General features: G+C 39.1%; 5 protein-coding genes across 7 annotated transcripts in view; 3 read left to right on the plus strand and 2 right to left on the minus strand.

Moving 5' to 3' along the window:
• Window positions 1-3942: 3942 nt before the first annotated feature.
• On the minus strand, window positions 3943-39340 carry LOC121387691. The gene is made up of 2 exons (XM_041518881.1): window positions 39237-39340; window positions 3943-5431 (listed from the first exon to the last, which is right to left on the minus strand). The coding sequence occupies exons 1-2, from the start codon at window positions 39275-39277 to the stop codon at window positions 4189-4191; spliced, it is 1284 nt and encodes a 427-aa protein (XP_041374815.1). The 5' UTR covers window positions 39278-39340; the 3' UTR covers window positions 3943-4188.
• Window positions 39341-67167: 27827 nt separating this feature from the next.
• LOC121387668 (von Willebrand factor D and EGF domain-containing protein-like) lies at window positions 67168-204354 on the plus strand. 3 transcript variants are annotated; one of them, XM_041518856.1, is made up of 36 exons: window positions 67168-67665; window positions 130383-130555; window positions 136197-136422; window positions 139836-139895; window positions 146857-146916; window positions 147235-147294; window positions 148873-148941; window positions 149375-149607; window positions 150172-150261; window positions 151698-151839; window positions 152380-152591; window positions 153595-153668; window positions 154423-154486; window positions 155746-155946; window positions 156957-157171; window positions 158337-159180; window positions 168506-168737; window positions 170554-170813; window positions 172826-172978; window positions 173824-173928; window positions 175343-175457; window positions 179682-179944; window positions 180518-180626; window positions 182058-182168; window positions 182615-182752; window positions 183624-183758; window positions 184661-184786; window positions 185825-185920; window positions 186721-186816; window positions 187826-187921; window positions 189283-189474; window positions 190585-190680; window positions 191580-191675; window positions 192456-192551; window positions 196522-196628; window positions 202087-202187. In XM_041518856.1, exons 1-36 carry the CDS (start codon window positions 67569-67571, stop codon window positions 202090-202092), a joined length of 5448 nt encoding a protein of 1815 aa, XP_041374790.1. In that variant the 5' UTR covers window positions 67168-67568; the 3' UTR covers window positions 202093-202187. The 3 variants fall into 3 exon arrangements, with proteins under 3 accessions (XP_041374790.1, XP_041374789.1, XP_041374791.1); XM_041518855.1 differs by lacking the exon at window positions 196522-196628 and having other exon boundaries at window positions 202087-204354; XM_041518857.1 differs by lacking the exons at window positions 186721-186816; window positions 187826-187921; window positions 189283-189474; ... (3 more) ...; window positions 196522-196628; window positions 202087-202187 and adding an exon at window positions 184929-185099 and having other exon boundaries at window positions 185825-185911.
• Window positions 204355-213712: 9358 nt separating this feature from the next.
• LOC121387551 (protein N-lysine methyltransferase METTL21A-like) lies at window positions 213713-217691 on the minus strand. Its single transcript, XM_041518708.1, has 3 exons — window positions 217290-217691; window positions 216107-216218; window positions 213713-214100 (listed from the first exon to the last, which is right to left on the minus strand). Exons 1-3 carry the CDS (start codon window positions 217611-217613, stop codon window positions 213727-213729), a joined length of 810 nt encoding a protein of 269 aa, XP_041374642.1. The 5' UTR covers window positions 217614-217691; the 3' UTR covers window positions 213713-213726.
• A 281-nt stretch (window positions 217692-217972) lies between these two features.
• LOC121387462 (uncharacterized protein C7orf57 homolog) lies at window positions 217973-232556 on the plus strand. The gene is made up of 7 exons (XM_041518583.1): window positions 217973-218128; window positions 219561-219746; window positions 221520-221646; window positions 222483-222764; window positions 224202-224327; window positions 225130-225252; window positions 229570-232556. Exons 1-7 carry the CDS (start codon window positions 218095-218097, stop codon window positions 229637-229639), a joined length of 948 nt encoding a protein of 315 aa, XP_041374517.1. The 5' UTR covers window positions 217973-218094; the 3' UTR covers window positions 229640-232556.
• A 15475-nt stretch (window positions 232557-248031) lies between these two features.
• The window catches only part of LOC121387647 (low-density lipoprotein receptor-related protein 2-like), a 181602-nt gene continuing 141275 nt past the window's right edge, over window positions 248032-288358 (plus strand). The window contains exon 1 of the mRNA XM_041518825.1: window positions 248032-248543. Coding sequence (XP_041374759.1) covers window positions 248483-248543 — 61 coding nt within the window. The 5' untranslated portion in view covers window positions 248032-248482. The remainder of the gene's footprint in view (window positions 248544-288358) is intronic.

Below are 288358 nucleotides of genomic sequence, written 5' to 3' on the forward strand. Positions count from 1 at the left end.
GGTACCGCCTTGTACCCCCAGGCAAAATCCTGATTTATAATAAATAGCTAGAATTTAGAGATATCTAGGAGAAACGGAAAAGGAAGCTTCCTGGGAACGTTAGTCCGTTTGGACTTTGGTAAATATCATTTCTGCTCTGTGTATAACCTTGATGTGATTGATGTGACTTTAAAAATTTTGATACTGTATTATACCAATATTCTTTAGACAGTGTCTTCGGTCGTCTGACGAAGTAAATCGTAGACTTTTTGTTCTAACATTATACGAGTATTTGGTAATATAAAGCTTAGCCAGTCATCCTAGACGACCTAGGTACACTGTAGGTTATTGTCTTTATTGTGATCGGTACCAGTTTAATTCTGTGTTACAAGGTTACTGAATGAGTAGTTAGGGGTAATTAAAAATTAACCCGTTAGGAATAGAGCTGTAATTCCTTTATTAATTAAGTTCCCCTGGAAGCGTTCCTAAATTATCACACGTTACTGAACGAGTAGTAAGGGTTAATTAAAAATTAACCAGTTAAGAATGGTGTTGTAATTCCTTTATTAATTAACTTCTCCTGGAAGCGTTTCTCAATTATCACACGTGTGGGTGTGGTGTAACGGTGAAGTGATTCGCATATTGTGTAACTAGACACCTAGAGATTAACTAATTAAGTGATCAGTTCTGGGTTGTTATTATTGCTGTTATTAATTAACTACTACGGCTGTACATTTGTCAGCGTAGGATAATACAGATTCCAAAGTGTATTGTGTTTTGTTGTGTTTCTAGTGAGCTAAACGTGCTATAAATATATATACTTTATATAAGATCGTATCTCTGATCATACCTAGAGACGAGCCATACTAGGGTTTAACCGCCTGTTACAGAGAGATCTAATAGATATACAGTTAGGAGAGATATTTTGTTAATCGTGTTTTATTCAGTTACGGGAATTATAGAATCCCCGTGACATAATGTATTATGTATCTCATATAAAATATGTAAATAAAGTTCAGTTCAGTTGTTAATCACAAAAATAATGCATACATCAAAGACACCGCATCATTAGATTTATGCGCGTGTTCAAAACGATTTATTGCAGTAGTTATGCGAGTGTGTCCTTCACCACATATTTTATGTACTATGAGGTGATTTATGTATATTTTTAACTATATGTTTTATTTGTCCTGCCATTGTTTTAACTGTATCGTATTGGGTTGTTTACTTTGTCTTTTAGATACTTTTAGCGAATACTCTCTCGTCGGTGACCCCATTGGGCTATTTCTCATTCCAACCAGTGCTCCACAACTGGTGTAACAAAGGACGTGGTATGTACTATCCTGTCTGTGGGATGGTGCATATAAAAGATCCCTTGCTGCTAATGAAAAAAATGTAGCGGATTTCCTCTATGACTGTGTCAATATGACCATATGTTTGACATCCAATAGCCGATGATTAATAAATCAATGTGCTCTAGTGGTGTCGTTAAACAAAACAAACCTATTTGTGCCGCCATTGTTTTAACTGTACTGCATTTGTTTGTTTTCTTCGTTTGTATTTTAGATACTTTCAGCGAATAGTCTCTCATAACTCAGTCTAGTGCTGAATTTTATTCAGTTGTAATGAGGTCACCGGTGAGACTTTAATAAACTATATGTCTGTCTGTCTGTCTGTCTTGTCGGCCATTTCGAAGCCTTAGATCGAAGTGTTTACCCATATCATGGTAATACTACTTTTCATTTGATTCGCCCATGATTTTCTTCATTAATTCATGAAAAGTAGCTTAGTCTTCATTGAAGCGAAAATATAGTCCGCACATTAGACCATCCGCTAATCGTCATAAGCGGCTCCACGTTCAGGTTCCAATGCACCAAATAAATTCTTATTGCCGATAATGTTAACGTTTACAAATAAAACTAATATAAACAGCGTATCACACTCAGGGCAGTACACCAATCAAAAGTGATACGATTTAAGATATTTAATTAATGTTTTTATTGGCATCTCTAGCCTCATTAAGATATTTAATTAATGTTTTTATTGGCATCTCTAGCCTCATTGGCATCTCTAGCCTCATTTAAGATATTTAATTAATGTTTTTATTGGTATCTCTAGCCTCATTAAGATATTTAATTAATGTTTTTATTGGCATCTCTAGCCTCATTAAGATATTTAATTAATGTTTTTATTGGCATCTCTAGCCTCATTTAAGATATTTAATTAATGTTTTTATTGGCATCTCTAGCCTCATTGGCATCTCTAGCCTCATTAAGATATTTAATTAATGTTTTTATTGGCATCTCTAGCCTCATTTAAGATATTTAATTAATGTTTTTATTGGCACCTCTAGCCTCTTTAAGATATTTAATTAATGTTTTTATTGGCACCTCTAGCCTCTTTAATATATTTAATTAATGTTTTTATTGGCACCTCTAGCCTCATTTAAGATATTTAATTAATGTTTTTATTGGCACCTCTAGCCTCATTAAGATATTTAATTAATGTTTTTATTGGCATCTCTAGCCTCATTAAGATATTTAATTAATGTTTTTATTGGCATCTCTAGCCTCATTAAGATATTTAATTAATGTTTTTATTGGCATCTCTAGCCTCATTTAAGATATTTAATTAATGTTTTTATTGGCATCTCTAGCCTCTTTAAGATATTTAATTAATTTTTTTATTGGCATCTCTAGCCTCATTTAAGATATTTAATTAATGTTTTTATTGGCATCTCTAGCCTCTTTAAGATATTTAATTAATGTTTTTATTGGCATCTCTAGCCTCATTAAGATATTTAATTAATGTTTTTATTGGCATCTCTAGCCTCATTTTTGCTGAAAATCGCAGTTCCATTTTTTTTAGAGTACCCTGCACTAGTTTCAACCTGTGGTGTATACTGCATAACAACTGTATAACAAATAAAAGTGTGTTTATTTATTAGTAATGGATAATAGTATTTGCTCAAATAATCAATGTCAATACCAATCACAGCCGCAGCTGTTTTTACTACGTGCACTTTGACACGGAACTTTGTCCTTTGGTACAATACAAACTTCAGCCAGCCATTTTTCGCTAAACATTTGCAAACAATTTTAACTGGTTCCGGGAGTAGTCACTCGGTTTACTGTGTAACACAAAAACCAGTCTAGCGAACGTTAGCGACAAACGGCTGGCTGAACTAACCTCAGATGTCTTTACTGATCTTGGGCCCAATTTGGTTAAAATAAACAAACACCATTTAGTTTTACGATTTATAGCAACGAAGTCATAATTCAGTTTACATACCAACATATTTTTAACCAATGCAATACAACACTGAACAGACTGGCGTGGTTGGTTGATTAAATTACTTCTTCGTGACAAATTAAATGTGCATGTACCTAATTTTCAAACAATATTTTCTTGGTCTACTTAGTAGATCAAGAGTTCGTGCTACTGTATCTTTAACGCGACTTAAAAGGGACTGTCCTGGGTTTGCTGCCAGCACAATAGCCCCCCCCCCCCCGCCCCCCGACTAACAGAGAACCATTTTGACGACTAAAAGTACATATTAAATATATCTGCTTGTTGAGAATATCAGTATATCCATAGCTGTTCTGTTCGTCCTAATATTTGTAGTAGCTCCAAGTTCATGTTATTTCCGAATATATATTGTTTCGTACATACGAAATTATTGGTAGGTAAAACTGGTTTGGACTACTACAAACATTACAACAACAACAAAATAAAGAAAGATTTTTTTTTTTTTTTTTAAATAAATTTAAATAAAAAAATAAAAAAATAAAATAAAATAATAAAAAATAAATAAACAAATAAATAAACAAAATAATAATAATAATAATAATAATAATAATAATAGGCCCTAATAACAAATAAAAAATAAGTAAACTTTAAAAAAAGAAAAGAAATACGAAATGACATGAACTGAACTAAAATTAAATGAAATTAAACTAATAATAATTTAAAAAAAAAAAAAAAAAAAAAAAAAAAAAAAAAAAAAAACTTACAATGGCAGAAACCTCGGGTGAGCAGACGCGTGTGCAGGGGCGGGGATTTTCTTGTTAATAATGTATTTCCCAGTGAAACTTGACCCGAAACCACACCCCCCCCCCCAAAAAAAAAAAAAAACAACAACAACAGAAAAACTAAACAAAACAAAAACAACACACGCACCTTGAGTCTCTTCAAAGTTACATTTTCATTTCACCCATTGTGCAAAGAAAGTTCTAACTGGGTCAGACTGTTAGTTCGCATATTGAGCTCTTTGACGTCTTCGAACAGATTCTTAAGTTCTCGCTGTCGAATTTCGCTCTGCTTGTACATCTTGCTGAGACTCCCTATGCCACTTTTGTCGTCTTCCCTTTCTCGGGGATCCGGGGTCGGGCAGTTAAAAATAATTGTCGGCATTTCTACCCGGATGTGTCGCCTGGACAACTGTCCATTCGCTTCGTCGCGTTCCATGACGTCTAGACTGGCACGCCTGTCGACGTTAACAAGGTCGTCAATAACGCTAAAAGCGCAGCCATTCTGAAAAGTCATTTTATTATCAGTCGATGATGTCACGACCGGTAGTTTAAAACGTTCCGCTTGGTGGTTATAGTTCCTGACTGTCGTCACTTCTGATGACGTCAGAGAGCGATCGGACTCTTGTCTTAACGATCGTTTGGTCTTGGAGAATGTCGTCTGCTTTCTAAATATCCTAGGCGACGCTTTCTCCTCGCTTCTCTGTAAACTGGTTGCAGTTGGGACGTAATAAAAGTAATACAGTTTCCTCAGATTCTCGTCCAGACGACCACCTGACGTCACGGAGTCCAATTTGAACGCGTGTGGTTTGAGATCTATGGCATCATTGGTCTTAGAGGGGCAGTAACTCTGTGACAAGGGGTTTAAGTATGTCTGGGGATTGTTTTTCGGTTTACGTCTGTTCATACCCTTTGTATTCAGGACTAGATCTTCCCGCTTCCAAGCTTTTCTCCCTATATTTGGTATACTGGAGATGGGCTGTGTGAACCGCTGCAAATTCGATTGCGCGGTTTCGTCAATTTGAGACATTCGCGAAATCGCATCTTTCTTGTCCGACGACGCGCTCCGGTTTGATTTTGGCTCAATGAGCTGTTTTCCTTGCAAGGGATATAACTTCGGCGCCGGCTTAACTGGGCGCATCTGCCGGAACCTTTCCAACGTCGTGATCATCTGGCGTCTTGGCGTCGGAAACGACCTACCGTCGCGCAGCCGCAGACGACAAATGCTGTCCGAGTTAGTGATCGAGGACAAACGCAGCCGCTCCAGCGCGCGCGCCAGGTTTGACTTCTCCTGGCCAATGAGATCGTCGCGTAGCTCGGCCAATCGTTTGAGGTATTCGGCGTGACGCTGTTTCTGGTCGTCTGCTACCCATGAAGATTGACGTTTGTGTTTCCTCGAGTCCAGGCTCGATCTATCCATCAGCCTGCAAAAAAAAAAAAAAAAAATATATATATATAAGAGAAACAAATCTATAAGTGTTGTGTTAAAAATAAAATAGAAATCAAGCTTTTGAGAACTGAAAATCTGCGTAACCCATTTATCGGTTGCGCAAAAACAAAATTAATTCAGCAAATGATTTCCTTTTTGCGTAACTCATTATGTCCATGTAATTGATGTCTTAAATTTAATGCGTGAACGAAAAATATGTTACGCAAATTTACAGTTGGGTGTGAGCATCACGCGAACGAATTTATCGTTCTCGTAATTTTCAGAGGCCTGTGTTTAGTGGGAGCTACTAGTATAACCTTGCTCTCCAGCATTCGCACGAGAATCATTTTACATACCCTCAGCATGTGTAGTTAAAAAAACAAAACAAAACAACAACAACAACAACAACAACAACAACCTACAAAAGGATTAACCACCAATGTTCAATGTGGCTATATCTTAAATGGCTCCCCATACTATGAGTTAGGTGAGCAATTTATCACTGAGCTCAATTACATACATACATACGTATATATATGTGTGTATTTTATTAGGCCACGTCTGAATAAAATAAAATAAACTATAAACGAAAAGTACATACATAAAATACATCTATAGTCCGTCCCATCCTCCTACAAAAACAGTTGGGGTTTTTTTTGGTAAATAATTTCAGTTTTGTTTGACGTAAGAAGAAAAGTAAAAGTGTTTAGGAGATAACAAAACCCCCCAGAAAAACAACAACATAAAAAACAACAACAAAACAACAACAGAAAACCCCACTATTTCTGTGTCCAATTTGGAAAACAATCGAAATAAGTAGCTTGTAGTAAATTACATCGCATGAAAAAAAGGCGTTGTCCGTGGGACACTCTATAGGTTATAAATACGCAAGGCACTTTTTAACAGTTTCTTATCCATCTGATTGCTTCTCCGCTTTTGATCTGCACTGCCGACTGCCTTCTTTGTACTTAAACACAAATAACAATATTAAAAGTTCAATGCATAAAGCAAACAATGCCCTAGACTAAACGTCACAATAACTTTATGTTAGACACAAATTAGTCATGCAGCGATATAACTAAATCAATATTCACATGTTTCCTTTCCACGTAATTTTAATGTCCCTTGACACGACAATGTGACTGGAACTTAATTTGACATATAGACCAAAACTATTTAAAAAAATAAACGAGCATCTGTCGCGGTTGGAGAGACAAGGCCTGGGATGTGGAGGTGGACAGTGAAAGAAGTTGAAAAATAGAAGTAGCTGCCAGATCGGGGGAAAATTAGATGGAATTCAAAGGAGAGAAAGGAAAGGGGTGAGGGGGAGGGTGGGGGGGGGGGAGGGGCAGTGGGATAACAAAAAAATTGAACGAGCACGCCAAGTTTTGTATACAAGTATTTTTATGGTTCACCCCACTCTATTCGTCCTTCTATCCGTCCTTCTATCTGTCCCTCTATCCGCCCTTCTATTCGTCCTTCCACCCACTGGCGATCTCGTGTGGTTATTTAGTATTTAAGACTAATTTACGTTCCTGGCATCTCTTACATTTACAAAATATCATTAAAGATAAATCAGCTAGGTTTTATGTCATATATGGTCGTTCGGTATTTGAGCCGATAGAGATAATTACGTTGCTAAGCAACCTAGTGGTAATGTTTCTTGTTACGTCTACTAATGTTGGTCTCAAAAGAAAAAAATCATTATTTATGTGCAGATAATAATAATAATAAAACAACTTGCGTCTAAAAATCCATTTAATTCATTAATATAGTAACATTACGCCACGCGAAATGAGAACGGTAATTGTTTAGCCCAGCGGGTAGTGTGTTGGTTTGAGATGCAATTAGCTACAGCAACAACAACCAACCACCCACCCACCCCCCCGCCCACACAAACACACACGAATTTTTTGTTTAAATAAAAAAATTATTCCGAGAGTACTGCGAAAGCAAATCATATGTCTCCTACCGAGTGGAACAAATGTTCATATGAAGTTAAAAGACCGTAACTTGATCTGTATCAGTACATAAAGCTATACCAAATATATATATATATCAGTTCGCAAGGCATTACAAACATAGGTGTAGAAAACTATATGTGGGACAGACAGACAGACAAAGAGACAAAGAAGCAGGCAGACAGACAGACAGACAGACAAAGAGACAAAGAAGCAGGCAGGCAGACAGACAGACAGACAGACAGACAGACAAAAAGACAAAGAAGCAGGCAGACAGACAGACAGACAGACAGACAGACAGACAGACATACAGACAGACAGACAGACAGACAGGCAGACAGACAGAGGCAGGCAGACAGACAGACAGACAGACAGAGGCAGGCAGACAGACAGACAGACAGGCAGACAGACAGAAGGACGAAATCTACATACCCTTCTGGTTGTACCAGTAAGATACTTAAAATAATTTTACAAAAAAAACCCGACGCTCTAAACACATTTAACTAATGTTATATGGCATCGGACATAGAGGATTCGTCACGAGTATTTTTTAATATGGGAAATATCAACCGAGGCTTCGTTAATCTGTATTTGTCGAGGCTCTGCCGAGACAAATACAGATTAACAGGCCGAGGTTGATATTTCCCATATTAAAAAATACGAGTGACGAATTCTGTTTAGCATATCACTGTCAATTTTGTTTATTTTCCACTTAAATGATTAATAAACAAAACCCCAACGCTCGGACGTAACAATATGTTATGACGTATGAATACATGTACATGTCAATCACTCAGCTGATAATCGGTTTGTCAATACACCTTGAAGGTTATCTATGCTTTCTGAAACTAGGTTAAAAGCGGAAACAAAGATTGTAGCTATTTAAACAATTTAATACTAATTTAACAGTTGTATATATAAACAATGAAATTATAATAAAATAATTGACAATAGCCAAATTTTTCAAAATAACTTTTCGCGGCATTTTGCCGAGTACTACCTCATTATCAGACATAGGCCTATCTACGTCACTGACCTATTTAAGGGCTTCATCAAGTTCAGTCTGAGTCTGTCGAAAATAAGTCTTCGTTGTTTTAGGGGGACAACAGGACTTTTAGGCTGAGCCACATTTATTACGATGTTGCTTTGGAAAGAGGTAAGACTGTTCGGTTCGTAATGTCCCCCGGTTTCTTTTCGTACACTGATGTAAAACTTGCGCAGAATTACATCGAGTTCTTTGGGGGGCATTTCATGTATTGGTCTGGACTCATTGATTGATTGTAGATAGTTTTCAAAAATGCGCATGTAGTATAGAGTTTTTTTGGCAGTATTCTTATTTTCATTTTCTGTAATGACATTACCAATCATCGTATCATCTACTTCTACAAATCTACGAGTTTTGTTTTTGGGCCTTCCGGATTGTGGCGTCTGCTTCGATGTCCGTGGATCTACCCTATCCCCTGTTTGCACTAACTAAACGTTCTGGTGACAATTCAGCTTGAATCATAACTATATAATTACCGGAAGGTAGAGTTGCTTTGATTGTAGCACTTCCTTTTTTATCGATAGTAACGCTATCTCCGACTTCAAAAGACGCCATGTTTGTTTGTCAACAATTTTGACAGGTGAAAATAGTTCTACGTTTTCGGTATATAATTTGCATAATAATGTAATTTGCATACTTATGTTCTAAATATTTGCATACTTATGTCTCAAAATATGTGATTTATGTAATGGGCGTGCCCAATGCTATTCCTTAGTAGTGATATGATAAATATGGTTATGGACCACACAGATAATTAGAGAGGAAACCCGCTGCCGCAACGCAATGAGTTCGTCATTTAGATTATCAGCAAGGAATATTTTATTATGCACCATCTCACAGACAGGAAAATACATACCACGGTCTTTGGTACACTAGTCGTGGAGCACTGGTTGGAACGAGAAATAGCCCAATGAAGATGGACCAACCGACGGGTATCGATTCTAAACCGACCGCGTATCAGGCAAGTGCTTTACCACTGGGCTACGACCCGCCATGACACATTGTTGAGAACCACACAGTCAGAAAGGAAACCCACTGTCGCCACTCTAGTGCCATTGACTACTCTTTTTGGATTTGGGGGCGAGACGTAGCCCAGTGGTACAGCGCTCGCTCGATGCGCGGTCGGTGTGGGATCGATCCCCGTCGGTGGACCCATTGGGCTATTTCTCGTTCCAGCCACTGCACCACGACTGGTATATCAAAGGCCGTGATATGTACTACCCTGTCTGTAGAATGGTGCATATAACAGATCCCTTGCTGCTTATCGAAAAGAGTAGCCTATGAAGTGGCGAAAGCGGGTTTCCTCTCTCAATATATGTGTGGTCCTTTACCATATGTCTGACGTCATATAACCGTAAATACAATGTGTTGAGTGCGTCGTTAAATAAAACATTTCTTTCTTTCTTTCTTTCTTTTTGGATTATCAACAAGGGATCTTCTACATACATAACCCACGGACAGGATAGTACAGTTCGTACCACGGCATTTGATCAATACACCAGTCGTGGTGCACTGGCTGGAATGAGAAACAGCCCAATGGGCTCACCGACGGGGATCGATTCTAGACCGACCGCGCATCAGGCAAACGCTAATACCATTGGTCTACGTTCCGCCCCTCGTATCTTCAATAACGTTAGCTTCTTTTATGTTTTAATTGCAATTTGGCATTTCGCTGGCGTATAATTATTTCATTAATTTTGTTTACCTAACATTTCGTCGAAATGTCGTACCTAGCTTAAAACAACTAAGGGTGGTTAAAGGCATATTGTCACGGTTTTAAGGACCTTATTTCTCTAAAAATGGATAATAAATTAAAATTAACAAGGCATAAATTAAAATTAATTAATTGTTGGGAACCAAATCTAGCTATCGCATCACCTTAACTGAACCATGATGGAGTGAAATCCATGTCAAACCTCTCGGCAATTTTAGTTTTTTGAATTATGGACCATTGCCATAATTGAATTATTTTTACAAAATATCATTAATAAATGGAGTATGGTGGTTATGAAGATGGTTAAATAAAGTACATTTAGGAACAAATCAAATTATTTTAAATTCGGGTAATACTTTGTTAGACCATTAAATTGGTCAGTGGCCTGTGACAATATGCCTTTAAAAAATAATCAGGGTTAAGGTTGAGAGAGAACTGGCGGACTGGAATTAAAGTTGCGTGTACAGTTTACAAAAACACGTTGTATTAAGCTTGAGCTTATATGATAAAGAGATTATTACCCTCGTGTATTTTGGTATCGTCAATATCATATATTAGGAATAAATATAATGTATTATGCTCACCAGAGGCTCGCATAATACAATTTTTATTCCTAATATAATTATGATATTGACGATACCGAAAAACACTGGTAATAACCTCTCTCTCTCTCTCTCTCTCTCTCTCTCTCTCTCTCTCTCTCTCTCTCTCTCTCTCTCTCTCTCTCTCTCTCTCTCTCTCTCTCTCTCTCTCTCTCTATATATATATATATATATATATATATATATATATACAGTCGACCTTCGATAACTCAAACTTCGATCTTTCGTAAACGTCGATCTCTCGAAGTGAAACGGCGGTCCCGGCCGAACTGCTATACAAACTAGTAATAACAGACTTCGAACACTCAAACTTCGAACATATGAAAATCTCTATCTCTCAAAGTAATTTTGTGGTCCCACCATAAAAAATAAGGGATATTGCACTTCCAAAACTCGAAGTTTGTGGAGTGACTGAGCCTTTTAACTGTACCGGTAATACTTGGCGAAAGCGGGTTTCCTCTCTCAATATATGTGTGGTCCTTTACCATATGTCTGACGTCATATAACCGTAAATACAATGTGTTGAGTGCGTCGTTAAATAAAACATTTCTTTCTTTCTTTCTTTCTTTTTGGATTATCAACAAGGGATCTTCTACATACATAACCCACGGACAGGATAGTACAGTTCGTACCACGGCATTTGATCAATACACCAGTCGTGGTGCACTGGCTGGAATGAGAAACAGCCCAATGGGCTCACCGACGGGGATCGATTCTAGACCGACCGCGCATCAGGCAAACGCTAATACCATTGGTCTACGTTCCGCCCCTCGTATCTTCAATAACGTTAGCTTCTTTTATGTTTTAATTGCAATTTGGCATTTCGCTGGCGTATAATTATTTCATTAATTTTGTTTACCTAACATTTCGTCGAAATGTCGTACCTAGCTTAAAACAACTAAGGGTGGTTAAAGGCATATTGTCACGGTTTTAAGGACCTTATTTCTCTAAAAATGGATAATAAATTAAAATTAAATTAATTGTTGGGAACCAAATCTAGCTATCGCATCACCTTAACTGAACCATGATGGAGTGAAATCCATGTCAAACCTCTCGGCAATTTTAGTTTTTTGAATTATGGACCATTGCCATAATTGAATTATTTTTACAAAATATCATTAATAAATGGAGTATGGTGGTTATGAAGATGGTTAAATAAAGTACATTTAGGAACAAATCAAATTATTTTAAATTCGGGTAATACTTTGTTAGACCATTAAATTGGTCAGTGGCCTGTGACAATATGCCATTAAAAAATAATCAGGGTTAAGGTTGAGAGAGAACTGGCGGACTGGAATTAAAGTTGCGTGTACAGTTTACAAAAACACGTTGTATTAAGCTTGAGCTTATATGATAAAGAGATTATTACCCTCGTGTATTTTGGTATCGTCAATATCATATATTAGGAATAAATATAATGTATTATGCTCACCAGAGGCTCGCATAATACAATTTTTATTCCTAATATAATTATGATATTGACGATACCGAAAACCACTGGTAATAACCTCTCTCCTCTCTCTCTCTCTCTCTCTCTCTCTCTCTCTCTCTCTCTCTCTCTCTCTCTCTCTCTCTCTCTCTCTCTCTCTCTCTCTCTCTATATATATATATATATATATATATATATATATATATATATATATATATATACAGTCGACCTTCGATAACTCAAACTTCGATCTTTCGTAAACGTCGATCTCTCGAAGTGAAACGGCGGTCCCGGCCGAACTGCTATACAAACTAGTAATAACAGACTTCGAACACTCAAACTTCGAACATTCGAAAAACTCTATCTCTCAAAGTAATTTTGTGGTCCCACCATAAAAAATAAGGGATATTGCACTTCCAAAACTCGAAGTTTGTGGAGTGACTGAGCCTTTTAACTGTACCGGTAATACTTTAAAGAAAAATGAATTGTCACCCAAGCTTTACTGTCAATTAATACAATAAAAGTACATAGAGATGTACGTCAAATTGATCGGATTTATCTCGTTTCTGTTAATATTTACTTAGTTTTATCATATACACAGAAGAAATGTGCTAACATCCAATATCAACGAAATGATAATACTGCAATGCAGTTTCACTTTGAGGTCTGCTGTACGAATTTCGAACACTCGAACTCCCTGAAACTCGAACTATTTCGTCGTCCCCTTCAACTTCGAGTTAACGAAGTTTGACTGTATATATATATATAAAGCTATCTGGGCTGTCTGTCCAGGACAGCGGGTTAGTTGTTAGTGGTTAGTGAGAGAGAAGAGGGTGTAGTGATCTTACACCTACCCATTGAGTCTTTAAAACTCGCTCTGGGTGGGAGCGGGCACTGGGCTGCGAACCTGCACCGACCAGCCTTATGTCCGATGGCTTCACCACGACACCACCGAGGCCGGTTTACCATCCTGGTCCCGGGCTTGTAAAACGTTTAGAGTCTAGACTCAAGACTCTGAGAGTCTGAGACTTTAACGTCATCACAACGCCAATAAAAACAAATTACATGCATGTGACGTCATTGGAGATTTCAGTCGGGACTACAATTTTACAAGCATGGGACCTGGTGTTTGTAGTTGTTCAAAATAGGGGAGAGACGTAGCCCAGTGGTAAAGCGCTCGCTTGATGCGCGGTCGGTCTAGGATCGATCCCCGTCTGTGGGCCCATTGAACTATTTCTCGTTCCAGCCAGTGCACCACGACTGGTATATCAAAGGCTGTAGTATGTGCTATCCTGTATGGGGGATGGTGCCTATAAAAGATCCCTTGCTACTAATGGAAAACATGTAGCGGGTTTCCTCTGTAAGACTATACAGATGGCAAGATAGCGTGGGTTTAGTGTGTTTGGGAGCTGTCGGGGGTCCTTTGATGTACGGGAAAACGGAAGTCGTTAATGACCGCCTACCTATCGAATGTCAAGATAGCGTGGGGTTAATGGCTTTGACAACTGTGCACATCCGGGGTGGGAAAGGTCTGAAACGTGCCCAAATACGGCGATGGCCATGAGTCATCCCAGAACGTGTTCAGATACGTCTTGATCTCACTTAGCGTGGGTACGCTATAGATGGCGTGGGGTGTGACGTCACAAGAAATGTCCGAGTACACATGAGGCTCAAGTGACGCACATGCTACTCTCACCATTCACCACCTCATCCGTACAGAGCAGAAATACATTTTGTTTCCGACTTTCGTGTAGGGCACTGCGAACTGGAAGTATATCTGAAAAGTATTGGTATTGCAAAATCCTCATCGATCGTATGTGGAGTTGCAAACCCCTGGCCCCGTTCTACGAAGCGATCTTAGCGCTAAGAGCACCTTAAAAGTGTAGTTATGCAGCTATGGTGACCTTAGCACTAAGCTAGCTTCGTAGGCCCCGTTCCATGAAAAAGAAGTGTAGCTAAGGTTAATTGTAGTGACTTAAGGTGAGTTTCACAACTGGCACTGTAAACTTTACAGACGTTACACAAAGCAACCTTACGGTAGTCGTAAGTGGCCCTTTAATGTTTAAATTCTTCTTGCGAATTAGTTAAATAATAAATTGGTTACTAATTTTTCGGAACATCTTGGATATATATCGGATTTTCGTGTGAAGGTCGTATGACCAAGAATGTTTTTTATCGAACGCCGAGTTTCATAAAAGGTATTTGGTATATATTTAATTAGATCCATTTATACACAAAAACATATCCTTCTTAGAAAATGATGACATCATCATTTAACGGCAATCTGACAGCTACGTTAGTGGCTTACAACTGCCTCCTACCTATTATACCGTAATTTACGACGATAGTAACCTACGCCGTGTCGTGGAACAAAATTACGGTCGTGGTGGTAGTTGTGCTAAGATCGCTTCATGGGACGGGGTCCTGGGGCCCAATTCACAGACCTCTCTTATCATCTTTCAAGCAACATTCCATCGTCTTTGCAAGTCTTTTTAGCATATGCACAACAAGATCGCAAAATTGCAAGAGTTTGGCGAATTAGACCCTCGACAGCCGCACACGTGCTGGAATCACTACTAATCCAGTCGTAAAAGCAGACCTGGACCCCTGTTTTTCGAAGCGATTTTATCAATAAGATCACCTTAACTAGATAGCTATCTTATGCATCTAAGGTCATTTTAACGCTAAGATCGCTTTGTGAAACGGGGTCGTGTGTCGGAAGGAGCAACTATAGATCTGAAGACCAAACTCAGGGGAACGGTCTCAGGACTGAGTAGGGTCACAACGAGTACTCGGGCATGGGCCAAGTCTAGCAGGACGTCCGTTCAGAGGACTCAGAGTACCCATGCAAGGAAGACCGAATAAATTAATTAATGTTTAACACAGCACAAACATACACATCGTCTATTGAATGTCATAAAAGGTAAGTATATGAAAAAAGCACTCTCATTTAATTATAAATTTGTCATTTTGCCATATGTTTGCCGCCCGTTACATTACAGGGCTATAAGACACGGAGGGAAAACAGAAGTCGAATGTGTGGAATGCAATACAATGGAATGATTTGGCATCCATCTTCAGAATTGAAATTAAAGTTTGTTTTGTTTAACGACACCACTAGAGCACAGTGATTTATTAATCATCGGCTATTGGATGTCAAACATTTGGTAATTTTGACATAGTCTTAGAGAGGAAACCCGCTACATTTTATTTTTTTACATTACTATCTTAGTATCAAGCATGGGCGTACATGGGGGGTGGTTCCGATGGGTTCGACCGACCCCCCCCCCCCTCTGAAATCGCTTTTTTTTATAATTTAATATATCTGACATTGATATCTGACATTATTATATTTACTCAACATAGAAATATATGCCCAATAACTCTGCAATCTATTTTGGAACCGCCCCTTTTCAAAACTCAACATAGAAATATATGCCCAATATCTCTGCAATCTATTTTGGAACCCCCCTTTTCAAAATCCTATGTACGCCCATGTCAAGTGATGTTTTATATGCACCATCCCATTGTCAGGATAGCACATACCACGGCCTTTAATATGCCAGTCGTGGTGCATATTTTGTTCGAGCCACTGGGGTCCCTGTCTGAGCGTACGACGACGACGAAGAAGAAAATACATAATACTATTTTACTTTACTCCTTAGTCTCAATATAATCGAGCGTAAGTGTCGGGTACTTCGGTCCGGGGCGAGTTTGACCCCCGAGTAGTACTCGAGTTCAATATTTTGGACTCGTGGAGGCCCTAGAATTGAGGATGACATCCCAACCCATGACATCAGCAGGACTACGTCTTTGACACAGCCATCAAATGTAGAAGAAGAAGAAGAAGAAGAGGGACCAGAAGAAGGAGGAGGAGGAGGAGAAGGAAAAGGAGAAGAAGGAAAAGGGAAAGGAGAAGAGGAAGCTTTTGCTAGTTTTACACTATATATTTATAATGTTCTGCGCCTTTCACAGGTTCTAAACATGACGATGGACGGATGACGATAGAAATATGTTTATGCTATTTAATCATTGTTTGTTTGTCACTGGTAGTAATGATGATGCGACATCATCTTTTATTGTTCATTTAAAAAAAAATAAAAAGCCGAAACATGCAATGAATTAAAACTGTTCAACTCCCAGTTCTGGCTTGACAGAATGAAGCTTTTTCGCAGCTTCATCATTCCAAGCATTTTACCAAGTTGCAAAGATATATTGCCGTTCGTGGTTAATATCGTGTTTAAGATCAGTGTAAAAACACACAAACCATAACATGAGGCAAATCTAAAACAGACTCGTCAGCTGTATATGTATTTTCATTACCCCTGATGCCAATATGACTGGGCACCCAACAAAATACAGTGTCTTTATTGGCAATGCATTAAAAGACATACTTTCGTATCACCATAACAATTAAGGGATACTCCAGCTTAAATGTTATAACGAAAGTGAGTCTGTAAAAATACTATTTAGTTGTTCTCATAGAATCCATAATTTCTTCAACGGCTTTCAAGGGCGGGACGTAGCCCAGTGGGAAAACGCTCGCTTGATGCGCGGTCGGTCTAAGATCGATCCCCGTCGGTGGGCCCATTGGGTTATTTCTCGTTCCAACCAGTGCACCACGACTGGTATATCAAAGGCCGTAGTATGTGCTATCCTGTCTGTGGGTTGGTGCATATAAAAGATCCCTTGCTACTAATGGCAAAAATGTAGCGGGTTTCATCTCTGTGACTGTATCAAAATGACCATATGTTTGACATCCAATAGCTGATGACTGATTAATCAATGTGCTCTAGTGCAACGGCTTTTAATGATTGCCTAGGTTAATGAAGAAAACAAAAGTACCGAATCAGGCAATCTCAAGAACATTATTGTATCCCGAGACCCATCCGTATAATGAGGAATGTAATTTGAACGGTATCTGTCTTCGATCACCGTGAAGTCTTGTTTTAAAATAATTGAATCCCAGCGAGCGTTCTTTAGATGAAGAACAAGAAGGAAATGGTTTATTTAAGAACGCACTCAACATATTTTATTTTCGGTTATATGGCGTCGGATATATGGTTAAGGACCACACATATATTGAGAGAGGAAACCCGCTGTCACCACTTCGTAGGCTACTCTTTTCGATTGCACTTTGACTGGTACCATCATCCTCTATCATATTACATTCACATAATGCTGCGAGCAAATTAAAAACCAGTCGCCTTCCCAAAAATACCTCAAGGTGACAAGAGCCACATTTCATTTTCCTAAATTAATAATTTAAGCAACATTTGTGTGTAATATGAAATTAAATTGTAAACACATATATAATAACCAAGAATACTTTACCCTGCTTAAAAAAAACTAGCGTCAGTTACTTTAAATCCTACCTTGTAGACGAAGAATCCTCACTAGCGCTCGAACGTATGGTCTAATTTAAAAACATTCTCTCAGTAAAAGCTTTCAGTGTTTTGCTAACAATACAGATGCTCAAACAACACTTTCCCTTGCCGCCAGTGTCCCGCCAATAGTACGTCTAATCTCAAACAGATAACACGAGCTTAGAACTGTCGTCTGCTGATCTCCTGCATATAAATACTCTCTGGGATAAAAAAACACAACAATGTGATTGGAAGATGCGCACGGATCCAAATCCGCGTTTTAACAGAGCACATTTCCCCAGATCACGTGGCCTTTCAAAAGACGCTAATTGTCCGCCCATCGTGCGTCATGAGCGCTCCGATGATAATAGTTTCCTGACGGCGAGGTTTTGTTTTTGATCATAAAAGTCAATACGGAGTAAGGGTTATTGGAAGCCAATAGGTATGAAAATAATGATAGTCAGTCATTTCCTCTGAGATCGTTCCGAGAATTGTGTAGGATTGGTTTACGTCATGCTATTAAATAACCCCGAAAAAAGCTGATGGTTAACATAACTGTTATGTGAGACCCTCAGAATTATAATTTATCATTTAGGAATTGATCGCAATTATTTTCTGGTTTGTCATAAAACATATTTTTAAAAACTTTACTGTTCTAAGTGATCTAATATAGCAGAAATATGATCTGCATCAAACATTCTTTGCACACTAATTGGACAGAACACTAAGTTAATTTTGATATCCCACAGCGACGCCACATATATGGAAGATAAATTTAAAGTCATCTGACTAGTCCACGATGATGAGCTAGATGCAAAAGCGACACGGTGAAATGAAATTAAGATCACTGAAACTGGTTGCTCCATGATGTATAAATTCATATCCCAGTACTTGCTGTAAGACATTTTGCATAGCTCAGTGGGTGGGGGGTGGGGGGTGGGGGATGGGTGGAATGAAATATGTAAAGTTAAAGTTTATTTTGTTTAACGACACTACTAGAGCACATTAATTTATTAATCATCGGCTAGGCTACTGTATGTCATTCTTTGGATAATTCTGACATATAGTTTTCGAAGAAACTCGCTATATTTTTCCATTAGCAGCAAGGGATGTTTTATGCGCACTTTCCCACAGACAGTGGCTAAGCCATCGTCCTATAGGCTGGTAGGTACTGGATCCGCACCCCGGTACCGGCTCCCACCTATAGCGAGTTTTAACGGCTCATTGGGTAGGTGTAAGGCCAGTACACTGATTTCTTTCCCACTAACAGCTAACAACTAACCACTAACAACTAATCCACTATCTTGGACAGATAGCTCAGGTAAGCACGAAAAATAAATTTTAAAATGAAAATATAATGGTTTAATCAAACCGTGTCTGAATCGTACATATTTCGTTTGAAGATTCTGAAGTAAAATGTCGAATATTTTTAAGTATGAAAAGAACGTATTCTGGTAAAATGTTTTTTTTTTCTCATATATATAGCCCCCACCCCCACCCCAAAAAAGAAGAAGAAAAATAAATAAATAAAAACAGAATAAAAATAAATTAAATTAAATTAAATTTAAAATAATAATAATTAATTAATTAATTAATTAATATATACTTTTAGTTGCAACGACATAACGTTGTTCAATTTATTGAACTGTCATTACATTTTGTGAGTATTTTGCACACGAATGTCATGTGTGTATCATATATTACTGATACTGTAAAAATAAGTCGACATACTCTTGCAAATATGATTTATGAAAAAAAAAAAAAAAAGCACACCATTATATTGCATAATTTTTTAGTGGACTTCTCAAAAGCTAATGAACATGTGTGGAATTATTTGACCCGATTTGACTGGTTCCCGCCTCGTCACGTTTAATTAATTTAAAACGTTCAGCACCAATTCCGTGACGACACAGTGCATTCACATCTACTGATATTTAAAACGTTCAGCACCAATTCCGTGACGACACAGTGCATTCACATCTACTGATATTTAAAACGTTCAGCACCAATTCCGTGAGGTCACAGTGCATTCACATCTACTGATATTTAAAACGTTCAGCACCAATTCTGTGACGTCACAGTGCATTCACATCTACTGATATTTAAAACGTTCAGCACCAATTCCGTGACGTCACAGTGCATTCATATCTACTGATATTTAAAAAAAAAACTATCTATAATTTGGCTATGGGCTGACGTAGCCAAGTGGTAAAGCGCTCGTCTGATGTTGGTTTAGGTGGCCTATTGGGCTATTTCTCGTTCCAGCCAGTGCACAACGATTGGTATATAACAGGCCGTGGTATGCAGGACAACTGGAAAACAGAAAGCAGAAGATTGACCAAGTAAGACCAATATAGTATAAGGGCGCAAGCCCAACAAACCCCTTAGTATACAGTTACCAACATATAGATATAATTATTTCATTAATCTTTTGCGGGGCGGGAAACAAAATTAATAGTACGCTGGAGTGGCTGACAGTTATGTTATGTGACTATTCATTACTAATAAGCTAACTATCTTTCTCTCCTTTCTCTCTCTCTTTCATTGACTGGTAAAATAAATATGTTAAGCACTAGGCTTTTTTAACCAATACATACACTACAAGGGCTCGCCCTTCAAATTAGATATTTAGAATAGACTAATCCCCCCCCCACCATTGTGTTAACAAAACTACGCAAGGGCGGGGGGGGGGGGGGGAGGAGAGGTGGTCATGATGACCGTTGGAAACACTAGAATAGGGACGTAAGACAATAGGTACAACCTAAACACCAAAACTAGGATTACACACAGACAACATGCTCACCGCAACAGCACACAGGATGCATTGACTAATGATAACAATGCATCCGCCCTACATTTTAATGGCCCAGCACGTGCTCTAATAAGGAACCGAACAAAAGAATATCGGCCGCCCCTACCCAATCCCCAAATACTTGCTGCTGGGAAATGTACTTGGTGTCACTGAGGAGGAAACTGAAGACCAAACCAACATCAGCGCTTCGACCACCCCGGAACAAATCGCCTTGCCTGCCAGTGTCTACACAATTGCACGAGTCTCCGCTGGGTTGTCATGCCACGACCAGAAGAGGTCAGGTCCTTATCAGGACCCTACGGACAACCTAGGGAGACAACCAGCATCATAAAGGTCGATAAGTAACGAGCTACTCTCGACTCACTAACGAGCTACACTCGATTCAAAACCTATACTAGCTCAATCATTTACCTTTCGACCGACCGTTCAAAATTGCGCCAAAATTACTCAACAAAAACTGCGCACCATTTTCTCTTTGGCTTTAAAATGGCTCCACTCAAAATTTCATAGCACCACCACCACCCCCACCCGCCTGCAACCGATTCAATCGGGCTGCTGGTGCTCCCTTGCACCTGCCAGTGCAGGCGGTCCCTCCTCCCCCCACCACCTTTCCTGTCTTGGCTCTTGTGCCCACGACAGGCGTGCGTTACAACAGCTTGTTCTGAAGGTACACGTAAAACCCTATGACCTGACCTGACCAGGCGCGTTCGACCTCCCCCCCCCCCCCCCCCCCCCGCTCAAGGCGAAATTTTTTTTGTCAGAAAGCAGCTCGGCTAGCCAGCAAAAAACACCTCAGAATAGCCCTAGAAGGGGGAGGCTCCCCAGACCCCCCGCCACGGACTTCGCGTCTGCGGCGCTCGCGGTGTCGGGCTTCACCAGACACCTCGACCCCCCCCCCCCCCCCCCCGCAAAATTTCCTGCGCACGCCCCTAGTATGTGCGATTCTATCTGTGGGATGGTGCATATAAAATATTGCTTGCTGCTAATGAAAAACAAAAAAGGTAGCGGGTTTCCTCTCTATAGCTATATGTCAGAATTACCAAATGTTTGACATTAAATAGCGAATGATTGATACATCAATGTGATCCAGTGGTGTCGTTAAACAAAACAAACTTGAATAACAGATGCCTTGCTACTGATGCAAAAAAAAAAAAAAAAAAAAAAAAATGAAGCGGGTTTTCTAACGAAGATTATATGTCAGAATTGCCAAATGTTTGACATCCAATAGCCGAAAGGGCGATACGTAGCCCAGTGGTAAAGTGTTCGCTTGATGTGCGGTCGGTCTGGGATCGATGCCCGTCAGTGGGCACATTGGGCTATTCCTCGTTCCAGTCAGTGCACCACGACTGATATATCAAAGGTCCTGGTGTGTGTTACCATGTCTGTGGTATGGTGCATATAAAAGATCCCTTGCTGCTAACCGAAAATAGGAGCCCATGAAGTGGCGACAGCGGGTTTCCTCTCTCAATATCTGTGTGGTCCTTTACCATATGTCCGACGCCATATAACCGTAAATAAAATGTGTTGAGTGTGTGTCGTTAAATAAAACATTTCCTTCCCTCCAATAACCGATGATTAATAAATCAATGCGTTCTAATGGCATCGATAAAAAAATACACAACAAAACACCAAACTTTAACTTGATGTAAAAGGAAGGAAGGAAATGCACCATCCGACAGACAGGATCGTACATACCACGGCCTTTGTTACACCAGTTGTGGAGCACTGGCTGGAACGAGAAATAGCCCAATGGGTCCACCGACGGGGATCGATCCTAGACCGACCGCGAATCAAGCGAACGCTTTTACCACTGGGCTACGTCCCGCCCCCAACTTCAACTTGATGCAACGTACACAGTTCCTGCTGTATCAAGCGTGATCATACAGACGGGTTGATTCATCCAGAAAGATGCAACGTACACAGTTCCTACTGTATCAAGCGTGATCATACAGACGGGTTGATTCATCCAGAAAGATGCAACGTACACAGTTCCTACTGTATCAAGCGTGATCATACAGACGGGTTGATTCATCCAGAAAGATGCAACGTACACAGTTCCTACTGTATCACGCGTGATCATACAGACGGGTTGATTCATCCAGAAAGATGCAACGTACACAGTTCCTACTGTATCACGCGTGATCATACAGACGGGTTGATTCATCCAGAAAGATGCAACGTACACAGTTCCTACTGTACCACGCGTGATCATACAGACGGGTTGATTCATCCAGAAAGATGTAACGTACACAGTTCCTACTGTATCACGCGTGATCATACAGACGGGTTGATTCATCCAGAAAGATGCAACGTACACAGTTCCTACAGTGTATCACGCGTGATCATACAGACGGGTTGATTCATCCAGAAAGATGTAACGTACACAGTTCCTACACAGTTCCTACTGTGTATCAAGCGTGATCATACAGACGGGTTGATTCATCAAGAAAGATGTAACGTACACAGTTCCTACTGTATCAAGCGTGATCATACAGACGGGTTGATTCATCCAGAAAGATGTAACGTACACAGTTCCTACTGTACCACGCGTGATCATACAGACGGGTTGATTCATCCAGAAAGATGTAACGTACACAGTTCCTACTGTACCACGCGTGATCATACAGACGGGTTGATTCATCCAGAAAGATGCAACGTACACAGTTCCTACTGTACCACGCGTGATCATACAGACGGGTTGATTCATCCAGAAAGATGCAACGTACACAGTTCCTACTGTATGATCATACAGCGGGTGATCATACAGTACGGTACCACGTTGATTCATCCAGAAAGATGCAACGTACACAGTTCCTACTGTACCACGCGTGATCATACAGACGGGTTGATTCATCCAGAAAGATGTAACGTACACAGTTCCTACTGTATCAAGCGTGATCATACAGACGGGTTGATTCATCCAGAAAGATGTAACGTACACAGTTCCTACTGTACCACGCGTGATCATACAGACGGGTTGATTCATCCAGAAAGATGCAACGTACACAGTTCCTACTGTATCAAGCGTGATCATACAGACGGGTTGATTCATCCAGAAAGATGTAACGTACACAGTTCCTACTGTACCACGCGTGATCATACAGACGGGTTGATTCATCCAGAAAGATGCAACGTACACAGTTCCTACTGTACCACGCGTGATCATACAGACGGGTTGATTCATCCAGAAAGATGTAACGTACACAGTTCCTACTGTACCACGCGTGATCATACAGACGGGTTGATTCATCCAGAAAGATGTAACGTACACAGTTCCTACTGTACCACGCCTGATCATACAGACGGGTTGATTCATCCAGAAAGATGTAACGTACACAGTTCCTACTGTATCAAGCGTGATCATACAGACGGGTTGATTCATCCAGAAAGATGTAACGTACACAGTTCCTACTGTACCACGCGTGATCATACAGACGGGTTGATTCATCCAGAAAGATGCAACGTACACAGTTCCTACTGTATCAAGCGTGATCATACAGACGGGTTGATTCATCCAGAAAGATGCAACGTACACAGTTCCTACTGTACCACGCGTGATCATACAGACGGGTTGATTCATCCAGAAAGATGTAACGTACACAGTTCCTACTGTACCACGCGTGATCATACAGACGGGTTGATTCATCCAAGAAGATGTAACGAGATATCTCATTACCTGGAACAACAACATCTTAGACCTTACCTGGCCTTTTGCTCGTGTCGTCTGCGGGTTATTAGTAACCATGGTGACAGGTATAACAAAAATTATACATACATACACACACACACACACACACACACACACACACACACACATATATATATATATATATATATATATATATATATATATATATATATATATATATATATCGAATTTGTCGTATACAGGTGGGTGTTGGACGCATAAACTGACGTTATTTGAGGGGTTGTTGTTTTCACTTCTGAACATCAACTACGCGGAATTATATCTTTAAACCTCGGATTACGTCATCAATGGAATACCATGTTTAGATCTAGTTACATACTGGTGCCCTTGAAGGTGTTTCCCCTGTTAAGCTAGGGGCGTGACATAGCCCAGTGGTAAAGTGCTCGCTTCATGTGCGGTCGGTTTGGGATCGATTTCTGTCGATCGGCCCATTGGGCTATTTCTCGCTACAGCCAGTGCACCACGACTGGTATATCAAAGGTCGTGGTATATGCTATTCTGTCATATAAAGGATACCTTGCTGATAATCGAAAAGAGTAGCCCATGAAGTGGCGACAGCGGGTTTCCTCCCTCAATATCTGTGTGGTCCTTAACCATATATCCGACGCCATATAACCGTAAATAAAATGTGTTGAGTGCGTCGTTAAATAAAACATTTGCTTCCTTCCTTACTGTTAAGCTATTTGCTATCTGCGTGCAAAGTTGAAGTTTGTTTTATTTAACGACACTACCAGAGCACATTGATTTATTAATCATCGGCTATTGGATGTCAAACATTTGGTAATTTTTACATGCAGTCTTATAGGAAACCCGCTACATTTGTTTTGCATCAGTAATAAGAAATATTTTAATAAAGTTTGTTTTGTTTAACAACACAACTAGAACACATTGATTTATTAATCATCAGCTGTTGGATGTCAAATATTTGGTAATTTTGACGTAATTTTAGACAGGAAACCCGCTACATTTTTCCATTAGTAGCAAGATAAATTTTATATGCACCAGCCCACAGACATGATAGCACTTACCACGGCTTTTGACATACCAGTCGTGGTGCACTGGCTGGAACGAAAAATATCCCAAAGGGCCCACCGACGGGGTTCGATCCAAGACCGATCGCGCTTTATCACTGGGCTAGGGTCCCGTTCTTTCACTTCTAATCAAAGGCGGTGGTATGTGCTATCATGTCTGTAGGATGGTGCACATAAAATATCCCTTGCTACTAACAGAAAAATGTAGCGGGTTTATTTTGTAAGACTATAATTAGCCGATGATTAATAAATAAATGTATTCTAGTGGTGTCGTTAAACAAAAAAGGAAATGTTTTATTTAACGACGCACTCAACACATTTTATTTACGGTTATATGGAGTCAAACATGTGGTTAAGAACCACACAGATATTGAGAGAGGAAACCCGCTGTCGCCACTTCATGGGCTACTCTTTTCGATTAACAGCAAGGGATCTTTTATATGCACCATCCCATAGACAGTATAGCACATACCACGGCCTTTGATGTACCAGTCGTGGTGCACTGACTGGCTTGAGCGAGAAATAGCCCAATGGGCCCACTGACGGGGATCTATCCCAAATCGACCGCGCATCAAAAAAAAGAAGAAAAAAAGTCATATAGTCGTAATTATATTTTTAAACCTCGGATTTACGCCACCAATGGAATACCAGATTTAGACCTAATTGCATACCGAAGCGTTTGAAAGTGTTTCACTCGCACAACTAGCTGCTATCTGCATGCAAATCACATTGTAAACCTCGGATTGACGCCACCAATGGAATGCCAGATTTAGACCTAATTGCATACCGAAGCGTTTGAAGGTGTTTCACCCGCACAACTAGCTGCTATCTGCATGCAAATCACATTGTAAACCTCGGATTTACGCCACCAATGGAATACCAGATTTAGACCTAATTGCATACCGAAGCGTTTGAAAGTGTTTCACTCGCACAACTAGCTGCTATCTGCATGCAAATCACATTGTAAAAGGAAAACCTACCAGTTCTTAATTTCTTTTCTTGTAATTAATTTGCGTGCTTATTTCCAATTATAGATGAGAACAGTCTGGAGATAGTACGTCTGTCTGTCCAGGAACGAAGGTAATGGTTAGGGGTTAATGAACGATAAGTCGAAGTACGGATTTTGAATCATTGGGGAGTGGCGACAGGGGGTCATTGAGATTTAGTTAGACCAGTGTATTCAAGGTAGTGAATGCTGTTTATGTTTAATTTGTATGTATATAAGCACGAAAATACGTTCAAACGAAAAAGGTATGTAAATGTATTCATGTCTTGTCGAAACAGCACGGTTATATTTTTTTTTAAATCACGTTCAATTCTTATAATTCTAAACACATAACCATGTCATTAATGTAAAGCTCTTTGAAATAAAAAGTGAACTCTATTTTCCAAATGTTTACTATTTTATTAACACGAAATTCATACTCAACATTAGCGGAATCCCTATGGTGGTTCGGCTTTTTCCGTCAATAGCCGAATGAGAGAATGACAATGTTACAATCATTAATACAATTAATATTAATTTTTTGCATTAAATGTCAATACCAACTAGAAACATTTTAAATTCACTATAAACATATAACGTAAGTAATTTCAATAACTTTTAACCTGTAATAAAAATGTCTGAAGCGACCTATTTTGTATAGTATAATTTATATGTGAAGCGGTTGGTGTATGGTCTCACTACACAGATGTCGTCTGCCATTGAAACCCATGTTAAACTGCCCAACTTCAAGCGAAGATTGCCCATAGCACGGGTTCTCGTTGGCATTAACAACATACACCATTGCGAACATACATTATATAAGCATTTATATTCATTCCAAAATTGTGAACATTTCCGTCTCAGTTTTTTGCTATATGACCGCATCTGGCTGTAGTACCGGTTCGAACAGGTGGTTCATTAACCGATTCACTCCGGCTGTCACTTGCACTATATACCCATGTCCCAAAAGGTCGATGCACAATATTACAAAATAACATGGGCAAAATACAGCCAGAAGGCTTACCATTAAACATACATGTTGTTTTAATTCTTCACCATTTCCTAGAAGTGAATATGTGAACCATAACATGTGCCACAATTAGGAACTATAGTGGACCGTGATCAATGAACTCTCACCCGGAAGTGATCTGTGTAGTGAGACCTATGAATATTTATCTACGAACTGGATATGGGCGCCATTTTTTTATTACTGTCCAGATTTACCAATTACGACTTTGAAATTACAGTTATCAAATTTTGAGTGCGTGAAACTTCCATGTGTTGATAGGTTTGACATGGAGAAAGTGGTTTCAAAGTTTCCGGAAATAGATGAAACAGGTGTGTCGCGAGTTTTTGTGTTTACTGGCCTTGTAATTGTGGAAGTGGCGACAACACAGGATGCTTTTGGCGCGTGTATGACTTCAAGTGGTACGACATAAGTATTCGTGAGATTTGACAGTGCCATGCTCATGTTTCGTTTTTGGAAAGTGGAACATTCTCTGTTGTAGCTTCGAATTGAAGCTTCGTTCCTTTGGCCCGACATGTACATGATATGCCTAGTTTCAAAACCCGAGTCGTTTAAAGATTGGATCGCAGTTTGTTTTTCTGTTTTGTTTCGTGACTTAAAGTAATGTACTCTAGGCCCTCGTCATCTTTTAAAAACAACAGAGATTCTTTAGACAGCTGGGTGTGGAATTCCAAGCCGCGTGTGACGAACTGAATTGATATCAAGTACCACACGCGGAATTGCAATATTTCGGGTGTTTCGTCACTTGTAATTGTTGATTTTATTTAAGTCGGAACTACCAATTATTGGTTTATGTTTAGTTGCACGCGATGTTCCGGATTCCATCATGACTTTCAGTTTACCGTTCAGTAAATTATTTGCTTTTTTAAATTCTTTATCACTGTCATGCAAATGCCTGTTTAAATTAAAATCTCCAAAAAAATTGTATATGAACATCTGACATGTTACGATGTCTAACGCTGACACTTGGAAGTTTGACAGCAGACGATTACTGTTGATGTCTAAAAATAGAATCTCAAGGAAATTCCTCGGGGATTCCTTTGTTGACATAATTCATAAAGTAGTTCCGGCTATAAGCCAAAAATAGTGCTAACCTAAGATTCATGGTGCTATGAATGTCAGTTTTTATCGTCACGTGATACGAATTTGACCAATCAAAGGGTTTATAACAAAGGCATTTTTAGAGATTGGAATTATAACGTTTTATTGAATATTTTTCTTACATTTTGGACAGCATTGAGAGGTAAATGAACGATTGTCTTTAGCTTCCTCAGCGATCTTTCTAAATTAATAGGTTATCCAATTTAAATTACTTTAAAGTAAAGTTTTGGGATCCAACTCAATAATTACACTTTCTTGTTTATTAAATCTGGGATAGATAATTAATTATCTTAACTAAGTGTTCATTGATTGCATCTTGAAATAATGAGCGATTGTCTAGTCTCCTGGTGTTGTTAGTCAAGTCACTGAGAACATTCAATGAATAATGGGCGATTGCCTAGTCTTTTGGTTGTTTAAATAAATATCTGTAACTATCTATAACTATATGTAATAATATAGTTCGTTGGTGGTCATTGAGAGCATCTTGAGATAATGGGCGCTTGTCTAGTTTCCTGGTGTTGTTAGTCGGTCACTGAGAACATTCAATGGATAATGGGCGATTGCCTAGTCTTTTGGTTGTTTAAATAAATATCTGTAACTATCTATAACTATATGTAATAATATAGTTCGTTGGTGTTCATTGAGAGCATCTTGAGATAATGGGCGCTTGTCTAGTTTCCTGGTGTTGTTAGTCGGTCACTGAGAACATTCATTGGATAATGGGCGACTGCCTAGTCTTTTGTCTGTTTAAATAAATATAGATTTTGAACTGTGGTACTTGTAATTGACATCACTGGTTAACTATATGTTTTCATATTTTTTCATAGTTTAGTGTTAATTTGTATTCTTAGTTCATAATCTTGGTTAATATCTGCATAATATTTCTTGTATAAAATTGCAGGGCATAAAATTTGAATTTTTCAGACAAACGATATGTCGTTCGTGTTGTTTTAGTGTTTGCACGAACGATTTTCTCCAGTGGTTCAGATGCAAATGAAAAGGTTAACCGACAACGGTAATCAAATGAGAATCTAAGATGGGCGATTTTCGTAGCTTTTCTCCAAATAAATACTAAATTATTATTATCAGGTATGCTGGAACTAACTTGAAAGCTGCCATTTACATTTCAGCACACTACCCCATCGGTTCTGTTACAGGGGAGTACTTGATGGCGCCAAACAATAGTCTGAACGAAACGAGGATTTCCCGGAAGTTTTGAGCTTCCGGGTCTGAAGTACTGCGAATCCTCGATCGATCCAGTCGATGCTGCCACTCAGGCGAGCGCTGTACCACTGAGCTACGCCCCGCCCCTGAATGAATGAATGTTTAAAGACATACCTGCACGTAAAATACACATCGACTATTGGGTCTTAATCAGAGTAAAGTACGTGTATATGAATGACTGTTTAAAGACATACCTGCACGAAAAATACACACCGACTGTTGGGTCTCAATCAGAGTAACGTACGTGTATATGAATGACTGTTTAAAGACATACCTGCACGAAAAATACACACCGACTGTTGGGTCTCAATCAGAGTAACGTACGTGTATATGAATGACTGTTTAAAGACATACCTGCACGAAAAACACACATCGACTGTTGGGTCTCAATCAGAGTAAAGTACGTGTATATGAATGACTCTTTAAAGACATACCTGCACGAAAAACACACATCGACTGTTGGGTCTCAATATGAATGACTTTTTAAAGACATACCTGCACGTAAAATACACATCGACTGTTGGGTCTCAATCAGAGTAAAGTACGTGTATATGAATGACTGTTTAAAGACATACCTGCACGAAAAACACACATCGACTGTTGGGTCTCAATCAGAGTAAAGTACGTGTATATGAATGACTGTTTAAAGACATACCTGCACGTAAAACACACATCGACTGTTGGGTCTCAATATGAATGACTGTTTAAAGACATACCTGCACGTAAAATACCCATCGACTGTTGGGTCTCAATCAGAGTAAAGTACGTGTATATGAATGACTGTTTAAAGAGATACCTGCACGAAAAACACACATCGACTGTTGGGTCTCAATCAGAGTAAAGTACGTGTATATGAATGACTGTTTAAAGACATACCTGCACGAAAAACACACATCGACTGTTGGGTCTCAATATGAATGACTGTTTAAAGACATACCTGCACGTAAAATACACATCGACTGTTGGGTCTCAATCAGAGTAAAGTACGTGTATATGAATGACTGTTTAAAGACATACCTGCACGTAAAATACACATCGACTGTTGGGTCTCAATCAGAGTAAAGTACGTGTATATGAATGACTGTTTAAAGACATACCTGCACGTAAAATACACATCGACTGTTGGGTCTCAATCAGAGTAAAGTACGTGTATATGAATGATTTGGAGATCAACGTTAAAATTAAACTGAAACAGCGTAAATATTATATGTAAGTAAACATGTCAATAATGCTGCATTTTAGATTAATATTCGTGATACGTACTGCCTTGTCTGTGGGAAGGTGCATATACAATATTCCTGTCTGCTTTAACGGTAATAGTCTATGTGGCGGCAACGGGTTTCATCTCCCTCCATCTCTCTCTCTCTCTCTCTCTCTCTCTCTCTCTCTCTCCCCCCCCCCCCCCCCCCCCCCCCCCCCCAAGTGTCAAAATAACCATATGTTAGATACCAAATAGCTGTAGTTTACAATGTGTTGACGTGTAGTTAGACAGACATTATTTTTCTTGGATCATTCTATTATGCAAGAATGTCGTTAAGTACAAAGCAATAAGAACGATTTAATGATTAACTCAACTGAAAAAAGAAAAAAAGGAAAAAAAAAAAAACAGGAAAAAAAAACTGTTTTAAAATGTATATGAATACACGCATGACTGTAAAATAAACATAGGCTATACATTAACATCAATTCAATCAGCCGACAGGCAATAGTTTCACAGCTATACAATATCTTTATTCTTTTGTTAAGAAAAGGCTTTTGGCGAGCTAACGCGACATCTTGGAAATATCAACACACTATTCAAAGTCTTGCCAACACGCCTTTGAGATTATCACGGCAAACTAAAACGAAGAGAATCAATGCGTGAAAACCCCACTTTGACTCCAAGTGGCGCTTAATAGACTCGTCACGCAATAGTTTCTATGGCCAATGACTTCATTATATCCAAATAAAAACGCTGTGACATTTGCCAGCGCTCTTGTTAAAGACTGCTTAATGCTGTTACATTGGATTTTTAAAAACCTATTTTGTTTTTTTTCAACGGAAGTTATATTTGTTATGGACAATTGGAAGGAAGGAAGGAAGGAAATGTTCACTTGGTCGAGATTGGGAGAGAGAGAGAGAGAGAGAGAGAGAGAGAGAGAGAGAGAGAGAGAGAGAGAGAGAGAGAGAGAGAGAGAGAGAGAGAGAGAGAGAGAGAGAGAGAGAGAGAGAGAGATAGAGATACAGACAGAGAGAAGGAACAGAGGCCGGAAGAGAGATACCGTGATAGATAGAGAGGTGGAGAGAGAGGGAGATAGAGAGAAAGAGAGAGAGACGGACAGAGAGAAGGAACAGACAGAGAGAGAGAGAGAGAGAGAGAGAGAGAGAGAGAGAGAGGGCGCGCGCTAAGAGGCGTTGAAGAAGAAAAGATTACAAGTGTGATTATTGATAATCGGGTATCAGCAAAAACGTTACAAAACATAATTATGTATGTCCTGAGTTCTTGCACATTTGTCTATAAAGACATGAACTTCGTTCCTGTCCTGGACGTAAGTCGACACTTGCGCCCATGACAGACGTGTGCTAGAAAAGCTTGCTCTGAATGTGCACGTTAAGACCTTCAACACATTGGTTAGGCCTAAAAAAACCCCATGTTTCTGGGAACAAAAAAAAAAAACACACAAAAAAACCGACCTCGGTGGCGTCGTGGTTAGGCAATCGGTCTACAGGCTGGTAGGTACTGGGTTCAGATCCCAGTCGAGGCATGGGATTTTTAATCCAGATACCGACTCCAAACCCTGAGTAAGTGCTCCGCAAGGCTCACTGGGTAGGTGTAAACCACTTGCACCGACCAGTGATCCATAACTGGTTCAACAAAGGCCATGGTTTGTGCTATCCTGCCTGTGGGAAGAGCAAATAAAAGATCCCTTGCTGCCAATCGGAAGAGTAGCCCATGTAGTGGCGACAGCGGGTTTCCTCTCAAAATCTGTGTGGTCCTTCACCATATGTCTGACGCCATATAACCGTAAATAAAATGTGTTGAGTGCGTCGTTAAATAAAAACATTTCTTTCTTCTTTCTTGTGTATTGTTTTACCGGAATGTCAAAGGAATAACAGAAGCCAACAATACACAAAGAAAACCTACACGGTAAAGTAAAATAGTGTTTATTTGTTGAGCCGCAAGGCTCAATGGGTAGGTGTAAACCACTTGCACCGACCAGTGATCCATAACTGGTTCAACAAAGGCCATGGTTTGTGCTATCCTGCCTGTGGGAAGCGCAAATAAAAGATCCCTTGCTGTCTGTCGTAAAAGAATAGCCTATGTGGCGACAGCGGGTTTCCTCTAACAAACAGTGTCAGAATGACCATGTTATGTTTGACGTCCAATAGCCGATGATAATATAAAAAATCAATGTGCTCTAGTTGCGTCGTTAAATAAAACAAACTTTACTTTTTTTATTTGTTGAGGGGAACAAACGGATGTTGTGCTAGTGCTGATAAATTGTATGTGACATTGATTAATTTGTAGTTATTTATCATGTAAAAATAGTCCAATATTACACCTGCAGCTTCGAGAATGTACGTCTAATAAATTGTATGTGACATTGATTAATTTGTAGTTATTTATCACGTAAAAATAGTCCAATATTACACTTGCAGCGTCGAGAATGTACGTCTAATAAATTGTATGTGACATCGATTAATTTGTAGTTATTTATCATGTAAAAATAGTCCAATATTACACTTGCAGCGTCGAGAATGTACGTCTAATAAATTGTATGTGACATCGATTAATTTGTAGTTATTTATCATGTAAAAATAGTCCAATATTACACTTGCAGCGTCGAGAATGTACGTCTAATAAATTGTATGTGACATTGATTAATTTGTAGTTATTTATCATGTAAAAATAGTCCAATATTACACTTGCAGCGTCGAGAATGTATGTCTAATAAATTGTATGTGACATTGATTAATTTGTAGTTATTTATCATGTAAAAATAGTCCAATATTACACCTGCAGCTTCGAGAATGTACGTCTAATAATTCAAGTGTCCACCGGCCTCGGTGGCGTCGTGGTTAGGCCATCGGTCAACAGGCTGGTAGGTACTGGGTTCTTAATTTCCTGTCCAGCATGAAACATGGTTGACAAGTTAACAACGTGGTAATACAGATAATATATAGTTTCACCTCTAGGGTGAATGACCCACAGGTCTCCCGATAGAGTTGGTATTGCGATTGAGAACGTCAAGGGTATGAACAGCATTTCATTGAATTTCAACTTATTTTCGTGCTTATATCCAATTAAGGTTCAAACACACTGTCCTGGGCACTCACACACCTCAGCTATCTGATAGTGGTTAGTGAGAGAGAAGAGGGTGTAGTGGCCTTACACCTACACATTGAGGCCGTAAGAACTCGTTCTGGGTTTGAACCGGTACCGGGCTACGAACTCTGTACCTACCAGCCTGTAGTCCGATGGCTTAACCACTGCGCCACCGAGGCCGGTTACGAACAGCAGAGTTGCCGTATCCTTGTCCTCCCTGGGTATCTCTTTTCGGAAAGAGTTCGACCCGTACCCCTCTATATCAAAAGCTCTAAAGACTAACCCTAAACCTATCCCTGAAACTACCTTAACCATTGAAGGGGCTACGGGTCGAGCTGATGCCCTATATAAACGAATATTTATAACATACATATGTTTACTGACACGTCCTTACCATGGTTTATAGCCCTTAGCTGTTAAGCTGGGGGTAACAATTGTAAATGTTACAATAACCTTTGCCCAAATGTTTTTTCAAATTATGTTCAGCCGTTGCATACAAATATGCACACATAAACACACATACAAATACACAAACACATACGCATACGCATACACATATGCATACACACATATACACACAGAGAGACACATGCGGTCTTGCATAATACAATTTCAATGGCAGATCCACTCAGAAGCAAATTCGTACGTACGAAATTATTTCAGACAAAAGTCAAAATTGAGAGACTACAAAACATTACGATGTCCAAAAATTAATTAGTTATAGAGGTATTCATATTTTAAGAAATAAAATGCAAGTAAACTGTAATTTTAATACAATAAAAATGTTGTATTTTCTAAAACCTTTTTAAAATGTATTTCAAAATATAATCTTTAAATTTCAAATATATATATATTGGTCGTTATGCGGCTTTGAGAATGCTTCTTAAATTATGCACCTGTTTATGTGTGGGATTTTACAACAATATACATTTATAAATAACCGACGCCATATAACCGTAAATAAAATATGTTGAGTGCGTAGTTAAACAAAACATTTCCTTCCTTCTTTTATAAACAAACTTATTTGGGTGTAATTTTAAAGTATAATCTTTACATTTCAGAAACAAATTAATAAATATTTCTGGTCGTTTTGCATCTATTAGACTGCCCCTTTAATTATGTAACTGTTGATGCGTGGGATGGATTAATGTGTAGTCAGTTATCATACCATTGGGTTATTTCACGTTCCAGCCAGTACTCCACAATTGGTGTAACAAAGGCCATGGTATGTACTATCCTGTCTGTGGGATGTTGCTTATAAAAGATCCCTTGCTGCTAATTAATCGAAAAGAGTAGGCCATGGAGTTGCGACAGCGGGTTTCCTATCAACTATCTCTGAAGTCCTTAACCATAGGACCGACGCCATATTATTATGACCGTAAATAAAATGTGTTGAGTGCGTCGTTAAATAAAACATTTCTTTCTTTCTTTCTTTCATCACGATACATCCGAGGCTATATAACCATAAACACAAATGTGTTGAGTGCGTCGTTAAATAAACATTTCCTTCTTTCACCAATAAATATACAAATAGCGGAATGTGGCACATATATACTATGATAATAATGAACCTTTAAGATTTACTAATAAACACATAAAAAGGATCGCGATTCGCAAACACTATCGGTATTGTAGTATTCAAGAAAAGGAGAAAAGAAAGACACATTCAAGGGACTATCTAGAATTTGCAACCATTGTAACATATCTCCAAATAATAAATCCATTATACCAACTAAAGTTACATCTTGAATGCAGTTTATTGTTTAGATTAACAATGTCGGTATGTCTCATGCATTTGTGATCTTCCTAATATTTGTGGTAGCGATACATTTCATTTTACATCCTAATAGAACTAGTGTTTTGAGGTAAAATGCTATTTGGGCTACTTACATACACTAGGATAACAAGAAACATACTGTATATGCAGACACTGTTTTTTTGTTTTTTAATTTAACGACGCACTCAACACATTTTATTTACGGTTATATGGTGTCATACATATGGTTAAGGACCACACAAATATTGAAAGGAAACCCGCTGTCGCCACTTCATGGGCTACTCTTTTCGATTAGCAGCAAGAGATTTTTTTTATATGCACCATCCCACAGACAGGGTAGTACATACTACGGACTTTGATATACCAGTCGTGGTGCACTGGCTGGAACGAGAAATATCCCAATGGGCCCACCGACGAAGATCGATCCCAAACCGACCGCGCATCAGGCGAGCGCTTTACCACTGGGCTAGGTCTCACCCCAGACTGACATTTTAAACATGGAAGTGTATTTAATATTTAGTTTCAGTTGTTAGACATGCTCTGTCAGTCAAACAACATATTACAGTGGCAAAACGATCTCAGAAGAGTCCTTTTAACAAAACTATCTTGTCATAAGTCACGCGCGTAAAGTTTTATTACGCTCTTGAGTCATCTTAAGCTTGGTGCACCTAAATACAAGTGTGTGCAAAAACAAAAACCCCAAAAAACAAACCCAGCGTTGTTGAAACTCTAGCACTCATAGTGACGTGTGTGTGTGTGTGTGTGGGGGGGGGGGGGGGGCGCACAGGGGGCAATGCCCCCCGCCAATATATTTTTTTTTACTGTAATACATTTTATAAAATCATACATACATGTACATACACACACACATACACACATACATACACACATACATACACACACACATACACATACACACATACATACACATACACACACACACACATACACACATATACACACACACATACACACACATACATACACTCACATACATACACACACACACACATACATACATACATACACATACACACACACATACATACACATACACACACACACATACACACATACACACACATACATACACACACACACATACATACACACACACATACACACACACACATACACACATACATACACATACATACACATACACACACATACATACACACACACACATACATACACACACACATACATACACACACATACACACACACATACATACACACACATACATACACACACACACATACATTCACACACACACACACACACACACATAGTGTGGCTTGTCACCCACCCACCCCCAATAGTGGGTTGCACCCCCGTTCATATAAAATCCTGGCTACGCCAGTGAGTACCAATGATTGAAAGTGAATGTAATATTTGGAGTGTTTCGTAGGCTGTTTGGTCGAATGCTGTACTGTTTAACCTTTGTGTGTACAAATATATCGCAGCATGTGACGCTATAATAAAATAATTTTTATTCTTCTTCTATAATAATATTTCGGGCGATTCTTTAGTCGCGCGCCTATGGAGATTTGTCATAGCTGAATATTAATAGCCTAATTTTAAAAAATCATAACTCTTGACATAAACACAATGGTTTATTATGATTCCCCAGGTTTCAATCTGAACATTGCAATACAATATCCGCTTTCAGATATCCCAAATACTAATAAATATACTGAGAAAAAAACAGGAACAGCAAATATACACTGCTACTAAAACCCACATTCATAGTTTGTTTTGTTTAACGACACCACTAGAGCACATTGATTTATTAATCATCGGCTATTGGATGTCAAGCATTTGGTAATTTTGACATATTGTCTAACACAGCATTAGAAAAACTTTTAGCGGGTTTCTTCTGATTACTGCGAGAGTTACCGAATGTTTGACATCCAATAGCCGATGATTAATTAATCAATGTGCTCCAGTTGGTGTCGTTAGACAAAACAAAACAAAAAATATATATATAAAACAATCGCTTGTCCCCACATTAGAGATTGTGCTGCCCCCTAACTCCCCCCCCCCCCCCCCCCACACACACACGCACACTACTCCAGATATCGTTCATACGGGCCTGTTATAACAACTAGTATATAACGGTCAGTACCTCTATATAAGCGAGGATTATGTTGAAATTCATAACCGTAATTGGAATATAACTCAGCACTTGGGATGAACGCGTTCACTTGGGTTACATTGAGCTGAACTCTAAGAATAAGCTGTCACCAATATATCAAATCAAATCAAATCAAATCAAATCAAATTTGATTTGCTGTCACCGATATAAGAGTAGGTTTTAGTAGTAGTAGTATTCCATGTTGAGCAACGCTGTTTCGAAATTAAGGTCATGTGCTCTGTAGAATTGAGGGAGGGTGGTGATGGTGGGGGGGGGGGAGGTTAGTGGTAGGTATCAAAATTGCAAACATTTATGTATAAATATTTAAACTTTATTTATCCATCAACGGACATACACATACGCACACATACACACACAAACACACACACACAAACACATACACACATTTACATACACATACTCACACACACAAAGACACACACATATACATAAACATACATACACAAACACACACATACACACATATACACACATACGTATATGTACACACCCACACACATACACACACACACGCAGACACATACACACATACATATATACGCACGCACACATACACACACACATGCATGCATACATACATACATACATACACACATATACACTCACATACATACACATACACATACACAGACACGGACACAGACACAAACACATACACACAGACACATACATACAAACAGAGACACACACAGAGACATACAGACAGACACACACACACACATACGGACTCGCATAATAAAATTCACTGACAGACGCGCTCACATACAGACACACATTTTATGGTGGTTTAATGATGTTTTATGTTTTAACTGAGGTGAGACTTTAACAAACAATTTCTAGGTCTATCTGTCTGGCACATACAAACATGTACCGATACAGATACACAGTTACAAAGACACACAGACAAACTGACAGCCACACGGACACATACGTGGGAATGAAAGGAAGGCAGTGACCTAATTCACAAAGGTCTCTTAGGCTCTGTTAGACTACAAAGCATCCTCTTTGCAAGTCTCTTAGTATTGCACTGCGATATCGCAGTTGCGAGAGTTTAGTGAATTAGGCCCCTGATCTATAATACAAGCATATTCCACTGGCACAGCCGGGGGGTGGGGTGGGGTATGAGACCTCACCAGATTCACCTATTTTTCTGTCGCCACAAAACATGATTGTTAGACAACGTGATTGCCCCCCCCCCCCCATCTGCCCCCGCCCTCATTATGGGTGCTCCCATTATAAAATCCTGGCTACGCTAAGTGGAAGATTCACGATACAAATCAATTATTAAAAAGACCTCACTGATCTCTGACAACCCAAATACATTTACAAATTGGCGTTACAGAACAGAACAGAACAGAACAGAACTTCATTTCACTCAGGCCGCTATTGAGCGGCATATGAGGTACATTAACAATAATTATATGACAGTGACAAGATGGGGTTTACAGGAGAAAATTTACATGTACAATATCAAAACAAAAAAATTCTAATAATAATAAACATGTCACTGTATCTCCAGACACTTCGCTGGTATGTCATAATAACCTCACCTAGTATATTGCCGACAGTTCCACCCGTTATAATCCGCCATAATCCAACAGGCCAAGACGTTAATCCACGTTAATCCTCATAGCGATCAGAATGCGACTTCAACACGGCTAAAACGTCGTGTGATTGCATTAGTCGGGGACACTACACCCTCTAAGGCGTGATGTTTGTTCTGATAACTAATAGCCGCAATTTAAAAAGGTGACGGGTGTGTTTAAAGTCACGATGTCACATGCCTATCCGATAGTATTTCATTACCAATGCAAAATACAAAAATACGCACAGTTGAATAAATTCATGGTGTGTTTGCTTTTAATGGAGATCGTCATCAGGTCAGGTCATAGGGCTTTACGTGCACATTCAGAGCAACTGTTGTAGCGCATGCCTGTCTTAGGCACAAGAGCCGGGTGTGTGTGTGTGTGTGTGTGTGTGTGTGTGTGTGTGTTAATGGTGCTATGGAATTTTGAATGGAGTAAGAATTATGCCAAAAGAGAAAAGGTGCGCAAGTTATTACTGAGGAATTTGGGCGCAATTTTGAACGGTCGGTCAAAAAGAAAGTTCCGGAGCCAATACAAGTTTTGACATTAGTGAATCGAGAGTAGCTCGTTAATTAGACCTCTATGATGCTGTGGTGTCTCCCCAGGTTGCCCATAGGGCCCATATCGTCATTAAAAAAAAAAAGTCAATTATAATCGCCAATATCGGTTCTGCCTTCTCCGGTCATTTTTTTTTTTTTTTTTTTTTCTTTCATTCCTTTTTTAATTTTTAAAATTTTTGCTCTCTTTTTTCTTTTTTTCTTCTTTTTCATTTACAGTCGCAAATATTCGTTTTAACATCACCGCTTCGAGTAAAATTCAATTTGCGATAGTAAAACCAGCATTAGAATCCGCAAATGGGTCAAATACAACATAGTTATCCCCTAATTTGAGTATGACCTAGATTGCAGAAAAAAAACATATTTAAGTAAAATCTAAGAATACCGCAATGTGAGAAGAAATAAAAAATGATAATCTATTCTAAAGAGTCAATTATTAAGAATGTCCTAGGATTTACAGCTTTAAAGACAAACTTGTTTCCATTACTTTATTGGTTGGTTATTGGCATACAGTATAATATTAGATGCCGAGGTACAATGTTAATAACATACACCCAGGTAATAGTACCCATCACAGTCCTATTTCGCATAGAAGTTTAAGTTTAAACGACACCACTAGAGCACGTTGATTAATTAAATATCGGCTATTGGATGTCAAACATTTGGTAATTCTGACTCGTAGTCAACAGAGAAAACTCATACATTTTTCTTAATGCAGCAAGAGATCTTTTATAATCACTTTTCCACAGACAGGAAAGCACATACCACAGCCTTTGTCCAGTTGTGGTGCACTGGATAGAACGAGAAAAAATGCAATCATTTGAACATTTGGATTCACTGTGGTGGTTCGATTCTACGACGCAAGCATCTCAGGCGAGCGCTCTACCGACTGAGTTAAATCCCCCCCCCCCCCCCCCGCCGCCGTAATAAATAAATAAAAGTCTATTATATAACTGTAATGTGCCGTTCATCGTGTCGTGAAGTATAAAATCGTAATAACAAAATAAATACGTACATTTTGGTTTCCTCTCCTTATGCCAGGGCTTCAAACGCATGTATTCGTGTGTACGTAATACCTGTTTCCGTGCATGATTTGTGTATTTTAACCAGACAATCATTTGTCAATAACTTGACAACAGACGACCACAAAACCACCACAGAATAGCAGACGACACATTTCCCCCATATCTACAGTTCGACCTACACATAACGGTAAACCAAACCTCCACATAACGGTAAACCAAACTTGAATAAGTGGTCTTCAATAACTAAACAAATTTACTTAGGGCACAAATATTAAATATATATATACACTTATATGTATTTGTTTATGACGTGTTTGTATGTCCACTATACATAAATAGTATAAATAGTGTCCATTAATGTCAATGTAAAAAGTTCTATTGTATTGGTATCGCTGGCTGGTCGGGTGTGTTTTTTAATGTCTCTGTCAGAAGCGCTGTTCGGAGTCGTAGTGCGATACGCACCTGTGTAATTATTGATCGATGACGTTCAATGACGTTCAATGACGACGTCCTAATCATCATAGCCTGACCAGAGAACTACGGTGTTTGATGTATTGTCATCTCATATCGTAATATAATATTTCTACCGAAGAAAGGAAATGTTTTATTTAACGACGCACTCAACACATTTTATTTACGGTTATATAGCGTCAGACATATGGTCAAGGACCACACAGATATTGAGAAGGAAACCCGCTGTCGCCACTTCATGGGCTACTCTTTTCGATTAGCAGCAAGGTTTTTTTTATATGTACCATCCCACATACAGGATAGCACATGCCACGGTCTTTGTTGCACCAGTTGTGAAGCACTGGCTGGAACGAGAAATAGCCCAACGGGTCCACCGACGGGAATCGATCCTAGATCGATCGCGCATCAGGCGTATTTGTACCGAGTCTTTTCAATCATACTTTTTTATGTGTGGTTAAAATTAGGCTTTATCACTGTCTATGGCCAACTAGTTTGATTGAAGGGCTAGCAAGTTACGGATTTTTTTTTTTAGCATTTGTGGCGTCGTGGTTATGCCTCGGTGGCGTCGTGGTTATGCCATTGGTCTACTGGCTGGTAGGTACTGGGTTAGGATCCCAGTCGAGGCATGGGATTTTTAATCCAGATACCGACTCCAAACCCTGAGTGAGTGCTCCGCAAGGCTCAATGGGTAGGTGTAAACCACTAGCACCGACCAGTGATCCATAACTGGTTCAACAAAGGCCATGGTTTGTGCTATCCTGTCTGTGGGAAGTGCAAATAAAAGATCCCTTGCTGCTAATCGCAAAGAGTAGCCCATGTAGTGGCGACAGCGGGTTTCCTCTCAAAATCTGTGCGGTCCTTAACCATATGTCTGACGCCATATAACCGTAAATAAAATGTGTTGAGTGCGTCGTTAAATAAAACATTTCTTTCTAATCCTACAAATTGTTAATATACGTTGTACTGTTTGAGGGCACCTTTAAAAGAAGAATCGCAACAAAACCTAAATAGCGAACTCACCATTTCGGACAATACCCCTACACGTCGTAGAATTTCTTAATAAATCTGCTGGAGTGCAACCCTACATTGATTTTGTATCCATTCTCTGATACACCATGCCTGCCTCTTGTATAACAGCAATGTTTGTGGGTAATATAATAAAACAGGATTACAGTCCATACCAAATCAAACGTAAGCAATACGTAAATGAAATTCAACTCAACAAAAGCGAATCGGTGTGTGTGTGTGGGGGGGGGGGGGGGGGAATAGGGGCGGGGTGTAACATGCATAGCTTCCCTGTCTTGGACAGAACAGTCAGAGGTTGTTCCTACGACTGGCGTGCTTAAACAGTTATCTGATGGAAAGACGCCATACCATGCACAGCAGGGGTCCAAATTGGCTAAAGGTTTTGCCGGACATTCGGTCTGGCAAAGTAAAAAGTCTGAGGGGTCGCACTAAAAGAGGGCAATTTGAGTTCGTCAAAGACAAATGTGCCCCCCCCCCCCCCCCCACACACACAGCCCCTCCCCCCGAAAAAGGTCATTAAAAAGGTCACCTCAAACGGAAGGGGATGGAGGATCGACAGGGGAATTCTGGATCCGCTACTGACCTAAGAGCTGAAGGAAGGAAATATTATATTTAACGACGCACTCAACACATTTTATTTACGGTTATATGGCGTCAGACATATGGTTAAGGGCCACACAGATATTGAGAGATGAAATCCGGACGGTTATGATCGCTCTCTGCTGTTCGAGAGTTAGACGGACATTTGAACGGTTATGATCGCTCTCTGCTGTTCGAGAGCTAGACGGACATTTGGACGGTTACGGTCGCTCTCTGCCGTCCGAGAGTTAGACGGACATTTGGACGGTTACGGTCGCTCTCTGCCGTTCGAGAGTTAGACGGACATTTGGACGGTTACGGTCGCTCTCTGCCGTTCGAGAGTTAGACGGACATTTGGAAGGTTATGATCGCTCTCTGCTGTTCAAGAGTTAGACGGACATTTGGAAGGTTATGATCGCTCTCTGCTGTTCAAGAGTTAGACGGACATTTGGACGGTTACGGTCGCTCTCTGCCGTCCGAGAGTTAGACGGACATTTGGACGGTTACGGTCGCTCTCTGCCGTCCGAGAGTTAGACGGACATTTGGACGGTTACGGTCGCTCTCTGCCGTTCGAGAGTTAGACGGACATTTGGAAGGTTACGATCGCTCTCTGCCGTTCGAGAGTTAGACGGACATTTGGAAGGTTACGATCGCTCTCTGCCGTTCGAGAGTTAGACGGACATTTGGACGGTTATGATCGCTCTCTGCTGTTCGACAGTTAGACGGACATTTGGACGGTTATGATCGCTCTCTGCGTCCAAATGTTCGGTCTTGCTCTCGTACTTATTGTACTTATTGCTTTTATACATATTTTCGTGCTTATATCAAATTAAAGTTCAAGTACGCTGTTATAGGCGCGCGCACACACACACACACACACACACACACACACACACACACACACATATATATACCTCAGCTACCTGGGCTGGCTGTCCAGGACAGCGGGTTAGTTGTTAGTGGTTAGTGGTTAGTGAGAGAGAAGAGGGTGTAGTGGTCTTACACCTACCCACTGAGTCGTTAAAACTCGCCCTGGGTGGGAGCCAGTACCGGGCTGCGAATCCAGTATCTACCAGCCTTATGTCCAGTCGCTTAACCACTACATCACCGAGGCAGAGTACTCGGCCAACTCTTTCAGATATACCTATAAATCAGTTAGTTTTTATAATTAACCGCGAACACACATTATCTAATTGTGATATTTTATACAAAACAACATACTTATTTGATCTTTTCATATATATTGACATATAGACAGGGGCTGGGTAATCACGATTGAACCTTCGATTTGTTATTGCTATGACAGCGTGCTATCGCTAATTGCGATACTTCTTTGCATATAGCGCTGGTTAATTGGACTTAATGGTCAGAGCGGGTTGTGTGCGGTCATTTCGGTTCATCTCCACCTACGTTTGTTATGCGGTATTGGCTGTTTACCGCAAAGGTTCAAGGATGCTTCTTTTTTCCGTATCGAGTTTTAATCACGATGATATAAATACTCAACAAAACTAATTAAGGGTCACCGGCCTTTTTTCCCCTTTTTGGTGTCGTGGTTAAGCCATCTGACATATAAGGCTGGTAGGTACTAGGGTATCCACGAGTACTCGAGTACTCGGGTACGGGTCGAGTCTAGCAAGACTCGAGTCCGTTCACTGGACTCGAGTACCCGTACAAGGTGGAATATAATAATTAACTATAATACAACGGACAATGTAGGACAATAATTTCAGCAGCAGATAATCAGCGATATAAGTTACACAATAATTATATGATCATGCGCTAGTTTCTCTTTTTAAACTGGCCGTCCGTCCTTCACAACACTGAACATATCAAGCGGTTTCTAAATGCAATACAATGGCATGATTTGGTATCCATGTTCAGCGCTGGAATTAAGATGCATAATGCTATTTTACTTTATTCCTTAAGTCTGATCATCATCTGGTTTAAGTGGCGGGTACTCGGGTCCGGGTCGAGTTTGACCCTCGAGTACTCGAGTCCTATATTTTGGACTCGTGTTGGCCCTAGTAGGTACTGGGTTCGCAACCCGGTACCGGTTCCCACCCAGAGCGAGTTTTAACGACTCAATGGGTAGGTGTAAGACCACTACACTGACTTCTCTTTCTCTAACAACTAACTACTGTCCTCGACAGACAGCCCAGATAGCTGAGGTGTGTGTGACCAGGACAGCGTGCTTGAACCTTAAGTGGATATAAGCACGAAAATAAGTTGAAATAAATGAATGAATTAAGCATCAATAGATATTTTCGGCATTTCACTGGGAGGGAGGTAGCCTAGAGGTAAAGCGCTCCCCTGTAGGTACTGGGTTCGCAACCCGGTACCGGCTCCCACCCAGAGCGAGTTTTAACGACTCAATGGGTAGTCCCCCCCCCCTTCCCCCCCCCCCCCCGATCCACCTCTGTAATATCGACTTTATACTTTATGCCATTTTAACAGTGCATTTACTGAACTAACTGTATAAAGAAAAAACTATATATATATATTACAATATTGGCGTTTCTTTTCTTCTTCAGTATATTACCTTCACGCGAAAACCTAGTAGTATTTGAAATGGTCATCAGCGATAGCTGTTCTGTCATCACAACTCGAATTTTTTTTTATTAGTGTTAAAAGTATACTCGATCATGGCATCCACTGACACACCCACCCCCCAACTCTACCAGGGCCGTAGCTAGGATTTTTTGTTTGGGGGAGGGGGGTGGGGCAAGTTTCTGTAATGCTATCTGGGGGGGGGCAAGTGCCCCCCCCCTTGTCCCCCTGCTAGCTACGCCCCTGTGTACATACGCCCCGAAGACACACTAGTTAAATTATTATAAAACTATTTGACAAGGTATGAATTTCGTATCAATGTAGATGTTTCAATGTATAGCTATTTTTGTTTAAGAGAAATTATAATAGATCTACCTAACAACTCAGGCTACTTAGAGTTTTTATACTAATAACATATTTTCTGTAATGGCCCGATCACACTGGCCCGAATGCCATTCCGTTTGTTTTCCGAATAGGAATTTGGGTGTTCGGGGAGCGAACGGATCATATTCGGGAAGCATTCGGTGTGTTCTAGGAGCATACTGGCTGTTCGGCTCCGTACTGATGCATACGGAACGTCATTCGGTCGCTCCAAAAATTTGTTGTGCATGTTCAAAATAATGTTCATCGACCATCCGAATGTGGCGTCCATGTGTATTCGGGAAGTATTCGGGAAGCATTCTAGGAGCATACGGCATGTACGGAAAACGTTCGGGAAGCATGCGTCTAGTTCTTGGTGCATTCGGAATGAAAATTTGGAGGTGCTGGTTTCCGTATGCTTTCCGAACACCCCGAATGGACCTAGAGTAAGCCGAAAACGTTCGGAGTTCGGTCCATTCTAGGTCGATTCGCCGTGTTCTGAAAGCATTCGGAAAACATTCGGAAAACAAACGGAAAGCATTCGGTGATACATTGGGGAAAACACATTCGGAGGGACATTCGGCCAGTTTAAAAAATCACACCACTTTCGTATACGGAAAACAAACGGAAGCTCATTCGGGCCAGTGTGATCGCCCCATTAGGAAGAACTCCCACGATATATACTACTCAAAAGAATTTAAGGGTCAGACGATATTTTCGACATTATTTTCTGAATGTCAATTATATTAGCTAGACTATAATGTCACGCATGGTATTGTTCCATTTTGACGAAAGTGAGTCTAAGCAACCCATAAATGAATTAAAATCCACTGTCATTGACACTGTCGACTAGTTCTAATGGCGAAAACATGCTTACATTTGTACGTAAATTAGGGCGAAAGCGAAAGGTCTGCTGAGTGCCCATAACTTGCTTTTTCACAAAGCGCTTCATTTGCACGCTTTGCATGTGTATTCCATGTTCCCAATGCTGAATTTCCGTATAATTGGAGCTTGCGTTCGTGTACGGTGCACACTCCAAATTCGACAATGGTACGACGTCAACTGACTATCGAAGATCGAGGAAGGGCTATTGCTTGGCTTCAGGATGGCAATACGCAAAGAAATGTTGCTCTGAGACTTGGTGTCAGTCAGAGTGTCGTTGGCGACTGTGGCAACGGTACCAAGCAACGAATTCTGTTCGAAATCGTCCACGTTCGGGAAGACCCCGAAGCACTACAAATAGAGAGGACCGCTACATCACCAATATGGCTCTACGTCAACGCACAATCACTGCACGCCGATTACGTGACAATCTGCGGACTGCGACTGGAACTCGAGTGTCTGATCAAACCATACGCAATCGTCTGAGAGCCAATAATCTACGCTGCCGTCGCCAGGCTGTTCGACCACCACTCCTACCACGTCACAGAACGACCAGAAGTCACTGGTGCACACTTCATCTGCGGTGGCAACGTGTTCAGTGGGGTCGAGTGATGTTCACTGATGAGTCCAGGTTTAGTCTCCAGTTCAACGACGGTCGGGTTGGTGTCTACAGACGTCCTGGGGAGCGCTTCGCTGACGTTAACGTTAGACAACGTCACCGTTTCGGTGGTGGCAGCGTCATGGTGTGGGGCGGCATCTCTATCCACCACAGGACCCCCCTCTATGTGGTGGATGGCAATCTGAATGGAATCCGCTATCTGAATGAGATTATCCGGCCGTTGGTTCTCCCAGGCCTTCAGCAGATTGGCGGCGGGGCAGTTCTGCAGGATGACAATGCCAGACCCCACCGCGCCAGGGTGGTAACGGACTTTCTCAGACAACAAGGTATCGCCAGGATGGATTGGCCAGCATATTCGCCTGACTTGGCCCCAATAGAGAACGCCTGGGACGAATTAGGCATGAGAGTTCGGGATAACCATGCCCCTCCGGCCAACCTTCATGATCTGGGTCAACTTCTTATGGCAGAGTGGCAGGCCATTCCCCAAGAGTTCTTCAGACGTCTGATCAACAGCATGAGGCAACGATGTGTCGAGTGTATTCGCGCCAGGGGTGGATTCACACACTATTAAACGAATGTTCTAATGTGTAAAATCCATGTTTGACAACCTTCAATTTTGACAGCATGCCATGTGACTTTCTTGTATACAGTGACGTTTATTTGTGGTCTTTTGTAAATATGGAACAATAAATTAAATTTTTGGTGTAGTTTACACCATCAATCTAATACACTCTGAAACTTATTTGGTTATAAATTTTTGACCCTTAAATTCTTTTGAGTAGTATATACTATAAGTTGTAACATGTTGCCAGGAGCAGGCCTGTATGAAAAAAAAAGAGTTTGTTTTGTTTAACGACACCACTAGAGCACTGATTTATTAATCATGGCCTATTGGATGTTAAACATGGTCATTTTGACACAGTCATAGAGAGGAAACCCGCTACATTTTTCCATTGGAATGGAATAATGTTTAACGTGCACTTTCAGAGCAAGCTGTTGTAGTGCACGCCTATCCTGGGCACAGGTGCCGGCCTCATTTTTCCATTAGTAGCAACGGATTTTTTATATGCACCATCCCACAGCCAGGATAGCACATACCAGAGACTTTGATATACTAGTCGTGGTGCACTGGCTGTAACGAGAAAGAGCCCAATGGGCCCACCAACGGGGATCGATCCTAGACCGACCGCGCATCAGGCGTGGCGCTGTACCACTGAGTTACGTCCGGCCTAAGGCCTGTATGAAACCCCCAAATTATTCCTGTTGGCAAGGCCTGTTCTGACTCCACCATGCGTGGGATATGTGAGATAAAATGTTCCCAACCCATATATTGTTTTAATAAATGCTTTTTGCTTCATTGTAGAGCAATTTGAATGACTGGTTGGCGATATTTCAAACAAGACTGAGGTGTTTGCGTCCTAGGATCGAATCACCTAAGTAGACATATTCTCTTATTTGTTTTTTCCCCGTCCCAACCAGTGCACAACGGCTGGTATATCAAAGGCTGTAGTATGTGCTGTCCTGTCTGTGGGAAAGTGCATATAAAAGATCTCTTACTACACATGGTAATATATAGCGGGTTTTCTCTGTAAAATTATGTCAGAATGCCAAATGTTTGACATCCAATAGCCAATGATTATTAAATCAATGTGCTCTAGTGGTGTTGTTAAACAAAATTAACTTAATTTTAGATTTCATGCAGGATTAACGACACCATGCACTATACTTTTTTTTCTCTCTTTTTGTTTTCTTTGTTTTAAATTCTTAAACTAAAATTCCGGCAAAATATTGGTCAGGCCCAAGCCCGATCGGCCTTATCGCTTCCTACGGCCTTGGGGAGAGAAAGAATTTAGCATTTTTACCTTGGATTACGACAGTCGGATATCGGCGGTAGAAGCATCTCCTTCGTCGAGCATACGACAATATTCCTGCGCATTTTGCCAACACCAGACGTAAGTTGCCAGAAACAGGCCGTGGAGTTAACGTAGAGTATAAGCTGACATGTAGATACTTCCTAGACACACTCTTCCCAAAATAATCTCTAGCTATGGTTAAAGCATGCACGTGAAACACTGTAAAAAAAAACAAGAAGATAAAACAGAAAAAAATGCCATGCACATATAATTACATGCTGTGTTGCAGCTGTTTTGTGCAAGATTTCTGCTGGGTCCGGATTTCGTGTATATCCGTTGTTTTGATGGCGGATCACAATGAAAATAGTCGTCACAAAAGTGTAAAAATCAGGAAGTGTTCTTTGCTCACTCAATTATATTTCTATCTTAGTCAATAGGAGGGGGAAAGGGGGGCTCTTGTTTTCTTTTGTAACAAATCAGATCCATAAACGATGAATCTTTCGTTCAGTTCTGTAATATCATTATATTTTCACACACACACACACACACACACACACACACACACACACACACACACTCCCTTGTAAGAAATGACCGCTTGTAGATCAAAATCATTTGCAACACATCCTGAAGATCATATATGAGATTTGTGACCGAGTTTTCGTTAAATACGTCTTTTAAACAAGCCGTTAGATACGTGATATCCAACGGCCACTCATGTACTATTCTCTGTAGTCTATATGTATATCCATTTGTACTTCAGAATAGATTCCACATATAGGATATGACACTGCAGTCAAATCAACTAGTACTTTATATTCTTTCCAGGAACACGTTTTTCTCATCTGAACATAGGTACTTCCGGTGATTTGAACACAAGTACTTCCGGTGAACAAAAAAGAATCCCCTTGAGTTGAACGTAAGCATTTCTGATGTTCTTAAATAAGTACTTCCGGCGAGTTGAATGTAAGTATTTATTCCTTTCGGAAAACGTAACATATCTACTTTCATTTAATACAGTAAGAACTTCCAACAAACGTAGACCACAGAACTATTTCCATTTTTAGGAATCTGGAATACTTAATTCACCCCAAACAGAATATATTCTGTACCTTATTAATTACCTGTTTTCCTTGTCTTTCCTGTTAATTTAAAACGTCTTTGAAAATACTTCTAATAAGCCATGAATACATAAATTGATGGCGGCGGCATTACGTTCTTTCTGGAATCTCATAATTATGCTATGACCCAAAAAACTGAATTTTTAGAACCATATCCACAAATAACCTTTACTCGAAATCCTGATCACTTTTCTCAGAATAGAAAAGCACGTAGTTTACTCTTCATTATAAGCACTGCATTGTAATTACTGCCTTAGTGCAAATATACTTTTGAATGAAGTCTTTTCAGAAACCTAAAGAATGGCGCGCGCCATCGCCAAACCATTATTTGTGGGAATTCCTTTATCTCGACAGGTCACAATATGTGTCAACGATTCTGCGCATTCCAGATTTATCGGCTTATGAAATAATCTGCTCACAATAGCGCTGTGGATGGCGCTGCCATTTTCTGTCGCTCAGGTTCTTTGAACGAAGAAATGGGTACAGATATAATTGTTTTGTTATGCTGCTGCAGGACTTTTATGAAAGATTACGCATGAGTGAGAGGTTGATATTGCCCCTCGTCACGATATTAGAGCACCGCGGAAGTACATATCTTAGCATAAAGAATCGACAGTTTAAAACATATTATTGCTTTTTTAACTCTTTTATTTTTTTTTGGTAAATGAGATTTTAATTTTTTTTTAGATTAATTGAAAACAGAAGATTCTTTGTTATTTTGAGTGTAATATATGGTTATTTTAGTCATACAAAGTTTGTATTGATATTATGTTTTTGAAGGGTTTTTTTCATTATATCTCTGTTATTGATAATAAAAATAAAAAGTACACAGAGACTTTATAACAGCGGCGGTCAAAAGCATGTAATGTCCATTAAAGGATCTCCTGGGCACTATGTATAGATTTGTGGACCAATGATGATCATAGAGCTTGGTGCATGTACAGATATTTCCATTCAGTTTCCACGCTAATGCTGATGCATAGCTTCTGTACTCTGACTTCAGTGGACTTGGTTTGAGTTTGGAGTTTTCCTTCTCCTAGGAGAGTTTCCCTACTAGTTATTCTGAGCCTCTCCAGCCCAATTTTGATTTTGGAGTTTGCTTCTTCTAGACAGTTGTCTTTTTTTTGTAAATTCAACCACTGTTTTGCCAAATTCTCATTCGACTGCATTGTAAAGTTACAGAGATTCTGTGTTGATCACGTATAACGGTTTTGTCGTTCAGATTTGTAACAATGACAACATTGATATCTCACAACGAAAAAAACCCCAAACATTTCATCACAAAATCATTTCTTCGATCCGTATTTGGTGTTATTTTTTCACATAAATAACATCAGCATTGCTCAGTAATCATTCAAATCAGAAATCATTCATATCTTTCACATTGAGGTTGCTACCTTTCTATTATTATACAACTGGACCTCCAAAGTAATAATTTAGTCCTAGGCCTGTAAGTGATCTCATGTGAGTGGCAGTCTTCATTTATGCGATTCTCGCCCCAGCCAGTGCACCACGACTGGTATAGCAAAGACCGTGGTATGTGTTATCCTGCCTGTGGGATGGTAAACATAAAATATCCCTTGCTGTTAATCGAAAAGAGTAGCCCATGAAGTGGCGACAGCGGGTTTCCTCTCTCAATATCGGTGTGGTCCTTAAAGAGATATTCTGAGTTTGCTGCAATGTTTAAGATGTTATCAACTAACAGATACTTTTTAACGACTGTAAATGCATATCAATTTTTTTTTATCTTCATAAAATACCATATTAATACCATATTACCATATTACAATATTCATAAAATACCATATTCAACGTGTTTTTGGTCGTTCTAATATTTGTACTAGTTTAAATTTCATTTTATTTCCTAATATATATTTTGTTGGTACGTACGAAATTATTTGAAGACAAAATCCAGTTTGGGCTTCTTACAAATATTAAGACGACCAGAAACACAGTGAATATAGAGACACTGATATTCTAAACAAGAAAATATATTTAATATGCAAGTTTAATCGTAGAAATATTTTATTAGTCGGAAACATCTTACAATGCAGCAAACTCAGGAATGTCCCTTTAACCCTATGACTAACGCCATATAACCGTAAATAAAATGTGTTGAGTGTGTCGTTAAATAAAACATTTCCTTCCTTCAGGCGAGGTATGATTTCTGGTAGTGATCACGATTTTGACAAAATACCCTTTCGACTTGCTTTGTGCAAAAATACGGTTTTGATTGGAGAAACAATTGAAGGATCTGGAAAGTGGCAGTCCCCCTAGAGGCGATGCATCTGATAAAAAATGCGTGGAAGTAAAATTCCCTTTACACTTTGACATGTTTAGAGATACGGTTGTGAATACGGAAAACTGTTTTATCGTTAAATTTTATCCAGCTAATTTTATCGTTGCTAGCAAGTATTATTTGCACTGTTGTACGTCATACGACGTGCAAATACGGACTGGATGCAAATACATTTCCGTCTTGTTCCGTTTAGCATATTCAGTGAACATTCACAGATAAATGTTTTAGATATAATTACCTTTAACTTTGTCGAATGATCTTTTCATCTGGAAGGGGCGGGCCGTAGCCCAGTGGTAAAGCGTTCACTTGATGCGCGATCAGTCTAGGATCGAACCCCATCGGTGGACCCATTGGGCTATTTCTCGCTCCAACCAGTACACCATAACTGGTATATCAACGGCCGTGTTATGTGATGTCCTGTCTCTGGGATGGTGCATATAACGGACCCTTGCTACTAATGGGAAAATATAGCGGGTTTCCTTCCGTAGACTATATGTCAAAATTACCAAATGTTTGACTTAGTCGGTTTTTAATAGCGTCTAAATTAGTACCTTTGATCAGGTCGAATAGTTTGCTGTTGTCATGCGAGTTTGTTGTTGCTCTTGTAATGGTGGTGGTGGTGGTCGTCGTCGTAGTAGTAATAGTAGTAGTAGTAGTAGTAGTTTGTTACCACTGTGTTTTTATTTAACTCTTGAATATTTATATTGATGTTGATCATCACTTTATGTTTTGTATTTACCATAGTTTGACACCCAATAGCCGGTGTATTTTTCGTGCTGGGGTGTCGTTAAACATCTATTCTATTCTATTCTATTCTATTCTTTTGTTGTTTAGTTATATTTCATATTGTTACGGATATTGTTTTTCTTCTCTACATCCATTACATGTAACAATAACGCATACCAAATCTGAAAATGAATTTCACTATCTTCCAATAGAATTTCACATCCAACAGCCGATGATTAATTAATCAATGTGCTCCATCAATGTCGTTAAGTATACAAACTTTAACTTTCAACAGAAACACACATTCTTCCCTGTCGGGATTCGAACCTACTGCATCAATTCACACGACAGCTCAGTCCCTACCTTTGACCATACTGCCAAGCGGGACATCCGCAGTCAATTCACTTTTATAACAAACAAAACACTTACAACTACCCTGACTACAAATATATCTAATTTATTGCCCCAGTCAGTGTTCCGCTGAAGTCAATAGCTTCACGGGGGTGAACTGGGTTATCTTGCACGTAATTAAGGACAGCATAAATCATACACCGGTGTCTTTGTCCGGTTTACGCAACATGCACAAGTACTCGACGATTGCTCAATAACAGGAATTTATGTCTTAACGACAACCTATCGTTAGAATTCCTGCTGAGTGTTGTTGGCTGGCATGTGTAGTTACGTGAACGGTGAACATCTACGCAAACACAAATTGAAGATACATTTCACCTTTATTCTGGCAAATTATGTTACAGTTCTGCATATTTAATATTAGTATGTTATCTGTGGTTCTAATGTCTATAGAGCCCCTAATCGGTGGGTTGTTATTGTTTTTTTGTTTTTTTTTTTGTTGTTTTTTTTTTTTGGGGGGGGGGGTTGGTGGTTTTTATTTTTGTTCTTGTTGTTGGGTTATTTTATTTGGGGTTTGTTTTGTCTTTGTTTTGTCTTCTTTTGTTTTTGTTGTTGTCTTGACCACCATATAGGCACGTGTTATTTTTAACCCGATGAACCTTTCTCTTGTAAATATATCAGTCTTGATATTTCTACTCAATACTTGTTTTCAGTAATACCCCAAACTGTAAAAATATATCCTTACAAACAATCCACATGTGTTTTTAAACGTATGGTTTTACAGCACCCCTAGTTTCGCCGAAAACTATTGTACATGTTTCAAGCACAAGGCTACTTGACACAGTGGTACTGGATAAAATAAAGTTACACTGCCCAAATAAAATACTTTTTTTTTTACTATAGGCACTATCACATTTATCATTAATGGAAGGACTGGTAGTATTAACTGCACTAACTAAAGTTGGGTGCACTTTGAACTTTGACCCAGCCGGATGTTATTTTGGTATAGTGCTACCTTAAAGTATTAAAGGTACCGTCTCGAGAATATTTTTATAATTTAACTACATGTATTTAGAATTGACAATACACATTGATTTTCGTTCCGTTAATCGCCATTCTTTTGTTTTCTTTAGCTATATTCCTTAATATACGTCTTATAAAACATTATGTGTTTTACTTTTGTTTAAATTTTAAAAAAATGTTTTAACTGCAGTTGTGTTTTGCATTAGTAAATGATGTTATAATGATGTGAGGTGGTATTATGAGTTTATTATAACTGAAGTTGTGTTTGTATTTTGCATTACTAAACGATACCGGCCTCGGTGGCGTCGTGGTTAGGCCATCGGTCTACAGGCTGGTAGGTACAGGGTTCGGATCCCAGTCGAGGCATGGGATTTTTAATCCAGATACCGACTCCAAACCCCGAGTGAGTGTTCCGCAAGGCTCAATGGGTAGGTGTAAACCACTTGTACCGACCAGTTATCCATAACTGGTTCAACAAAGGCCATGGTTTGTGCTACCCTGCCTGTGGGAAGCGCAAATAAACGTTCCCTTGCTGCTAATCGGAAAGAGTACCCCATGTAGTGTTGACAGCGAGTTTCCTCTCAAAATCTGTGTGGTCCTTTACCATATGTCTGACGCCATATAACCGTAAATAAAATGTGTTGAGTGCGTCGTTAAATAAAACATTTCTTTCTTTCTTACTAAATGATGTTATATCACATGATGAGGCGAGACTGACTTTTTGTTCAAACTGTTATTGTACATGTGTTTGTATTTTACATTATTAATGGATGTTGAAAATGGTTAAGCGAGATTGTACATAGTTCTAAGCAAGCAGATCGGAACCATGTACAGACAGTGCACAGTGTTTAAAAAACCCCAACCCAAAATCCCCCCCAAACAAACATTCTCCTAAGTATAAACTGAAATCAAGCCAATGCTGTTTTAATACAATTGTAAATCTATACATTTTTATTCCCTCCTGATAATTGTAAAATCTATTGGAATAATCAATTATGAGAATTGATTCGAAGTGTGCAACTTTAATTATGCTTAAGTTCTTGGCAGCCTTGGTCTGTGGTAGACGGGGTATCGAGAGTAGCTTTCATCGTGCAATATATTCCATTATTTATTATTACACAGGGCCGTATCTATCGGAAGTGGGGTGGGGTGGCGTGAGGGCAGGACAAGTAAGAAGTTGCCACCCCATAAAATACGAAAAAAAAAGCAATTTTATTTTTTTAAAAGCTATACAACTAAGCCAACCCAAAAAGTTTAAGTTTATTTTGTTTAACGACACCACTAGAGAAAATTGCTTTATTAATCATCGGCTACTGGATGTCAAACATTTGGTAATTTTGGCATATTGGGACGAATTTACGAATCCTGTTTTTTTTTTAAACACACGTGTTTGAGAATCATAAATGTATGTAGTTACACGCGTGTAAGTCTAAAACAGGCTTTGTAAATATCAGCTCATAGTCTTTAGTCGTCAGAGGAAACCATTAGTAGCAAGAGATCTTTCATATGCAATTTTCCTACAGATAGGACAGCACATACCAAGGCCTTTGATATACCAGTGATAAGACACTGGTTGTAACGGGAGAAAACCTAATCAAACAACGGGTCCACCGAGGAGGTTCGATCGTACGACCAAAGCACCTCAAGCCAACACTCTACCGACTGAACTAGACCTCGCTGCCCCTCCCTCCTCCCCCCGCCAAGAAACCACCTGAAATAGACGTACACGCGCAGTTGTTTGAAGATGTAAATTTCAGAATGTAAGTGCACGAAACACTTCAGGTGTAATCCAAGGTTAAAGGGGTTTCCGTACAACACGAATATTCACACGATACGCAAACATATAATAGTCAACACGAGATTGTAAATATATCAGTCGTAATATTTATTTATTATTTACATATGACAAGAATCCTTTTGAATTATTTCGTAGTTTAAACAAGGAATTCAGAGAGTACTGCTAAAGCAATACATGTCCCCTACCTGGCCTATCAAATTCAAGGGTCATAACTCTGTGCAAAATGAGTAAATCGCCACAAAAGTCAAACTTGATCTGTAACAGTACCTGATAAAGCTATACCATGCAAGTCAAACTTGATCTGTAACAGTACCTGATAAAGCTATACCATGCAAGTCAAACTTGATCTGTAACAGTACCTGATAAAGCTATACCATGCAAGTCAAACTTGATCTGTAACAGTACCTGATAAAGCTAAACCATGCAAGTCAAACTTGATCTGTAACAGTACCTGATAAAGCTAAACACATTTCAGCTCAATAGCTTGAGGCATTGTGATATGTTTTTATCTAAAACAGCATGTAGGACAGACAGACGGACGGACAGACGGAAATGAAACCTATAGTCCCCTCCGGTTGGACCGGTAGGAAGGAAGGAAATGTTTTATTTTACGACGCACTCAACACATTTTATTTACAGTTATATGGCATCAGGCATATGGTTAAGGACCACACAGATATTGAAAGAGGAAACCCGCTGTCGCTATTTATTGGACTGCTCTTTTCCATTAGGAGCAAGGAATCTTTTATATGCACCATCCCATATACAGGATAGCACATACCACGGCCTTTAATGTACCAGTCGTGGTGCACTGGCTGGAGCTAGAAATAGCCCAATGGGTCCACCGACTGGGATCGATCCCAGACCGATCGCGTATCAAGCGAGCGCTGTACCACTGGGTTTAAAAAAAAAAAGTTTGTTTTATTTAACGACGCCGCTAGAGCACATTGATTTTTTATCTTATCATCGGCTATTGGACGTCAAACATATGGTCATTCTGACACTGTTTTTAGAGGAAACCCGCTGTCGCCACATAGGCTACTCTTTTTACGACAGGCAGCAAGGGATCTTTTATTTGCGCTTCCCACAGGCAGGATAGCACAAACCATGGCCTTTGTTGAACCAGTTATGGATCACTGGTCGGTGCAAGTGGTTTACACCTACCCATTGAGCCTTGCGGAGCACTCACTCAGGGTTTGGAGTCGGTATCTCGATTAAAAATCCCATGCCTCGACTGGGATCCTAAACCCAGTACCTACCAGCCTGTAGACCGATGGCCTGCCACGACGCCACCGAGGCCGGTCCACTGGGTTACGTCCCATCCCCGGACCGATAAGGGATTAATAAGATGTAATGATAAAGACTTTTCAATACCTCAAAATATCGCAGACGTATCCAATTATTTTATCATCCGGTATTTGAAAAAGCTCAAAATGCATTTTAAAAGTTTGTTTTGTTTAACGACACCACTAGAGCACATTGACTGATTAATCATCGGTTATCGGATATGAAACAATTAGTAATTTTTACATATATAGTCTTCAAGAGGAAACCCGCTACATTTTTGCTATTAGTAGCAAGGGGACTTTTATATGCACCATCCCACAGACAGGATAGCACATACCACGACCTTTAATATACCAGCGATAGTACACTGGAAGGAACGAGAAATAGCCCACTGGATCCACCGACGGTGATCGATCCTAAACCGATCGCGCATCAGGCGAGCGCCTTACCATTGGGTTACGTCCCTCCCCGAAATATATTTTATGCAAAAGAGAAAAGGTATAGTAATTGCTTTAAATTAAGTCATTTGTTTTCGTCAGTATGTGTGTGGGCTAGCAGTACATTTTCCAGTGGAATTATTCCAACAGATAATCAGATCAGTAATAAACACAAAAGATAATTAGATAAGTAATAAACACGAAAGATAATTAGATAAGTAATAAACACGAAACTTAATTACGGAAACGCACACTTTAAAAACAATGTGCCACCATGAAACAACAATAACACCACCTCAACGAGTTTATTTGTTCAAAGTATTTGAGAACAGCAACAACAAACATGGTCGATTTCACGTATTAGTGTTTACCTCTATGGGGGGGGGGGGGGGGGGGGGGGGTTTGAGGAAGAGGGGTGTGTGTAGATCAGTTATAGAGTGCTCATCTTATTCTGTTTTTTGTTGTTGTTGTTGTTTAACGACACTACTAGAGCACATTGATAATCATTTAATCATCGGCTATTGGATGTCAAACAGTTGTGTCATATATAGTCTTAGAGAGGAAACCGGCCAGATGTTTCCATTAGTAGCAAGGGATCTTATATATGCACCTTCCCACATACACGATAGCACATACCACGGCCTTTGATATACCAGTCGTGAAGCACTGGCTAAAACGAGAAATACTTAAGTGTTATATTCGGTTTATATGAGACAATACGGCTAGAGTGTGTTTAGCGTAAAGAACTGTAAAACAATTATATACGGTATTCGACGATGAAAGGAACGTTAATTACATTGTCTCAAATATACATATTTTGATTATTTTGAGTATCTTTTGGACTAGTGCAGACACTACAAGAAGAAACCCGACTCCTATCCGAAACGCAGAGTTGAGGAGGTTCGATCCTGTGACCAAAGAACCTCAAGCGAGATCTGTACCGACTGAGCTAAGTCCCGCCCAAATAGCCGTAGCTTAATCTATATTGGGATATCGTGAAACATACATTCCTTTCCTGTTAGTGTGGACAAATGTTGCGGGTTTCCTCTTAGACTACGTGTCAATATTATCAAATGTTTGAAGTTCAATTGCCGATGATTAATAAAAAAAAAAAAAAAAAAAAAAAAAAAAAAATTCTGTTTAACGACACCACTAAAGAACATTGATTTATCAATCATCGGCTATTGGATGTCAAACATTTGGTAATTTTGACATATAGTCTTAGAGAGGAAACCCGCTATAATTTTTAATTAGTAGAAAAGTGTCTTTTATATGCACCATCCTACATACATGATAGCACATACCACAGTCTTTGATATACCAGTCGTGGTGCACTGGCTGGAACGAGAAATGGCCCAATGGGCCCACCGACGGGGATCCTCTTAAACTACTTGTCAGAATTACGAAATGTTTGACGTTTGAGTAATAAATCAATATGCTCTAGTGGTGTCGTTAAACAAAACAAACTCCACTGAAGGTCTAAGGGGAACCACGTGCAAATCGCATGTAACACATGAACGAAAATCGTTATTACAAGTTGCACAGTGTGATCACACCTAAAACCAGCACAAAAACCAATCGATAAAGTCATAAATCTTGATGTCTGTCGGTGCGTGAAAAGGTGTTGCCAGAACTGATCTTGTGGTGAGTATATGATCCCGCGGTGATTATAGTATAAGCTTTATTACGCGCTTCAATCATACCGCCATATCAAGTGTGGGGACCGTGTGTGAAAAAACCCCACACAAACCAATCGATGATCAAGGATTAGCGCACAGTCTATTAGTGCGCACACCGTAAAATTCGAGCTTTTGTCTAGACACTCAGTTGCTCTTTGGGATAACCTGGTTCGATGGCGTATTGGATAAACAATCGGGTTTAAAGTGACAACCCTAGTTTTGAAACACAATGGCGTATTAAAGCAGTTTTGAATAATTGAAATAAGACATTACTTGGACCATTTATTGATTAGATTATTCAGTCCCGTACATCCGAAGTGTTTTTTTTTTCTTTTCGTTTTTTTAAAATGCAAACTCCTTGAGATTTATTTGTTTGAATATACATGCATTCTGTATGCATACAGTTATATATATATATATATATATATATATATATATATATATATATATATATATATATATATATATATATATAATGTCTATATGCATGAACAATGGCAATCGAGTAGTGAATTTCTTCCTATATACAAATATACTACCTTCAATACCTAAATAGATTTCTACAAACAAATCAACTCTTTTCATATCAACAATAGATTTTGATTCATTGAAACAGTATTCATCATTTAAAAAAAATAAAACAAAAACAGGGTGTTTTTGGTGATCTGACACTCATAAAAATCATTGACTTAATACAAATCTGGCTTACTACTACCAAGATGGGGTGAATTGCAACAAACCATCTGGGTTTTTTAATAATGGCCGAGGTGGTTTTGTACACTAGTAATTGAGAGTAACCAGCAGAATCTTTATTTTTTTATTTATTATTTATTTATTTTTTTATTGTCCCAGCAAAAACAATTTGGCAATGTCAGGGTCCGAAGTGTTTCTTGTCATCCCGGTGTTTGCAATACCACGAAATACATTTTTCATATTTTGAAACACGTACGTACCTCAGAGAAGTAACGGTTATGAAAACAAGCTCTAGATTACTTTTTAAGGGTTTTTCTTTTTTACCCTGTTGTAACTTTATCCAGATGTGTTGCAGGTTTGTAGATTAACAAAACTTAAGAGTCCATTTATATGGGTTGAAACTAGAGTTTGCGACTTTAAGACTGATATATTATGTGATGTCAGAGAAAACAAAAAATCGAAATATTTAACTGCATTATACTGCGAGAAAGAACAGGTTTCAGTGACTATTAGCGTCACAATGTCTGTATAAAGTACAACTAATGTAATGTTGGATTGAATGTCAGTAATGTGAGATTTAATGTCAATAATGTGAGATTGAATGTCAGTAATGTGAGATTGAATGTCAGTACCAAGATTAACTTCCTGACACTATGAATGGGGTTTCGGTTGCAGTCACTTTTTTCTGTTATTACTGGTGTGAAATAACAACGACTAGCTACTTTTTACATAGCCCTGGTACTCTGTCGTTCGAGACCTAGCTCACTTGATTTCATTTAGATTGCCGACATATCACAGACTATCATACGTCCGGATTTGTTTTGCGATCGACTCAATCCGTGTATTCGAAACTCTGGTCTGATGCTGGGAACGAGTTCCTAATACGTTTCGAAGAGGCGAGAACGTGTTCCCATTCACAAATCCCACACTACCTTTCATAGCAGTGCGACGAGAACGGGTTATCATGGGATCGATCCCCGTCGGTGGGCTATTTTTTGTTCCAGCTAGTGCACCACGACAGGTATATCAAAGGTCGTGGTATGTACTACCCTGTCTGTGGGATGGTACATATAAAAGATCCCTTGCTACTAATCGACAAGAGTAGCCCATGAAGTGGCGAAAGCGGGTTTTCTCTCTCAATATCTGTGTAAATAACCGTAAATAAAATGTGTTGAGTGTGTCGTTAAATAAAACATTTCCATCAGAACTGGTTCTCAGCCGTTTGCTGACATGCAGTTTCGAATAACCGGATACCCGAAACATAAGGGAAATAACTGCATATTTGTGCTTTGGTAGTTAGTGCAAAAAGCATTCGTCCGAGTTATTTCCCTCTAAATCGCTATTATCCTTCTCGAGCGGAGCGGAACTCTTTTTACATGCTTATATGCCACTAAGGTTTCGAGCATGTGTGTCCCCGAGTCCAGAACCTGGATAGCCAGGGGCCACTCCCTTCTCGAAGGAAGGAAATAATGTTTTATTAACGACTCACTCCACACATTTCATTTACAGTTATATGTAATGGTGTCAAACATATGATTAAAGACTACACGGATAATGAGAGAGGAAACCCGCTGTCGCCATGCAATGGGCTACTCTTTCCGACCGTTCAATTGTCTGCTTTCCCGTCCTACAATCCACCCGTCCGTCTGTCTGTTTATTGATTCAAATCCGTAGGTAAAGCCTGGTGTGTGGTCGGTTTAGGGGTCGATTCCTGTCAGTGGGCCCATTAGGCTATTTCTCGTTCCAGCAAGTGCACCACGACTGGTATATTAAAGGCTGTGGTAAGTGATATCCTGTCTGTGGGATGGTGGACATAAAATATGCCTTGCTACTAATACAAAAATGTAGTTTTATCTATATATATATATATAAACCATCTTGACTGGATCAAGAAAAGTATAGGGGGAGGGGGCACATGCGCATCCTACGCCAGTGTAGAGCTTGTCTCGATAACCATTACTTCTCAGACGTACGTGCGTTCTTAGCATTATGAAAAAACCCAAAACATTTTGGGGTGTTTCAAAAATCGGAACCACTTCAGGTGTACCGAAAATAATATTCTAAATAATAAAATGTAAAATTTAAATGATCAAAAACGTCTGTAATAGTGAAAAATATGTCGTAGTGTTTAAAAACTAGTGTCGGTCACTTTAACAAAAACGGCTTTAACAGTGAAAAATACGTCGTAATGTTTAAAAACTTGTGTCCGTCACTTTAACTAATCGAACTCAATTAAGCGTCTAATCTAAGCCAGCTGTTCTGACGCTCGCCCGTCCTTGACCTATGAACTATTGGTGTATATAACCAGTGCGATACGTAACCTTCCTGCTGTGCACAGATACCTGGGGATATAGTAATCTTGAAAACTGTGTTTTCCCACCGGTTCCTTTGATTGGTGTCTCTTACAGAACAAACAGATCATCTGCTATCGTTCACGATTTTTCATCAAACTTGCGTCAATGGAGCGGCAGACGTCAGCCAGAATAAATACCAGATGGAGAAGTTAGTAGCAAAGTTTTTATTACCACTTACAGTTGTTATCAGTTAGTACTACATGCCCGAGCACCGCCTCGTGTTGCTGTTATACAAGTAGCACTTACCACTTACAGTTGTTATCAGTTAGTACTACATGCCTGAACACCGCCTCGTGTTGCTGTTATACAAGTAGCACTTACCACTTACAGTTGTTATCAGTTAGTACTACATGCCCGAGCACCGCCTCGTGTTGCTGTTATACAAGTAGCACTTACCACTTACAGTTGTTATCAGTTAGTACTACATGCCCGAGCACCGCCTCGTGTTGCTGTTATACAAGTAGCACTTACCACTTACAGTTGTTATCAGTTAGTACTACATGCCCGAGCACCGCCTCGTGTTGCTGTTATACAAGTAGCACTTACCACTTACAGTTGTTATCAGTTAGTACTACATGCCCGAGCACCGCCTCGTGTTGCTGTTATACAAGTAGCACTTACCACTTACAGTTGTTATCAGTTAGTACTACATGCCCGAGCACCGCCTCGTGTTGCTGTTATACAAGTAGCACTTACCACTTACAGTTGTTATCAGTTAGTACTACATGCCCGAGCACCGCCTCGTGTTGCTGTTATACAAGTAGCACTTACCACTTACAGTTGTTATCAGTTAGTACTACATGCCCGAGCACCGCCTCGTGTTGCTGTTATACAAGTAGCACTTACCACTTACAGTTGTTATCAGTTAGTACTACATGCCCGAGCACCGCCTCGTGTTGCTGTTATACAAGTAGCACTTACCACTTACAGTTGTTATCAGTTAGTACTACATGCCCGAGCACCGCCTCGTGTTGCTGTTATACAAGTAGCACTTACCACTTACAGTTGTTATCAGTTAGTACTACATGCCCGAGCACCGCCTCGTGTTGCTGTTATACAAGTAGCACTTACCACTTACAGTTGTTATCAGTTAGTACTACATGCCCGAGCACCGCCTCGTGTTGCTGTTATACAAGTAGCACTTACCACTTACAGTTGTTATCAGTTAGTACTACATGCCCGAGCACCGCCTCGTGTTGCTGTTATACAAGTAGCACTTACCACTTACAGTTGTTATCAGTTAGTACTACATGCCCGAGCACCGCCTCGTAGCACTTACCACTTACAGTTGTTATCAGTTAGTACTACATGCCCGAGCACCGCCTGTGCTGTTATACAAGTAGCACTTACCACTTACAGTTGTTATCAGTTAGTACTACATGCCCGAGCACCGCCTCGTGTTGCTGTTATACAAGTAGCACTTACCACTTACAGTTGTTATCAGTTAGTACTACATGCCTGAACACCGCCTCGTGTTGCTGTTATACAAGTAGCACTTACCACTTACAGTTGTTATCAGTTAGTACTACATGCCCGAGCACCGCCTCGTGTTGCTGTTATACAAGTAGCACTTACCACTTACAGTTGTTATCAGTTAGTACTACATGCCCGAGCACCGCCTCGTGTTGCTGTTATACAAGTAGCACTTACCACTTACAGTTGTTATCAGTTAGTACTACATGCCCGAGCACCGCCTCGTGTTGCTGTTATACAAGTAGCACTTACCACTTACAGTTGTTATCAGTTAGTACTACATGCCCGAGCACCGCCTCGTGTTGCTGTTATACAAGTAGCACTTACCACTTACAGTTGTTATCAGTTAGTACTACATGCCCGAGCACCGCCTCGTGTTGCTGTTATACAAGTAGCACTTACCACTTACAGTTGTTATCAGTTAGTACTACATGCCCGAGCACCGCCTCGTGTTGCTGTTATACAAGTAGCACTTACCACTTACAGTTGTTATCAGTTAGTACTACATGCCCGAGCACCGCCTCGTGTTGCTGTTATACAAGTAGCACTTACCACTTACAGTTGTTATCAGTTAGTACTACATGCCCGAGCACCGCCTCGTGTTGCTGTTATACAAGTAGCACTTACCACTTACAGTTGTTATCACCTACATGCCTCGTGTTGCTGTTATACAAGTAGCACTTACCACTTACAGTTGTTATCAGTTAGTACTACATGCCCGAGCACCGCCTCGTGTTGCTGTTATACAAGTAGCACTTACCACTTACAGTTGTTACAGTAGTTATCAGTTGTTGCTACTACATGCCAGTTGATCAGTTAGTACCGCCTCGTGTTGCTGTTATACAAGTAGCACTTACCACTTACAGTTGTTATCAGTTAGTACTACATGCCCGAGCACCGCCTCGTGTTGCTGTTATACAAGTAGCACTTACCACTTACAGTTGTTATCAGTTAGTACTACATGCCCGAGCACCGCCTCGTGTTGCTGTTATACAAGTAGCACTTACCACTTACAGTTGTTATCAGTTAGTACTACATGCCCGAGCACCGCCTCGTGTTGCTGTTATACAAGTAGCACTTACCACTTACAGTTGTTATCAGTTAGTACTACATGCCCGAGCACCGCCTCGTGTTGCTGTTATACAAGTAGCACTTACCACTTACAGTTGTTATCAGTTAGTACTACATGCCTGAACACCGCCTCGTGTTGCTGTTATACAAGTAGCACTTACCACTTACAGTTGTTATCAGTTAGTACTACATGCCCGAGCACCGCCTCGTGTTGCTGTTATACAAGTAGCACTTACCACTTACAGTTGTTATCAGTTAGTACTACATGCCCGAGCACCGCCTCGTGTTGCTGTTATACAAGTAGCACTTACCACTTACAGTTGTTATCAGTTAGTACTACATGCCCGAGCACCGCCTCGTGTTGCTGTTATACAAGTAGCACTTACCACTTACAGTTGTTATCAGTTAGTACTACATGCCCGAGCACCGCCTCGTGTTGCTGTTATACAAGTAGCACTTACCACTTACAGTTGTTATCAGTTAGTACTACATGCCCGAGCACCGCCTCGTGTTGCTGTTATACAAGTAGCACTTACCACTTACAGTTGTTATCAGTTAGTACTACATGCCTGAACACCGCCTCGTGTTGCTGTTATACAAGTAGCACTTACCACTTACAGTTGTTATCAGTTAGTACTACATGCCCGAGCACCGCCTCGTGTTGCTGTTATACAAGTAGCACTTACCACTTACAGTTGTTATCAGTTAGTACTACATGCCCGAGCACCGCCTCGTGTTGCTGTTATACAAGTAGCACTTACCACTTACAGTTGTTATCAGTTAGTACTGCATCCGTCCGTACATTTGAGGGGGGCGTAACCCAGTGGTAAGGCGCTCCACTCGATGTGCAGTCGGTGTGGGATCGATCCCCGTCGGTGGGCCCATTGGGCTTTTTCTCGTTCTAGCCAGTGCACCACGACTGATATATCAAAGACCGTGGTATATACTACCCTGTCTGTGAGATGGTGTATATAAAATATTACTTGCTACTAATCGAAAAGAGTAGACTATGAAGTGGCGACAGCGGGTTTCCTTTCTCAATATCTGATGTGTGGTCCTTAACCATATGTCTGAAGCCATATAACCGTAAATAAAATGTGTTGAGTGCATCGTTAAATAAAATATTCCTGCCTTCCTTCCTTCCGTCCGTTCATTCATCCATTGGTGAGAAGAAAGCAGTGGGGTGTTAAAGCAAACTGCAGGCGGGAGCCAATACCGGGATGCGAACCCAGTACCTACAAATACCATCTTTAAATCTGATGGCTTAAACACTAAACTCATAGAAGAGGCGGTTAACCATAAAAATTAAATTGGCTGTGAAAATAAAACGTTTATCGGTGCATGTGAAGTGGATTGTTACCCTTCACTGTCTCATTATCGCATCTCTGAAACCGGATCCTGAACAAATATTAACGTGGGTATGGAGTTTTCGCCAACACAATACCTCAAACCCAAACTCAACGCCTCGTAGATAAGTCGCATTTCTCCACAAATTGGATTGTTTAGCGGTCCTGGTTGTTATTTATGATATCTTCCCGTCTGGGACTCCGAGGCATCTAAACAAACAGAGCATGTCGGGGAAATAACCAATAACTTAACGCTTCCGGAAATTCCCGAACGCGTGTACCGCGTTAAACGAAGGGGAAAAGAAAGACTGGGTAACAAGTCGATCTAGAATTTCTCTAGCTGATTATCGTCTGCAAGAGGATTTTACCTTCGGATTATATGAATCAAGAACCATAACTGCGGTTAATTTCTGTGAACTGTATACAAGTCACTGTGTTTTATGAATACTACAGTAGGTTAGAAGTTGAAATTCGTGTTGTACCAGTGGCTGGGTTACCGAGTGTGATGTTTACTGTACTGTGATATTGTAGGTTTTTTTTATGTAATATAAAATACGGCAGTAACGTTGAAAAGGACTCGCTATAATTCTTATTACAGTCTGGAAAGGTATTAGTCACTGCAATGAAAGAACGTTCGACAAAAGGCGCGTTCAACAGATGACGGTGTTTGAAGAGAGAAAGTTTTCTGGAAAGTAGTATTTGGGTTTTCATTAAGTTGCATGTTCTTGTCCGGCTGTACAAAAATGAATACATGTGAAATGTTGTTTTCGTTCGGATTATTGCTACTATTGTATGGAGTAACTAACGGCCAACAAGGTTAGTATAAAGTACTAGTGCTAGTTACATGTATTATACTTTTTACTTATTTATTTACTTACATTTATTTATTTTAAAATGTATCTCTATTTACACCCAGACTAACTTATTCAAGACTTTAAAGGGCCTACGGGCGGGACGTAGCCCGGTGGTATAGCGCTCGCTTTATGCGCGGTCAGTCTGGCATCGATCCCCGTCGGTGGGTGTATTGGACGATTCCTTGTTCCAACCAATGCACCACGACTTGTATATCAAAGGCTGTGGTATGTGATATCCTGTCTGGGGTGGTGTATATAAAAGATCCCTCGTTACTAATAGAACAATTTAGCGGGTTTCGTCTCTAAGACTATATGTCGAAATTACCAAATGTTTGACATCCAATAGACGATTATTATTTAATCAGTTTGCTCTAGTGATGTCGTTAAGCAAAACAAAACTTTAAAACATTAAACTGTAACATGTTTACGAGTAAGACTGGATATCCTTTATGATGACTAACATTACAATCAAAAGATATTTTCTATGTTTACAATACCAGTGTCTGTATAAGCAAGAGGTATGTTATTTGTCCTAATATGTTTCTAGTAGCCCAAAGCATATATTACTTTCCAATATATATATATATATATATATATACATACATACACACACACACACACACACACACACACACACACACACACACACACACACACACACATGATATACACATAATACACAATAGGTATAATAATATAACAATTATATACACACACACACACACACACACACACACACATATGATATACACATAATACACAATAGGTATAATAATATAACAATTATATATACACACACACACACACACACACACATGATATACACATAATACACAATAGGTATAATAATATAACAATTATATATATATATATACACACATACACACACACACACACACACACACATGATATACACATAATACACAATATGTATAATAATATAACAGTGTTATAAGCAGTAGTATACTTTTGATGTTAACCATTACGTATTGTCTATAATTATGCTGCAGAGATAGTTTTGAGAACAGAGTTAATCACATTTAGGAACATACATAATTTCTTTGTCGTTGATAGCTTTTTCGAATTAAATAATTGACCGAATTTATTATAAGTATTGGATCTGTCATAATAATAATTTTTTGTAGATATATGAATCTTTCATTTGAGAAATATGTACACTGAAATAAATAATGATATTCATCACCTAAAGTGGTGTTACAGAGAGGACATTTTCGTTCTTGTCTCTCGATATTTTGCCATCGGCCAGTTTCAACTGGTAGATAGTGATTACAAGTCCTGAATCGACAATATATTGTTCGCAGTTTTTCAGGTAAATATAGAAGATAATGTTCGCATGAAAGAGTGGATTTGAAAATTCTGTATGTGGAACATATCGGATATGAATTTAAATTATCATTCCAAGCTTGTCTATACTGATCTTGTAGTCTTTGACTTGCAATAAGAGTAAATGCTTTCTTACTTGTAATATTTTGATTTAACCAATAATTCCCCAAGCCTAACATGTTTAGGGTATCTTTTATCTCAATTAACCATTTAAATCTATATCCATGATTAATAGGTTCACATATCATGATTCTGTATAATATTGCTGATATTTTAGAGGCTTTTCCAGTTATGAGCGAGGCCCAAAAATATAGCATCCTGGTTTTAATCTTAACATCTAGGGGAAAGACTCCCAATTCACCATAAACCATAGGGAGTGGGGTACTCTTTCTAAGTCTCAGTATGTCTCTTAAGAAATTTAATTGAATTTGTCCAATATTTTGGCTATTACTAAATCCCCAGATTTCTGAGTAATACAGGAGAATTGGGACAATAGTACTATCAAAAATACGCAGCTGGCAATCTATAGGTAGATTTAAATTTCTAATTATAATGTTTAGTAACGTCATTGCTTTTTTAGCCTGCGCTATAAGAGTTTTGTTGGCGTCAACAAATGATCCAGTTCTAGAAAATATAATGCCTAAATATTTGTATGTATCAACAATGTTCAATTTGATGTCATTAATATAAAATGATTTATTTCTTGGTGGTTTTGAACCAAATATAAGTATTTTAGATTTCTCAATATTTATTTTTAATCTCCATTTTTCACAATATTCTGAAAAAAAACATTTAATGATTTTTGTAGGTCCTCAGGGGATTCTACTAGAATAACAGTGTCATCAGCGTATAGTAATAAAGTAATTACTATAAATAAATCAATGTTGTCTTTTTTTTCTCTAATTTAATACCAGTGCATTGTTTGTCTTTTAACGAGTCCTCTAGATCGTTTAAATATATAGCAATAAAATGGGTGAAAGATTTTCACCCTGACGTACACCGTTTTGACATAGGAAATAAGCAGAATATTCGTTACTATGACTAATGCATGATTTAATTCCTTGGTACATGTTATAAACAATTCTTAAGAATTTATCATTTACATCTAAACTTAACATCTTTTGCCATAAACCTGTTCGTCATACTGTATCAAATGCTTTAGAAAAATCAACAAAGGCACAATACAGGTTTTTCTTTCGTTGTCGTATGATTTCATATAAAGCATATAAGGAAAAAATATGATCATTTGTACTATAATTTTTACGGAAACCGGCTTAATTTTCATTGAGCTTTTCAATAGATTCAACAAAAACAGTTAATCTGTTATTTAAAATAGCTGTAAAGAGTTTTACAAAACAACTAACAAGTGTAATAGGTTTTTACGACTCGGGTTCTTTTGGACTACCATTCTTCTTGTATATAGGTTTAATAATACCCTTTAACCAATCATCTGGCAGTATGCCACTATTTAGAATAAGATTAAATAATTTTGTAAAAATAGGAAGGAGTTTGCTTTCTGCATATTTACGATATTCGTTTGGAATTTCATCAATGCCCATAGCTTTGTTTTTAAGATTTTTAATAGCATTTAGAACTTCATCTTTGGTTATCTCACCATTAAGTATATTATTTCAAGAATAGATCCACCGAGATGGTTCGATCCTGCGACGCGAGCACCTCAAGCGAGCTCTCAACCGACTGAGCTAAACCCCGCCTCTACTAGTGTAATGAGGTCTGCGTGTAATTACAGAGATTCGATGTGGGAATGCATGTCAGCAATGTGCAGCTGAGTGTGAGAAACATAAATAACGCCCTGACAACGTGGATGCTGATGTTGCAATTGCTTGCAGTGTCGTCATTCTTTTTGTGATCACTTATTCCTTTTCTTCGATAGGTCTATGTACAAGGCCGGATTTAGACCTTGGGGAGCCCGGGGTAGGGCCCGGGGGCACTTCAGGTTCGGGGTCCCCTCAACATAAAATTAAATTACATGACAAATAAATAAAATGAACTAATTTTATAATTATTACATTTTTTTAAATAAAGGAAGTCCTGAGTCGGGGGTGGGGGGGGGGGGGGGGGGGGGGGCAATTGCCCCCTTTGCCTCCTTATAAATCCGGCACTGTCTATGTAAAACGCTCGCTTGATGCACGGTCGGTTTGGGATCGATCCCCGTCGGTGGGCCCATTGGGCTATTTTTCGTTCCCGGCAGTACACCACGACTGGTGTACAAAGGCTGTGGTATTTGCTAACCTGTCTGTGGGGTGATGCATATAAAAGATCTCTTGTTACTAATGGAAAAATGTAGCGGGTTTCTGCTCTAAGACTTATATGTCAAAATTACCAAATGTTTGACATCCAATAGCCGATGAATAATAAATCAATGTGATCTAGTGGTGTCGTTAAACAAAAGAAACTTTTTTTCAGTATGTACTATTACCTACATTACATAAGATTAACGTGGCTTTAAGGGAGGCATGTGGAATCAACATATCCATATCAACTTTACGAAGAACACTCCATGACCTCGATTTTAAATACCAACATATGTCTACAACCGGAAAAGAGAATTTTGAGGACGCCAATATATCAGACAGGAGACTGTCCTATCTCCATAAAATATCCAGTTTACGAGAACATGGGTATTTAATAGTGTATCAAGATGAGACCTGGGTGAATGTCAACCACACAACATCCCACCACTGGACAGATATCCACCCGGGTACAAGTACTGTCAATCACCTGCCGAAATCAGACGCTGCTGATCGAGTTCCTAAACTCTGTTCGGTGACTGGGAAGGGAAAAAGACTTATTATTTGTCATGCTGGCTGTGATAAATATGGATTGATAGATGGCTGTGAATTGATCTTTGAGGCTAAAAAAACAGACGGAGACTATCATGGTGAGATGAATCATGACAATTTCATCAAATGGTTTGAAGAACAACTTATGCCTTCTCCACCAGAACCTTCTGTTATCGTCATGGATAACGCAAGCTACCACAACAAATTAACTGAGATTACACGATATCCTGCACTAAACGCTAAAAAGGAAGAAATTCAGTCGTGGCTACGAAACAAAAATATACCTTTTGAGAGTAACATGACAAAGCCAAAGCAATTTGTTACTGATGATATTGCTGAACGCCATGGGCACTTGCGTCTAAGACTGCCGCCAAGACATTCTGAACACAATCCGACAGAACTGATCTGGAGTCAAGTCAAAGGGCACATAGCTCGTCATAATGATGGTAAAATGACCACGGTGCGGAGAGAACTTGCACATGCATTGAACTCTGTCACACCTACACACTTCTCTGACGCAGTTAAACATGTAATAAAGATCGAAGATTTTAGAAAACAAAATAGTTTTATAAGAAATAAAATATCCCCTGTGATAGTCCCCCTTAACGAAGATAGTGATGAAGAAATGAGTTCGTCGACTGATTAAGTTATTTCTCCATACCCATCAGGAGTATTACTTTAATGTATGCATGAACTCTTTAACACCAAAAACAATTTATTTCCATATCATTCACTATCAAACAACCTAACAACCTATAAACTAATCGACTAGAAATGCATATAGACTACACATACATACGAGAGAAATGTTTATTTAACGACACACTCAACGCATTTGATATACGTTTATGTGGCGTCAGACAAAACGGTTAAGGAGCATTATGATAGAGAGAAAGAAACTCACTACCGCCACATGGGCCACTGTTTCCGATAAGCAATTTTGATCAGCAATAAGGGACGTTTTATATGCACCATCCCATAGACAGGATAGCACATACCACAGCCTTTATACATCAGTTGTGGTGCACAGGCTGGAACTAGACACAACCCAATGGGTCCACCATGTGGGATCGATCAGTCGACCTACCATGAGCGAACGCTTTACCTCTGAGCTACGTCCCGCTCCATATACAAAAGAAGCCTTAAGTGGGGTTGGGGTTGTGCAGAGGGTCACACCTCCACCAATCGCATGTATACCACATTCTTCTCTCTCTCTCTCCCTATAACCATATAACCATAGATTAAAATATGTTGAGTGCGTCGTTACATAAATGACGTCTCTCTCTCTCTCTCTCTCTCTCTCTCTCTCTCTCTCTCTCTCTCTCTCTCTCTCTCTCTCTCTCTGTCTGTCTGTCTGTCTCTCCCTTCAGCGCGCGCGCTTGTGTATTCCACAATATAATTATAATATTTGATACATATTGTTTTTTCAAACTGAGGTTTTGTCACTTGAACTCCCCACCTGAATCCGCGCCTGTATCATGTTTACAGATATTTTCTTAAATATAGGTCATACTACGATGTGTGCGGATAGGGCGATAGAACCGAACATTAGTTTGAAACGCACTATTGAATGATGCTTTTGATATGCAAATGACCGTAGTTATTTATAGGAGAAATAACGTGCATTCAAACGACACAGAGATTTTTAAAAAGTGGAATTAAGTCAACTTCGTGCATTTTATATGATGATTTGTATATAAAACCTGTCGGGGTTTGGGTTTGTTTTCATGTAAATGCAAAGAAAACAAATATCGAATAGGAAATAAACGTAACATTTGCAAAAAACTTTGGGTCTAAATTATTGAACAGGATAATATTATCCATTTTCACGGGTAGAAACTAGGGTTTGCGACTTTAATCATTGTTGCCATATCATGTTTTAAAGGACTGGGTACCTTTAACTTATGGCATAATTCTTGCTCCATTCAAAATTCCATAGCACCATTACCCCCCCCCCCCCCCCCCCCCACCGACACACACACACACACCTTTCCTGTCCTGGACGGAGGAGCCAGCCGAGGCCGGCTCTTGTGCCCAAGACAGGCGTGCGCTACAACAGTTTGCTCTGAATGTGCACGTAAAGCCCTATGACCTGACCTGACTTGACCTTTAACTTATGTATCTACCTACTAACTGTTTACGCGTTTATTTATTTTTCTTTTTTTCTTTTTTATATGTTGGTGTACCACTTCGAAAGATTACATCGTTTACTATCCATTGACCTTGACCTTATCAGCTGTGACTCCTCTTTATAGATATTATTCTTTTGTTGACAGAATAAACAGAACTTCTAAGACATGTTCACTGAAGTGAACAAAATAAACAGTTATAGTAATAATGAATATAACGTGTTTAGTGGTTTACCTTTAGCTTTTCTATATAGAACACAAAGAATATTTTAAGAGAACCATAAAACAGTTGGGTGTCATAACCAGAATTATAAACTCACTATTATTGTTATTTTTTTAATGTATGTAGTTTATGATCCTTGCATCTTCATAAATCAAGGCTAATGTTCGTTCCTCGTATTCAGCCTTGACACATGTGGTCAAGATTACTGATATCCACTACTAGCGCCCTCTATTGGAAGAAAATTTGTAACACCGGTTATGTCCCTTACACGATGACATCGCTGACCAGTCACAGCATCGGTAACATGTGACAATCTTGAAAGCAATATCAAAAATTAACCGCCGGACGCTGCTGCTGCTGATGATAACTAGTTTAACGTGCCCATATACTACAAGGGTTTCGAACACGCCCATCCCGAGTCCGACCTCCGATAAGATCGGTGGCCCGACTCAGGATGGAGGGGGGGGGGGGGGGGGGGGGGGGGGGGGGGGGGGGGGTGAAAATGGGCAGAATTTTGAAAATAGCAATTAGTAAAACAGTTAATAGAATAAATAAAAAAAATAAAAAGGTTACAAGCCAAAAATAAAAAGAGAATTGACTGCTCGGCCGAATAATTTATATAATTTGGAGCATTTTAGAAGGACAGTCCAAAATTAAATAAGAGAAAGAAGAGAAGATCGGACTATTTAATAATATTACAAAAAAGAAGTAATTTCGACATAAAATTTTGAACGCAGATCTAAAAGTTTAAAGTCCGATCGATATGTCAACGCGAGTGGCCTCGTTAAGGCCGTTTGGGTGCACAGCTTAAAGGGACGAGATGGGTTGCATCCCGTCAAGAAAACCCCTAGACTGACAGTCGATAGACGTTGGAGGTGTAGTGCTGTGCTGAAATACAGATCTTTAGAAGCCGGATCCGTCTGAGCGAGAGAAAGTATCAGACTAGGGTATAGTCCAGTCGTCATGGGTTGGTATAGTGGTGCGGACGGGCCCGACTCCGGAGGATACGAGATGGTATCGCTATAAGGCAAGGTAAAGTCTAGAAAAAGAGTAGTAGGGGCCGACCCCGCTTCCTATTTCTTCTTAGAGTGGGGCGGTCAATCGTCCAGTACTGCTAGGACAGGCTCGGACATGTAGAGACTAAACGCGAACAACCGTGGCGTTCTGCAGAATGGCCGTCATACGAGTCATGAAAAAAAAACAAGTCGACTTCGTTTCGCTGATAAAAACAACGAAATGAAGGACCCCCAAGTCGAGCACACGAAAGCACGTGCAGTGTGCACAAGCGAAACAAACACGTCTTAGCGCGTGGAGCTCCAGACTGGAAATGGCCGGACGTTGACGCTGCCATCTTTGTTTACAATAACAAGGGAATCTATAAGGAGCGTTGCGATTCGTTGCAATCAGATCTCATCGCATCCAATGAAATTTAAGCATTTTGTGGCACGATTTCTTGACGACATGTATCAAGGCTGAATACGAGGAACGAATAGTAGCCTTGATTTATGAAGATGTGATCCTTGAGGAACATAATCCGACTCGGAACATCAACTTGATTATAACCTGTAAGTCGCTTACCATTCTATGTAACTGAATGTTACACTGCCATGTATACAATGAATAGGACTGTCGTTCCAGTTGTCTTGCTGTTGATTGCAAAGCGATTCAAAGACGCACGGATCGTTTTAAGTAGGGACCGCGGACACTTTTAAATATGACAAGAATGATATTGATTGTTTGCTATACTGAAGAAATACCTTTAAAAGAATAAAATAAATTCAAACAAAAATATATTCAATTAGCCCTGACCCCCAAAATAAAATATTTGTAATCAGGGTAGGTAACTCCGTTTTGCAAAAAAAAAAAAATACCCCCCCCCCCCCCCCAAAAAAAAAAAGTTTGGCACACTCACAATTGTAGGAATGTATTCATTATTTTCAAATAAAATACCTTCAGTACCATTAATATAATCAGTATAATCGACTAATTGGTCATCCACCTCCAAAAAGGGTTCAACATAAGAAAACGGCCATTTTTGTTGCATAAGCATATATCATACAACATGTGGAATGTAATAAAACTCATTTGTGCATTACAAATGAACATTCCCATCATCGTCATGTGCTACATGTAACTCCTCATTCGTTACCCGCATTATCACAGCATTCAATTGTACAGAGTAAAGAGCATCAGTCGGCCATTGAAAAAAGTGATATACAGGTCAATGGTTAATATGTAAGAGGACCATTAATGTTGTATCTCTGTCAAAATGTCCACTTGTGTGTGTGTGTGTGTGTGTGTGTTGTGTGTGTGTGTGTGTGTGTGTGTGTGTGTGTGTGTGTGTGTTATATGAGAGATAGAGAGAAGTGAGACAGTGAAAGAGGGGGAGAGAGGAAAAGAAAGACAGAGCAAAAGAGATAACAAATGTATGTGTTAGGTTTTGGGATAATTAGAGAATGTTTCATTGTTGTTTGTATGGCTTATTAGCCAGCCTGTCTTTGATTTTTTTTTAAATAAGTTAGTGGCATTAAAAAACAAAATTGCATCACCCATGCTGTGTTATTGAGACAATTATATACACATTTAGTGCTGTCAAAGGTGTGCAAACAGTGGTTTAATTGGTGAAACGAAAAGTCGTAGAATACATGGTTAGGATTTTAAAAAGGTGTTTTTTTACACATTAAGTATAATATCAAAGTTGACATTTTTACCTGGGTACCACTTTAATTGATTACAGCCAGTGGTCCACAACTGGTGTAACAAAGGCTGTGGTGTGTACTATCCTGTCGGTGGGATGGTGCATATAAAAGATCCCTTGATGCTAATCGAAAAAGAATAGCCCATGAAGTGGCGACAGCAGGTTTCATCTCACAATATCTGTGTGGTTCTTAACCATATGTCTGACGCCATATAACCGTAAATAAAATGTGTTGAGTGTGTCATTAAATAAAACATTTCCTTCCTTCCTTCCACTTTAATAGTTGATCTTTTGACTTGACATTTTTTCCAGTGACATTTTGTCCTACATCCGTTAATTATAAAGATGTGGTTATAGGGATTATTTTTATGTGATTCCCTAACAACAGATGTGTCAGGGCCACAATAAATGTATTCATAATAACAAATCATTGAAAATGTAAACAAATATCCGCTATCTTGGATTGTAGTAAACAGACAAACAGGAAGATGTTGTTAACGGGCGATCACAGTTATACAATAAATCAAAACATCTCAATTTTGTCATGTACTGCAAGAGTAATAAATTAAATATAAATACCTCACAAAAATAAATACTTGCAATAACGACCACAACACTATTTTTCAATAATTAAATGCGATATCGCTACTTTTTCACTTTGCCACGGAATAAAACGTAAAGTGGCAAGTAACATGAGTTTTATCAATGTATTTTATACCTGTTACAAGTACTGGTATTCTTCCAATATTACCGGCCTCGGTGGCGTCGTGGCAGGCCATCGGTCTACAGGCTGGCAGGTACTGGGTTCGGATCCCAGTCGAGGCATGGGATTTTTAATCCAGATACCGACTCCAAACCCTGAGTGAGTGCTCCGCAAGGCTCAATGGGTAGGTGTAAACCACTTGCACCGACCAGTGATCCATAACTGGTTCAACAAAGGCCATGGTTTGTGCTATCCTGCCTGTGGGAAGCGCAAATAAAAGATCCCTTGCTGCCAATCGGAAGAGTAGCCCATGTAGTGGCGACAGCGGGTTTCCTCTCAAAATCTGTGTGGTCCTTAACCATATGTCTGACGCCATATAACCGTAAATAAAATGTGTTGAGAGCGTCGTAAAATAAAACATTTCTTTCTTTCTTCCAATATTAAACAATAAATGTTTTATAGACGTTAACTAACATGTGCTTTTCAAACCTTGCATTCGGCAATGGTGTAACGGATGTGAGTGGCGCTACCAGTCTTCCGGTGCGGTCTCTATTTTAAGTTCACTCGTACTAAATAGGGGTGTGGGACGTAGCCCAGTGGTAAAGCGCTCGCTTGATGCGCGGTCGGTTTGGGATCGATCCCCGTCGGTGACCCCATTGAGCTATTTCTCGTTCCAGCCAGTGCTCCACAACTGGCGTAACAAAGGTCGTGGTATGTACTATCCTGTCTGTGGGATGGTGCATATAAAATATCCCTTGCTGCTAATCGAAAAGAGTAGCCCATGAAGTGGCGACAGCGGGTTTCCTCTCTCTATATCTCTGTGGTCCTTAACCATATGTCTGACGCTATATAACGGTAAATAAAATGTGTTGAGTGTGTCGTTAAATAAAACATTTCCTTCCTTCCTTTCTTCCATATGTCTGACGCCATATAACCGTAAATAAAAAGTGTTGAGTGCGTCGTTAAATAAAACATTTCCTTCCTTTCCATCGTACTAGTTATACGGCAATGCGGTTAGCACAGCCTTTCCCTGTTTTAAAAAAGTATAAATTAGTTACTACTAGTGATGGGAATCGGTTAGAATGTCGATATCGATTATCGGTTATAGTCTGTTTCCTCCAACCGATCAACTTTTGATTACACAATCGGCTAGAATCACATGAATATCAGACGAATTTGAATTACAGTGAAACTCCTCTAGACCGGACACCCTCGAGACCAAGTAAAATGTCCGGTTTAAAGAGATATCTGGTTTAGAGAGGTTAAGTTCTGTACAGATTTTAAAAAAAGAACCGTCAAAAATGTCCGGTTTTGGGAAATTCCGGTTTACAGAGGGTCCGGTTTTAAGAGGTTCCACTGTATAAGCACCGTGCACCTGTTGCCGTAGCTACTGTGGTACACCCTACAGATCGCTAATTTTACTTTTAATAACTACTTGATATCCCCCCCCCCCCCCTTTTTTAATGTACACGTGTTGACAAACATCAACCCCAAAATATTTACATCATTTCCTTCCAGATCTCCATTTCATTTCATTTCAACTTATTTTCGTGCTTGTATCCAATTAAGGGTCAAGCACGCTGTCCTGGACACATACACACCTCAGCTATCTGGGCTGTCTGTCCAGGACAGTGGGTTAGTTGTTAGTTGGCTAGTGGTTAGTGAGAGAGAAGAGGGTGTAGCGGTCTTACACAGAGTTGTTTGATTTAAATCACTGCAAAAAAATCAAAAAAATCATCCATTTCGATTTTTTTGATTTTTATTATGTTTGATTTCATTTTTATGATTATTGCATTTATTTTTATTGATTATTTTGTAAACATGTGATTTATCAATTAACTTGCAGTACAAAAAATGAAGTGTTATTTAAAATCAATTGTTACTTACGCTAGATAATTATTTTTACATATATTTATAATTGAATTGCAATTAGATTTCAATACAATGCAGTCTAACAAGTCATACTGATCAGTGACAATTCCCCCAAATCTATGGTTGGGAAGATCCTTTGAGATCAACACAATGGAAGGTGTCAAGTGAAGCCACTCTGCTTCAATGTGGTAAATTGGACGAATTTGGGGATGCTCTAGAGTCAGATCTAACAGATGTGACTTGAAGTCACTGACTTCACGTGTCAAATCACCTTATATAGCCATCCTGGCTAAACACCAAGTACTTAAACATTAACTCAATAATCCCTAAAATGCATTTTGTTGCCTCATTTCTAGATGTTCGAGGTATTTCCTTTCAGAATGCAGTGAAGCTTCCAAATCGTGTATTTAATAGGGAGCAAGTATTCAATTCAGAAGCTCCAAATTAAAGTAAAACAAGCAAAAAAATCAAATAAATATGATTTAAAAAAACAAAAACGATTTTTTTTATTTAAAAAAAAGAATCGTTTTTTTTTCCAACCCTGGTCTTACACCTACCCACTGAGCCCTTAAGAACTCGCTCTGTGTTGAAGCCGGTACCGGGCTGCGAACCCTGTACCTACCAGCCTGTAGTCAGATGGCTTAACCACTGCGCCATCGAGGCCGGGTCCAGATCTTCATGTAACCTCCCCTGGTCCCATCTTTTCGACTTCTTCAATGAGGTTCAGTATATTTATCGACGTACGTTTTGCTAATCGAATTCTGTTATGTATATGTAAACTATGTTATGTTAAATATATATATATCATGCAACCATGCTTCTTGTAATCCGATAACCCCTACACGATAATTCGAAGTGCTATTATGCCACTACCTGATAACACCTCCGTTGCTAGCGTGATAAGCTTGATATTGCTATGCGTTATCGTGTCACTGGGAAATTATATATGCTGTGCTCATACACTTGTAGCTTAAAGCAATAAAAGAATAAACGAATTGAAAACTGAATTGAATTGAATCTCGTCCCTTACAATAGATTCCTTCTTCTGCTGTTCTGCACTAATTCTTCTCGTTATTTTCCTTCCCTTTTAACCGCCGCTATGAATTGGCCTCTCCAATTCATCATCAATTATCTTCTCTGTATGCGTGTAAACATGTGGTTATATGAACAAGTCTAGATATGACCACACAGAGCGGGGGAACGTGTTTGAAGGATCTTGTAATCTCAGTTTCACAACCCATAACGTTACAGATGGAATCGCCAAGTTGCAAGTGCGATATTTAGCTAGTTTTACATCTATATAAATATAGACACATTAATCGATACCGCTTATAATATTTGTAGACCTATAATTAACCCAAGAATATGAAGAAGAAAAATTATAATGCGTTGCAACTCAGTGTAAACAGTGGTTTTCTCGAGAAATCCTTGATGAAAACCGTAAGTACAGAGACAATAATAATTCTTCGCGTATTCATCAATAATGATAAAGCGCTAGCTCGATGATGCGTATAAAAGATCCCTTGCTGCTAATCGAAAAGAGTAGCCCATGAAGTGGCGACAGCGGGTGACCATATGTCCGAAGCCATATAACCGTAAATAAAAATGTGTTGAGTGCGTCGTTAAATAAAACATTTCATTCCTTCACGAAAATAGCCCACTGATAAAACGCTCTCCTGAGGCGCGGTCGGTCTAGGATCGATCCCTATCGGATCTTTTCGCGTTCCACCCAGTCCTCTAGATTTGATTTCAACTTATTTTCGTGCTTATATCCAATTAAGGTTCAAAAACGTTGTCCTGGCCACAAACCTCAGCTGTCTGGACTGTCTGTCCAGGACAGTGGGTTAGTTGGTTAGTGGTTAGCGAGAGAGAAGAGGGTGTAGTGGCCTTACACCTACCCATTGAGCCCTTAAGAGCTCGCTCTGGGTTGGAGCCGGTATGGGCTGTGAACCCTGTACCTACCAGCTGAAGCAAATGGTCCGCTTTCAAAACTTAAACATACAGGTTTATACATATGGAATTTCTGGTGGTGCAAAAACAAAATAGAAAAAGGGTCCACTTGGTTCATATTCGACACCCCCCCCCCCCCCCCACCATCCTCAGGTCTAGATCACGCTACGCCCCTGTAGCGGGAATGAATGAATGAATGAATGAATGTTTAATGACACCCCAGCTCAAAAACACACATCGGCTATTGGGTGCTTCAGTGGTGTCGTTAAACATAATCTGATCATATTTGCATGAGACGCAGACCGCCTGCAAATGACCACTCTTATTCATAGTGATAATTTCGAGAATAGCAGTAAACATAAAAAATAAAAAGTGACTCCCCCACCACACACACAACAGAAGAGCGAACAAGAAACAAACAAAAAAAACCAAAACAGATCTGGCAAAGTGATGACATCGTATAATTTACTCCTCAAAGCCATCATGCTATTACTTTATGCGTTTCTATCATTTGTGGTCAGACATAAAAACTCGTTCGGCGATACGACGATGTGATGTTTTATGACTTATTGTTATTTTCATAGGACGAAAATACGTGTCGTAAAAGACAATAATGCAGTTTGCATGTGCCGGAACATAAAACAGGCGAATTAATGCCCGATTGTTGACACCGGTTGCTAGGAAACGCACATTTATATATTCTCAGCAAGAATGCGACTGAGCTACTGTAGAATCTGATTAATTCGCTCATTAGTGGAGCGTATCACTCAAGGAGATGCCAGTAGATAATGTCTGTAGTACAAATATTATACTAGGTTCAAAGAACTTCTTTAGTACACGTATGTTTGTTATCACGACAGGCGCGGATCCGGGGACGGGGTGTGTGAGACGATTATTGGACACCCCTACCCCCTCTCGCGACAAAAAAAACAACAACCGGGGGTTCAGTTATTTTAAAGTGCTTTCACTGCATATTTAAGTTGTTCCAATTACCCACCCACCCCTGAAATAATCCTAGTTCCGCGCCTGTACGGTCATCTTAGGCGTGTGCCAAAATTGAGAGGCGCGTGTACAGGAATTTTAGAGGGGGGGGGGGGGGGGGTATATATTTCGAACCTGATCCTTCCTCGGCATATGCGCCTGATTGATTTCTTGAAAGGGGTTGGATACAACTGTATTTATATACCCATCACCAATAAAAAAATAAAGTCTTATTTAACCCAAACAGGGGGCGGAAACTAGCTGAATCAGTTTAGCGCTCGCCAGAGATATTTGGATGATAAGATTGAACAGACCCATTTGGTTTTGTTTTTTTACGTCACAACTAGTGTACCATGACTAGTTTATCAAAGGCAGTGGTATGTACTGCATCTCTGTGGGGAGTGCATTCACCCTATGCTGCTCGTAGAAAATGTAGCTTGTCTATATTAAAATATAAACACCCCACATTTGTAACTGAAAAGTATATGATATGTATGTCTATGAAATTGTTTTTGTTTTGTTTAACGACACCTCTAAAGCACATTGATTTCTTAATCATCGGCTATTGGATGTCAAACATATGGTCACTTTGACACAGTCATATTTTATATGCAATATCCAACAGACAAGATAGCACATACCATGACCTTTGATACACCAGTCGTGGTGCACTGGCTGGAACGAGAAATAGCCCAATGGGCCCACCGACGGGGATCGATCCCACACCGACCGCGCATCAGGCGAGCGCTTTACCACTGGGCTACGTCCCGCCTCCTGAATGTCTATGAAGGATTAAATCATCTAAGACATGTTCAGGAGGCTGAGCGATCATGGTCGCTCGCTAGACTGGTTTTTGTCCCTAACGCTAGACGAATGTGATATGATAGAAGACGAGGGTACCAGTCAGATAGTTCGCGGGGGCTCGGCCTTCTGAACACGTCAATATACTGTAAACATCCTGGGACTGGGTGCTTAAACGACAATCAGAAATAGAGAATTCTACACGAGTGGTCGTTAAATACCAGTTACCTTACAACGAGTTGTTAGAAAACGTATCTAACGAGCCAAAGCGAGATATAATGTAGGTGGTATCTAACGGACACGAATGTAGTATTATTATATTTCTTACATATCCTCAAACACCAGGTTTTAAAATAAATTTAAACTTCTTTTTAAAATAACACGTATTTACGGCGCTTGCAATTAACTTATACGTCAAAAAGCAATCCGTTTCGTGCTTATTTCATTGGATGATTATGACTGTGGCGACCAGGTCTTCAGTGTGAATCAACCAATCACAAGTCTCAAATGTGATGTTCAATGTATGATCTACGGCGTGTGATATATTATATGTTTATGTAAGAAACGTAAATCTATGTTGATTTTGTTTAATTCTGGAGAAATTAGCCCCCCCCCCCCCCCCAACCCCCGAATGTGAGCCTGCACGCCTATGACTAAAAATAATATGCACACGATTGCATCTTTAATCATTTTATAAATCTTATTCACGCATTGCAAGACATTTTTATTTGCCTTTCATTTCAATGTCGTCGTACACAACACAACTACTGTGTCACTTTGATAGGAGTACTGAGGTACATCTATTCAGGTACATTACCTGGTAATTGACGTGTCTGGTTACACAAGGCTTACTTGTGTTACTGAAGCAGCTCTTGTTACAGGCGCGGATCCATTGTTGGTGTTGGGGAGGTGCACACCTCTCCCCCTTGTTCTTCTAAGTGCCCCAAAATATTCAGTTGATTAGGGAATGCATATGTTTTTGTCAGCTTTTGTATGTGTGTGCGGGGGGGGGGGGGGGGGGGGAGAGAGAGAGAGAGAGAGAGAGAGAGAGAGAGAGAGAGAAAAGACACAGACAGACAGACAGAGAGAGACAGACAGACAGACAGCGAGTGTGTGTGTGCGTGTGTGACTGAGAGAGAGAGAGAGAGAGAGAGAGAGAGAGAGAGAGAGAGAGAGAGAGAGACAGACAGACACACAGAGACAGACAGAGTGTGTGTGTGTGCGTGTGCGTGTGTGTGTGACTGAGAGATGGAGGGATAGAGAGAGAGAGAGAGAGAGACAGAGACAGAGACAGAGAGAGACAGAGAGAGACAGATATAGGGGAGAGGGTGAGAGTGAGAAGGAGAGAGACAGAAAGACAGATACAGATTTTTTTTCTGCAAAACGTTTTAGTATATATTATATATAATGCATGTTATTTTATTTAAAAACTGTATACGTAAGCGTACCCCTCCCCTGGCAAAATCCTACACCAACCCCTGTTCGTATTATACGTGCATAATACCGGAGCTCAGCGAGGCTTTTTGTTGCTTGATATTAATTTAATTTTTTCATTTTTTTCTGTCTTTCTTTTCATTTTTTTTTTATTTATTTTTTTGTTCCTTTTTTAAAAAAAACATTTTTTCTTGGTCCTAGTTCAAGTGGATGAAAATAATTGATGCGGAGATGAAACACACTCGAGGATAGGCTGTTTGGAAAGTAAAAATGTTTCTAGACTAACAAAGAAATAATTTAAATAAATAAAATATTTTAAAATAAAGTAAAGTAAAGTAAGGGAAAACAAAAGTAAAGTAAAAAGTAAAGTGTAAAATACCGTCAAAGTAAAGTGTAAAATACAGTACAACAGCATATTATTATATAATAAATAATAAACAAACAAACAAACAAACACACAAGCAAGCAAGCAAGCAAACAAGTAAATAAATAATAAATAAGTAAATAAGTAAGTAAGTAAGTAAGTAAGTGAATAAGTAAGTAAGTAAGTAAGTAATTAAGTAAGTAAGTAAGTAAATAAATAAATAAATAAAACTGGAGCTAACTCCAATGACTGCCTTTCCCACAGAGCTTGTTCGATCGAACACAATATCATGTATAACTTTCTTGCTTGTATATTGTAATTCCCTACAACCCATCTTGGGTACAAGGTTGTTCTGTAATGTTTATCTACAGAATAATAAAATCCTGTATTGTACATCACACAATCATACTCATTATTTGCCAGCCATTCGGGTGAAACGGGGGATAAAATCTCTTTCAGTCATGAAAATCACTGAACGTTGCTGCGTCTAGAATATAGTATATTATACCGTGTATAGAAAAGTGCTTACATGGCAGATATGTCAAAATTGAATGCGGATTGGTCATACGGGTGGTTTTCTTTGTTAAAGGTGCAATCTCGACTGGCCATTTTGTAACATCTTTTATACATAATGCACAGTACAAATACTATTACAGTTTTAATAATTTCGCGTGTTTTCACACAGAATTATTAAAGCAGTGCTTTCACAAAAACGCATTAAAACAGTAATTTCACATGAATTTATTATAGAAGTGCTTTCACACGAACATTTTCACACACGTACAAAAATAAATAAAACAGTGCTTTCACAAGAATTTATTAAATAGTGCCTTGACAAGAATTTATTAAAACACTTTTTTCACAAGAATATAGTAAAACGTTTCCTTAACACGAATTAAAATAGTGCTTTCACACAAAAAACTTATTAAAACAGTGCTTTCACACAAAAAACTTATTAAAACAGTGCTTTCACACAAAAAACTTATTAAAATAGTGCTTTCACACAAAAAACTTATTAAAACAGTGCTTTCACACAAAAAACTTATTAAAACAGTGCTTTCAAAAAACCTTATTAAAATTGTTTTCATACGAATTTATTATAAAACAGTGCTTTCAAAATAACTTATTATAACTGTGATTTCACAAGAACTAATTTAAAAGTGTTTTCAAACGAACTTATTAAAACAGTTCTTTCACAAAAATTTATTAAAACAGATTTCACACGAACTTATAAAAACAGTGCTTTTACAAAAATGCCTTAAAACAGTGTCGCCCTGGAGAGTGGTAATCCACAAATAGATAAAAAATATAAGTCAGGACCTCGTCAAAACATCCCTTTGACTCTGTTTCGTGTAGAGATGCGAATTTTGATTATGATAATGGTTTTTATCGATCGGATTCGGTATGGAGATAATTCTAAAAATCAACATCTCAGATATTGCAGCTAAGTCTGTTGTCATAGGTTGCGATACAGTTACTATGAACTGTGGAAAAGATATCCCTCGTGTTTTAGCGTCATACTGCCCAGTTAACACGTGTTTATGTGACTGAGATTAGCGACTGTATCTCGATGATGCTGAAGAATGATGAGCCACGGAAAGAAAACACAGTACTAATAAGGTAGATGTTCTAAATGGTTAAACATTAAAATATATGGTCGGGACGTAGCCCAGTGGTAAAGCGCTCGCTCGATGCGCGGTTGGTTTGGGATCGATCCCTGTCGGTGGACCCATTAGGCTATTTCTCGATCCAGCCAGTGCACCACGACTGGTATATCAAAGGCCGTGGTATGTGTTATCTTGTCTGTGGGATGGTGTATATAAAATATCCCTTGCTGTTAATCGAAAAAGAGTAGCCCATGAAGTGGCGACAGCGGATTTCATCTCTCAATATCTTAACCATATGGCCGACACCATATAACCGTAAATAAAATGTGTTGAGTGCGTCGTTGAATAAAACATTTCCTTTAAAATATATATTAAACTTATGTGCGGTTGGTCTAAGTTCGATCCCCGTCAGGCTATTTCTCGTTCCCGCCAGTGCACCACGACTGGTATGCTAAATGTCGTGCTATGTGCTATCCTGTCTGTGAGATAGTGCATATAAACGATACCTTGCTACTAATGAAAACATGTAGCGGGTTTCCTCTCCAAAACTATATGTCAGAATTACCAAATGTTTGACATCGAAGAGCCGATGATTAGTACATCAATGTGGTCTGGTGGTGTCGTTACACAAAACAAACTGTAACTTTAATGTAGTGTAAAATGCGAAGAAAAATACATGCATAGCGCTTATTGCCAATATTCAGCGTTCGGGTTACCTTGTCGTGAACAATTCTTTTTAATTTCTGGCGGCGATGTTTTAATTGGATGAATAAAAGGTCACCTGGAAATCGTTTCTCAGTCCAGAATCCAAGTGGAATCTTTACGTAATAACAGACATAATTATTATTTTTAGTCTCGGTAGGGTGTACAGAAGTGTCGATCTATCGAGATATGCCACATGTCGCCCGGATGTCATACGTCCGTGGTTTGATTCGTAGACTCGGCCGAGTAGTTGCGTAATACCGCTGGCCGCTTTAATTTATTACCGTAAACGCTGCATACAGTAGATAATGAAACTCTTCGGTGTTTTTATTTACGACACACCACGCAACTTAATCATGTACAACGCTGGGAACCGTCTTGAAAGTACTTTGTTCAACAACCTAATCATAAAGAGGTATTGCCCGTAACGACGAAATACTAGATCACTGCGACGGTAAAACGTGTTATCGCGGCGGAGGTAAACTCGTTTAATCGTGATGTGTTCTTGCATATCTCGGACGGGGAACGCCGGTTTGTTGTGAATTGTTCCATTACGTAATTCTGTCGACGCGGTTATCAGAAATCTCATCGCCAGCTAAGCGCGAATGCTGGGACAAGATGATAAATTGTCTTGTCAGGCACTATTGTTGTCGCTATTGTCACGGGGATCCTATAATACCCGTAACTGAATAAAACACGATTATCCAAATCTCTCTCCTAACTGTATATCTATTAGATATCTCTGTATCGGGCAGTTCGATACCCGAGTGGCTCGGCTCTAGGTATAAACAGAGATAAGATCTTATATAAAGTATAATAATATAGCACGTTAGTTCACTAGAAAACACAACAAAACACAATACACTTTGGAATCTGTATTAACATTACGCTGACAAATATATTTGCCGCAGTTAGTTACTTACAACAACAATAATAATAACAACTCGGAACTAATCACTTAATTAGTTAATCACTAGGTGTCTAGTTTACATAATATTCTAATCACTTCACCGTGATACAACACACACACGTGTGATAATTGAGAAGCGCTTCCAGGGGAACTTAATTAATAAAGGAATTACAACTCTATTCCTAACTGGTTAATTTTTAATTAACCCGTAACTACTCATTCAGTAACCTTGTAATACAGACTTAATACTGGTACCTATCACAATAAAGACAATAACCTACAGTTTACCTAGGTCCTCTAGGATGACTGGCTAAGCTTAATAATTTTAGAACAGTGAAGCCTACAATTTACTTCGTCAGTTTACCGGAAACACTGTCTAAATAATATTGGTATAATACAGTATTAAAATATTTAAAGTCACATCAATCACATCAAGGTTATACAAAAGAGCAGAAATATATATTTACCAAGTCTAAACGGACGCGTTCCCCGGAAGCCTTCCAATATGTTTCTCCCCCATATCTCTAAAATCCTATCTATCTATTACAAAACCGAATATCGCCCGGGGGCACATCGCGGTACTCCCCCTATCATGTGAATTTCCCACAGCGACCAAGACGACATTTTTTCTTAGATGGTCAGACTAGCTGTCGCCAACCGCTAGGAAACAAGGTCGTAAAACAGAACTCGCGGAGGTATTACGTAACTACTGGCCATATGGCCCTCTAAAAAAGTAAAGTTTGTTTTATTTAACGACGCCGCTAGAGCACATTGATTTTTTATCTTATCATCGGCTATTGGACGTCAAACATGTGGTCATTCTGACACTGTTTTTAGAGGAAACCCGCTGTCGCCACATAGGCTACTCTTTTTACGACAGGCAGCAAGGGATCTTTTATTTGCGCTTGCCACAGGCAGGATAGCACAAACCATGGCCTTTGTTGAACCAGTTATGGATCACTGGTCGGTGCAAGTGGTTTACACCTACCCATTGAGCCTTGCGGAGCACTCACTCAAGGTTTGGAGTCGGTATCTCGATTAAAAATCCCATGCCTCGACTGGGATCCGAACCCAGTACCTACCAGCCTGTAGACCGATGGCCTGCCACGACGCCACCGAGGCCGGTCATGGCCCTCTAAAACCATTAACATCGCCACAGGCGAACAAAAAATAAGAGCATGTTCCGTCACAGCTGTAAAGACTTTCAGAAATGATCAATCTGGTGGAGGTATTTTGCTTGCAGACAGTCGACACTATCTGCTATATTTAAGCCAGTGGCGTAGCGGAGGGTGTGTGTGTGTGTGGGGGGGGGGGGGGGGCACGGAGCCATACCCACCAATCGAACCTTTTTTCTTTATTTTTAGTGTATTAAATTTTATAAAATCATACACACGCACGCACGCACACATACGTACGCACGCACGCACACATACACACATGTATGTATGTGTGTCTGAGTGTTTGTGTGTCTGTGTGTGTATGTGTGCGTGTGTATACGTGTGTCTGTGTGTGTATGTGTGTTTGTGTGTGTGTTTGTCTGTGTGTATGTATGTGTGTTTGTGTGTATCTGCGTGTATGTATGTGTATGTGTGTGTGTGTGTGTGTTTGTGTGTGTGTCTCTCTCTCTCTCTCTCTCTCTCTCTCTCTCTCTCTCTCTCTCTCTCTCTCTCTCTCTCTCTCTCTCTCTCTCTCTCTCTCTCTCTCTCTCTCTCTCTCTCTCTCTCTCTCTCAAATATTCAAACATAGTAGTGGAGAGTTCACATTATATGTATAATAATAACAAGGGTAGTACAAATAATGCAAGGGGAGTACGTATTATACGTATAACAATAACTAGGGGAGTGCAAATTATACGTATAATAATGACTGGGGAGTGCATATCCTTGGAGAGTGCAAATTAAATGCCACACCGGTACCGGGCTGCGAACCCTGTACCTACCAGTCTTATGTCCGATGGCTTAACCACGACACCACCGAGGCCGGTAAATGCAACAGACAGACAGACAGACAGAGAAAGTCTTTGTTTACGTCTCACCTTGTGTACAAATAAGACAAAATACAACAATAAAAGTAATACAACGATCTATAAAAGTACACAAGCTACTTCTATGGAGTTATAAGAGAATGAAACTGTATATTTAAAAAAGCAACACAAATATTTAAACTATTTACGTATTTATAACAAAACATAATTTAAATGGGAGAATAAAAAAGGTTGGGGGTGGGGGGGTGTGGGGGGGCGTAACAGTTCCGTTATACGTCTAACAATATTAGCGACAAAATGAAAACGTCACATGTCAAAAACCAAATAACTATAAATTAAAGGGACAGTCCCGAGTTTGCTGCAATTTTTAAGATGTTATCAACTAACAGACTTTTTAACGATTGTAATTACATATCAAATATATTTTTCTGCATAAAATATTAGTGGCTGTATATTAAATGTGTTTCTGATCGTCCTTTAATTTTTTATTAGTTTAAATTTCATTTTATTATCTAAAAAGGATTTTTACGTACGTACGAAATTATTTGAAGACAAAAATCCAGTTTGGGCGTCTTACAAAAATATTAAGACGACCAGAAACACACTGAATATACAGACACTGATATTCTAAACAAGAAAATATATTTAATGTGTAAGTTTAATCGTAGAAGTATTTTATTAGTTGAAAACATCTTACAATACGGCAAACTCGGGAATTTCCCTTTAAACATTATGCTGAGCAAGCTTCTGAAGCCAATCAACGAAAACTGTATTTACGCCAGTCATGACATGTGTCTGGTTATGTTGTTGTTGTTGTTGTTTATTGTTTGTTTATGGGTTGTTGTTTTTTGTGGCTTATATGTGTGGGGTTTTTTTTTTAGTTGTTTTTGTTTATTGTTTGTGTGTGGGCTATTTGTTTTTTGGGGTTAATTGTGTCGGGCGGGTTGTTTTTTTCTTTTTTCTTTTGGTGACTTGTTTATTGTTTGTTTGTGGTTAATTGAGTTTTGCGAGCTATTTCTGTCGGGTTTTGTTGGTCTTTTTTTCTTTCTTTTTTTTTTGGCGGGGGGGGGGGGGGGGGGGGGAGGGTAAACAAATTTACATTCCCAGAAGCCAGTTGGGGCGTCATTTTGCATACCCTCAGCAATTGTGATAGTTTTCACTCGCAAAATCCTACGCGCCAAGCAAAGAAGAATCTATATTACTGCGCTAAGTACATGTAGTTATTTCCTCTGTGTCTTGACTTATTTCCTTTCAGTAGCAACAGAAAACGAGATTTTTACCAATCTGAGGAATCATCTTGTAAAGAGATTATTCGCTCTGCACAATACAGACTAGTCTACAGTTAAAATAAAAATAGTCTATTTATCCAGAATCGTGACTTAAAGGGACATACCCTAGTTTTTAAACACTAAGGCATATTTTTGACTATTATAGCCGTTTTTGATAACTGAAATCATACTTTACTTAGATTTTATGGTTTAGATTATCGAAGTCCGTATATTCGAAGTGTATTTGGTCAGCCTGGTGTTTTTAATGTCACAAAATGCATTTCTCATAGTTTTAAAAACGCACATGCGTCTGCGAAGTAACAGTTATGGAGTCGAGTTTTAGTCGAGTGATTTCAAAATCACAGACTCATGTTTCTCTCAATTGTAACTTTATCCAAATGTGTTACAGATTTGTAGATTAACTACACTTAGTGTTATTTTTAACGGGTTGAAACTAGGGTCTGTCTTTTTAAAGGTGCAATATCATACATACAAGTGCCATATGTCACTATTGTTTACGTAGCGAGGTTGATGGGGTGAGGGTCGGGAGTCAGCACGGGAGTCCATGGCCACCTAATTAAACCTCTTCCTTTTTTATTTTTTTTATTTTACTGTAGTACATTTTATAAATTCATACATACACGCACGCACGCACGCACACACACACACACACAAACACATGCATACATACATACATACATACATACTGCCAGATATTGTGAATTGCCTTGATGCAGCATACCCAGCCAGTGCACCACGACTGGTATATCAAAGGCCGTGGTATGTACTATCCTGTCTGTGGTAAAGTGCATATAAAAGATCTCTTGCTGCTAATCAAAAAGGGTAGCGCATGAAGTGGCGACAGCGGGTTTCCTCTCTCAATGTGTGTGTGGTATTTAACCATATGTCCGACGCTATATAATCGTAAATAAAATGTGTTGAGTGCTTCGTTAATTAAAACATTTCCTTCCTTATTGCTTCCCAATGGCTAACAGTAAATTGTTGAAATATGTAACATATGAGACGGGAGGTGGGGGAGGGGCTAGTGCTAGAGTAAAACCTCGAATTAGGGCAAACATTATGCAGATATTATGGCAAATATTTTGCTAACCTGAGACCTTTTTACCATGTATTTGCATCATTCTACCCTCAAAATTAGTTGTAATCCATGTAAAAATGGGTAGTGATTCGTTTGCAACCCTATGTAGCTGTTTGGTAGTAATGCTGATATGAATAAATGTTGTAATCCGGATTCGGGCATTTTCGTTTAATTCGGGCAAAAGACAGCCGGCCCCCCTACAAAAATGAGAGCCTGTACGGCTGACTTAGATTAAAAATAGTAAGAATAGCTTGTCTCGAGAACAAACGAAAACTTAAAGATCTATACTACATGAATGAATATTTTAAAATATACTTGAGAGATTTCATTCATTCATAATTTAATTATCCCCTGTGCCAGTGCGTTAATATCTATGTATGTAATAGTCAACCTCGACATACATACAATATATAGATATTCATACATCAATACATACTAGTCAGTGCCAGGTCTGCCCACTGTTTCATGCACGTAATCGGGATCGATCGCGTAGATTGTAGGCCCCATGCATATGGTTGAGTTAAAGAGCTTCCTTTTTATGGAAGCTTCGATAGCTCAGAGCGTATCGTGGTTAGTCTTGCAATTTGCGGGCGAATCGGTGCCACAGGTTCGAGTCCCAGAAACAGCATGGGACAATTTGTGAGGCCAGAAAGGATTTAATTATCCCCTGTGCCAGTGCGTTAATATCTATGTATGTAATAGTCAACCTCGACATACATACACAATATATAGATATTCATACATCAATACATACTAGCCAGTGCCAGATCTGCCCACTGTTTCATGCACGTAAGCGGGATCGACCGCGTAGATTGTAGGCCCCATGCATATGGTTGAGTTAAAGAGCTTCCTTTTTATGGAAGCTTCGATAGCTCAGAGCGTATCGTGGTTAGTCTTGCAATTTGCGGGCGAATCGGTGCCACAGGTTCGAGTCCCAGCAACGGCATGGGACAATTTGTGAGGCCAGAAAGGATTTAATTATCCCCTGTGCCAGTGTGTTAATATCTATGTATGTAATAGTCAACCTCGACATACATACACAATATATAGATATTCATACATCAATACATACTAGCCAGTGCCAGGTCTGCCCACTGTTTCATGCACGTAATCGGGATCGACCGCGTAGATTGTAGGCCCCATGCATATGGTTGAGTTAAAGAGCTTCCTTTTTATGGAAGCTTCGATAGCTCAGAGCGTATCGTGGTTAGTCTTGCAATTTGCGGGCGAATCGGTGCCACAGGTTCGAGTCCCAGCAACGGCATGGGACAATTTGTGAGGCCAGAAAGGATTTAATTATCCCCTGTGCCAGTGCGTTAATATCTATGTATGTAATAGTCAACCTCGATATACATACAATATATAGATATTCATACATCAATACATCAATACATACATACATACATACATACATACATACTGCCAGATATTGTGAATTGCCTTGATGCAGCATACCCAGCCAGTGCACCACGACTGGTATATCAAAGGCCGTGGTATGTACTATCCTGTCTGTGGTAAAGTGCATATAAAAGATCTCTTGCTGCTAATCAAAAAGGGTAGCGCATGAAGTGGCGACAGCGGGTTTCCTCTCTCAATGTGTGTGTGGTCTTTAACCATATGTCCGACGCTATATAATCGTAAATAAAATGTGTTGAGTGCTTCGTTAATTAAAACATTTCCTTCCTTATTGCTTCCCAATGGCTAACAGTAAATTGTTGAAATATGTAACATATGAGACGGGAGGTGGGGGAGGGGCTAGTGCTAGAGTAAAACCTCGAATTAGGGCAAACATTATGCAGATATTATGGCAAATATTTTGCTAACCTGAGACCTTTTTACCATGTATTTGCATCATTCTACCCTCAAAATTAGTTGTAATCCATGTAAAAATGGGTAGTGATTCGTTTGCAACCCTATGTAGCTGTTTGGTAGTAATGCTGATATGAATAAATGTTGTAATCCGGATTCGGGCATTTTTGTTTAATTCGGGCAAAAGACAGCCGGCCCCCCTACAAAAATGAGAGCCTGTACGGCTGACTTAGATTAAAGATAGTAAGAATAGCTTGTCTCGAGAACAAACGAAAACTTAAAGATCTATACTACATGAATGAATATTTTTAAATATACTTGAGAGATTTCATTCATTCATAATTTACAAACAGCAGGTAAGGTTTACGGAATGCCAAGTAATTAGTTTTATACACATGTAGGCTGTTTAAAGGTACTATTTCGTCCTTTGTGAATTTAAAGGCACAATATCAATATTCTAAAATTTAATATTGTTTATTAATGGCAAAGAAAAAACACACATCAAAAGATTATTCTGCCATCGAAAATCCATACAGTTTATCAAAGTCATTTGGGAATAACTACTACCACTTTAAAGAGTTTGTATAGGCTGTGGTATGTGCTTTCTTTCTTTATTTCAATTTATTTTCGTGCTTACATCCAGTTAAGGTTCAAGCATGCTGTCCTGGCTACACACCTCAACTATCTGGTCTGTCTGTCCAGAACAGTGGGTTAGTGGTTAGTTGGTTAGTGAGAGAGAAGAGGGTGTAGTGGTCTTACAAGTACCCACTGAGTCTTTAAACTCGCTCTGGATGGGAGCCGGTACAGGTATTCGAACCCTGTACCTACCATCGAGGCCGGTGAGAGATTTCAGGGTTTTTTTTTATTATTATTATTATTATTTTTTTTTTTTACTAAAAACAAACACACGTACACACTCATACTGGTTATATGATAAAACTATATTTAAAGAAAACAAGTTTGTTTTGTTCACGACACCACTAGAGCACACTGATTACTAGCATCACGACATCACTAGAGCACACTGATTACTAGCATCACGACACCACTAGAGCACACTGATTACTAGCATCACCACACCACTAGAGCACACTGATTACTAGCATCACTACACCAACAGAGAACACTGATTACTAGCACCACTACACCACTAGAGCACACTGATTACTAGCATCACGACACCACTAGAGCACACTGATTACTAGCATCACCACATCACTAGAGCACACTGATTACTAGCATCACTACATCACTAGAGCACACTGATTACTAGCATCACTACATCACTAGAGCACACTGATTACTAGCATCACGACACCACTAGAGCACACTGATTACTAGCATCACTACATCACTAGAGCACACTGATTACTAGCATCACTACACCAACAGAGAACACTGATTACTAGCACCACTACACCACTAGAGCACACTGATTACTAGCATCACGACACCACTAGAGCACACTGATTACTAGCATCACCACATCACTAGAGCACACTGATTACTAGCACCACTACACCACTAGAGCACACTGATTACTAGCATCACGACACCACTAGAGCACACTGATTACTAGCATCACCACATCACTAGAGCACACTGATTACTAGCATCACTACATCACTAAAGCACACTGATTACTAGCATCACTACATCACTAGAGCACACTGATTACTAGCATCACTACACCACTAGAGCATACTGATTACTAGCATCACGACACCACTAGAGCACACTGATTACTAGCATCACGACACCACTAGAGCACACTGATTACTAGCATCACTACATCACTAGAGCACACTGATTACTAGCATCACTACATCACTAGAGCACACTGATTACTAGCATCACCACACCACTAGAGCACACTGATTACTAGCATCACGACACCACTAGAGCACACTGATTACTAGCATCACGACACCACTAGAGCACACTGATTACTAGCATCACTACATCACTAGAGCACACTGATTACTAGCATCACTACATCACTAGAGCACACTGATTACTAGCATCACTACATCACTAAAGCACACTGATTACTAGCATCACTACATCACTAGAGCACACTGATTACTAGCATCACTACACCACTAGAGCATACTGATTACTAGCATCACGACACCACTAGAGCACACTGATTACTAGCATCACGACACCACTAGAGCACACTGATTACTAGCATCACTACATCACTAGAGCACACTGATTACTAGCATCACTACATCACTAGAGCACACTGATTACTAGCATCACCACACCACTAGAGCACACTGATTACTAGCATCACGACACCACTAGAGCACACTGATTACTAGCATGACGACACCACTAGAGCACACTGATTACTAGCATCACGACACCACTAGAGCACACTGATTACTAGCATCACGACACCACTAGAGCACACTGATTACTAGCATCACGACATTACTAGAGCACACTGATTACTAGCATCACGACACCACTAGAGCACACTGATTACTAGCATCACTACACCACTAGAGCACACTGATTACTAGCATCACTACATCACTAGAGCACACTGATTACTAGCATCACGACACCACTAGAGCACACTGATTACTAGCATCACGACACCACTAGAGCAAACTGATTACTAGCATCACTACACCACTAGAGCACACTGATTACTAGCATCACTACACCACTAGAGCACACTGATTACTAGCATCACTACACCACTAGAGCACACTGATTACTAGCATCACGACACCACTAGAGCACACTGATTACTAGCATCACTACACCTCTAGAGCACACTGATTACTAGCATCACTACACCACTAGAGCACACTGATTACTAGCATCACTACACCACTAGAGCACACTGATTACTAGCATCACTACACCACTAGAGCACACTGATTACTAGCATCACGACACCACTAGAGCACACTGATTACTAGCATCACGACACCACTAGAGCACATTGATTACTAGCATCACTACATCACTAGTTACTGGATGTCAAACATTTGGTAATTTTGACATATGGTGTTAGAGAGGAAACATGCAACATTTTGTCCATTAGTAAGGTCAGGTCAGAGGGTTTTACGTGCACATTCAGAGCAAGCTGTTGTAGCGCACGCCTGTCATGTCTCAGCTGGCTCCTCTGTCTAGGACAGGAAAGGGTTGGGGTGGGTGGGAACAAGGGATCTTTTATAGGCACCATCCCACAAACAGCACATCACATACCACGGGCTACGTCCCGCCTCTCACATTTAAAGAACGACAAACTTTTAAATGAAATAACATTTTAAATCGCAGCGCATTTGTTCTTCCTTTTGTTTTACTTTTAAAAATAATAATAATAAAACTCGTAATCGTGTTGAAGTCGACATCACCCACGAACTCTAACCAGTTGTAATTTAGGACCAAGCTGGGTCCCATAAATCTGCAAGCATGCGTGCAATGTCAAGGTCTCCATAAATTTGGCATGTTTGGGCTGGCACACACTGTGAGAAGATATTTTACAGTCTGTGTTTAACAGGAACCTTTATGTTAATTCGATCGTTAAAGCTAGTTAAAGTCTGTCTTGTTTAGCAGGAACCGTTATGTTAATTCGATCGTTAAAGCTAGTTAAAGTCTGTCTTGTTTAACAGGAACCTTTATGTTAATTCGATCGTTAAAGCTAGTTAAAGTCTGTCTTGTTTAGCAGGAACCGTTATGTTAATTCGATCGTTAAAGCTAGTTAAAGTCTGTCTTGTTTAGCAGGAACCGTTATGTTAATTCGATCGTTAAAGCTAGTTAAAGTCTGTCTTGTTTAGCAGGAACCGTTATGTTAATTCGATCGTTAAAGCTAGTTAAAGTCTGTCTTGTTTAGCAGGAACCGTTATGTTAATTCGATCGTTAAAGCTAGTTAAAGTCTGTCTTGTTTAACAGGAACCTTTATGTTAATTCGATCGTTAAAGCTAGTTAAAGTCTGTCTTGTTTAACAGGAACCTTTATGTTAATTCGATCGTTAAAGCTAGTTAAAGTCTGTCTTGTTTAGCAGGAACCGTTATGTTAATTCGATCGTTAAAGCTAGTTAAAGTCTGTCTTGTTTAACAGGAACCTTTATGTTAATTCGATCGTTAAAGCTAGTTAAAGTCTGTCTTGTTTAGCAGGAACCGTTATGTTAATTCGATCGTTAAAGCTAGTTAAAGTCTGTCTTGTTTAGCAGGAACCGTTATGTTAATTCGATCGTTAAAGCTAGTTAAAGTCTGTCTTGTTTAGCAGGAACCGTTATGTTAATTCGATCGTTAAAGCTAGTTAAAGTCTGTCTTGTTTAGCAGGAACCGTTATGTTAATTCGATCGTTAAAGCTAGTTAAAGTCTGTCTTGTTTAGCAGGAACCGTTATGTTAATTCGATCGTTAAAGCTAGTTAAAGTCTGTCTTGTTTAGCAGGAACCGTTATGTTAATTCGATCGTTAAAGCTAGTTAAAGTCTGTCTTGTTTAGCAGGAACCGTTATGTTAATTCGATCGTTAAAGCTAGTTAAAGTCTGTCTTGTTTAGCAGGAACCGTTATGTTAATTCGATCGTTAAAGCTAGTTAAAGTCTGTCTTGTTTAGCAGGAACCGTTATGTTAATTCGATCGTTAAAGCTAGTTAAAGTCTGTCTTGTTTAACAGGAACCTTTATGTTAATTCGATCGTTAAAGCTAGTTAAAGTCTGTCTTGTTTAACAGGAACCGTTATGTTAATTCGATCGTTAAAGCTAGTTAAAGTCTGTCTTGTTTAACAGGAACCGTTATGTTAATTCGATCGTTAAAGCTAGTTAAAGTCTGTCTTGTTTAACAGGAACCGTTATGTTAATTCGATCGTTAAAGCTAGTTAAAGTCTGTCTTGTTTAACAGGAACCGTTATGTTAATTCGATCGTTAAAGCTAGTTAAAGTCTGTCTTGTTTAACAGGAACCTTTATGTTAATTCGATCGTTAAAGCTAGTTAAAGTCTGTCTTGTTTAACGAAACCACAAGAGCACACCGATTAATTAATCGTCCATCGAATATTGAATCCCAAATGTTTGGAGATATAGTCTTCAGTTAACGTTTGTTTTGTTCAATGATACCACTAGAGCACACTGATCCATGAATTATCCATCGGTTATTGAATGTTCAAGAAGTTTATTTTGTTTAACGACACCACTAGAGAACATTGATTTATTAATCATTGGCTATTAGATGTCAAACATTTGGTAATTCTGACATATAATTATAGTCTTACAGAGGAAACCGGCTACATTTTTTTTCCATTAGTAGCAAGAGATATTTTATATGCACCGTCCCACAGACAGGACAAAACATACCACGGCCTTTGATATTCTAGTCGTGGTGCACTGGCGAGAACGAGAAATATTTTGGGCATATACACCATATACGATTATTTCATTGCGGTTGACCGCATGCGTTTTGTAGACGCGCGCATTGCACGCATCCCGTCTAGACGCTCTCACTATTATTTTTAGCCCTACCGCACGCACGCGCCACATCCAGTCTATATGAGTCTTTAAAGTTTGTTTTGTTTAACGTTACCACTAGAGCACGCTGATTTATTAACCCTCGGCTATTGGATGTCAAACAATTTGTAATTGTGATACGTGGTCTTCAGTTCAGTTCAGTTTCTTTTGTTTAACGACACCACTAGTGCACACTCGATAATTTTGAACACATTGTCTTAGAGGAAACCCGCTACATTTTCCTATTAATAGAATGGGATATTTTACATACACTTTCCCACAAACAGGACATCACATACCACGGCCTTTGATATGCCAGTCGTGGGGCACTTGTTGGGACGAGGGGAAACCCAATGGGTCAGCTGAGGTTGTCTGATCGTAAGATTCGAGCGCTCTACAGCCTGAACTAAAACTGCATACACTAGTATCCGTGTATCTTGTTACTTCTTTTGTCGCTGAGTATGCACGACATGGCAGGCCAGCAACGTTTAACGCGGTTGGTGTGGTGTCGGGGAGTCTGTGGAATCTGAAAGAGAGTCAAGAGGTTAATCATTTTAAATTTTATGAAAAGAAGAAAAAGATTTATTTAATGACACTTCAGTACTTTTTAAATTACGGCTATTTGGTGTCTAATAATTATTTCGACACTTGGTCGAGACTGGGAGAGAAAGAGGGACAGACAGAGAGAGAGAGAGGGACAGACATAGAGAGAGACACTCACAGACAGAGAGATACAGAGAGAGAGAGACAGAGAGATATACACACAGAGAGACATAGACAGATAGAGAGTTGAAAGAGAGAAATAGTGTGTGTGAAAGGGAGGGAGATAAAGGGAAACAAAGAGAGATATGGGAAGGGGGAGTGATCGAAGGGACGAGAGAGAGAGAGAGAGAGAGAGAGAGAGAGAGAGAGAGAGAGAGAGAGAGAGAGAGAGAGAGAGAGAGAGAGGGGAGAGAGAGAGAGAGAGACGGACAGAGAGAAGGAACAGAGGCAGGAAGAGAGATACCGTGATAGATAGGTGGAGAGACAGAGGGAGATAGAGAGAAAGAGAGAGAGACGGACAGAGAGAAGGAACAGACAGAGAGAGAGAGAGAGAGAGAGAGAGAGGAGAGAGAGAGAGAGAGAGAGAGAGAGAGGGAGGGAGGGAGGGAGGGAGGGAGAGAGAGAGAGAGAGAGAGAGAGAGAGAGAGAAAGAGAGAGAAACGGGTAGAGAGAATTACCAGACAGAGAGAGAGAGAGAGAGAGAGAGAGAGAGAGAGAGAGAGAGAGAGAGAGAGAGAGAGAGAGAGAGAGAGGGGGAAAGGGGCAGATATAGGCAGGGTTTTAAGAACGGGAGCATTGAATACTATTATGCAAGCTTAATTAATTTCCCAATATTTATAAGCTCTCAGCCAATCCAATAGCATGTTAGCTATCTGCTAGTTCCAATGGCGTTTAACGCACCTAGTTGTCTACGTGGTTAAGAATAATGACGACTATTTGCGTTTACCTTGGTGTTTGGAAAGTAGTACTAGAGCACTCTGTTAAGTAGAAACACGTGCGTGCAATTGCTGTTATGGATAAAACAGACGTTAGCCTGTGGGGCGGGAATATTAGGAACTCAATTAATTTTTTATAGTCTTGTAGTGTTGAATTTTTGTTACGTATGGCTGTTTTTGACAGAACATTATTTATGCTCGTGTGCGCGCGCTAAGAGGCGTTGAAAGAAAAGATTACAAGTGTGATTATTGATAATCGGGTATCAGCAAAAACGTTACAAAACATAATTATGTATGTCCTGAGTTCTTGCACATTTGTCTATAAAAACATGAACTTCGTTCCTGTCCTGGACGTAAGTCGACACTTGCGCCCATGACAGACGTGTGCTACAAAAGCTTGCTCTGAATGTGCACGTTAAGACCTTCAACGCATTGGTTAGGCCTAAAAAAAACCATGTTTCTGGGAACAAACAAAACACACAAAAAACCCGACCTCGGTGGCGTCGTGGTTAGGCCATCGGTCTACAGGCTGGTAGGTACTGGGTTCGGATCCCAGTCGAGGTATGGGAATTTTAATCCAGATACCGACTCCAAACCCTGAGTGAGTGCTCTGCAAGGCTCAATGGGTAGGTGTAAACCACTTGCACCGACCAGTGATCCATAACTGGTTCAACAAAGGCCATGGTTTGTGCTATCCTTGCTGCTAATCGGAAAGTGTAGCCCATGAAGTGGCGACAGCGGGGTTTTTCTAAAAAATCTGTGTGGTCCTTAACCATATGTCTGACGCCATATAACCGTAAATAAAATGTGTTGAGTGCGTCGTTAAATAAAACATTTCTTTCTTTCTTAAAGTTTGTTTTGTTTAACGTTACCACTAGAGCACGCTGATTTGTTAACCCTCGGCTGTTGGATGTGAAACAGTTTGTAATTGTGATACGTGGTCTTCAGTTCAGTTCAGTTTGTTTTGTTTAACGACACCACTACTGCACACTGAACAATTAATCGTCAGCTATTGAATATCAAACACGATAATTTTGAACACAATGTCTTAGAGGAAACCCGCTACATTTTCCTATTAATAGAATGGGATATTTTACATACACTTTCCCACAGACATGACATCACATACCACGGCCTATGATATGCCAGTTGTGGGGCACTTGTTGGGGAAAGTGAAAAACCCAATGGGTCCGCCGAGTTTGTTCGATCCTACGATCGGAGAGCTCTACCGCCTGAACTAAAAATGCATATACTAGTATCCATGTATCTTGTTACATCTTTTGTCGCTGAGTATGCACGACATGGCAGGCCAGCAACGTTTAACGCGGTTGGTGTGGTGTCGGGGAGTCTATGGAATCTGAAAGAGAGTCAAGAGGTTAATCATTTTAAATTTTATGAAAAGAAGAAAAAGATTTATATAACGACACTTCAGTACTTTTTAAATTACAGCTATTTGGTGTCTAACAGTTATTTCGACATTTGGTCGAGAGAGAGAGAGAGAGAGAGAGAGAGAGAGAGAGAAGAGAGAGATGAGAGAGAAGAGAGAGAGAGAGAGACAGACGACCGAGAGACGGACAGAGAATGAGACGGACAGAGATACCGCGAGAGATAGAAAGGTGGGGAGAGAGAGAGAGGGGGGGAGAAAGGGAAGATGGGAGAGAAGAAGGAAAGATATATAATAATATATATAAGGGGGATATATATATAGGAGGGAGAGAGAGAGAAAGAGAGAGAGAAAAAGAGAGAGAAAAAGAGAGAAAGGAGAGATGAAAAGAGAGAGAGAAAGGAAAGAAACAGATAATTCCCTCTTTTTATTGGAAAAAAGGGTTAGGGCAAGCTTACAAGGAATTTTTGTCCCAATATTCGTCGTAAGCTCTCTGCCAGTCCAATGGCAAAAGTTAGCTATCTGCTTGGTTCCAATGGCGTTTAATGCCCCTACAGTTAAATGGACGTGTAATAAACTTTACCCGTCGTTCACACGTTAGTAAAATGACGCACTAAAAGATGTGCGTTTTTGTTTTAACCTCGGTGTTTTTTGGAAAAGTAAAAACTAAAGCACTCTTTTTTTAAGTAGAAAAACACGTGCGTGGAAATTGGGCTGTTATGGATAAAAGAACAGGAACTCAATTAAAATTTTTATATTCTTTGTAGTGTTTGAATTTTTGTTACGTATGGCTGGTTTTGTGACAGAACATTATTTAAAAGGCTCGTGTGGCGCGCGCTAAGAGGCGTTGAAAGAAAAGATAAGATTACAGATGGTGTGATTATTGATAAAGAGGGTATCAGCAAAAAACGTTACAAAACCATCAATTATGTATGTCCTGAAAGTTCTTGCCAAGAGGGGTCTATAAAAAGAAAATGAACTTCGTTCCTGTCCTGGACGTAAGTCGACACTTGGGGGGGGGCTTGCGCCCATGAAAGAGACGTGTGCTACAAAAGCTTGCTCTGAATGTGCAAAAAGAAGACCTTCAACGGCATTGGTTAGAAGGCCTAAAAAAAAAAAAAACCAGGTTTCTGGGAACAAACAAAAACACACACAAAAAAAGGAACCTCGGTGGAAGTCGTGGTTAGGCCATCGGTCTACAGGCTGGTAAAAGTACTGGGTTCGGATCCCCCCCAGTCGAGGTATGGGAATTTTTAATCCAGAATACCGACTCCAAAACCCTAGTGAGTGAGTGCTCTGCAGAGGCTCAAATGGGTAGGGTGGGGAAGGAAACCACTTGCACCGAAAGTGATCCATAACTGGTTCAACAAAGGCCATGGGTTTGGGGGCTATCCTTGGGCTAAAGAAGGAAAGTTGTAGCCCATGAAGTGGCGACCAGGCGGGGTTTTTCTAAAAAATCTGGGTGTGGTCCTTAACCATATTGTCCTGACGAGAGCCATATAACCGTAAAATAAAATGTGTTGAGTGCGTCGTTAAATAAAAAGATTTCTTTCTTTCTTTTCTTTCTGTCAAGTTTGTTTTGTTTAAACGTTAAAAGGAACTAGTAGCACGCTGAAAAAGTTGGTTAACCCTCGGCTGTTGTGGATGTAAACAGTTTGTAATTGTGAAACGTGGACTTTCCATTTCAGTTCAGTTTGTTTTTGTTTTTTTAACGACACCACTAGTGCGCACTGAAATTAATCGTCAGCTATTGATATCAAACCGAAAAAATTTGAACACAAGAAAACTTAGGGGAAAACCGCTACATTTTCCTATTAATAGAATGGATAATTTTACAATACCACTTTCCCACAGACATGACATCACAATACCACGGCCTTTGATATGCCGTTGTGGGGCACTTGTTGGGGAAGTGAAAAAAAAAATGGGTCCCCCTGCGGAGGTTGTTCGATCCTACGATCGGAGAGCTCTACCGCCTGAACTAAAATGCATATACAGTATATCCATGTATCTTGTTACATCTTTGATGTCGCTGAGTATGCACGACAGGGCAGGCCCAGCAACGTTTAGAACAAGCGGTTGTTGAAGAGAGGTGTCGGGGAGTCTAAGAATCTGGAAGAGAGTCCAAGAGGTTAATCATTTTTAAATTTTATGAAAAGAAAAAAAGATTTATATAACGGACAAGAAATTCAGTATCATTAAATTTAATACAGCTATTGGGTGTCTAAGTAGAAAGGATTCGACATTTGGTCGAAGAGAAATAGGAAGAGACAGAGAGGAGAGAGAGAGGGAGAGAGAAGAGAGTAAAGAGAGAGGAAGCGAGGAGAGAAAAAGGGGGGAAGAGACGAAGAACAGAAAAAAAAAAGGGAGAAGGGTTGGGGAATAGGGAGGAGTGGGAAGAGGAAAAGAAAGAGGGAGAAGAAGGAGAAAGAGAAAAAGAAAAGGGGGACAGGGAAAGATTAAATATAAAAGGAGAGGAGAAAGGGAGAAGAAAAAGGCAAGGGAGGGAGAAAAGGAGAGAGAGAAAAGAAAAAAAGGAGAGAGGGAGGGAAAAAAGGGCGTGAGAATGGAGGGAGAAAAAAAACAAGAGGGGGGGAGAAAATAAAGCTCTCTGCAGACCCAAAGGAAAAGGTTTAAAAGGGGGAAGGAGGGTAAAGGAGAAAATGGACCAAGGGGGTGGAAGGAGGAGAAGGAAAGGAAAAGGGGTGGAAAAGTTAGAAGGAATGGAGACGCTGTGGGGAAAAAGGGGTGAAGGGGAAAGAAGTGACAAAGAGGGGTCGGGAAGAAAAAAAGACGTGGGGGGGTGAAAGAAAGGATAGGTGGAAAAAAGGGAGGAAAAGGAAAGGGGGGGGGAAAAAAAGAGATTGGGAAAGAATAAGACGTTAAAAAGGAAGTAGGGGGGGAGAGGAAAGCAAAGAAAAGAAGAAGCATAAGGAAATGAGACAAAAAAGAGAAGGGGGAAGGGTAAGGGGAAACAAAGGAAGAGAGAAAATGAAAGGGGGAAGGGGAATGAATAGGGGGGGGGGGGGAGAAGAGTGGACAAAAAGAAGGAGGGACAGAGTGGGGTGGAGGAAGGAGGGTAAAACGAAGAAGGGGAAAAAGGAAATAAAGGAGGGAGGGGGGACACAGAAAGAAGGGTGGAAGAAGGAGTATGGGGTATAAGGGGGGAAAAAATGGCTCAAAGGAATAGGGGGGGAGGAAGATAATCAGTGGGGAGAGATAGGGGGGATGGGAACACGAGCAAGAACACACCAAAAAGATAAGTAGGGGGGGAAAAGGGGGAAGATGGAGGGAAAGGTAGGTGGAAAAATAAGGGATTCAGGGAAAAGGGGGGGGGGGAAAGGGGGGGGGGAGAAATGTATAAAAAGAGAGAAAGGAAAAGGAGTAAGTTAGTGTGAAAAATGGGTAGGAGAATAAACTTGAAGGAGGAGGGAAGCCCCATGGGAAGGAAGAACAAAAAAAGGGAAGAGGGAAGGGGGGAGGGAAAAAAAAGGGGAGGGGAGGAAGAAAAGAGGACAGAGGGTGGGAAAAAAAGGGAAAGGAAGAAGAGACAAATAGGGAGGATATAGGGGGAAAAAAAAGAAGTTAAAGAAATGGGGGGAAAAATTTTAAGAGGGTAGAAAGGAAAAGAATGGGAAACTTAAAATGGAGGAGGGTGGGAAGGGGGATGGGGAAAAAGGAATCGGGGGAAGGTACTGGGGGATAGGGGAAGAGGAATTGAGACCAAGGGGGAACTAAAGAGGAGAAGGAAAGTGAGGGAAGAAGGAAGAATAGGGAAGGAAAAGAGGGGGAAGAAAAGGGGTTAAAAAGAGAGAGAAAAATGGGGGGAAACAGAGAGGAAATGGAGAAGGGAAGAAGAGGAAGGGGATATAAAGAAAGGGTACGGGGTTCCTATTAGAAGGGAAAGGGGATAAAGGAGGGCAAAAGGGAGGGAAAAAAAGGAAAGGAAGTAAGGGAACGGGGAAGGGGGAAGGGGAGAAAGGATTTGGAAGTAAGTTGAAGTAAAAAAAAAAGGGAAGAAAAAAGGTAAAGGAAAAAAGAGAGAATAAGAAAACGGGAAAGAGAGGGGGGGGGGAATAAAGGGGAAAAAAAAAGAGGTAAAAAAGAAGGGAGTCTTTGGAAAAAGGTTTTTCCTGAAAAAAAAAGAAAAGGGAGGATAAGAAAAGAAGAGGAGAGGAGGGGGGAGGGGGGGGAAAGGAAAGAGAAGAGAGAGAAAGGGAGAAAAGGAAGGGAAAGGAAAAAAGGAAGGGAGGGGAGGAAAAGATGGGGGGAAAAAAAAGAGGAAGAAAGGGAAAAATGAGAATAAGGGAATCTAAAAGAAGAAGGTAACGAATTTGAGAAAAAGGAAGGAGAAAAAGAGAGAGAAAGAGAAAGAAAAAAGGGGGAAAGAGGGAGGGAGAAGGAGGAAACAGAAAACATGGAGGAGGAAGGACAAACAGAAGGGGGAGAAGAAAGGGGGAATAGGAGAGAGACAGGAGGAAGGGGGAGAAAGAACAGAGATAAAGGTGGAGAGGGAGAAGAGGGGGAGGGAAAAGAGAAAAGGAGAGGAGAGAAGAAAGAGGAAGTAGGGGGGGAACAGAAAGGGGGGGGGAGGGAATGAGGAGGGGGAGGAGAAGGGGGAGAAGAGGGGAAGAGAAGGGATGGAGTAGGGGAAGGGGGAGGAGAAAGAGAGGGAAATAGGGAAAGGAGAGAGAGAGACGGGGGGAGAAAGGAGGGCAGGGAGCAGGAGGGGAGAGGGGAAAGAAGCGGAAGAAGGAAGAGAAGGGGGGAGGAGAAGAAGAGAAGAGAAGGGGGGAAAAAGGAGGGAACAAGAAAAAAAAGAGGGGGGAAAGAAAGAGAGAGGGGGGGGGAAGGGGAAGAGGGGAGAGAGGATGGGAACGAGAGAGGGGAGGGGATGAGGAGGAAAGAAGGGGGTCTTTTTCCTGGAAGAGGGGAAAAGGAAGAGAGGAAAGGGGGAAATAAATTGAGAGGATCGAAAAGGGGGGTATGGAAGAGAAGGGAAGAAGGAGAAGGGAGAAAACAGGAAAAAAAGAGAGGAATGGGAAAAGAAAAAAGAGTGAAAAAAAAGAGGGAAAAAAGAGACGGAGGGGGAGTAAAAAGAACGGGGAAGAGGGCAAGGGGGGAAAAGAAAGGAAAGGGGAAAAGCAAGACGGGAAAGAAAATGGGGTTCAGGAAATGAAGAAACGAGAAGAGGAAAAAGGAAAAAGTGAAAAACTAGGAGAAGGAGGGGGGGAAAGAGTTGAGGGGGGAAAAATTACAGAAGGGTATGTGGGCAAGTGGGGAAAGGGTCTCTAACGACGAGAAAAAACGGAATAGCAGTGAAGACAGAAAGAGGGGAAGAAAAAGTAAAAAGGAAGAGGGAAAAAGGGAAGGGGAAAAGAGAAAGGGGAAGGAAAAAAGGGAGAAAAGGGGAAAGAAGGAAGGGGAGAAAGAAAGAAGTAAAAAGAAAAGGGGGGCAAAAACATGAGAGGACTCTAAAAAGGTAACCCAAAAGAGTTAAGAAAAGAAAAGCCAAAAAAAGGAAGAAAAGGTGATTTTGAGCAATTGAACGGGCGCCAAAGTACAATGCGTTAGACTACTTATAAAAATATACATAAGAATTTTGAACTGCTTCCAAAACGTTTAAAGGTCTAACTAGCCCCAAAAAGGAGAGGTTGATAAAAAAGAGGAAAGGTGTTAGCGGGGATGTCGTCACGGAGAGGCGATGAATAGGGACGAGTCCAGATGGGGGAGGGGAAGAACCGGTTTTGCGGACTTGGCGATGCTCTCGGTGATTGGACGGTAATCTTCCCCGGCAACGGTCTTGATGACGCGGTGGAAGGTCGGGTTGTCCATTTCAAAGAGAAAGCATCCCTTGGGGAGGAAAAGTCCCTTCCGGCGGACGGTAAGGCAGATCCCTCGCCCATCGTTTATCGTAAAGGGAAGGGAGAGAAAAGAGGAGAGGAGTCGGTTCGTGGCAGAGGGGGGGTACGAGGTAGGCTCGGGTTCACAAAGGAGCTGACGGACATCCCCAATGTTGGTCTTCACCAGCCTCGCGAGCGTGTTGGTAGCTTGCCGGCCTGCAGTGACCAAGGTTGTTCAGAGGGCTGGTCATTCGCTGGAGATGAAGTAGGTGGGGGCGGTTGTGAATGAAAAAGAGAGCTGGCTGGTTGGTCGCCTGGTGACACAATCGCCTTTCGTTTTCCAACGACCACAAGACGGGCCTGGGACTCTACAGCGCCACTCTTCCTGGGTGGGGGTGGCATCGATGGAATCCCGGGGGTTGAAAAGAGTCGGAGTTGTGGGTGGCGATTCCATCAGGGCCTGGGATTAAAGACCGTGTCCGCCACTGGCGAGTCGTCAACTGGATCCTGCAAGCTGGAAAGGAGATGGCCTCACTGGGGTTGAATAATGGGGGTTGGGGGGTACAACGGGAAAAGTCGCCGCCGGTAGTTGAGCTACCGGTTTTGACCTCCCCCGGTCCGCCCCTGGCGCGTCCGTCTTCCTCCTCCTTCTCCTCCTAGGTGGTTTCTTTACTGAGTCGCCGTACACCAAGGTCACGGTTGCCCGTGACCCGGTGTACGCGACGCGGTATTCCAACAACACTCCATACGCAACACTCCATACCCCCCCCCCCTCCATACGGGGGGGGGGGGGGTAACTCCAGAGAGCATGAACATAGGTCCTGCTTCATCTTAAACAAAATTGGAATGACGGGAACAGAGAGCATGAACAGATAATTCCCTCTTTTTATTGAATACTGTTATGCAAGCTTAATTAATTTCCCAATATTCGTAAGCTCTCTGCCAGTCCAATGGCATGTTAGCTATCTGCTTGTTCCAATGGCGTTTAATGCACCTACAGTTATGGACGTGTAATAAACTTACCTCGTTACACATAATGACGACTATGTGCGTTTTACCTCGGTGTTTGGAAAGTAGTACTAAAGCACTCTTTTAAGTAGAAACACGTGCGTGGAATTGCTGTTATGGATAAAACAACAGGAACTCAATTAATTTTGTATATTCTTGTAGTGTTGAATTTTGTTACGTATGGCTGGTTTTGGCAGAAAATAATTTATGCTCGTGTGCGCGCGCTGAGAGGCGTTGAAGGAAAAGATTACAATTGTGATTATCGATAATCGGGTATCAACAAAACATTTATAAATCATATCTATGCATGTCCTGAGTTCATACACACTGTCTATAAAAAAAAACATGAACTTCATTCCTGTCCTGGACGGAGAAGCCGGCGTAAGTGGACACCTGCTCCCATGACAGGCGTGCGCTACAACAGCATGTTCAGAACGTGCATGTTAACACCTAACACCTGACCTGACCGTCAACACATTGCTTAGGCCTTTAAAAAAACACATCTTTCTGGGAACAAAAAATAAATAAAATAGGTGGCATACGTGGTGGGTTTTTTGTTTTGTTGTTGTTTGTTTTGTTTGTTTGGTGTGAGGTTTTGTTCTCTAAATCCACGCCTACGGAGGGAGAGAGAGGCGGACAGAGAGTAGGAACAGAGGCAGAAAGAGAGATACCGCGACAGATAGATAGATAGAGAGAGAGAGAGAGAGAGAGAGAGAGAGAGAGAGAGAGAGAGAGAGAGAGAGAGAGAGAGAGAGAGAGAGAGAGAGAGAGAGAGAGAGAGAGAGAGAGAGAGAGAGAGAGACGAGAGAGAGACACGGACAGAGAGAAGGAACAGAGGCAGAAATAGAGAGTCAGAGAGAGAGGGAGAGAGAGAGAGAAAGAGAAAGAGAGAGAGAGAGAGAGAGGACGGACAGAGAGAAGAAAGAACAGAGGAAGAAGATAGGAGGGGAGGAGAGAGAAGAAAAGAATAGAGAGTCAGAGAGAGAGACAGAGAGAGAGAGAGAGAGAGAGAGAGAGAGAGAGAGAGAGTGAGAGATACAGACAGAGAGAGCGAAGAGAGGGATAGAATGAGAGAAGAGAGATAGGAAGAACGAGAGAGAGGGGGATATAGACAGGAGTTTAAGAACGGGAACAGAGAGCATGCACAAATAATTCCCTTTTTTTTTTTTTTTGAATGCTGTTTTGCAAGCTTAATTAATTTTCCAATATTCGTAAGCTCTCTGCTAATCCAATGGCATGTTAGCTATCTGCTAGCTCCAATGGCGTTTAACGCACCTACATTTATCTACGTGTGTTAAGAAGACCTCGTTACACGTTATAATGACGACTATTTGCGTTTACCTTGGTGTTTGGAAAGTAGTACTAGAGCACTCTGTTAAGTAGAAACACGTGCGAGCAATTGCTGTTATGGATAAAACAGACGTTAGCCTGTGGGGCGGGAATAGTGTAGTGTTGAATTTTTGTTACGGATGGCTGGTTTTGACAGAACATTATTTATGCTCGTGTGTGCGCGCTAAGAGGCGGTGAAGGAAAAGATTCCAAGTGTGATTATTGACAATCGAGTATCAACAAAACTGTTACAAAACATAACTATGTATGTCCCGAGTACTTGCACACTGTCTATAAAAACATGAACGCATTGGTTAGGCCTTAAAAAACCCCATATTTCTGGAAACCAAAAAATAGGTAACATACGTGGTGGGTTTTTTGTTTTGTTGTTTGTTTTGTTTGGTGTGGGGGTTTTTGTGGGGGTTTTTTGTTTGTTTGTTTGTTGTTTGTTTGTTTGTTTGTTGTTGTTTTTTTTTGGTTTTTTGTTGTTGTTGTTTTTGTTTTTTTTTGTTTTTTTTTTTTTTTTTTGGGGGGGGGGGTTGTGGGGTTGTTTTTCTTCTCTAAATCCACCCCTACGGGTCCAGATAAAATGTTACGTATGTACACTTTTCACCTACATATTGATATGTGTACATACACACACACACACACACACACACACACACACACACACACACACACACACACACCACCCCGGTTACGCCAGTGAACAGCGCCACATATATGCAATGATTAAAAGGACTATCCGGAGTTTGTAGCCAGTGCACCACGACTGGTATATCAAAGACCATGGTATGTGCTATCCTGTCTGTGGGATCGTGCATATAAAAGATCCCTTGCTATTAATGAAAAAATGTAGAGGGTTTCCTCTCTAAGACTATATGTCAAAATTAACAAATGTTTGACATCCACTAGCCGATGATTAATAAATCAATGTGCTCATTAGTGGTGTCATTAAACAGAACTTCTAATTTCAAACTAAGCCTAATGATAGGATCAGACTATCAACTGCCACGACGGAGTTGGCCAACTCAACGGTTGTGTTGTAATTTACACAACTCCCGACTTAAGACGAGTGGCATATCAAAAATGTGGTATGTGCTGTCCAACCACTGTTGATATCTGTTATTGTTAAGCGTAGGTTCTGTGAATAAGTAAAACAAAATCTTTATAACCATTGCATTCAGCAGATTATAAGTCCGGATATATTTCTGGATTTTGGTAAAGTAAATGGTAAGATACCTGCCGTATGTGAGGCAGCGTGGGAAACGGCTTCTTGTGATATTCTGACATTCCGTGATCCGTGTATCCGTGAAAACTTGCTCAAAAAGCGATTCGAAATTAAAGTACGCGGACCACGCATGGTTCTCGGATAGCATGGAAAGAAAGAAAGAAATGCGTTATTTAACGACGCACTCAACACATTGTATTTACGGTTATATGGCGTCAGACATATGGTTAAGGACCACACAAATATTGAGAGAGGAAACCCGCTATCACCACTTCACGGGCTACTCTTTTCGATTAGCAGCAAGGGATATTTTATATGCACCATCCCACAGACAGGGTAGTACATATCACGGCCTTTGATATACCAGTCGTGGTACACTGGCTGGAACAAGAAATAGCCCAATGGGCTCACCGACGGGGATCGATCCCACACCGACCACGCATCGAGCGAGCGCTGTACCACTGGGCTACGTCTCGCCCCCCGGATAGCATGGAAACACGGACGTAACAGACACATTATTTCGATAATTAACGGACTTACGTATTCACGGATTCACGGATTCACGGAAAAGGGACAGGAAAATACGTACATGGCTTAAATGTCAATCTGTGAGTCAGGTTGTCAGTACAAAAGTTAAACTTAAAATTATGCGGAAAAAACTCTGATTAATGATGGCAGCAGTATTTTCGCCTGTCAGCTTTTCAAAATTGTCACGTCCAACCAAAGGAATCCGACAGTTTATCGCTTTGATTCAAAAAGGTTAAAACTAATGGCACGCGCGGCCGCCATTACGGGACATGATTGGTGTGGAGATACCGCTTCCGGCTCCTGTCTTGTAAGTGGGTACTATTTGCAAAACAACAGATCACAACTAAATAATCCACTTTAGACGCGTTGATAAAATTAATCAGGTTAGCTACTGTGGAAGTTCACCAAAGTTCAAGTTCAAGTTCATTACTGTTTAGAGTTATAAACATATCAGCGGTATATCGTATGTGGTATTAAAGCGGCGCTTTCGGTAGAACATAATTTCCAACCGTTTCACCTCATCTGCTATTTTTAAAACAAATACAAGTATTCCAACGCCATCATCGAACTCTTGTCTGGGCCATCTATATTCGTGCATCACATCTGTAACAGGGGCAGCAGGCATCGGTCATACATATTTGACCCATTCATTTATCTTAAAGAAAGATCCTCCACCTCAGTGTGACCACTTTCAGTGTCTTCTGACGGTGCGCCACATTTTGGTGCAGTGTAAGCATCTTAAAGTTATTCGAAAAGATATATTTGGACCACGAACTTATTTTACAGTTTTTACGTGATACTGACATTTAAATTTAACTGTTAAATTTTTATGTTGATGTTGATCATCACATTGTTTTTGTATTTACCATAGGTTGACACCCAATAGCCGATGTATTTTTCGTGCTGAGGTGTCGTTAAACATTAATTCATTCATTCATTCTGTAACAAGGCGCGAGACGTAGCCCAGTAGTAAAGCTCTCGGTTGATGCGCGGTCAGTGTGGGATCGATCCCCGTCAGTGGGCCCATTGGGCTATTTCTCGCTCCAGCCAGTGCACCACGACTGGTACATCAAAGGCCGTGGTATGTGCTATCCTGTCTATGGGATGGTGCATATCAAATATCCCTTGCTGCTAATCGAAGAGTAGCCCATGAAGCGGCGACAGCGGGTTTCCTCCCTCAATATCTGTGTGGTCCTTTACCATATGTCCGACGCCATATAACCGTAAATAAAATGTGTTGAGTGCGTCATTAAATAAAACATTTCCTTCACATCTGTAACATGAATATTAGATATCCGAAAGGCAATAGTCAGTAAAATTAAATAAAATCGTTGCAAATTTGACTGACACCCCCCTTCTCTCTCTCTCTCTCTCTCTCTCACTCTCACTCTCACTCTCACTCTCACTCTCACTCTCACTCTCACTCCACTCCACTCCACTCTACTCCACTCCACTCCACTCCACTCCACTCCACTCCACTCCACTCCCAGAAAACTATCAAAATATTAATAGTTTAAAACGCCAGAATCACACGAAGACAGAATGAGCTACATTATTATTGAAAATATTTACCCGACCTTGCACCTTAAAAATCGATTCCACACGTTGCCGCTTTCATCGTTCTAGTGGAAAAACGATTCAGTTGTCGCTTTTGTGTTTTTATAAGCGTCTTCGTTCGCATACGTATCTAAACATCCATGTTAGCATTATGTTTCTGAGATGTTTGGTGGAATCGCTATCACAGAAACGTTTTTGAAATGTGTGTAAATACGTTTCACAGATAACGTGTTACCCAAGAGAGCGATAATATGTCAGAAAGTTCTCTTAAATATAATAGCCTTGGGCATTTAATATAGGAACATTTCCGTGCGGTGCTAGTTTAGTGTTATTACCGGGTAGGTATTCTTCTTAGATCACAAACGTCTGGGGTTTTTTCGTACCTACTTCCTCGTGAGATATGCAGATCAGTAAAAGCGAAAACAAAAAGTTGAATGTGCGATTAAAAGATTATAGAGAAGAAGGAAGGAAGGAAATGTTTTATTTAACGACGCACTCAACACATTTTATTTACAGTTATATGGCGTCAGACATATGGTTAAGGACTACACAGATATTGAGAGAGGAAACCCGCTGTCGCTACTTCATGGGCTACTCTTTTCGATTAGCAGAAAGGTATCTTTCATATGCATCATCCCACAGACAGGATAGTACATGCCACGGCCTTTGTTACACCAGTTGTGGAGCACTGGCTGGAACGAGAAATAACCCAATCGGTCCACCGACGGGGATTTTATTCTAAACCGATCGCGCACCGAGCATCAAGCGAACGCTTTACCACTGGGCTACGTCCCGCCCCTGATTATAGAGAAGGAATATCAATTTAGGGCCTTCACAATAATCAACGTTATCAGTAAGCTACAGTCTATTAGCATTAACAGAGAACACATCAACTGGCATGTAACTACAATTAATAATACTAAAATTCTTATAAATAAAAACGGATCTAAAAAGTTTAGGGCTGTACTCTAATCAGAATCCGGGGGAGGGGGGGGGGGGGGGGGGGGGGGGGGGGTGGGCACTACTTTTTTTTATAAACAAATGAAACACTACACAAATTAAACCCTTAGATGTGTATGCTATTTTCTGGAGAAATTCTGAGGATGGCAACCGCCCCCTCCCTGCCCTCCGTAGGGTACGGCCCTGAAGTTAAAAATACCATTGTAGTGTTTAAAAACTAGGGTCCCGTCAGTTTAACTTAATTGTGTTCATTATGTTGGTCACGGTTTAATGTCTAAAATTAGTCAATTTGTAAAATGATTGAAATTTTAGGGCAATTTGCAAAATGACTCATTCATTCAGTCAGGAAAATTAGGCCTTTTATTTGACAGATTAACTGAAACTGAATTTGATAAGAGAAAATTAACATAATGTTTATTTTATTTTATTTTGTTTAAATCATATGTTGGCAGTCACCAACTCAGTCAGGACAGAACATACCACGGCATTTTATATATCAGTCGTGGTGCACTGGTTGGAACGAGAAATAGTCCAAGAGCCCATTAACTGGGTTCGATCCTAAACGGAGCACGCATCAGGCGAGCGCTTTACCAATGGGTTACGTCTCGCCCGCACTGTACATATTATATTTATGTTCAGTATAATATATTAAGAAATAGTATTGGCTTACACCATTTGTGATAAACATGTACAAATGTTTCGGGTTGCAAACACGACTGATACATAAAATGTTGTGGTATGTGCTACCCTGTCTGTGGGATTGTGCATATAAAAGACCCCTTGCTACTAATGGAACACGTTTCCTCTCTAAGACTGTATGCCAGAAATGCAAATAGTTTGACATTCAATAACCGCTGATTAATTCATCAATGTGCTCTAGTGGTGTCGTTAAACAAAACAAACTACAACTTTATTATGATTGTGTGCATCCATTTGGTGCATAATCGGGAAAAAAAACCCCATTACCTCTGTAAGGTGACAAGTGGTTTCTTTTTACGCATTTGTACTTACACCTGTTTAGTAAGACCCATAGCGGTACATACCGGAATAGACCGGAATTAGCCGAAATGAGATAGTTATGTAACGTACTGACATGTCTGACTGACACCTAATAGCAGCTGATAAAGCAATCTCTTTGAACAAACATTCCTTTCCTTTTCGGCCAGAAACTAAACAATTAATCAACGTTAGCGAAACTACACCCAGACCGACATACCTGCTACTTAACGCACGTATTGTGTCTTGTGCCAAACTAAATAAATACTTAGTTTACGTTACTGACGACTTGTCGGCGTATTGCTATAAAGGAGCGTTGTCACAATTCAACTTCTTGTAACAGTTTTTCTTGTCCGCGTATTGCAATAAAGGTGCACCATCACGGTGCAATTTGTCTGGTCTGCATGTTGATGTAAAGGCACGTTAATCATAACTCAACTTCCATTAATGATTTGTCTTCAACCGGCCTCGGTGGTGTCGTGGTTAAGCCATCGGACATAAGGCTGGTAGGTACAGGGTTCGCAGCCCGTAATGGCTCCCGCCCAGAGCGAGTTTTAACGACTCAGTGGGTAGGTGTAAGACCATTGCACCGTCTTCTCTCTCACTAACCATTAGCAACTAACCCACTGTTCTGGACAGATAGCCCAGATAGCTAAGGTATGTGTGCCCAGGACACCGTGCTTGAACATTAATTGGATATAAACACGACATTAATTAAAATAAGTAAAGAAAGAAAGCACATACCATAGTCCATACAAACTCTTTAAAGTGGTAGTGGTTATTCCCAAATGTCTTTGATAAACTGTATGGATTTTTGATGACACAATCATCCTTTGATGTGTGTTTTTCTTTGCCATTAATAAACAATATTAAATTTTAGAATATTAATATTGTGCCTTTAAGTTCACAAAAGACGAAATATACCTTTAAACAGCCTAAATTTGTTTGGTACTAATTACTTGGCATTCCGTAAATCTTACCTGCTGTTTGTAAATTAAAAGTGACGTTTTTACTAATTAGGTTTTCTAAAATTTCGGCTTGGTGTTTGTAGATGTTTGCGATTAGTCTACTGGTCTCATTAACTCTCGTACTCGAACGTGAAGCTGTAACAACGAGCTAAATTCGATGCATACTCGTACAAGAAAAATAAAAAATAAACCAGCAAAAGAACAGAAAAGTCAACAAACATATCCTTGAAGTGTCAAAACAAAACGCATGTTAATGTGTCAAAACCTGGAGAAGCGAAATATACGATAATTATTGCTTAGCTAAAAGGAAACGTGTACACACTAATATAAAAAAAGGAACAAACAAACAAAAGAGACCAAAGGAAAACAATAAAATCGACAAAACATACTTGTAAATTGTCTAAACCAAAAACATTTTATATTGTCGAAAATATATTAAAACAGCATTACTATGCTTTTGTTTTGCTTTCATTTCTTGCCATTCACAAACATCACTATACAGTGTCCTTGTCTAAAATTACGACGGTTGCGTTAACAAGAATAGATCTAAATATCGATATCTACCAAGGTATGAATGGTGAATAGATCAACACTCTACACTTTGTGTTTCGTTTACATGATCTTTCATCTTTTGGGCCAACTAGCAACGATACATCATTTCTGTATTGTCAGGATTTCGTAAAGGGACGGCATCTCGGCGAAAATAATCTTTGAGAAATATGTCAAGGTTATTGGCGAATGAGTTGGTGGGGTATTTGATGTCTAACATTTATAAACTAATGAAATATTGTTTAAAACTAGGCGAGTTAAAGATATGCTCTCCTCTCAGCTTTTCTTTGTCTCTGTCATATCGTATTGTTAAGATTATTAGATCTTTGAAAGGCAATCGTAAGTGGAATACTAGTAAATTAAATTGTTGCGTTAGCGCTCTCTCTGCCTCTCTGCCCCCTCTCTCTCTCTCTCTCTCTCTCTCTCTCTCTCTCTCTCTCTCTCTCTCTCTCTCTCTCTCTCTCTCTCTCTCTCTCTCTCTCTCTCGCTCTCTCTTTGTCTTTCTCTTTCTATATATGTCTGTCTCACCGGCCTCGGTGGCGTCGTGGTTAGGTCATCGGTCTACAGGCTGGTAGGTACTGGGTTCGGATCCCAGTCGAGGCATGGGATTTTTAATCCAGATACCGACTCCAAAACTTGAGAGAGTGCTCCGCAAGGCTCAGTGGGTAGGTGTAAACCACTTGCACCGACCAGTGATCCATAACTGGTTCAACAAAGGCCATGGTTTGTGCTATCCTGGCTGTGGGAAGCGCAAATAAAAGATCCCTTGCTGCCTGTCGTAAAAGAGTAGCATATGTGGTGACAGCGGGTTTCCTCTAAAAACAGTGTCAAAATGACCATATGTTTGACGTCCAATAGCCGATGATAAGATAAAAAATCAATGTGCTCTAGTGGCGTCGTTAAATAAAACAAACTTTACTGTCTGTCTGTCTGTCTGTCTGTCTGTCTGTCTCTCTGTCTGTCCGTCTGTCTGTCTGTTCTCTCTCTCTCTATGTTCTCCCCTCTCTCTCTCTGTCTGTTGTCTGTCTGTCTCTCTCGCTCTCTCTCTCTCTCTCTCTCTCTCTCTCTCTCTCTCTCTCTCTCTCTCTCTCTCTCTCTCTCTCTCTCTCTCTCTCTCTCTCTCTCTCTCTCTCTCTCTCTGTCGCTGGCTCTCTTTATAATACATGTGTCTTCGAATGTATTAACATGTAATATTGTGTAAGGCCATGGGTAAACACAAGCGAACAAAACTAAACGATTGTCCAAGCCACGGTTAAAAATAATAAAACAATAATAAAAAAGAGTAACATGGTCACCATTCACTAATAACAAACCACTGCCAGATAGTACAGATGGTTGAAATGTTCCCAGTACAGCGTGCTTGAACCTTAATTGGATATAAGCACGAACATAAAAGTTTTTTTGTTGTTGTTGTTGTTGTTGTTATCCCACTGCCCCATTTCCTTTCTATCCTCTGAATTCCATCTTTTTTTCTTCCCCATCTGGCAGAATAATTATTGATAAAAGCACAAGAATAAGTAACTTGATTTGATTTGCAGGTACGTGTGTAGGAAATTATACTGGAGAGTCTAGACTGGCGAGCGGAAAATATATTTAAAAATAAACAGTTAAAGTTTGTTTTGTTTTGTTCAACTGGAGCACATTGATTAAATAATCACCGACTGTTGGATGTCAAACATTTGGTAATTCTGACACGTAGTTATCAGAGGAAACCCGCTACGTCTTTCCTAATGCAGCAAGGTATCTTTTATATGCACTTTCCCACAGACAGGAAAGCACATTCCACGGCCTCTGTCCACTTGCGGTGCACTGGTTGGAACGAGAAAAACAAACAATCAGTTGAATGGATCCACCGAGGTGGTTCGATCCTGCAACGCAATCACCTCAATTCACTTAGATCGGTGAATCTACCTCCAAGTACCCCCCCCCCCCCCCCCCCCCCCCCCCCCAAACATGCACCAGATTGGAGTTCGTGTTTCTTTTACAAGCGTAGAAAAAAAAAAAAAAAGATTTCTAAATAGGCATTTACGACAAATACACAAACACTGAAACACGCGTTGATTAGATTTGAATAAAAACATTTCGTTTAGACCGATACGGACAGTTATTATTATGAGTTATGACGTCTTCAACAAGAAAGGCGGGAACTCATTACCTTCTCAGCGGAAACAGTCGCCATTGCCGTCTGGAGAATGTTGAGAGACGGTTTCGGGCGATAAAACCATTTTAGAAGCATGCTACTCACAAATTCTATTATAAATGTTATTAAATAATACGAAATGTAGCGGTGGCTGAGAACCCCCCCCCCCCCCCCCCCCAACAAAAACATTGCCAATTCAATTTCATGGACTTGCGAAGAATTCAGTTTTAAAATCCCGTGTACTATTTTTCAATTAGTTTGGAACAAGACATATATTTAACGTACTAGAGTATTTATTCAAAATGACGAGGTCATAAATATAATGCTGTTGAGATGAAATCTGTTTTAAAATACCAGTACTGGAGCCTATTTCACTAAACATCGTAAGTTACGTTTTGCACGTAAACGTAAATCTACGATTCTTATTACTATTATAGTTCAACAAATATAGTTAGAAGAGCACATATTTCATTTTCTTTTGTCTTTAAAATACTCCAGCTTCCGTAATGATGTAATTTTTTACGTGAAATTGATGCCAAACAAGTGTAAACGCACGGCCGGCATAACTGCTAGTAGCAGACGTAACTTACGATGTTTCGTGAAATGGGGCCCTGTTTTCCAGACAATTGGTTCTGAACAAGACATAGTTTTAACGAAACGAGTCTTTGAAATGACGAGGTCATAAATATAATGCTGTTGAGATGAAATCTGTTTTAAAATACCAGTACTGTTTTCCAGACAATTAGTTCTGAACAAGACATAGTTTTAACGAAACGAGTCTTTGAAATGACGAGGTCATAAATATAATGCTGTTGAGATGAAATCTGTTTTAAAATACCAGTACTGTTTTCCAGACAATTAGTTCTGAACAAGACATAGTTTTAACGAAACGAGTCTTTGAAATGACGAGGTCATAAATATAATGCTGTTGAGATGAAATCTGTTTTAAAATACCAGTACTGTTTTCCAGACAATTAGTTCTGAACAAGACATAGTTTTAACGAAACGAGTCTTTGAAATGACGAGGCTATAATAGTGCTGTTGCAGTCCTTGGCTTTTGAAAAACAAAGGCGAGTAAAAAATAACACACCTCAAAATCGCTTAGGCGAGTGAAATATCGCACTCATCAAAATACTAAGGCGAGTGAAAACCAAGCATTATTAATTTATGAAGTAATTGGTAATGTCAATGCAGAGACATATGCTGCGAAAATGAAGCAATAAACCAATAATGTTTTCTTCTAATTTTATGTTGTTTGGTTCATTATTGTAGTCTGACTTCTTTTCCCTTTCAGGAATGGAGTTATAATTTATTAAAAAGTTTTAGGAGTAGTACTATAGAAATAAATTTATGACATGTATACGCAATTCTGCTACAAGTTACGAACGGCTCTGACAGCGTTACGTCATTGATCTAGAACGGCCCCAATGTTTTGATAAAAAAATATACAGACTCTGACAAAATCTGTCATTACAAAGAATTTTATTCCAAACGTGGGATGCAATAATAAAGATAATAAAACTCCCAATAATTTTAGACATCATCATCAATGCGTAATAAGTTGTCAAGTAGACCAGCGTCTTGAGTGCAGAATTCCAAGAGTAAAATAATCTGACCCCGATAGCTCTGATTGGTCAGTATGCCACAGAGTACTGCGCATCAAATCATGTTCCAGTCACGTGTTCTGTGACTTTCTAACAAACAAAACAAAACAAAACTTAAATAGTCAGCAATGATCATTGATTACTGTTACTATAGTGTGTACATATATACATATATAAATAATATATGCACATTCCTTAACCTCTGGCTGAAATACAAATATTTAAATGAAGTTCTATTTGATTTTTTTTTAAAAGATGAAAAAGAAAACTAATAGACGTAAACAAATACCTAGGCTTATTCCTACATACCTATTATCATTTCTTTTTTTTCTTTTTTTAAAGAAAGTATAAAATTACACGATTGTCATTTTCAGGACCTCGCGTAAGCTTTGTAGGCTAACAGTTATGAACTAATCGAGACAATTTTACCGACTTCGCTGATTTCCGTAACGAATTCATTTGTGTAGGCTACAAAAGCCACTATTTAATTCAATCCCTTTTCTCTTTTTGTCATAACTATATGAACAGTATAAATGATTTATCCTTATCAGACGTTGTGATCTATTACCTTACAAAAGTGGACTGTTTCTAATTAATAATAAATTAAATAGGCAAAGACGTTTTGATTGGATTGGTACGTCTTCGAAGATGTCTATTAAACCAGTGTTTTCCGATTTGTATAGCAAAGATAAGTACCAGTCATATATTAAAATCTTGCATGGACTTTACCGCTCTCGTAATATTTTTTTCGGTTATTATTAAAAGGATCTTTCTGTCAGCTACATAAGATAAATAGTGTCAATCAATATACACAATTATTTTACGTGCGTTATTTAAGTGTAACGTGCGTTATTTTTCACACTCGCCAGATTGAAATTACGTACGCTGTACGAGCGCGATCGCACCCGCGCACCTTAAAAGGCAAGGTCTGCTGTTGCGAAGAAATCTGTTTTAAAATCCCTATTCTAATTTCCAGACAGTTAGTTTTGAACAAGATATAGTTTAACGTACTCAAGTCCTTGTGCAAAATAATGAGGCCATAATTATGCTGATACGTCTGAAGAGTGTCTTGTTTCTTTCTTTTGAAAACCAATTATATATCCCACCTACTGTGGCATTCTAAGCCGTGTAGCTCGGATTGTGCCTTAATCCTGCACACGTTCTTATTTGCGTGCAGAAATATGTGTAACATATTTTCACCACATTTCTATATCTCAGAATAGCCTTAAAACGGAAATACGAAACCCGCAGGTTTCATGGATTAAAATTCCATTGTTTTACCTTATTTTCTCTCAACAACTAATTGCACTTTCCTGTTGTAGGCCTGTTGTGTAACCAACGGTTAGAAACATATGTAGTAAATATGTTGCTTCAAATCCAGATATAACTGTGTGCATCTGCTGCTTTAATGTACTAAACAAAAGCGGTTGTTTAGACAATCCAACATAAACCAAACAACCATTTTACTCCTTGTCTGCGTTCAGCCAGTCAGATCAGAAAAACGTCCGGCAGACTGGTTTAGGCGCTTCACGTTAAACCAAATAGCTATGTCGGGAACCAATCAAATTGTTCGCGAACGTTAGCGAAACGTTCACTGACTGAACGTAGACCTGTTTCATAGTTGATGGAAAATAGTGCACACTTGATTGTGGTAATTAGGAGACCTTGATGTCTATTTGCGCACGTGTTGTTAAGTTGGTGTGTAAGAGCGCTTTAAGCACACACGTATGTGTGTTTGGTTTAGAATATGCATCTGTACACTGAGATTAAATCAAAGGAAATACTGCGTGATGTGGCGCATCTTAATGAGAAATAAAACTACGTGTGTAAAACAGGCGGGGTGGTGGGGTGAGGTGGGAGAGTAGTAATACAGCTGGCGAAGCTAATAAAACCTCACAGTGGGTGGTGCTTCCGGACAGATAATTATGATAAGCAGACGAATACTGATATTCATAGGAAGACACTATCTAATAAGCGAATCAGCACGCATCGGTTACACATCGAAAGTGGCAGACACACCAAAGCTATGACTCCTAGAAATGAAAGATATTTCTTGTTCTGTAGCACACATTATATTTGCATTTACCACAGTTTAACACCCAATAGCCGTTGTATTTTTCGTGCTGGGGTGTCGTTAAACATCTAGTCTACTCTACTCTATTATATTGTTCTGTAAATACACAAATAACCCTAAAATAAAGGATGAACTACACTTTATAATAACCTGTCCGCAGTATAATTCTGTGAGATCAGATTTATTAAGCATCGTAAATTCACGCTCTAAAACTTTTAATTGGCCCTTTCAAAATAATTTAAAAAACCGTAATTAACAATGAAACTAAAATATCAATTATCCGGCCTCGGTGGTGTTGTGGTGAAGCCATCAGACATAAGAACGATAGGTACTGGGTTCGCAGCCCGATACCGGCTCTCACCCAGAGCGAATTTTAACGAGTCAGTGGGTAGGTGTAGAACCACTACTACACCCTCTTCTTTCTCACTAACCACTAACCCACTATCCTGGATAGACAGCCCAGATAGATGAGGTGTGTGCCCAGGACAACGTGCTTGAACCTTAATTGGACATAAGCACGAAACTAAAGTTGAAGAAGAAGAAGAAATAGCAATAGATCTGGCCAAATACTGCTATTTAGCTCTTAACGTAAGAAAATCCAATCTTAACAATAAATGTTTGACGTACTCAAGTCCTTGTTCAAAATAACTAGGCCATAATTATGCTGATAGGACGAATTCTGTTTTAAAAACTCAGTACTATTTTCCAGACAGTTGGTTCTGAACAAGACGTATTTTTAATGAAACTACATTTTATCTCATATATTATCAATTTATTGTCAGAATGTTCCCGTCTCTTCGGAACTTTTTTTTTATGTTATGTTGTGTTATGTTATCATTATATCATTTCATTTCATTATTTGTATTATTCGTTTCTTTTCTTTGACCCATTTCAGCTTATACCCAGTTACGGTGAAAGCACACTTCGACACTACCATATTTGTTGCTGGGCTTAATAAACTTTAAAGGTGCAGACCCTAGTTGTAACCCGTAAAAATGGACACTAAATTTAGTTCATTTACAAACCTGTAAGTGGTATAGATAAAGTTACAATAGAGTGAAAGACGTTAAAACGGGAAATATCCTTAAAAATAGACTAGAATTAGAAACAATAAACCCCTACTTCTCAGACGCACGTGCGTTTTTAAAAATATGAAGAATTTTTTTTTTTAATTATTATTATTTTTTTTTTTTTTTGGTATTAGAAACGCCAGGATGACCAGAAACACTTCGGTTCTACGGAAATGGATAATAATATATAAGTAATGTTTGATTTCAGTGATCATAAACGGCTCTAATAGTGAAAAATATGCTGTAGTATTTAAAAACTAGGATCTGTCCCTTTAAAAACAACAATAACAACGTTAAACACGCAAAGCTGGGCTGTCTGTCCAGGACAGGGGCCAACGGTTAGTTGCTAGTGGTTAGTAAAAGAGAAGTCGGTGCAGTGGTTTATAGTGCAAGTTTTAATAAATAAATATATCAACAATGAAAGTAAACGTACGTTACTCCTGTTACACAGAGGAAGGTGGATTCTAGTTCACCATGATCATGCCTTGTTTTTTATTTTTAAATATGTATATTTGTATCCTAAGTGATTAGTTTAAGCCGATACTTGTTCTAACGGATATCTAATCTCGATAGCCATACACCTCGTCTCGGATATCTAATCTCGGTAGCCATACACCTCGTCTCGGATAACTTTCATCTTGTCTTGATTATCATATATCGCGTGTTCTGACAGAACTCATTTTCAACAGGCTGTAATTCAAACATAGTTTGACTAGGTACATTGTCAGATGAAAGCTAGCTTCAGCCTTCTTAATCTCTAATCTAAAGGATTTTTTTAACGATTTAATTACATAGGAGGGCGGGGAATTCAGCGAAATACATTTTTCTTCATAAGAATATGAGACGGAGCGGGGGTGGGGAGGAAATCTTCAAATTCGAGCAAAAGCGATGAAGACATTCGGTGGACCCATTGGTTATTTCTCGATCTAGCCAGTGCACCACGACTGTTACATCAAAGGTCGTGGTGTGTGCTGATCCATATAAAAGATCCCTTGCTACTAATGGAAAAAAAATATAGCGGGTTTCCTATGTAAGACTATATGTCAAAAATTACCAAATGTTTGACATCCAATAGCCAATGATTGATAAATCAATGTGCTCTAGTGGTTTCGTTAAACAAAACAAAGTAACTTTTACAGGTAATATCAATTTCCATTTAAGTAGTTACATGTTAACGATTTCTAAATACAATGTGTGACGTCAAATGATTACAAAATACGTTTGTTTTAATTTGTTATTTTTACTAGATGTGTTCAGTCTTGTTTTTGTTTGTGTGCTTTTGAAATAATATTTTTTTAACTGTTTGTTTTTCAAGGTTATATCTACGATGAAGCTGTTACGTTAATGTATCTATATAGGCTGAGCTTGTGGGTGTGTGTGCAAGAGATTCGGCGAGGGCAGTGGGGTCTAGGCTGTGGTGAGCGAAGGTTTTAGGAGGTCGGGTCATGTTCCCCCGGAAAATACATAGAAAAAAAGAGGAATTTTTGGCTTCAAGCAGAGGGTTAAACCCACAACCCCTCCCCCTGCACACGCGCCTGGGTTAGGGACTATATTTTTGAGCGAATGATCATTGAGTTTATAGGTTCTCTGTTAATATACAGCTTGTCAAGAGTTCACTCAAAAACCATTATTATCTTATGAGCTATCATTCGTCAAACTAAATTAAAATTAAGCATTAGCTCCCCTTTGTCTTTTAATGTCAAAATGTGCCAAAATTACTTCAAGAAATTTGCGCATAGTTTTACTTGTTTACTTAATCCTAGGGCATATTCAGAATTCAGTAGCACCAAATATGCCCCCTGCCCGCCAGCGACTCCGATCGGGCTGCTGGTGCTCCCTTGCACTTGTCAGCGCGGGCGGTCTCTTCTCCCGGTCACCCCCAACCCTTTTCCTGTCCTGGAACGGAGGAGCCGGCCTAGGCCGACACCTATACCCATGACAGGCGTGCGCTACAACAGCTTGTTCTGAATGTGCACGTTAAACCCTATGACCTGACTTGACCTAACCTGACCTAACCATATCTGATTTTACTGGACCGATTGACTGGTTATGGTTCTGATAAACAGGTTATGGCAGTACCGTCAGTTATTTAGCGTAGCACAGTCTTTGTCGTTACAGATCTATTTTTCTCCAACTTTATTTGCGATCCGAGAAGATTGAGCCATGCGATAACACCTTTCTAACGAATGCAGGTGAAGCCTATATGGAATAAAATGTTATTTTAACAACTGTTTGCTGTGAGACAGACGTTTATTAGAGACAGTGATGTTCGTAAATAAACGGTTGTTAAATTCGCAGCTTCAAGAGTATTGCTGATAGCCATTTTCAGTTCGAAAAGCAAATGGTGCACTTGGTCACGTATATATCGGCTGCATCGTGTGGAATTTGCGTAACCGACACGGCCGCTGAATAAACGTTGGCGTGAAATTTCTTACTCTTGCTCATTTATATCTAATTAAAATTCAAGTATGCGGTTCTTGGCACATGCCTGGTGCTTATAGGGTGTATACTACCAAATCAAATCCCATAGACGACAATAGTAACATATGTTGCTCAAACTCCTACCTGCAGCGTATCAATCGACATAAACGCCACGGATATAAATACTACCACCCCTCACCCTTAAAGTGAATCAGAAAAAAATGGGGGGGGGGGGGGGGCGAGTTTTAACGACTTAATGGGTATAGGTGTAGGACCATTACATCGACTTCTTTCTCACTAACAACTAACAACTGACCCTCTGTCCTGGACAGACAGCACAGATAGCTGAGGTGTGTGTGCCCAGGACAGCGTGATTGAACCTTAATTCGATATAAGCACGAAAATAAGTTGAAATGAATGAAAGTAAAGTTTGTTTTATTTAACGACGCCGCTAGAGCACATTGATTTTTAATCTTATCATCGGCTATTGGACGTCAAACATATGGTCATTCTGACACTGTTTTTTAGAGGAAACCCGCTGTCGCCACATAGGCTACTCTTTTACGACAGGCAGCAAGGGATCTTTTATTTGCACTTCCCACAGGCAGGATAGCACAAACCATGGCCTTTGTTGAACCATTTATGGATCACTGGTCGGTGCAAGTGGTTTACACCTACCCATTAAGCCTTGCGGAGCACTCACTCAGGGTTTGGAGTCGGTATCTGGATTAAAAATCCCATGCCTCGACTGGGATCCGAACCCAGTACCTACCAGCCTGTAGACCGATGGCCTGCCACGACGTCACCGAGGCCGGTTTGAAATGAATGAATGAATGCATGAATGAATGAATGAATGAATGAATGAATGAATGAATGAATGAATGCACGAATGAATGAATGCATGCATGAATGAATGAATGAATGAATGAATGCATGAATGAATGAATGAATGAATGAATGAATGCATGAATGAATGAATGAATGAATGCATGAATGAATGAATGAATGAAGGCGTGTTCCTATGAAATCAGGTTTGAACTTGGAATTAGACAGAAACACAAAAATAAAATTAAAATGAAATGAAATGAAATAATTGAAACAGTCGCAATACAAGCTTCATGCGAAGTATTTTCAACTGGGAGAGGTTAGTGTTTATAGAAACTATGACGAGTCAATCAAAGAAACCACGCGCGTGCGTGGGAGGGGCTTCTCTAACGATAATATGCTCTGTTGCAAATCTGGAAAACATCGTTAGTAATAACTAAATTAAGCTCGCAGGGGAAAATAATATTTTGAAGACGAAGAATTTTTTTTTTATTACAAAAACAGTTGCAGCTGAAAGGAGATTACAACGGTTGATGTGATGATTATTACATTAAATATTTAGTGTAATATTTAAAAGTGTTGATGATTATTAAATTAAATAGTTAGTGTAATATTTAAAAGTGTTGATGATTATTTCATTAATGGGTTTTATTCCAAAGGTGGTGTTACACCGTGTAACGATTGCTCCATAAAGTTGTGAACTTTGGAAACAAAATAAAACCATTTGAATGTGTTATTTTGTTATAAAGTCGTTGTTTGTATCAGGGGCCATTTTAAAAATCGGCAAGGATCGTGAAACAAATTAGAATAAGTGTTTCTAAAAGCATAGGGCCCATTTCACTAAACATTGTACGTTTACGTCTGCTGCTAGCAGTTATACTAGTCGTTCGTTTACGTCTGCTGCTAGCAGTTATACTAGTCGTTCGTTTACGTCTGCTGCTAGCAGTTATACTAGTCGTTCGTTTACGTCTGCTGCTAGCAGTTATACTAGTCGTTCGTTTACGTCTGCTGCTAGCAGTTATACTAGTCGTTCGTTTACATGTGTTTGGCGGCTATTTCACGCATAAAATTACATGGTTATGGAAGCTGGAGTATTTTAAGGACAAAAGAAAATGAAATATGTGTATTTCTAAATATATTTGTTGAACTATAATAGTAATAAGAATTGTGATTTAGTCGTAGATTTAAACTAGGCTTACGATGTTTTGTCAAAATGGGCCCTGTTTTCTGTATTTAGTTTAGTTTTGTTTTGCTGGTGTTTTTTCTCTGAAATTCGCTTGCCGTGACGCGGAGAGTAACGTAAGTTATGTAAATTTCAATCACAAAATGTTTTTAGCAATGAACACTGAAGACATTTTTTGTCAGTTGCATCTGTTTTCTTCACGGCTTATTAAAGGGACAGTCCTGCGTTTGCAGCAATTGTAAGATTTTTGCGATAACAGAGCCTTGATGGCGACTACTATTTCATACTAAATACAGTTTCTTGTTTAGAATGCCAGTGTCTCTATATCGAATGTGTTCGCGGTCGTATACTAATGTTTGTAGCACTCAGTTTTTACTTTAATTCGTGATATATATTTTGTCGTACGTATGAAATTATTGGGAGGTAAAATCCGGTTTGGGCTAGCATTAGGACAACAACAAAAACCGTGTAAATACAGACACTGATATTCTAAATCAGAAAATGTATTTAATTTGTATATTACGTCATCGAAAAGGCTCTGTTGGTCGGAAACATTTTACAATTGTTGTAAACTCAGGACTGTCCCTTTAAGACAAAACCACAATAAACAAAACACACAGTTACAGTTAGTTACAGTTACAGTTACAGTTACAGTTACAGTTGCAGTGAGTGTGCATGGCTATTGCATAGTGTAGGTGTGGTAGTTCCAGTTATTTGGTTATCATTTTGACCGTTATTTTGCCTTTTGGACATCAATTTAACACTGTTGTCCGACTCCAAGAAGGTTGTACTTCCTTATTCCGTTTCTTCATTGTTTTGGACAGATTATGCAACAAAACTTTTAAAATAAACTTATTTGTTTACCGACACCACATATAGTCACAACTAGCAAAGAATGATTCGGAGCAATTTTGCTAGCCTTGCTTGCAAACTATACCCAAAGTGTGTTTCGTTTTAGCGTATTTACCAGTTCTTTAAATTAAGGTTAAAGTTTGTTTTGTTTCATAACACCACTAGAGAACATTGATTTATTAATCATCGGCTATTGGATGTCAAACATTTGGTAATTCTGACTCGTAGTCATCAGAGGAAACCCGCTACTTTGTTTTCAGTTAGCAGGTAGGGATCTTTTATATGCACTTTCCCACAGACAGGAAAGCACATACCACGGCCTTTGACCAATTGTGGTACACTGATTAGAACGAGAAAAAACCCAATCAGTTGAATGGTTCCACTTGAGGGGTTTTGATCCTGCGACGCAAGCACCTCAAGCGATCACTTAACCGACTGAGCAAAATCCCGCCCCTCTATAATTTAAGTCCCACGTATTGCTGTTATAAAATATTTTTACAAATTTCCTTTTGATTCTGTTTTTGACCCAGGTCCGTGCTACGAAGGCGAGTACGAGGTTTTGGACGACTATAGACGCTACAAGTCCCACATGTACCAGGAGGCGGGGCCAGACGAACCCCTGTGTGACGTACACATGTCAGCTGGCTGGTACAGGTTCCTCATCAATGGGTCAGACGCTGTCATGGCAACGGAATGTGTCGGGGTATGCGATTAGTTAATTGTAGTTCGGACATTTCCGGATTCTCTGAAAATGTAATTTTATTATTTTTTATTATATTTATTTATTTATTGTTTATTTGTTTGTTTATTTATGGAGACATTCAATCGCTTTCATAAAAAAAAGAGAAAAAGGTCAAGAAAAAGAAAAGAAGAAGAAGATTTTTTTTTTAATGTTAAAGGGACATTACTGAGTTTGCTGCATTGTAAGATGTTTCCGACTAATACAATACTTCTACGATTAAACTTACATATTAGATATATTTTCTTGTTTAGAATATCAGTGTCTGTATATTCAATGTGTTTCTGGCCATCTCAATATTTGTAAGAAGCCCACACTGGATTTTGTCTTCAAATAATTTTGTACCGGTACTTACGAAAAAAATATATTTTAGGAAATAAAATGAAATTTAACCTAGTACAAATATTAGAAGGATCAGAAACACGTTTAATATACAGCCACTAATATTTTATACAGAAAAATATATTTAATATGTAATTACAATCGTTAAAAAGTCTTTGTTAGTTGATAACATCTTAAAATTGCAGCAAACTCAGGAATGTCCCTTTAAAAGAAAAAAACAAGATATTGACATATTAAAACGTCAATGGAAAGTGATTATCGCTAGCGGGATATCGGACTGCATTGACTACAGCTGCAATTGCTTTCATTCCGTAAATCTTTGACATCGAATTGTGACACGGAAGTCCATCATTTACTGCAAGGCAACCCATAGCCCTGGGTGGATTTAAAATCATTTTAAAGGGAGCCCAGGTATGAAAATGTATCTAAATAATATTTTCATATGCCATGGGCGGATCCAAGGGGGGGGACCAGGGGGACGCGTCCCCCCAAAAATTGTTCAAGTGCCCTCAAAATGTCCAAGTGCCCTTTTTGTTTGTAGAATTTTTTTTTTTTAAGTAAACAATAATTATATTGTAGATAAATGAAATCATTTTCGTGTACAAAGCTTGCAGATATGTGTCTGTTATCTCAAATTGAGGTTCTAACGCGAGTGACGCCAATTTACATAGTGACGTAGAACTGTACATATTAATTGTAAATATCATTGTATGATCACCCAATAGCCGCCCATGTGTATTTATTACCCAATAGCCGTGCGTATATTTGTGCTGGGGTGTCGTTAAACATTCATTCATTCATTCATTCATTCTGACTGAAATACTGGTACTAATATAATGAGGGGCGATGTTAACAGAGTGCAGTTCGCCTCGAAACTCGCGGGGGAAAGTGTGTGTGTGTGTGTGGGGGGGGGGGGGGGGGGGGGGGGCTGGCTAGATAGACCCACTTAAATCCGACCCTGTGAAAATAAAGCAATACAAGAATAAAACTAAGTATATAGAAATTAAATTTAATTTCATAACCTCGACGCCACTGTAGCATAGTGGCATACAAAATATAATACACTGCATATATACACGTGGCAGTATAAGATGGAATGAAAGAAGGAATGGTTTATTTAACGACGCACTTAACACATTTTAATTACGGTTATATGGCATCGGACATATGGTTAAGGACCACACAGATAATGAGAGGGGAATCCCGCTGTCGAGACGCAATGGCATGGGATACTCTTTCCGATTAGCAACAAAGGATCTTGTATATGCACCACCCCACAGTCAGGATAGCACATACCACGGCCTTTGATATACCAGTCGTGGTGCACTGGCACCTGTTTGTAACTACTGAGTTCATGGAGGCAGTAAATCTCCTGATGTGAATTTTAAAGAGTATTACAAAACTGAACACAGAAGAAGAAGAAGAAGAAGAAGAAGAAGAGAGAGGAGAGAAGAAAGAAGAAGAAGAAAGAAGAAGAAGAAATTAAATTAACGAAAACAAAAACATAAATTTAAATAAGAAAAAACCCATGTTTATTACTTTCCCTTATGCGTATGCGTTTCCGACAAATTGCAGTGTAAATTACTTTTAAAAGACCTAGAGAGAACAAAAATGTCGATCGTGAACATTTGCCGACGCGGATTGAGAAGAATGTTAACATTAGCGTGTGTTGAAAGTCAAGAACGTCGAGTATCCCTTTGTTAATTTGAGAATTCTTCAACGCAGCGCCAAGATTTTACTGGAATATTTCGTTTACCAAAAGAAATCTTGAGTGTAAAAACAGTGGCATGTTCAGCAGGCCGAGCGCTACGAACTATTTCAATGGTACCATCGTCTTCAGTGGATTCAATTTATCTAGAACGTTAGACAGGATAGCACATACCACAGCTATGTGAAAGTATTAATAATGGCGGTTCCTGTCAAAAATATTGATTAATTTGTGCTTTAAAACATAAAGTTTATACATTCAGTTATATGCCTATTAAAGAGTAAAACTAAATAATTCCATTTACTAGTAGAAATGTTTTATTTTAGAGGATTGTCTTGAGAGCGTGTCACACGCATTAACCAATGACGTCACTGTAGTATGCGAACACATTCAACACACTAAACGTACCTAGGCTGTTTTGTGGTCAACTGACAAAAGAAACAAAGATGGTGGTCATGGTATATTTATCAACAAATTATTCGGGATCCCTGCTTATGATCCAGGGCAATACGTTTTTAAAATTATTATTCTTGAGTTAATTATGAAGAGATTATGCGTGGGATCGATTACTTTGTAGTTATTTATTAAAAATAAATGTAAAAATATCGAAATATTGTAGTTTCAAATTTTACATAGGACCTTTAAAGGCAATGATTTATTAAAGGGACTCTCTTGAGTGTTCTACTATTGTAAGATAAAGTTAACGATTGGTATATTTAACGATACCACTAGAGCACATTGATTAATTAAACATAGGCTATTAGATGTGAAACATTTTGTAATTCTGACATGTAGAGTGTGTTTTGCTTAACGACACCACTGGAGCACATTGATTAATTAATCATCAGCTATTGGATGTCAAACATTTGGTAATTCTAACTCGTAGTCATTAGAGGAAACCCGCTGCATTTTTCCTAATGCATCAAGGGATCTTTTATATGCACTTTCCCGCAGACAGGAAAGCACATACCACGGTCTTTGACCAGATGTGGTGCACTGGTTCCATTGTAAGGTGTTTCAGACTATCAGAGCTTTTATATGCACTTTCCCACATACAGGAAAGCACATACCACGGCCTTTGACCAGTTGTGGTGCACTGGTTCCATTGTAAGGTGTTTCAGACTATCAGAGCTTTCTTCGTGATTAAAGTTACATTTTAAATATTATATTTGTTTTGTTTGGAATACCAGTGTGTATGTATAAACAATGAGGGGCGGGACGTAGCCCAGTGGTAAAGCGCTCGCTTGATGCGCGGTCGGTCTAGGATCCATCCCCGTCAATGGATCCATTGTGCTATTTCTCGTCCCAGCCAGTGTTCCACAACTGATGTAACAAAGGCCGTGGTATGTACTATTCTGTCTGTGGGATGGTGCATATAAAGGATTCCTTGCTGCTAATCGGAAAAGAGTAGCCCATGAAGTGGTGACAGCGAGTTTCCTCTCTCAATATCTATGTGGTCCTTAACCATATGTCTGACGCCATATAACCGTAAATAAAATATGTTGAGTGCGTCGTTAAATAAAACATTTCCTTCTATAAACAAGGTGTTTGTGGTCGTCCTAATGTTTGTAATAAGCCAACCGAATTTTATCTGCCAATAATTGTGTACGTACGGAAAAAATACATATTACGGGGTTGAATGAAAAATGATTACCAAAAAAATGACTACCAAAAAATGACTACCAAAAAGCACACGACCGCAAACACATTGAATATAATGAGACTGATATTCTAAACAAGAGCACATATTCAATATGTCATTTTAGTCATCAATTTAATTTAATTTCATTTGAACTGATTTTCGTGCTTATATCCAATTAAGGTTCAAGCACGCTGTCCTGGGCACACACCTCAGCTATCTGGGCTGTCTGTCCAGGACAGTGGGTTAGTTGTTAGTTGGTTACTGGTTAGTGAGAGAGAAGAGGGTGTAGTGGTCTTACACCTACCCATAGAGTCGTTAAAACTAGCTCTGGGTGGGAGCCGGTACCGGGCTGCGAACCCTGTACCTACCAGCCTTATGTTCGATGGCTTAACTACGAGATCACCGAGGCCGGTTTAATCATCACAAAGAATGTGTTAGTCGTAAACATCTTACAAAGATAGCAAGACCAGGACAGACCCTTTAACGTTGCACATTACGTATATGCAAACTTAACAAACATAAAAGTGCATAAGCCATTTTTAATGTAATTATGAGAGACACTATATATTTAAGGTTTTTTTTTTTAAAACGATACCGCTAGAGCAGATTGATTTATTAATGATCTGCTATTGGATGTCAAACATTTGATAATTATAGGCTATTAAACGAGCTTCCATTTCATATCATGTTTATATCCCGAGTGAAATAAGATTCACTTGTCACGAGGTTTAGCGAGTGACAATGAAAATTATTTCACGAGGGACATAAACATGATACGAAAAACGGTAGCGAGTTTAATATCCTATTTATTACCCATAATCGATGATCTTAATTTATATCACTCAACTCGTTTGGTTGACCTTCCTGTAAGGTTGTAGTGCGCCAATTGATGACGTCATGAAATGTTATGTCCAACTTGGCGTTCTAGTGGGACTTTGATATGTACCAATATATTGTTTACCATATGAGTAATAATATTTGATATGCACCATCCTAACATGACATCGCTTTCCAAAATTATGTCATTACACTTGTTATTACACGTGTGCTTCGTATGATTATTATTAACTCGGTTATGTTGAACCATATGGATAATAATGGTAAATAATTGCACAGTTATGACATTTCATCATATTAGTCAAATTCCATCTAACACATTTTGCATTTGGCTTGAGAAAGCTATATTTGATACAACGGAACAGCTTTTCGCGTGTATATATCACCGTGCAGCTTCTTTCAATATGGCTGGCAACAATAAAGTGCCTTAAAAACAAAACCTGCATTGTTGCATGTTTTTATGACACCATCCATATATCAACGGTTAACAGGTTTCAAACGTAATGGTTGCATCTCTATTTTCCTAGACATACCTGAGACGTATATCCTAATTAGTCATTTGAGCAAGTGACGATGTTCGAATGCTTAAGCTACGTGCACCATAAAAACCTAACACGGTTCGTGCGAACTCGACCCTTTGTGTTCTGAACATATCGACAGAAGGAAATATTAACTTTCGCAAAAACCACTCCTCGTTAAAAGCATTTATAAATAACTTATGAGTATACCATGCTACCTGTGTCGCGGTAGGTGCAATAGCTCATGTTTTTCTCTCATATGTTTTTCCGATTCTAATTGCTTGAAGTGGCTACAGTATTCCTCTACCTTGCTTAACTTCAAATAATGGTAGGGAAAGAATGTTTATAAACATTTTGTGTTCGCCATATCGATGCTCATAGCGCGCGACTCCTAATATGATCCTAGCGCATCTGTCCTACTATGATCATTTCTACAACAGTTCTTGATTAAATAAATAAATAATAATAATTAAAACATCAGTTTCAAAAATCTAATTTTGATTGTATAAATATACCTACTTTCGTTTTCATTTTATATTAACACTTCTTCTTTTGTAGACATTTCACTGTGGAACCCAGGCTCCGGTGTGGCTGGATATTGGCGGGAAACTCCCAGCTCGAGGCAAACAGTCGTTTGGTCGCGCATGCGCTTCGTGGACGATTCCGGGACAGGAACGAGACTGCTGTTTTTACACGTTTGCCATCCACGTGCACAACTGTGGGGACTTCTTCGTGTATCGACTACAGTCACCCGGGGGCTGCAGCATCGCCTACTGCACTGACTGTAAGTGGTGGTGATGTTGGTGATGATGGTGATGATGAAGATGGTGGCGGTGGTGATGATGATGATGATGATGATGATGGTGGTGGTGGTGGTGATGATGATGATGATGATGATGGTGGTGGTGGTGGCGGTGGTGGTGATGATGATGATTTTGGTGGTGGTGATGACGATGGTTTTGGTGGTGATGATGATGATGGTGGTGGTGATGATGGTGGTGGTGATTATGATGATGGTGGTGGTGATGGTGATGATGATGATGATGGTGGTGATGATGATGGTGGTGGCGACGGTGGTGGTGATGATGATTTTGGTGGTAATGATGATAATTAAAATGGTGGTGATAATGGTGGTGGTAGTTGTGTTGATGATGGTGGTGATAATGATGACGATGATTATGATGGTAATGATGATGATCGTGGTAGTGATGATGGTGAAAGTAGTGATGATGATAATGGCCATGATGGTGGTGATCATAATGATGATGATGACGACGATAATGATGTTGGTGGCCATGTTGATTATGATGATGGTGATGGTGATGGTGGTGGTGGTGGTGGTGGTTGCAATGTTGGTGATAATGATGATCATGATATTGATGATTGTTGTAGTGATGATGGTGACGATGTTGATCAGGAGGATAATTATGACGATGATGATTGTGGTAGTGATGATGATAGTAATGATGATGGTGAAAATAAAGATTACATGTTAATGAAGATAGTGAGTGTCATACTGTACATTCGTGTTGTGGTACACCCTGCCCCCGCACTTCGTTATAAACACACATATGCTACACACACATGCGTCACACATATTCTTTATACCTGACGATATTTCCATTAACAACGTACTCATTATGTTTCATAGTAGGGGGCTTCAGTTCACAACAGACAGTCATTTTCAGCCAGCTATACAGCTCAGTACTCGACAAACCGGTATTTAAAAAATTAGAACATTTTATTGTAAATAGAAGTAGTGCGTGTATCCGTGATGCAAAGCGTCGGCTGCCGATGGGATTTAACAGGCTTGGGTGCAGGGCTTGAGTTACAGTTCTATACTGTCCTCTTGAAATATTAATAACATCGTGTCTGGTTTTATTAATCTATTGGAGTCACCTGTTTAGTATGTAACTGTCAAATGTAGAGGGTTTCCACAAATATTTGAAATCCAATAGCTAATGATTAATAAATCAATGTGATTTAGTGGTGTTTTTAATGCGGAAATTTAATGTCCCATAATCCGTATCCGTATGCGTGATACGCATCAATCACTTTCTACAAAACTGGGTTAAGTAGATTCCATGTCTACGTCTGTTTGGGGCCCATTTTGTAATAAACGACCCATTTTGCAATATGTACCTATTTTGTAATTAAAAAACTACACATTTTGTAATAAGTACTCAGTTTATAATAAACAAACGACCTATTCTGTAATAAACATAGATGCCCATTCTGTAATAAAAAACGACCCATGTTGTAATAAAAATAGGTGCACATTTCATTTTGTAATAAAAAAATACCCATTCTGTAATAAATGCTTTAAAATGTTAGAATATGTCAAAGGTGTTAATTATATATTTACAAATTTAAATAATTTTTAAAATTCGGTGTAGTGGTCTTAAAAATTCGGTGTAGTCGTCTTAAACATTCGGTGTAGTCGTCTTAAACATTCGGTGTAGTGGTCTTAAACATTCGGTGTAGTCGTCTTAAACATTCGGTGTAGTCGTCTTAAACATTCGGTGTAGTCGTCTTAAACATTCGGTGTAGTCGTCTTAAATATTCGGTGTAGTCGTTTTAAACATTCGGTTTAGTGGTCTTAAACATTCGGTGTAGTCGTCTTAAACATTCGGTGTAGTCGTCTTAAACATTCGGTGTAGTGGTCTTAAACATTCGGTGTAGTCGTCTTAAACATTCGGTGTAGTCGTCTTAAATATTCGGTGTAGTCGTCTTAAATATTCGGTGTAGTCGTTTTAAACATTCGGTTTAGTGGTCTTAAACATTCGGTGTAGTCGTCTTAAACATTCGGTGTAGTGGTCTTAAACATTCGGTGTAGTCGTCTTAAAGGGACATTACTGAGTTTTCTGCATTTTTAAAGATGTTATCGATTAACAGACTTTTAACGATTGTAATTACATATAAATATATTGTTCTGCATAAAATATTAGTAGCTGCATATTAAACGTGTTTCTGATCGTTCTAATATTTGTACTAGGTTAAATTTCATTTTACTTCTTTATTATTTTTCCTTCGTACGTACGAAATTATTTGAAGACAAAATCCAGTTTGGGCTTCTTATAAATATTAAAACGACCAGAAACACATTGAATATACAGACACTGATATTCTAAACAAGAAACTATATTTAATATGCAAGTTTAATCGTAGAAATATTTTATTAACCGGAAACATCTTACAATGCAGCATACTCAGGAATGTCACTTTAATATATCTACCCAATGAACAGTTAAAACTGGCTTTGGGTGAGGAGATACCGGGGTACGAACCCAGTACCTACCAGACATAAGTTCGATGGCTCCTCCCATTATACCCCACCGTGGCAGGTATACTGAACTCCAAAAGAAAGGCTGTAATATTAAATGTCATTTTTCAACTACATGTTGATGCAGTTTATCATATCACAGAATTGAGAGTTTCTAATCACAGGGCCATACCCTCCAGGGGGCAGGGGGAGTTGCCCCCACACCCTGATAATCTCACCTTTTTTTTTTACTCCAGAAAATAGCATACACATCTCAGGGTTCAGTTTGTATAGTGTTTCATAAGTTTATAAAAAGTAGTGGCCCCACCCCCCACCCCCACCCCCGCCCCGTAGGATTTTGATCAGGGTACGGCCTATAATAACCATAACCCTAACTTGCGTATCTTTTGGTGTGCAGTATATCAGACACTAAATAGCCGTTAAAAAAAATGTATTCTGAGGCGTTAAAAAAGACATTCCTCTCCTTTTTATATGTGTTTTTTTAAATTTGTTGTACACTGAAGGTCTGTTACTTCACTCGAATTACTTGGAACCGTCAACAATGTTCCGAGTATTCCCAGAACCTTCTATGTACATGCACCGTCGCTTGGGATTTCTCAACTCAACTTTTATTCTCAGAACATTTTATGCAGATGCACCAAAGGGAATGAAGAGGCAATTTGCAGTTGCCACAAGTAGTGTTATATATCATCGATATCAGATCACCAGCTTGTAGGTGTTGCATGTTATCCTGATGCATCTGCAGAAAATTACACAGGGGGTCTAGACTGTGGCGAGCGAAGATTCTAAGATGTTCCCGCAAAATATATTTTTAAAAAGAAAATTCGGGGTGGGGTGGGGGTTACGACCCGTCCCCCGATTCTCCGCACACACTCCTATTATAATAAATTATTATCATTACTTCACTTTTTCAGTTCCTGCCTCTGCCTGTAATGATGGACAGAACTTTAATAAAACAGTGGGGAAGTGTGTAGGTTTGTATATATGTATGCTCATATCTGTACCTTTGGTGTTTATCTTACAAGCAGTGTTTATAAATTGAAAAAATCAATGTGCTCTAGCGGCGTCGTTAAATAAAACAAACTTTACTTTTGTTTATAAATTGGATCATACATATAAATATTGTGAACAATTTGGTAGCTTGTTTTTAAAAACATGTTTCGACATGTTACGGCTTTTTATAGCTTTAAACAAACCGCGACAGCATCAAGGATTAGAATAGTTTGCCATTCTGTTTATTCATTTTACAATAAGTTAGAAACAGACAGGAAACATTTTTATAACGTTAATAGGGTTAAAGCAAATGCATTTGGAGGTTAATCGTGTACAAATTAAAGGGCGGGATGTAACCCAGTGGTATAGCGCTCGCTTCATGCTCGGTCGGTTTAGGATCGATCCCCGTCGGTGGAACCATTGGGTTATTTCTCGTTCCAGCCAGTGCACAACGACTGGTATATCAAAGGCCGTGGTATATGCTATCCTGTGTGTGGGATGGTGCATATAAAAGATACCTTGCTACTAATGGAAAAATGAAGCGAGTTTCCTCTATAAGACTATATGTCAGAATTAACAAATGTTCAACAACCAATAGCCGATGATTAATAAATGAATGTGCTCTAGTGGTGTCGTCAAAAAAAACCCCACTTTATCTTTGAACACATTAATTCCAAGATTTTTTTTTTTTTAAAGTTATATTATAAAATCCACTTATAAAATAACGAGGAAAGGGGGCGAAATCTAATTCAGACAGTAGCGCTATCGTCTGAGGTGTTTGAGGTCAACGGTTCGAATAGGTTTAGTGCACCCATTTTCCGATTGTTCTTTCCGTCTCAAACAGTGCCTCACGACTGGTATATCAAAGACAGTTATGTGTTCTGCCCTGTCCAGTGGCGTAGCATGGGTTGCCAGCGCCCGGGGCAAGGCAAGTATTGCACTCCTTAACCAGTGGGCCGTTAGCACTCCCCGAGTCCCTTCCACCGGTCCAGAATTTTGCGCCCACGCTACGCCACTGGTTCTGTCTGTGGGTAAGTGCATAGAAATGATCCTTTAATGCTAATGGCAAAATGTGACGGGTTTTCTCTATAGGCGACGCCACACAATATTAGTGCCTTGTACGAGAACAACCTATTACACAGCAACCGATCAAATCGTAATGTAACTGGTCTTGTCAATCGGCTATTTCCGTATAAGGCATTCGTATTATGGGGGGGGGGGGGGGGGGGGGGGAGACGTAGCCCAGTGGTAAAGAGCTCGCTTGATGCGCGGTCGGTTGGAATCGATCCCCGTCAGTGGGCCCATTGGGCTATTTCTCGCTCCAGCCAGTGCACCACGACTGGTATATCAAAGGCCGTGGTATGTGTTATCCTGTGTATGGGATGGTGCATATAAAAGATCTCTTGCTGCTAATCGCAAAGAGTAGCCCATTAAGTGACAACAGCACGTTTCCTCTCTATATATCTGTGTGGTCCTTTACCATATGTCCGACGCCATATAACCGTAAATAAAATGTGTTGAGTGTGTCGTTAAATAAAACATTTCCTTCCTTTGTATCGTGTGCCGCAGCCTTAAGACCTCGTGACACAATTAATAAATCCATGTGCTCTAATAGTGTCGTTAAATAAAACAAACATTACTAAAGTCTGGTTTGTTTAACGAGACCACTGGATCACGTTGATTAATTAATCATCGGCTATTGGATGTCGAACATTTGGTAATTCTGACTCATAGTCATCAGAGAAAACCCGCTACATTTTTCCTAATGAAGCTAGGGATCTTTTATATGCACTTTCCCACAGACAGAAAAGCACATACCACGGCCTTTGTCTAGTTGTGGTGCACTGGTTGTAACGAGAAAAAAACCCCAATCAGCTGAATGGATCCACCGAGGTGGTTCGATCCTGCGACGCAAACACCTCAAGCGAGCATTCGACTGGCGGAGCTAAATCCTACCCCCAAACCTTACTAAGACAAAACGAATAATCAATTTAGTAAACGTGCTTAAATAAAAGAAAACTTGTGACTTTCAACGTGAAATCAGCCTGGACGTAGCGCAGTGGTAAAGTACTTCTCAACGTGAAATCAGCCTGGACGTAGCGCAGTGGTAAAGTACTTCTCAACGTGAAATCAGCCTGGACGTAGCGCAGTGGTAAAGTACTTTTCAACGTGAAATCAGCCTGGACGTAGCGCAGTGGTAAAGTACTTCTCAACGTGAAATCAGCCTGGACGTAGCGCAGTGGTAAAGTACTTCTCAACGTGAAATCAGCCTGGACGTAGCGCAGTGGTAAAGTACTTCTCAACGTGAAATCAGCCTGGACGTAGCGCAGTGGTAAAGTACTTCTCAACGTGAAATCAGCCTGGACGTAGCGCAGTGGTAAAGTACTTTCAACGTGAAATCAGCCTGGACGTAGCGCAGTGGTAAAGTACTTCTCAACGTGAAATCAGCCTGGACGTAGCGCAGTGGTAAAGTACTTCTCAACGTGAAATCAGCCTGGACGTAGCGCAGTGGTAAAGTACTTCTCAACGTGAAATCAGCATGGACGTAGCGCAGTTGTAAAGTACTTTTCAACGTGAAATCAGCCTGGACGTAGCGCAGTGGTAACGTACTTCTCAACGTGAAATCAGTCTGGACGTAGCGCAGTGGTAAAGTACTTTTCAACGTGAAATCAGCCTGGACGTAGCGCAGTGGTAAAGTACTTCTCAACGTGAAATCAGCCTGGACGTAGCGCAGTGGTAACGTACTTCTCAACGTGAAATCAGTCTGGACGTAGCGCAATGGTAAAGTACTTCTCAACGTGAAATCAGCCTGGACGTAGCGCAGTGGTAACGTACTTCTCAACGTGAAATCAGCCTGGACGTAGCGCAGTGGTAAAGTACTTTTCAACGTGAAATCAGCCAGGACGTAGCGTAGTAGTAAAGTACTTTTCAAAGAGAAATCAGCCTGGACGTAGCGCAGTTGTAAAGTACTTTTCAACGTGAAATCAGCCTGGACATAGCGCAGTGGTAAAGTACTTTTCAAAGAGAAATCAGCCTGGACGTAGCGCAGTGGTAAAGTACTTTTCAACGTGAAATCAGCCTGGACATAGCGCAGTGGTAAAGTACTTTTCAAAGAGAAATCAGCCAGGACATAGCGCAGTGGTAAAGTACTTTTCAACGTGAAATCAGCCAGGACGTAGCGGTAAAGTACTTTTCAAAGAGAAATCAGCCTGGACGTAGCGTAGTGGTAAAGTACTTTTCAAAGAGAAATCAGCCTGGACGTAGCGCAGTGGTAAAGTACTTTTCAACGTGAAATCAGCCAGGACGTAGCGTAGTGGTAAAGTACTTTTCAAAGAGAAATCAGCCTGGACGTAGCGCAGTGGTAATGTACTTTTCAACGTGAAATCAGCCTGGACGTAGCGCAGTGGTAATGTACTTTTCAACGTGAAAAAAACCTGGACGTAGGATCCACAGGTGGTAAAGCAAACACCTCAAGCGAGCATTCGACTGGCGGAGCTAAATCCTACCTTTCTAAGTGAAAAACAATAATGGACGTAGCCCAGTGGTAAAGTACTTTTCAACGTGAAATCAGCCTGGACGTAGCCCAGTGGTAAAGTACTTTTCAACGTGAAATCAGCCTGGACGTAGCGCAGTGGTAAAGTACTTTTCAACGTGAAATCAGCCTGGACGTAGCGCAGTGGTAAAGTACTTTTCAACGTGAAATCAGCCTGGACGTAGCGCAGTGGTAAAGTACTTTTCAAAGAGAAATCAGCCTGGACGTAGCGCAGTGGTAAAGTACTTTTCAACGTGAAATCAGCCTGGACGTAGCGCAGTGGTAAAGTACTTTTCAACGTGAAATCAGCCTGGACGTAGCGCAGTGGTAAAGTACTTTTCAACGTGAAATCAGCCTGGACGTAGCGCAGTGGTAAAGTACTTTTCAACGTGAAATCAGCCTGGACGTAGCGCAGTGGTAAAGTACTTTTCAAAGAGAAATCAGCCTGGACGTAGCGCAGTGGTAAAGTACTTTTCAACGTGAAATCAGCCTGGACGTAGCGCAGTTGTAAAGTACTTTTCAACGTGAAAATCAGCCTGGACGTAGCGCAGTGCTAACGTACTTTTCAACGTGAAATCAGCCTGGACGTAGCGCAGTGGTAAAGTATTTTTCAAAGAGAAATCAGCCTGGACGTAGCGCAGTGGTAAAGTACTTTTCAACGTGAAATCAGCCTGGACGTAGCGCAGAAGTAAAGCACTTTTCAAAGAGAAATCAGCCTGGACGTAGCGCAGTGGTAAAGTACTTTTCAACGTGAAATCAGCCTGGACGTAGCGCAGTGGTAAAGTACTTTTCAACGTGAAATCAGCTTGGACGTAGCGCAGTGGTAAAGTACTTTTCAAAGAGAAATCAGCCTGGACGTAGCGCAGTGGTAAAGTACTTTTCAACGTGAAATCAGCCTGGACGTAGCGCAGTGGTAAAGTACTTTTCAACGTGAAATCAGCCTGGACGTAGCGCAGTCGTAAAGCACTTTTCAAAGAGAAATCAGCCTGGACGTAGCGCAGTTGTAAAGTACTTCTCAAAGAGAAATCAGACATGACGTAGCCCAGAAGTAAAGCACTTTTCAAAGAGAAATCAGCCTGGACGTAGCGCAGTTGTAAAGTACTTCTCAAAGAGAAATCAGCCTGGACGTAGCGCAGTGGTAATGTACTTTTCAACGTGAAATCAGCCTGGACGTAGCGCAGTGGTAATGTACTTTTCAACGTGAAATCAACCTGGACGTAGCCCAGTGGTAAAGTACTTTTCAACGTGAAATCAGCCTGGACGTAGCCCAGTGGTAAAGTACTTTTCAACGTGAAATCAGCCTGGACGTAGCCCAGTGGTAAAGTACTTTTCAACTTGAAATCAGCCTGGACTTAGCGCAGTTGTAAAGTACTTTTCAACGTGAAATCAGCATGGACGTAGCGCAGTTGTAAAGTACTTTTCAACGTGAAATCAGCCTGGACGTAGCGCAGTTGTAAAGTACTTTTCAAAGAGAAATCAGCCTGGACGTAGCCCAGTGGTAAAGTACTTTTCAACGTGAAATCAGCCTGGACGTAGCGCAGTGGTAAAGTACTTTTCAACGTGAAATCAGCCTGGACGTAGCGCAGTGGTAAAGTACTTTTCAAAGAGAAATCAGCCTGGACGTAGCGCAGTGGTAAAGTACTTTTCAACGTGAAATCAGCCTGGACGTAGCCCAGAAGTAAAGCACTTTTCAAAGAGAAATCAGCCTGGACGTAGCGCAGTGGTAAAGTACTTTTCAACGTGAAATCAGCCTGGACGTAGCGCAGTTGTAAAGTACTTTTCAACGTGAAAATCAGCCTGGACGTAGCGCAGTGGTAACGTACTTTTCAACGTGAAATCAGCCTGGACGTAGCGCAGTGGTAAAGTATTTTTCAAAGAGAAATCAGCCTGGACGTAGCGCAGTGGTAAAGTACTTTTCAACGTGAAATCAGCCTGGACGTAGCCCAGAAGTAAAGCACTTTTCAAAGAGAAATCAGCCTGGACGTAGCGCAGTGGTAAAGTACTTTTCAACGTGAAATCAGCCTGGACGTAGCGCAGTGGTAAAGTACTTTTCAACGTGAAATCAGCTTGGACGTAGCGCAGTGGTAAAGTACTTAAAGAGAAATCAGCCTGGACGTAGCGCAGTGGTAAAGTACTTTTCAACGTGAAATCAGCCTGGACGTAGCGCAGTGGTAAAGTACTTTTCAACGTGAAATCAGCCTGGACGTAGCGCAGTCGTAAAGCACTTTTCAAAGAGAAATCAGCCTGGACGTAGCGCAGTTGTAAAGTACTTCTCAAAGAGAAATCAGACATGACGTAGCCCAGAAGTAAAGCACTTTTCAAAGAGAAATCAGCCTGGACGTAGCGCAGTGGTAAAGTACTTCTCAAAGAGAAATCAGCCTGGACGTAGCGCAGTTGTAAAGTACTTCTCAAAGAGAAATCAGCCTGGACGTAGCGCAGTTGTAAAGTACTTCTCAAAGAGAAATCAGCCTGGACGTAGCGCAGTTGTAAAGTACTTTTCAAAGAGAAATCAGCCTGGACGTAGCGCAGTTGTAAAGTACTTCTCAAAGAGAAATCAGCCTGGACGTAGCGCAGTTGTAAAGCACTTCTCAAAGAGAAATCGGGCACTCGGTTTAACTGATGGATCATAATTTTGTCAGTGTAACTCATTTTCACTACAAAATAAAATGCATAACTGTCATGTCACTGAATGTAGCTTGGGTGTCTATGCATAGAGCAGTAATCCCAAATTGATAAACGTTTTTGTGTTAGCATAACTTAACGTCAGTGTTTGTGATTTGAAAGCTGAACAGTTCAGCCCTTTTAAGGGCCCCTATGGGCAACCTAGGGAGACATGTCAGCACCACATAGGTCCAATTAACGAGCTACTCTCGGCCTACTAAATTCCAAACCTATACGTAGCTCCCTACCTTTCCATTTAGATCGACCGTTCAAAATTACTCCTAAATTCCTTCATCAAAATTGCGCATCCATTCTCTTTGGCTTAATCCTACGGGACATTCCAAATTCCATAGCACCATACCACCCTCCGCCTGTTACCGGCTACGGTAGGACTGCTGGTGCTCCCTTGCACCTGCCAGTGCAGGCGGTCCCCCCTCCTACCCACCCCACCGTTCCTGTCCTGGGCGTGCGCTACAACAGCATGCTCTGAACGTGCACGTTATACACTTTGGACTTGGACTCATGCTTTGACAAACCCTGATTCCAAGGGGGTGGGGGGGGGGGGGGGGGGGGGGGGATTATACGTCCGTGGTAGAACGGCTGTCTAAGATGCGATGGGTCATGGGACCGATCACGCGTATTGGACACTACGCAATAGAGTAGTTTTATTTATATAGGAATTCTCATAACTCAATGTTTTTTTCTTTCCTTTATTCAAATCGTATTTTGCTTTTGTTTGCTTTTCCTAGACAAAATTCCAAGCTGTGATATCGGCGAGGTTTATAACGAAAAATTAAAGAAATGTAAAGGTACGTGTATCTGTTTATTTATGGTTTAAAAACAACAACAAACAAAAAAGCCTGTTGTACAAATGGCTGACTGAAAATCGGACGTATGATTACATGAACTTGAAAAGTTAAAGTTTTCTTGTTTTATGTGTGTTTTGGGTTGTTGTTATTTTTTGTTTGTTTGTTTGTTTGTTTGTTTGTTGTTGGGTATTTTTGTGGGGTTTTTTTTTAAAAGGAGTTACAAGCATATTCTAAAGAATTTTGTGTTTTAAATGTTCGTATTACGTTTTTTTATTGTATTTATCACAAATTAATATGCCACTGTATTCTTTATTTCAGTCCCTTTGCCGACGTGTAACGACGGGGAAGTGTTTGATCCAGAAAAAGGAAAGTGTGTAGGTAGGAATCAAATTCTACAACAAATAAAATGAAAAATTATGTTAAAGTCGCAGACACCATAGTTTCAACCCGTGAAAATGGACACTAATTTTAGTTAATCCAGAAACCTGCAACCCACATTTGGATAAGGCTATAACCGAGAGAAGCTAAAGTCTGTGATGTTCAAACAAGTAAATACCGTCTAAAATAAACCTAGAGCTTGGACGATCGTGCGTTTTTAGAAACTAGGGTCTGTCACTTTAATTTGCCTAGCATTTAAAATTCCACACATGATGGACAAGCGAATATGAAATCTTCAACACTTCCAGTACTAAAGTTAATAGATATTTATCTAGATGACGGCGATGGTAAACTCAGCATTATTGTGCGAGCCTTGAGGTTGAAAAACAAAGTATTGATATGGTGATTATATCTCAAATGCCATCTCGACATAAGGACATATCATATTGCTTTTGAGTTTAAAGGCTTCATTGTAAACGCTAAGTCGTCAGATTGGCGCATTGAGCTAGCGAGATAATTTGAAAATAATTTTACCTGCGACCCCTTGGCAATGCACTGATATATTTTTACTCTTACCTAATTAGGTTGATCACCTAGGATTGTGCAGTAAACTAAAATAACAACTGGCGGTTTGTTAGTAAAATATAAAAATTAAAGTTTCTTTTCTTTAACGACACCGCTAAAGCACATTGATTAATTAATCATCGGCTATTGAATGTCAAACATTTGGTAATTCTGACTTGTAGTCATCAGATGAAGCCCACTACATTTTTCCTAATGCAGCATGGGATCTTTTATATGCACCATCCCACAGACAGGATAGCAGATACCACGATCTTTGATATACCAGGCCTATCGACGGAGATCGATCCCAAACCAACCGCGCATCAAGCGAGCGCATTACCTCTGGGCTACGTCCGGACCTATAAAAATAGGGTACAGTAATGCAAAATAGTTGATTCCATGAATCTCTATCTAGTACCTTGTCTATAGGATATCTCCATCGGGCAAACTATATTTCCTGTACCGCCACAAAGATGACTGCCACTCCAACTGGTTTACTAAATCAAAACTAGCACAGGACAGAGCTCATTGGAATAAATGTATTTTTTGCCGTGGTATATGTTGTCCTGTCTGTGGGGTGGTACATTATAAAAGACACCTTGCTACAAATGGTAAAATGTAGCGGGTTTCCTCCCTAAAAGTATTACATAAAACATTACCAAATGTTTCACATCCAATAGCTGATGATTAATAAATCAGTGTGCTCTAGTGGTGTCGTTAAACAAAACAAACAAATTTTATTGAATATATACTATGGATTATGTTTGCGTATTGAACTTCATTTAGTGTTTGGCGATTTGACAACCCATTGTTGAAGGTATATACATGTGTATTCAAATAAAAACTAAGTTACATTTTCTCTCACAAATCCCTTTTCAAAAAGGATCAACAAAACATACTGAACTAACTTATATCTATATTTCCTGATGCATGAACATTTAATAATTGTATTTATATATATCAAGGCTGATTCCGTGTAGGAACATTTATCACACATTGTTGATCATTTTGTAGGTCCTGCTTTTCTGATTGCCAGATGTCCGGATGGACAGACATTTGACAAAAATCTACAACAGTGTATTGGTAAGTATCGACTCCACTCTTTCGACACACAGTAAAAAGATAATTTCTCAGTTCTCAGTTTCAATAATTTAATCAGGATTTTCTAATGCAAAAAAAAAAAGGTTAATGTAATTCAAAAACCATTTCAGTTACTATTTTGTAATGTATATTTATGTATTTGCTGAAACAATACTCCCACCCACCAGCCTCTGACCCCCCTTCCACCATCACCACCACCAACAACAACAACTACCCATTCACACGCCAATTAATCTCTGTTCAAACGCAGTATCACACCCAGTAGTCGATGTGTTGTTTGGGGCTGAGTGTCGTTAAATATTCTCTCATTCATTCAGCCATCCATCCGTTTGTCCATCCATTCATTCGTTCATTCATCCTTCGTTCATTCATTTTCATTCATTCATCCATTCATTCAATCATTCATCAATTCTAGTTCCGGCTGATTCCATTGAATTAAGAAAGCCAAAAGTGAAGGTGAAGATTTCTAAAGACTTCGTCCACTTGGACTGCTCCACGGACTTACCTCTGACGTCACTTCCTGGCGTCAATGTCCGGTTCCTCTGGTACAGAGACACACCGGATGGACAGCAGCCGATCATGAGCAAGGAAGACAACTCTCCGAGCAAAGTTCTACAAGTGGGACTGGATGTCTTTCCTGGGGAAACAGTTGAGTTATTCTTGTAGTCACTGGGGAGGGATTTAGCTTAGTCGGTATAGTGCTCGCATGGGGTGCTTGGATTTTAAAAATCGAATCCCCTCGATGGACTTAACATCTGAATTTTTAAATTGTCTCAACCAGTCTCCTATGACTGGTGTATGAAAGGTTGTGGTATGCCCTGTCCTGTGTGTGTGTGAAAGAGCATATGAATGGGAAAATGTAACAGATTTCCTCTGAAGACTTTGTCAAATGTTTAATATCCAATTGTCGATGATTACTTAATCAGTGTGTTCTAGTAGCCCAGTGTCATGAAACAAGAACAGACTTTATTGAAAAAGGTAGGTTTTTTGGGGGTGGGGGTTTATTTGGTTGATTTTTTTTTTTTTTGGGGGTGGGGAGGGAGGTCTTTCTTTTTTTAATATATATATATTATATATTGGTATAATGTGTCAAATATCAAAAGAAAATGTAATCTTATGGTCTCAAGGTGCCTTATCTTCCACTCCCAGTTCCTACAAACCTGATACTATGTATAATTAAATATTTTAAATGTTTAAACTCTTTTGTTTCAGGTTGTTTGTGCTGTAAGTATAGGAAACACTTTCAGACGAGGAGACGTCGACCCAGAAGTTCAGAGTGACCCATTTTTTCTAGGAATTAAGGTAACACAAGCTTTTCAACCAACGTGATCATTTTTTCCCTAGGAATTAAGGTAATACAAGCTCTTCGACTTACGTCACCGATTTTTTTCTAGGAATTACGGTAATACAAGCCCTTCACCCTACCTCACCATTTTTGTCTAGGAATTACGGTAATACAACCTCTTCGACTTACTTCACCATTTTGTCTAGGAATTAGGGTAATACAAGCCCTTCACCCTACCTCACCATTTTTGTCTAGGAATTACGGTAATACAAGCCCTTCACCCTACCTCACCATTTTTGTCTAGGAATTACGGTAATACAAGCCCTTCACCCTACCTCACCATTTTTGTCTAGGAATTACGGTTATACAACTTTTTCGACTTACTTCACCATTTTGTCTAGGAATTACGGTAATGCAAACCCTTCATCCTACCTGACCATTTTTGTCTAGGAATTACGGTAATACAAGCCCTTCATCCTACCTCACCATTTTTGTCTAGGAATTACGGTAATATAGACTGTACCTTTTTTGGGTTGGCTTTTTATTCGGAAATAATCAAAGCAACGTTGTAACTAGCCTTGGTGTTGCAGTCGTTAATGATGACTGAATGAAATATTCGTATTGCTTTTGAAACACAAATGTATTAGGCACATATTTTACAAATTACAAGGCCTTCTCCATGAAACATACATAATCACAACATTGATATATACATGTAGTTTAAAATATGAACAGAAATGGATATTTTTTTAAAGATGAGAAGAAATTTAAAAAAATGTCTTGAATATTATCATGAGTTTCATTTAGTGTATCGCCATGGCATGTATTCCATTTACTGGAATCAATTTTCCTCTATGTGATTAAAGAAATATATACTTTTGTAAATAACGCCTTTGTCTGGTGTCGTGCTCGCATCGGTCACGCATACTTGACTCATTTATTCTGAAGACGGATCCTCTACCTTAGTGTGAATACTGTCAGTTTGGTGGAGTAATTATTTTGAACCGACGAGAAAAGATATACATTTTTGGAAGACAAAATATTCCACCCTCAGCTTATTTTGAAATGTTTACGACAAAATGTTAACAAACTTACTTGCGATATTCATATATTTGAAATTTTAACATTCTTGTGATCTTAATACTTTGCACAGCTCTTTACACAGTGTTTTTTTTTATTTTTTATATATTGACGTTGATCGTCAATTCATTCGTATTTTTACCTTTGTTTAACACCCAATAGCCGATGTATTTTTGTGCTGTGAAGTTGTTAAAAATGCATTAATTCATCATTTCATTCATTCATTCATTCGTTCATTCGTTTATTAATTAATTAATTCATTCATGCAGTTAGCAAATGACATATACATATACATTTATAAAGTTTTTATGTAGTCAGCAGGCAAATGAAAAAATGGTAAATGATATGTAAAATGAACTGTGCTTGTGTTCAGGCAGACGACAGTAGTGTGTTTCTGAAGGAAGATGGCAGTCTGGGGAATATCACCTTCTACTCGACTATTCCCCCGGTTTGTGCTGTTGGGACGTACGCTGAGGACTGCAAGATCGGAGTCTCGCTGCTCGTGTTTGGACAAGGTAAGATGATAGTGGTGTTGTTGTTGTTGATGATGATGATGATGATAATGATGATATTATGATTATGGTGATGGTGATGGTTATGGTGGTGATGATGGTGGATGGGGGTTTCATGATGATGATGATGAATGTGGTGAAGATGATGATAATGATGATTGTGACGACGACAATGATGATGATGATAATAGTGGTAGTGGTGATGATGATGAAGATGATGTTGAGGATGATAATAGTGACGATGACAATTATAATGTTGCTGATGATAATAATGACAATGATGATGATGATGATAATGATGATGATGATAATGATGACCATGATGGGGTGGTAGTGATGGTGATTATGGCGGTGGGTTGTGGTACTGATAACAGGTATTTTTACTTTTTCCGGTGTAATGATAATGATACTGTACTGTTTTCTTTCCCTTATATGTCTGTTAAAATATTGAGTATGGTAAAAGTAGGTTTTGCTGATTGACTCATTCGTTCGTTCGTTCGTTCGTTCGTTCGTTCGCTCATTTATTTATTCATTCATTTCTAGTTGGACTGGAATTTCCTCGTGTGCGTCTATCGACGTGCTACTTCGAGATATCTGACAGGGCGTGTCAAGACGACATATGCGGTAAACAGGTCATTGAGGCACGCCTCCTGCCTAATTTTGAGGACACGCCCCCTGGTCAGGGAGCAACTATTGCGGCAGTGGTCAATGATTTCGGGCAGGGAGTTTGGAGACAGACCACAATCAATGTGGATGTGAGTAACTCTTTAAAGTACTGGCTTAACCAGGATTTTTTTATTGACGCTGACACTGACACTATCTATGAATCATGTTATCATGTTATGGGACGACAGACACATATAAAAGATGATGTGGAGAAAAGTGGTGTAATTTTGGTTTGGCCAAGTGTAGTGATTACTGTATTTTAGCCATCGTTTATAATGAAAAAAAAAGAAGAATTTTTTTATTTAATGACACACTCAATTTACGGTTATATGGTGTCAGACATATGGTTACGGACCACAACCACACAGATATTGAAAGAGGAAACCCGCTGTCGCCACTTCATGGGCTACTCTTTTGGATTAGCAGCAAGGGTTCTGTTATATACACCATCCCACAGACAGGGTAGTACATACCACGGCCTTTGATATACCAGTCGTCGTGCACTGGCTGAAGCGAAAAATAGCCCAATGTGCCAACCGACGGGGATCGATCCCAGACTGACCGCGCATCAAGCGAGCGCTATACCACTGCGCATATTTAAACACCAAGGCATATTTTTCACCCAGACTCTAGTTCGAACCCGTACAACTGGACTAAGTTTGGTTCATGTAACAAATTTGGATACAACAAGAGTCTGTGACTTTGAAATACACTTAAAAATAAACTAAAACGCGACTCGATAACCGGTACTTCTCAGACGCACGTGAGTTTTTAAAAATATGAAAAATGCATTTTGTAATATTAGAAACACCAGGATAACCTGAAACACTTCGGTTGTACGGAAATGGATAAACTAAACAATAAAATATAAGTAATGTTTGATTTCAGTGATCATAAACGGCTCTAATAGTCAAACATACGCTGTAGTGTTTAAAAACTAGGGTCTGTCCCTTTAAAAATATTATGTCCGATTTATCAATTTTATCCAATAGCTGATTGTTTGTAAATCACTGTGATCTAGTGGTGTCGTTAAAAAACATTTGACTTTATAATGTGCTGCGTGTCACTAAATAAAGATTTGTTGCCTTTCAGGTAAAACTGGAGGATGTGTCTTATGGAGAGTGCTACATTTTTAATGATCCACACATCATAACATTTGACTTTCAGTAAGTTTTAATATTTCTTAAAACGTAACATATATTAAATAGAAAATGTTACTTTGGTTGCAAATGTTTATGAACATACAGTAGAATCTATAATGTTTATGAACATACAGTAGAATCTATAATGTTTATGAACATACAGTAGAATCTATAATGTTTATGAACATACAGTAGAATCTATAATGTTTATGAACATACAGTAGAATCTATAATGTTTACATTTCAAAGAAAAAGTTAAATAATTTTGGTAGGAAGCTGCTATTATACAACTTTGACATTGCATTTGATTTTCAGTATATTTTAACCTTTTTATATTTTCTAATTTTAATTCGTTTAATTTTAACCTTTTTTACATATTAATATTTAATTCGTTATGACTTACCATTTTTAGATCAGAGCATTCAACATTCAAATTCAGAGGCTAAATTTAGAACTTCAATTCATAAATAAATATATGAATTGTTAAGTCTAACATGATACATGTATACACAATACAACCAACAAATTGAAAATTAAATTTTTCAGTCACCATATTCTGCCAATATGTACAAAGGTTAAATGCATGTCAGATACATTACCATAAAATGACTTCTCAATTCGAGCAAAATATTATGTCTTTTTGACATTTAATACGTAGATGTCGTATTAACCTATCCTGACTTATATGGTATAGCTTGTTTTGTGAATGATTAGAAACTAATGAACTCTACAACATAAAACAAGACTATGATAATGTTTCACCTTGTTTGTCTTTCAGACAATATGAACTGTTCACTCTCGGAACATTTGTGTTGTTTTCAAGTACCGCAATGGATTTTAAGGTAATTAAAACAATTAAGATCTGACATATTACTCCTAAGTTAATAAACAAATTGGTTTTGGGTTTGTTTGTTTTTTTACCTGTAATTATGATCTCTTACTAAATTATGGATAGACTTTGTGAAACTATAACCATGTGTCTCGTAGTTCATTCAAATCTTAAAGGTGTAATATCAAAGAATACACGATCAAGGGACCTTCAAAAAGACATGATCCATCTGGAAATAGTTTAAAACAGGAGTAAAAAACAAAAACCCGTAAAGTTTGTTTTATTTAAAGACGCCACAAGAGAATATTGATTTTTTATGTTATCATCGGCTATTGGACGTCAAACATATGGTCATTTTGACACTGTTTTTAGAGGAAATCCACTGTCGCCACATAGGCTACTCTTTTACGACAGGCAGCAAGGTATCTTTTATTTGCGCTTCCCACAGACAGGATAGCACAAACCATGGATCACTGGTCGGTGCAAGTGGTTTACACATACTCATTGAGCCTTGCGGAGCACTCACTCAGGGTTTGGAGTCGGTATCTGGATTAAAAATCCCATGCCTCGACTGGGATCCGAACCCAGTGCCTACCATCCTGTAGACCGATGGGTTAAGCACGACGCCACTGAGGTCGGTAACAGGAGTCCAGGACAGAGGACTAGGGAGAGCTGCTGTCAGTGGTCTATCCTACAGGAGGGACGACGGACATCTGAACGACAAGACCACAACGCATGATTAGGGCCGTATCTCGGAACAAAGTTTAAATTTTCATTTGTTTAACGACACCACTAGAGCATATTGATTTATTAATCATCGGCTACTGAATGTTAAACATTTGGTAATTTTTATATATAGTCTTAGAGAGGAAACCCGCTACATTTTCTCATTAGTAGTAAGGGATCCTTTATGTGCACCATCCCACAGACAGGATAGCAAATACCTCGGCCTTTGATATACCATTCGTGGTGAACTGGCTGGAACGAGAAATAGCCCAAAGGGCTCTCCAACGGGGATCGATCCCAAACCGACCACGCATCAAGCGAGCGCTTTACCACTGGGCTACTTCCCGCCCCTTATCTCTGAACAGTGCAGAGTGGACATTTGGCAAAATAGTGGTTGATTCCATGAATCTCTACCTAATGCCTCGTCTATAGGAAGACAGCCACTCCCGAGGAGATCCTTTACTGGAGATTGCATCCCTCTTGCACAAATAAAGTAACTTCCATTTAACATCACATAATAACTGTTATTCCTTTTTCCTTTTCTAGATTCATGGTCGAATATGGAACTGTGCCGGACAGGGTGGATTCTGTTTGTGCGGAGTTGCGATTCAACACATAGAAGATCTCATCACAATTGATATGTGCAACGGAAAACTGCAGGGCGGGAAAGCGCACGTGTTTTTCCCCACGTATTCAATTAGCGAGGACATAGCGCTATTTTCATCCAGAAACGACACAGTCTTTACAGTAAATATCGTTTGTGTTAAGATTTATATTTTCAGTGTTAAACAAATGTTTGAAAAATTCACTAGACCTCCCAGAAGCTTTGGCTAATGCCCTCTATATTATAGTAATACTGTTAATAATATTCACCAGCCCAAACAATGATTTTACCAATGGCTGTACGAGAAGTAGCCTTCCACCTTTTTTATTTATTCTTATTTTCGTGCTTATATCCAATTAAAGTTCAAGCATGCTTTCCTAGTCACACACACCTCAGCTCAGTTAGTGGTTAGTGAGAGAGAAGTTGGTGTAGTGGCCTTACACCTACCCACCGAGTCGTTGAAATCGCTTTGAGTGTGAGGTGCTACTGTTTTTTCAGGGTGTTGTTCCATGTGTCCTTTTACCCTTGGACCCCTCCCTAAAATATTTTCTGGGTCCGCCCTTGCTTATATTTCTTTCCTGTCTTCCAGCTGATGCTATCGAGTGGATCCGGGTAAGACTGAATATCGAAGACTGGGGTCTGTCGATGGCTCTGTACGTGTCTGAGTCGTCCGTTACTTACATTCCTCTTCTTTCTTCCAGCTGATGTTATCTAGTGGATCCAGAGTCAGACTGAATATTGAAGACTGGGGTCTGTTTATGGCTCTGTACGTGTCTGAGTCGTCCGTTACTGACATTCCTTTCCTTTCTTCCAGCTGATGTTATCTAGTGGATCCACAGTCAGACTGAATATTGAAGACTGGGGTCTGTCAATGGCTCTGTACGTGTCTGAGTACTCCGTTACTGACATTCCTTTCCTTTCTTCCAGCTGATGTTATCTAGTGGATCCAGAGTCAGACTGAATATTGAAGACTGGGGTCTGTCGATGGCTCTGTACGTGTCTGAGTCGTCCGTTACTTACATTCCTTTCCTTTCTTCCAGCTGATGTTATCTAGTGGATCCAGAGTTAGACTGAATATTGAAGACTGGGGTCTGTCGATGGCTCTGTACGTGTCTGTGTCCTCCGTTACTGACATTCCTTTCCTTTTTTCCAGCTGATGTTATCTAGCGGATCTAGAGTCAGACTGAATATTGAAGACTGGGGTCTGTCGATGGCTCTGTACGTGTCGGGGTCGGAGTACAACAAGACGCGCGGTTTGTGTGGAATCTTCGACCACGAGCCGCGCAATGACTACCATGACAACGTCGGCATCAAGGTCGCCGGATCTGACGAGAACCAGGTTTTGAAGGAATTTATTGAAATATGGAGGTAGTTTTACAATCTCACACTGGCTTGGGTTTTTTTCCGGGGGCTTTGGAGTGGGGTTTTGGGTGGTTTTTTCTTGTTTTTTTTTTTTTTTTTTGGGGGGGGGGGTTGGGTGTGTATGTGTGTTTCATCTTTATTAAGTAAAGTGGTGAGATATTGATAATACCTTTTTGATGATGGCATGGACGTTTACATAAGTTTCGCGTTTAGCTCAATTTCTCAAACATAAATACTATATCAATGAAGCTTGTTCATAGTTGCATCAATATGCATCATAGTTGCATCATAGTATGCATCAATAAACATTAATTTACATTTTGTTTAAACCTTAGTTTTTATTTTGTTTTAAATAATTGCTTTTTAATATGCAATGAGATGGACATCTATGTATGCAATTGTTAGTGACATTGGATAAGTTTATGGTAGGCAAAGGATTCAATTCTAGTTAAATGCCGTACTAGAAAGTGTACATAAAAGATCATCTGCTGCTAATGGAAATATGTATCGGGTTTCCCGTGACTACAGGTCACAGTGACCAAATATTCGATATCCAATGGACGATGATTAATAAATCAATGTGCTCTAGTGTTGTCATTAAAACAAAAGTAACAAACAAAAAACACAAGAACAGAACAGAACAGAAAAAAACCAACATACACACACACACAGAGAGAGAGAGAGAGAGAGAGAGAGAGAGAGAGAGAGAGAGAGAGAGAGAGAGAGAGAGAGAGAGAGAGAGAGAGAGAGAGAGAGAGAGAGAGAGAGAGAGAGAGAGAGAGAGAGAGAGAGAGAGAGAGAGAGAGAGAGAGAGAGAGAAAACACAGACACACACATACATCACACAGACACACACACAGAGAGGGAGAGAGAGAGAGAGAGAGAGAGAGAGAGAGAGAGAGACACACACACACACACACACAGACACGCACAGAGACACGCACATACACACACATACACAGACACACACACAGACACACACACACAGGCACACACATACACACACACAGACACACAAAGACACAGACACACACAGAGACACAGACACAAACATACAGACACACAGACACATACACACAAAGGCAGACAGACAGCCACACACACACACACACAGACACACACACAAAAGCCCCAAAATTACATACTATAAACATGTTTCACTTTTGTTCAGGCTTACTGCTGGCGAGAGCATGTTTGATGCGATCCCTGAACCAGGAAACATCCCGTTCGTGGCCGCGCCATGCGACTGTTCTCCTAACAACCAGGGTAAAATCTGCCCCACCTCATCCACCTTCACAAACGTGGTTCCCTCCATCCAGGAATCAGAAGACCGGACCAGCCACTTCTTCGCTGCCCAGTTCCCAGACACTTTCGACGAGAGCCTGCTATCGGGGGACGAAGCAGAAATTCATGAACCAACCTTTGCTCCAGAAGTGAAGTCCAAGCTCATAAAGCTTCCATCGTTGGCTCCTAAACGCAGACGAAGAAAGCGAGGACTTAGTGACTGGCCAGATTCAGAAATGTCTTTGGGATTTGAGGGTGATGAAGACCTTTCTTTACTTCCATATGTACGTAAGAGGAGACTTCCACCAAGTGAGACGAAAGAAGAAGAATCCTTCAAGATGTCTTTGAGATTTGATGTTGACGATGATCTGATATTTGATGCAGACGACCACATGCTTTCATCTCTTCCACACGGACGCCGAAGACGCCGACGAAAACGACAAACTGCCGAGGGAGAGGACGCGTCCTCAAAGATATCGTTTGGCTTTGAGACGAGCGAGGATCTTCCAGTCATATCAGACACGTACTACTTTGAGCCTGATCACATCATCCTGGAGGATCACCTCTCCCCCGAGTCCTTGCAGTGGCCGACGTATTCTGGGCTCACGGAGGAAGAGGCTAGCATCATCTGCGCACAGACTCTGTTTGACAACCCGCTAGCTCAGGCATGTGGGGAGTATCTGGGAGAGAGTCTTCAGCTCGCGTACGACTACTGTCTGGCAGATATTAAGGTATTTTCATAAAGAAAGACTATAATTGTGTTTATACTTATTGTTCTTCATCAATATGTGTCTTCTATTTTTCTTTCTCTATTTAATTCTTCATCTTCCTTCCATAATCTTCTTCCTTCTTCCTTCTATCCCATTTTTCGTCATCCTCATCCTGCTCCTAGTCTTCTGGGGTTTTTCCTTTATTCCTCTTGTTGTTGTTGTTCTTCTTCTCTTTCCTCCTACTCATCCTCCTGCAGTTCATACTATTCTACTACTATTAATACTACTCCTTTTGGGGCAGGATCAAACTCGGGTCAATAGATCACCCGACAGAGCATCTTGGACCATATAACGAAACCCCCGTGTGGACAAATTCTCTGATTAGGTCTTTTCTGGTCCATACCAGTGTCCCGTAAACGGTGTATTAAATGCCATGGCATGTGCTGTCCTTTCCTGCTAATAGAAGATTTTACCGGGTTTCCACTAAGACTACATGTCAGAATTAACAACTGTTTGAAATCCAATAGCAGGTGATTAATAAGTCAATGTGTTTTACTGGTGATGTTAAACCAACCGAACTCTAACTATGGACTACATGTCAGAATTAACAACTGTTTGAAATCCAATAGCAGGTGATTAATAAGTCAATGTGTTTTACTGGTGATGTTAAACCAACCGAACTCTAACTATGGACTACATGTCAGAATTAACAACTGTTTGAAATCCAATAGCAGGTGATTAATAAGTCAATGTGTTTTACTGGTGATGTTAAACCAACCGAACTCTAACTATGGACTACATGTCAGAATTAACAACTGTTTGAAATCCAATAGCAGGTGATTAATAAGTCAATGTGTTTTACTGGTGATGTTAAACCAACCGAACTCTAACTATAGACTATATGTCAGAATTAACAACTGTTTGAAATCCAATAGCAGGTGATTAATAAGTCAATGTGTTTTACTGGTGATGTTAAACCAACCGAACTCTAACTATGGACTACATGTCAGAATTAACAACTGTTTGAAATCCAATAGCAGGTGATTAATAAGTCAATGTGTTTTACTGGTGATGTTAAACCAACCGAACTCTAACTATAGACTACATGTCAGAATTAACAACTGTTTGAAATCCAATAGCAGGTGATTAATAAGTCAATGTGTTTTACTGGTGATGTTAAACCAACCGAACTCTAACTATGGACTACATGTCAGAATTAACAACTGTTTGAAATCCAATAGCAGGTGATTAATAAGTCAATGTGTTTTACTGGTGATGTTAAACCAACCGAACTCTAACTATGGACTACATGTCAGAATTAACAACTGTTTGAAATCCAATAGCAGGTGATTAATAAGTCAATGTGTTTTACTGGTGATGTTAAACCAACCGAACTCTAACTATGGACTACATGTCAGAATTAACAACTGTTTGAAATCCAATAGCAGGTGATTAATAAGTCAATGTGTTTTACTGGTGATGTTAAACCAACCGAACTCTAACTATGGACTACATGTCAGAATTAACAACTGTTTGAAATCCAATAGCAGGTGATTAATACGTCAATGTGTTTTACTGGTGATGTTAAACCAACCGAACTCTAACTATGGACTACATGTCAGAATTAACAACTGTTTGAAATCCAATAGCAGGTGATTAATAAGTCAATGTGTTTTACTGGTGATGTTAAACCAACCGAACTCTAACTATAGACTACATGTCAGAATTAACAACTGTTTGAAATCCAATAGCAGGTGATTAATAAGTCAATGTGTTTTACTGGTGATGTTAAACCAACCGAACTCTAACTATGGACTACATGTCAGAATTAACAACTGTTTGAAATCCAATAGCAGGTGATTAATAAGTCAATGTGTTTTACTGGTGATGTTAAACCAACCGAACTCTAACTATGGACTACATGTCAGAATTAACAACTGTTTGAAATCCAATAGCAGGTGATTAATAAGTCAATGTGTTTTACTGGTGATGTTAAACCAACCGAACTCTAACTATAGACTACATGTCAGAATTAACAACTGTTTGAAATCCAATAGCAGGTGATTAATAAGTCAATGTGTTTTACTGGTGATGTTAAACCAACCGAACTCTAACTATGGACTACATGTCAGAATTAACAACTGTTTGAAATCCAATAGCAGGTGATTAATAAGTCAGTGTGTTTTACTGGTGATGTTAAACCAACCGAACTCTAACTATAGACTACATGTCAGAATTAACAACTGTTTGAAATCCAATAGCAGGTGATTAATAAGTCAATGTGTTTTACTGGTGATGTTAAACCAACCGAACTCTAACTATAGACTACATGTCAGAATTAACAACTGTTTGAAATCCAATAGCAGGTGATTAATAAGTCAGTGTGTTTTACTGGTGATGTTAAACCAACCGAACTCTAACTATGGACTACATGTCAGAATTAACAACTGTTTGAAATCCAATAGCAGGTGATTAATAAGTCAATGTGTTTTACTGGTGATGTTAAACCAACCGAACTCTAACTATAGACTACATGTCAGAATTAACAACTGTTTGAAATCCAATAGCAGGTGATTAATAAGTCAATGTGTTTTACTGGTGATGTTAAACCAACCGAACTCTAACTATGGACTACATGTCAGAATTAACAACTGTTTGAAATCCAATAGCAGGTGATTAATAAGTCAATGTGTTTTACTGGTGATGTTAAACCAACCGAACTCTAACTATGGACTACATGTCAGAATTAACAACTGTTTGAAATCCAATAGCAGGTGATTAATAAGTCAATGTGTTTTACTGGTGATGTTAAACCAACCGAACTCTAACTATGGACTACATGTCAGAATTAACAACTGTTTGAAATCCAATAGCAGGTGATTAATAAGTCAATGTGTTTTACTGGTGATGTTAAACCAACCGAACTCTAACTATAGACTACATGTCAGAATTAACAACTGTTTGAAATCCAATAGCAGGTGATTAATAAGTCAGTGTGTTTTACTGGTGATGTTAAACCAACCGAACTCTAACTATGGACTACATGTCAGAATTAACAACTGTTTGAAATCCAATAGCAGGTGATTAATAAGTCAGTGTGTTTTACTGGTGATGTTAAACCAACCGAACTCTAACTATAGACTACATGTCAGAATTAACAACTGTTTGAAATCCAATAGCAGGTGATTAATAAGTCAGTGTGTTTTACTGGTGATGTTAAACCAACCGAACTCTAACTATAGACTACATGTCAGAATTAACAACTGTTTGAAATCCAATAGCAGGTGATTAATAAGTCAATGTGTTTTACTGGTGATGTTAAACCAACCGAACTCTAACTATGGACTACATGTCAGAATTAACAACTGTTTGAAATCCAATAGCAGGTGATTAATAAGTCAGTGTGTTTTACTGGTGATGTTAAACCAACCGAACTCTAACTATAGACTACATGTCAGAATTAACAACTGTTTGAAATCCAATAGCAGGTGATTAATAAGTCAATGTGTTTTACTGGTGATGTTAAACCAACCGAACTCTAACTATGGACTACATGTCAGAATTAACAACTGTTTGAAATCCAATAGCAGGTGATTAATAAGTCAATGTGTTTTACTGGTGATGTTAAACCAACCGAACTCTAACTATGGACTACATGTCAGAATTAACAACTGTTTGAAATCCAATAGCAGGTGATTAATAAGTCAATGTGTTTTACTGGTGATGTTAAACCAACCGAACTCTAACTATAGACTACATGTCAGAATTAACAACTGTTTGAAATCCAATAGCAGGTGATTAATAAGTCAATGTGTTTTACTGGTGATGTTAAACCAACCGAACTCTAACTATGGACTACATGTCAGAATTAACAACTGTTTGAAATCCAATAGCAGGTGATTAATAAGTCAATGTGTTTTACTGGTGATGTTAAACCAACCGAACTCTAACTATAGACTACATGTCAGAATTAACAACTGTTTGAAATCCAATAGCAGGTGATTAATAAGTCAATGTGTTTTACTGGTGATGTTAAACCAACCGAACTCTAACTATGGACTACATGTCAGAATTAACAACTGTTTGAAATCCAATAGCAGGTGATTAATAAGTCAATGTGTTTTACTGGTGATGTTAAACCAACCGAACTCTAACTATGGACTACATGTCAGAATTAACAACTGTTTGAAATCCAATAGCAGGTGATTAATAAGTCAATGTGTTTTACTGGTGATGTTAAACCAACCGAACTCTAACTATGGACTACATGTCAGAATTAACAACTGTTTGAAATCCAATAGCAGGTGATTAATAAGTCAATGTGTTTTACTGGTGATGTTAAACCAACCGAACTCTAACTATGGACTACATGTCAGAATTAACAACTGTTTGAAATCCAATAGCAGGTGATTAATAAGTCAATGTGTTTTACTGGTGATGTTAAACCAACCGAACTCTAACTATAGACTACATGTCAGAATTAACAACTGTTTGAAATCCAATAGCAGGTGATTAATAAGTCAGTGTGTTTTACTGGTGATGTTAAACCAACCGAACTCTAACTATAGACTACATGTCAGAATTAACAACTGTTTGAAATCCAATAGCAGGTGATTAATAAGTCAATGTGTTTTACTGGTGATGTTAAACCAACCGAACTCTAACTATGGACTACATGTCAGAATTAAAACTGTTTGAAATCCAATAGCAGGTGATTAATAAGTCAATGTGTTTTACTGGTGATGTTAAACCAAACGAACTCTAACTATAGACTACATGTCAGAATTAACAACTGTTTGAAATCCAATAGCAGGTGATTAATAAGTCAATGTGTTTTACTGGTGATGTTAAACCAACCGAACTCTAACTATGGACTACATGTCAGAATTAACAACTGTTTGAAATCCAATAGCAGGTGATTAATAAGTCAATGTGTTTTACTGGTGATGTTAAACCAACCGAACTCTAACTATAGACTACATGTCAGAATTAACAACTGTTTGAAATCCAATAGCAGGTGATTAATAAGTCAATGTGTTTTACTGGTGATGTTAAACCAACCGAACTCTAACTATAGACTACATGTCAGAATTAACAACTGTTTGAAATCCAATAGCAGGTGATTAATAAGTCAATGTGTTTTACTGGTGATGTTAAACCAACCGAACTCTAACTATGGACTACATGTCAGAATTAACAACTGTTTGAAATCCAATAGCAGGTGATTAATAAGTCAATGTGTTTTACTGGTGATGTTAAACCAACCGAACTCTAACTATGGACTACATGTCAGAATTAACAACTGTTTGAAATCCAATAGCAGGTGATTAATAAGTCAATGTGTTTTACTGGTGATGTTAAACCAACCGAACTCTAACTATAGACTACATGTCAGAATTAACAACTGTTTGAAATCCAATAGCAGGTGATTAATAAGTCAGTGTGTTTTACTGGTGATGTTAAACCAACCGAACTCTAACTATAGACTACATGTCAGAATTAACAACTGTTTGAAATCCAATAGCAGGTGATTAATAAGTCAATGTGTTTTACTGGTGATGTTAAACCAACCGAACTCTAACTATGGACTACATGTCAGAATTAACAACTGTTTGAAATCCAATAGCAGGTGATTAATAAGTCAGTGTGTTTTACTGGTGATGTTAAACCAACCGAACTCTAACTATAGACTACATGTCAGAATTAACAACTGTTTGAAATCCAATAGCAGGTGATTAATAAGTCAATGTGTTTTACTGGTGATGTTAAACCAACCGAACTCTAACTATGGACTACATGTCAGAATTAACAACTGTTTGAAATCCAATAGCAGGTGATTAATAAGTCAGTGTGTTTTACTGGTGATGTTAAACCAACCGAACTCTAACTATGGACTACATGTCAGAATTAACAACTGTTTGAAATCCAATAGCAGGTGATTAATAAGTCAATGTGTTTTACTGGTGATGTTAAACCAACCGAACTCTAACTATGGACTACATGTCAGAATTAACAACTGTTTGAAATCCAATAGCAGGTGATTAATAAGTCAATGTGTTTTACTGGTGATGTTAAACCAACCGAACTCTAACTATGGACTACATGTCAGAATTAACAACTGTTTGAAATCCAATAGCAGGTGATTAATAAGTCAATGTGTTTTACTGGTGATGTTAAACCAACCGAACTCTAACTATGGACTACATGTCAGAATTAACAACTGTTTGAAATCCAATAGCAGGTGATTAATAAGTCAGTGTGTTTTACTGGTGATGTTAAACCAACCGAACTCTAACTATGGACTACATGTCAGAATTAACAACTGTTTGAAATCCAATAGCAGGTGATTAATAAGTCAATGTGTTTTACTGGTGATGTTAAACCAACCGAACTCTAACTATGGACTACATGTCAGAATTAACAACTGTTTGAAATCCAATAGCAGGTGATTAATAAGTCAGTGTGTTTTACTGGTGATGTTAAACCAACCGAACTCTAACTATGGACTACATGTCAGAATTAACAACTGTTTGAAATCCAATAGCAGGTGATTAATAAGTCAATGTGTTTTACTGGTGATGTTAAACCAACCGAACTCTAACTATGGACTACATGTCAGAATTAACAACTGTTTGAAATCCAATAGCAGGTGATTAATAAGTCAATGTGTTTTACTGGTGATGTTAAACCAACCGAACTCTAACTATAGACTACATGTCAGAATTAACAACTGTTTGAAATCCAATAGCAGGTGATTAATAAGTCAGTGTGTTTTACTGGTGATGTTAAACCAACCGAACTCTAACTATGGACTACATGTCAGAATTAACAACTGTTTGAAATCCAATAGCAGGTGATTAATAAGTCAATGTGTTTTACTGGTGATGTTAAACCAACCGAACTCTAACTATGGACTACATGTCAGAATTAACAACTGTTTGAAATCCAATAGCAGGTGATTAATAAGTCAATGTGTTTTACTGGTGATGTTAAACCAACCGAACTCTAACTATGGACTACATGTCAGAATTAACAACTGTTTGAAATCCAATAGCAGGTGATTAATAAGTCAATGTGTTTTACTGGTGATGTTAAACCAACCGAACTCTAACTATGGACTACATGTCAGAATTAACAACTGTTTGAAATCCAATAGCAGGTGATTAATAAGTCAATGTGTTTTACTGGTGATGTTAAACCAACCGAACTCTAACTATAGACTACATGTCAGAATTAACAACTGTTTGAAATCCAATAGCAGGTGATTAATAAGTCAGTGTGTTTTACTGGTGATGTTAAACCAACCGAACTCTAACTATGGACTACATGTCAGAATTAACAACTGTTTGAAATCCAATAGCAGGTGATTAATAAGTCAATGTGTTTTACTGGTGGTGTTAAACCAACCGAACTCTAACTATGGACTACATGTCAGAATTAACAACTGTTTGAAATCCAATAGCAGGTGATTAATAAGTCAGTGTGTTTTACTGGTGATGTTAAACCAACCGAACTCTAACTATGGACTACATGTCAGAATTAACAACTGTTTGAAATCCAATAGCAGGTGATTAATAAGTCAGTGTGTTTTACTGGTGATGTTAAACCAACCGAACTCTAACTATAGACTACATGTCAGAATTAACAACTGTTTGAAATCCAATAGCAGGTGATTAATAAGTCAATGTGTTTTACTGGTGATGTTAAACCAACCGAACTCTAACTATAGACTACATGTCAGAATTAACAACTGTTTGAAATCCAATAGCAGGTGATTAATAAGTCAGTGTGTTTTACTGGTGATGTTAAACCAACCGAACTCTAACTATAGACTACATGTCAGAATTAACAACTGTTTGAAATCCAATAGCAGGTGATTAATAAGTCAATGTGTTTTACTGGTGATGTTAAACCAACCGAACTCTAACTATGGACTACATGTCAGAATTAACAACTGTTTGAAATCCAATAGCAGGTGATTAATAAGTCAATGTGTTTTACTGGTGATGTTAAACCAACCGAACTCTAACTATGGACTACATGTCAGAATTAACAACTGTTTGAAATCCAATAGCAGGTGATTAATAAGTCAATGTGTTTTACTGGTGATGTTAAACCAACCGAACTCTAACTATGGACTACATGTCAGAATTAACAACTGTTTGAAATCCAATAGCAGGTGATTAATAAGTCAATGTGTTTTACTGGTGATGTTAAACCAACCGAACTCTAACTATGGACTACATGTCAGAATTAACAACTGTTTGAAATCCAATAGCAGGTGATTAATAAGTCAATGTGTTTTACTGGTGATGTTAAACCAACCGAACTCTAACTATGGACTACATGTCAGAATTAACAACTGTTTGAAATCCAATAGCAGGTGATTAATAAGTCAATGTGTTTTACTGGTGATGTTAAACCAACCGAACTCTAACTATGGACTACATGTCAGAATTAACAACTGTTTGAAATCCAATAGCAGGTGATTAATAAGTCAGTGTGTTTTACTGGTGATGTTAAACCAACCGAACTCTAACTATAGACTACATGTCAGAATTAACAACTGTTTGAAATCCAATAGCAGGTGATTAATAAGTCAGTGTGTTTTACTGGTGATGTTAAACCAACCGAACTCTAACTATGGACTACATGTCAGAATTAACAACTGTTTGAAATCCAATAGCAGGTGATTAATAAGTCAATGTGTTTTACTGGTGGTGTTAAACCAACCGAACTCTAACTATGGACTACATGTCAGAATTAACAACTGTTTGAAATCCAATAGCAGGTGATTAATAAGTCAGTGTGTTTTACTGGTGATGTTAAACCAACCGAACTCTAACTATGGACTACATGTCAGAATTAACAACTGTTTGAAATCCAATAGCAGGTGATTAATAAGTCATTGTGTTTTACTGGTGATGTTAAACCAACCGAACTCAAACTATGGACTACATGTCAGAATTAACAACTGTTTGAAATCCAATAGCAGGTGGTTAATAAGTCAATGTATTTTATTGGTGATGTTAAACCAAACGAACTCTAACTATGGACTACATGTCAGAATTAACAATTGTTTGAAATCCAATAGCAGGTGATTAATAAGTCAATGTGTTTTACTGGTGATGTTAAACCAACCGAAACCAACCAAACTCTTAACTATAGACTATATGTCAGAATTAACAACTGTTTGAAATCCAATAGCAGATGACTGATAAGTCAATGTGTTTTACTGGTGGTGTTAAACCAACCAAACTCTAACTATAGACTATATGTCAGAATTAACAACTGTTTGACTTCCAACAGCGGATGACTAACTAACCAATGTTTATTATAATATCAGCTAAAAGACAACACGACTTGGGCTATATACAACCTTCACCTTCTGGAGAACATCTGCGAGGCCACCATCATGAGGGAGTTGCACGCGTTTGTATACCCTGGCAACGTCCTGCCCAATTGGCCCACAGAGCTCAGTGATGCCTACATGTGTCCGGATGGTTGTGTCTATGGCAACTGTAGTAGCGGTGGCTGCAAGTGTCTTCGCGGTTTCACAGGACCGTCTTGTAAAGAAGGTTAGCGTGGTTTATACTGTATATATGTTTTTATTTAATTTTTTAAACAATGGCATTCAGGTATATGTGATGATTAATGAAAATACAGTTTGAAGTAAAGCATACAATAGGACAACTAGACTAACCGTTTTCCTGCAGACATAGAAAAATAATACACGTGTCTATTGGAGACGATTTTTCTTACGTGTAGCTGACAAATGTACCTAACGAGTGAATGTGAGTCAGATACGTTTGGACCCCAATAATTGTAAGATAAATCCTCGCCAATGAGCATGAGGGTATTACACAATTTCTTACGCACCATGAAAAGGTAATTTCGTTAGATTTAAGATTTAATTTAAGCTAAATAATTTAATATTTCAGAATAGTTTCGGTTAGTGTGCATTCACATAATTATACTGATCATCATATTTATGAACTTTTGGGGTAGGATACCATCAAATATGTCGCCTGTAAATAAGTATTTGCAACAAATCGTTTTAACTCTTGTCCTAGGCACAAACATCAAGGCTAGAAATTTACAGGGAACAGGAGGTCAAAATACACAATACGCTTTCTCGGATAATCAATTTCACAAACAACATTATAAATCATTGGATTATGAAATTAGTACCAACTACGGTATGGAATGACCAGTATTGAATTAGATATCGTAAGTGATAATGAAAGATAATATTAGTTTAAAGTCACATAAAATGAGAGTACAGTTTATATCAGTAAAATTTGTCTGCAAGTATTTCTCAGTTTGTAGTATTTTCTTCCAGATTATGTTAACAGCCGAATTTGCTTTCCATTCCTTATTTGTTTGCATTTACCATAGTTTGACACCCACCAACGGTAACCAATGTATTTTTCATGCTGGGGTGTCGTTAAACATCCATTCTTTCATTCATTTATGAATTCATTCATTGCTTTCCATTCCACAAAATGATTTTTGAGTCTTTAAAATAGTTAAAAGGAATGAATGAATGAATAAATGAATGAATGAATGAATGAATGAATGAATGAATGAATGAATTAATTAATTAATTAATTAATGTTTAACAACACCCCAGCAAGAACAATATATCGGCTATTGAGTGTCAAACTATGGTAAAGGCAAAACATTAAGTTATGAACAACATCAATATACGAATTCAACAGTTAAATTAAAACACAGTGTAAAGAACCGTGCAAAAAAATCACAGATAGAAAAAATTAAAATTTATAATAAAATTCAGTATCACGAATAAATTGCCAAAAAGTTTAGGATGGAATCGAAATGATTCCATCACATTTCTTTGTTCAAATATATTTTTTCGAATTTCCTTCAGATGATTGCACTCCACCAAAATGTACACTGACAGTGCTCACACTGAGGTGGAGGATCCTTCTCATGAATCAACAAGTACTTGTGTTGAACTCATTTTCGAAATTCATTTCTTTTAAAGGGACATCCCTGAGTTTGCTGCATTGTAAGATGTTTGTGACTAAAAAAATATTTCTACGATTAAACGTGCACATTAAATATATTTTCTTGTTTAGAATATCAGTGTCTGTATATTCAATGTGTTTCTGGTCATCTTAATATTTGTAAGAAGCCCAAACTGGTTTTTGTCTTCAAATAAATGTTTTTCTTTTAGGACATTAAATGAAATTTAACCTAGTACAAATAATTATTAGAACGATCAGAAACACGTTTAATATACAGCCACTAATATTTTATGCAGAAAAATATATTTCATATATAATCACAATCGTTATAAAGTGTCTGTTAGTCGATAACATCTTAAAAATTGTAGCAAACTCAGGACTGTCACTTTAATGATCTTAATAGTACTTCCGACTGAACCCCCAACTACAACACCGACTACAACGCCAACCACAACACCGACCACAACACCAACAACTACCACTACACCTACCACCACCACCACCACCACAACCACGACAACAACGATCCCTACGACAACGGAAATGCAACCAACGGAACCTACGTTTGAAATCTGTGATATCAGAACTGCGGATTGCTCGCTTGTTACGTTGGAGATTCCACCGGCCGCTAAGAGAATGCAGTGTAAAGTCACCCCAGTGCAGGTAATGTTAACATTGCCATCTGAGTGTTTGTTTGTATTATTTATTATTATTATTTTTTTTTATTATTATATATTTTTTTTTTTTTTTATTATTATTATTATTATTATTTTTTTTTTTTTTTATCCCACTGCACCCTTTCCTTTTACTCCCTTGAATTTTTTAATTCCCTTTAATTTCTTCCCGATCTGGCAACTCCTCCTATCTTTCAATTTCTTTCACTTTCCACCTCCACATCCCAGTTCTTGTCTCTTAAACCACAACATATTCTTATCTCTTGTGGCTATCCGTGCCACACTTCTGCCATTCCCTGTAGTCTTAGTCTGTATTATTTATGGCTGATGCTGTTCCATAATATTATTTTGAACTCTTTTTTTCCATCTGTTTGATGAAACTCTTGCACATTATCATTTTGTTCAGTGTTTGAGATGAAGTGACAGACTTGAGAACTGCGATGGCTGTACTCATGACGGGTGCCAGGCACCGAGGGAGCAGGATATGCTCATCTTTCGCGAACGCCTGATACCATCACCGTTATTCCTTCAGTGATTCATGAGTGCATGTCATCACAGCTCTGTCCTGTGCTAGATTGGATTTAGTAAACTAGTCTGGGAGTGGCAGTCCTCTTTGTGGCGATGCAAGAGGGATGAAATCTCCAGTAAAGGATCTTGGAAGTGGCTGTCCTCCTATAGACGAGGCACTAGATAGACATTTGTGGAATCAACCACTATCGAGTTTGACAGTAAAGGATCTCGGGAGTGGCACCGTCGTCTCACTGAGGCCACTAAATGCTGCAGAAAGTTCCTGAGAATGCCTATTTCGCAGATGCATGGTTAGGATCCATGCGTCTTGGCGAGGGGTTGTCACGGGTGGTCGGCTGCTACGGGAACGGTCCCTGACCTGGTTGTTTTGTTGATATCGTTGCCATAAGTGCCATATGGTGTTTCTGTGGACGTTGAATTGACGTGCGACGTCACGCTGCGAGGTCCCAGATGCAAGCATCCCTATGACTCGCCATCTGTCATTTTCATTGAGGCGTGGCGTGACGAAATTGCATCAAATAGTTCACTAATGGTGTTTTTCTGTCTGGACTTCTGAAGGCTGCACAGAGTGGCAATGTTTTGTGACTGAATGTCTGGCCTTTTATGGTGAACACTGGACAGGATTTCTCCCGAATATTCCATTTTTCTTGCACAAAGCATGCAATCGCTGCAACAACTGCTTGGTTGCATATCTTTGAGCTGTTTCATGCACATTTTCTCTGGTTTACATCCATAAATCCATTCACAAATTTATTACTCCAAACAATCCATGTCACAATAACTTTTGCCTTTTAGTATATAATCACTTCTTATTTATTTTATTCAGATCATAAATCATGTAATCACTTGTTATTTATTTTATTTAGATCATACATCATATAATCAATTGTTATTTATTTTATTCAGATCATACATCATATAATCACTTGTTATTTATTTTATTTAGATCATTAATGATGTAATCACTTGTTATTTATTTTATTCATATCATACATCATACATCATATAATCACTTGTCATTTATTTTATTCAGATCATACATCATATAATCACTTGTTATTTATTTTATTCAGATCATACATCATGTAATCACTTGTTATTTATTTTATTTAGATCATACATCATGTAATCACTTGTTATTTATTTTATTCAGTTCATACATCATATAATCACTTGTTATTTATTTTATTCAGATCATTAATGATGTAATCACTTGTTATTTATTTTATTTAGATCATTAATGATGTAATCACTTGTTATTTATTTTATTCAGATCATACATCATATAATCACTTGTTATTTATTTTATTCAGATCATACATCATGTAATCAATTGTTATTTATTTTATTCAGATCATACATCATATAATCACTTGTTATTTATTTTATTTAGATCATACATCATATAATCACCTGTTATTTATTTTATTCAGATCATACATCATATAATCACTTGTTATTTATTTTATTCAGTTCATAAATGGAACCATGACTCGTCTGCCGGGATCCATAGTAACAGGAAGCTCGACTGACAAACCGGAAACCATCACTTGCCTCTTGCCAGACTTGGATTCACTACGCCGCGTATTTGCCTCAGCCAGCCTGATTGAAAGCCTAGTTATAGAGGTCTTTATCGCTTGGTGTCACTAAAATAAAATTAAACTGTGATTGTGAATTTATACAGTGATACCTCTCTAAATTGGACACCCACAGAACCAACTAAAACGTTTGGTTTTTATGGGTGCCTGGTTAGAGAGGTTATGTTCTGTACTAATATTTAAAAAGTGATTGTGAAAAAAGAAATGTCTTTCAGGAAATTCCTATTTACACAGAGTTCACTTTTGAGAGGTTCACTGTTTATTGATAACCAATGAAATGTTTTATATATTTAACGATGCACTCAGCACATTTTATTTACAGTTAATGATAACCAATGAAGTTGAACTATAATTTTTACTGTAAAATGCTGTCTCTGTCTGTCTACCTGTCTATCTATCCATTTATGTGTAAAATAAATACGTATATTATTTAGTATTTTTTATTAGTCAGGTTATACACATTTCTACAAATTGCAAATAGGCGTAATCCATTTATGGGGGGAATTAGATAAAAACAAATTTGGGCAACCCTGTAACTTTTGCATATAACCCGTTATGACCATATAAATGATATCTGTCCTGAGTTGGGTTTCTGGCTTTCTTGAGACGGAACCCAGGACAGACATGCTCGAAGCCTCTGTGGTACATAAGCATGTTCAAAAGTTACGCAACGCAATATAAATGATGTCCAAATGTCCAAAAGAACAAATGGCGTATGCAAAATAAGACTTGCGTAAGCGACACACAAAAGAAACCATCGTTCTTGCAATTTTCAGAGGTCTGGTCATAGCAAACTGTTTAAGATTGGAATAATGAAATACATCAAGATTAAATATATCCATGTCACTGATGTTTTGTAACTTTTTGTTCCAGGCCGTTGATCTGGATGGTAGGACTCTAGCCACCAAGACTCTAACGTACCAAGACTCAGTCTGCCGAGACTGTGGTGAAGATGGTCGATTTGGATGCACCATTAAGGTAACTGCCACATTTACACTGGGAAGTGGGACAGGTAGGGTCTTGTAATACCGACATTATATTATGTTGGGGTAGACTTTTTTCCATACTTTTAGGGACAGGGGATAAAGGGGAGTTCGGTGCATCCGACATGAGATCACAAAATTTACTTTTTGTCTCACCTTACCTTGTCTCACGAAGTAAAAGAATGAAATATAGGTGTTACTTCTCTGGCAGCAATGATAGCAAACATGTGGTCAACATTTACAGTTAGCTCAATGTTAAAATTTCGAATTCAGCTTTATATGATGTTGATAAAGTACATATACAATTTTGTAAACGAGTATTGGGTGTAAGAAAAGGAACGTGTAACGAATTTGTTTATAGCGAACGGGGACGGTTTCCCCTTCAAATAACAAGAAAACTGAGAATTTTTAAATATTGGATAAAATTACGTAACACTACAAATTGTATTCTAAGGGGTATATATGAAGAAATGGCACACTATAACGATAATTGGTTAATTAACATTAGGCACGAATTGTATTCACTTGGATTGAACTATATTTGGAATTTATCGTATGTTGACGACAGTATCTACATTATAATCAAAGAAAGGATATTAGATACTTTTAAGCAATTGTGTTACAGTAAAACAATGACAACGTCTAGAGGACTTTTATATCAACATTTATTAAATGAATTTAGATTACAAACGTATTTAAGATTGCCAATGGAAACGCGTTATATAAAAGAAATATGTAATATGCGCACATAAATTAAATGTAGAATCTGGCAGGTATCGAAACATTGAACGATCAGAAAGAATATATACTCTGTATAAAGCTAATGCCATAGAAGATGAATATCACTTTATAATAGAGTGTCCACAATACAAAGATTTGCGTTGTAAATATATAAAAATGTATTATTATAAGAGGCCAAGTGTGTATCGTTTTATACAGTTATTAACCACCGGTAACAATAAGGAATTGAATAACCTAGGCAAATATTTAGTGCAAGCGAATACAATTAGAGATCGGTTAATGCAGGATAATAGTTAATGTAATAAATGTAACTTGTATCACTTCATTTGTCCATGATTATATATAAACCACACCCACCATTGTTTTGCACGTGTGTATTTTATATAACTATGTTGTATTATTTATGTTATGTATTCAGCTGATGAGTTGTAAAACTCAAAGCAAAATAAAGAACTTGAACTTGTATCTTTCACAAACTTTATGCCATACATCAATGAAACTTGGTTTATAGTAATGAATGTTCACCTCAAAACATATTTTAAAATTTGTTGAAACAAAAATTTTAATTGACATTTTAATTAGTATTACATTGTATTATGATAAAATATAGCCTAGGTGTATTATTGGTATGTTCCGCCTCTTTGAAACATATGTTTGTCATGTTGTAGAACAATTCGTGTTTCATCGACTTCATCTGCTACTTGAATCTGACAAAGAACCCAAACAACGAGTGTGAACAGTGTGTTCCTGGGGTCGACAGAACATCGTGGTCGGAGATTTCAGGTTGGCATCACATAAACTGGCAAAATATGTTTACCATAGTTGAAATTAAAAATAAATGCATGTTAATCGTCAATTCATTTATGTTATTACCATTGTTTGACACACAATAGCCGGTGTATGTTTGTGCTGGGTTTCGTTAAACATTCATTCATTCATAAATTAACATGCGTGGAAAATAAATAAGTATTGTTAAAGGGACATTCCTGAGTTTGCTGCAATTTTAAAGATGTTATCGACAAACAGAGACTTTTTAACGATTGTAATTACATATCAGATATATTTTTCTGCATAAAATATTAGTGGCTGTATATTAAACGTGTTTCTGATGATTCTACTATTTGTACTAGGTTGAATTTCATTTTATTTCCTAAAATAGTTTTTTTCGTACGTACAAAATTATATGAAGACAAAATCTAGTTTGGGCTTCTTACAAATATTAAGACGACCAGAAACATATTGAATATACAGACTCTGATATTCTAAACAAGAAAATATATTTAATATGTAAGTTGTCACTATTCTGAAATCATAAAATATGCAAGTTTCATAATTTATATTTAATTTAGCATTTATGTAAATTAACATTATGAATGCAAACCAAAAGTATGTTATGCATGTTACAAAATCTTGAAAAATACCAGTTTTAGAAATAGATTTATTCAGCATTTATCTTAAAGAATAAACAAATAGTTAATGTAAACTTTGACTAAAATTGCAGTTGCCTACTTGTAATTTTAACATAAATAATAAAATATATTTATTTTCAACAAACTACAAACATCTGTATTAATATAAAAATGACAAGTTCTTCTCATCCCTAAACCTCCCCACTAACATTAATTCTAATGGGGGAGGGGACTGGAAAACTTCCATAACTACACCTCTATGTAATTTAAATAATACTATAGTCAAATATATACAAAACATGTTGTTAAAATACTCATGTTTTATATAAAATCATACACGTATATGTGACAGCTAGGTATCTATCCACTATTTGGGATGAATAATAAGCAAACTATTAATGGGCGTGGCCAACTGCTTTGATACAACATGCAAGTAAACTGGACACACGTCTCCATCATAAGTTGTTATTATGAAAACTACATTTGTACGTAACTTCCTCCCCCACCAAAACCAGCTGTCATATTTGTTAGTGTGAATGTATTTACAGACAACATCCCTCAGTCACTTCCTTCCCCCACCAAGACCATCTGTCATATATGTTACTGTGAATATATTTACAGACAACAGTCCTCCATAACTTCCTCCCCCACCAAGACCAGCTGTCATATTTATTATTGTGAATGTATTTACAGACAACACCCCTCCATAACTTCCTCCCCCACCAAGACCAGCTGTCATATTTGTTATTGTGAATGTATTTACAGACAACACCCCTCCATCACTTCCTCCCCCACCTAGACCAGCTGTCTTATTTATTATTGTGACTGTATTTACAGACAACACCCCTCCATCACTTCCTCCCCCCCCCACCAAGACCAGCTGTCTTATTTATTATTGTGAATGTATTTACAGACAACACCCCTCCATCACTTCCTCCCCCCCCCCACCAAGACCAGCTGTCTTATTTATTATTGTGAATGTATTTACAGACAACACCCCTCCATCACTTCCTCCCCCCCCCCCCACCAAGACCAGCTGTCTTATTTGTTATTGTGAATGTATTTACAGACAACACCCCTCCATCACTTCCTCCCCCACCAAGACCAGCTGTCTTATTTGTTATTGTGAATGTATTTACAGACAACACCCCTCCATCACTTCCTCCCCCACCTAGACCAGCTGTCATATTTATTATTGTGAATGTATTTACAGACAACACCCCTCCATCACTTCCTCCCCCCCCCCCCCACCAAGACCAGCTGTCTTATTTATTATTGTGACTGTATTTACAGACAACACCCCTCCATCACTTCCTCCCCCCCCCCCCTAGACCAGCTGTCTTATTTATTATTGTGAATGTATTTACAGACAACACCCCTCCATCACTTCCTCCCCCACCAAGACCAGCTGTCTTATTTATTATTGTGACTGTATTTACAGACAACACCCCTCCATCACTTCCTCCCCCCCCCCACCAAGACCAGCTGTCTTATTTATTATTGTGACTGTATTTACAGACAACACCCCTCCATCACTTCCTCCCCCCCCCCCACCAAGACCAGCTGTCTTATTTATTATTGTGAATGTATTTACAGACAACACCCCTCCATCACCAGCTGTCCTCAGACAACCCCCTCCATCACTTCCTCCCCCCCCCCACCAAGACCAGCTGTCTTATTTATTATTGTGACTGTATTTACAGACAACACCCCTCCATCACTTCCCCCCCCCCCACCAATCCAACCCCCTCCATCACTTCCTCCCCCCCCCCACCAAGACCAGCTGTCTTATTTATTATTGTGAATGTATTTACAGACAACACCCCTCCATCACTTCCTCCCCCCCCCCCACCAAGACCAGCTGTCTTATTTATTATTGTGAATGTATTTACAGACAACACCCCTCCATCACTTCCTCCCCCCCCCCCCACCAAGACCAGCTGTCTTATTTATTATTGTGAATGTATTTACAGACAACACCCCTCCATCACTTCCTCCCCCCCCCCCCAAGACCAGCTGTCTTATTTATTATTGTGAATGTATTTACAGACAACACCCCTCCATCACTTCCTCCCCCCCCCCCCACCACCAAGACCAGCTGTCTTATTTGTTATTGTGAATGTATTTACAGACAACACCCCTCCATCACTTCCTCCCCCCCCCACCAAGACCAGCTGTCTTATTTGTTATTGTGAATGTATTTACAGACAACACCCCTCCATCACTTCCTCCCCCCCCCCAAGACCAGCTGTCTTATTTATTATTGTGAATGTATTTACAGACAACACCCCTCCATCACTTCCTCCCCCCCCCCCACCAAGACCAGCTGTCTTATTTATTATTGTGAATGTATTTACAGACAACACCCCTCCATCACTTCCTCCCCCCCCCCCACCAAGACCAGCTGTCTTATTTATTATTGTGAATGTATTTACAGACAACACCCCTCCATCACTTCCCCCCCCCCCCCAAGACCAGCTGTCATATTTATTATTGTGACTGTATTTACAGACAACACCCCTCCATCACTTCCTCCCCCCCCCCCACCAAGACCAGCTGTCTTATTTATTATTGTGACTGTATTTACAGACAACACCCCTCCATCACTTCCTCCCCCCCCACCAAGACCAGCTGTCTTATTTATTATTGTGAATGTATTTACAGACAACACCCCTCCATCACTTCCTCCCCCCCCCCACCAAGACCAGCTGTCTTATTTATTATTGTGAATGTATTTACAGACAACACCCCTCCATCACTTCCTCCCCCCCCCACCACCAAGACCAGCTGTCTTATTTATTATTGTGAATGTATTTACAGACAACACCCCTCCATCACTTCCTCCCCCCCCCCCCACCAAGACCAGCTGTCATATTTATTATTGTGAATGTATTTACAGACAACACCCCTCCATCACTTCCTCCCCCCCCCCCCACCAAGACCAGCTGTCTTATTTATTATTGTGAATGTATTTACAGACAACACCCCTCCATCACTTCCTCCCCCCCCCCCACCAAGACCAGCTGTCTTATTTATTATTGTGAATGTATTTACAGACAACACCCCTCCATCACTTCCTCCCCCCCCCCACCAAGACCAGCTGTCTTATTTATTATTGTGAATGTATTTACAGACAACACCCCTCCATCACTTCCTCCCCCCCCCCCCCCCAAGACCAGCTGTCATATTTATTATTGTGAATGTATTTACAGACAACACCCCTCCATCACTTCCTCCCCCCCCCCCCACCAAGACCAGCTGTCTTATTTGTTATTGTGAATGTATTTACAGACAACACCCCTCCATCACTTCCTCCCCCCCCCCACCAAGACCAGCTGTCATATTTATTATTGTGAATGTATTTACAGACAACACCCCTACATCACTTCCTCCCCCCCCCCCACCAAGACCAGCTGTCATATTTATTATTGTGAATGTATTTACAGACAGCACCCCTCCATCACTTCCTCCCCCCCCCCCCCACCAAGACCAGCTGTCTTATTTGTTATTGTGAATGTATTTACAGACAACACCCCTCCATCACTTCCTCCCCCACCTAGACCAGCTGTCATATTTATTATTGTGAATGTATTTACAGACAACACCCCTCCATCACTTCCTCCCCCACCGAGGCCAGCTGTCATATTTGTTGGACAAGAAGTGAATCTGCACTTCAATGCATTTGATGCTGAAGGGTCAAAGGTCAAGTTTTCAACTAATCGAGAGGACGCTACTATCACAGATGATGGAGATTTCTATTGGAAGCACACGACCAATCAGGTGATACCTGGGACAAGCACAGAACAGTTTCAGATCACAGCTGTGGACACATGCAACGCTTCGACAACTGTGGCATTAGAGGTAGGTTGTGGGGCTTTTCTCTATCCTACAGACCCGTCCTTTTCTCTTAATTAGTTCCATCCTATAGTTCAACTTCGTTTTGCTATCTGTCTCCACATCCCAGTCCTTGTCTCCCATATCTGAAAGGTTCTTGGCTCTTGTGGCTGTCTGTGCGAAATGAAACTTTTAATTCCTGCAACATCTTCCATTGCTAAAAAAGAAATGCTGTCTGCCTGCACATTCCAGTCCTTGTTTCTCGAAAATTTGGCAGGTTCTTGGCTTTTGTGGTTATCTGTGCTAATTAAAACGTATTCCAATCCTTGCATTTCCTATCATTTAGCTTATTTTTATGTCTACTTTCACATCCCAGTCCTTGTCTTTCCAATATTTGATAGATATTGGCTCATGTGCCAAATACAACGTCTATCAATTGTTGCATCTCATATTAGTCAATTTTGTTTTGCTGTCTACGTCCACATCCCAGTCCTTGTCTCTCCAAATGTTGACAGGTTCGTGGCTCTTGTGGTTATTTGTGCCATGTAAAACACATCTAACTTGTAATAATATATTGAAATACTGTATTTGTTTTTGCAGGTAATTATTCTGACGTGTGAGTGCAAATACGGAGGTAGCTGCGTAAACCACACGTTCTTGCTCAGTGGAGAGATTGACTACTCGTGTGCCTGCAGTCCAGGGTTTACAGGTAATAAATATAAATAATTAATTAAAGAAGAATTTAGGAAAAACAGAAATTTCTAATGATTCCTTTAATGGAAAGGAATGTTTGTATTAACTATGGCAGTTTGGAGTTTAACATATTGGTTATTTTAACATTGGGTCAAGGGTGAGTAAGAAAGAACCTGCTGTCATCACATAGGCTACTCCTACCAATAAAGCAGCAAGATACGTTTTATATGCACCCATGAATCATTGTCAGATGTTTTGCTATTAGAAAGACTGCCATTCCACAGAACGACACAATCATTCCTACTTGTAGAAGGACTACCATTTCCAAAGATTCCTATTTCGTCTGCTGGACTTCCACTTTCCCAAAATGATACATCCTTCCTACTTCATATGTAGGATTACCACTTCCCAAGTTTCCTAATGCGTCTGTAGCAGGACTGCCACTTCCCAGAATCCTTCCTATTTCATCTGTAGGACTGCCATTTCCGAAGTTTCCACTTTTCAGAAAGATACATCCTTCCTACTTCGTCTATAGGACTGTCACTTTCCAGAACGATACATCCTTCCTACTTCGTCTATAGGACTGTCACTTCCCAGAACGACACATCCTTCCTACTTCTTCTATAGGACTGTCACTTCCCAGAACGACACATCCTTCCTACTTCGTCTATAGGACTGTCACTTCCCAGAACGACACATCCTTCCTACTTCGTCTATAGGACTGTCACTTCCCAGAACGACACATCCTTCCTACTTCGTCTATAGGACTGTCACTTCCCAGAACGATACATCCTTCCTACTTCGTCTATAGGACTGTCACTTCCCAGAACGATACATCCTTCCTACTTCGTCTATAGGACTGTCACTTCCCAGAACGATACATCCTTCCTACTTCGTCTATAGGACTGTCACTTCCCAGAACGATACACCCTTCCTACTTCTGTATGAAGACTGCCAATACCCAGAACAATGCATCCTTCCTTGGTTGTCCAATGGACTGCTTCTTTTCAGAAAGATACATCCTTCCTAGGTCTGTTTGTGTACTTTGGTATACAATAAGTGTTCTTTGTGTGACGTTGTACCCCTTCATGGTAGTATCTAGCGGGCGGAGGTGGGAGGTGGTCAAGTGTCACAATTGCCCCACCCCAAAACAAATACTTGACAGTTTACTGGTTATTGATATTGACGTTTTAAGTATGTAACTTTCCTTAAAATGCTCAAAAATGGTATTTCAAAACCTCTAGATTTCAACATTTCCAGGGTGTGTGTGTGTGACATGCCCCCGGACCCCCTAGTATCTTGTTCCTTCCATACTCGTTTGTTCCAAGAATTCATCTCCCTTCCCCGACCCTCCACACAAAAAAATCCAAGCTACGGCCCTTTCTGTAAACATCCTTCGGCTTCTCCTGTCCAACACATGTATACAAGAACTTTTTTTTCCTTTCAGGAAAACGTTGCGAGTCTGACATAGATGAATGTGCCTCCAGCCCATGTAATGGAGGAACGTGTCTTGACAAAGTTGCCGGCTTTATTTGTCTTTGCAGCTACGGATTTACAGGTTTTTTACTCATTTTTCTTACACAACATAGGTAAATGTAATTCTAAATTACTATTATTGAATTCATTTCTGTTAGGTTTATTGTATAATTACTCATTGGCATAGTCTGCATTTTATATGGGGAGTGTGGACCAACCAGTTTTTCAGTTGTGCTATGGGTGACAGAAAAATTTATAAAATGTGATAGGGGAAAAGGTTTCCAAAAAAAATCAACGTAGTAGAATATAATTGTACAGCAGTTTCGTCTAGCTTTTATGCAAATTATATGGGTTGAAATGACATTCTTTTGATCACCTCAAAGATGGAAAATACACTTACATAGTACTGCTATATACTGCCTGTTATAATGACTTACGTTGTGGTGATTACATAGTTTTCGTTAATGTCTAAATGACTTACATTGTAGTTATTATATATATATAAACTGAATGTGTTGTTTCTGACAGGCTCGTACTGTGAGGTGATTGAAGATTTCTGCGCCACAGATCCGTGCTATCCCGGTGTGCACTGCGAATCCATTCCCAGTTCCTTTAAATGTGGACCGTGTCCCAGTGGAATGGAGGGTAATGGATCTTATTGTCAAGGTAACTATAATAATGATTTCTGTTGAAATCACAGACCCTAGTTTCAATTCGTATAAACGGACTCTTAAGTTTGGTTAATCTATAAACCTGTAAAACGGCCACCTAAATCGGATCCCAAATCACTCAAATACCTGTATTAAGCGGCCACAGTAAATGTTTATTATTATATGAAAGGGATATTTTTGACAACAGCGACAAGGTGCAGCAAATAACCGATCTTCACACCTTCAGGAATAATAGTACTCGCTCTATCCCGACATCTCTACTGTGTATCAGTTAAGAAAGTATGACTCTGCAATGCATCTAATTGCCTCTGGGTAGGTTAAGCTTGACATTTGTAGATTCACTTACTATGACAATAAACTGCATGAAATAGGAATTAAATAATTAAATGAAAAATGAAAATAAACTTATTGAGAACAGGTCAATTGCCTCATTTCCGAAGGAGGCAAAAGTTGATTTATAGTCAACTGTGGAGCACACAACCATTGTGCAGTAAGGACGTCAACAAAAAAGAAACAAAAACAAACCTGTCAAAGACTGTATATGTGGCAACCTGTAATCAGCGGTCACCAGTCTTAAATGGTCGTTTTTCTCAACTCCTGTGAGTGACCGCTTAAGACAGGTTTGATTATAGACAGATAGATAGACAGATAGATAGATAGATAGATAGATAGATAGATAGAATGATATATAATTAGGAAGATAGGAAGATAGATATAGATATAGATAGACAGATAGATAGATAGACAGACAGACAGACAGATAGATAGATAATTTAACGGTCACTGATTAAAATGAATATTCTGATGACTGTCATAAACCCCATTTTTCTTTCCATTAGCTAATGCAAAACCATTTTATATTGTAGAAATTGACTCGTGTGCGTCCAGCCCGTGTTTCCCTGGAACTTCGTGTTCAGATATGAGAGCTCCACGTTCGGGATTCTCTTGTGGTCTCTGTCCACCATTCTTCAGAGGTGACGGAATCACCTGCGGAAGAACAGGTAAGTTTAACTTGAAGAATATTAGTAAGATAGGAAAACTAGGCAGGCACATGTGCAGGAGAAGGTCTCGAGTCGAAACACACACCCTCCTCGTTTCCAAGCAAAATTTCTTTCTGTTTTCAAAATATTTTCCAGGGCAGCATGACTCGACCTCCCCATCCCCATCTTAAAATTATTGTTCAACATTGTACAAACCTCCCTCCACAGTTTCCTGCACATGTGCCTGCTGGGGTTCCCACTTTCTCAAGTAAGCTAGACAATTTGCTTAGAAACGTTGTAGTTATGGAAAAGTCTAAGAATTGTGGAAATTTTGACATGAAATAATTGTCATGGAATTAAAAAATATAACTATATTTTTTTTACATTGTATCTAAACTAAAAAAATATATTTGTTTCAGAGATGTTGGTTAACTGGGGTTCTCACTATTTCTGGAAAAACATAATTTATATAAAATAAATTTAAAAAATGTATGTGTGTCATGATGTCTGATGGGCATGACACATTCCAAATTGGATGTGCTATATACATGTAGTCTAGTAGGTGTGTCACATTGCCAAGTGGGTGTGTCATATTGCCAAGAGGGTGTGTCACATTGCTAAATGGGTGTGTCATATTGTCCAGTGGGTGTGTCATATTATTGGGATTTTTGTTATTTATCTGTATGATTTGAATTCTAAAAAACTGTTTGTATTTCGTGCTTGTTTTCAAATTGTTCTCTAACTAGGGTTCCCACTACTTCTGGAAAATAGAACGTCTGTACTGATAATTCAAGTTATGCAAGAAACTGGAAATTTTGACATAAATAAAACACTACAAAAAGGTCATAGACTTTATGCATACTTTGTTTAGCTAGGTAATTTTTTCGTGGTATTTAAAGTATGTATCTTGTGTTTTATTTCAGAGCTGTCAGCCTGTGACAAGGCTGTGTGTTCCTCAGTTGCTGCCTGCTCCGAGTCCGAACTCTTCCCTGGCTTCAGGTGTGGTCCGTGCCCTGCTGGTTATGATGGAAACGGGACAGTCTGTATACGTAAGCATTCACTCTTCTGTCATTGGTCTTTATGTAGTTGTATTGGCATAAAGGTTTCCCATTTGTTCGGTTGGTAGAACACTGCTGAAGGGCAGGTGCATGTACTCAAAACAAAGTATTTAAAAATATATATATTTTCCAGGAAATTATGACTCGATTCCACGTGGAAACTGTGTATGTCACAGTTTAGAACCTGACCTTCATAATCTCCTGCGCACACACACCTTAAGTGTCCACGATTTGAATCCCCTCGATAATACTTGCATCTGTTGAATATAGTAAACTGTTGTTGGTGCTGAGCTATTCTAAAATGGTATGTATTCATAAGCATTCATGTGTTTGCTATTGGTCATTTAATGACCTTTTATTTGATGCTGAGACAACAGTTTAAAATGTTATCATCTAATAACTTTGTTGACCTTCCCTTGGTACTGAGTGAGTTTGTATAGTCATTGGTGTCTGTGGTCATTTGACAACCTTCCTTACTCTCGAAATAACATTTTAGAATGCTATCCCTCAGTTACCAGATCCATGGACTTTTTCGTTTCCTTTCATAGTACTGACATAGTCTACACTTTTATCCTTCATTTAACAGTGTATGTGATTATTTGGTAATTCATAATTTTTCTGAAAACAACGTAGTCTCAAATGTTACCCTTCAGTTGCCAGGATCTGTGGCCATTTAATGACCTCCTTTTGGTGCTGAATTTAGAATACTACCCTTCCTTTTCCAAGGTCTTTGGTAATTTGTTGACCTTTTCTTGGTACTGAGACAGATTTTAATGCTATCTTTCAGTGACCAGACCATTGGGTGATCTGTCCTTGCCACTGAGACAACAGCTTGAAAAGTTATCCTTCAGTCACAATTAAATACATGTATTTATACACGTAATTTGTTTCATGCTCTTTTGTCAAGTTTATATGATGCATGTATTTTGACTTATTCACATACTGAACAGACCACTACTACAGTATCTAATAATACTACTGATATGAGTTAAATGAATCTTTATTTAAATAACCTGACTTATTTTTCAGCTATATGTGATCCACGTTGTCAGCGCCGACAAGTGTGCACGGCTCCCAACCGATGCGAGTGTCCGGCCGGCTACACGGGAAACAAGTGTCATCTACGTCAGTATTTAGTTCTCTAGTACTTCTTAGACTTATATTATGTTAGACATATGGGCGGGGTCTAGCTCAATCTGTAAAGTGCTCAACTCCGGTGCCTGCATCATAGGATCAAATCACCTCAGTGGTCCCAATAGCGGTTTCCCCCCTGTCAGAATTACCAAGTGTTTTACATCCAAAAGCTGATGATTAGTAAGTCAATGTGCTCTAATAGTTTCGTTAAAAAAATCTTAAACAAACTTTATATTAGAGATGCAAGCTACCATACTGCCAAGTTGTTGTGTCATATTGCCAAGTGGGTGTGTCATATCACCAAGTGGGTGTGTCATATCACCAAGTGGGTGTGTCATATTGCCAAGTGGGTGTGTCATATCACCAAGTTGTTGTGTCATATTGCCAAGTGGGTGTGTCATATCACCAAGTGGGTGTGTCATATTGTCTAGTGGGTGTGTCATATTACTACATGGGTGTGCCATGTGTCTAGTGGGTGTGGCATATTGCCACATGGGTGTGCCATGTATCTAGTGGGTGTGGCATATTGCCAAGTGGGTGTATCGTATAATATAGTGGGTGTGGCATATTGCCAAATGGGTGTGTCATCTTGTTTAGTCGGTTTCGTATTGTCTAGTGGATTTCTCATATTGTCTAGTGGATGTGTCACAGTGTATACTGGATTTATGATATAATCTAATGCCATTTTGTCAGTTGGTGTGTCATATAATTTAGTGGGTGTGGTATATTGTCCAGTGGGTGTGGCACACTATAGATTAACTAGTGTCACAATGTTGTTATTGTGTTTTCAGCTATATGTTTCCCTATGTGTCGGAATGGTGGTCTCTGCTATCTACCAAACCAGTGTCGCTGTTTCCGAGGCTACTCCGGAGAATTCTGTGAACACAGTGAGTTTCTTTAAAATACCACTGAATATTCATCATTTATTTACATAATTTATTTTCTTTTCCTGGATTAGAGGAGCTTGAGTCGTGTTTGCGCCCAGTGATCTTCATCTCAGTGCATTTAAAACAAATTACAAATTCATTTTATTAAAAATTTAATTAATTTAAAGGGACAGAACCTAGTTTTTTAAACGCTAGGGCATATTTTTCACTGTTAGAGCCATTTTTTATCATTGAAGTCAGACATTATTTTGATTTTATTGTTTGTATTATCCATTTCCGTACAACCCAAAATGTTTCTGGTCATCTTTGTGTTTACAATACCATAAAATGCATTTTTCATATTTAACAAAAACCCAAAACCGCACGTGCGTCTGACAAGTAACGGTTATGAAGACTATTTTTAAAGAGTATTTCACCGTTTTAACGTTATATACTTTTGTTTCACCTTGTTGTAACTTTGTCTAAATGTGTTGCAGGTTTGTAGATAAACCAAACTAAGTGTTCTTTTTCACAGGCTCAAACTAGGGTTTTGGGTCTGGACGGGTACTCGAGTAGCAAGACTCGAGTCCGTTCACAGGACTCTAGTGTACCAGTGCAAGGAAAAGCACTCTCAATTAATTATATGTTACGTCATTTTGCCATATGCTTGCCGCCGGTTACATTATAGGGCTATTAAGACATGGAGGGAAAACAGAAGTCGAATGTGTGGAATGCAATACAATGGCATAATTTGGAAATCTATGTTTAGCGCTGGAATTTAGATGAATAATGTGATTTAACTTATATTCCTTAGTCTCGTTAGCATCTAAGTTTCGGGTACTAGGGTCCGGGTCGAGTTTGACCCTCGCGAATCCAATATTTTGGACTCGTGGAGGCCCTACTAGGGTATGTGACTTGCACGGAATAAAATTGATGACAATTGAATTACTCTAACCAGTGCTTTAACTTAGTTTAAGATATACATGTATTATATTATTATAGTGTTTGACTATGGTAAATCTTTTGGCAGGTATCTGTACACCAAAGTGTCGTAATGGTGGACACTGTTTTGCCAGAAATCGATGCAGATGTCGTTATGGGTTCACTGGACCCAGATGTGAATTACGTGAGTTTTTAATATGACAAATGTGTAAATCTTTGTCATATATTTTAAATTAAAAACCTACAACATTTCAAGATTTTATTTCATTTTTCTTATGCAGATAACCGATTTATATGTTTATAAAGTTATTCGATTATGCGATATAATTTATATTTGTTTAATGCTAACATGTTCTGTGCAACATAATAATATGCATATAACCGATTTATTCTATAAACCGGTATGCAGTTAAGTGGATTCGACTGTATTACCATAAAAGTATCGCATTTCTAATCATGGCAGGCACCTATAGATATTATATAAATACCTACCGGACTCTGTTTTGAACAACACTATGACTTTGTGATGGGCAGAAAAACAGATAATCAAGGCATCATAATAGTCTTCTTCAAACAGAGAAAATATATTTAAATTAAAAGGACAGTGTGGCATATATTTGGGAGACGCCATGTTCCTCCTCTGTCCCCTTTAATTATGGCTAACTGTGCCATGTATGAATAAGACACATTCCCTGTTTATATTATTTTCTATGGTCTTTGTTTTTTTATCACTGCAGTAGCAACCGTATCTGATGTGGGAGGCACACACTTCAGTTCGGAGTTTGCACATCATTTTAATATAGTGAAACATCCTGGGACCTATTTCACTAAACATCTTAAGTTTAGTCTGATACAAGCAGTTATTCAGGTCATATGTGTACACGTGTTTGGCATTTATTTCACGTAGAAACTTACATCATTATGGAAGATGGAGCATTTTAAAGACCAAGGGAAGGACGTAGCCCACTGCTAAAGTGCTCACTTGATGCACGGTAGGTTTAGGATCGATCCCCGTCGGTAGCCACAATGGTGTTATTTCTCGTTCCAGCCAGTGCTCCACAATGGTTAACAAAGGCCGTGGTATGTACTATCCTGTCTGTAGGATGGTGCATATAAAAGATCCCTTGATGCTAATTAAAAAAGAGTAGCCCATGAAGTGGCGACAGCGGGTTTCCTCTCTCTATATCTGTGTGGTCGTTAACCATATGTCTGAAGCCATATTACCGAAAATAAAATGTGTTGAGTGCATCGTTAAATAAAATATTTCCTTCCTTCTTTTAAAGATAAAAAATAATATTATATGTTTGTACTTCAAACTACATTAGTTGTACTGTTAGTAGTAATAAGAATTGTGGATTAGTGGTAGATTTACGTTTACGTACAAAACTTGGCTTACGATGTTTTGTGAAATTGGGCCCTGGATCTTGCAGCCATGTGTATATAATAAGAATCATCTATATAACAATAGTATGATTGTATATTTGTATAAGACACATTCTAACATTCTATGTTTTGTGATATTTTTTCTCTGTTGTGTATTTTCAGAAGCTTGTCGGCATGCATGTCAAAACAACGGCGTATGCATCGGTCCTGACAAATGCCGCTGTCGTAGAGGGTGGGAGGGTAAATACTGCGAAATCCCCTCCTGTTACCCTCCCTGTTTCAACGGTGGAACGTGCATCAGGCCCGAGGAATGTGTGTGTCCTGTCGGCTACATGGGCAGATACTGCCAAACAGGTCAGCTGAGTATTTATACCATGTCTGTCTGTATAATGTCTGTCTGTCTGTGTCACTGTCTGACTGTGTTTCTCGCTGACATCCCTCCCATTCCCTCAATCTCTCTCTCTCCCTCTCTCTCTCTCCTTCGATCACTCCCCCCTTCCCATATATCTCTCTCTCTCTATTTCCCTTTCTCTCTCTCCCTCCCTATCTCTCTCCCCCCTCTCTCTCTCTCTCTCTTTCCCTTTCCCTATATCTCTCCCTTTCTCTCTGTCCCTTTCGCTCTCTACTTTTCTCCCTCTTTTTTGTTTCCTCTCTCCCTCCCTCTTTCCATCCCTTTCCCTATCGCTCTCCCTTTCCTTCCCTCCTTCTCTCTCTCTCTCTCTCTCTCTCTCTCTCTCTCTCTCTCTCTCTCTCTCTCTCTCTCTCTCTCTCTCTCTCTCTCTCTCTCTCTGTCTCCATCCCTCCCTCCCTCTGTCTCCCTCCCTTTCTCAACTATCTCTACCAGTGTCCCAAGACTGGTATATCAAAGGCTGTGGTAAGTGCTATCCTGTCTGTGTAAAGTGCATATCCAGGATCCCGTGCTGCTAATGGAGAAATGTAGCAGGTTTCTCTGAAAACTGTATCAGAATTACCAAATGATTAATTATCAATGTACTCTAGTGACATCATTAAACAATTAAACAATTTTGATGATTAATAACAATATGCTCTAGTTGTGTCATTAAAGGGACATTCCTGAGTTTCCTGCAATGTTTAAGATGTTATCGACTAACAGAGACTTTTTGACGATAGTAATTAAAATATTAGTGGCTGTATATTAAACTTGTTTCTGGTAGTTCTAATATTTGTACTAGGTTAAATTTCATTTTATTTCCTAAAATAATTTGTTTCGTACGAACGAAATTATTTAAAGACATAATCCAGTCTGGGCTTCTTACAAATATTAAGACGACCAGAAACACATTGACTATACAGACACTGGTATTCTAAACAAGAAAATATATTTAATATGTAAGTTTAATCGTAGAAATATTTTATTAGTCGGAAACATCTTACAATGCAGCAAACTCGGGAATGTCCCTTAACAAAATAAACTACAATATATCTCTTTGATGTACCTTTCAGCTCTGTGCAACCCTCCCTGTGAGCATGGTGGGAAATGTAAACGATTCAACACGTGCAAGTGTCGTAGTGGCTACACTGGAAGTCGGTGTGAGAGGGGTGAGCATTTGTTTCACTTCAGGGGTGGGTCCAGTGGAGGGTTTGGGGGTGCCGCATGCCTCATTAACTGCAAATGTTATAATAAAACCCTAATGTAAACAAATATATGATAAATTACTGGAAAAAACCCCCAGAATGATTGTTAAAAAAGACAAGTTTCTTTGTTGACATTAAAGTAGAAGTAGTTTCCCAAACAATCTACAGTGTAGCATTTAAACGTTGCTGACACGGAAGTTATTTGGGGGGTGGGGGGGGGGGGGGGTCACTTCAAAATTCTGCCATGAGATGCACACTCCCAATTCCCTCCAAATTGATCCATACAATAGCCAATAACACATTTGATTTGCATTGTTTACAAATAATTAACTGACATGTAGTGACGTGTTTTAGGCTCCAAAACTTGTGTAACAAAGGACATGGTATGTACTCTCTTGTCTGTGGGATGGTGCATATAAAATATCCCTTGCTACTAAATTATTTAAAAGAGTAGCGCTGGGAGTGGTGGTAGTGGGTTACCCCTCTGACCATCTATGTGGTCCTTAGCCATATATCAGATGCCATAGAACAATAAGTCAAAAGTATTGTGTGTAAGTAAAGTATTGAGTGCATTATTAAATAAAACATCTCTGCCTTCTGTAAGTAAAATGTGTTGTGTGCACCTTTAAATAAAAAAAATTTGCTTTCTGTAAGTAAAATGTGTTGAGTGTGTTGTTAAATAAAAAAATGTCTTCCTTCTGTAAGTAAAATGTTTTGAGTGCATCATTAACTAAAACATTTCTGCCTTCAGTAAGTAAACTGTGTTAAGTACATCATTAAATAAAATATTTCTGCCTCCTGTAAATAAACTGTGTTGAGTGAGTTGTCAAATAAAACATTCCTAATTTTTTGGTATTTTCCAGTGACGTGTCAGCCGCGCTGTTTGAACGGAGCTCGCTGTGTGGCACCCAACCAGTGTTCCTGTCCGTCGGGCTGGTCCGGAACAAGATGTGATATACGTGAGTTCAATATATATATATATATATATATATATATATATATATATATATATATTGCCATTCTTATATAGTCCTGGCTAAAACTTAAAATTGGTCAATTAATTGTTAATTGCGGGACTGGGATCTAGCTTCATTCACTAGATCGCTAACCTGAGATACTTGGTGGACCCTTTCTCTAAATGGATCTCTTTCCCTATCCAGCAAGTGTACATGACTGGTACATGTATATCAAAGGTCATTGGTGTCGTTCTTACGTCGCACCATGCTACAGCGAGACGTAGCCCAGTGATAAAACGCTCGCTTAATGCGCGGTCGGTTTAGGATCGATTCCCGCCAGTGGGCTCATTGGGCTTTTTCTCGCTCCCCCCCCCCCCCACCTCCCCTTAATGGATTTTCTGGATCCGCCATTGGTAAGTATAAGATTAAATGACAAGGCATCTGCCTTTAGATCTGAACCAGGGGGGTGGGGAGAAGAGTACTAGTAATATATGTGTTTACCTTCCAAACATTTTTCTTATATAATTTTTTTGAACATTTTCAAGAATATCATTCATAATTCCATTATTAAAATATTGTGAGGATACTGGTTGAGTATTTGACCGGACTTTATTGTTATTTTAGAAGATTTCAGTTCAGTGTCTTGTGACAAAAACAATCCTGGGCATGCGTCATGACTCTTTGAGGCACTGAGGAAAACAATTGCCCCTTTCTCTGTCATCTAATGCTTGTAAACGGGGTGTATGTCATAATATTCTGGGGTTTTTGTTTCTTTTGTTTCAGCTGTGTGCACAAATTCATGCAAACATGGAGGGATATGTTTCAAACCCGACAGGTGTGTTTGTAGGCGTGGTTTTACTGGAGCAAGCTGTCAAAAACGTAAGTTACAATTTATCACACGCACCAGCCATATCTACACGTACATATCCATTAATGTTTACACATCATGCACATACACACCACGTGGCTCATAAAATACGTTCAACGATTCGAACTCCAATATCTCAAAATCTAAATCAACTATGACCCATAAATCAGGTACATTAATATGTTTACTTATTGTGTACCCATAGATGCAATTTGTGAAGGCTGTCATTTATACTTTCATCATGGCTAGGAAAATGAATAGACATATTGTATTTTATGAATTGATAGAAGATATCATAGAAATGACATATGATGAGTTATTATGGACATATTGATTTTTATGAATTGATAGAAGATATCATAGAATTGAAATCTTATTACTTACTAGAATAAATACGATAGCTCCACTATAGGAAACGAATAGACATAATTAATGATACTTTTAATACATATATCATGGAATGTAAATTTTATGAGTTGCAGTCTTCGTTACCAATGGCACACAGTCGTTTAGCCAGAATACTCTGACTGTAAGAGAGCTAGACGGACATTTGGAAGGTTATACGCTCTCATTACGGCGTATCATGGGCGTCAATCCGGCTTTAAAAGTGTGGAGGGGGGGGCGGGGGGGGGGGGAGACGACGTGTTAGTGTGTTAGTGTGTGTGTGTGTGTGTGTGTGTCTGTGTGTATACATTGTGTGTGTGTACATTCTGTTTGTGTGTGTGTGTGTGTGTGTGTATGTGTGTGTGTGTGTGTGTGTGTGTGTGTGTGTGTGTGTGTGCTAAACGAAAAGTGGGGGTGGGGGACATTTATATAGATTGTCCCCCGGCGTTGAAAAGTGAGGGGGGCGCGTCCCCCCTGTCCCTCACCGATCGACGCCCATGCGGCGTATAAACCGTCCACATGTCCGTCTAGCTCTCTTACAGTCAGAAAAAGAAACGAAAGGAAATGTTTTATTTAACGACGCACTCAACACATTTTATTTACGGTTATATGGTGTCAGACATATGGTTAAGGACCACACAGATATTGATAGAGGAAACCCGCTGTCGCCACTTCATGGGCTACTCTTTTCGATCAGCAGCAAGGGATCTTTTATATGCACCATCCCACAGACAGGGTAGTACATAACACGGCCTTTGATATACCAGTCGTGGTGCACTGGCTGGAGCGAGAAAAAACCCAATGAGCCCACCGACCGGGATCGATCCCAGACCGACCGCGCATCAAGCGAACGCTTTACCACTGGGCTGCGTCCCGCCCCTTGATACAATGAGAGTCCTCGGGCTAACAGTCGCCTTGCACGATGGTCCTGCAATCATCGTTAACCAGGATATGGTCTGGACAAGAAACCTTGCACAATGGTCCTGCAATCATCGTTAACCAGGATATGATCTGGACAAGAAACCGTAACAGATGGATGGATCAATAATAGCCTATGATCCGTGAAATACGAAGGACAAAACTCAATGCATGGTCAAGGCACAATGCAGTATCGAATGGGCATTTGACAAAATAGTGGTTGATTCCGTGAATCTCTATCTAGTGCCTCGTCTTTAGAGGACAGCCACTCCCGAGGAAATCCTTTACTGGAGATTTTATTTCTCTTGCACTGCCAAAAGAGAACTGCCACTCCCAGACTAGCTCACTAAATCAAAACTAGCATCAGACAAAGCTCACTAAAACAAATACAGCTGTCGTGACATGCACTCATGAATCACTGCATAACTGATGCTATCAAGTGTTCGAAAACGTTGAGCATATCCTTCCCCAACAATGGCACCCGTCATGGATCCTGCCACCACAGCATATCCTGCCCCACCGGTGGCACCCGTCATGAGTCCTGCCACCACAGCTATCCTGCCCCACCGGTGTCACCCGTCATGAGTCCTGCTACCCTGCCCCACCGGTGGCACCCGTCATGAGTCCTGCCACAACAGCTATCCTGCCCCACCGGTGGCACCCGTCATGAGTCCTGCCACCACAGCTATCCTGCTCCACCGGTGGCACCCGTCATGAGTCCTGCCACCACAGCTATCCTGCCCCACCGGTGGCACCAGTCATGAGTCCTGCCACCACAGCTATCCTGCCCCACCGGTGGCACCAGTCATGAGTCCTGCCACTACAGCTATCCTGCCCCACCGGTGGCACCCGTCATGAGTCCTGCCACCACAGCTATCCTGTCCCACCGGTGGCACCCGTCATGAGTCCTGCCACCACAGCTATCCTGCCCCACCGGTGGCACCCGTCATGAGTCCTGTCATTACAGCTATCCTGCCCCACCGGTGGCACCAGTCATGAGTCCTGTCATTACAGCTTCCTGCCCCACCGGTGGCACCAGTCGTGAGTCCTGTCATTACAGCTTCCTGCCCCACCGGTGGCACCAGTCGTGAGTACTGCCATTACAGCTTCCTGCCCCACCGGTGTCACCAGTCATGAGTCCTGTCTTTACAGCTTCCTGCCCCACCGGTGGCACCAGTCATGAGTCCTGTCATTACAGCTGTCCTGCCCCACCGGTGGCACCCGTCATGAGTCCTGCCACCACAGCTATCCTGCCCCACCGGTGGCACCCGTCATGAGTCCTGTCATTACAGCTATCCTGCCCCACCGGTGGCACCCGTCATGAGTCCTGTCATTACAGCTATCCTGCCCCACCGGTGGCACCCGTCATGAGTCCTGCCCCACCGGTGGCACCCGTCATGAGTCCTGCCACCACAGCTGCCCTGCCCCACCGGTGGCACCCGTCATGAGTCCTGCCACCACAGCTATCCTGCCCCACCGGTGGCACCAGTCATGAGTCCTGCCACCACAGCTATCCTGCCCCACCGGTGGCACCAGTCATGAGTCCTGCCACTACAGCTATCCTGCCCCACCGGTGGCACCCGTCATGAGTCCTGCCACCACAGCTATCCTGCCCCACCGGTGGCACCCGTCATGAGTCCTGCCACCACAGCTATCCTGCCCCACCGGTGGCACCCGTCATGAGTCCTGTCATTACAGCTACCCTGCCCCACCGGTGGCACCCGTCATGAGTCCTGCCACCACAGCTGTCCTGCCCCACCGGTGGCACCCGTCATGAGTCCTGCCACCACAGCTATCCTGCCCCACCGGTGGCACCCGTCATGAGTCTTGCCACCACAGCTGTCTTTTGTCACTTTATCTGAAGTGATAAATGTGCAAGAGTTTCACCAAAGAGATGAAAAGTATTAACAAGTTCAAAATATGGAATAGTCAATTCTTATCCAGGGCATATCTTCCAAATCAGTTCATATAGGATCATCAAACCTTGCATGCAAGTACATCATGGGATAATGATGTGTCACATACCATATTTGACTCCCATAGGTACACACACGTGCACATGCACACACACCATGGATATACAGTGACTCTCTCTCTCTCTCTCTCTCTCTCTCTCTCTCTCTCTCTCTCTCTCTCTCTCTCTCTCTCTCTCTCTCTCTCTCTCTCTCGCTCGCACACACATACATACATATACACATACACACACACAGAGAGAGAGAGAGAGAGAGAGAGAGAGAGAGAGAGAGAGAGAGAGAGAGAGAGAGAGAGAGAGAGAGAGAGAGAGAGAGGGAGAGAGAGAATTTTATATGTAGATTAGTTCACTTTGTAAATCTTGAAGGATTTTATTAACATTTATGTCCTTTGTTTTGTGACATGGAGATGATTTGATTAAAAAAAATGTTTTAAATAAGGGTTACTACAATAGCCGCGTCAGGCCAATTATGTCAACCAATTATGTCTAGCCAACTGAATGAACACTGGTTATAATCATAATTATAGCTCACCTTAAAGCTTATCTGCTTAAAGTTATTTTCAACTTTCATTTTCAGTTTTCTCTTTCAATTTTTACCAACTGTTTTCTTGTCTGCCTGGTAATCAGCATTAGCCTCGTTATTAAATATGATGAACTAAACAATGCTTATGCAAATCATTTGGGTATTTGAACAATAAATATTTCAGCATATTGCTGGCCTCGTTGTCGAAACTGGGGCTACTGTATAGCACCTAATCAGTGCCGATGCCGCAAAGGATTCTGGGGGCAATTTTGCCATAGAAGGGCACGATTGGTAAGAACCTGTTATGACTGACATCAGAAATGGGTTCTTGGATTGAGAATTCATATTATATTATATGTCGATAATAAAAATTGTATTACCCCGGTGTAATATTATTTTTGTATAACAGTATAATACAAAACAATTATATACTAGTATATCTTGTGTAGAAATCAATGTACTGTACACTGTGGTAAGGACAAATTCCACACAAATTGAAAGGACTGTAGAACACAGCTAGCTGTAGTATATTATAAAGAGTTTTTTAATAAAAGATACTTAACAGTTAAAATTATCTAAAATAGATTTTTACTCACCTGAGATTCTTGGCTTTTTGGATCAAATCCGCTCAGTGGAACCATTCTCTGATAAGTCTCTTTTTTATTTCTCTCTTACCAACCAGTGCCTCGCAACTGGTGTATTAAAACGGCCATGGTATGTGCTATCAATTCCTTGGGAAAGTGGATTTTTATAAACCCCTTGCTGCTTATGGAAAGTGTAACAGGTTTCCTCTACAACTAAATGTTATAATTATCAAATGTTTGACATTCAGTAGCTGATGTTTAATAAATCAATGTGCTCTAGTGATGCCGTTATACAAAACAAACTTTAACTTTTACCTTCTTCATACATTAAGAAAGATATGGATAAATAAAATAATGAATATTTTAATCGGATCTTTCAGAATGTAAACTATGGGGTAAGTGGAGAAGTAGTTAAATTTCAGTTTCATTTTACGTTAAGCTCTACATCCTGCATTGTCTTGCAATTCCTTAGTAAATTCCTCCTCTTAATTCTGTCTTTATTTATTATTTTTATTATTTTTTTGCACATGTTTGCTTCTCTTTCTTTTTTTTCTTCTTTTTTTACATAGCTTATTTCATTTCGTTTGATTTTTATTTCTTTTATTTTATTTCTTTGATTTTTTGTTCTTTTTTCTTTGTTCTTGGTTATTTGCTAAGTATATAGATAGATGAATGACAAAACACAAATAAAAATCCAAGTTATCCTTTTAACAAAATGTGTAATTCATTGATTAATTATTGTAGAAAATCTTTCAAGAACATTTCTTTTTGTAAATGGTTTTCAATTAATAGTATTTGCTAAAGTTCACCTAAACTTGATTTCATTGTTTTAAAAAATAATTCAACACCAAAGTCCCCATAGAGCAAAGGTTTTTACACTGACTTGTATTAAGGTAAACTATAAAATAAATTATAATGTAAAAGGCATGTTAAAAGCCTGTTATATGTGCATACTTCACGATAACGAATCATACACTGTTATACATTTAAAAGTATTTATACATACATCAGTGTTTCTAGCTATGGCATTAACCAAATATTCATTTACTTTATATCATTCCAAAAATTCAATAATAGTTTCTTCTGATGTCATATATTTTTTTTTAATTCATTCAATCTATAATAAATAGTTGAAGCACAAAATATAATAATGTAATCAAAATAGGAAATTTATTGCTACCCTGCAAAATTAGCCCTTGTTCAAATGTCTTTTGATTTGGCCAATCGAAACACTGCTTACACAAAGGGGTCATCATAGCTAAACAAGCCTTAAAACATTTGGAGTAATTATTAGCAATGAAAGATCACCATGGGAAAAACAAAACCCTACAAAAAAAACTGGCATTGGCTTATATTAGGAGTGCTAAATAAATTATTGTTCATCAATTAAGCCATAGCAGTCATAAAGATTTGGTCTGCGTTCAGCCATAGCGAGCAATAAAGGATTAGCTAGACTGGGGATTTTGGTTTGTTTTGCACATCACATTAAACTGAATAACCATATGGGTAACCAGTCATGCTGTTCGCATACATTAGCGTAACTCACTGTTGCTGAACACAGGTCTGATTTCACCTACACTGAAAATATATATAATTTACTTCATCGCTTGATTCCTTCCTGTAAGAGTCCATTAGTGCTTCAAACTCTTTGGATTCTCAATCCAAGGATCATGTTACTACCATGCAGGAATGTTGTACGGGTAGCTTGCATGAATTCACTTAACTTAGTCCGCATTTCATTTTGTTTTCGGGTTATATTGCTGTTACATTAATACAATAGGGTATGACGCCATTGGGCCAGATAGCTAGACATCACAAGAGACATTGTCTGCCCTCATCAAGACTTCATTTTGAGAAGGAAATAAATGGAGTTGGTTTATGGTCCAAGTAATATATTTGTTGAGGATTTCTGTTTGTTCTTTCTTGTATTATTCCATTTCTTCTTTACTTCTTAAAACTTAAACGTATTAATATATCAGGAGCTCATTTTAAACACAATGGGGCGATTGTAGCAGACATGGTATTGCCAAAATATCGTTTTGATTCTGCTTTGTGCAAAGATACGATTTTGAAGATGTTAGTGGTTTTATTGTTAAGATTCAGATTACTATTATAATGGCAACACACCTAACATTGATTAGTTGGAGGAGTTACATTGCCAAAATAGTCTTTAGACTCCGCCTTGTGCAGATACACAATTTTCAAAATGTTAACGCTTTTATCGTTCAGATTAACGAATTCTGAATTACGTTTGTCACAGAAATGCTGTTGGTTTTATTAGGATTGATTTGTCAAAGGCTATGGTATGTGATGTGGGAAAGTGCTGCTAATGAAAATAAAATGCATGTAATGTAATTTGTTTCCCTGTGAAGACTTTGAGTCATAATTAGCAAATGTTTGGCATCCAGTTGCCGATGATAAATTAATCAGTGTCCTTTTATCCCAGTGTTGGCTTAGGACTCCAACTGATAGTACAGCTCAAGTGGGTAGGTGTAAGACCACTACACCGACTTCTTTGTCACTAACCCACTAACCATTAACCTCTGTCCAGGATAGACAGTCCCTGAAGCTACGGTGTGTACCCAGGAGCCAGCTAGGACAATGAGCTTGAATCTAACTAGATTTTTCCCATCCCAACCAGTATTCCACAGCTGGGCTCCGTTCCACAAAACGATCTTAGCCCCAAGATCACCTTAAGTGAATAACTACCTTATGCACTAAGGTGATCTTAGTGCTAAGATCGCTTCATGGAACGGGGCCCAGGTATATCAAGGATCATGGTATGTGTGCTATGTATCATCCCTTGCTATTAATGACAAATATTGCAGCTTTCCTCTGAGGATTGTATGTCAGAATCTTAAAACATATGACATTCAATAATCATTAATTAATTAATCTGTGTTCTCTAACTGTGTCATTAAAACAACTCGAAGTTTTGAGTTAACTGAGTGTTATTAAAGCACGAAAATAAATTAAACTGCATTGAATGGATCCGGTTTGTTATGTTTGGAGTTCCGATGAAGATTAATATATTTATATGTAATTACTAAGTATATAGACGCTGGATTGGTTTTCATATAAAATAATTTGTCTATAAAGTCCACTTTTAAATATGATCTTTGTGCTGGTGGTCTTTGTAAACAGATTTCTGTGTGTTTCTTACAAAATTAATATATGCAAGAAATTATTACTACCGTTTTGTTACTAGTTATTTATTAATATAACACTAACTGTTATTGGTTTATTAATAAGTAATTTGTTACGTTGTCACCTTAATTTGATAGTTCTACCTATACCTACCTATCAACCAATAATGTTACACTTTTGAAAATTATGTTTACAAAAGCACACAGTCGATACTTGGTATAGTTAAGTCGCCATTAAAACAAATATGATAAACTTGTTTAAGCTGGAATCTTTGTAAAGCAGCCACCTGTATTGTCACATTTGTTCTGGGGTTTTTTTTATTATTGAATATACTGTCATATATACATGTAGTATTTATTGGCCAGTACTATGGTCGTTTTCCATTGGCAAGGTACACACGCGGTGCAGGCCTGGGGCTTAATTCACAAAGCTCTCTTAGGCTCTGCTAGACAACAAAGCATCCTCTTTGTAAGTCTTTTAGAATTGCACTGCGATATCGCAAAGTTGCGAGTTTAGTGAATTAGGCCTCTGGTTACCAAATACTGCACTAGCCTACCCATAAACATGGACATACTGTTATTGTGATGCATTCATGCATTCTCCACATTTCATGACAAAAATCACGTACATGAAAAGCGGTCCTAATTATGTAGCCAATTTATTTTTAGAGGATAGTATCTTTTTCTCCTTTTTGTTCATCTTCCTTTAGGCAACTGTGAGAGTAAATGTAAATGTACGAATTTCATCGTCAATTGTAATTTATTCACTGTGTAGCTCTCCTTAATGAGTAATTAATTTTATCATTTAGATGAACGAATTCTGAATTACTTTGTCCCCGAAGTGCTATTGTTTTTGTTATAATTAATTTTACTAAAGTTCACATTTCACTTCTCGTAATGCAATCATCATTGGCAATTAGCATATACAGTGAAACCCCTCTAAACCAGACACCCATTGGTTCAAGTAACAAAAGTCTGATTTTAAGAGGTATATGGTTTAGAGAGGTTTTGTTCTGTAGTGATACCATAGGCACCAGACAATGCCAGCAACTTGAGGGCCCCTTTTTATGTACTTAAGGTGATCTTAGCGCTAACATCGTTTCGTGGAAGGAGGCCCAGATTAAACTGTATCCTAACCGGACGGGAGCGATTATTTTAGAAACCATTGATTTCAATTGCCTCATCCTAACCGCACGTGTGCGACGCGACACATTTATCTGTCACGCCGTACACATGCAGTTAGGATACTGTGATTGAAATCAATGATTTCTAAAATAATCGCTCGCATCGCTCGCGGCCGGTTAGGATAACAGTTTAATAATGGGGGGGGGGGGGGGGGGGGGGGGGGGGGGGGGGTTATGGCCTTATATTAGTAATATTATGTAATATACATGTAGGTTATTTTCCTAAATATATATATAGAACTAGGCCCAATTCTTTTTAAAGCTCTCTTTGTGCTACAATATCGTAAAACCACTATAGGCATTGGCGACTGTCCTTGTGACATCATAGCTTACGATGGCGTGACGTAGCCCAGTGGTAAAGCGCTCGCTTGATGCGCAGTCGGTTTAGGATCGATCCCTATCGGCGAGCTCATTGGGCTATTTCTTGTTCCAGGCAGTGCACCACGACTGATGTATCAAAGACCGTGGTATGTGCTATCCTGTCTGTGGGATGGTGCATATAAAAGATCCCTTGCTACTAATGGGGAAATGTAGCGGGTTTTCTTTCTATGACTGTGTCAAAATGGCCATATGTTTGACATCCAATAGCCGATGATTAATAAATCAATGTGCTCTAGTGGTGTCGTTAAACAAAATAAAATTTAATAGCTTACGACAGTTTTATAATATCGTAGCAATTAGATAGCTGCAGTCACAGTAAAAGTTTAATATTTGGTCCTGAAGTGATGCCACAATGTGTTTAATAATGTATATAATTTATATTAATTTTAATAAAATATAGTATATTAAATATGGTATCTCAGATTTGAGTCTTGTTATAATTCTATTTTTTCAGGGTTAAGACAGCGCAGACGACAGGAACGCAGACGTAACAGAAAACGTCATCGATCTCGAAAACAGAACAGAAAGCGATACTGGAAAATATACATGGGTTTAAATCAACCTTGAGTTGACTGGGCATCTTTCACGTGTCTTACTGGACGTTACGGCTGCTGAGATGGACTTACGGTGCTGTGGTAACATTGGTTGGGACTTATTAACCATATGTGCTGTGGTTGTGTTGAAGATGACGTCACCGCATTAACCTGGCCATATTGAATGTTGCCGAGTGTCACCGCCCATGTTGAATGTGATTCAGCATCACTAGCCATGTTGAATGTGACTCAGCATCACTAGCCATGTTCAATGTGACTCAGTGTTATCGGCTAATATTACATGCGACTCATGTGTTACTTGTTATGTTGAATGTGACTCAGCATATATGCAGCCATGTTAACATGTTGAATATGACTTAGTATTACTGGTTAATTATAATATTACATGCGACTCTAATGTCATTTGTTAAGTTGAATGTGACACAGCATATCTGCAGCCATGCTGACATTTTGAATTTATCTGAGAGTTACTAGCTAATATTACATCCGACTCGAAATATTACCGGTTATGTTACTATACCATGCATGTATCTATTTATTACTGTTCATATCCTGTTTCTTGGTATCCCAGCCTATGTTAAATTTAACTCAATATTACTGTCCCTGTTGAATGTGACTCATTGTCACCGACCTTGTTGATGACGACTCACTGTCACTGCAGGCCCGTACGCAGAAATTTATATGGGGGGTGGGTGCGTAATCGACGGCCCAAAGGGCCGGCGTTGCTTGGGGGGTCCGGGGGCATGTCCCCCGAATATTTTTTTAATCTAGAATGCAGGAGAAGCATTTTCTTGCATTCTGAGAAGTAAATTTGTCACATCGTCGGACTATTTTAATTTTTTTTACACATCCACGGATGGACCTCACAGACTATAGGGGGTGCGTACGCACCCCTCCCTGCTTACGGGTCTGCACTGACTATGTTGAATGTGATTCAGTATCACTGGCTAGCCAAGTTTGATTCAGTTCAGTGCCACTGTATGAAGCACAACTGAAATTACTGCCTAACCATATTACAATGAATGTGGCTGCATGTACCACCAGCTATGTTGAATACGACTCAGTGATACTTGTCACATTGAATATGCTTTCAGTATTACTAGGCATAATTGTTAAATGTGTCTTAGTATCATTCACCTTTTTTAACATCACTTGGTTTTGATGGCCGCATTGGATATAATTTATAACTAGCTTTGTTAAACGTAACAGAATTGCATACAATGTTGAATGTGACATGGTAATGCTGTCCACGTTGATTATGACGCAGTATTGCTAGTCTTGTCAAATACGACTTGTAACACTCACCATGCTGAATGTGACATGGTGATAGTGGTCATGTTGAATATGACACAGTATTGCTAGTCTTGTTAAATGTGACTTGTGTCACTGATCATGTTGAATGTGACGCATTGTTGATTATAACTTGGTAGCACTGCTCATGCTGAATATGATGTTGAACTTGACTCAATGTTGAATATTACTCAATAGCACTGTCCATGCTGAATATGTTGAAAGCAACTCAATGTTGAATATAACTTAGTAGCTCTGCCTATGCTGAATGTGATGTTGAACGTGACTCAATGTTGAATATAACTCAATAGCACTGCCAATGTTGAATGTGACTGTGATAATTGTTATTGCTAAAAACTGCCTTAATGGACAATGTTTTATATGTGGACTGAATTCAGGTTGAATGTAATTCAGCAATGATGTTGTTATTGCTTGCCTTATAGATAGAAATATACTTAACAAAATTAATTAAAAGCTAGTAAGTATTTTCTGCATGTTTCTTCAGTTGTGGTAAAAAAAAAAAAAAGTTTGGTTTGGGTTTTACCAAGCACACATATTAAAGCTTCCACGATTCAATAACTGGTCAAAATTTACTCAGACAATATTTAAAAGTCATCTGTGATCAAAATTTGCTGGCATAACAAAAGTAACAATTATAGCAAAAACTGTCCACAAGATCTACTGTCCCATAGTTAATTTTGTTGAGTATACTTGTATGATATATTATACAGGAAACTGATTTTAGAAGATGTAATTTTGTTGAATTAGGAGATAACCATATGGAGTTTTTAGATTTGCGGGTGTTATTGTCTATTTGATCCCGCAAATGTCATTTTTGACCGAAGGCGTTAGCCTGAGGTCAAAAATGAAACATTTGCGGGCATCAAATAGACAATAACACCCGCAAATCTAAAAACTCCATATGGTTATGTCCATTGTTAACTGAATCGTTTTTCTACAGAACTAACTGTATATTTGGCATTTCTTGAAAAAAATACCTGGCTACAATTTAACTGTAGACCCTTGAATCGTCAAGTTCGCCTGTTCCAATTGCTAATGACGTCACTTTCTAATGACGTCATTAGCTTTCCGGGTGTTATTGTCCATTTGATCCCGGAAAAAGAATGTAATTAACCAATCACAATACAGAACACACGACAGTCAGTTTACAATGTGACTGAAATCATGTTATGTTAGCTGTTACTCCATATAGCATAGTAATAATTATATAATGAGGCTTTTTAATAACATTGTTTTTTAATAACATAATGTTTCTATATTGAAAATGACTGATTAATGCAAAACATACGGTATGCTGAGTTTTTCTCTTACAGCAATATTATAACTGTATGTATCTGTTTAGTGGTGTGCCTACTACAACACTGTGGCTTTATGTTACAACTGTATGTATCTGTTTAGTGGTGTGCCTACTACAACACTGTGGCTTTATGTTACAACTGTATGTATCAGTTTAGTGGTGTGCCTACTACAACACTGTGGCTTTATGTTACAACTGTATGTATCTGTTTAGTGGTGTGCCTACTACAACACTGTGGCTTTATGTTACAACTGTATGTATCTGTTTAGTGGTGTGCCTACTACAACACTGTGGCTTTATGTTACAACTGTATGTATCAGTTTAGTGGTGTGCCTACTACAACACTGTGGCTTTATGTTTAATGGGCAGGACGTGGCCCAGTGGTAAACCGCTCACTTGATGCACGGTCAGGTTTGGGATCAATCCTCATCAGTGGACTCATTGGGCCATTTCTCGTTCTAGCAAGTACACCACGACTGGTATATCAAAGGCCATGGAATGTGCTATCCTGTCTGTGGGATGGTGCATATAAAAGACCCCTTCCTACTAATGGAAAAATGTGGTGGGTTTCCTCTAAGACTATATGTTAAAATTACAAATGTTTGACATCCAATAGCCAATGATTAATAAATCAATGTGCTCTAGTGGTGTCGTTAAACAAAACAAACTTTATGTTTAATTTGACTCTTACAGAATTGCAGGCTATATACTATTCAGTTCACCTCTACAACAGTATTGTGGGTGTATGACGGGGTTGGAGGGTTTCCAGGTTCAACCCCTTGCTCAGATTCATTTTAAAAATATATTTCAGGGTAGCCAGAGTACTAAGAGAGCTAGACGAACATTTGGACAGTGTTGTAACTGTCCAAATGTCTACCTAGCTCTCTAACTGTCAGACTACTTACGCTAATTTTAGGGGAGCATGACTTGACCCCCATAGAATGATCACGTCAGTCTAGACACACACCCCTTTTAAACATTTCTGCACAGGTACCTGATTTGACTTTTACAACAACACTAGTACTGTGGCTACATACGTGTATGTGTTACGTTCAAGTTTTAATTATAGCTATACTCGGTGTCCTATACTATTTTCTTTGCATACATTAACATGACCTCTGACCTGTGGCAACTCCCCCTCCCCCTTTTTACATTTCATTTCAACTTATTTTCGTGGTAATATCCAATTGAGGTTCAACCACGCTGTCCTGGTCACACACCTCAGCTATCTGTCCAGGACAGTGGGTTAGTTATTAGTTGTTAGTGATTCATGAGAGAGTGTAGTGGTCTTACACCTACCCATCGAGTCATCAAAACTCGCTCTGAGTGGGAGCCGGTACCAGACTGCAAACGCTATATCTACCAGCCTTGTGTCCGATGGCCAAACCATGAAACCACTGAGGCTAGACTTTTACGTGAACTGGTCCGAACATCCCAACAACCAATCAAATTGCTAAAATCTACCAATGAGCTAAGGACATTATGTTCAAAATGTTCTTTGTTGAAAGTTTGTTAAAGCTTGTTTTGTTTAATGACACCCCTAGAGCACATTGATTAATTAAATCATTGGCTTTTGGATGTCAAACATTTGGTAATTTTGACATATACATGTAGTCTTAGAGAGAAAACCCGCTATATGTTTGCATTAGTAGAACAGGATCTTTTATACATGCCATCCCTCAGATAGGATAGCACATACCATGGCCTTTCATATACCAGTCATGATGCACTGCTAGAACTAGAAATAGCCCAATGGGCCCACCGAAAGGGATCAATCCCTAAGCTACTGTGCATCAGCAAGAAGTGTTTTATTTAACGACGCACTCAACACATTTTATTTACGGTTATATGGCGTCAAACATATGGTTAAGGACCACACAGATTTTGAGAGGAAACCCGCTGTCGCCACTACATGGGCTACTCTTCCGATTGGCAGCAACGGATCTTTTATTTGCGCTTCCCACAGGCAGGATAGCACAAACCATGGCCTTTGTTGAACCAGTTATGGATCACTGGTCGGTGCAAGTGGTTTACACCTACCCATTGAGCCTTGCGGAGCACTCACTCAGGGTTTGGAGTCAGTATCTGGATTACAAATCCCATGCCTCGACTGGGATCCGAACCCAGTACCTACCAGCCTGTAGACCAATGGCCTGCCACGACGCCACCGAGGCCGGTTTACTGTGCATCAAGTGAGTGCCTTACCACTTGGCTATGTCCCGCCCACTTTATGTCGAATGTGACGTCATAGAAACACTAACTGTTTAATTTGATTCAATAAAGTAACAATGCAATCATACCAAATAAACACACACATCAGTGTGTCCATATTTTAAGACCAGTGTATGAAAAATGTGACGGCAATGTGCTACTTTGAACACTCAGTCTTATGAGTTTATTTAGACATTGTAAAAAACCCACACAAAAAACCCACTATGCAATGCCATGCGATTCTTTCAAACACCGATAGTGTATGTAATGCATCAGGCAAGTGGGTAGAGTTGCGGCTTTCAAGGTTCAACCACCCCCCTAAAACCTCTCCTGGCCATAGCTTAGATTCCCTCCCCTGCATAATTTCCTGCGTCTATTTTAATGCCAGTTAGATATATTGTTTATCTGCTTCTATCAGTGCTCAATATACAAATGTACATAAGTTATAAGTTATGTTTTATATTATTTTCATTGGCTCTCTTTATGTGTATATTGTATATCGATAAATAGGTCTCACAAACCAGATGTGCTAATTTAAATAGTGTGCCAGAAATGACCACCAAGAGAAATGAGAATTAATTGCAACTAGATATGACTCAACTTTATCTAGGGATATTTTGAAAAGAAAGTCTAGTAAAGCATCTGCATGTATTGTTTTCAATTGGTGACATATCTAACTGTGGTCACGATTACTATGGTGACATACAGGACATCCAAACAACATATATACATGTAGTCTCAATGATAACAAATTTAAGATATGAACAAATTGTTTATCATGATATATATCTGATATATCCCTAGCAAAAGTTGAGTAGTATGTATAGATTCTATCAAAGGCAAGTTTTCACGCATACAAAAAGTAATTTTAGTAGATCCATCAGGAATTAAATATTTTACACACATAACAAACACACGTCTACACTTAACCACACATGCAATACACACACAGATAGAGAGAGACACACACACACATATACAGATAGAGAGAGACAGACAGACACACATACAGAAAGAGACAGACACACACACACACACATACATACAGACACACCATTTCCGCACCCATTTGTCATTCTTCAGGTTTTTTCTCGTTTATGACGTACATGTAAGTAGGGGTTTTTTTTCGGTTTTTTTCATTTGACTTTGTATTAATATTGATATTGTGATATTAGCTTTATAACTATTCTAATCCAATGTTTTCAGCAGTATTTTGTTTGGAACTTGCTGTGGGAGCTGGCTGCCACAAATCGTGGATAATTCTTCCACTGTGACGATACAGTGAATGTTTAACAGTTCCGGTACCTACATGTAATTCACTGAACTGTTAACTTTGCGATCTAACAAAAATACAATCAAAGAGATGCAATGTTGCTGCAGAGAGTTCTGTAAAATAGGCCCCTGGCCCCGTTCCACAAAGCGATCTTAGCGTTAAGATCACCTTAAGGGGCGTTCTTAATATGTGATTATAGTCACTCCAACTTGTCGGCCCTTCAAAAATCGGAATGTATAAGAATAAAGTCGTTCCGATTTAGGTGTTTTCAAAGTACAATTTGGTCAGTGTGACTAATTGTATAATGAGAACTGCCCTATAAGATAGCTTTATGAAGAAGAAAGAAATGTTTTATTTAATGATGCACTTAACACATTTTATTTATGGTTATATGGCATCAGACATATGGGCTACTCTTCTCAGTTAGCAGCAAGGGGTCTTTTATATGCACCATCCCACAGACAGGGTAGTAAATACCACGACCTTTAATATGCCAGTCATGGTGCACTGGCTGGAACGAGAAATAGCCTACCGACGGGGATCGATCCCAGACCGACTACATATATCGAGCGTGCGCTTTACCACTGGGCTACGTCTCGCCCACAGAGCTTTATGAGTTACACCCCAGGACTTAAATTATAAGATGACTTTACAGAGTATATGTATAGTGAAATTCAACAAAATAAGACCTGTAAAACAGAATTCCCTCAAAACCGAGTACAGAACATAATCTCTCTAAACTGGATACCCCTTTAAACTGGACTCTTCACTTGTCCCAGTGGGTGTCTTGTTTAGAGCGGTTGCACTGTATATATATATATATACATCTGTCTCGGTGGTGTCCTGGTTAAACAACTGGACATAAGGTTGGTAGGTACAGGATTCACAGCCAGGTACCGGCTCCTACCCAGAGCGAGTTTTAACAACGCAATGGGTCGGTGTAAGACCACTACACCTTCTTCACTAACAACTAACGCACTGTACTGGACAGACAGCCCAGATAAGTGAAGTGTGTGCCCAGGACAGCGTGCTTGAACCTTAATTGGATATAAGCACGAAAATAAGTTGAAATGAAAATGAAACTACATGTATATCTATACAGTTCAAATAAATATTTCTCTGGCTATCAATGATGTCTATAATTGCATGTGATGGTTAAAAACTGGCCGGTCAGCGTTTCTGCCAGAAATAAATTTTTGGGTATGGTGCTATGGAATTGAATGCAACCACAGTCAACAGGAGGTGTGGGGGGCCTCCCCCAGAAAGAAAATGGGTTAAGTTTAGGGTTTGGGTTAAGTAAATCATACAGTAATGATAAAGAGTAATGAATTTTGTCTAAAGGTTAACTTTAAAATAAAATTAAAATCTGCAAAAACATTTGGGTATGGTGCCATACACATTTTATCCTCTGGTAGAAACCCTGCAGTGATGTAAATTTATTGAATCGGAGACTTCTAGTATTATTGTTTGTAGAAATCCATGACTATATATTATGCTCAACAAAATTCATTAAGCGCCAGTAATGTTTGGGTTAGTTTTTGTTAGAGTTGTATTAAAATAGGTTAGCAAATTTTTATACATTTTTGTATTTTGTACCATATACATGAATAAAGAAAATTAGTGAAAATATCTACCGGCTCTTAATGAGTTTTGTTGAGTACATACCTGTACTGTCCATAGTGCCATGTTGTGACAAGGACATTTCTATAGTTGTTGTTAATGCATTTTGTTGATGAAATATATCGTTTCAAACATGTTCAAATCACTATTATAACACTAAGACAAGTGCATTGACTTTACATATGTAACGCAGTCTTCTATCAGGCCCATAGGAACCAGGGATGTAATTCACTAAACTCTCGCAACTTTGCGTGATCTCACAGTGCAATGCAAAAAGACTTGCAAAGAGGATGCTTTGTTGTCTAGCAGAGCCTTAGAGAGCTTTGTGAATTAGACCCCTGGTGAGGTGAGGTGGGAGAGCTGTGCTCAATATTTTAAAACCATAACATTTACTTTGTTATTATAACCTTTAAAACATGTTTTGTTATAACATTTTAAAGCAACAGAAAATTGTCATCTAAAACATTTAGGGCTCACACTAAAACAGATTTCCTTGAAAATTATTAAAAAGTGGTTAATTAAAAAATATATATATATTAGCCAAAGAATAAATGTTGTAGCCACTTGGTATAAAAATTAGCAATTGTCTAATTTGGCAATGGACAGGGTGAGCCTTGACATTGCTTTACATTTTTTTTTTTTAAGCTACAGATGCTAGCAAATCACATTTGAGGGTAAACATAGGACTTAATTGCACAGCCTCATTTCAAACATCTTTCCTATGGGCTTGTGTATAAAGTTTTATTTAATGTACAGATATATGATCCAATTGTCAATCGACATCATTATAAAATAAATTTTGTTTAAACAAATATCTGTGTGGTTCATTTTTCTAAAAATAAAAGATGAAATTATTGTTAAAAAGCTAAAAACTATACAGAGCTTAAAGCATTGTTTCCCCTAGGGGCCGTTCAGACCCTGCACTGACCCCTTGAATTTCTTGACCATCCAACTACTCTGCCAACCGTCTGAATAAAAATCCTGGGGGTAAATACTGGAAAGATACTATTTTCAACACTTCAGATCAAATTCAGTTTTATTTTGCAGACACATATGGAATTTATGCAGGAGGGGTCTCAGAAGCTCTTCCAAAACAGCAAGGGATCTTTTATATATAATTTCCCATAGACAGGACAGTACATATCACAGACTTTGATGTACATGTACCAGTCATGGTGCACTGGTCGAGGTAGAGGAAAACCTGGGTCCATCGAAGGCTAATCAATCCTATGACACTGAATTTGCCTCATGCAAGTGTTCGACCACTGAATCACATCCCACCCTTGTAAAGTATCACATACTGCATCTACATGAGTTATGATTTAAGGCTAAAGTTTGGTTTTGTTTAACAATACCAATAGAGCACAGATTTATCACCGGCTACTGAATGTCAAACATTTCATAACTCTGACATATAGAGTAGTTTTAGAGGAAAGTAGCTATATTTTTTGACTGGCAGCATGGGATAAAAAAAAGAACAAGTTTGTTTTGTTTAACAACACCACTAGAGCACATTGATTTATTAATCATCAGCTGTTGTATGTCAAACATTTGGTAATTTTTGCATATAATTTTAGAGATGAAACCTGCTACATTTTCCCATTAGTAGCAAGTGATCTTTTATATGCACATACCACGGCTTTTGATATACCAGTTGTGGTGCACCGACTAGAATGACAAATAGCCCAATGGGCCCATCAACAGGGATCGATCCCAAACCGACTGCGCATCAAGCAAGCCCTATACTAGGGCTAGCTCTGGGTGAGGAAATAATTTCGCCAAATCATCTATTAACCTTTAAAAATTGCAGAAATCGACAGTTATTTTATATAAAATGTCAAAAATTACATGTAATTCTTTCAGCTGTTTAAAATCTAATATGCCAACTGCTTTCAATATTGGCAACTGGTGAAGCTGGCTTGTGCCAGAGCTAGCCCTGTTTAAACCCACCGGGCTACAACTCACAATCCAAGTACTCGTACAGACCCTATACAAGGAAGGAAAGGTTTTATTTAACAATGCACTCAACACATTTTATTTACGGTTACGAATCACACAGATATTGAGAGAGGAAACCTGCTGTCGCCACTTCATGAGCTACTCTTTTCAATTAGCAGCAAGGGATCTTTTATATGCACCATCCCACAGACAGGATAGTACATACTACCGCCTTTAATATGCCAATCGTTGTGCACTGGCTGTAATGAGAAATAGACCAATGGGCCCACTGACGGGGTTCGATCCCAGACCGACCGCACATCAGAGACACTACAATGGGCCACAGACTGCAATCATTCTTCCCACAGACAGGACAGCACAAACTACAACCTTTAATATATACAGGCCATGGAGCACCGGTTGGGATGACTTTGACTTTGACCTATTTTAACAGGCCCCTATACCACTACGGTTTCAGGCATGTCCATCCCGGGTCCTGTCTCTGGATAACCAGGGACTCAACCCAATTGGGATGAGAGAAATCCGAATCAGAGAATGGGTCCAGTGATGGGGTTCGATCCTGCAACTAAGGGACCTTAGGGGAGCTCCCTACTACTGACTGAGCTGGATCCCACCCCATACATGTTGTGTTTTGGCCAGAGTTAAATCTGTGTTGTGTCTACATGACATCTAAATAAAGTGGATTAATGTTTCTGGTCTAAGACGTACATCACTGAACTTTTCTTGATAAACTATTTTAACAGTAATTTATTTCCAAAATGGAAGAAACTCATTTGAAAAAATATATATATTTACATTCATGTGTGATAATATGGTCCTAATCAATTCATCTCCTTTATTATGTTCAGTATTTTCAATTGTTTAGATTTTTACAAAGTTTTAACATGCTATAAGAAGTGGAAGTAAACAAGCGACCTCCATGACCTCTAAAGCAGTCAAGACTACTGTATTAGTGACACTAATTTGTTTAATAAAGTTAAATGACACCACTAGAGCACATTGATTAACTAATCATCGGCTATTGGATGTCAAACGCATTAATAAGGAAGGAAGGAAATGTTTTATTTAACGACGCACTCAACACATTTTATTTACAGTTATATGGCATCAGACATAATGTTAAAGACCACACAAATGTTGAGAAAGGAAACCCGCTGTTGCCACTTCATGGGCTACTCTTTTCGATTAGCAGCAAGGATGTTTTATATGCACCATCCCACACAGGATAGTACATACCACGGCCTTTGTTACACCAGTTGTAGAGCACTGGCTGGAATGAGAAATAGCCCAATTGGTCCACTGGCGGGAATCGCTCCTAGACAGACTGCACATCAAGCGAACGCTTTACCCCTGGGCTACGTTTCGCCCCATATTTGGTAATTATGACTCATAATCATCAGAGGAAACCTGCTACACTTTTCTAATGCAGCAAGTGATCTTATATATGTGCTTCCCCACAGACAAGAAAGCACATACAATGGCTGTTATCCAGTTGTGGTGCACTAGTTGGAACAGGAAAAAAAAATCTGAATGGATCCAACGAGGTGGTTCGATCCAGCGACACAAGCACCTCAAGCGAGCACTCAACCGACTGGGCTAAATCCCGCCCCCACTAAAATTTAAACTTGGTCATGTGTCTACATGGGATCGTAAATTTAAGTAGAGCTATGGTCAACCCGAATAAAAGTGAGTCTGACCCTGGTACTAACCCTGGCATGACTGCCAAGTTAAAATAAATCTAGTTAAATTTTATCTAAAATTTTGTCATGGGATCACCATGGGGACATTTAACCCGGATTAAAACAATTTGCGTAGACTGACCTTAACAAACAAACAAACAAACAAACAAACAAACTGTATAACAAAGAATTATGATTTCAGTAAACACTTGTAAATAACAATATCTCTTTCACTATCGTGAAATATTCGTTGGACTTTGAAATTCTCTTTTAAAATGGCCAAGAACATTTTGTCTCTGTCATAACGGATTTTACACGACAAGAGAAGAATGGTCTTTTCACTACACACGTGCAGAAGTGTGCGCTTCAAGTGGGAAAACGTCTCTTCGATATAGATGATGTCTGCACCCAATATAATGTCGTAATGCTCTTTAAAGTTAGATAACTCTTGAGTCCAGTCCAAAACTTCCGCTCGTATTGATGTATCACTGGGAACATTTTCCGTCACAATATTTTTCAAGTTTTCCAAAGCTTCTTTTCTTTCAGTTACGATGACATCTCCACCTAAAAAATAAAAATAAAAATGAAGTATATCTTAAGGACTCAATTATGTAACATCCAGCCAGTGCACCATGACTGGTATACCAAAGGCTGTGGTATGTACTACCCTGTCTGTGGGATGGTGCATATAAAAAATCCCTTGCTGCTAATCGAAAAGAGTAGCCAATGAAGTGGTGACAGTGGGTTTCTTCTCTGAATATCTCTGTGGTCCTTAACCATATGTCTGACGCTATATAACTGTAAATAAAATGTTTTGAGTTTGTCGTTAAATAAAATATTTCCTTTCAATTACGTAACAAGGTTTATATGCTGTTATTGACTAATTTTGACGACTATGATTTTTAATGGTATTTTCTGTGACCTTTTGGGTGAGTTTCAAAATAAGCATACGAGACCAGGGTGGGGTGAGGTGGGGGATGTAGGGAGGAAACTGCTGGAGCAAATCTTTGAATTCTGTCAAAAACAGCCAAAATCAACCTGCCTTAAAACTTTTCACTATGTTTTTCCATCATTCTACTAACATTAGTTGTAATCCATATGTAAATGCATAATGATTTGTTTGCAAACCTATAAAGCTGTTTGGTAGCAATGCTAATATGAATAAACATTACTAAATCCAGATTAAAGCATTTTCATTTAACTTGGGCATAAATCAGCCTGCCCCCCTACAAAAGTAAGGTCCCATACACTTTTATGCAACTATTGACCATCAAGTTAAAGTTAAAATCTGTTTTCTTTCACGACACCACTTATGAACACGATTAATTAATCATCGGCTATTGAATGCCAAACATTTGAATAGTTTAACTCTGTCTAACTCTCAGAAGAAAACCGCTAAATTTGTCCATTGATAGCAAGAGATCCTTTATATGCACCTACCAAGACAGGACAACACATACCACAGACTTAGATAACCCAGTCATGCATGGAGCCTGTACACCTATGAGTTTCAAGGATGTTTAAGTTATCATACAAATGTACAATGCAGCTTCATTTTGAGCAATTGAAAACATAACTCTTTCACTTGAATAAAACAGGAGGCACAGTGTTTCTGCCAGACACTTTTGGGTATGGCGCTATGGAATTGAATGCAACCACAGTCAACAGAGGGATATTGGGGGCCTCTCCCAGAAAGAAAATGGATTACGTTTAGGGTCAGGGTTAAGAAAATCATACAGTAATGATAAGAATAATTAATTTTGTCAAAAGGTTAACTTAAAAAAAAAAATCTGCAAAAATATTTGGGTATGGTGCCATACCCATTTTACCCTCTGGCAGAAACCCTGAGGCAGGATATAACTGAGTGGTAAAGCGCTTGCCTGACACACGGTCGGTCTAGGATTGATCCCCATCAGTGGACCTATTGGACTATGTCTCGTTCCAGCCAGTGCACCACGACTGGTATATCAAAGGCTGTGGTATGTGCTTTCCTGTCTTGCTATTAATGGGAAAATGTTGCAGGTTTCCTCTCCAAGACTGTATGTCAAAATTACCAAATGTTTGACATCCAGTAGTCTATGATTAATGAATTAATGTGTTCTAGTGGTATTGTTAAACAAAACAAACTTTAACTTTACTGATAGACGAGAAGATTTCTAGATGCTGCTAATTTGGTATCTCTAATACACCATGCACATGCAAGTAATACTACACTGCAGTGAAGAAATGAAGGAAATGTTTTATTTAATGACGCAATCAATACATTTTATTTACGGTTAAATGGTGTCGGACATATGATTAAGGACCACACAGATATTGAGGGAGGAAACCCACTGTCGCCATTTCATGGGCTACTCTTTTCGGTTAGCAGCAAGTGATCTTTTATATGCACCATCCCATTGACAGGATAGCACATACCACTGCCTTTGATGTACCAGTCGTGGTGCACTGGCTGGAGCGAGAAATAGCCCAATGGCCCACTGAAGGGGATCAATCCCAACCCAATAACACATCAAGTGAGTGCTTTACCACTGGGCTACCGCTTGCCCTACACTGCAGTGAATACACACCTAGTAAAGCTGCGACTATTCCAGCCAGACCGGTCCCAGCTCCAAGTTCAAGGACAGTTTTCCCATCTACCAGTCCAGGATTCTCTTCCAAATACTCACACAAGACCACTGCCTGGATTAATTAAACAAATTTTAAAAAATTACAATCATAGTTTTTAGTAAACACTAGTGCAAATACTCAGCTATTTGAGAGCTAAACAGGCATTTAGATGGTTATAATCGCTCTATGACGAAAACATGGGATTTGTGAATGAATGCAGAACATGGTGAAACGTTATAAAATGCAGGGATGTGAGAGGGGCTGGAACAAAAAAGCTTACTGTGGCACGGGTTCAGGGGCCTCTCAAGGGCTCCTGAAGAAAAATTGTTTGCAACCCCTGGAACTGCCAAAAAAATGCATTCAATGCTAACATTGTAACAAATCTAAACTGTTATAACTTATAATATAAGGTACACATCATAAACCTGAAACCGTGAAAACATGCAAATGAACCGTGTGTGGTCAACTGTATTGAACAAAATGTTTTGGGGTTTTTTTAAAGATAAAATGGAAAAGCGCATTTATGCGTTTCCATGTAGCTCTCACATTCCTGAAAATGTTCCGATAAATGTTCACTTTGCCTAGTTTTATCAAACTTCTCACCTTTCTTCTGAGAACGGACAAGTTGCTACTAATTTTTTAATTCTAAATTAGGGCCTGTACTATATTCCAAAACCAGACTCGGTGGTATAGTGGTTAGGCCTTAGGACATAAAGGTGGTAGGTATCAGAGCAAGTTTTAATGACTCAATGGGTAAGTGTAAAACCACTACACCCTTTCTTTTCTCTCACTAACCACAAACCCTCTGACCAGAGAAGATGTGTGTGCCCAGAATAGCGTGCTTGAACCGTAATAGGATTATAAGCACGAACATATTACATATATACATGTATAAATTAAATTTATGAAATAGGCCCCTATTCTAAAGTAAACACTGGACACTTATAGTCCGTCCCATCATTCTATAAACAATGTTTTTGGTAAATAATTTCAATTTGGTTTAATGTAAGAAGAAAAGTTAAAGTGTTTTGGAAGTAACAAACAAACAAATACTATTTTTGTGTGCAATTTACAAATCAATTGGCTCAGAAATACATAACCTTCCCTGTGGGAACTCAGTCACAGGAGGTAACTTTAACTTACTGCATCCCACACAACAGCGGCTACACCGATGTCTTGCCACTTTTGTTGTACGTGGATTTTATGCTTAGCAAAAGTAAACTCTCTGCTAGAGTGTTGATGAGGCATCAAGCTGTCTTTGTTATACGGGACCACAGCAAGCGCCTTGTTTTCTTGTCGTTCACTGGAATACATACTGCCGTCAACTCTGTTTTCGTGCACCTCGCATTCTTGTGATTTGCAAACGTTCGCTTGGGAATCAAATGGTTTATCGGCAGCGTTATTTGACAATGAAGCAATACATATCAGAAACAATGAAGCATGTGTGAAATATAAAATCAACACCATTTCATAACCGATATTGATCGAAACAGCTGCTAATCGTAAAATAAGTTTCCATTTGTTTTGTTAAAGGATTTCAGAAAACGGGCGGAAATTAAGATAAATACATAAAGGCTAATCACTATTTAGTAGTACTTCTTTAGCATGTCCATCGTGTGTTTGTAACGACCAGAAACATCGACATTTAATGTTAATAGTTAACAAAACTATTATATTATGGTATATGATTTTATTTAAAAGCAATACTATAGTTATCATTCTAAATCACAATAAATACATCGATATAATGTGGTCAAATATAATTGATTGTTTAGAATGTACTTTTCAACTATTTCTCGTGTGATGTTGCGAGATTTGGTTCCATGACAACGTTTACAAATGGAGAGTTGTATTGTTTATTGTAGGTAGTGTATAAACGGTATTTTCACATAATTATTTGCATTTCAAGGGGAACTTGTAATACTCAACTACTGCAAAGGTTGTTAGGATGTCATCAATGAACCAGAACTTGAAAGAATGTGGTAAGTTTTTAAATATTGGAATCTGAATCATTTGGGGTAGGGGAGGCGGATGTTTTGCACGTTATCGTCCCCCCCCCCCTCCCCCCACTTCCCCCAATGACCAACACCTTTCTTTCTTTAATGTTGTACTTTATGATATATCCTGGGCATGAGTTTGATCCTTACCCCCCCTTTCAATGATTAAGGTTAGTCTTAGAGCCTTGATACAGAGCGGTTTTTACCTAGGTAACCAATTGTTCGGTTACGTGAATTAAATTTGCGTAACCCGTGGGTTACCTGATTGGTTACCTCAAAATTACATTGAAATTATATTTTAAATACATAGTTTTTAGCTCAAACATAAAGTTAAAACAAATACAAAAGAAAACATTTTACCAAAAAAAATATGTCTTTAATGCTTGCTAAAGTTAACAATATTATAAAAGAACTGAATATCAGCCCCAGTACTGAAACAAAATACAGGGGCATAACCAGACATTTTTGTTAGCATTTCGCACGCCAAAGGTGTGCCCGAGCCGGGGGATTCGGGAGGTCTCCCCCTGTGAAAATTTTTAAAACTCAGAACCGCTGTAGATGCATTCTGAAACTTTTCAAAGGCATTCTTTCTATCTTTTTTCGAGTCAATTTTAAGAGGATATTTTATAGAACAATTACATAAGCCTCGACCTATTCCCGGATTATGTTTTTGCATTACGCACATGCATACTGTGCGTAATGGGCACTACATCTTTGAAATAGATACATAATTATTTGAAGGGATTCCTTTTTTCGTTTTGCGCTGGTTACGCTACTTTCACATTATCGATGGTACTTCTATACTACAGTGACGTTCCAAATGTTTGTTTTTTAAAGCTTGTTATGCGATGTTAGTATTTTTCAATTTTTGTGACACTTTTGGATTCCTGTTTACGTTAAAACTTTTTTTAACATATGTAAAATTATAGGCAATCCAATACTATGTCTACATATATTCCTTTAGAGGTAAAATAGCAGCAGATAATTTAGCCGTCCCTAGAGGTCCGAGCACATTTCTTTAAAACTTTTTTAAAAGTTTAGACTGTTTGCAAGTTACAACTGTTGCAATATAACGTTGTCTACTGGTTTTCTGCACATCAAGTATCTAAAATTCAGCCCAAAACATTTTTCGGAATACTAGTAGTATGTCTGCGTGAATAAACTTCCTGTAATTGTGAAGTTTGCAAGTTTTAATTTCTGAACGTTTACAGGTCATGACGTAACCAATTTGCGGTTCGCGTAAATTTAGTTTTGCGTAACCGACACGCGAACAGAACGGCGGTTCGCGTGAAATATTGTACCCTGGTGTGACATACACCACCGTTATAACACTGACTATCTGTTTGAACATCATACATATAGGTTATTCCAGAGGACCAATCACTTATATACAAATTGATATCTTCTTTTGTCTCAGGATGGTTTTACCATGCACCAGTCAAGCGACAAGAGTCTGCAGAGCCAGTCCCAGTTCCCATGACATCTCAGATTCCTGGACTGAACCCGGTTGACCCCGATGAATTTAATGACAAACCAAGAGAAATGGTGTTCAGAGACACGGATACCAAATACATAAGACTCGCCAAAGAAGGAGGTCGTAAGGGTATGAAATGCTTCTCTGTTTTTTCTCTTTTTTTAAATCAGAAGATATTTTCAGATTTTACCTCCTAAAAATCATATTCCTCATAATGATTTGGAGGAATCACATTCCACAAAATATTATACAGTCATGAATGGAAAATTGCACTCTTCAAAATAATCAGGGTATTGGGGAGAGTTGTGAAGGGATTGTAATTTTTATCATTGCAGATTGGATTTAATAAATTAATAACATTTTCGCCAAAGAAATTAAGGTCGTAAGGGTATGAAATGCTTCTCTGTTTTTATCTCTTTTTTTAAATCAGAAGATATTTTCAGATTTACCTCCTAAAAAATCATATTCCTCATAATGATTTGTCCTAATCACATTCCACAAAATATTATACAGTCATGATGGAAAGATTGCACTCTTCAAAAAGATTCAGGGTATTGGGGAGAGTTGGTGAAGGGATTGTAATTTTTATCATTGCAGATTGGATTTAAGCTAAATTAATAACATTTTAAAAATAAAAACCCTGCAATCTTTTATATATATAGCTATCTGATATATATATGAAACTATATAGCGTATACAAAAGTGGAATAACTGGTTACTGTCTTCAGATATCGGCTTTATCCTGCGAAGGTTAGAATGGCGAATGAAGCAAGGCTCTGCCGAATGAAGAGCTGCATTCGCCATTCGACCTGAGCGGGATAAAGCCGATATCTTAAGACAGTAACCAGTTATTTCTTTTATCCTGCAATCCTACAGGAGTATTCGGAAAATCATTATTTATTCCAGTTTTGTGTACGCAAATCGAGTATTGTCAACCTAGCAAGGCTTTTTCCGTATGTCGTCATACAAGATGCATAACGTCATTATTGTAAGACACTAGCTACATTCTGTCACATTAAAACAGCATTTCCAAACTCTAATTCATAAATAAATATACAAGTTTTGTATTGTTATCGAAAAACTTAAAGTTATTTGTATTTACTGTACTTCAGCAAATGATTTAAAGAATATGTTTATTGAAAATCTACTCTGAAATACTCGAGTTGGGCTTATGTCACGTGACCTATATTTTTGGTCAGTGACCGAAAATATAGAGATTTATCTAGTCACAATATCTTGCCAATGTATACAGTGATTGCTGGATAAAAAAAAATATATATATATATATATATACACTTGAAAGTAGAAGTGTGGCTTGGATCAGATAAGGGACACATTCTATCGTACATCTCAGATTGAATTGACAGTGGTGCAGGAATTTTCTAAATTCTGTTATAGAATATAATTTAAGTTTGTTACTCCCTCCTCCAATTTACCATCAATCACACACATTGCAGCCTTTTTTTTTTTCCAGAACCATTTGCAGACATATTTAATATATGATATGTTGAGTACTATTCACACGACCTGTAGTTAGTAAACTTAATTTTTTCTTTTTTTTCAATCTGGCTAGATTCTCGTAACTGTTTGCAATCTGGCTAGATTCTCGTAACTGTTTGCAATCTGGCTAGATTCTCGTAAATGTTTGCAATCTTGCTAGAGATTCTCGTAACTATCTTGGCGCTATGATATCGTAAAACCTGTGTAAGCTATGTCGTTATAACGGCGCATGCTAAACTATACAGCTGTTTTAAGTTATCATAGTGCTAAAATAGCTTCAGAAATCTGGGCCCAGGGTTATTATTATAACTGGTATGTACATTGTGCATCCTGTCAATTTGTAAACTCTTACAAATGTACTGAATTGGTTTGAAAGACAACATTGCTTTAATATTTTTTCAGATCTTTTAGCCTTCAGAGAGGTGAAGCCAAAGAGTAAAGAAGCCAAAGGCTACCCACGAGTCGACTGGTACTACTTGGAGGATAACCGACGTGAAGACGAAGAAGCATCGAAGGGGCAGGACAAATTGTAAGCATCATGCAAAATATCTTAAGCGACAGTCGTTAATTAAAGGGGGCAGGATTTAGCTCAGTCGGTTGAGTGCTCGCGTGAGGTGCTTGTGTCGCAGGATCGAACCACCTTGGACCTATTTGACTGATTGGTTTCTTTTCTCGTTCCAACCAGTGCGACACAACTGGACAAAGGCCGTGGTATTAGCTTTCCTGTCTGTGGGAAAGTGCATATAAAATATCCCATGCTGCATTAGGAAGTTCTGTTTTATAAATGTATTATTATTAGAATGTTTTTTTTTTGAGTTATGTTTTAATAACGTGGGACACATGTATATTGATGGAGGAAAGAAATAAAGGATCCGTACACCGATTCTGTATCTCAGACACCATATAATGATAAATAAAACTGTGTCGAGTTCAACATGTTAAATAAAACATTTCTTCTTATACAAGATCCAAATAGTCACTTTTACTGTCCTGTTTGTTGGATGATACATATAAAAGATGCCTTGCTGCTAATCAAAAAGAGTAGCTTATGGAGTGGTGGCAGCTGGTTTCTTTTCTCTCGTTATCTGTGTGATCCTTAACCACATGTCTGACACCATGTAACCATCAATAAAAATGTGTTTAGTGCATCATTAAATAAACCAATTCTTCTACAAGATGCAGATTGTCACTGTTTAAAACATTTTCTGAGGTGCCTTTCTGTCCCTATGCCATGTCATAGCCAGGACCCGGGATTCACATGCCTGAAATCCAAGTGGTATCTGGGCATCTACAAATAGTTCAAGCTCAAGCTCTGAGGTGTCTTTAAACCATACATTCCTTTCTTTTGTTCCCACTGTTTTGTAGAAACTGGCAGTTCCTCCTGCCAGAGTACATGGTGCATGACAGTTATCAACCAGGTGGCGATCAGACTCCAGAATCGTCGAGCACTTGCAAGAAGAGAGTTCCGTTTGCCCAGGACAACATGTCGGTGTTTACGCGTGACCCAGTGTCGGCCACTGACAAGACCGTGAAGATCGACAACGCACGACCTCCTGGCTACGGCGTTCGGAACTGCAAACCTGTACGCACCAAGTGCAATCCAGCAGAAAACAAGAAAAGAAATGATATGAACAATTCAAACACATCGTAAGTAACACATGTGAACATGTTTAGTTGTAGGTTTTTTTTTCTTTGTTGGTTTTTTTTTTTTAGACTGGTGTTTGTTTAATGACCGTCATTGTGTTTAGAGACGTTAGTGGAGTTGTAATGATTTTTTTTTTTTTTTTTTTAATTCACAGAAGCTCTTGTTTTCATTTGTATCCATCACAAGGCATGAGATTTTTAATCCAAATACTGACTACAAACCCTGAGTGAGTGCTCCGCAAGGCTCAATGGGTAGGTGTAAACCACTTGCACCGACCATGCAGTGATCCATAACTGGTTCAACAAAGGCCATGGTTTGTGCTATCCTGCCTGTGGGAAGCGCAAATAAAAGATCCCTTGCTGCTAATCGGAAGAGTAGCCCATGTAGTGCCGACAGCGGGTTTCCTCTCAAAATCTGTGTGGTCCATAACCATATGTCTGACGTCATATAACCGTAAATAAAATGTGTTGAGTGCGTCGTTAAATAAAACACTTCTTTCCATCACAACCATAAGAGAAAAAGTGATGGATATTTTTACATACATGTATGAACATATTTTTTTTTTTTTTTTATCATAAACTATTAATTTAAATCAAAATCACTGAAATTGATACTTTACAAAGACAGACAAAATCGAAACTAAGCTAGGTATGTGTGAACATGTTGAGTCATATGTAGAAACTTTCTCAAACATATTTTGCTCAGAAGCACATGAAAATATAGTTTACATATGTATACGCTTAGCTTTGGGTGAGTAGAAAATTTCACCAAATTATCTTTCAAACTTAAAATTAAAAACATTGTTTTCCAACAAAATATCAGTCGTTACCTGAAAAATGTTCGCCAAATTAAAATAAAATTTGCCAATTGTTTTAAAAATTCACAATTGGCAAATTTTGTGGCTGCCAGAACTAGCCCATAGATGTAACATCTTACACAGCAGGTAAACTTTCAGAATTTAAAAAAAATATATTTGCCTGTTGAATGGTGACAGACTGAAATATAGCTTAACATTTCAAGATACATCAGATATTAATTAAATTATATTTTTAGTAAAGTTGTTGTACATGACATCATTGTATACATGTGTTAAAGTCAAAGTTGTGTACATTTTAGTTTAGTATCGTGTCTCGATTCGATACGCAAGTTTCAGAGATCATTACACAATTTTAAAACATTAAAAAGCAATCAAATTTGAATTGACCAGAAATGTTGCTAATCAAATTTGAATTGACCAGATATGTTGCTAATCAAATTTGAATTGACCAGAAATGTTGCTAATCAAATTTGAATTGATCAGATATGTTGCTAATCAAAAAAATTTAAACAAAATGTTCCCTGTATGTACATTTGAGTTTTTATTATTTTTATATTTATCCCTTTGTTTGGCTTACTATTAAGAAAAACATTATATTAACAACAAGTTGACCTTGTTTCAGAAACAAAGTGAAAGAAGTGAGTGAGAAACATCAAGCGGACATGAACAAACTTCTGTCATACGCGTATGAGAAGGAGTGGCATCAGTCGCACAAAGACACAAAAGACAAAGACAAGACGTCCACGAGGTATTTCATTAATACACAGTGTTCGTACTTGTATCTACAACCGCAGACCCACACATGGCTCTCACTACAAACAAATACACTCCCAATCCCCGCTGCCCATCATTTAACTTCTCTCTATCTCTGTCACTCTTTCTTTGTGTGTTTCTGTCTCTCTCAATTTCGCTCTCTCTCTCTCTCTCTCTCTCTCTCTCTCTCTCTCTCTCTCTCTCTCTCTCTCTCTCTCTCTATATCTATCTGTCTCACACTCTCTCTCTGTCACACTCATTCTTTCTCTGTCTGTGTCTCTTTCTCTCTCTCCGTGTCTCAGTCTCACTCACTCACTGATAACACACATAACTTGCTTTGTTTGGAAAACATACTCACTGAGCAAGGGCAGATTATGGTTTAGATAAAGGGGGTTTCTGAAACAATATGTAAATGTGTATAATTTGAAATTACAAATTTTAGAGAGACAGACAGGGACAGAGAGAGACTGTTTATTGTGAACTGTTTCAAACTGATGTGTACATCAGGGCTACTTAATACAGTTACTTGCATACTTGCATTCATTTTTAGCCGGGGGGGGGGGTCTTGTGCTGAGTGCTGAGGGGCAAATTGTGGTCTGAGCTAGAGGACCCTTTTGTCTATGTTTTCTCTGAACACCTATATGAATAGCCTAACATTTTACTGGAAAACATTGTTTGACTCAAGTCTCGGTCGAACCTGTAAAAACCAAAAACAGAAAACAGAATATCAAGTGAAAAAAATTGTCCATTCATGTTCCTTTTCTGATAACTACACTCAGATTTTATGTTTATTTTAGGAAAGACCAAAAAACTGATGGAAAAGATGATAAAACGGTGACAAACAGGGGTTCAGCACAAAACAGGGGTTCAGCACAAAAAAAGAAAACTAATGAAGAAAAAGAATTATTTAAACTTTCAAGGTAATATTTTGAATAAAATTACAATAATGATATGATCAGAGTTGCTCAGCCTTTCTTAACCCAATTTCAGTTAATGAAAATGGTTACCTTCAACATGCCCAGATTCTAAGATTTAGTCCGGTTTTGTAATATTACCAAGCCACAGATTGATTGTTTGCTGGATTGCTAAAACAAACTGGAGTTACTGGCCTTTTCGTCTTGTAATACCAATACATAGATCCTGTACAATGGTAGATAGATATACATGTACCGGTACATAGATCTGACAGTGTATTGGATTACCATTAAAACAAACTTGAGTCACTGCTTATTGTAGGAGACAGGACATAGCCCAGTGGTAAAGCTCTCGCTTGATGTGCGTTTGGTTTGGGATCGATCCCCATCGGTGGGCCCATTGGGCTATTTCTCGTTCCAGTCAGTGCACCGTGACTGGTATATCAAAGGCTATGGTATGTGCTATTCTGCTTGTGGGATGGTGCATATAAAAGATTCCTTGCTACTAATGGGGAAAATGTAGCAGGTTTCCTCTCTAAGACTATGTCAAAATTATCAAATGTTTGACATCCAGTAGCCGATGATTAATAAATTAATGGTGTCAATGAACAAAACAAACTTCTTTTTCTTTCTGCTTATTGTAATACCAAGATCTGACAAAATGCTGAATTTCATTCATTACAACTTATTTTCTTGCTTATATCCAATTACAGTTCAAGCACGCTGTCCTGGACACATATCAGCTGTGTGTCCAGGACAGTGGGTTAGTTGTTAGTGATTAGTGAGAGAGAAGAGGGTGTAGTGGTCTTACACGTATCCATTGAGTCATTAAAACTCGCTCTGCGTGGGAGCTAGACGGTACTGGGCTGTGAACCCTGTACCTACCAGTCGTATGTCCAATGGCTTAACCACGACACCACCGAGGCCAGTATGCTTAATTGGATTGGATAACATATTAATGTGCCTATATCCAGTTACAGTTCAAGCACTATGCTGAATTAAATTGTCCTGGAGACCAACTGCATGGTGTTACTTCCCTTTAAAGTTATATTGTAATACCTACATGTAGCCATAGATCTGTCAGTCAGTTGGATTAATTAAAACAAATTAGTTATATTGTAATACCTACATGTAACCATAGATCTGTCAGTCAGTTGGATTAATTAAAACAAATTAGTTATATTGTAATACCTAGCCATAGATCTGTCAGTCAGTTGGATTAATTAAAACAAATTAGTTATATTGTAATACCTACATGTAACCATAGATCTGTCAGTCAGTTGGATTAATTAAAACAAATTAGTTATATTGTAATACCTAGCCATAGATCTGTCAGTCAGTTGGATTAATTAAAACAAATTAGTTATATTGTAATACCTACATGTAACCATAGATCTGTCAGTCAGTTGGATTAATTAAAACAAATTAGTTATATTGTAATACCTAGCCATAGATCTGTCAGTCAGTTGGATTAATTAAAACAAATTAGTTATATTGTAATACCTACATGTAACCATAGATCTGTCAGTCAGTTGGATTAATTAAAACAAATTAGTTATATTGTAATACCTAGCCATAGATCTGTCAGTCAGTTGGATTAATTAAAACAAATTAGTTATATTGTAATACCTAGCCATAGATCTGTCAGTCATTTGGATTAATTAAAACAAATTAGTTATATTGTAATACCTACATGTAGCCATAGATCTGTCAGTCAGTTGGATTAATTAAAACAAATTAGAGTTCCTGCCCTTTTCTATTACATTGTAATACTAAACCACAGATCAAACAGTCTGCTGGATTAAAGTGACAGACCGTAGTTTTTAAAAGCCAGATTTTTCATTTAAATTAGAAGTACTTATACAATTTATTATTTAGAATATGTTTTTGTAATACCCCAAAATACATTTTTCATAATTCTAAAAATGCACTTCATCTGAGAAGCTCTGGTCTATTTTTGGATGGTATTTCCCCATTAAAACATCACAGACTTTAGCTTCTCTCTCTTATAACCTTATTCACATGTGTTGCAGGGGGCTAATTCACTGAACTCTCGCAACTTTGCGATATCGCAGTACAATGCAAAGAGGACGCTTTGTTGTCTAGCAGAACCTAAGAGAGCTTTGTGAATTAGGCCTCTGGTTTGTAGATTAACTAAATGTAGTGTCCATTTTTACAGGCTGAAACTAGGGTCTGCGCCTTTAATAGTCATTATAAAACCCTAGAGTTACTGATCTTTACGGGTCTGCGCCTTTAATAGCCATTATAAAACCCTAGAGTTACTGATCTTTACGGGCTGACACTAGGGTCTGCGCCTTTAATAGTCATTATAAAACCCCAGAGTTACTGATCTTTACGGGCTGACACTAGGGTCTGCGCCTTTAATAGCCATTATAAAACCCTAGAGTTACTGATCTTTACGGGTCTGCGCCTTTAATAGTCATTATAAAACCCTAGAGTTACTGATCTTTACGGGCTGACACTAGGGTCTGCGCCTTTAATAGAGTTACCATTATAAATAAAACCCTAGAGTTACTGATCTTTACGGGCTGAAACTAGGGTCTGCGCCTTTAATAGCCATTATAAAACCCTAGAGTTACTGATCTTTACGGGCTGACACTAGGGTCTGCGCCTTTAATAGTCATTATAAAACCCTAGAGTTAATAGTCATGAGTCTTTACGGGCTGACACTAGGGTCTGCGCCTTTAATAGTCATTATAAAACCCTAGAGTTGCTGATCTTTACGGGCTGACACTAGGGTCTGCGCCTTTAATAGCCATTATACAACCCTAGAGTTGCTGATCTTTACGGGCTGACACTAGGGTCTGCGCCTTTAATAGCCATTGTAAAACCCTAGAGTTACTGATCTTTACGGGCTGACACTAGGGTCTGTGCCTTTAATAGTCATTGTAAAACCCTAGAGTTACTGATCTTTACGGGCTGAAACTAGGGTCTGCGCCTTTAATAGCCATTGTAAAACCCTAGAGTTAGTGATCTTTACGGGCTGAAACTAGGGTCTGCGCCTTTAATAGCCATTATAAAACCCTAGAGTTAGTGATCTTTACGGGCTGAAACTAGGGTCTGCGCCTTTAATAGTCATTATAAAACCCTAGAGTTACTGATCTTTACGGGCTGACACTAGGGTCTGCGCCTTTAATAGTCATTATAAAACCCTAGAGTTACTGATCTTTACGGGCTGAAACTAGGGTCTGCGCCTTTAATAGCCATTATAAAACCCTAGAGTTAGTGATCTTTACGGGCTGAAACTAGGGTCTGCGCCTTTAATAGCCATTATAAAACCCTAGAGTTAGTGATCTTTATGGGCTGAAACTAGGGTCTGCGCCTTTAATAGCCATTATAAAAACCCTAGAGTTAGTGATCTTTACGGGCTGAAACTAGGGTCTGCGCCTTTAATAGCCATTATAAAACCCTAGAGTTAGTGATCTTTACGGGCTGAAACTAGGGTCTGCGCCTTTAATAGCCATTATAAAAAAACCCTAGAGTTAGTGATCTTTACGGGCTGAAACTAGGGTCTGCGCCTTTAATAGCCATTATAAAACCCTAGAGTTACTGATCTTTACGGGCTGAAACTAGGGTCTGCGCCTTTAATAGCCATTATAAAACCTTTATAAACAACCCTAGAGTTAGTGATCTTTATGGGCTGAAACTAGGGTCTGCGTCTTTAATAGCCATTATAAAACCCTAGAGTTAGTGATCTTTACGGGCTGAAACTAGGGTCTGCGCCTTTAATAGCCATTATAAAACCCTAGAGTTAGTGATCTTTACGGGCTGAAACTAGGGTCTGCGCCTTTAATAGCCATTATAAAACCCTAGAGTTACTGATCTTTACGGGCTGAAACAACCCTAGAGTTAGTGATCTTTATGGGCTGAAACTAAGGTCTGCGTCTTTAATAGCCATTATAAAACCCTAGAGTTACTGATCTTTACGGGCTGAAACTAGGGTCTGCGCCTTTAATAGGCATTATAAAACCCTAGAGTTAGTGATCTTTACGGGCTGAAACTAGGGTCTGCGCCTTTAATAGCCATTATAAAACCCTAGAGTTAGTGATCTTTACGGGCTGAAACTAGGGTCTGTGCCTTTAATAGCCATTATAAAACCCTAGAGTTACTGATCTTTACGGGCTGAAACTAGGGTCTGCATCTTTAATAGCCATTATAAAACCCTAGAGTTACTGAGCTTTTGTCTTGTATTATAATTCCAAGACACGGATCTGAAAGTGGAGGCATCGTTCTGTGTACCATGAACACATTTCTGTTTAATAAAATGATAATTGTAGTAATACATTTTTTAATTTTTTGCAGGTTCAAGAATATCCCAGCGAAAATCGATACCCACCAACCACCAAAGGAAACTGTGACAGTTTCAAATTAGATGTTGTTTTTCATTGCATGATGTTTTGTCAGTATTCCATTATTCCGTCCATTTTTACGTGCTGTCATTCCATTTGTGAAAAACACAGATTAAGGCAGGAAATATTGTTTATCGTAGGTGTGTACAAGAACGACTATATTGTAATGTGTTACAAAGACAATTGAAGAATTTGTTGTTTCTTTTACATCAATGTCACCTATTAATTTTTCATCCTCATGTGAAATACCATGCGTATATTCAAAACTTTATTCTGGTGCAGATAATCGGTTCCTAAACATTCCAAATGAGTGAGAACGTCAGTGTCGGATCCAGAGAATCCATTTAGGGGGGCCTCAAGGACATGAGGCAGAATGCCAATGGAACTTGAGGGGATCATAAAAAAATGAAAATTAATATATAATAGATCCACCTCTGAACGTGTTCCTGTTCCCAAATCCCACACTACATGTACCTTGCTTTGTGATGTGACAACAATGGATTCTTAGCTGTTCACAAATGCAGTTTCAAATATATGGCATGTTTCAACTTTTTCTTCTTCTTTTTTTGTCTTTGTAGCACATTATGATATAGTTACTGATAATGTATTTTTGTGTGTGTGTGTCCTGTGCCTACAATTGACCCTATCTGTATCAGACTGATTAATGACAGGGCTCGAACTTAAAAATTTGTCTCCAAAAGCAATTTTTTTAAGAATTGCCATGGCTGGAACGGCCCACCGACAGCAATTTTGAGCCTGCCTATGGCAAGATTTTGTTAAAGTAACATTTGCAGTAAATACACATGACTGAAAGGTTATTTTGTTGTATGTAGACACTTCAAACGAACAACTGTTAAATACTGGCAGATAATGTACACCAGGTGTATACATTTTGCCATTGTTGAAGAGCTTTACCGATGACACAAAAGTGCCGTTGGTGATGCTGTCTACCTACGGCAATTTTTATCGGTTCCGTCATGAAGTTCAAGCCCTGCATTTATACATTTTGCCGTCTGTGAGGAGCTTTACTGATCGCAGTAATTTTTATCCGGCAATTGTCATTGTTGCTGCCGTTAAGTTCGAGCCCTGTAATGATGATATGATGGTATGTAATATAAACACAACTGAAGACATACATATTTTCTTAGTTCTACGTGGATCTAATTTAAAAACAAATTTTAAAAATAAGATAAAAACAACCGGGTCCAATTTCACAAAATAAGCCAACTTTGGCAAGTAAACGTAAAGCTACAACTAAACTACAATTCCTATACTATATATATATATATACACATATTTAATTTTCTTTTGTCCTTAAAATGCTTCATCTTCCATAATGATGTAAGTTGCTGCTTGAAATAGATGCCAAACACGTGTAAACATATGATGAGTATAACTGCTAGTCGCAGATGTAAACTTACGATGTTTTGTGAAATTGACTCCAGAGACCCAGTTTAAACCCTCAGTAATCCATTCCTGGCTCTGTCAGATCCTGTACATGTCATCCAAGAACCAGTTTAGATTCTCAAAGGCTACAGAAATCAAGTTTAGACCTCCCTCTCCAGTTCTGACCTTCAGAGAGTCGGATTCTCATAGACCTGCAGGCCCATGATTATAAAACATAGAGTAGACTCAAATCTCTCAATAACATCACATGCATACAATTTGTATTTGTGTTGTCTCAGACTCTATGATAGTCTTGAGTCTACTCTAAATATTTTATAAGCACAGGACTGGGGCCCATGCTTATAAAACTTTTATAGAGTCCAGACTCGATCTCTAATGATGTCGCACGCATACAATTTGTATGGCATTGTTGAGACGTCCAGAGATCACATACATGTATTCTATTTAGACCTTTACAAATACAATTTGTGTCTCGGATCCAGTTTATACCATCAGAGATCCAGTTTAGAACCCCAAAGTTCCAATGTATACCCAAAGATATTAAAGCCCATTGTAGATCCCCAATGTATTTTTTTCTCTTTTTTTTGAACATGTTATGCAATGAAGTTTTAAACTTAAATAGCAGATTGTAGCTTCTTCTTTTTTTTGCATTCCTGTGTTTCATTACCCATTATTAAAAACTGAAAGCTATCTGAGAAGTTTAATTTTTCACAGTATGTAGTTTTAAAACATTTTACTTTGTAAAGCAGTATTATTTTTTTGTGATTACTCCAACAGATATTCTCTGCCATCAGCTATATTGTAGCTTGTTTTTGTTTTTTTACCATTGTGGTGAAAAAACAAAATGCCAAAATATAAAATGAAGTGGTTTAAAGAGACAATGCCAAAATATGTAATAGATTTATTCATTCTGCAGCTTTATGTACATTTATTGTCTAAAAATTTAAACTGAAGTATTTACTTAATGTCAGGTCACAGGCTAGCTCTATATATTTTTATAAGATGGTTTTAGTGGTTTGTTAACAGGAAGCAGTGATGGGATATATATTTTTTCTTTTTTGTAGACGTGGCACAAAAGCAAAATGTCACCTGTAAACAATTTGTTAAATTTGTACATGAGTACATGTATGTATTGTTTGTTGCATGATAAGTTAAATTTTGTAAACATGTACATGTATACATATTTATGTTATGTTATTTTTTGTTGTTATTGTTCTCTTATCCTAAGCCATTTTCATTTTTAGCTTTTCTTTTTGCTTGCTGTTAGCATTTAGTGCAAGCACATGATTTTTAAAAAATATTTATATCAAAATGATTTTAATCAATTTTAATGCAGGTGCCACAAATGTCTGAATGCAATATGGTACAAAGCATTAATTTAATACTGGTATTTAGGAAAACACTTTTTCTGCTATCAATCTTGAGTTTGTTACCTTTACGTTTTTTTATTTAATTTTTTATTTACAGCTTTTAATAAAATAATAATTTTAAGCAGGCTATAAACATGAAAATTTGAATACATAATTATATGTACTGCGATTCTTTGTTGTTTTTTAAAAATCCATTGTTGATTACAAAGATGACAAAAAAGTAACTGGAACATTACCCTCTAACTCATTAAGGGACACCATTAACAGGGCCAGCGCCATTCAAACAGCATTACGTTAAAGTCTAGACTTTAAGTTTTATAAGCACAGGGCCAGAACTTCGAACATTTTCTTGGGAGCGGGACATAGCTCAGTGGTACAGCGCTCACCTGATTCGCGATCGATCTAGGATTGATTCCCGTCAGTGGGCCCATTGGGCTATTTCTCGCTGCAGCCAGTGCTCCACAACTGGTATAACAAAGGCCGTGGTACATGTATGTACTATCCTGTCTGTGTGATGGTGCATATAAAAGATCCCTGTGATGGTGCATATAGAAGATCCCTTGTTGCTAATCGAAAAGAGTAGCCCATGAAGGCAACAGCGGGTTTCCTCTCTCATTCATCTCTCAATATCTGTGAGGTCCTTCATATTTTTCCCGACGCCATATAACTAAATAAAATGTGTTGAGTGTGTTGTTAAAACATTTCCATCAACATTTTCTCAGTGGAGCATATAACCCAGTAACAGGTTTGGGCCGTCAAATGCATGTATTTTCATCCCTCTGGACCATCAATGTAACCGTGTCGCCCCTCCCACACAAACACACACACACACACACACTTTACCTCTTTTTTTTCTTTTTTTTTAACGACAACACTAGAGCACATTGATTTATTAATCCTCTGCTATATTTCAAATAGTATGTCACATATTTGGTCATTTTGATATTTAGTGTTACCACGGCCTTTGATATACCAGTCATGGTGCACTCACTAGAGCAAGAAATAGCCCAATGGGCCACCGACGGGGATCAATCCTAGAGTGACTGCACATCAGGCAAGTGCTTTACCACTGAGCTACGTCTCGCCCACACACACATATGCACATATATTTTCAAATACATTCCAGTGGCCCTCATTAATCCTAAAAGAAGCAGTAAATAGACCAGTTTTGTTGATCTTGAAGTTTGAGCTGGATTAACCTCTCGCCCCCCCCCCCCCCCCCCCCTTCGCAGGGACAGGTGGTTTCTTGTATCTTCCCTTTTCAATCATAAGTGATCGACATTTTTCATTTTCAAAAAAAATTGTACGCTGGCCCCTTAACCCCTCCCCCCCCCCCCCCCCCCCCCCGCATACGGTTTGTACGTTCGTGAAAATGTTGAAAATTATGGACATCCCCTTACAAAGGTCGACCCCCCCCCCCCCCCCCCCCCCACGCACAATATGCACTGTGTGCAGTCATGTAGGTATAGATGCCCCTCGGAGAGAATAGTTAAAGTTATAGTGGGCACAACAGAACCTACGATGCGAAAAAAAGCTAGCTGGAATTACAAAAAGCCAACTAGACCAAGTTTGAAGAGCTAACGGACAAGTTCTGTGAAGAAAGCAACATCAACTCTGAAAATACCATCCACCAGAACGTAGAATGCATTACCAACTGCATTCTAGAGGCAGCAAAGCAGAGCATACCACGAGGCAGAAGAGACAACTACAAGCCTTATTGGAGCGATAATCTTCAAAGCCTCCATGACCCACTCACAACAGCAAGAGAACAGTTGCAAGAATCACCAAGCTACGAAGCCACAGCTGCATACAATATAGCCAAAGCAGCTTTCGACGAAGAAAAGAATAAAGAAATAAGAAAATCGTGGCATGAGAAAACCAGTTCTCTAAACACCACAAAGCTCTGGAGACTAACAAAGACACTAAATGACGACCATCAACATTTACCAATGGCAACGCTCCTGAAGGAAAATGAAGAGATGTACAGAGGGAAGAAGGCTGCGTCTTTGTTGGCAGAAAACTTCAGAGATGACAGTCTCCTAGATGTTCCCCTGGAAAAAAAACCTGAAGTCAGAAGTAAAATAAAAGAGGACCTTAGAAAGCAAATGCCATCAGCTGCAATGACTTCAGATTTTACTATCCAAGAGCTGAACTGTGCCATCAGACAGCTAAAAAAAAAAAAAAAGGCACTGGGAAAACATGGGATCACCAATGAAATCATCAAACATCTTGGCAACAACATCAAGCAGAAGTTATTAGACATATTCAACCAGTCTTGGAACTCTGGTGAATTCCCAAGTTGTTGGAAGGAAGCCATCATAACACCCATCTTGAAGAAGAAAAAGGACAAGCACAAAACGACTAGCTATCGCTCCATCAGCCTCCTCGGCTGTCTTAGCAAAACCATGGAGCACATGGTCAACAGGCGCCTCCAAGACCAGATAGCGCTCCTAACTCAGGTCATTGAAGATGGTTTCCAACAGAAGATGAAAACCATTGCCGTCTTTGTCGACCTGACCAAGGCCTTTGAGAAAAAGTGTGTAAAGAAGACCGCAGTATGCACCACTGGATCCACAGCTACCTGTTTCAAAGGTCAGCTCGCGTAAAACTGGATGGTCAGATGAGCAAGCTAGTGATGATCCGAGAGTGTGTACCACAGGGGGGAGTAATCTCACCAACACTCTTCGTGGTCTTCATAGATGGCATCGCTGACCAGCTATCCACCCACATCTCCAGAGCACTTCATGCTGACGACCTTGCAGTGTGGACCAAAGCAGAACAGACTAACGCAACAGCACATAGGATGCAGGTGACAATGAACTCAATCTCAGACTGGGCCAAAGAGTGGATGGTCATGATAAATAGAACAAAAACCGAGGCCACATGTTTTTCCCTCTCCCCCAAGAAAGAAACGTTCAGCCTGCAGATTGATAACCAGGATATTCTGCAGCATGACAACCCAACCTACCTTGGGGTGACACTGGACAGGAGGCTCACATGGTCCCCTCACATCAACGTGATTCACAGTAAAGTCACCAAGAAGATGGCTGTGATGAAGAAACTGGCTGGCACAAAGTCGGGTGCCAACATGAAGATCCTGACCCAAGTATACACGTGATCTGTCCGACCCCACATGGAATACGCCTCCACCTCCTGGTCTACAGCAGCAAAAAGCAACACAGCCCATTTGGACAAGTCACAGAATGCCAGCCTCCGAGTCATCACAGGTGGCATGAAGACCACCCCCATAGCCGCAATGGAGAAGATGGCCGGCCTACTCTCACTCAAAGAGAGAAGAGACGAGAAGCTCCTGAGACAAAGTGAAAAAAATTAAGAGGCTTCCATCTCACCCACTGCACGTGGAGCTCCAGTCTCTGACCAAGAACCGCATCAAACGGCAGAGTCCAAATCACCTGATTAAGGCTCTTCAGAAAAAAACATGGTGAACATCTCCTGCTCAAAAACCAACAAAAGAAAGTGCTCCAAGACAATGAGGAATGGTCAGTGGATATCCCATCTGTCATCCTTGACGTTCATGAAGTCGGAACAAACGAAGACCACGCAGCAGTAGAACTGAAATCCCTGACCCTTGAAATGCTGAACAGGGACTACCCACCCACCACCTGGACCCGAGTCTATACAGATGGCTCTGCAGAAAATGCTGTGCCAAATGGGAGAGGTGGTGTCTACATACAGTATTTTGACAGCAGCTCTGACACCAAGTCTGTCGCCACTGGTCAGTTCTCCACCAACTTCAGAGCTGAAACCTGCGCCTTACTTCATGCTGATCAGATCCTGAATGGAAGAGACGACCCATTTTCTCACACAGTCTTCCTCACTGATTGTCGAGCCCTTCTTCAGAGTCTTCAGTCCACACAGATAGACCAGATCCTCAGGGTACCAGAAGGGAACTCCAAACACTGGGCTCCAAAACAAAACTGGTGTTACAGTGGATCCCCTCCCACTGTGGTGTTATGGGAAATGAAAAAGCTGACAGACTCTCCAAGTGTGCAGCAAACATGAGCAAACTGCCCACCAAATGTCATATGGTGAAGTAAAGACCCTTCTAAAAAAAAAACCACTTCAAGAACATGTGGAGGCAGCGTCTGCAGATAGGGCCTGAAGGGAATGGCATCTACCAGCTGAACAGGTCACAACAGGTCACCATCTTCAGGCTGAGAACAGGACATTGTCAGCTCCTCTCGCATTTCTTCAAGCTGAGTGGTACTGGTCCACAGACAACAGCCCACATTCTCCAATCCTGTCCCACCTTCGACACTCTGCGACAGCAAACGTGGCCCAGTGCAGTGGACCTAAGGGAGAAGCTGTGGGGATTGGCGACGTCGCTAAGGCTGACTGCGGACTTCGTACACAATACCGGACTACCCATCTAACATGGCCGCGATCGCAGAATAAGAAGAATAGTGGGCACATGCGTTGGAAGTAGGGAGGAGGGGCAGGGGCACTACACCCTAAACCCTAGTTCTTTAAAATAAACCCCAGGCACACCGAGATTTATTTTTTATGAACTACCCACCCCTACACTGAAGGTTATGCATTACACCAAGACCACCCTACCTCCAGCTGAAAGGTGAATATATATATTTATTATCCATATGGTTCAACATAGTCGAGTTAATAATAATCATACGAAGCACACGTGTAATAACAAGTGTAATGACGTATTTTTGGAAAGCGACGTCATAACAAGACGTTGCTTCTCCAGTCATAGCTAAAACTGTGTATATGAAATATGACTTCATTTCGTCGTCTCCTAGTTGTGGCTGAAACATTTTGAGTTGGGTATTGTTATTCATAAAGAAAACAACAATAATAATATGGATAATAAAGAAATTATTACACTCGCGTGTGAGTCGTACTGATTTTATGAAACTCGTGTCAGGATTTTTGTATTGCCCGAGCGAAATCAGTACGACACACACGCTCATATAATAATATATATATATATTATCCACATAGTTCAAGATATGCAGGGCAATATAACCAGTATGACCCACGTGTGTCATAATGATTTCACGTGCACATCGAATGATGTAATTTTGTGAAGCGACGTCATAACTTAATGTGGCTTTCACAGTGTAACCGCTTATCAAAATGATGTCACTTCGGGAAAATGACGTCGTTTCGTCGTCTCTTTTTAGTTACGTTTGAACACTAGAACACATTGATTTTTTTATCTTATCATCGGCTATTAGACGTCAAATATATGGTCATTCTAACACTGGGTTTTTTTTTTAGAGGAAACCCTCTGTCGCCACATAGGCTACTCTTTTACGGCAGGCAGCAAGGGATAATTTATTTGCGCTTCCCACAGGCAGGATAGCACAAACCATGGCCTTTGTTGAACCAGTTATGGATCACTGGTCAGTGCAAGTGGTTTACACCTACCCATTGATTCTTGATTTGGGACCGGCCTCGGTTGCGTCGTGGCAGGCCATCGGTCTACAGGCTGGTAGGTACTGGGTTCGGATCCCAGTCGCGGCATGGCATTTTTAATCCAGATACCGACTCCAAACCCTGAGTGAGTGCACCGCAAGGCTCAGTGGGTAGATGTAAACCACTTGCACCGACCAGTGATCCATGACAGGTTCAGCAAAGGCCATGGTTCGTGCTATCCTGCCTGTGGGAAGCGCAAATAAAAGATCCCTTGCTGCTAATCGGAAGAGTAGCCCATGTAGTTGCGACAGCGGGTTCCCTCTCAAAATCTGTGTGGTCCTTAACCATATGTCTGACGCCATATAACCGTAAATACAATGTGTTGAGTGCGTCGTTAAATAAAACATTTCTTTCTTTTCTTGATTTGGAGTCGGTATCTGGATTAAAAATCCCATGCCTCAACTGGGGTCCGAACCCAGTACCTACCAGGCTGTAGACCGGTGGCCTAACCACGACGCCATCGAGGCCGGTCGTATAATATGGTCAAGGAACATAATTAAGGACAACTGGTGGGAAAAGAAAACAACACAGTTGTCTTTCTTACCATTAAATTTTGACAAGCGGTTTGAAAAAGTGGCTCGGTGCGATCAAGGGGCGTAATCGCATGAGGAAAATGCCGTTACCAAGAGTTATTTTTCTTGCATTACTTGGTAATTGTTTATTTTTAAATCGTTACACTATAATATTTATTATCCTTCTTTATAACTGTATAAAACGATCAAATAAATAAGGTCGATATATTATAATTATGGAGTGTCATATGTCAAATTCGACTATTCATTACACTTCTGGCAATGTGACAGTCGTACGCTATATAAAGGGGTGGCGGCGGGGTTGGGGAATAGTACCAGCGTATGCTTTTAAAATAAACAAAAAAAAAAAGTCCATACACATAATATTACTTACAAAATCAACATTAGGACAGTTTCTAATTTCCTCCTGTTTTTTGGCGCGGTGCGGGAGCGGTTACAAAAAATCGTGCCGCTCGTATGAAAACACTGATTAATATTCATGGAATCGATTTCTTGATGCGTCTGTTTACCGCGTTTTGCTCCCGCACCATGCCAAATATCGCGCACATGACAACCACCCTTATTGGTGTAGGCTTTTAGGAGGGTGGATGAACTAAAATGATTATCGTGTGTACACTAATGAATACCGGTCTCGGTGGTGTCGTAGTTTGGCCATCAAACATAAAGCTGGTATGTTTTGGGGTTCGCAGCTCGGTACCGGCTCCCACCCAGACCGAGTTTTAACGACTCCATGGATAGGTGTAAGACCACTATACACTCTTCTCTCATTAACCACTAACAACTAATGCACTGTCCTGGACGAATAGCTGAAGTGTGTGTGTACACAGGATAGCGAGTTTGAACCTTAATTAGATATGAGCACGGAAATGAGTTGAGACGAAGATGACGCTCATGAAATATTAATAAATGAATTTGTAGCTTCCTTGTCTCACCTTAACAAAGTAAAAAGGAAAGTTAAAGTTTGGCATGTTTAACAACACTGCTAGAGCACGTTGATTCATTAACAACGGGTTTCCTCTCTCAGTATCTGTGTGGTCCTTAACCATATGCCAGACGCCATATAACAGTAAATAAAATGTGTTGAGTGAGTCGTTAAACAAAATGTGTTGAGTGAGTCGTTAAATAAAATGTGTTGAGTGAGTCGTTAAATAAAATGTGTTGAGTGAGTCGTTAAATAAAATGTGTTGAGTGAGTCGTTAAATAAAATGTGTTGAGTGAGTCGTTAAATAAAATGTGTTGAGTGAGTCGTTAAATAAAATGTGTTGAGTGAGTCGTTAAATAAAATGTGTTGAGTGAGTCGTTAAATAAAATGTGTTGAGTGAGTCGTTAAATAAAATGTGTTGAGTGAGTCGTTAAATAAAATGTGTTCCTTCATTTCCTTCCTATGAATGTTGAGCGGGACTTACTCAAAACGTGGGTGCTTGAGTCATAGGGTCGGACCTCCTCGACGGACCCAGTGTTTCCTGGTTCAACTAATGTCCCACGACTGATATTTCAAACACCGTGGCATGTGATATCCTATATGTAGGAAATAGCATATAACAGGTGTTTTGCTCTTAGTGGACAAATCTAGTGGGTTTCCTGTGAAGACTAGATGTCAAAATTATACCATTATAAATTAAATGCTATAGTCCGTCCCATCCTCCTATAAAACAAATTGTAAATAATTTCAGTTTGGTTTGACGTAAAAAGAAAAGTATTTTTTTTGGAAATAACAAAAATATACTATTTTTATGTGCAATTAAAAAAAAAAAACTATATATAATATATATATATATATATATATATATATATATATATATATATATATATATATATATATATTATATAATTAATTCAAACCCATTTCCGCTACATATATATATATATATATATATATATATATATATATATATATATATATATATATATATATATATATATACATAGATATACACACACACTGTATATATATATATACACACACACACGCGCGCGCGCGCGCGCGCACACACACATAAATAAATAAATAAAATGTATGTTTACGTATTAAATATTCGAGTATTTACGGTAATTAAATTTCCCCAGTGATGCAACTGTATTTCGTGTAGAGCAGCATTCCTTCTCTCTGGATATTAATTCGTTTCTGCTTGTATACATCACCGCTTCTGACATTACACCAAATCCGCCATCTTTTCTCGTTTGAGTTCAAACAACGCGCAGTCATTTCTTGTTCTTGCGTCATAGTCAGCTCGTTATGAATCCACCCACTGCGTGTTTATGTCATCTGGGAACACGGGCTAATCTGAGTGCTGCTGTCCTCAGGCCCTGACCTGCGGGGAAGTACTAAAATGACAGACTCTCGTTTTAAAACACTACGACGTACATATGTTTCACTATTAGAGCCGTTTCCTGTGTGTGTTTTTTATAATTAGATAAAGAAAGAAATGTTTTATTTAACGACGCACTCAACACATTTTATTTACGGTTATATGGCGTCAGACATATGGTTAAGGACCACACAGATATTGAGAGAGGAAACCCGCTGTAGCCACTTGATGGGCTACTCTTTTCGATTAGCAGCAAGGGATCTTTTATATGCACCATCCCACAGACAGGGTAGTACATACCACGGTATTTGATATACCAGAACGAGAAATAGCCAAATGGGCCCACCGACGGGGATCGATCCTAGACAGACCGCGCATGGAGCGAGCGCTTCACCACTGGGCTACATCCCGCTCCATTAGATAGAGAAGTTAATAATATGTTATTGTTTAGATGATCCATGTTCGTACATCCAAAGTGTTTTCGGTCATCCTGTTTTAATAATACCCCAGAAATACGGCTGCCGCGTACATAGCCACTTCTGTGTTAAGCGACAAAGATGTCGGCGTCCATTGATGTTGTATTAATGGAAGTGATCTTTATACGCACTATTCAGCACGATTTGGTTTTGGTAATCGACTTTCTGTCCCATGCTCAGCCACTGGTCTTGCTAGAGACTGAGTGTGAGATATACGTGTCTGAACTTTGATTGGATATGCAAGGGAGGACATATTTTTTTTTAAAGACGCACTCAACACATTTTATTTCCGGTTATATGGCGTCAGAAATATGGTTATGGATTACATAGATATTGAGAGAGGAAACCCGCTGTCACCACTTCATGGGCTACTCTTTTCGATTAGCAGCAAGGGTTATTTTATATACACCATCCCACAGACAGGGTAGTACATACCACAGCCTTTGATACACCAGTTGTGGAGCACTGGCTGGAACAAGAAATAGCCCAATAGGCCCACCGACGGAAATCTATGCTAGATCGATCACGCATCGGGCTAGCGCTGTACCACTGAGCTACGTTCCGCCCCTTACTGGATATAACCCGACTTGGTAGTCGACTGGACATGTGCGCTAAATGATTTTTGGATATAACCCGACTTGGTAGTCGATTGGACATGTGTGCTAAATGATTCTTGGATATAACTCGACTTGGTAGTCGACTGGACATGTGTGCTAAATGATTCTTGGATATAACCCGACTTGGTAGTCGACTGGACATGTGCGCTAAATGATTCTTGCGAAGTCCAGCATCGGGTAAGTACAAAGAAGACTGTCAAAATTGCAGATCAAAAGAGGGAAAACGATCAGAATGGTCGGAAACTGTTGAAAAGGCCTTGCGAATTATAATATAGATACCGTTTACTAATGCAAAATACAAACACACCCACAGTTTTAATAAACTCATGAGTTATCACTATATCGTCAACAGACATGACAGCACATACTACGGACTACTACAGACTTTGATATGCCAGACTTTGTATGTATGTATGTATTGATGTATGAATATCTATATATTGTATGTATGTCGAGGTTGACTATTACATACATAGATATTAACGCACTGGTGCAGGGGATAATTAAATCCTTTCTGGCCTCACAAATTGTCCCATGCCGTTGTTGGGACTCGAACCTGTGGCACCGATTCGCCCGCAAATTGCAAGACTAACCACGATACGCTCTGAGCTATCGAAGCTTCCATAAAAAGGAAGCTCTTTAACTCAACCATATGCATGGGGCCTACAATCTACGCGGTCGATCCCGCTTACGTGCATGAAACAGTGGGCAGACCTGGCACTGGCTAGTATGTATTGATGTATGAATATCTATATATTGTATGTATGTCGAGGTTGACTATTACATACATAGATATTAACGCACTGGCGCAGGGGATAATTAAATCCTATCTGGCCTCACAAATTGTCCCATGCCGTTGTTGGGACTCGAACCTGTGGCACCGATTCGCCCGCAAATTGCAAGACTAACCACGATACGCTCTGAGCTATCGAAGCTTCCATGAAAAGGAAGCTCTTTAACTCAACCATATGCATGGGGCCTACAATCTACGCGGTCGATCCCGCTTACGTGCATGAAACAGTGGGCAAACCTGGCACTGGCTAGTATGTATTGATGTATGAATATCTATATATTGTATGTATGTCGAGGTTGACTATTACATACATAGATATTAACGCACTGGCGCAGGGGATAATTAAATCCTTTCTGGCCTCACAAATTGTCCCATACCGTTGTTGGGACTCGAACCTGTGGCACCGATTCGCCCGCAAATTGCAAGACTAACCACGATACGCTCTGAGCTATCGAAGCTTCCATAAAAAGGAAGCTCTTTAACTCAACCATATGCATGGGGCCTACAATCTACGCGGTCGATCCCGCTTACGTGCATGAAACAGTGGGCAGACCTGGCACTGGCTAGTATGTATTGATGTATGAATATCTATATATTGTATGTATGTCGAGGTTGACTATTACATACATAGATATTAACGCACTGGCGTAGGGGATAATTAAATCCTTTCTGGCCTCACAAATTGTCCCATGCCGTTGTTGGGGCTCGAACCTGTGGCACCGATTCGCCCGCAAATTGCAAGACTAACCACAATACGCTCTGAGCTATCGAAGCTTCCATAAAAAGGAAGCTCTTTAACTCAACCATATGCATGGGGCCTACAATCTACGCGGTCGATCCCGCTTACGTGCATGAAACAGTGGGCAGACCTGGCACTGGCTAGTATGTATTGATGTATGAATATCTATATATTGTATGTATGTCGAGGTTGACTATTACATACATAGATATTAACGCACTGGCGCAGGGAATAATTAAATGTATGTATGTATGTATGTATGTATATATGTATATATATATATATATATATATATATATATATATATATATATATATATATATATATATATATATATATATATATATATATATATATATATACATACATATATATACATGTGTATATAACAATATATAACAATATATATAGCTCAGCAAAACTGACTGGTGCTTAACTTTTTCTGAGGTGTATATATCTGACATCTTAAATGAATCATAACTGATTATAATGGTGAGCGTGATGTCGATGAAAATGTTGAAGTTTGTTTTGTTTAACGACACCACTAGAGCATACTGATTTGTAAATCATCGACTATTAGATGTCAAACATATCATAATTTTGACATATAGTCTTAGAGAGGAAACCAGCTACATATTTGCATTAGAAGCAAGGGATCTTTTATACGCGCCATACCACAGACAGACATGTACCCCGACCTTTGATATACCAGTCGTGGTGCACTGGCTAGAAGGAGAAATGTCAAGACTATGAAATCCTAGATAATTGTTTTTCCATCAGCAGTAAAATGTAGCACATATCCTCTAAGACCATATATCATCAAATGTCTGACATCCAGTAACAGACGATTAATATAACAGTTGTGGTGCTCTAGTGGTACCGTTAAACTAGAACAAACTTTCATTTTAATAACTGATTAAACTTTAATAGTGCATTGGGGTGTCGCTAATGTCGCTAATATAAAGCAACATTCGTTTACATAAAATTGTTAAATATATACCCAACACAACAGAAAGTGTCCATATAATGATACTCGGTTTATTTTATCATGGCGGGATTTAGTTCAGTAGGTTGAGTGCTCGCTTGAGGTGCTTGCCTCGCAGGATCGAACCACTTCGGTGGATCCATTCAACTGATTGGGGTTTTTTCTCGTTCCAACCAGTGCACCACAACTTATCAAAGTCCATGGTATGTGCTGTCCTGTCTGTGGGAAGGTGCATATAAAAGATCCCTTGTTGCATTAGGAAAAATGTAGCGGGTTTTCTTCAATGACTACGTGTGAGAATTACGAAATGTTTGGTATCCAACAACCAAATAACCACCACCACCACAACAGTAAAACAACAACAAACAAACGACGAAATATAATAATAATAAAAAAAACCATAATAATAATAAATAAATAATAATTTAAAAAAAATAATAATAATAAAAAAAAAATAATAATAATAAAAAAATAAAAAAATAATATTATAAAAGACACACAAGCTAGTCATTCGGTTTTAACTCGCGCATACATCAGCCTAGCGCTCGCTTTTTGCTGTGTTTGGTTGAACGCAGTTCTGGCCCATTCTGAAATAGGCTGTGTCTGTCATTTGGTGTCACTCAGCACCTATTTTGTCATCGCACGCATGTTTACTCTCTTTCTGAATCTGTGGTCAATACGGAACAGAGCTAGCGTTCACTGTTGCCCCGCCCATGTGTAGAAATAGTTCCACCATTATGTTTGTCATGGACAGCTATTTTTAAAAAAAACTGTCCTGAGTTGACTGCCATTGCAATTTATGTTTCTAACTATCAGATACTTTTTAAAGTTAACAGTTTGTTTTGTTTAACGACACCACTAGAGCACATTGATATATTAATCATCGACTATTGGGTGGCAAACATTTTGCCGATACATTATTCCTAATGCAGTAAGGGATGTTTTATATGCACTTTCCAACAGAGAAGAAAGCATACACCACGGCCTTTTATCAGTTGTAGTGCACTGGTTTGAACTACAAAAAAAAACCAATCAGTTGAATGGATCCACCGAGGTGATTCGATCCTGCGACGCAAGTACCACAAATGATCACTCAACCGACTGAGATAAATCCCGCCTCCTGAAGTACAGTTTCTTGTTAAAGTCTCTCTCTCTCTCTCTCTCTCTCTCTCTCTCTCTCTCTCTCTCTCTCTCTCTCTCTCTCTCTCTCTCTCTCTCTCTCTCTTTTAGTGTGTGTGCGCGCGCACGCGCAGATAATAAATTGTTAGTCTCTTAAGATATCAGCTTGAATCTGCATCCTGCAGTTAGAATGGCGAATACCACGGGGCTCTGCCGAGCGGTATTCGTCATTCGACCTGACATTAACATGTACATGTCATTATAGGCATGTACTTACCTCAACTGGACATTAACATATGTTATTAAGGTATGAGTACATCTGGATTGGACATTAACAGATATGTCATTAAGGTATTTGTATGCACTTAAACTGGACATTGACAAATATATCATTAAGGTATGTATATGTACACCTAAACTGGACATTAACACGTATGCCATTGCAGGCAAATATTCTTCTGATCTTGACATCAACAGATGTGTTCTTACAGGTATGAGTTCATCTTGACATTAACATTTATGTCATTACATGTGCGAGTTCAGTCGAACTTGACATTAATATTTATCATGACAGTATGGGATCACCTAACTTGACACTAGCATTTATACCATTAAAGGTATGCGTTCACCTGGACATGACATTTAATTAATATCCATGTCATTGCTGGTATGCGTTCACAGGTAGCTCAGTTACGTAATCACCTGAACGTGACATTTGTGTTATTACAGGTGAGTAATTGCCTGAATTTGACGTTAGCATCTATATGTCATTACATGTATATAATCACCTGAACATGACATTAACATTTGTCATAAAGGTATAAGTTCACCTGAACTTGACATTAACATTTGTCATAAAGGTATAAGTTCACCTGAACTTGACATTAACATAATTTGTTATTACAGGTGTATACTCACCTGATTTTGATATGTATGTTATTACAAGTATCCGCGTAACTAAACGTGACAAAAACATTTTTGGTCATTACATTGGCTGAATTTGACATTAATATTTGTCAACAAAGTATGGGATCACCTGAACTTGACATTAATGTTTATGTCATTACAGGTACGCGTGCACCTCAGTTTGACATTAACATTTATTTTAATTACAGGCTTTAGTTCGCTTGAACAGACCCTAGTTTAAGTTTAGTTAATGTACAAACCTGTAACACATTTGAATAAAATTACAAATGAGTGAAACATGATTCTGTGACTTTGAAATAGTGAAATACCATCTAAAAATAGACTAAAACTCAACTCCACGACGCACGTGCGTTTTTAAAAATATGAGAAATGCATTTTGTGATATTAAAAACACCAGGATGACCAAAAACACTTCGAATGTACGGAAATGGATAATCTAAACAATAAAGTATGATTTCCGTTATCAAAAACGGCTCTGATAGTAAAAATATGCCTTAGTGTTTAAAAACTAGGGTATGTCTCTTTAACATTAAATCATTACAGGTATGCGTTCACCTGAACTTGACATTAATAATTGTCGTTAAAGATAAGAATTCAGCTGAACTTGACATTAACATTGATGCTATTACTGGAATGCGTTCAGTTGAATTTGACATTAACATTTATGTTTTTACGGGAATGCGTTCAGTTGAACTTGACATTAACATTTATGTTTTCACAGAAATGCGTTCAGTTGAAGTTGACATTAACATTTATGTTTTTACAGGAATGCGTTCAAATGAAATTGACATTAACATTTATGTTTTTACAGGAATGCGTTCACCTGAAAACGACATTATCATTTGTTATTACAGGCATGCAATAGCCTGAACCTGACAGAAATATTTATGGCTCTACAGGTATGAATTCAGTTGAACTTGACATTAACATGTATGTTATTACAGGAATGAGTTCAGCTGAATCTGACATTGATCAACGGGTGATGAATCAGACTAGTATCAGTAATGTGAAAACCACGTCCGCTTATTTACAAAATAAAATAAATGAATAAAACACTAATTCGATTGTTATTTGTTTTGTTTTTGTTTGTTGTTGTTGTTTTTTGTTGAGTTTTTAAATTTAAAAAATACGGGGGTGTCTGTGGTCCCCCCCCCCCCCCCCATAGAACAGATAATTATCTATTTTATCTTGGTAAACAGGACTAGAGAAGTATAAGTTATATACCCTCTACCCCCGGGGAATTCAAACACCTGGGTGGGGCTACATCCTTCTCGAGCGCCAGGCACTGTCTCTACATCACTGGCCAAAAAAAAAAAAAGCCCGTGACTCCACAAAAATAAGACACTTAATTCTTGAATCAGCAGAGATAACTTAGATAAGGAGCCCGCTTTTTAGCTGGTCTTAAGGACCGGCGAACGAGGATGTGGCTGAGAAAATGGTAGGAATTTACGAAGCGGCGTTGGCATCTCCTAATTCTCACCTGTCGCTATGCGCACCGCTGCACGAGTCAACGGTCATTTGAAACAAACAGCCGAGCTCGGCTTAGATAAATTCTGTTGACACACGAACCTCCTAGCGTGGGACAATTAATACAAACTGCCCTCAGGCTCCGGCAGAGGAGAGCGCTAGCTGGTTGTAACACTGTCACTTCTAATGTCGCAGAACCTTTTGCGTTGAGTGTCAGACTCCGGGACAATTTTTTTTTTGGACTTTCGTTTTTTTTCTTCTTCTTCTTCTTCTCTTGTCCCGCCATTCGCTCCGCAGACGAACAAGCTAACGCTAAGTTGACGTCTGCCGCGGTTACAATACCAAACGACAGATTGTTAGGCCGACGTTCTAGCGAGCAGCGAGTTGACGTCTGGTGCAGTGTAGTGCAGTGCAGTGCCGAACGACGGATTGTTGGTGATACAGTGCTTTTCTCGACAACTGGAGTTGACTAACTGAATACTGGATTCTTCTGGAAACAACACAAGACGTGCATCTATATATATAGGCATAATTAACGTTTATTCAAGTCAGTTCGGTTATTGCTCGAAGCTGTATGGATGTAGCGGTGGCGTGTAACCTTTTTAATTAACTTTGCCCCTCCAAGAAAAACAAATTTCTTTGGTTTTTCGTTTTATCAAAAGCTGCAATGTGGTTCGTGAGCTGCAGCTTTGTTGTTCTCAGCGTGGTGTTCCAGTGCAAAGCACAAGGTAAGTGATATCATTATCTCTATTCATTAAGATAACATTTTGGTTTTTTAAAATGAATGAATGAATGAATGAATGAATGAATGAATGTTTAACGACACCCCAGCACGAAAAATATATCGGCTATTGGGTGTCAAACTATGGTAATGGAGGGTTTTTTAAACTTCATTTTTAAAAGAACGGGTTCCAGTGGTTATCACTTTATGACAGAATTATCCGAAATGGGGATGCAGAGGCAGATCGAGGGGGGGGGGGGGGAATGGGGTCCGGCCCCTTTAACTTTTTTTAGTTATAATTTTATTATATATTTATTTTAATTTTTTTACGATCCCCCTCCAAACCTCCCGCAAAGTTCCCTTGGCATTCCGCCTCATCTCGCTGCCCCCCCCCTCCAAATAGATTTTCTGGATCCGCCACTGGGATGGAGAGGCTGTGCCATATTTGGAGACCGTAAAATTTACCTTTTTGTCCTGCATTTTATAAATTAAATTTAAAAAACAAACAAAAACAAAAAACCCAACCCAAAAACGTCAACAAAACAAAACAAAACAAACAAACCCAAAATGAAACTAAAGGAAAAAGAAATAAAGAAAGAAAAAGAAAAAAATAACGAAAAAGAAAAGTAACCTTTAAAACAGCTAAGAAAAAAATACCATCTGAATTATTACCGTTTTGTTCAACAGATGTTAGGGAAGCGCTTGCGATACCATTCTGATAAACATTTCTCTATTTTGGTGTGTATTATTATTTTTAAAATTAATCTTCCTGGATTAAAATTGTCCAAGGTCTGCAAAGTCAGAGTTGTTGAAGGAAAAGGAAAAAGTTTGATATATACTTTCTCCCGATGCCGATTCGATCGTATGGTATCTCCTGCTCGGACAAAAATCTGATTGTAAGGTATATCACATACTTGTGACATCGGCTGTTTGAATTCAATTTCATCGTACTCCATTTATCGTACGATTCGATGGAATCGCAGAAATTAGTACCCAGCTTAAGACACTTTTTTATTTTACTGACAAATTTTGTCCGAGTCTGTGTCTATGTGTCTCTGTCTCGGCGCGGAACGTAGCCCACTGCTAAAGCGCTCGCTTGAGGCACGGTCGGTGTAATATCGATCCCCGTCGATGGGCCCATTGGATTATTTCTCGTTACAGCCAATGCACCACAACTGGTATATCAAAGGCCGTGGTATGTGCTATCCTGTCTGTGGGATGGTGCAAATAAAAGATCCCTTGCTGCTAATCGAAAAGAGTAGCCCATGAAGTGGCGACAGAGGATTTCCTCTCTCAATATCTGTGTGGTCCTTAACCATATGTCTGACGCCATATAACCGTAAATAAAATGTGTTGAGTTCGTCATTAAATATAACATTTCTTTCTTTCTGTGTCCATCTCTTTCTGTCTGTTCATCTCTTTTTGCCGGTGTCTCTGTGTGCACACGTGTGTGTGTGTGTGTGTGTGTGTGTGTGTGTGTGTGTGTGTGTGTGTCCTTGTGTGTGTGTGCGAGCGCGCGCGCGCGTGTGTCTATTTGTCAGTCTACAGTTCTACAGTATTTAAACGCCTGTCCATCCTTGAGAGTGGATGCTGTTTTGATCTTCGTCTATGGCTCTACTTCACATTGTGCTAAATCGTCATCAGAATAGAATCTGTTGGTGTCGTTGAATTGAGATGCGCTTGGTAACACTAACAGATGCATGGTATGAACTCTTTGAATTACCGTTTCTTAACACATCCACGTTAAGTGAATGTCGCAGCGACTCGAAAGCTGAAAACAAATCACTCTAACGGGACATTTTCAACCGACCTCAGTAGCATATTGGTTGGACCATCATCATCATGGCACAGGCGTAGGAAGATGCCAGCAATACAAGGCGCGGATCCAGGCTGTTTTGCAGTGGGGGTCTACAAGTAATTACTGTAATGAAAGTTGTAAATTAACGATGAATCCACTTTTAAATGAGTGAAACAAACTAATTTGTTTTCTTCTTCGTGAACAGAGCTGAGTCAAGACCCTTTGAATCTCTGGCGCCTGAATACATTATTTCGCATTGCAACTAAGACTTGGGCAATAAATTATCTACAGAGTTCGAGGGCGGGGGGGGGGGGGGGGGGGGGGCAGAGTAATATGTCCAGCTGGTATGGTGATTCTAATACAGTAGTTTTAACACAGCCTTTTAGTAAAACAGGGCCGTCTCCGACGGAGAGGAACTGGGGGATCCACTTAATAGAGACGACATGGCGAAAACGCTTTTGCGCCACCTATATTACGCATAACCGGATGCGGCGTATGCAGTGTAACCAGGCCTGCGTTCAGCCAGACCTAGCAGAAAAACGTCCGCTAGACTGGTTAGTGCGCTTCACGGTAAAGCAAATGGCCACGTTGGGAACCAATCAAATAGTTTGCGAACGTTAGCGAAACGTTTGATGGCTGAACTTGGGACAGCCCTTAAGTGTGAACACCACCATTCACATTTGCTCCCATTTAAATACAATTTTTATCTGAGAATATATATTCTGTAAAACAAAATACAACAATATCGAGAGGGCTACGTGACTGCTAGTTTTAGGAAGTACTCTCTTTTGATAACTACCTTCAAAATACATTTTCAGTTAGCCACCCTAAAGCCAGAGCACCGCCGTAATATGTTTCACAGTTGTTATTAATTAGCACTAGAACATAACAAATACTTTAAACCAATGAGTTATATACATAGGCAGTGTTTCTGCCAGAAAGAAATGTTTTAGTATGGCGTTATGGAATTGAATGCAACCACAATCAACAGGAGGTATGATGGGAAAGGGAGGTGCCTTTCCTAGAAAGAAAATGTGTTAAGTAATTAATTTTGTCAAAATGTTAACTTAAAAAAAAAAAATCTGCAAACAAATTTGGGTATGGCATCATACCCGTTTTACCCTCTGGCAAAAACCTTGATAGTTCTACTATAGAGAGGTCAACCTACTAAAAAAAAAAAAACCCAAAAACAAGAACAAAAAAATTAAAAAGGTAATTCAGTATTTTGTATTATGTTTTAACGAAGAACTATTTTCTAAACCGGACTGTATTAAGCTGATACAACAAAAGCAACAAGACAACAAACGGTGATATCGTGCCTTTACGGATTAAAAACAAACTTTAATTTTTTTTTTTAAATTAGCGCGTGACGGGACATAAACAAAACTGGATGATCTATTGTAAATGCTTAAATTTAAATAATATTCTCTAGATTGCAGTTTTATTTTTGAAATGCTCATAAATCAGTTCTCCCACATAAATTACTTTAACAACGGACGTCTCGTAAAACGAGCGCACCTGCCAAACTAACGGGACTGCCGCTTCATGTAGCTCTTTTATCAAAGGAGGATATATCCTCTTAGACATGAAAGCTGGTTGACACGAGGTGACCTTCACCCCGATCTTTGCTGCATTAGGAAAAATGTAGCGGGTTTCCTGTGATGACTACGTCAAGTCAGAATAACCATATGCTTGACAGCCAATAGCCAATGATTAATTAATCAGTGTGCTCCAGTGATGTCTTTAAACAAAACAAACTTGCTTTCGTTCACCCCTATCTTGTTGGCTGTAAATCTGACCCATCTTAATTGTCTCCCATTGCTGCAAAGGGATGTAACTCGATTGGTTGGTTGGTAAAGCAGACCTCAACGTAAAAACACCGGCGTTGGTGCGTGGTGTCGTGGTTAAGCCATCGGACATAAAGGCTGGTAGGTACTGGGTTCGCAGCTCGGTACCGGCTCCCACCCAGAGTGAGTTTTAACGACTTAATGGGCATGTGTACGACCACTACAACCTCTTTTCTCTCACTAACTACTAACAACTAACATCGAACCCACTGTCCTGGATAGACAGCCTAGATAGCTGAGGTGTGTGCCCAGGACAGTGTGCTTGAGCCTTAATTGGATATAAGCACGAAAATAAAGTTGAACTGAACTGAACGTGAAAACAAATTGGGTGGGATTAATTGATTGGTGTAGAACTTTATGAGATCAGAACTGGACGTAAAAAAGGGGGAGGGGGTAATTATTTGCTCCTTTAACTTATATTATTGGAAGCCATGGTATATATTACTAAATTGATACCATATACATTTACATGATGAGGGGAGCTGAAAATCACTCTCCTTGAACTAGTCTGAGGCAAGTGATGGGAAGCGAGAGCGATAGCTCCCTTTAAACGACGAGGTCAGATCAAGCATTCGTTCAAGATATGGTGGGTGGATGCCCTAGGCTCAAACAGCGCCCCACCAAAGGTCGTGGTATGTACTGTCTATGGTAAAAGTGCATACAATTTGCTTGAAACAAATTACACCTATAGTCCGTCCCATCCTCCTATAAAGTTTTTTTTTAATAAATAATTTCAGTTTTGTTTGACGTAAGAAGAAAAGTAAAAGTATTTGGGAAATAACCAACAAAAAATACTATTTTTGTGTCCAATTTAGAAAACAATCAACTTAGAAATAAATAACTTGTAGTAAATTCAACAGCAGGAGAAAAGGCGTTCCCTGTGGGACGGACTATAGGATACCTGCTTCAATAGAATTTTAAATTAATTATTTCAAAATTTTCGTAATTTAAAATGACCAAACTATCAAAGAAAAAAATATGTATCAAAACAGTAACATAATGTTTGGCATCAATCTAATTACCAAATTTTGAGCTATCCATTATTCCAAAGTCGATTATGTGCCTTTAATAATAATAAAAAAAAAAAAAAAAAAAACAACCCCGATACGAAACCCAATCGTATTAGTTTTCAACTGGTGTAATAGCACGTGACCAGACGATGATACATGTTTCCAACCATCACTTCTGTTTGTGCTGTCAGCGACGTGTCACGAGGAAGAAAAGAAAAGAAAAAAAAAGAGAGAAAAAAAAAAAAAACTGTCAGTTTTACGTGGCGACTGGTTCCCTTCGTCTGACCGGTGGTTGGCTCCCAGTGTATTGCGACACCCGCGGACTCCCGCCATTCAAAGCGTTCATGTTTATGTTTCGCAATCATGGCCGCGAGAAAAGACGAGATCGTATTGTCCTGCTGTCTCCAAGGACACGCGCTGCAGAAAGACGTGGGACACCATGATGTGTAGATCCCGCTGTGTTATTTCTTAACAAACTGCAAAACGGCAGAGAGAAGTTATCAGTTACACATTGAAGCGATTGGATAGTCTGGTGTGTTACGTCATTACAATAACTCGCTTGGATACACGGCTGGCATATCGACGGTCGTTGTGTATGCTGTCCTGTGTGTTAGAAAATGCATTTAAAAGATCTCTTGCTGCTAATGGAAAATATATCGGGGTTTTCTGAAGACTGCGTGTCAGAATTACCAAATGACTGACATCCAGTAGGCGATGATGAATTAATCAATGTTCGATCTTTATTGATGTCGTTAAACAAATTAAACATCTATTGTATTGGAGATGCCTAGACGACCAACCCCGTTTCTCTCCCTCTGTCTCTTTTTATCCTCTCTCTCTCTCTCTCTCTCTCTCTCTCTCTCTCTACTCCCTGTCTGTTTCTCCATGTTTATCTCCTCTTCTCTGTCTCTTCTCCCTATCCGTCTGTCTGTGTGTATTTCTCTTCTCCCTCCGTCTGTCTCTCTCTCTCGCTCTCTCTCTCTCTCTCTCTCTCTCTCTCTCTCTCTCTCTCTCTCTCTCTCTCTCTCTCTCTCTCTCTCTCTCTCTCTCTCTCTCTCTCTCTCTCTCTCTCTCTCTCAGAATTGTTTAGAATATCAGTATCTATACATTCAGTGTGTACGTCTTAATATTTTAGGATAGTCTGTTTAATGTATAATTTTAATTTTGCAAAAAAAAGAACAAGGAAACCAGGTGGCTCTTTTAGTTGGCAACATGCCACAATAGCAGCTTAAGACAATTTCTTTAAATGTTTACTCAAATATTGCAGCCTTTAAAAGTACACTAAACAGATTGCAGCTTTCAAAGGTATTCTAAAAAGATTGCAGCTTTAGGCACACATTTCAACTTTCTTCTATACCTTCATGATCTTAGACTTTCAAAACAATAACCTGTTAAACCAAACTGAATATCGTCTGCCCGAAAACTCGAAATCGGCCAGCTGGTACGACAGACGTGACAATGAGGTTGGTGTAGAAATGGTGTGGAATTTTTAGTATTTATGGTACACAGCTAGAACATACAATTGGACGGTGAGTATTCAAGGAATTTTGGTTTATTGGCCTACATTGGTACGCGTACGACAGTACTGCACAGCTATGAATATGACGTAGACATTCAGTGAGTAGAGCGCTGGTCAGACGAATATCTAAAGAATTGTGGGTTCGATCCCCCTTGCTGAGCCCGTTTGAGTTAAGTACATTAACACCACCACTAGACCACTTTTTTCAGTAAAACATTTTATTAATAGTGATGTTTTAATAGCAAAACGTACTAACGAGAAACCCACTGTCGCAATACTGGAGTGGGCAAAGGGGTAGTTTCACCCGCCTTGATTAAAATACTTAAGTGGCCTTTTATTTTTAAAATGCTTTTTTTTTTTAAAAACAAAAATTTCTTTTTATTTAACTGAAGCACCAAAAGGGGCCAATTTTGTTTATGGGGGAGGTTCCCCAGATCAACCGCGGCTGGATACGCACGTAATAATACATGAGTCTTCGTGGTGTCTGGCATTGTCCGCCACAATTTAAACTAGAGCAAAGCGCACATTAGTGAATTTTTTTCTTAATGTGGAGGGCGAGTTCCTTCCCTCTAATTAGCAAATTTAAAATGGCGGGCACATTTTTTATATTATCGTTGGAAGATTTATTTTGTTAATAATGATGCAAGTACTTCAATCGGGATTTAGTGAGTACGGTAAGTTATACATTTTTGGTTTTTGTGTCCATTTGTTGCACTATTTCGGTTGAGAAACGGTTGAAACATGGTGCCACAATTTTTGAATACCAGCTATATATAGGGTATGTAACAATATTCGGACGTAGAAAGAAAACTTTCTACGTCCCTTCGGACTAACTTTAAACTAAAGCACTTCAGTTATATTAATACGAATAAATGACTTTCTTTTTTATTCTTTTGAATAATAATAATAATAATAATAATAATTAATATTCTAAAAAACTGTAATTAGCATGTAGGCTATTTTCTTCGTTTAAATACTAAAGTAAAGCCTATATATAAAAAATATTTTAGACAAAAACATTTTCTATGGTAAAGGAAGATAAAGTGCCATTAATACTGACTCTTTTGTTTTATGAGCTTGTTAGAAATTTACCAAAGATCTGTGGAACCTCATGGGCGCATCACCAAGCAATCAGTTTAGTGGAGAAACATGACAAGATCGCCAAAGCACTACTTTCTCGAGTTAAGTCTAAAACCGCGCCAAAACAACCAAGTCACGTCTGGTCAGTTAAACACGAAGAGGAATACCGAACTCTTTACCAATGGAGGCGAAAAGGGTTCGAGACTGAATGAGTCGTAAAGTAAATATTTATTTCTACGTTAGGAAGTTCATTTTTATCTTCCTGTATTACAGACCGACCTACATTTATATATCCAGAAAAGTCCATTCTTATGATAAGGAATGTTTTGTTCAGCGACACCCCAGCATATGCTGTAGACAACGGCTATTAAACTTCTTCAGGAATGTATGGTGCTTGCGACCTTTGGTCTAGAAAATAAGAAATTCGCTGTCGCAACAGTGTCATGTCAGGCGCGTGTGCAGTGAAGGGAGGTCTACACTTTTTTAGGGGATCGGGTCTTGCTTCCCAGACACCTGCATTTTTTTTTTTAAAGAAGTGAATTTGTTTATAGCAGAGGGGAAGTTTCAACTCCAAACCCCCTCTACACATGCGCCTGATATGACACTATTACTCTAAATAAAACAAAAACTATAAAAGCAAGCGAAACAAAAACATTGAGAGAGAGAGAGAGAGAGAGAGAGAGAGAGAGAGAGAGGAGGAGAGAGAGAGAGAGAGAGAGAGAGAGAGAGAGAGAGAGAGAAGAGAGAGAGAGAGAGAGGGCGAGGGGGAGAGGGAGAAAGAGAGGAAAGAAGGGAGCGAGAAATGAAATAGGGATGGGGGGCGGAGAGAGAGAGAGAGAGAGAGAGCATAGGTGTACGGGCTCCTATTTTTGTAGGCTGGTTTTTGCCCGAATTACACGAAAATGCCTGAACCTGGATATCAATATTTATTGATATTAGCATTACTACCAAATATCTATATAAGGTTGCAAACGAATGGAGAGAGAGAGAGGAAAAAAGAGAGATGAGAGCTGATTACAACTAATTTTGGAGGGTAAAATGACGGAAATACATGGTAAAAAGCCTTAAAAGGGTCTCAAGTTAAGACATTTTGCCCGAATATCTCTATCATTTTTGCCGAATTTGAGGTTTTTCTTTCCCCCTCCCCCATGTCTTGTACGCTTGTGAGAGAGAGAGAGAGAGAGAGAGAGAGAGAGAGAGAGAGAGAGAGAGAGAGAGAGAGAGAGAGAGAGAGAGAGAGAGAGAGAGAGAGACAGAGAGAGACAGAAAAATTGAAAAAAATGAGAAGAGCGAATTATGATTGATTGACCCCGAAATGACCTCTGTCAATGACGAGGTAAACGTTGTCGAGCTTGATCGAGTGTAGCCCATAAAACACAATTTACAATGAATAATCATCTGTCACGTGGGTTTTGTTGTGGGTTTTTTTGTGGTTTTGTGTGTGTTTTTTTGCCTTGTTTTATTTTTATGGCGTTAACATTTCGCTGTGAATAGGAAAATGAAAACGTTCGATTCAGCAAAACCAGTATAACCATTATTTCTATTCGCAATTGGGCGGGGTAGTGGTGGAGTGGGATGGTTGCTCACAACGTTTGTTCGTTTCGGTATAAAAAATGGTAAAACGCTAAATTTCCTAGAACACACATAAGAGCAATTTACGATTCTAAAACCTAGAGCCCAAAACACACCGAATGTTTTGTCTAGGTCTGGCGAGTGTTACACAGACACCATATATGGTGTATATTTTGACGTCTGGGTCTGTAACTGTTTCGTGTTTTTAATATATATTAACTGTGTTCATATCTTTAGATATAGTTTCTCCTATAAACGCCACCTCTTGTTATGATAATTCCACATTGATTAATATATACATTACCTGTTTAAAAGTTTGTTTTATTTAACGACGCCACTAGAGCACATTGATTTATTAATCATCGGCTATTGGATGTCAAACATTTGGTAATACTGACATATATTCTTAGAGAGGAAGCTCGCTATATTTTTCCATTAATAGCAAGGGATCTTTTATATGCAGGACCCCACATACAGGATAGCACATACCATGGCTTTTGATACACCACTGGTGTTTTTACTGAGGACTACCATATTTTATAACCTGGTAGTCCGGTGGGCTACGACTGAAAAAAAATAAGGTCAAGGCCAGGCCAGTATCGACACACTGGCTAGAATGACAAATAGCCCAATGGGCCACCGACAGGGATCGATCCAAGACCGACCGCGCGTCAGGTGAACGCTTTACCACAGAGCTACATTGTATGTCCCGCCCAAAATTCTAACTGTAATCCTAACCCTAAAAATAACCCTAACCCTAACCCTAACCCTAACAATAGTGAGGTAACGGACGGATATTTTACTTATTTATTCGCTTGAGTGATGTATGCTTTTCTAAAAAAAAAAAAAAACCCAAAACATTTCTATGTTGGGCTTGAGTGTTTCTGTCGAGGTTCAGCCATTTGCATCCAGGACTGTGGAAAAACAAACCGATGTTAACATCAATGTAAACACGAAGATTTAGCGCTAAATTAGCATTCCAAACAGTCGATGTTTAAAGGGACATACCCTACTTTTTAAACACTAAGGCTTATTATTTTTACTATTAGAACCGTTTTTGATAACAGAAATCATACTTTACTTACATTTTATTGTTTAGATTATCAATTTCCGTACATTCAAAGTAGTTTTGGTCATCCTGGTGTTTTTAATATCACAAAATGCATTTCTCTTATTTTTAAAAACGGACGTGCGTCTGAGAAGTAACAGCTATGGAGTCGAGTTTTAGTCTATTTTTAAAGGGTATTTCACCATTTCAAAGTCACAGACTCGTGTTTCAATTTATGCAAATGTGTTACAGGTTTGTAGATTAACTAAACTTAATGTTAATTTTCACTGGTTGAAACTAGGGTCTGTTCCTTTAATCTGAGTCGAAGCCACGGTGACGGTGTGTCGCGCTATTTATATTTACACATGTATACTTATTTCAAATTCAAGGGGCGTAATCTAGTCCTACTCAGTGAGTAGAGCTTTCGACTGATGTGCTTGCGTCGTAGGATTGAATCACCTCAGTGGACCTGGTCTCTGATTGAGTTGTTTTCTGTCCCATCCATTGCTCTACGACTGGTATATCAAAGCCCGTGGTATGTGCTGTGCTTGTCTCTGGGGAAAATGCATCTAAAAGATCCTTTGCTAGTAACAGAAAAATATAGCGGGTTTCCTCTAAGACTACATGTTATTTTTGTTTCCAATGTTTCACATTCAACAGTTGATGATTAATGAAGCAATCTGCTCTAGTGGTGTCGTCACATTCAACAGTTGATGATTAATGAAGCAATCTGCTCTAGTGGTGTCGTCACATTCAACAGTTGATGATTAATGAAGCAATCTGCTCTAGTGGTGTCGTCACATTCAACAGTTGATGATTAATGAAGCAATCTGCTCTAGTGGTGTCGTCACATTCAACAGTTGATGATTAATGAAGCAATCTGCTCTAGTGGTGTCGTCAAAGAACACAAACTTTAATTTTATTTCTTGGCACTCGTTCTTTTGCACCGGCCTCGGTGGCGTAGTGGTTAGGCCATCGGTCTACAGGCTGGTAGGTACTGGGTTCGGATCCCAGTCGAGGCATGGGATGTGTAATGCAGATACCGACTCCCAAACCCTGAGTGAGTGCTCCGCAAGGCTCAATGGGTAGGTGTAAACCACTTGCACCGACCAGTGATCCATAACTGGTTCAACAAAGGCCATGGTTTGTGCTATCGTGCCTGTGGAAAGCGCAAATAAAAGATCCCTTGCTGCTAATCGAAAAGAGTAGTCCAGCGGGTTTCCTATCAAAATCTGTGTGGTCCTTAACCATGTGTCTGACGCCATATAACCGTAAATAAAATGTGTTGAGTGCGTCGTTAAATAAAATATTTGTTTCGTTCCTTTGCCAACCCTTACTGTATAATACTGCTGTGTAAACTTATTGTTCCATGCTTGAATAGCTTTGGCAGATTTTTATAAAAAAAAATTTTATTTTTTTTTTATTTTTTTTAAATTAATTAATTTTTTATTATTATTATTATTATTATATTATTATTTTTTTTTTTTTTTTTTGGGGGGGGGGGGTGTCACAAAAATCCCTGACCCCCACCACCACCGCCGCCGTTGTCCGCTTGAAGTGTTCTTTTTAACATCACACATTTTTATTACTCAAAGTGTTCCAAACAGAAGTTAGGAAATTTTATTTTTTATTTAGCGACACTACTAGAGCACATTGATTTATTAATCATCGGGTATTGGATGTCAAACATTTGGTAATTCTGACAAACAGTCTTAGAGAGTAGCAAGGAATCTTTTATATGCACTATCCCACATACAGGACATCACATACCACAACCTTTGATATACCAGTCGTGATGCACTAGCTGAGACGGAGTAAAAAGAAACAACCAGAGAATGGGTCCACTGAGGTGATTCGATTCTACGACGCAAACACCTCAGGCGAGAGCTCTACCGACTGAGCTAGACCCCGACCCAGAACTCAGGAAAATAACACTTAATTTCCACGAGCACGCGCCTCTGGGCATCTTTATTTCAAATTGATTCAAGAGAGCACACCCTAACCCCGGTAGGTGGCTTGCCACCTTCGGGACCTCGGCTTATTTTACTTAGGAAAACTCAAATATACTCTAATAAATTTTGGGACACTCCCCCCTCCCCTTTTAAAAAAATCCTTGATCCGCCACTGATTAGTAATTTTGGTAATGTATTCCTGTGACATTTATTTCTGGGGATATAATCACCTACAAAAGCATCATGTAATTCAGAGTCCATTGGGGCGGGACGTACCCCAGTGGTAAAGCTCTCACCCGATGTGCGATTCATCTAGGATCGATCCCTGTCGGTGGACCCATTATTGTGTTGATAGTGTAATTATCAGCAGAAGTTTGCGTTTTATATTTTGTTCTATATTTGAAAACATTATTATTAAAAATAAGAAGACTTCAAGGTAACGTGGGGGGGAGGGAGGGAACACACACGCGCGTGTACGCACACACACACACACACGCAAACATACATATAATATTTAGTATATATATATATATATATATATATATATATATATACATATATAGATACATATATAGATACATAGACATATATAGATACATATATGGATACATACATACATACATACATACATACAGAGAGAGAGAGAGAGAGAGAGAGAGAGAGAGAGAGAGAGAGAGAGAGAGAGAGAGAGCGGGGGGGGGGGGGGGGGAGGGAAATAATAAATAAAATAAAAAGTCTACAAATATTAATATATTATCAATATTACACTACACCAGGTCATACTATAAACTGTACACACGTCACAGGACAAACCAAACGATATACAAAGAGGCAATTGAAATAAATTGTATACGAGTATAAATATGATAATAGGCCAGTCAGCTGATGCCAGTTCTGACAATAGAGGTATTGTTTCATACGGAAGTATCAACATTAATCCGTCACCTTGATTGGTCCAAAGAAACTACAACACAATTTTTGGGGCGCAGTGCGGTAGCGGAATGCGGAAAACGGCCGCATCAAAAACTGTATTCTATGGTTATTAAAGGGACAATCCTGAGTTTTCAACCATTCTATGATGTTCCTGACGAACAGAGATTTTATGGCGACTAAAATCACATATTGAATAATGTTCTTGTTTAGAATGTTAGCAGACATATAGCGTTGTGGACTTACTATGGATGCCTCATGTAATAATATTGTGGACATTACTTTAAAAGCACTACTCGTCATTTCTTTGAATGCCGAGTTTTGAACCAATTTTGAACCGTTTTGAACCAATTGATCTTCATTTGATATTACCGGCCTCGGTGGCGTCGTGGCAGGCCATCGGTCTACAGGCTGGTAGGTACTGGGTTCGGATCCCAGTCGAGGCATGGGATTTTTAATCGAGATACCGACTCCAAACCCTGAGTGAGTGCTCCGCAAGGCTCAGTGGGTAGGTGTAAACCACTTGCACCGACCAGTGATCCATAACTGGTTCAACAAAGGCCATGGTTTGTGCTATCCTGTCTGTGGGAAGCGCAAATAAAAGATCCCTTGCTGCCTGTCGTAAAAAGAGTAGCCTATGTGGCGACAGCGGGTTTCCTCTAAAAACAGTGTCAGAATGACCATATGTTTGACGTCCAATAGCCGATGATAAGATAAAAAATCAATGTGCTCTAGCGGCGTCGTTAAATAAAACAAACTTTACTTTCATTTGATATTAAACGGCCGAGACGCGTTAAATGATGATACCAATAAACAAATATTTGAGCATGCACACAAATACATTGATGATTAAACGGACACAACTAGTTAACCAAGAAGCCATTACCTCGTGGTGCGGAATCATTTATTTGTTGTTGTCTTTACTGTTATTACTTATCAGTTGGGCATCTAAGAAGATACAATATTAATAATGAATACTGTTAAACCATCGATTCCTTCTATTTATTTTCCTATTCTGTTCTTTCGATTTATTCAATCGTTTTTCACAAAATATACATTGATTGATTGATTGAAAATTATAGTCGTTATTGTTGTACAATTTAATGTGTGTGTGTGTCACATAAATTATGTACTGTAATATTCTCTCTCTCTCTCTCTCTCTCTCTCTCTCTCTCTCTCTCTCTCTCTCTCTCTCTCTCTCTCTCTCTCTCTCTCTCTCTCTCTCTCTCTCTCTCTCTCTCTCTCTGGTCGTATTCTAATGTTTGTAGCAGCCATTTTTCATTCCACTTCATAATATTTTATTCCCCGTGCGTACGAAATTATTGAAAGGTAAAATCCGGCTTGAGCTATTACAAACATTCACTTTATTTGAACTTATTTTCGTGATTATATGCCATTAAAGTTCAAGCACGCTATCCTGGCCACACACCTCAGCTATCTGAGCTGTCTGTCCAGGACAGTTGGTTAATGGTTAGTTAGTGGTTAGTAAGAGAGAAAAGGGTGTAGTGGTCTTACACCTACCAAATGAGTCGTTAAAACTCGCTCTGGGTGTGAATCGGTACCGGGTTGCGAACCCAGTACCTACCAGCAGTATGCCCGATGGTTTACCCACAACACCATTGAGGCCGGTACGATAACAATCAGACCAATCAGACCAAGTGTGGATGTAGTTGTTTTTTTAAATATCGTGGGCTGGGGTCAAAAGATGAATGTAATGTAGTGTCGTAGATAAATGACACGTCTTACCACGAAACCACCGATGCCGGTATATTACAAACATTAGAACAACAAACACCTTATTTATACAGACACTGGTGTTATAAAAAATATGTTAATATGCAATTTTAGTCATTTAAAAAAGCCCAGTATGTCATACACACGTCACAATGGCAGTTAGTTTATTCGTTTTTGTTGTGGGTTTTTATGTGTGAAGCTTCAACTGAGATTTATGCATACCAGCCTTTGGCATCATAACTGTCCACCTATTTTTAGACAAAGAATACAGGTATGTTTAGTCTTAAGTTTGTTTTGTTTAACGACACCATTAGAGCACATTGATTTATTAATCATCGGCTATCGGATGTCAAACATATGGTCATTTTTTACACAGTCATAGAGAGGAAACCCGCTACATTTTGTTTTCATCAGTAGCAAGGGATCTTTTATATGTACCATCCCACAGACAGGATAGTACATACCACGGCCTTTGTTACCCCAGTTGTGGAATCACTGGCTGAAACGAGAAATAGCCCAATGGGTCCACTGACGGGGATTGATCCTAGACCGACCGCGCATCAAGCGAACGCTTTATCACTGGGATACGTCCCGCCCTTAGTCTTAAGCTGATTACAAATTGGGTCATAATTATAAAGCTGATAGTAAATATTTTGAGATATATGTGTGTGTGTGTGTGTGTGTGTGTGTGTGTGTGTGTGTGTGTGTGTGTGTGTTGTGCACCGTTGTAGCCGTGGCAATACTATGTGCTATCTTCTCTATGGGATGGTACATGCAAACTGGAAAATGTAGCGGGTTTCCTCTCTAAGAATATATATCAAAATTACCAAATGTTTGACATCCAATAGTCGATGATTAATAAATCAATGTGCTCTAGTTGTGTCGTTAAACAAAACAAACTTAACATAGCTTGCACATTGCCATTCACTGTGATACTTTTTTGTTTTTTAAATAAAAAGTTTGTTTTTTAATCCCATTATAAGGTTTTTTAAAATCACATACTTTTTATCTTTTTACGTATTTTCGTGCTTATATTCGATTAAGCTTCAAGCACGCTGTCCTGGGCACACATATCAGCTATATGGGCTGTTAGTGGTCAGTGAGAGAGACGAGTGTGTAGTGGTCTTACACCTACCCACTGAGTCGTTAAAACTAGCTCTGGGTGTGAGCCGGTACCGGGCTGCGAACCCTGTACCTACCAGCCTTATGTCCGATGGCTTAACTACGACACCACCGAGGCCGGTATCACATACTGAGGGGAGCAAAACAAAATTAAATTTAAAAAATCAAACAAATCACTGCCATTGAATTAGACTCAGAGGGGTGATAAGCTCACCTTAAACCATGGGGTCTGGCGGCCACATTGCAGCATAGTCGACTGAACAAGCGGATAAATCTTATCCAATCAGCGCTCGGGGACGTACTGTGTTGTTAATTAATTGTTTTTCCCCTTTCACGAAACGGTAAATCACCCCATGCCCACAGGGTGGGCCGTGTCCCAAGTGTCTGTTTCACTGGGACGTAACGTCCCCGATCGCATAAATAATGCAAATTAGTTGAGGTCACAATCTGTTAGACTATTGTTTTACACGTCAACATGTTTATTGCACCTCGCGGCAAGGAGCAAGTTATGAAACATGTATATATAATAGAAACACGAATGAAATTGTATAATTCGAAAATGTTAAAATAGGCTTAGTGTTAACAAGACACTGATAATTTTAATAGACACAAAACTAGTGGAATTCAAACCAAGTGATTTTAAATAGATTAAAGAAAATTAAATTAGTAATTACGTTTCTTTTTTTATTCAGTGTATATTACAATTTGTACTGTGACGTATTTTGTTTTCTCGTCATGGGGGGGGGGGGGGGGGGGGGGGGGGTTTAGCCTTTAGATAACATCACATTGTCCGTGCAAGTCTTTTTAGCGTTACACTGTGAGATCGCAAATTTGCGAGAGTTTAAAGAATTAGGATCCTTTTCAGCATTTTAATGTTAAAGGTAACAATTTGTGACATTTTAAATTTGTCTTTTCTATTATTTTAAAGACGCAAACCCCAGTTTCTGCCCTAGAAAATGGACGCTAAGTTTAGTTATCTACAAACCTGCAACTCATTTGGATACAGTTATAAGAGAGAGAAGCTAAAATCCGTGATGTTTAAACGGAAAAATATAGTCTAGAAATAACAAGAGCGTGTCTCGACAACCATTATTTCTCATACGTGTGTTTTTAGAATTATGACAAATGCATTTTGGGGTATTACAAAAACCTGGATGACCAGAACCACTTCAGGTGTAGGAAAATGAATATTCTAAATGATAAAATTTAAGTACATTTGTTACTAATTTAAATAATAAAAAACGGCTTTAATAGTGAAAATACGTCGTAGTGTTTAAAAACTAGGGTCTGTCACTTTAACAAAAACGGCTGTAATAGTGAAAAATACGTCGTAGTGTTTAAAAACTAGGGTCTGTCACTTTAATAAAAACAGCTCTAATAGTGAAAAATACGTCGTAGTGTTTAAAAACTAGGGTCTGTCACTTTAACACGAACATGAGGTGGGACGTAGTCCAGTGGTAAAGGGCTCGCTTGATGCCCGGTCGGTCTGGGATCGATCCACGTCGATGTGCCCATTGGGCTATTTCTCGTTCCAGCCAGTGTACCACGACTGCTATACCAAAGGCCGTGGTATGTGCTATCATGTCTGTGAGATGATACATATAAAAGCTCCCTTGCTACTTATGGAAAAAATAAGCGGGTTTCCTCTCTAAGACTATATGTCAAAATTACCAAATGTTTGACATTCAATAGCCGATAATTAATAAATGAATGTACTCTAGTGGTGTCGTTAAACAAACTTTACCCGACAGCTCTGAATAAAGTAAAGTATCCGGATTCCCTTCGAATCTGGCCCTGGTACTTTTCCATTGTTGACCAAACACATAATATCTACGTTTGGCTTTTCAAGCTTGTCAGTGATACGTCACGAACTCATTTATTTTCGAATTTACCTGCACATACCTCATCAAAGTATTTGCGCAACACCTACAGTAAACAGGAAACATAGCTCAATAGTTGAACGAAAGTTTGTTTTGTTTAACGACACCACTAGAGCACATTGATTTATTAATCATCGGCTATTGGATGTCAAACATATGGTAATTTTGAGTCAATGAGATGACATTTTTCCATTAGCAGCAAGATATCTTTTATATGCACTATCCCACAGACAGGATAGCACATACCACGGCCTTGGATATACCAGTCGTGGTGAACTGGCTAGAGCGAGAAATAGCCCAATAGGCCCACCGACTGGGATCGATCCTAGACAGACATATTCCCAACCAGTGCTTTACGACTGGATATCACAGGCTGTGGTATATGCTGTCCTGTCTGTAGGAAGTGCATATAAAAGATCACTTGCTGCTAATAGATACATGTAACAGGTTTGCTCTACGAGTCAGAATGGCATCAAATAGCCGATGAATAATGAATCAATGTGCTCTAGTGGTGTCGTTAATGTAACAGCAAAATGAGGCGATACTCTGCCATAAAGTAAAGTTTGATTTGTTTAACGACACCACTAGATCACATTGATATATTAATCATCAGCTATTGGATGTCAAACATTTGGTAATTCTGACTCGTAATCAGTAGAGGAAACCAGCTACATTTTCCTTAATGCAGGAAGGGATCTTTTATATGCACTTTCCCACAGACAGGAAAGCACATACCACGGCCTTTGACCAGTTGTGGTGCACTGGTTAGAACGAAAACAAACCAATCAGTGCTCTGGCATAATGGTGGATCACTAAAAATGTTCTTGGTAAACCTATGTTGATGTTGTTGTTTTGTTTTTTACCGGCCTCGGTGGTGTCGTGGTTAAGCCATCGGACATAAGGCTGGTAGGTACAGGGTTCGCAGCCCCGTACCAGCTCCCACCCAGAACGAGTTTTAACGACTTGGTGGGTAGGTGTAAGACCACTACATCCTCTTCTCTCACTAACCACTAACCGACTGTCCTGGACAGACAGCCCAGATAGCTGAGGTGTGTGTGCCCAAGACAGCGTGCTTGAACCTTAATTATATATAAGCACGAAAATAAGTTGAAATGAAATGAAAATTAAGATTTTTTGCACCGAAGTTAAAAAGCTAATCACGTAGCCCTTTCGACATTGTCCTATTTTTCACAGACTGGGGACTGGTATATCAAAAACCGTGGTATGTGCTATCCTGTCTGTGGGATGTTGTATATAAAAGATCCCTTGCTACTAATAGAAAAAAATATATCATGTGCACTAGTGGTCAGGGAACATTTTGTTTTCAAAATCTTGATTAGCGATATTTTTAGTCAATTGAAAATTGATTATCAATTACTGTTTAATGTTTTAAAATTTTGTAGCAATCTCTAAAACTTGCGTAGCGAATCGCGACACGACACTGAACAAAAATGTTCCTTGGCACTGGTGTAATTAAGCAAAACAAACTTTAAAAAATCACAGAATATATTCTGACAGAGAAATTATATTACCACGCATGCAAAAATAAATGGTGGTGTGCAACCTAAACAAAAAATACCTATCTGCTGACACCGTATACAAGCCATAGAATATATAACGTCAGCAAAATACCGCGTATATATACATGTACATGCGATGATGGAAGTACTACGCCGCTTTAACCAGGTTATCATGGAATGACGGTAGTGCGACATGTTACAGAGGTCGTACTGTACCTGTCGCAATTTATTAAGCGAAGCGTTACGACGTGTTCTGTTGTCGGGCACGTGGCCCCCATCCATCTTATTGTCGGCCCGAATTAATTACCGTAGTCACAGGATTCGCTAAGCTGAAGCGCAGAACTTCGCGACACAACTTTACGAGCTAACCTTAGGGTTGGAAAATACTAAAGAAAAAGATTCCGTGTCAAACGGAGTAAAAATAGCTGCGGCTCTGATTGGTAGGAATATGTCACATTGATTATTTGGCCCAATAGGTTGCATGGTACTAAAGAAGAAAGTTCCGTGTTCGAGATTCAAATATATACGGAGTAAAAATAGCTGCAGATGTGATTGGTAGTAATATGTCACATTGATTATTTGTGCACATTTTATACGGTTATCCATTGCCAACAAATAAATACTCTTTTATTTATTATTCAGCTGTCATGCGGTATACACCAGAGGTTGAAACCAGTGTAGGGAACTCCCCAAAAATGGAACTGAGATTTTCATCAAAAATGAGAGTTGCCAATAAAACATTCATAAAATCTCCTAAATGGTATATTTTCATGCAGGTACATTAAAGGTTCTTATATTAGTTTTATTATTAAACGTTAACATTATCAGCAATAGAAATTGATTTGGTACAGTGGAACATGAAATGCGATGACGGCTGATCTCCCACGATTGACTTGAATTATTTCCCGTTCCAACCAGTGCACCGCGCCTGGTGTATCAAATGTCAAAGACATGTACCGTCCTTTCTACGTGAAATTGCATATAAAAGACCACTTAGTTCGTTGTCGTTATGAACTATGGCTATATGTGAAAATTACTATACACTCGTTAGATAACTGTTCCTTTTCTTTTTACTACCCCCCCCCCCCCACCCCCTGAAGTTGAAGCTTATTATATAAACCTCGAAATATATAAATTACAACAATGAATTTTATTTAGTAACTATTGCACTGTTATAGGTACATAGCAATTATATAAATGCATTAATACATTAAAATAAATTAAATTAAATTGAATTGAATTGAATTGAATTGAACTGAACTGAACTGAACTGAACTGAACTGAACTGAACTGAACTGAACTGAATTGAATTGAATTAAACTAAACAAAAAGCAAAAAACCCAACAAAACAACAAACAAACAGACAAAACAACAACAATAACAGTAACAAACTATATTTTGTATTTTATAAACTAGTCTAAATATGGCGAATTAGAAGTGTAACTTAATATAATGTTAAAAATATTTAATCTTAATAAAAACATAGCCTACCTACCGACCTACTTTCTAAAATCAGGTCATGTTAAAGAAAACCTAAATATTTTATGATCGACCTAAGCGACCTGGATATGTCAGCCATGTTGGTTTTTAATCTCTTGTATTCTTTACAATACACGACATATTTACATGTTTTTAACTGGGTCAGGGTTAAAGATGCCTAGTATTATGTCACATGACAGGTCAACCATCTTGTCACTACATAAAAAATTATTTCTGTGCAGTGTTCTGTAACATATCCAAGGCCTTTGATCTAGTATGGCACAGAGAATCAATCTATAAACTTAAACAATATAGCATCAGAGGCAATCGTTTAAAATCGATTAGTAATTATATTTCTAATAGGAAACAAAGAGTGTATATGAATGGAATTGACCAAATTATGGAACTCTAAAGACTGGAGTACCTCAAGGATCCGCTTTAGGTCCATTATTATTTTTAATTTATGTTAACGATATTGCTGATGAATTAGACTGTGTAACAAGGCTATTTGCCGATGATATAAGTACTGGAATATCGTCAAATGACATTTAAATTACAAAACGCGATCTAAACATTATTTTGTTGAAACTTTATGAATGGTTAAACAAATGGTTAGTTACCTTTAATCATAATAAAACGAATGTATTATTGTTTTCTGTAACCAAAAATCATTAATGAACCATGCCTTGCATTTGGTAACACAACTTTAAATAAATTTGTGCATCTAACATTATTGCAATTGTGATGTGATAGAAATCTTTGGTACCAGTCAAATTATTGGCGGTCGCTTCGTTAAACATTTTCTCTTCGAAACATACGTCAGGAAACACTGATGATCAGTTAAAAAGTGAGTAGCAACTACTATTTTAGAATTGTGTATCGATACTGAACAAAATGTTCCATGTATGTTTTGATATGTTGTAATATCGTTTCTTACACACACTCATGCATTATTCTCTATGTAATATTTCCATTCACATTTCTGGCATATTTAAATAATTGAACAACAGAAGTAACAATGTGGTTTACAGGCTGTTATTTCTAACTCCAACACTTAACACTTAAGTTATGAGTATGAAAAAAAACTATTGACTAAAGTAATGTTACTTCGGATCTTCATAGCCCAGTGATAAAGCGCTCGCAACGGTCTAGGATCGATCCCCGTCAGTGGCCCTATCGAGCTATTCTCGTTCCAACCATTGCTCCACAACTGGTGTAACAAAGGCCGTGGTATGTACTATCCTGTCTGCGAAATGGTGCATATAAAAGATCCCTTGCTGCTAATCGAAAAGAGTAGCCCATAAAGTGGTGAACTGCTGGTTTCCTCTCTCTATATTTATGTGGTCCTCAACCATATGTCTCACGCCATATAACCGTCAGTAAAATGTGTTGAGTGCGTCGTTATATAAAACATTTCCTTCGGATCCTCTGTGACAATATTGTAGAATAATCCCTGTTTTATCAACTCCAGATCAATAACCTTTTAATCGGGTGATTCAGGTCAATTAAAAAGATCAGTTTTCTGTTACTATGTAACCGGTCTCGGTGGTGTCGTGGTTAAGCCATCGGACATACGGCTGGTAGGTACAGGGTTCGCAGCCTGGTACCGGCTCCCACCCAGAGCGAGTTTTAACGACTCAATGGATAGGTGTAAGACCACTACACCCTCTTCTCTCTCACTAACCACTATAGCAACTAACAACTAACCCACTGCCCTGGACAGACAACCCAGATAGCTGAGGTATGTGCCCAGAAACAGCGTGCTTGAACCTTAATTGGATATAAGCGCGAAAATAAGTTGAAATGAATGAAATGTTACTATGTATGTCTACCGTCGCGTGTAGCGATCTCGTTGATCTCTGGGATATCATGTGCGCGCGCTGTTGACTCTGAGCTCGCGACGTCGTGGGGCAGACGACTTTAGTTTATTTACCGCCAAAAAGACAAACAGAACGTTTGCTCGCCGTTCGAAAGGCGCTTAGATTTTGTTCTAAACGATGAAAGACGCTACTTTAGTTAGGATGTCGCAGAGAGAAGCATGGTCGTGGAATTCTTTCATGGATAATTAAGAGGCAAGTGTCAGAAAGTTTAAAACGAAATCCCATGTAAAGATGAGAACACTCAACAGAGACGAGATGGAGAATGAAAGGAGAAGTCACTTAATCGTCGGTAAACATGGGCGACAGTGATGAGCATTCGGGAGTAGCTAAAAAAATGTTGTAGAATAGCTTGTTAAGAATGGGGGAAGACAGAGAGAGAGAGAGAGAGAGAGAGAGAGAGAGAGAGAGAGAGAGAGAGAGAGAGAGAGAGAGAGAGAGAGAGACGTCATTTATGTAACGACGCACTCAACATATTTTAATATATGGTTATATGGTTATAGGGAGAGAGAGAGAAGAATATGGTATGCATGCGATTGGTGGAGGTGTGACCCTCTGCACAACCCCAACCCCACTTAAGGCTTCTTTTGTATATGGAGCGGGACGTAGCTCAGAGGTAAAGCGTTCGCTCATGGTAGGTCGACTGATCGATCCCACATGGTGGACCCATTGGGTTGTGTCTAGTTCCAGCCTGTGCACCACAACTGATGTATAAAGGCTGTGGTATGTGCTATCATGTCTATGGGATGGTGCATATAAAACGTCCCTTATTACTTATCAAAATTGCTTATCGGAAACAGTGGCCCATGTGGCGGTAGCGAGTTTCTTTCTCACGGTCATAATGCTCCTTAACCGTTTTGTCTCACGCCACATAAACGTATATCAAATGCGTTGAGTGTGTCGTTAAATAAACATTTCTCTCGTATGTATGTGTAGTCTATATGCATTTCGAGTCGATTAGTTTATAGGTTGTTAGGTTGTTTGATAGTGAATGATATGGAAATAAATTGTTTTTGGTGTTAAAAAGTTCATGCATACATTAAAGTAATACTCCTGATGGGTATGGAGAAATAACTTAATCAGTCGACGAACTCATTTCTTCATCACTATCTTCGTTAAGGGGGACTATCACAGGGGGTATTTTATTTCTTATAAAACTATTTTGTTTTCTAAAATCTTCTTCGATCTTTATTACATGTTTAACTGCGTCAGAGAAGTGTGTAGGTGTGACAGGGTTCAATGCATGTGCAAGTTCTCTCCGCACCGTGGTCATTTTACCATCATTATGACGAGCTATGTGCCCTTTGACTGGACTCCAGATCAGTTCTATCGGATTGAGTTCAGAATGTCTTGGCGGCAGTCTTAGACACAAGTGCCCACGGCGTTCAGCAATATCATCAGTAACAAATTGCTTTGCACATTTGTTACTTTTCACAAGTTCATAAAGAACTGGCTTTGTCATGTTACTCTCAAAAGGTATATTTTTGTTTCGTAGCCACGACTGAATTTCTTCCTTTTTAGCGTTTAGTGCAGGACATCGTGTAATCTCAGTTAATTTGTTGTGGTAGCTTGCGTTATCCATGACGATAACAGAAGGTTCTAGTAGAGAAGGCATAAGTTGTTCTTCAAACCATTTGATGAAATTGTCATGATTCATCTCACCATGATAGTCTCCGTCTGTTTTTTTAGCCTCAAACATCAATTCACAGCCATCTATCAATCCATATTTATCACAGCCAGCATGACAAATAATAAGTCTTTTTCCCTTCCCAGTCACCGAACAGAGTTTAGGAACTCGATCAGCAGCGTCTGATTTCGGCAGGTGATTGGCGGTACTTGTGCCCGGGTGGATATCTGTCCAGTGGTTGGATGTTGTGTGGTTGACATTCACCCAGGTCTCATCTTGATACACTATTAAATACCCCTGTTCTCGTAAACTGGATATTTCATGGAGATAGGACAGTCTCCTGTCTGATATATTGGCGTCCTCAAAATTCACTTTTCCGGTTGTAGACATATGTTGGTATTTAAAATCGAGGTCATGGAGTGTTCTTCGTAAAGTTGATATGGATATGTTGATTCCACATTCCTCCCTTAAAGTTACGTTAATCTTATGTAATGTCGGTAATTCGCCCTCTCTATAAAATCTGTATACCTGTCGTCTAATAACATCTTTATCAAATAAATCGATGAGTTTTCGGTCGCGTTTTTTAACAGTGATTTCTGTGCTTGGATTCGTAGAGCTTAGATTTTTCACAGTTCTTTTTACTGTTGAAACCGAAACTTTTAGTGCAGCGGAAACTCGATCGACAATTCGATAAGAAGCATACCTAGGTCTACCGCGCTGATATTCATCTTCACAATAATCGAAAACGTTCTTAATACACGATATTACATCAACTGAAGTGTTTTTCGATTTACCCATATTTTTCCTCAAATAACAATAACAAGAATGTCGAGTAATACATTTTCAATGAATTTATATACCCTACCTAACTTGTATTTTACGTGGTTTACACATTGCTACAATAGCACGTGCAGTCATAGATCGAAATAATGATGTTATTGACCAAGCAATGTTATCGTATTTTGAACATTCAGGGCTGTGTCTCCGGGATGAAAAAGTGGTTGAACCCATACGAGTCCGAACAATAGCCCTTTGGTTTTTCGCATTACAAATGTAACACTCCACCCCCAAACCCCAGCCCCTAGCACCACCCTAAATACTATATATATATATATATATATATATATATATATATATATATATATATATATATACGTATGAGTTCTCAATTTAGAGGCAAATTAAATAACATTTTTATTATTATTTGATGTTGATGGCCTTTGACATTTTATCCCCCCCCCCCCCCCCCCCCCGGTCTTCTGGGTCAGGCCCTGCATTAAATTTATTTATAAATTTGGAAAGCCCATTCCTGCGGTGTGTGAGGTGATTTGTGTTTATTACTGTGCTACACCTCAGTTGTGTTAGGTTAGGTATGGTATGCTAATATATAATTGATATAATAAAATAAAAATGCATAATACATTAGCTACATTTATTAAATATAATGCACCTACAAGAAAGGGTTACATGTTCTGTTTGTTTACATCTATGTTTAACGGAAAGATTAGACAATGCTGTTACACACAGCAAAACAATAATAACCTTGATTTAGTGAAACAAGCTATAATGGCCTTCACGTAGCCTCAGATCCCAATGTTTTGATATGCAAATGACCTTAGTTATTTATAGGTGAAATAACGTGCATTCAAACGACACAGAGATTTTTAAAAAGTGGAATTAAGTCAACTTCGTGCATTTTATATGATGATTTGTATATAAAACCTGTCGGGGTTTGGGTTTGTTTTCATGTAAATGCAAAGAAAACAAATATCGAATAGGAAATAAACGTAACATTTGCAAAAAACTTTGGGTCTAAATAATTGAACAGGATAATAGTAGTCCAGGTAGCTAACCCTAACTCCACCTCTACCGCATACACGATCTTGTTTCGTGCACAAAGTATGCAATCGCTGCAACAACTGCTTGGTTGCATTTTTTGAGCAGTTTCATGCACATTTTTTCTGTTTCACAAATTTATTACTCCAAACAATCCATGTCACAATAACTTTTGCTTTGAGTATATATACATACATACATACATACACACACACACACACACACGAACGCACGCACGCACGCACGCACACACACACACACAGACATACACACAGACAGACATACACACAGACAGACATACACACCGCACACACACACACACACACACACACACACACAGATATGCACGCACTAACAACCCTGTATTCTTATATAATATATAGTGGGTGATTAAGAAAAGCACAACATTCTGAAGTTAAACAGCGGAGAACGTATGCAATGCAGAACAGTGAATCTTTGCACAAAACTATGTGATTGTATTGTGTATTGATGGTAAAATTGTCATTTTGATATGTCTTACTTTTAAACGGAGCCTAATACAACACCTAGTATTAAGAAAATGCTCTATATACTAATGAAAAGTTACTAAACATTTATACCGTACCTACTACAAGCGATGGTCGATTAACACACCATTTTCTTTTCTTACAACCCATAGATGGGTTTTTGTTTTGTTTTTTTAACAAAATGAAACATACCGCTTTATTATTTTTATTTTTGTTTTCAAAAGTTTATTTCCATGACATGCCACATTTACATCCGTGTTATATACCCACGTGGCTTTGGTATACTATACACACATAAACTAAGTGGAAATGATTAACTTGTTATTATTATTTAAAGTATTAATTTTAAAGAGGTAAAATGCCCCATTTTTCGGTGAAACGGTCTTCATTGTACCCTAAAATATATTTTTCTACTGTTCGATAATATTTTATAAAACTAAGAGCTTCCATAAATTTTGGTAGTTATTCTTTATGTTTACAACTATAAATGTATCTTTTCAGTATAACCAGTAGATGATTTATTAAAATGCTTTGACTAGTTAAAATGTTTTATTTCTTAGTGCTATTTTTGCCCCAAACATGTCGAGACTTTCCTCTCGAGCACGTCTACTGATGAAATTATTCGCACGACCTCTGTCGACTTTCTTGAAGAAACACTGACACAAACTGAATAGTCCATAGTGTTGCAGTCGATGAAAGTTTTTGTATACCGACACCACTGGAGCACATTGATTATTAATCAACGGCTATTGGATGTCAAACATATGGTAATTTTGACATATAGTCTTAGAAAAGAAACCCGCTACATTTTTCTATTAGTAGCAAGGGATCTTTTATATGCACCATCCCACAGACAGGATATAACATACCACGGCCTTTGATATGCCAGTCGTGGTGCACTGGCTGGAACGAGAAATAGCCCAATGGGCCCACCGACGGAGATCGACCCCAAACCGACCGCGTATCAAGCGTTTGGTTTACAACTGGGCTGCGTCCCGCCCCTGAAGTCGATGAAGACAAAAAGCAAGTTTCAAAACTTTGGAGGTGAAAATGGCACTGAAAGGCATTTTATTAAAAAGTGTTTAATCATAGAAAAAAATATGGGCTGTGTAAAAAGAAAATAAATGTTAAGAAAGTGCATAAATATTATATTTAAAATCACTGACGATAAGTATGTGAAGTGTAAGCGGACCAATGTAACAGAAATTGGTTAAGTGGTCTTTGGGATATAAAACAGTTAATTTGATTTTAACCACACTAAAATAGGACACCTTCCCCGCCGTCGAATTTGTGGGACCAGTTATATCTTAAATTAACGTTCGTACAACTAACCCAAATGCAGCTTAATAGCTTAATGCGCATTTCATAGCTCTGGAGCCTAATTCACAAATGTCACAACAAAGCATCCTCTTTGCAAGTTTTTTAGCATTGCACTGCGAGATCGCAAAGTTGCGAGAGTTTAGTGAATTAGGTCCCAAGTCATATTTGTTTTCCTTTCAATATGAATAGCAAACTCGCGGAATTATTTGTAAGCGTTTGATTGCACGTAAAGTATCTTTATTGTTTGTTCTTGCATCACTATTTCGTTTCTCTTATTCGTTTGTATATAATGTTTCTTTCCTCTAGTTACTTTTAGCTGTGTACGTGTAATGTAAATATACCGTTATGTAATATGGTGCCCGGTCGCCACGCGTATTGTATGCAGACAGTAAATATACCGTTATGTAATATGGTGCCCGGTCGCCACGCGTATTGTATGCAGACAGTAAATATACCGTTATGTAATAAGGTGCCCGATCGCCACGCGTATTGTATGCAGACAGTAAATATACCGTTATGTAATATGGTGCCCGGTCGCCACGCATATTGTATGCAGACAGTAAATATACCGTTATGTAATATGGTGCCCGATCGCCACGCATATTGTATGCAGACAGTAAATATACCGTTATGTAATAAGGTGCCCGGTCGCCACGCGTGTTGTATGCAGACAGTAAATATACCGTTATGTAATATGGTGCCCGGTCGCCACGCGTATTGTATGCAGACAGTAAATATACCGTTATGTAATATGGTGCCCAGTCGCCACGCATATTGTATGCAAACAGAAGAGGGCTTCGTAAGTTAGAAAACTTTGTTCTTTGTGCAATAAAATATCTTTCCTTTTTCATTTCATTTCAACTTATTTTCGTTAAGGTTCAAGCACGCTGTCCTGGGCACACACCTATCTGGGCTGTCTGTTCAGGACAGTGGGTTAGCTTTTAGTTGTTAGTTGTTAGTGAGAGATAAGAGGGTGTAATTGTCTTACACCTACCCATTGAGTCATTAAAACTCGCTCTGGGTTGGAGCCGGTACCGGGTTGCGAACCCTGTACCTACCAGCCGTATGTTCGATGGTTTAACCACGACACCACAGAGACCGGGTTAAAAAAACAAACTCAAGATAGGTTGACCACGAACATTTTGAGTTATCCGCTCTTATACCAGAGCATTTCCTCATTTTGCTGCTACATTAACGACACCACTAGAGCACATTGATTCATTATTCATCGGTTATTTGGTGCTATTGTGACTCGTAGAGGAAAACTTACATTTATCAATTAGCTCTGGGTGGGAGCCGGTACGAGGCTGCGAATCCTGTACCTACCAGCCTGTTTAAAAAAATATATATTTCCAATCAAGCCCTGGGGCCCATTTCACTAAACATCGTAAGTTTACATTTGCTACTAGCAGTTATACCGGTCGTGCGTTTCACGTGTTTGACGGCTGTTGCACACACACAATTACATCATTACGGAAGCTGGGGTATTTTAAAGACAAGAGAAAATGAAATATGTGTATTCCTAACTATATTTGTTGTACTATAATAGTAATAACAATTGTGGTTTAGTCGTAGATTTACGTTTACGTTCAAAACTAGGCTTACCATGAATAGAGGTGCATATACATGTGCATAGTGCTCCCCCAGAACAGAACAGAACAAAACAAAAAGTACACGAGTTTCTTAATTTCTTAAATTAGCCTACTTTAAAAATTTAAATACATACATCTATGTATAAATATAACACAGCTGCTGTTTTTAGCAAGTTACGGATGCTGCCTTTACGAAACTGCGCATCACACCATGCGGATACAACTTTTAATGTCAAGTGTGTTGTAAAATAGTAAACAAAAGCGCTACTCGTGACGGTGTTACGGGGTAAATGGGATTAAGTAATTTACTGGTGTCACTCAGTATATCGGTCATTATTTAGCCGGGGGGGGGGGGGGGGGGGGGTTGGGGGGGGGGGTTGGGGGGGGGGGGGGGGGGGGGGGGGGGAGATTGGACATGGCTCCTAATCATACCAGATTTTGTTTCCAACCACTTTTAAATATGTCTGTCATAACCCAAATTATAGACAGTGTCCACCCCCCCCCCCCCACCCAAAACAAAAATACTGGCCACGCCAATTGGTCAGTGGTAGAGCGCTCGCCTGAGGTGCGTTGAGTCGCAGAATCGATCGCGCTCGGTGGACATAGATCCCCCCCCCCCCCCCCCCTACCGGTTCCAGCTGGTTCCCCTCAAATGGTACATTAAGGGCCTTGGTACGTACTATTGCAAAGTGTATACATCTATAGGAGACCCCATACTGCTTTTTCCGTTGAGGTTATCCATGTGTCTCCCCCACTTTTGGGGCGGGACGTAGTCCAGTGGTAAAGCGCTCGCTCGATGCGGCATATCAAAGGCCGTGGTATGTACTACCCTGTCTGTGGGATGGTGCATATAATCGGAAAGAGTAGCCCATGAAGTGGCGACAGCGGGTTTCCTCTCTCAATATCTGTGTAGTCCTTAACTATATGTCTGACGCCATATAACCGTAAATAAAATGTGTTGAGTGCTTCGTTAAATAAAACATATTCTTCCTTCCCCCTCTTTGCCCCCCCTCTCTCTCTCTCTCTCTCTCTCTCTCTCTCTCTCTCTCTCTCTCTCTCTCTCTCTCTCTCTCTCTCTCTCTCTCTCTCTCTCTCTCTCTCTCTCTCTCTCTCTCTCTCTCTCTCTCTCTCTCTCTCTCCTAAATGTCGAAATAGCCATACAATAGACACCAGCAGCCGTAGTTTAAAATGTACTGAGGTGTCGTTAAACAAATACTTCTTTCCTTTATTTACATTATTTATGGGCTACACACCACGTGACTTTTTGGACACAGTGTCACGGTCACCACACTGAACACATAATAGTCTCTAATGAAATATTTTGAGATGACATTAATCAAAGGTGTCTTTCGTTCGGATACATTTATTAGAAAGCACAAACCACGGTAGTTCAGGATCAACTATTCGTGTCATCCACACACCCTCTATCATATAGCCCGCAGCCATAATGTCAAACTTACAAGAGAATGTAGTTCTTTGTGTCGAACAGTCCTGGCCTTTGAAGATAATTAAGTCAGTCTTAAATTAGAGAGTTATTTATTAGATCCTATGAGACCTGTTTCGGGAGGAATGTGTGCTAATTAAAGGGACATTCCCGAGTTTGCTGCAATTTTTAAGATGTTATCGACTATCAAAGACTTTTTAACGATTGTAATTACATATCAAATATATTTTTTTCTGCATAAAATATTAGTGGCTGTATATTAAGCGTGTTTCTGATCGTTATAATATATGTACTAGATTAAATTTTATTTTATTTCCTAATATATAATTTTTTTCGTACGTACGAAATTATTTGAAGACAAAATCCAGTTTGGGCCTCTTAATACAACCAGAAACACATTGAATATACAGACACTGGTATTCTAAACCAGAAAATATATTTAATATGTAAGTTTAATCGTAGAAATATTTTATTAGTCGGAAACATCTAACAATGCAGAAAACTCAGGAATGTCCCTTTAATAATAACGTTTTACAACACACCGTACTTGTAAGCGGTGAAGTCATTATATATTTACATTTATTATATAATACTGAGCGAAATATCTTAAAATATTAGTGAACTAAAAGTGTTATCAGTCACTCAGTGACGATAACACATTTTAGAGTGAAAATTTCACTATTTCACTCTGAAATGTGTTATCGTCACTGTAGAAAGTGTTATCGTTTTTAAGAAAACCGGAACTATTTTGCTGCTAGCATTTTAAAAATAAAGGTAAATTGCCAAAAGTTATATAATAAATAGAACATTTCATGTTTTTTGTCAAATATGATTTATATCTCATTGAGTGAAGTTTGCAATCATATCACACTCGTCGTTACTTAACATCTTTCTGTCAGTCTAAACCAAATATATATACATTTTATAAAATATTTAACTCTTAAAAAAAGCTGGTGTCCTTAGAAAACGTTCTATATTTTGTAGTTTAATTATGAATACATATGTACATGTACTTGCAAATTCTCTGGCTGATATTCGGTGTATTTTTGTTTAACTTTGTATTTTATGTACATTAATGTACACCCACCATCTTCAGGCCCGTAGCCAGGATTTTTTTTTTTTTGGAGGGGGGGGGGGGGGGGGGGGGGGGGGGGGGGGGGCATTTAGGTTTATGGTGAGGCACGAAGTGCTTATGGGTCCGGGGGCATATTGAAAAAAAAAAGCCACCGGTATATGCATATGCCGTAGACTACGGCCTGGATGTAAATAAAATTCAGTTTAGTTCAGTTCTAAGGCATGTTCAGAAGGGCGAACGATCGCAATTGCTCGCTAGACTAGTTTTTGCGTCTAATGTTATATTAGATGATGTAACAGAAGATGATGGTAATTACAAGTCAAAATGTTCGCGAACGCTGGACCTCCTGAACACACCTTAATTTGGGAAGATTTGAACATAGGCATATAAACACACTTTTATTATATATATATATATATATATATATATATATATATATATATATATAGATATATAGATATAGATATAGATATATATATTATATTATATTATATTATATTATATTATATATATATATATATATATATATAGAGAGAGAGAGAGAGAGAGAGAGAGAGAGAGATTGTAAGTCCGTATCAAACGACGAAAACGTTAAATATTCAAGTATAAACCCCTGTCGCGAGTAGAACACTGGTGAAGTCAGAGGTTATGCTCAAGAAAGGCCTGTTTGAACAATTTGCTAATGGAAACTCTCTAAAAATCCATAGTCGTATGCTCGGGGAGTATAATGTTAGGGTCAGACTACCAACTGCCAGCTGGCTAACTTTCTGCTGTCACGACTTTACGACTGTCCAGTTGCTAGTCTGGGCGCTCTTACAACTCGGTTCTCGTTGTGTAACCCATTAGTTGTTAATTTGAGCGCACCTGTCGTAATTTGGAAGTTTGGGAAATTACAACGCAACCGTCGAGTTGTCCAGCGTTTTTTTTCCCTGGCCGTTGACACCGGCCTCGGTGGCGTCGTGACAGGCCATCGGTCTACAGGCTGGTAGGTACTGGGTTCGGATCCCAGTCGAGGCATGGGATTTTTTAATCCAGATACCGACGCCAAACCCTGAGTGAGTGCTCATCAAGGCTCAATGGGTAACTATAAACCACTTGCACCGACCACTGATCCATAACTGGTTCAACAAAGGCCATGGTTTGTGCTATCCTGCCTGTGGGAAGCGCAAATAAAAGATCCCTTGCTGCTAATCGGAAAAAGTAGCCCATGTAGTGGCGACAGCGGGTTTCCTCTCAAAATCTGTGTGATATAACCGTAAATAAAATGTGTTGAGTGCGTCGTTAAATCAAACATTTCTTTCTTCTTTCCCTGGCCGTTGACAGTCTCAGTCTAGTATAACGACAAAGTTAGAAAATATGATTTCGAGGCTGTGTATATTTACGTTTATTTTGAACGCAGTAAACCAGTAACTCCATTTGAATAAAGAACTGTACCACATTTAGATGATGGTGTTTAAAAATAGCATCATCCAATTGACTTACTTCTGGTACAAGACTGTTTTAGGCATAAACAGAAGTTCAGGAAGTAATTCATTATAACGAACAATCAAGAATGTGCGCGTTAATATCTAGGGTCGTTATAGTGCTCGCTTGTTTGTTATTGTATGACGCAACTAAACTGTTTTCTTTTATTTATTTATTTGTTTGTTTGTTTGTTTCTCTAAAAATCCATAGTCGTATGCTCGGGGAGTATAATGTTAGGGTCAGACTACCAACTGCCAGCTGGCTAACTTTCTGCTGTCACGACTTTACGACTGTCCAGTTGCTAGTCTGGGCGCTCTTACAACTCTGTTCTCGTTGTGTAACCAATTAGTTGTTAATTTGAGCGCACCTGTCGTAATTTGGGAGTTTGGGAAATTACAACGCAACCGTCGAGTTGTCCAACTTTTTTTCCCCTGGCCGTTGACACCGGCCTCGGTGGCGTCGTGACAGGCCATCGGTCTACAGGCTGGTAGGTACTGGGTTCGGATCCCAGTCGAGGCATGGGATTTTTTTAATCCAGATACCGACGCCAAACCCTGAGTGAGTGCTCATCAAGGCTCAATGGGTAACTATAAACCACTTGCACCGACCACTGATCCATAACTGGTTCAACAAAGGCCATGGTTTGTGCTATCCTGCCTGTGGGAAGCGCAAATAAAAGATCCCTTGCTGCTAATCGGAAAAAGTAGCCCATGTAGTTGCGACAGCGGGTTTCCTCTCAAAATCTGTGTGGTCCTTAACCATATGTCTGACGCCATATAACCGTAAATAAAATGTGTTGAGTGCGTCGTTAAATAAAACATTTCTTTCTTCTTTCCCTGGCCGTTGACAGTCTCAGTCTAGTATAACGACAAAGTTGGAAAATATGATTTCGAGGCTGTGTATATTTACGTTTATTTTGAACGCAGTAAACCAGTAACTCCATTTGAATAAAGAACTGTACCACATTTAGATGATGGTGTTTAAAAATAGCATCATCCAATTGACTTACTTCTGGTACAAGACTGTTACAGAGGCATAAACAGAAGTTCAGGAAGTAATTCATTATAACGAACAATCAAGAATGTGCGCGTTAATATCTAGGGTCGTTATAGTGCTCGCATGTTTGTTATTGTATGACGCAACTAAACTGTTTTCTTTTATTTATTTATTTATTTATTTGTTTGTTTGTTTGTTTGTTTATTTATATATTTTTTTGGTGTCTGTTCCATTAGGATTATTGACAAGTCATTATTTAGATCAGTGGTTTCAAAAGATGTTTTGTAACACCGTACCACCAATTTTTATATTTTTTTTTTTTTGTTATTTTTTTTTGGGGGGGGGGGTGGGGGGGTTGGGGGGGGTGTCTGTTCCATTACGACCATTGACAAACCTTTATTTAGATTAATGGTTTATAAAACGTTTTGTGACACCACCACTCATTCACCTATCCACCACTGACTTCGAGTCGAACTCTCATCCTCACACCCCACAGATAGAGGGAAACAGAAAGAAAGAGGGCAATAGAAACAGTGTAGAGGCGACAGAGGAGAGAGAGAGAGAGAGAGAGAGAGAGAGAGAGAGAGAGAGAGAGAGAGAGAGAGAGAGAGAGAGAGAGAGAGAGAGAGAGACAGAGAGAGAGACAGAGAGAGAGTGGGAGAGAGACAGACAGACATACATAGACAGAGAAACAGAGAGAGCACGCGAGAGAGAAACTGAGAGAGAGAGAGAGAGAGAGAGAGAGAGAGAGAGAGAGAGAGAGAGAGAGAGAGAGAGAGAGAGAGAGAGAGAGAGAGAGACGAGGAATATAAACTATCCCATAGACAGGTCTGTACATTTGATGTGCCAGTCGTGGTGGTAAGCAGAAGAAAAAAATGAAGTAGGCGAAGAAAGGGGAGAAGAACAATGAGGAGGAGAAGAGAAAGAAGAGGAGAAGAAGAATGAGGAGGAGAAGAATGAGGAGGAAGAGAAAGAAGAGGAGGAGAAGAATGAGGAGGAAGAGAAAGAAGAGGAGGAGAAGAATGAGGAGGAAGAGAAAGAAGAGGAGGAGAAGAATGAGGAGGAGAAGAGAAAGAAGAGGAGGAGAAGAATGAGGAGGAGAAAGAGAAAGAAGAGGAGGAGAAGAATGAGGAGGAGAAGAGAAAGAAGAGGAGAAGAAGAAATAGAAACAGAAAAAGATGAAATTCGGCTAACTTGAAGATGAAAGACACCGAAAGCATTTCTAAGTGCAACATAAAGTAATAAAGTCAAGTACATCGTAACATTAACCGACCGGTTACTCCAGATTATGTACGATTAGTTCCGGACAACCACTTTAGGCTACACCAGTCAAAAACAAACGACTGAAAAGTAGTCTTTTTCTTTATGAATGACATTTTATACATAGCCGTGATCATTTAATGCCACGTGTCACTGGTGACAGATCTTTTTAAATCCACAAAAAATGCAAAACAAGCTTGTGCCCTGTTCACTTGCACCGCAGTATAAGGTTATTCAAGGTCTGATGTCAGATGACTTCATAGTAAACGTGGTCCACTCAGTTCACCCACGCTGCGAGTGCTGTTCCACGCCTTACTCCAAGGGTGGACACATTCTCATGTGTTGTTTTGGGGTTGTTGTTGTTTTACACAACACAACTTAAATTGTTTTGCCAAAGAGATGGGATACGCATAAGATACGAGGTCTTAAAGGACAATTTTGATATTTACATGCTACTTACAAAAGCAGCTTTTTTAATGGTCTTAATTGTGTAGAATTATGGAGAACATATTCTTGTTTACTGTCCTTTCTATGATGGTATTAGAGTAAAAGGCAGAAGCTACTATAGTAAACTTTAATAACCTTTTAGATAAAGAAAAAATGTCATTACTTTTAAGCTACCCGGATGTTGTTAAGCTGACAGCCAAAAGTTGACATCTTATTTTATTACGTTGGCAAGAGAAGAGAGAGAGAGTGAGAGAGAGACAGACAGAGGTGTGTGTGTGTGTGTGTGTGTGTGTGAGAGAGAGAGAGAGAGAGAGAGAGAGAGAGAGAGAGAGAGAGAGAGAGAGAGAGAGAGAGGGTGTGTGTGTAAGTGTAGAGAGAGAGAGAGAGAGAGAGAGAGAGAGAGAGAGAGAGAGAGAGAGAGAGAGACAGAGAGACAGAGAGAGACGGAGAGAGAGAGGTGTGTGTGTGTGTGAGAGAGAGAAACACAGAGGTGTGTGTGTGTGTGTGAGAGAGAGAGAGAGAGAGAGAGAGAGAGAGAGAGAGAGAGAGAGAGAGAGAGAGAGAGAGAGAGAGAGAGAGAGAATTACAGTGCATAATTTATGGGTTTTAATTTTATTTCTTGTTAATACAAAACTTGTTTAATATTTCTGACAGTATATTTAATAGTTGTAATAGTAGGCTTGTGTACCTTTATTGGCGTATTAGTATATTATTAGTATTATTATTGTAGAATGCAGGAAATTGCATTTTTGAGCATCAAGTTTTTACATTTTTCCACATGAGGATGCTCACGAACCGTTCTATAACTCACGTAAATACACAACTATCAAGCTGAGATAGATGTTTTAATTACCAGGTCCTTCATAATAACGTGAAAATAATATATTGCAAAGTGTTCTATTGTTTGTTCATTAGTGTTCATATTGGGGATTGTAACGAATTATTTGATCGGATCGTGCAGTTGGTCATAATAAGAAATTATTTAATTTGATTCAACAGTTTGGTACATGACTCTGTAATGTTTATATATTCAACGTATACAAGTGTATATACATATATTCCCTACATATCCTCAAAATTCAGGTTTAAAATAAATTTAAACGTCTTTTGCAATTAAAATGTATTTACGACACTCGCGTTGTAGTTAACTTATGTGTCACATAGTAATCGGTTTCAGGTTAACTTACATGTCACAGAGCAATCAATTTAAAGCTGCAGTGTCTGGAATATTTTTATTATTCGAGTATTTAGAATAGATGATCCAGGTCTGTTTGGTACATAAAAGGCCCACCACATCGCTATAGTTTCGCACTGCTCGCTTATCTACATTATCTAGGTCAACTGCAAACCAAATGGCCAGCTTGTTTTTCTTCAATTAGCGGGACGCCAGTAGAACTGGGAATTTACGCAATTTGCGCAGGCGCTGAGCTTCTCACGTGATTTTGAACAAATTTAACTGTCTTGATTGAGGGGTCGTCTCATACATCCAAAATATATTTATATCCATAGAGGTATGGTACAATACCTTTCTAGGGGTCGGTTGGGGATTTGCCTTGAAATTTTGACAGTGACCAGCGGTTGGCATACGCGTTACATGTAAGGGGGTGTTAATAATTACGTAACGCTCTAGGGATAGAGGAAGAGGGCGGTATGTTCGATATACATAATATTTATGAAGACTATGTGTTATTTCTATTCATTACTTAGACCTAAAAATGTGGTGGGTTTTTTAAAATGCGCGGTCGGTCTAGGATTGATCCCTATCGGCGGGATTGTTCCAGCCAGTGCGCCATGACTGGTATATAAAAGGCCATGGTATGTGATATCTTGTCTGTGGGATGGTACATATAAATGATCCCTTGCTAAAAAAAATGAATAACAAAAAAAAAATAGTTTTAAAATGTAGCGGGTTTCCAAGGCGCGTGTGCAGGGATTTCAGCGGGGTTGGGGGTTATAGGCTGCGTTGAGCGAAGTTTATATGGGGCCATGTTCCCCCAGAAAATATATTTCACGGTTTTAACGAAAGAATAGTACGTATCCACAACCGAACGTTCTTTGTACAGCACAAGAATTCTCATTTCATTTTTTGAGACGAACCCTACAATTTCAAATCCGCAAACGCACGTGTTAACTGAAATTGACAACAGGCTGTCGTTTGTGGTTTGCCGAGCAATGGCCGCACAGGCGACGAATCGAGCGTATACTTTTGACGTTCTCCGTTCATAGCGAACACACACGAATTGTTTTAAAGTGCAGTGGACTTGTATTTCATATCTGTGCATGATATTATTATATGGTAACCAGACACTATAACATTAAGACGTCCTTATTTTATTGGATAATATGGCTCAGGTGACCGAGTCATCACCGTGGAACAGCCAGTCACAAGTCTCAAACGTTATCTCCAACACTTGTTGGAGAATATACTAGTATTTATCTACAACGGGTCACAGTGATTCACGAGCGCATGTCATCACAGCGAGCAGTGTAAGACGGATGACATCTCCAGTAAAGAATAACCTCGGCAGTAGCTATTATTCTATAGATGAGGCACTAAATACATATTCAAGGTATAAACAACTTTATGTCAAAGGACCATTCGACTCTGCATTGTGCAGCGATATTGTTCAGAGATACGGCCTTGATCACGTATTACGGTTTAGTTGTTCAGTTTCCAAAGACGACCGGGGTAGCATGCCCCCTCCCGAACATCCCTAGTAACTCGGGAAATCTCAGGTCGGTCAATCTCTCCAATATTCATTTGCTTCCGCCATGCTTGCGTATGACTGACCATGCCTATACTTTGTTATGTGACAACATGTCTTTGCCCCTTCCTGGAAAAAAATTACATGGACACCCCGCCGAACAGACAATATGTTTTTCGTGTTGGGTAGTGTTGGGAATCGGTTGTTATTTCATCATCGATCATCGGTTATATTCGGTTTGCACCGACCGATCAACTTTCGATAACACAATCGGTTAGTATTATATATGTAAATAGGAAGGATTTTAATCATAAGGACCATGCACCCATTGTCGTGTTCATCGGGATGGAACCTATAACTTGCTAATTGTACCGTTAGCCCAATAGCTGTTTAATACCTAAACACAGGCACCATCCCCAACATATTTGTACATCAATTCCATAATCTAAACTGGAGGAACAAACACCGTTGACATTTTCCCACACAATCGATTATGGATTTTTATAATCGATCAATACATCAAAAGAGACAAGACAAATCGATTATAATTAGACATTTGGTACATCACTAGTGTTGAGGATGTCGTTATAGCCTACATTCATTCATTCATTCATCATCCATTCATTCCAATCTGCTTTTCTGCTAACGGCCAAATAGAATTCTGAATTTCATATGATGATTTCTGGAATAGCCTAAATAATAATATGTTTTTGAGGTACCTGGCCCCTTGCTTATAAACCTTAACGTCTAGACTTTAATAAAGTCCAGATTTTAACGTCATGGCAACGCCATTCAAATAACATTACGTTAAAGTCTGGACTTTATTAAAGTCTAGACTTTAAGTTTTATAAGCACGGGCCCTGGTACGGGTATTTTAACCACCCCATCGAAGACGTGGATGGTATTAGTCAAGATACGAGTCAGGAGTTGGCTGCAACTGGAGGTGCCGGTTATATTAAAGAGACATACCCTAGTTTTTAACAGACTGTGGCATATTATTGACTATTCGAGCCAATTTTAATAATTGATGAAGACATTACTTGTAATTTATTGTTTAGGTTATCCATTTCCGTACATCCAAAATATTTCTGGTCATCCTAGTGTTTGTAATACCACAGAATGCAGTTTTTATAATTCTAAAAACGTACGTACTTCTGAAAAGTAACGGTTGTGGAGAAGAGC

The sequence above is a fragment of the Gigantopelta aegis genome, chromosome 13, assembly GCF_016097555.1.
Source record: "Gigantopelta aegis isolate Gae_Host chromosome 13, Gae_host_genome, whole genome shotgun sequence".
In the NCBI taxonomy this organism is placed as follows: Eukaryota; Metazoa; Mollusca; class Gastropoda; order Neomphalida; family Peltospiridae; genus Gigantopelta; species Gigantopelta aegis.

Bases quoted from the DNA above. Each gene is read 5' to 3' on its own strand.
- LOC121387691 (XM_041518881.1), bottom strand. From the start codon at position 39,277: ATGGCGGATTATAACGGGTGGAACTGTCGGCAATATACTAG. The intron at 5,432-39,236 runs GTGAGGTTATTA...TTTTTTTTGCAG, and splicing joins AACTGTCGGCAATATACTAG to GCTGATGGATAGATCGAGCC.
- LOC121387668 (XM_041518855.1), top strand. From the start codon at position 67,569: ATGTTCTTGTCCGGCTGTACAAAAATGAATACATGTGAAATGTTGTTT. The intron at 175,458-179,681 runs GTTGGCATCACA...ATGTATTTACAG, and splicing joins ATCGTGGTCGGAGATTTCAG to ACAACACCCCTCCATCACTT. The intron at 183,759-184,660 runs GTAAGTTTAACT...GTTTTATTTCAG, and splicing joins AATCACCTGCGGAAGAACAG to AGCTGTCAGCCTGTGACAAG.
- LOC121387551 (XM_041518708.1), bottom strand. From the start codon at position 217,613: ATGGTGTTGATTTTATATTTCACACATGCTTCATTGTTTCTGATATGT. The intron at 216,219-217,289 runs GTAAGTTAAAGT...TAATTAATCCAG, and splicing joins CCGCTGTTGTGTGGGATGCA to GCAGTGGTCTTGTGTGAGTA. The intron at 214,101-216,106 runs GTGTGTATTCAC...TTTATTTTTTAG, and splicing joins AATAGTCGCAGCTTTACTAG to GTGGAGATGTCATCGTAACT.
- LOC121387462 (XM_041518583.1), top strand. From the start codon at position 218,095: ATGTCATCAATGAACCAGAACTTGAAAGAATGTG. The intron at 222,765-224,201 runs GTAAGTAACACA...ACCTTGTTTCAG, and splicing joins ATGAACAATTCAAACACATC to AAACAAAGTGAAAGAAGTGA. The intron at 225,253-229,569 runs GTAATATTTTGA...AATTTTTTGCAG, and splicing joins GAATTATTTAAACTTTCAAG to GTTCAAGAATATCCCAGCGA.